The sequence below is a fragment of the Hirundo rustica genome, chromosome 1 (assembly GCF_015227805.2).
Source record: "Hirundo rustica isolate bHirRus1 chromosome 1, bHirRus1.pri.v3, whole genome shotgun sequence".
Taxonomy (NCBI): domain Eukaryota; kingdom Metazoa; phylum Chordata; class Aves; order Passeriformes; family Hirundinidae; genus Hirundo; species Hirundo rustica.
This window is the reverse complement of record NC_053450.1, coordinates 96809094-97055626: the sequence shown is the minus strand read 5'-3', so window position 1 is coordinate 97055626 and position 246533 is coordinate 96809094. Positions and strand designations below refer to the sequence as shown.

Genomic DNA, 246533 nt, shown 5'->3' with positions numbered 1-246533 from the left:
GTTTTGTTTTGTTTGATAAAAAAAGAGGGACAGGGACATTTTACAGGAGTGTGTAGTGATAGGACAAGGGGGAGCAATTTTAAACTGAAAGAGGGTTGGTTTAGATTAGATATTCGAAAGGAATTTTTTGCTATGAGGGTGGTGAGGCACTGGCACAGTTGCCCAGAGAAGCTGTGGATCTCGATCCTTGAAAGTGTTTAAGGCCAGGGTGGATGGGGCTCTAAAGAAGCTGTACTAGTGGGAGGGGCCCTGATCATGGGAGCAGTGGAAGTTGGAACGATCTTAAAGTCCCAACCCAAATCATAGTTTTTTTAAGAGAAAATTGAGAGATTCAAGTTGATGGTAGCCACTTCAGAGATGCCTTCTAGCTCTTGGTGTTGCAATATCTTAGTGATAGTGCATTTTGTCGCTTCTTTATTTGTATCTTTTGAATCAATGTTATATTATACATTCATAAAATGAAATATTTTTATCCTGAGTTGGTTAGTAATGAACACTGTACACTGTGTGTTAAAAAATTGAATGGAACTTGTAAAATTCTATTAATTTTTTATTATGGCATCTATTTGTATGTAAAAAGAGCCTCTCTGTTAAGCCTAAGTGTCTGTTCATTATACTCCTTTTGGAAATAACTTGTTAAATATTATTCTGTATCCACCCTCCTAAAATAGAAGGGAGGTGGGCAACAGAAGAGAATTCTGCTTGGATTGTCTTACAAATCTCCAGGATTTCTATAAGGACACATTGGATATGAGGAGTCCTCTGAGTAACCTCCTCCCTCAGTCAGTGCAACTCCATCCCACACTCCAATGCAATAACCTCAGCTGTTCTTTTCACAGAGTCTCAGTGGCCACACAGTCATCCTGTTTTCTTTCTGAAATCATAAGTGTTCATTTAATGGTTACATGGAGGGAATAGTCCTCTTTTCCAGGTATAAATATTTTTTTTTCAAATATAACCAACAATTTAAACCACCATCTTTTATCACAATAATTTTCAAATTTGTCATTAGCAAATTTTAATTCTGCTCAAAGCCACTAGATGGCAAAACTAAATCCTTGAGATTTAGCAAGTCGTGTGAGAATGGGAATGCTGACTGAAAATTTCAAAAGCCCTAATGAGCAAGACTTTGCTGTGGTGAAAATCCCTCTTCAGGATGTAATGTCAGCTGTAATGTAATGTAACACCACAGAATTTCTCTGCTTGGCCTTACAGAAAAATTCTGAAATTTAAAATTGTGTTGGCGATGGGACAGGAACAGGGTGAGACTGCTGGGGTAGCTGTTCTCAATCTTTTTAATGAGTCTCATTACAGAGGTAGAGACAACTGAGAGAAAAAACAACAGCTCACAGCCCACCAGCAGCTTCAAATTTCTTTGTTACAGAGCATCTTAAAAACTTTTCAGCCAATAATATACTGCTAAAGCTTACAGACAGTTGCTTTAGCCAATCAATTATAGCACATGTACACCTGCTTCAAACAATACTCACTTGTATGCTTTTTTATTAACAATACACAATACCCTTATTAAACTTAAGACCTTCTACTATCTTGTCTATATATTTTCAACAGTGTTAAAATTTATTCAAGCCAAACCTAAAAACTCAGCCTTTGTTTCCCATGTCTTTATTTGTTATATCTTTCTCTAATTTCAAAATTTTCAGTTGCATCAAATTCTGAGTTCTCAGCTTTTTCTATTTGAGGCCTACTTCTTCAGCTCCAAAAAATCCTTTTTACTTTTAGTGTTTCCCACATAAAATGTTGCCTGATAAAAGGAAACAGTTGCAGATGAAAAGCAGTGAGTTCTCTATGCTGCAGCAGAAGATATTTTGTGTATTTTTACCATCTTGTCCACTGGCTCATGGGTTTAGAAAAATATCTGAGATCTAGATCACTATAAGAACAGATGATTAAATATTGAGCCTGTTGAATGCAAAGACTTTCAGCATAAGCACATTAAAGTGTGGGATTTTAGAAGAGTTAAGTAATCCTGAAACAGAAGAGTAAAATATTTTTTCTTTTTCTTGGAAAAAGCAAATATAGACTGAGCCAATAAGCTGAGCACAGCTTATTTTTATGAGATGTTTCCATGACTAATATTTTACCAAGCAGTGAAAATTGTTCATTTCTGATCCAGATCCTATGACATGATTTTAAAAACTGGGGTAGAGAAGGTTGAAGACAGAGGGATTTTATTACCCAATTTATTCACTGGAACTGATGCAAAGACAGTGATTTTTATACAGATTATTTTAAAGGTTAAATAACTCTCTGAAGTTTTGGACCTGCAGAAGCACTCATTTCAAATGATCCTACTTTCATGGTGTTGCACCTTTTAATTCACAGTTCAGAAAAGGATGAGAGCCGAGGCTAGGAGAGGCAAGGCTGAGAGCAGTATGATGATTTTAAAGCAAACTTTTGGAAATCAACAGAGGCTTGGTATTGTACCCAGCAATATTCAGCTGGCTAGACTGGGGAGATGCTGTTTTCCAAGAAACTTTTCTTTCTCTCAGATTTATTTTGTTACAGCACAGAAATAAGTTGTAATCATTAGAACCATAGAAATATTTGTATGGTAGTTTGCTCTGGAGTTCCAACTCTGGGGAAGGAGTGAAAAGCTGTCATGGAAACATCTTGAAGGATTTTTGCTACTAGAGAGAATGATCATCAAATTAATCTATCTGAGGTTAATCGTTAAATAGGGGGGTTGCCTTACTCCAACTGATAATCATCTAGGAATAATGCTAGGCTGGTGCTCATCCTCTTAAGCAATCCAGATATGAAGCAAAAATCACTCTACTCCCAGGGAAGACCCTCATCCTAAAACTACACAGCTGTGCTTCCATTCAAAAGGGGCTGGAGAATCATGCTCCTGGATGTTCCTCTGTCTTAGGATCATCGCAGCAAAGGCTGCTTGAGGGACTGTGGGCTGGCACTTTCTCATTCTAGCAGAGCTCAGCATCATCTTAAACACTCCAGCAAATACATGGTCGTGGTGTCAAACCAGGATTTGGGCCCCACAGCCCTGGGAGGACTGAGAGCAATGCAAAGCGAACCACCAGTCGAAGCCACTCTATCACAAGGACTGTCTGATTTTCACCATCTGCTATCAACAAATTTGCAGAACCCCACTTTCAAGCATCTTGACATCCCATAGAGACATGAGTTTGCTATATTTACATGTAAAACTGAGCTTATATTTACAGATAGATGCAAAGAAACCAACTACAGGAGCTCTGACTTTTTGTGTCTTTCAGACTATTGAAGGCTTACTGACTATAATAACTATTAGTCAATTTTCCCGCATGCTTCAAAGATTAGGATATTCTTTTAAAATAGGGCATTGGTGGTGAGAAGTGCCAATCAAGGTTCCACTGCTCATGTTGTGGGAGTTGGACTGGATGACCTTTGCAGGCCCCTTCCAGCCCAAACTGTTCTGTGATTCTCCAGTCTGATTGAAAGACTCAATATCACTGTGAGGCTTAGGTTCTTCTTATGATTTCATAAAACTTTGCAATAGAGTTTGGTCCACAGAGAGGATTTACGAGCCAGAGGTTGTTTGGAGCTTCCCTGCACTTGCCCTCTGCAGCTTCTCAATCACAGTAACCAGGAAAAGAGGATTCCAGGAAGGAAAGAACATCAATTCAGAGCACTTGGCCTCTCTCTGCAGGTCTTCCAAAAGCGGAGGCCTCTTGAAGGTACTTAGGCATTACTCAGTTTTGCTGGAAAAGCACCTGAGTAAGTTGTTAATTGCAGCCTCTTGTGCTGGCAGTTTCTAGAGTGGTCCAGTAAGAGATTTTGCTTCCAAAACATTTGAGGTTTTTGCTGGGATTTGTTTGTTTGTTTGTTTGTTTGTTTGTTTGTTTTGGGAGGTTTTGTTTGTTTGTTTGTTTCCAGAGTGAAGACTAACCCTGGGAGAAAAGCCTTTCTTTGGAGGACTGGGAAGTCATCAAACTACTTTATTAAACTTTTTTATTTAACTCATTCTAAAACATACTGCACAAACACAATTTCTGGGACCTGTCATAAATAGAAGTGCACCAAAAAGGGAGCAATGTCTCAGCTGATACTTCCCACTAGAAAAAAGAGTCTAGAGGACCAAGTGTGTCTAAGAGAGTAAGCCTCAGATCTCATGACTCTAAGACTATCCTGACAGCTCTTCTAGCTGAATGAAATGTAGAAAAGACTTTGAAACTAACTCAAATATTTAGCTGTTTAGTAAGATGTGTTATTGCTTAAATTTTTTGTGACTGTTTCTAGCTCTAGCAACTATTTTCATAAATATATTTTATTGGTATAAAGCTGGGGGGTTGGTTGGGTTTTTGGGGGGGTGGCGGTGTTTAAATAATCTTGCCTTTAAAGTCTGCCTAGTCTGTAACTAACCTGCACTAGTAAAGATACTAGTATGTCCTGGTTTATCCTTCAGCTGAAGGATAGCGGCTATGGACTCATCTTCCTCAGATTGCAAAGAGTTGTCTATGAGGTGCTGTTAGAGGCAACCAAATCTGGTGAAATATTATCTGTGGGTTAGAGACTATTGGCAAATAGCTTTAAAGTAATAAAGGGTTGGTGACGGGAACATCCCAAACACTTTGATAGGTTCTAGTTCTGACAATCACCTATTTGGAGTACTTCAGTACTTTGCCTAAGTCCCTCAGGGATGCAGACTATTTCTCTGCTTAACATCTGGTGCCAAAGTTAGGGTTTTTAAAATATATTGGTCCAAAAACTGTGACCATTTAAAAGAGTTTTCTTGCAGCAGATTTTCTTTAAGCAGCTGTTTCATCCATTTAACACATCTTCTGCAAAGCATCTCATCTGAGCGGCTATGCATGCTTCTCTTGCACTTAGTTGTTGCAATGCACCCCACCCCCGAGTGAGCATTTCTGTATAAGGAAAAGGGTTATTTCAGTTTACATTAAACATATAAGGAAACCAAACTAGAAAGTTCTCTACCCTATTCATGAGTATTGGCTCAGTGCCAGCACAGAAGCAGTGATTGGGCTTTGAAAGTGCACTTCAAAGCCTGTTGCAAATCTCATCGGGCTCTGTGCCAAACAGACCACCTAGACTGTTAAGTACTAAAGGGACTACACAGAAGAACTCAAGGGCTCTTTTGGACTGCTTTACCAGTGTCAGAATGCTCTCTACACTGTGTTCGACTTACATTTCTCTGTCTGTTTATGTTTATTATTTTCCTCATTTATTAAAACCTTTTATTTTACAAAGCATGTCCAGAGGAGTTGTCTCGCTATGTGATTTAAGCCATTTCTCTGAACAGGGCTGGACCCTTAGAGGTATTGGAAACCCCAGTACTTGGTATATGGAAGACTTGAGTTTCTAATGGAATTTAATGAAATGACAACAGAAGAATTGTCATACATGCACAGAGAAGCTAAGGTATCTTTCCAGCTATTAACATATTTGTGTTGCTTTTGTTGCTTTCTATTCCTTCAAACACTTTGGAGTATCTCCTGACAATGCCATAAACAGATAAGTTGTACGACCTTATTTCAGTGTTTAAAGATCTGTGGTACCAACACTTGGGGGCCAAATTAAAAATAAATTTTTGTGAAGATCAAAGTTCTGCAGTATTGAAAACAAATTTACAAGTAATATATTATAATTATTATCCTTTCTCAATAGAAGAATTTGGAAACCTGACAGGAAAAGTAATTTGTCAGCAAGGCTGGAGCCTTAGGGGGAATTATAATATTACTTTGAGAATTTTATGTGGGAGGTTTAACATTTGTTCTGCTTTCCTCTTTTCTCTCAGGAGTATAAAACAAATATTGGGAATGGTGCCATGGGAACTAGAACAGCATTTACTTTTCTGAAAACTCTCTTTTTTGCATTAACTTGCTGTCAGTTATTACTTTAATTTTCAATTATTTGTAGACTGAATATTGAATACAATGCAGACCAAGATTTCTAAAATGTAACAGTAATTTATGTCAAGTTTTCATATAGCTAAATCAATGAACCTTTGAGGAGTGTAATCTAGCTCTCAATGGAATAGAAGATTCATGTTGACTAATGTCTCCTTTGACAGGGAAACTAAGAGACAGATGCAGTTATTCTAAAGTTTTTATACCCCAAATCTGAATTTCCTTATCCACATCAGGGTTTAGTCCTTTCTTAAGACACTGACTATGAACAGGTTCCTCATTTAAAAAAAAAAAAAAAAAAAAAAAAAAAAAAAAAAAAAAAAAAAAAAAAAGAGTGAATATTTAGAAACAGAATTGTTGACTTTTTTGCTAATGTTTTGATCGAAGAAATGAGAAGAAAACAGGAACAATCTTTGGCTTGGGAGAAAAAAAAAAAAAAACAAACCATAAAACCAAAAAACACACAGAAAACAAAACTAAACAATACAAGAAAAAACAACCAAACAAAACCCCACCACAAACACAATTTTCTTTTTTTTCTTTTTATTTTTTTTTTTCCCCTGGGTAGTATGCTAGAAGGTAGACAACTTTTGACTCTCATTTTGGGGGGAAACTGTCCCAACCTATCAGATGCAAACCTCCTGCAGCTCCATGTCCCCACATCCAGCCAGCAGCAAGATTGAACCCCCATCCTGGACTGTGGGTGAGGCCCCACATCTGGGGGCTCTGTTGCCATTAAAGTGACCCTAGAGCAATCAGAGCCCTGAATCCTGCCTGGTGGCATCAGCCCTTTACAGCTAAATGGGGTAATGCCACCTCTGATATTCTTCATAATGTAGTGTCTGCATTTTGAAAAAATTAGGTCTCTGATGAACATAGGTTTGCCTGCAAACCTGCTCTACACTGGTTGCAATAGTTTAAGAATATGGACCCTTGTCTAATGCAGAATCTTCTCCAAATCTTTGGCTAATTTGGAACCTTCTGAAGGCAATTATATTTATAAATGGGAGGTGATCCAGGTTTCATCTCTGAAGGTGCCTGTGGGGTTTATCCTGTCAAATAAATGCAACTTTTTTTTTTTTTTTTTTATCCCTCTGTTAGCTTTGTCCTTCTTCTATCACTTCAGTCACAGCTCTTTAGTTTGCATTCAGTACTTGTAACAGCATAGTATGATGTGCATAGACTCTCTGTTACTGTTCCTTTTTTTAATCATCCACAACTATTAACTGGAAAGCTGGAGTGCTCAGCAATCATTTATTGAAGTGATTAACTAAGTTACATTTTATAGTATTTGAAATACTTTTTACTGATTTACTGAAATAAAACTGTATGTTTACTGTGAATAATTGCAAATGGCTTATTACGTTATTGTATTTCCAGCATTATTCAACAGAATAATAAGTATTTTTATAAAAAGAAAATCAGAAAATGTGATTGATATGCTTGAGCTGGATCATTCCTAGTTTTATAATTGCCTATGCCTGGCCTTGCTACTACTGTTAAATAGTTTTGAGCCGTTTATTTAAGCTTTATTTAAAGAGTGCTGCAACAGCATTCATGTGAGGGCCCCATCTCACATGTGCTGATTCCTGTTAACAGTCCAGCCTATCACAATCCCGGCTTGGTTTCTTGTTCTTCTTATTCCAAACACACAAAGTATACTTCCCAGAAAAGATCCATTTCTTTGCAGTTGTGGGATGGGCTTTACAAGGACAGTTTCTTGATCCAAATGCCATCTTCTGAAGGACATGTAAAAGGCAGACTTGGTATTGGTCTCCTGCTGAGGGGTCCTCTGTGCTCATGGACCTCAGGACTGCATGTTGGCAGCATGGTGTCTTCTTACAGTCTTCTGCCCCTCCAAAAGCCCCTGCAGAATCACAGATCCTTCCAAGAGTTCATAATGTAAGATTTCTGGATGTCAACTGGTCCAGTCCCTTGCCCAAGGTAGGACCAGTTTAGGTCAGATTGCTTACAGAGTACCTCCAAAGAAAGAATTTTCAAAGAAATTAGCCCCATTACCTGCTATATTTGCTCACTTTCACTCATATAGAAGACCAATCCTGGACCAGATTCTAGCAATTAATTCTGAAATACACAGGTCCTTACAAAGCTGAGACTGCTGAGATTTCATACAGTGGACACACAGGAATGGAATTTGAGGCCTCACCACCTTCAGATTTTGTGCCTATGCACAAGATAAGGAGATGTACATTCTACTCAACTCCCTGAAGGGAAACCAGAGAGCTCTTTGTTACCATGTTGTGTCTGTACTACCTGGGCTGCAAACTGCTGGGCACAATCTGACTACTGTATCCTTTTCTGACTACATTTCTTCATGAAAAGTCCTTGTCTCAAAGCAATCATATATATGCTTTAAATGTGCACTCTTGTGATTTTATAGAACTCCTTTTTCTTAGTCAAGGAAAGAGAGTCAAGGTTTCTTCCCAGGGTAAGCCTGGACAGAAGAAGAAGAAAGATGTAATATCTTCTAATACTCTTTAAAATGTCCTCTTTGCCCCTATGCAAAGAAAACCAGTAGCGGACTACTACTTATTTCAAGATGAAATCCAGCCCCTAACATTTACTTTGTCTTTTGGTTTGGTTTTTGTCTTTTTCTTATATTAAATCTTTGTCTGATTGGAATATGACAGCAGAAAGGTACAGGGATATTGTTAACAGTTTAATCAACATAATTATTGATAATAATGAGTATATTCAACAACACCTCAATGTCTTTGAAATTATTTTTTCAATTCTTACCAAAAATTGCAAGATTTGTGTTCATATATAAAGAATACAAAGACTGCTACTGAATTAAGAAACAATATTTGTTTTTTCCTTTTGAGTTTTGTTCTGGAAATTCAGAAAGTCTAGATCCTGAAAGTATATCAAGCCACTGAGAAGTGACAGAATAAATAGATTTTATAATAACTATAGCTATAAGATATTGCTTCTGTAGATCCTCAGGAAGACCTAGCCTATAAGAATCACCTTTGTTTTATCTCAAGCACCAGTGATATTATCACTGTATTTCTTGACTGAATGACTCAGACTCATGGATTTCTCTGATAACAAACACCTGTAAGAACAAATAACTAATACATAGTATACATGGGATGAATGCATATTTATGATTTTTAAATATGATCAACCTGTTTTAATTCTTAGTTACATAATATAATATATGACTATTGTAATAAATTCTGCATTGAGTTATACATAGGTATACACGCATTTTGTACAAGGCTAATGCATTGTATTGAGCAAAGAAATAAAACAGCTCTTCTCTGTGCACAGCTGACATATTTAGTACAGCTGCACATGTGGTGTTTATTCAGATGAGCCAGTAAATTCCTATATCCTTAATATTCATATCAAGAAAATGTGAGGCATCAGCTGTAGTGAAAGAAACCTCCTGTTTATCTGCAGGCAAGCCACTCTCACGTACTGCTTTGCACCTGTGCCTCAAAGTGGTCTTGGGGAGAACAGATTGTAATGGAAGTGCATTCATCTGCTGTAACCTGTTTGATTTTTCAGAGACCTTTCTTTTTTCTGTCATAGACTTCATGTAATAGGAGTGCATCCGTCTGCTGTAACCTGTTTGATTTTTCAGAGACCTTTCCTTTTTCTGTCATAGACTTCACACTGCCACAGAGACCTGGGAAGGTGGGACCAGTCACACTTTTCAAAAATTTGTTTCTTCCAACTATTTACAGATTTACCAGCCATGAAGAAATGACCTATCATTCTTTACTCATTTTACTGTGCTTATTCAATTTGTAAATATGCAGTGCCAAGATGAAGTACCAGCTTGGAAGAATCTGCTTAAATTGGAACAATTTTTGTGTTGTTTTCTTCATTTTGTCTCATATATGGGCAGTTTTGGGTGTGATGGGCTTCTCATGGTGTTCAAACCTGGTCAAAATAAAGAAAACAAAAGGTCTTTCCATCCTTCTCCTGCTGCCCCTGGCTGTACATCCATGTAAATTCTTCTTCCTGACCCTGGTTCTCAACTTTCATGCTGTAAGCCAAATGTTCTTACTTGCATAGCAGAAATGAACAGAATAACTCTTTGCCAGTTTAGTAAGCTCATAGAAGAGTCATGGGCGTGAAAATTAATGAAAGACCATGAACTGATTTGTTCTGATGGAAAACTTAATTTCTAGGCTTTGGCTTTCATCTAGGCTTTGACTTCAGAGTAATTGAACCCAAACTTAGTGCTGACTGTCATAGTCTTGCTTATCCGCTGCCCCTGGCTGTGACTTACTGTCCTTACCTTCCACCTGACTCTGGTCTTGCTTGGAGTCTTCAGTTGCCTAAGTCTTTGAGAAACTACATATTGAAATTTTCTTGCTGGCCTATTCCTAAGTCTCAGTGGGGCAACTAATATATGTATGGAAAGAGAATTTTGGGAGGCAATAGGCAAAAACCATCTGCCAGCTTTGTTTTTCTCAGAACACTGGCCCTGTTTGTGCTCATTAAACTCTATGAAAATTTTTGCTATTTCTTTCCTTAATCAAAAAGAAAATGTTCACTAAAAGCACATAGCCACTTTTTTTTCAGCGGAATGCACATGAATTCCCTGCAAGTGATTCTTCTGCCAGCACAGAATTTATTTAGAAGGCTTTGTAAAGTTAATTTAACATCTCCCCTTATTTTAATGGAATGAGAAGTGTACCAGGGTTCTGAGTACCTGTTTCTGAGGCATGAATCAGATGTTTCATACATGTCTGTGTACTATTTCTGTGTAACAGGTGGAAAAACGGGGTGTCTCTGGAGCCATGGTCTCTTCCACAGCCACCCTGTGCACAAGAGAAAAGTCAGTGGGGCTACCTGTACTTCTCACTGATGAGAGTCAGCAGTGGCCCTAGTCGTGACCCCAGTATTATCCTTTTGCTTCCACGGTGCTCTCACACTGCCCAGGGAAGTAACAAGGCAACTGTATGTGAAGATCTTACTTTGTCTAGAAAATTTTTGTTCATTAGTCTTAGTCAATGTAAAATGGTTTTGGTTATTTGAATCAAAACTTTCAATGATGAGATGGGAGTCACAGCCAAAGGGTATCAGAATTGCAGAATTGCAGAATTGTGCATTGCGGAATAAGCAATGCAAAGTTTATTTTTGATACAGTTAGAATAGACAAAAAATTCTGTATTATAAATATATTTTGGGGAATACTCTTCTGCTGACAGGAAATTAGGCTGAAGAATACTCTTACTTTGGATGATAATATAGGCATCAGATACAAGTGTAAAAAAAACCCCAAACTGATCCAGATTTATTACTTTGGAACTCCCCCAGGTAAGAAAGAATATAGATTTTCATTCCAGCAAATAATTACTGGTACATTTTCTATGATACTATTAAAGTGACAAATTTGTTTGCAGGTTCAGTTTTTGGAAGGTGCCTTGGGGTTTTGGGTAGAGCAGATTTTCTAAGTTTTTGTGTCACCCTGTGCTTTTCAGATCAGAAAGAGTAAATTTTCAAGACTAAACAAGAATGGGTTTCTAGTTGTTGCAGCACAACAGTTTCATGAGAGGTAAGGAATTGTTTAGAAATCTGAATTCTTCTTAAAAACAACTACAAAACAAAACTAAAAAACAACCCAACCCTCCCTCTGAAAAAAGCCAAACCAAAAACAAAAGAAAAAAAAAAATCAAACCAACCAACAAACCAACTGAACAGAACCACACACACACACACAAAGTACTGAAGTACTGACAATGATGATAGTACTGAAGCACTGACATGACAGATATCATGGAGAGCATCATCCATCCCTCTCAGGATGTCCTGTTAGTGTTGATGGCCAAAGAGTGTAGGAACATAAAAATATTGGAATGACAAATGAGTCTTACTCTAGACAAGCATTCTCATTAGTTCCACAACAGAAGTTTGTTAAAATTATTTTTCCTAAAATACTAAACACCTTTATGTAGGCACTCCTAGACCTGTTTAAGTCTGGTTTATATTCGACAGTGTAAAAACCTACAACTGAGACAGCAGCAACCATACTTTTAAAATATTTCAGTTTGAGTGACTGCAGGTGCTGCTTACGCTACCTTCAAACTATGTGTCGGTGCAGGAATCCAGGATCAGACATTGTCTACAAAGGAAGCTGCATTCCTGGCACAGCCATGTAATGCTACCACCAGCCTCCATCTCATACTTTTAGCCTTTGACTCCTGTCAACCATTCATCATGAAATGTGCTTTAAGCTGGAGTGGAGGAAGTCACTGCCCAACAGCTGTGTGGGACTCATTGTTGGGATTGATAAAGGGAAGAACTAAAGGTGGAGGTAGGTGCCGCAATCACGACAGTTTGGGGAGGAACAATCATGGAAAAATAGCTGGATAAGGGAGAAAAAAAGGGACTGGTCATGTGTAAACAGATGTCTGGTCTGTCTGTTTTCCTGGCCATGCCTTTCTTCTGGTTAGTGGAGTCAATCTGTGTGGATGGGAGTGTCCAGAGATTTAGGTGACAGGAAATGGACTGGAGACTGTTAAATCTGAGCTGGCTCCTGGAGTGAGCAGAAGGTGGGGCTGGGGATTGGTTGCTGGCAGGGCCACAGAACTGGACCAGCTGTCAGGGAGAATTGTTTGCATGTGTATGTCCCTATGTGAAAGGCAGCTGAAAGACCAGAGAATGAAGGGGACAGCAGCTGGACAGGCTGCATGTTAGAATGGGCTTCCATCCTAATCAGTCACAGGAAGGAACAGGATGGTGCTCTTTTGGAGTGCTTTGTTTTCTGTCTGTGTTGCAAGTCAAGTGTACTCTGCTATTGTGTATGCTTGTATGCCTCTGTGGAATACTTGCTCAGCTTCACCACAGGCAGGACCCAGGGAAACGCCTCTTCTGCCTCCCTTGGGCTACTTGATTTGGCAACCCCTGAAGGACATTCATTGTATTAAACCCCCAGAACGGTCACACTGTGAAATGATTTTTTCTTAGTCATTTTTAAAGGAATAGATAGGAGTCTGGGATTCAGGACTCCAGTTACTACTGTCAAAAAAAAAAAGGTAATACAAAGATTGCTTAATGTAAAATATTTTCAGTTTGCAGTTTCATAAAATCAGGGCTGTATTAAACTATTTTTAACATAAGGAGAGTTAGTGATTCCTAACAGTTTTTCTCCACCTGAATCTACCCAAAGTAGGCATTTCCCTAAAATATCCTAACATACACATTTTAAAAATTCTTTTACACATTTTCTGCTGGTACTAATGGAGATAGAATTATGATAAAATAGCACAGGTTTTCTGGAGTCATGGTAGTAACAGGGATAGGAGTACAGATAGCTACATCTGTGACACAGCTCAGAGACTGAAATCCCCTGATTTTTGATAGAGCTCCTGGTACAGTGAGGGTGAAGTTCTCTAATGAGGTTCTTAGAACAATTAATGCCTATTGGTTCAATTGGCATTGACCCTCTGTAACATTTTTGCATCAAAGCAAAAGGAAAGTTTTCAATTAAAAGGACAAGTTGAATGCTAAAGAACTTAGCAGTACTATCTTCTCCTCCATATTCACATTATCAGAAGCTGTGTATTCCTGTTGTGAGTAAAAATCATTTATCTGAGAATCTAATGCTTTACACTATTGAAAAAAATTCTGAGAAAGTGCATTTATATACATTTGTTACTAACTGTAAATATTGTCCGCGCCATTTGGTTTATTTCTACTGTTCCATCTCTCTAATTTTCTTATGTAATTATTTAGTTTATTTTGATTAAATAAATTACTCATTACCACTATTATCTCCACTATCAGAAATGATAAAACAAAAGCAGAGATCATTGTTTGTACTTAAATCACTTAAATATTGCATGTACTTTGACATAATGTTACTATTTTCTTCTAGTTCTTTCATGTGTTTAGCTTGATTTGTCACCGTTTGGTGTTTTCACTGCCACATGAAAGGAATGAGCAATTTAAGGGCAGACTAACAAAGGGACAATAAATCCCTGAGAAAATGTTACTGCAGAGAGGAAGTTCATCTAAACACAGCTGCCAAGAATGAGGTAAATGAACATCTGCATTGGATTATACTGCTTCAGAAAAGCTAAAATGAGTCTGTACTAAAAGAACCTTGTGTTAATCTTACTTGTTTTTTCCATTGCTCCTTTGTTTATGCTTTCTTGGAACCAAGGAAACACAAGTTTCTTTATTGGTGCAAACAAGCGCTTGTAAAATCCCTTTTTAGTATACAGTAACATCATGGCTGGTTACAAAAATGAAACTGCAAAAGCTCAGGTGTTTTTTGACAAGTCACCTCTGTAAACATGAACTTTGCTTGAAAGATCCCTGTGCTCTGCAGCAGCAGCTGCTCTAGTCAGGAATGAAGTGACTCAGTGCCCTCTCTCCTGCTGTTTGTAGCACTTTTTAAGGAAAGAAAGAAAATTCCTCAGCAGCAGAGCAGAAACTCTGTGATCAAAACAAAGCCTTGATCAGCATATGGACTTCATAAACCTGCATAGGTTCTCTGTTATAAATGAGATGGACCAAATTCAATAAATCAAAATTTGGCATTTTATTGAGAGACAAAATGACAGTCTCGGACAGCCACAATTAAAAGGACAGCGTCGAGCCCGGGATCGGCGCCGGGTGAACAACGATAACACACTCTGCCAGTCTGTTATCCCCCAAGTTCACAATTTCGGTTTGCAGCAGTCTCTTTTTATACACTGGATTGCGGAGGGAGACTCAGGATTTCGACGGTCCTTCCTCCGAGGCACCTTCATTAATCATGCAGGTCTCAGTTCCGAGAGTCTGATTAGATCGGCGGAGGAGAATACTGTTAATGGTTGGGTCCAGGTGTGGTGTGGAGATGTTAATTTTTGGCGGAGACGACCTAGATTATCGAACTAAGGTAATCAACTGGTTCTCCGGGCTATCATTTCCGTTTTCCGTCGCCTTTTGTTCCCTTTCAAGGATTCCCGGCAGCGGCAGTTTCTCATTCTTCTTTCTGGTGATTCTGATCATGTTTTTCCTCGTGTGCCTCCCATGCCTTTTTGGGCTAGAGAAATTCCTTTATTTTGTTGAGCCACCTTCCCCTGAGTTAATTCACAATATGCTGGTTTGAACAAAACTTAACTTATAACATGCTAGTTTATACAAAACTTATATTTATATGGCTTGTATTACATTTTATATACTATTAACACGAATTAACTTTAGAACATATATCACATTGTCTATCAATTTCATATTGGTTGCATCTTACTAAATGCACTCAGTTTTAAATTAAAAATATAGCTTTTCCTGCTATTTGCATGTTCACCTCTGTGCCAAAAATCCAACCAAGATTTTTTCGTTACTGGTTTATTACCAGCTGTCAAAATTGTCTCAAAGTAAATTCTTAACTACTCATCCCACTTCTAGTCTGGGTATTTCCCATACTGCTACCATTGCCTTTGCAGGTGTAGCTTGATCCATTTTCTAGGGCAATACTCAAGAAAATGTAGAAGCTGGGCATGGAGGACAGAAGAATCAAAGTCTGGAAAACTAGCAGTTTGTGGTAGTTAAGTAAGTCTTCTGCTTTTGTTGTTTGTCTTGTATCTCTTCCAAGAAGCAGAATTAGAAATAACTTCCATGCTTCATTTCTGGAAATCCAAAATCTAAGAGCCTCTTCTCCCTGTTTCCCTCACAACTATTACTCAGAAAATTATCTTCAGCTCTTTTTTAAAAAATAGATCTTCCTTGGTTTGTTTGATTGATTGTTACATATATCAGCATTTAAACTGCTGTTTATTTTTTAAAATGTTGAGATTACCTTCAATCTTGGAAAAGAAATATCTCCTCTCTTTCTCTATTGCTGCACAGTGCAGCATCTCATGTATGATCCTGACTGATGTAATGTGTGCAAAAATATATTTTTCTCTTTGACTTCCTCTTTGCAAAGCATACAGTTAGAAGGCTTTTCCTTACCTTTTGTAGGTGTTTTTGTGTAACCAGCACACCAAAGAAGTGGGTTTTACATAGTCATACAGAACATCAGGGGCTTGTGGCTGCTCCAGCTGTGCAAAGCCACAGAAGAAAACCCTGAAACCCAAGCAGAAGGTCTACATATACCCTTCAGAGATTATAAAGGTGTTGTCAGCTATTTTGACTAGGCAAAAATATGAACAGGTTAGCTTATCCTTATAGGCAAGGAATTAACGTTTGATGTCTTGAGAGGTGACTGACACCATTAATGCATTAACAGCCAATTTATACAAGAATAAGAGGTATTACAGCGGGGCAGAAGGACTGCATTACCAGGTGTATCTCAGTCATATCTCAGGCCTGTTTCAGGTGTTCTGTTGATTTAGTCCTATCACATAAACACAAGCAGAAACTTGAAGCATGTTGGTTTAAAACAGATTAAAAAAACCCACTGAAATGGATTGATAATGACTTTTCCCCCATTTGAGAGATGACTAGGCTTCTCGAAGGGCTTGAGGGATGTGTATGTGTGTGCTGCAGAGAAGTGTATGTTGGTGCACTCAACAACCACAATACTGGCTCATGTTCTTAAATTATTTATATTTGTTCAGCTTTGTTTAATTAACTACTACTATTTCCTACCCAGGTTGTCCTCCCTAGGTTCTGTTATACAGAAAGCTGAAATAATTCTATGAGGTCTGATAAAAAAAGTGGTTGAAAGGAATGAAGTGGGTTAGAAACTGGGCTTACAGCTTATGAGAACATGGAGAGACAGACAGGGACTGGGAGCTGAAAGAAAAACATGCTTATAATAATGTGATACAGTGATGGAGTGGGAAAGGCAGGGGAGACTCAGGGCTGTGGGAGATTAGTGCATGCTTGTGTTCACTGCTCAGCTGGTTTCTGAAGCAATGAGGTGCAAACACAGGCGATTCAGAATAGAGTTACTCAGGTATTGCAAGACTCTCTTAGCTAGGGATAAAATACAAGGTGAGTGAGTTAGCACATCCTAATTTGTGTGTTAAGCAAGGAAGAAAATAATGATAAAGTATTTTGTAGATAAAAGCCATCCTAAGAAGAACCAAAAAGCCAGAGACTATTGGTACAGCATTAATTAATTTACTATTGCTAAACATTTTTTAGAGTTTATTATTTAAGAAGCATTTGGCAAAAAGGATTTATATCATCAAAATGCAAACTAAGCTTTTAGTTGTTTGTTTTTAACCCATGAACAAAGTGAAGCTCATTGCATCTCAACAGCAAAGAGAGAAAAAAGAAAATTAACTCCTAAGCTGATTCAATAACAAAAACCACAGCAGTTAGCAGGAGTCTTGATGAACAGGCAAAACAATTTAGATATCCATGGCTAATATCAGCCAAAATTAAAAAAGTAGAGCTGTCAAAGATGGAAAATTCCTATCCTCATAGTTGTTCTCATGGCTTTTGTGGGCATGAGAGTCTCCATCCCACTAGGCTAGTGCTTCTACTGTTAAGAAAACAGTAGAACTGCACTCGGTGTCTTTTCTGAACACGGGTAGGTCCATCAGTGCACCAATACTGCTCAGAGAGCTGCTGGAGTACAGGAGAAGGTGTGCTGGGAAGCGGCATGTGCAGCATGTGCAGGATGTGAGTTGGTCAGTTAGAGGATATATGATGCAAATCCCCAGCAAATCAGGAAACATACCCTGCATCTCTCTGAAAACATTAAGGTGAATAGATGTACTCTTACTTATCTGAATGTGTATTAGGGACTACATCGTTTACCTGGCTAAAGCACAGAACTACTTTGTCACTGATAATTTCTTCTTCTTTATCTCTGATTAAACCTTTGGACAATGAAATTTTGTTTCAAGAGGTATTAGGTGAAAATAACCTCTTAATTTTAAATTTGGTGGTGATAGCTTAGAGTCTGTTTTGACAAAGACTTTTATGAAGCACTGCACACCGATATAGCCAGGCTTCTCTGTTCCCTGGTCTGTTCCTGCTACCCTTCCCAACTCTGTTGTTATCAGTGCATTGCTGATAGTTGTTTAATGAGGACTACCTCTAGTCATAAACCTTGTCTGTGTGAATACTTCTGGCAGTGTTGAACAATCCTTGCTGCTGTGTCAGAAGTCATCTGTTTGTTTAACTTGTGGAAGAGGGTCTCCTTATACTTTTGAGTAGTTTTATGTAAAGCATCATTGTTGGGTGTGTTTGTGTGCCAAACACCTCTTCCTAAAACAGAAACAATGAAAAAAAGCCAGACTTACAACATGATGAGAATCATGTTGTTGCTCTAAGCTAATTTTGTCCATATCGTATTTTTTAAGATCTGTAAATAACTGCATTTTAAATTGTTGTAAAATAGTCAAGCACACGTGTGGATAATGTGCTTATTTCTGTCTCATAAGTGTGGGTGGTAGCTATCCTGTAACAATCACACATGGCATAAACACACTTTCTGTCCTGCTGGCATGGTGTGTTTCCTTCTTCTGGTACTTAAATGCCCAGCTTTTCTCTCCCCTGCTTCCTTTATGAGCAATCTCACTACCTGTTGCAGACTGCGTGTGTGGATGGTAAATGCCGCAACCTTCCCCAGAAGTATCTCCTTACATGAAGCCGCTTGGGCAGGCACACAAGCAAGCACACTGTCCACACAATCCCGCACAACAGGTAGAAGTCAGTGAGTGAGAGGCAGGAAGGTTCTTCTGGTGGAGTTTACTGAAGTTACACCGAAGGGTTCCAGAGACAGAAAGACCAAGAACAATAGAGGATACAGGTTTAAGTACAGGGGGAGGTGGGAGCAGAGCAGAGCATCAGAACCAGTGGTCTGAGGGTACAGGGGTAGTATATGGGTGGGGTAAAGGGTAACAACAAATAGAGGGTGCCAGGATAGATAGGCAGGGATGTAGAAGCCAATGAGGGTACAAGGAAGGGAGAACATTCTGGGGAATGAACATATATAGAAAATGGGGGCTGAACAGAAGGGATATAAGCTTACATCACTTCAATAAACTAATGGAGTAACAGCACTTAGGAGATATTGGCATGCTGCTGTAAGGATCCATGAGAGAGAAGCCTTTCTCACTATAGAATAAAAGCACATCTCTTTACTTACTCCGACCCCTCCAGGGTCAACATATGAAATCTTAGAGACAGGCTCACCGGCCGCCACAACTTCTTGTGGGCAAGTTTCAGTTTTAACCTCTGCTGCCTTCCCTTGAACAGGCATTCCAGAGGTCTCACACCGAAAGTGATCAGGAGAAGAAAAATCTCAATTGGTAATGGCAAGATTGGCAATATGGAAGGCAGAATTTACTGTATTTTGAGAAGAGAGGGAGAACAGTTCACAAAATTACCTGAAAACAATCTGCCACTTGGAATGCATTTTCCAAAAATACATGGAAGAAGCATAAACAGACATAAAGAATGAATTTATCTGTAAAATTTCATGCCTGATTAAAGAGGTCATATACTGTCCTTAAAGTTCTTTGACAGATGAATGTCTCAAGTGACACTTTTTTTAGAAAAAAAATTCAATTCTCTAAACTGAAAAGTGAAACTTAAGACATAAAAATTTACATTTCTGTTTAAATTCTGCTTTGCTTTGAACATTTTTTTAATGTCCCTTATGGACTTTCTAAACATTTTTAAAAAATCATTTACCAACAGAATTATTTAAAGATTATTTGAAAATGTTTTGATATTTCTGCTTTTGAGTATAATTAGTTCTCCTAATCCTTACAAATTTCTTCAAATTTTGAGATACTTGGATACTTTAATATAGTGGCAGCTGAGCTACTGGGTAAGGGAGATTTGAAGAGGGAGATGTTTTTCAAAGATCTGTGTGACATTGCTATGCTGTGTTGGCAAATAAAGCTACCTTTCTGTAATATGGAGCCTTGTCACTTTGAAAGTGGAATTTTGTGTTCATTAGATATATGTTTCCTAGATGCAAATATGAATAGATTATCCTGTCAGCAAATGTAGCCATCATATTAAGAGCACTATGTACTGTGGCCTTGACTGGCATTTTTCCACTGACGGCTGGTGAGAGCTGCACCTGCTAAACTTCATGAGATCAGGAACTCCTGTTCTGACACCTCTATTATTTGGACATTTCATCTCAACATGTGATGGGATTTTTTTCTGAATAGAACTTAGTTTTAATTTTTAACTTAGTTACACTTAATATCTTATTTTCATATTTTATGTCCTGGATTTTGCTTACAATTTCTAAAATATCCTAAATTCAAAGCAAATGTATATTAGGTTAGAGGTAGAAGAAGCAATCAGCACAAATATAGTATTTCCTCCAGTAAAGGACTCCAGATGTTGAGAACTTGCTCTAAGACCTTGTCCCCATGGTGAACACCAGAGTGAAGCCACCAAGACTAGGACCCAGAGGGACAATAAAAGCATAACATCAGAAAACAGTTAGAAGCCAAGAAAATTGTGTGTGTTCAATTTTTAATGGTATTGTTGCAATTACTGCATCTTTTCCTGTATATTAGTACTTTAGCTACTTTATTTTTCTGCAATAATTAGATAAAGACTAATGGTGATCCTTCAATTAAATTGTTAAAGATTCCATTATATTAACAATCCCAAAAGCACGCATGGTTGAGGGGGGAAGAGATCTGGGAAGGAATCAGTTCCTTCAGTCCCTTCACCCTCTTTGTGGCTCTTCATTAAACTTTCTCCATTATGGTCACATCACTTTCGCACTGGGGAACTCAGAATTGGACATGGCACTCCATGAGAGACCTCACCAGAGCCAAGCAGAGAGGAAGGACAACCTCTGTCAACTTCGAGCAGCAGGAATGCCCTGTAGGCCACCCCACAATGTCTTCATGATTGCAACAAGATTGTAGCCCTGCAGATGCACACAGATCTCTAACTCATCATGTTTATTCCCTGTGCTATGTACATGCATTTCAGAGATGCATCCTAGAACCCTTAGAAACCCAAGGGCCTGGATTTTTCAGTGATGCTGCTTTGCTTACAGGGAAATTCTGGAGGTGCCCCTATTTAAGTCTTGTTTTCTGCTCTTGTAACAACATCTCCCCACACCTTTTGCTAATCAGCCCTATCCACCCCACTCTCATAGAACTACTGGTAATGGTCCCTCTGTTGTCATTCTTAGTTAGAATCCTTAAGTGTGCACTCAATCCCACTGTCTGTGGCACTGACCTAGATGTTGAACAGCTCCAGTCCCAACACTGACCCCTGAGGAATGCTACTTGTCACTGGTCTCCACCCTGGACATTGAGCCACTAACCACAGGTCTTTGAGTGATCGAGCCAATTCCTCATCCGCAGACTCATCAAATCCATGTCACTCCAGTTTAGAGACATGGACATATGCAGAACAGGGTCAGACACTTTGCACAAGTACAAGTAGATGACATCAATTGCTCTTCACTTACGCTATTCATGTTATTGTGATGATTTGCAAAGCAGAAATTTCAGAAAATAATCTAAAGGGATTAAAGATTTGTCATTTGCATCACCGACTTGGCTTAAAAAGTAGGATTTTAGTTTTCTGAAAACCCTACATCATATAAACCCGTGAGCAAAGAGGTTTATCTCAGTATAGAAGAGCAGGCTTTTTACAGGTTTATCTCAAGGCATTATAAAAGGTAATCACTAAGATCATTCATTGGGTCAAGCTTTGTAAGTATTTTTACAAGGAAAATATTTGAGTCAAGTTAGCTTGCACAGAAGGGGAGGGGGATTCTGGTGAAGGTTTTACTTTCTGCACCCTGTGACAGGCCATGTGCGCATGTGTCTGGAGGAGAAAATGTTTCTTTAGCTCAGCTGCACATGGAGACAGACTGCAGAAATGCTGCATATAATTCTTTCTGGGTTTATTAATATAAAAGGAATGTGTGATATTTAGTCTGAATGGAGCCTTTCAGTGCAATGCATGTACTTCACATGGTTAAGACTTATTTTTTTGAATATTCTTTAAAACCATGTACCCTTCAGTTCATGATAAAATAATTTAGTACACTAATAAGATCAGTTTTGCCATGTACATGAGTTTAAATTTCAAGCAGAATATCTGTTCATGTTTGGTTTTGCAGTTGTCCCACATGCTCTATTGAATAATTTCAATTGCTTGTACAGTTTCTAAACACTGACTTAGTGTCTCATGCCAATATCACAAACTTCACCAGAAACAGTTCTGCCATTTCTGGAAATGATAATTTTTGTGTCTGTCAAATAATTGGTTAATAGTTTCAAATTTTTTTTTGTTTTAGAACAAAAACTCAAAAATGGATAGGGGCATACTGACACTTGCAAGTGCCACCAGAAGTACTGAAATATCCTTTTTCACAGTATAAACTGCTTGAAGCATTAGCATATTGAACAAGTCATGCTTTGCCTAAAAGTTTCATGGATGCCTACTTATAACAGAAGTATCACAGAGTTTTCTCTTTTCTTGTCATGCTGTGTTGCTGTGTATTATTTTGTTTCATATTGTATTTCATTTTTACATTGGGTTTTATAATGGTTTGTTCTATACTCCCTGTTCCCCTGGAAAATGTAATATCCTGAAGTTTGTCCCTGCCCTTCTACCAGCCCATCTCCCCACATTGTTCCCTTCCTGGAATGTAATTCAACCCTGTTCCACTCCCACCTTATCCTTGATTGGGTAGTGCCTTGTCCCTGCCTTTAGTCCCTTCCCTGGATATAAGCCAAAGCGATATATGGTCCAGCCTCTTGGCTCAGGGGGTGGGATGGGGCTCCTGACCCAGGCTGGGGCAGGACCACAGAAGAAAGATTGAATAAAGCCCTGGTTTCTCCTCGGATCAAGTGCAGACCTTCCTTTGCTATCGACGGGGTCTTGCTCTCTCTGCTAAGGAAAAGGTTCTCAGCCGCTCCTGGGTTTTGGGACCATGATGAAATCCAACTGTGGTTTGTCTCTCCAGCTAGCCAGGGCGAGAATGGAGCCAGAGAGCTCCATGAGAGAGACAAGCCACAATGCTGCCTGGCAAAAAAACTGAGTCAGAGTTTGTAGAGGAGAAATATATATGCCTGAACATTTATTCTTGGTGTATTTACTACCTAGTGTCAGGTAACTCACCAATACATCCCTTTCTTTCTTCTTCCTAACTAGCTTCCAGTCTTGTTAGCTTTGTCCTCATCTCTTCCCAACTTGTTATTCCAGGCTTTTCACTCAATCTTACTCTCTTTTTCTGTATTATTCATCCACTTTCTCACCCACCTGTGTACCCAACAGGCCTTGTCTCTTCCCTTTCAAAAATTATCTCTCAATGTAAGTATTGATGGGAGATTCCTTCCTTTCTAGGATTTCCATTGCAAGCTTCAGGTCCCCGATCCCTCTTTGTCTCCCTTGCCAGTCAGCCCCAGCTCTGTGAAAGATTTAACACTTTTTTATAATATTGTGAGAGAGGGATAGAGTAGGCAGAAAATCAGATTAATTTAAATTAAGTACTAAAGAGCCAGAAAATGCCAGAATTCTTTTGCTGTGTGACCTTAATTTGTACCCATCTGTAGGGTTTACTACAGCCCTGTCTTCAGGTACATAAATGTACGCTTATTCCTTCATAAGTATATTTTAAAGTATGCATTTATAGGGTTTTTTTTTTCTTAAGGTTCTTCGTTTAAAGGAGAAAAATGCAGAAAAACGGATACTAAATCATCTGTTATGCTTCTGAAAGTGTATCACCAAACCACTGTGAAATTAGCTGTTTAGCAGCTGATCATATTCAAAGCCAAAATGTAATTCAGAGTTTTCTGGATAAATTGATACACCCTGCAGTAATCCATCACCTAAATGAGTACTCAGAATGTTTGGCTTTTCAGGAAGTTAAGGCACAAGAAATGAGTCTGTGAGTGAACAACTGGTTAAAAGAGATGCAAAAATGTCAGGAATATACAGGCAACCCTTGTAGTAGAGATTTGTCACCACTGGAATTCTACGCATATTGTACTGCCTGTCTTAGCATAGAACAATGGAGTGGTTTGGGCTGGAAGGGACCTTAAAGACCATCTCCTTCCCACCCCCTGCCATGGGCAGGGACAACTCTCAGAGCTTCATCTAACATGGCTTTGAACACTTTCAGGGATAGGGCATCCACAGCTTCCCTGGACAACCTATTCCAGTGCCTCACCACCCTCACCTTTTTTTATGGAAAGTAAAACTTTCTTTCTAATATCTAAATGTACTGTCAGTGTGAAGTCATTCCTCATTGTTCTGTCTTTAAATGCACTTGTGGCCTCTCCCCGTCTTTCTTATTGGATTAAGTGAGGGCAGGCAGTTATGTTGAGTGCTGTGCAGTGAACTTTGCAGATGAGGTTTTTTTAAATAAAGATGGGACAGATTGTAAAGAATTCCAAATGGATCTTTTAAGAGGGAATAACTGGAGACTTAAATGGTAGACTACCTAATTTCCACCACTTGTTATAAATCTATTCAGATGGAGGAGAAATCCTAATTACACATAAATATAGCCCTTAGGCACAAATTATTGAGCTTACAAGGGTACTATGATGTCATCTTGGCTGTAGTCAAGAAAGCACATCAGTTATCTTCCTCACCAGAGAAAGAACAGAGTACATTGCTATGTCACTCAAAAAATCATTAATTACCTGCATCATATGCAGTTAGGATTCTTCTGACTCTGCCAGAGATCAAAAATTATGTTCTAGAACACAGAAGCTGAAAGAAAGACTAAAAAGATAACTAGAGGTGTGGAATGGTTGCAGTACAAGAAACAATCAAGTAAGTACACACTTGGTACAAAAAAAAAACAAGTGGAAAGGGTATAAAAAAGACTTCTTAAGTCACAAAGGGCATGGAGAAAAAAGAATAGGCACTGATTTATTGAACCCTATTTAATACAAGAACTCAGAGACGTCAAAGAACATTAGCAGGACCTAACCTGAAAACAAAGAAGCAGAGGCTTCTTTATGAAACACATAACTAATCCATGGACTTCCTTGCCAGAGACTATGGCAAATGCCAACTATTTGTACATGCTCAGGAGAAGTCTAAGCAGAAGATAAAACTTTTATTCTTTTCTAGTGTCGTTCTTAGCTCACTCAGGCCACTTGTCCAGACTGCTTCTCTAACATTAACTTTGCACAAGAATATTCCTATGAGTCTTATATCCTACAATTATAGAGGATAGAAATGTGCAGCTAATGAATTTATGTTGCACTCAGCAAGAAAGAAATAATACCTCCTGTGATGAGAAATATAAAAACCAGCCAGACCAACTCAGTGAATGGATAAAAACTGCAACAGCAGTTGTGGCCTGCCATTACACTCTTAAGGAGTGTAATCTGTTGACAGAGCTAGGGGAAGTAAACAAAACTTCTGCCTGGAAAATGGTGATTTTTAACAAGAAGGAAAACTCCAGTTTAGTTGAAGACAGCTGAGCCCGGTACAGATGGAAAGCACAGATGTCCTAATTCAAAGGAGCCCTGCTGTGTTTGAAAAAGATGAGACAAACATCAAGGTTAAACTGAGTGGATGTGTACAAATGTCACTGCCCTTGTGGGGATGCAAGATATACATGGCTAGATGGATACAACAGACATAGAGAGCCTGTACTTCATTAATTCTTGGGCCTACAAATGAGCACTAGAAACTCAAGGAATCCAAATGACCTACAGGAGGGGGTTAATAAGTTGTTTGTATTTAGGGATTCCTCCACAGTCATCCATTGAAAACCAATGGGCTACAAAGGTCAAGAACATGCTCTGTCTTGTTTTCCTTTATCCAGTGTTGGATAAAAATGTTGACCATTGGCGAGATATACATGTTAAAATGTCCAGCAGAATCTAAAGGTACTGTCAGCAGCATTCCATGTAGATCATCTGCATGAATAGTGTATTACTTCCCTCATTTCTATGGGTTTTCTAAAATAGGACGAAAAATCCATCCAATAATTCTTTGCTGTGTATACTGTAAAAATTCATTACAAGTCTTATAATTATGGAGGGTGCTTCTACATTTGTCTCTTAAATATGTTAGTCTACTATAAGATACCAAGGCAGACATATTTTTTGATCATATATACTCAATAAAAACTGCATTGCAACAGTAAGGATTATGCAGGTAAGCTGCTGACATTTTGTGGATAATGAGACAGAAAGTTTCTCCTTTCCTATCAAAGGAAGGAATTGAGTTTAAAAGTAGTTTAACGGAACTATTAATGGCTCTTGGTAGCTATTGATAAATATTAAACCTGAAAAAAATTGGAAAAGTGAGCCAGGCTGTATATAAATATGTTTTCCATGAATGCTTAAAAACTCAGTATTTTTTCTTAGGATAAAATATATATATAGTGTGCAAGATAGAGGCATAAAATATGATTTGACCAAATGTTATGAACCCTGTTCCTGTAAGCAATGCAGCTGTTGGTAACAATGGAGAAATTTCAGGGAGAGAGAAAGCAAAGAGTTGACAGCCTCAAGTAGAAAAGGTGAATGGTGAAACCTTTTTTCAGCCCTGATATAGTACTGTGGGACTGAAAAAGGGAGGTTCTTGGTCCTCTGAAGAAGATAAAACTGTGTGTGTTTATAATAAGACACTTGATTAAACGATAAATCTCTTTGTTCGTTGTCATTATGGAGAAGGCGAATAGAATATAATACTGGTCTAGGGCTTAGTTAAAAATATACCTGGAGAGACCTGACCAGTTGCAGTTTCTAACCAAAAAGGGGAGTCTGGGGTAGAATCAAGATTCTAGATTTTAAAGCCCTAACCACTGTATTTCCTAATTTAATAAAATGTAAATAAATAAACTATCAAAATAAACAATCAAAAAACCCAACAACAGCAACAACAAAAAGCCACTAAAATAACCCACTAACAAACCTCCCCAAAACAGCCAACTAAACATCACCACCACCACCCCAAAACCCAAGCATTTTATTCAGAGTAAAATGACTTTTTTCCTTATTTTGTTTATTGATTGGGATTGTTCTTTCATTACTGCAAAAACCTTTACTCCTGTCTGTCTTCTGCTTCCCATCCTAAGTAAATCCATTTTAGTTTTGACTCTCTTAAAGTAAAATCTTCAGCAGTTTTCAGCCTAAATCTACCAAAAGCCCACTGGTCTCTTTCCAAACTCTCTCCTGCCCCAGTTAAAAACTGACAATTGAAGCCTTTGTTAAATATCTCATGACTTAAAAATTGTCTGATTAATTTCAATCATATCCATGCAGAATTTCTTCCTTGGGCAAGTACTATCTTTGAGGAGCTACAAGTGGAAAAAAATGTTTTTCATTAAGTTAGGAGAGAGAGGTGAAATAACACTTTTAATGGAAACTGTTAGAAATGCTCAGCTATGGGATCTCCATAAAGCAGACACCTATATGCACAGCTGCTGATGTAAAGACACACACTCAAACCACATGCAGGGTGTAAATCTCCATAAATATGAGCATTAAACTTAGAGAGCTTGTCAGAGAAAAGTGTGTACTTCCACACGCTTTTTCTGACAGCGTGTCCACTGACAGATTTTCTGTCGCCCACTTCTCTGTGGGTAACAGAAAATCTGTAAGACAGTGCAGGTGTGAAACCCAGGCATTTGTTGTTTAACTGTTTAACATTTAACTGCTGTTCTGTACTGCTCATACCTTCAAACTTGCTTCTGATAAAGTTTGGTTAAAATGGCAGGAGAAATGTCGATTCCATATAATAAATTGTATCACTGCTTGTGTAGGGCTGGATGGAAGGATTTTGGAGGTCATATCTTATTGGGTAAGTGGAGGTTGTGAGCAGCGGGAGCGGTGGGAGGAGAAGCTGGAGAAGCTGTGCTGCTGCTCCCTGTCAGGGTACACAGCAATTAAAGGCAGGGCTGGATAATGACAGCACTGGGATGGTGTATGGCAGGAACGGGTGTCCATCCATAAGCACAGTAAGAAGTTTTCGGCAGTGATCTGACAGGAAAGTCTACACGGAGTCAGATTTCAGCGCTGGAGCAGTGAATTGCAGTGAGTCACACAGAGAGCCTGAGTGCTGCCTTTGTTCCACTTGCGTCTGAACGCTGGAGGAGAAGCAGCAGGCTCCAGTTTTTATTAACTTCTTATTTTCATAAGCATAAAACCCATGTGCACTGCACTTTTTCCTCACTTAAGTTCTTTCAACTGACTTTCAGAAAATGCTCTCATGGTAAGAACTCTTGCTTCTCAATTTTACTTTTTCATTTTTTTCCTCGTGTGTTTCTATGTTGCACTCTTTGGTCTCATTCTTCCCCCATCCTCATTTTTTTTTTGGCACACCTGCTCCAGGCACGCCTGGTGGACCTGGGAATTGTTGCTACTGCTCTTTGGCTTGTCAATCCATGCTGGTGCAGCTGCTCAGGTCATAGAAGGTAAGGCTTCTCCATATCATGTTTACAGATTGAGAATAAGTGTGATTTTAAGATTTGCCTTCCTAATATGGAAAGAGAATCTACAATTTCAGATCGTCATTTTCTCTGCTGCTTGCTGTTTATCATTTCATATAGGAAAGCTGCTGTGGGTGAGGAGCTTAAATTCTCTTTCATTCTGGGTGAGGGTAAATAAATACATTGGTTCTCCAGCACTAAGGCAGCCTATCATGATTGCTTTCTCAATATATCTTCAGAGTGTAATAATTAACAGGAACTACTTTAAAGAGATTCAGAATACTTAATGTTTTTACAATTAGGATAGATAAATATGTCAATGTGGGTGTATCAGGAATGTGCCAGGCGTGGTGGGAGTGCGAAGATGTGGTGCTTGTTCCAGTGCATAGAGATTTCTCCCGGTAAAAGTCTGAACAAATTAAGATTTTCTAATGTCTTGAGTTAACTGTTTAGTTTTACCAGTCCAGCCTTCATGGACTTTCAGTGAAAAGCCTTTTTGCCATTTCAGATCATACGTTCTTGTAACAGAGCCAAATTCCTCAGCATCTCTGGAAGGCATAGCCTCACATTTAACTAGTGAGAGAAAACACAGATTTAAAAGTTTGCATGTAATTTTGAGAAAAGTGAAAAAGCTTCACATATTATTTTGCCATTAGGAGCAATGATATTTACACCAAAAAGCTTTTGTAACTTTCTTACAAAAATAGTTGTAATTTGGTATGTAAATTACCTATAGATAACTGTGTGATAGGAGCATTAGAGGGTATTGGTGGGAAGTAGATACCCCACATAAAGACTTTAATGTTACTCAGATTGGGTTTTGCCTTTTTAAGTGACACTGTCATAGATCACTGACACATTTGCATCTAAAAGCCAAAGCTCCAGCTTGTTATTTCAGTAGGAGAAAAAGCCACAGATTAGTTATCACTAAAAAATGCTATAGGTACAGATGAGAAATATGTAATTGTGTATATTACATGTAATTAATGAAGGAAACACAGTGAAACCAGCTCTTAGAATTAAGAAATGTATATCTGAATGGTGACAGATATATAATATATTGTCTATCCACTGGAGGAAGATCTGTTGCATCAAGTGAAAATGTTTTTCTTGAGCTGATGAATGACAGTGCCTTTGAGAGGTCTGGACAGGAGAAAACTAAATTTTGGCACACACAAGTTAAACAGAAGATTATTAGAACTGCAAGTAAAGTGACAAAAACTGCAAATATTTATTTGACACACAACTTCTTTTTTGGTGGGTCTATGCTTGTTTCTATTACCTGAAAATCTACCTGTGAAAGTCAGATCAGATGTCAGAAGTAGGAAAGATAATCCCTATTGTTTCTGGACAGTTTCTTCCAGTGCAGAATTTTACTGCTGCTGGAAGGAGTCCTAATCTTACAACGAATGAAGATCAAGTGGAGTTATGGAAGTGTCCTAAGATTGCTGGAGACTTGGGGACTGCTCTGGGAATATGTTCCTTCATTATTGTCTTGGCCAAATATTCCCCACTCATTTTTCTGTTAATACAAAAGTACCTGCTCCCAAATATTTACTAAAATTTTTCACATCTGATTTTTAAGTGCTTGACATTGGGGACAGTAAACGTTGGGGGTCTCATGCTTTTCATTACACAACGTATTTTCCTGATGCTTGGTTAAAATTATTTCATCTTCTGAAAAAAGGTCTGAATGCCAGAGACAGGAATAATTTTCCTTTCCTTCTGGTATTGCAAATACATGACTAAAATAAATTCTACCTGCAACTGAAGAGTTCCATACTTTAAATCTTTTTGTCTAACTATTGGATTAATAAACTCATTTTCCTTTCTCACAGTTCCTTTTAGCAACAGAGGGCACAGAAATTAACTGCGTATTTAAGATGAAAATGTTTGGAGACAGAGTGATGAATTTGCCCTCTGGTATTCAGGCCTCTTGCTGCTAAATGTATGCTTTATCTAGTGTCTGTTTTGTCACTGTCTCCTTCTAGGTTACTGCTTTCCAGGATTCTCCAGCCCCTTGAATAATGCTGGACTGCTTTTCTGAGCCTAGTTCTACTCTATCTACCCATAGCACAGATTCATACTCTAAATTCCTTTGAATGAAACAGAAACTGTGAATGAGTAAATGTGGTTTTAGAGGAACAGTTCAGGTGCCTTATGCTGTGCTGGCTACATGCAAAAGGGAAAAAATACCTTGAGATGTTCTTGAGTTGATTAAATAATGACAAGAAAATTGTTCAGGGATTGAATTATTCACTGAGGGATGGGGAAGGGCTAACTTAACTTTTTACAAACTTGAAAAAAAACCAGTGACCCTCAGAGTTTAGAAAAATTTTCCATCTTTGCCTTTACCATCTTTGTCTTCTTGTTTTCCCCAGGAGAGCACTGAATTGTGGAGCAGGGTTGAGGGTGCTGAAAAAAGCAAAAGCCTCAGCAGACATCCAGCAGAGGGCTGGAGCTCTTTCATGACTTTGCGAGATAGACTAGAAAAACTAGTCAGAAAATTTTAATTGGTTTCCTATCAGGAACAATGTTTTTACCAAGTCTTGTTTTTCTTGAGGAAATTATCTAGCTATGATTATTTCCTACACAGAAAAAGGGAGGATAAAAAAGAATGATGGGAAGTTCTAAGGGAAAAAGTCAGATGACAGTCTTTGAAATTCTTTGAGAACTTCTGGGCTCTAGTTTGGCTTTTTAGCACACTTGAGACATGTTGGGTCTTTTCTTTTAGTAGAAGTGTTGCTTTCATTTCCAAGTCCTAGAATGTCTCACTAGTGCTTTCATGGTAGAATAAAAGAGAAAAATTTAAAAAATGAAAGTATATAAAAACTTATATTTAAAATAATGAACTATTAGTTGTAAAATAAATATTTAAAATTTTGAAATATTTAAACTTAAAAATTCAGTTGCATGGTCTGCAAAGTGATGGGATTTGGTCATTGCTTCAATAAAACTTTTAAGAAATAATGTGGCCTTGCTTCAGAGTGAAACTGAACTGGAGTTCTGAAATCTCAGCTGTTTCTGTGAATTAGAATAATAAATTTTACTATCTCTTTTGAAAGATTTTAGTCCATTTCACTGCAGCTAGCATTGCACATGTGCAAATAGATAAGGAATGAAATATTTTCTTCCTCTTCACCAAAATGTAGTGTCATTTGAACCATGGAGAACTTTTGCAGTTTTTCTCATGTTCACAAAAATTATGCAAATACAGTAACCTATTCTTGGTTTTGTGCAAGAGGACTGAAGATATGTTGGTGTCTTAATGAATTACTTCACTACTTCTCTTTTGTTCAACTGACAATTAAGCATCTGCTCATAAAAGCATGGTCTGCCTCATCTGGCACTGTCTTGCAGTGGCCTTAACTATGGCTGATAAAGTATCTTGTCTTACACTGATTATCTGGACTGCTTTTAACATGCTTTGCTTCTTCAACAACAAATTAAGTTAGTGAACAGAAAGTACTCAGAGCACAGCCCTGAACAGGCTGGCACCCAAACTGTGGACAGACCCCTACTTAGAAAATCTCAATGCTAACCCTGCTGAAGTTTGAGTCCTCCCTATGACTTGCTCTAGCTTCTTGCAGAAGTGACATTTATTCTTTTAGGCTGTCTAGGCAGTTATTAGTGTTTCTCAGTTCTTTACAGTCAAATCAGTGCCTGCATTAAAAAAAAAAAAAAAATAGAAAAATTGTTTAAATATGTGTGGTTCTGAAGATTATGTTATGTTTATGAGCTCTAAAAGAAGCTTTACAAATTTCTTATTGGCATCTGGGTTTTATTATTATCCAAGCTGAACCGCTCTTTCTTGGCCTAAGTAACATGCTTAGCAATAGTTTACATAAAGTAAATATTTGTCTCTTTCATTGGCCCTCTGTACACAGAAAGGCTGTCATTAGGCTATTGACATAAACTTTGCACTCCTGACCTGCTGAGTTTAATGGAGGAATCCTGCATAATTGACTTTCATCCACTGATGATCAACCAGTGTGATTCTTACAAGCAGCAAGTCAGAACTTCTCTTCACAGCGAACTGACATAGCGAGTGTATCTTGCTTCTACCAAGTGATCCCTGTATATGCTCTGAGTGTCAAATGTGTGCAATCACATGTGTGATAGGGATGTCTCAGTCCATTCTTTCCAAAGACAGGACACAATTACAGGGATAATAAAGCACAGTCCTCCTTAAAGAGAACTCAGATGGCATTGCAATCCTCTTGTACCAGACTGAGCATTTGGACATCATTAAACTGCAATTGAGTTTAAACTGAATGAGCCACTGTGATCCTTCAGGCTCGTCTTCAAGCTGTTACCAGCTGTTGTGCATGTTTTTAATGTGGAACTGAGCCTGATTTCATAGTTGATAAAAGGCTTTTCCATGCAAAACATAGTAATTTACATTAGAAAATCAGTTGGTTTCAGTTGGAGTCATCTCTTTCAGTAGCTGAAGAGATTGATAACACCAGTAGAACAAACCTGACTTAGAAGATTTGTTCCATTCTGTCATTTTTCTAAATGGATTTTTTTTCTGTGTAACACTCTCTACATGTTAATTCTCTTGGACAATAAACTACATGCTTCCTAAGCAACTCTACCAGGCAACAGAAGATGTTTTTTAGCTTTTTTTTGAGGCCTCAGAAGGGGAAACCATCTGGGGTGGATATAGTGTTATAATAACTGTCTTCATTTCCTCTCTGGAGGCATCCTTGTGTACACTGGAAGTCTGGAACAAGCAGTTGTTTCCATCATCTTGAATAGATCTCAATATCACATTTGTGCTTGCATTTGCCACTTGCATTTAAATTTTAAGGATCATTTCAATAAATGAGCCCCTGGAAGAAAGATTTGAATGCATTACTTATATTTGGTATATTCAAAGGGTTCCAAAGAACATATTTCCAATTCTAACATATTAATTATGAAATCAAATGCTTGTTTTGGAGGCTGCTTGTCCCTTTGCCTGTGAATTTCTTCCCCTTTCTTTTGCTGTGTTAACCATGGATCAGTTTTGTTTTTCTTGTAGTGGTATCTCACATTTGACTGAATTCATGCAGTAGCTTTGTCAATTTATGCAAGTGTGCCTTGGCTAGAAAGACAGTAAATTTTACAGTTTAGTGAAATCTGATTGCTTTATTTAGGCTGTCATTAGTGGTAACTATTTAAGAGAGTATGCCTCTTTATCACCATTAAGTCTTCAAACAATCTTTTCCCAATTGGCCAACCCACACGATTACGGCATGTTCATAAAACAGCAAAATCAACCAGAAATTTAGACTGTGGTTAATTCTCTTCATCTTGAGCAGCTCCTGCCCCCAAAGCTAAAAATTCATAGATGTTGCAGAGAGTCAAATGCAGGTAGAATCCTCCCAAAGAATGAGTAAAATGAGCAAACCTCAGTTTGAATGTATTTGCATATGAGCAGCATGAAATGACAGATGTATTATTCATGATACTTCCTGGTCAGAAAGCCTTGGAAAAAGCAACTGGCAGAGCTGAATGTGTCCTGAAAAAGAATTGCGGTATTTAAAATCACTTGTGGCTGTCTTACAATCCAGTCTGAGAAGAACTGGGTTCTGTAACCAAGTTTTCCTGAAGGGGTTTTCTGGAAGTACTCAAAGTTGTTTCTATTCCAAACATTCAACAGCCGGAAGCCTAAATATGGTAATAGTGATTCAGCAGTGAGATTTGAGTATGAACTGCCCCATCACTCCTGGTCTTTTGCTTCATCTTTAGTACAGAAGACAAAATATTGACAAATAAGGGCTTCAGCCAGTTCATTCTATCTTTGGGAACCTCTTGGGTCTTATGACTCTGGGTCTACCTCCTCTGCTGCCACTGAATCCACTTCTTGCTGTGAAGAGTTACCACAGTAACATATAATTGCTCAGGTAGGATTAACTTCCAGTCCTATTTGTGACATATCTTCCTCTGAACTGTGAAATCAGAGTTCCATACATAGTCATGATGTCTGTCTCAGTTTCTTTAGAAAGCTGAATATAGCCTTTGATTTTCTCTGTACTTTTTTCGTCATTGGTGACAAGTGTTATAGCATCTGTCATTACTCATTGCATATTATAATCACTGCCCTTCTTACAAGTGATACACATAACCTAACTCAAGCAGAACCCACCTAGAAATAATTTTAATTTCGTGCTGCCTGCTAAAGAGTAAGTTGATGACTCTTGAGAGAAAAGAACTGTACTCCAAGACATGCTTCAAAGTTTCCTATAAGCTGTGTATATTTTGAATAGCCTGTAACTGGGGTTCACTGAAAAACAGTTTCAGAGCATAAACTTGTGTGACATCCAAGCTCTGATTCATCCCTGGTGATATTTCATATAAGTAAACTCAAACATGAAAAAATGAAACATATGAGAGTTGGAAACAGGATCAGGTAGCATGGCAAAAGTATAGAGACACTGTCTGAGAGTATGGGAATGAGCTCAGGAAAGTCAAAACCCATTTGGAATTACATTTATCATGGGAAGAGAAGAGCAACAAGAAAGGCTTTTACAGCTATACCAGCAGCAAAAAGAAAATTAGAGAAAATGTGGATCTGTTACAAAAAGAAATGGGGCAACAAATCTGGTGACAGGGTATGGAAGGAGCCCAGGTACTCAATACCTTCTTTGCCTCACTTTTTACTGGTAAGATTTCCCTCTAGGAAACAGAGTCCCTGAGCCACTGGGAAAGTCTGAGGGCATGAATAGTCCTCCATTGAGGCAGACTGAGAGAAGGGACATTGAAATCTGCTGGATATCTGCAAGGACCTCATGAGGCATGCCGTGGCTCTCTCTCTCTCGGAGCTCTGACTCCGTTTTTGCCTTGGCTAGCTTGAGAGAGAAACCACAGCTGGAAGGGTATTTTCCTCAGGGCTTTAAAGATCCCAGAGAGGCTGCAAACCTTTTCCTTTAGAGAGAGCAGGTCCCCGTCAATGGCAAAAGGAAAGAGTCTGCCCTTGGTCTGAGAGGAATCATGGCTTTATTCAGTCTTTCTCCTGTGGTCCTGCCCCGGCAGGGTCAGGAGCCCAGTCCAGTCCGTGTCCCTGTCCCCATCCCCATCCCAAGAGCCCAGAGAGATTTTTCCCAGTAGTCCCCTTGCATTTATCCAGGGTGAAGGGGCTAGAAGTGGGGATAAGCCATTACCCAGTCAGGGACAAGGTGGGAATGGAACAGAGTTGGATTACATTCCAGTGTGGAAGGATGGGTGGGGAAAAGGAGCAGGGACAGACTTTGTGATCTATTTTCCATGGGAACAGGGGGTACAGAAGAAACCATTACAAAACCCAATATAAAATTAAATACAATATAAACCCAAATAATTCACAACAACAGAGGCACATCCATGAGGGCTCATCAAAATGGCTGATATCATTGAGACAGAACCTTGGAAAGCAATCTTTGAAAGATTCTGGTGATCAGAAGAAGATTCTGTGGGTGGAAAGAAATACAATGTCACTCCTATTTTCAAGAAAAGCAATGAGCAGGAGGACCTGGGGGTCTGCAGGCTGAGCAGCTGACCCCAGTTCCTGGGAAGATGTGGGAGCACATAATTGTGGAAGTCATTCTAGTAAGAATGACATGATTAGGAGTAGTCAGTACACAAGTGGGAAATCTTGCCCAAGAGTCTCATAGCCTTCAGCCATGAAATAACCAGCTCAGTGTGTGAAGAAACGACAGCAGATATTTGTGATCTTGTGCAAGACTTTCAGCATTGTCTCCTGTAACATAGATAAACTCTGGAAGTAAGGACGAGATGAGTGGGCAGTGATGTGTATTGACAACAGTCTGACCTACATGCGCTTGAAAGGGGTGTAATCTGTGGTATGAAGTGTAGTTGCTGGGTGGCAGTTACCACTCCATTAGTGTACTACTCTGTGGTGCACACCGAGACCAACACTTTCTAACAACTTCATGCATGACATGGATGATGTGATAGACTGAACCCTGAACGTCTCAGGTAGAATGCAGTCCCATGATCAAGGGCAATCCCTCCAAAAATTTTACAGCTTGGACTGTGAGCCATACTCATGGGAAAAACAGACAACTAGAAAGAGCAGATCTCTTTGGGGTTGAAGAAGAACAGTGTAGCTCTCCTAAATTTATCATTTTTTCTTCTTTGACAGTACCAAAGAGACCAGATGACAGTATGTATCAAGCCCTTTCTTCCCCACCATTATGCATATACACTGTATCATGGTATGTTTGATGTCTTAATTTGATAACTAACAGGCGTCAAGAATGCACTGTTGGTACAAGATTTCTTGAAATATATTAATTTAGAGTTGTTGCTGCTTGTCCATGTGTTTCTTTCTGTTCCACAGAAAACTTCTGGCTCAGCATTGTCATGTTGCATGAGAAGGTAAATCTTCGGGTGTAAAAGAGTTGTGGATAATTGAAACAAATGTGCTGGTAGCTTGAGTCATTATTAGGCATTAATGTGTACATGGTGGTCTACAAAGCAAAATGAGGGGAAAATTGTGCAAAATCTAAGGCATTTCTAGGGATCCTCTCGTATTTGGAATTCCTAACACCAAAATATCCATTGATCAGAAATCCTTCTTGCTGGGCATTGGCTGCCTCACAGCAGGATGTGTGAGGGAGCAGTGTTTCCCCACAGTAAAGATTTTTACTTCTGCCATGCTGCTTTGGTTAGCTACGGACTTACTTAATACACTGCGTCACTTCTGTGAATGTGATGGTTTTTCATTCTCAGAGGACCAAAGTCTTAGCTTTTCTTAGTCTTCAACTTTCCAAAGGCTGTTCCAGTTCCATCTGTTTCAACACTCTGCCAAACCAGCAGAACTCTTGACTTGGTATAGGAGAACCACTCATCTGTAATGAATACTCCACAGTAGTGCTGCCACTTTGTGGTGCTTGTGGGTGTGCGTATACATGACTCGAACCCTTTCATGCTTTTCACAGTAAAAAACAAACAAACATTTCATCCTGTTCAGGCTAGCCATGAATGTGGTTTAACACACATGTGAGGGGTTTTTTTGGTGTTTTTGTGGTTTTTTGGTGTTTGTTTTTGTTGTTGTTGTTGTTATTTTTTTTTTTGTTTCTGTCTTTAGTTTCTTTCACATGTGATTAGAGGAAAGGTATAAAACACATACAAGTTTTGAGAGTTTTCTTAGCTGAAAAAATCTGGCTCTTGATCAAAATAACCTATTAGTTGTAGTAGTGAAATGATATTAATGTAAAATCACTTATCTGAAAGAATTTTAGTTTTTAGTGTTCTATAAAGTATGTCATCTTAGTGTATACCTCCATTTGTTTTTAACAAACAATACTTGACTGAACTCAAAGTACTGTGTAAGGTGCCCTTATATTGTAATTAAGACTTTAATTCTACATGTGTATATCTTTCTGGGTTTTTTTTTTCCATGTTGGGTTTTTGGTGGAGGGGGTTGGGGGAGTAGGGTTTTTTTCTGATGCAGCTATAGTGGAACTTATATCTCTCACAAGATGCAAATCTGACAAATGAGTACCACATGGCAACTTCCTGGTCCAGAGATATGAGTTGGGGAGTGGGGGTGATGTTCAGTGCAAGTGTAAATATTCAAAAAATTTCAAGAATGCTTTCCCAGTGGAAAAATAAACAAACCACTAGTGACCTGAAGTATTGTAGCTCCTTTTTTTACACTTCTCTTACAGAATTTCAAAAGACAGAATAGAGTTGTGGCATTTGGCACAGGTTGCCAACTGCTTTGTCCACATGAGCTTCAACTTGTTCAACAAAGAAGTTTTCATTAAAAAAGGAAGTGGGGATAAAACTGCTGCTCCAACTAGGAGTTAATGCAGACACCCCCAAGTACTACAGTATGTGTGTTAAATGAATACTTCTTTATAAGCTCTCTGATACACTGAAGCTACTCATATCTTAAGTTTCCTATTCCAAGACATATTGTTTCCAGACACACTGCACAATTTCCATAAAAAACATTCAAAAGAAGCTACAGTCTCTTTTAGCTCCTATACAGTCAGCCAAACAAAACTTCATAGTAAATACGTTATTTGGTACAAATGCCTGAAACAACTATGGGAAAAGCAAGACTATCTACATAAATGCCTTGTCTTGTCCTGTCTTCTGTGTGTAATTACAATACCATGGCCGTAAACTGAAATATTTTGGAAATATTACTATACCTAAGTGATATGTTTATCTGATAGGAACAAAAGGTTTTCCTGTGTCTGAATAATTAGCTCTGTTATGCTTTCTTCATGGATAAACTTCTAAACCTGGATCAGTGCAACACAAACAGTGCAGACTGAAATCATGAAGGAAAGTTTATGTGGAACAGTCTGTTAGAATGACACCATCATCAAACTGGTTAACAGGTAGTGTTTATTTCCTTACTGAGGAAGCTGTGACAACTGTGTGCCTCCAACTTCTTTTGACTTTTCCATTTTTGATTCTCAGTATGTAGAAGGAACAAACTTTACATTTTGAAACCAGAAGAGGCAGGGAGACACTCAGCACTTGTCTCCACATCCCCTTGCTACTGCACAAGGATCAAAGAGGAACTTGGTCATAATTCCTGTGTCTGTCTTGGAGTGCAAGTTTGACAGGCTTCTGATGGTTCTCTATCTCTGTAATGGTCACGGAACGAAGGGTTCTCACTGCCAGTTTACTTAAAATACATCTCCTAAGTTGTAGGGAAAGCCTAAAGGTTGATGGTCACATTTACATTATCTGTGGATTTCCCAAACTGTACCTGTCTGGCTGCAGTTTAGAAACTTAAAGGCGTTCTTCATCTGAAGATGAAACTTTTGTGAAGCAGCTAGAATAGCCTTCAGTGCACAGCATTTATTTTTGACATTCCCTCTCTCTCTCTTTTTACTGGTATATCACCATTTTATCAGCAGTTCCTGTTCAATATTCTTTTATTGTTGACTTGTAGATCCTAGGTGTCTCCCTTAACAACTTCAGCCACCCTGTATCTCAAGAAGTTTCCACTCCTGAGTAAGGTGATGATGTAGTCCTCATCATTGCTATTTGAATGGTGATGGAGACAACAGAGGCAGATTTTTCTTAAAGAATAAAAGAGAGCAAAAGGATAAGTAGCAGTCTAAAGGTGCAACAAAGGAAATTTTGATTGAACAAGTGGGGAAAAAAAATCTTCATCATGGCAGCAGTTAAGCTCTGGAGGAAGTTGGTGAGAGGGTTTGTGGAATCTCCATTCTTACAAGTATTCTAAACTTGCCTAGATAGGGCTCTTGGCATCATTATTCTTCAGGATAGCCCTGCACTGAGTAGTAGATTGGATTAGATGATTTTTGCAGGACTCTTGTAAACTATTTTTTTCTGTGATTTTTAACAAAGGATCTTAAAACTGGGCTTTGCATAATTAATTTGTTTCTAAGCCTCATTCTCAGTGATGTGATGACAGAAAGAAAAGGGCATTCAAAGATAAGGAAAGTGAATATAGTTAATACTAAAAGACCTGGATTGTGCTTGGCTGTCTCAATCCCTTGCAGTTTGTGTGCCTCTTTGGGATAATCTGAGAGCTGATAGGCTGTTAATACTAATACCCAATATCCATACCCACTTTATTAGGCTTGTCGAAAGATAGGTCAAAATATATACCCTTTTCATTTTCCGTTTTTTCCTTTTCTCTTTTTCCCTTTTCTTTTTTCCCTTTTCTTTTTCCCTTTCACCATTTTTATTTTTCCATTTCCCCCTTTCTCCCCCCTTTCAATTTCCACTTCTGATTCTCATTTTCTTTTGTTTTGAAGTTCTGTAGAATGCTTTTGGGAAAGTAATCTTGGAGAAGAACACAGGAATATGGAGAACACTGTAACCTCACAATGTCTCATTTTTCCTCATGGTCCTGCTGATCACGAGGCTCTTTAAGCAATGTTCTTGTCCTCCCTTTCCAAGAGAGTAGAGGTGAAAAGTTTTTGAAATTTAAGTGCCTTTTTGCTCTCTGACCTTTCAGGGCCTCCTGGCCAGGCAGGCTACCCTGACCACAAACCCTGTGGTCCATCTCTCTCTGCAGCTGTTTGTACAGTCTCAGAATGACCATGTCACCGTGACTATAGTCAAAAACTTCAGCTGTTTGGGACAGAGGCAGACTGTACCTCTGCATTAATATACGCAAACCTGTTATTGTGACTGTGATGGCATTTGCTCCTGAATTATTTTCCTTCTACTAATGCATAAGATTAACTCTCAGTAAAAAAAGAGGGCAGTTTCTGATTTCAAGAAGTACTTCTCAAACCAAAAAAGACCTGAGCATGGACACATGTCTAAAGACAGATAATGAAAAGCTGTCATATTAACTATATGTAGGACCAACTGCATTTTTTTTATGTCTTGTTTACATACATTTTCATTTTTGCAACACAGAAGAGTATGGAGGAGAATTTCTCCTCTGTCTAAATCCAAGACATAATTTGTTACCTGGAGTTAGTTGTTTTAAACAAGTATCCTAATCTATCTGATAGGCTTGCCTTAAATTAAATATATATATATATATATATATATATATATATATATTTCAGCCCCAGAAGACTGTCATAAATGGTCAGAATCCTAAAATATCAATGAGTCTGTGAGCTAAACTGTGATTTATTGTTCTGATTCTGTGTTATTCCTACTATATGCACATCATAGATATTAAACAGTATTCTACTTTTGGGTAATCACTGAATATTATGGAAGGTTTCTGCCTGCAATATTAATGGATATTTTAAACTTATAACCAATAATGAGTCCTTGCTAAAATGGGTGCTCCTAAAAGCTAATCTCAGCACTGTAGGATCAAGGCTTGAATAAACAAAAGAGAGTATGTTACAAGATCAAGAAAACAAACACACATTTCTTCCCTTAGAGGCCAAAAATTCATAAAATGCAGAAAACCTAGCACAATTGTATAATCATTGTCTATACTGCTTTCTTCTGATTTTAACTCAGAAACAAATACCTATATTCTTCCCTAACTGGAAATCATTCTGCTGGAAGACTTGGGCCTGGATTAGTTGTGATATAAATGATTAATCAATTCTTATGTGTATTTCTCATTATATAAAATTTTACAAACCTGTGACCTTACAAAGAATTAGTTGACAGAATTCTGTCTTTGAAGACTACAAATACCTAAAAAATTCTTTGTGTCTTCTTATAAATCTGATTACACATTACGTGTTTCTCTAGATACAAGAAAATTTTGACACTCTATTATATGAATTTTTTTTCCATTCATAGTTTTTCTTCATTTTGAATCCATGTCATGAATATGTGTATGCCTTAAATACATACTTGGGAAGATGTTGCTGTAGTTTTCATTTTCTTAATAGCAGATGTAGACTGTCAGAGAGCACCAAAGGCAGGCTGCTCTGCAGTGGTCAGGGAGCAGGAAGCCAAACATCTGAGGAAGTAACCTCACCAGCAGGGATGCAGTTCCACAGAAAGAAAGCAAGATAATCTGAGTATGTTTGTTGATGGCAACCATGTTCAGCCAAGAGTCTGTATCATTGCACAAGTCCACAGTGATAAGGAAGACGGAAAGTCAAGCCAGGAATACAGGTTTTTGGGTAAAGCCCTGGGTCTGAGTCAGCAGGACTCATGGCTGGACATGGACTAGCCAGCTGCAACATAACACAGGCGCGGACCAAAGGCAAGATCCTCAGTTTAAAGGCAACTGCCAAAAGAAGGAATGAGGGAAAGGCCTGCTGCTGCTTCTTAGAACTGTTTTTACAGGGAATGTTAAATGCATGAGACCTACACTGTCACAGAGCAATGAAGTTTCTGTTCCTGAAAGTGAACCTCTTTGTTACTGAGTTGTCTTCGGATTTCAACATAGAGTGGAGAGCACTGTCTTGGTTTCCTGTCTGGAAATAAACAGAATAAAAAAGCTTTTACTACTGCTGAAGTGATTGCATTACTGGATGGTGTCTAAAATTGTCTCAGAGAGAATGGAAGTTATGCTGCATGATGTTCTGATCCAGAGGTTCACTTCAGGATGTTGCCTTATTATTAATCTGTACCTATTATGTGCCTTTGTTGCAGAGAAGCAATGGTGCCAGCAGCAATTCTTGTCAGATAGAAATGGCAGAATGGTGCGAATCTCAGCCCTAACAGATGGTCCTATGACATATCCCTGAAACATTTTGAGCTTTGTACTGTTTAAACTTTGTATCACCAGGGATATGGAGGAAGCTTTGAGAGGGTTTGTGGTGCAGGGCAGAGCCCCAAGAGCAGGACAGGTAATGTATGATTTGGAGATTGAAAAGCCTAGAGATGTCACTATGCAAAATGCCTTCTTTTTCACAGCCAGAAGTTTCTCTGTCACTGATGATAAAGATATGAAATCCTTCTGGGCCCTGGGATTTCCTGCTCCATCATACTTTTACAGGTCTATTTACACTTACACACTGAGAAAAACGTGCCTTTTTTGTCAAAGCAGAGAACCAGGTATTTTCTGAATTTTCAATGCCATTTTAACTATTAAAATTAGTAATTAATGTTGTAACTGATATGATAACTTCCAACAAGAGAGACCTATGTGCAGCTCATAAGGATTTTGGGGTACCATAGCTTACCCTTAGATGCATGATATTTTGTCCAGAGAAAACCATTTTTCCTTCTTATTAACAATAATTTGGTTTTAGTTTTGCTGCCTCATGTCTGTTATTTTAATATGGCCAGCAATAGGAATTTGAGAAATGCAATGGCATGTTTCTTCAGAACCTCCTTCCTTGGCAGACAAGAAAAAAAAGGATGTTTTGAAGTTTTCTTCACTCTGTCTGACAAAACCCAGCAACCTTGTAACTGCAAAACTTGATGTATTTCAGAGATCAGTTTTGTCTTTGTTCATGGTGTCTTTTTTTCTTGCCAAGGGTATGGATCAAATCCATTGTAACTGCATTTTATTAAGCAGTACTTTAGGAATAGAATATAGGAATAACCACATTGTCCAGTGAGAAATTGCTGTTTATAACTGCTTCCAGCCTGCTCTTTCTCTACGTTAAAACATTTTATGCTTCAGCCAGCTGTTCAAACATATAGTTCTGTGTATGTAGAACATTTGACACCCTGAAGTCTGGATCATTTCAAAAGAAACTGTTCTCTGCTTTCTGAACTCAGTATTGTTACTGGCTTTTTTCCCCCTGATTATTTTGAATTTCAGCCAAGTGAAGGCAGTTTTGCAGTAGTTGAACATAGCTCTTCTCCAGAAAAGTTGATTTCAATGTATTGTGTAGAGAAAGCAATTTTTTATTTTCTTAAGCATTTCTGTAACACCTCTGACCCCTGGCCATAAACCAGCACATTTGTGAGGAGAGGTGCTCCATGTACCCAGAGTGAAGATACACAAATCTGACACAGAGGGCAGTCATTGGTCTACAGAGATTAATGAGGGAAAACTGCCTTTGGATACCTGTCAACTTCTAATAATTTTTGGTTGCTGCAGATGGTCTCCAGTTACTACTAAAGGAAATGAACATTAATTTGGAGGAACTAGTTGCTAAAATTCATGCAAGAGTATGACTTTTTAAAAAGCTTTTTTCAAAACAAGGACTTTTTTAAAACATGGAAGGAATACAGCTCTTGTTCCTCTAGGAACAAGCTGACCAGTAAAAAGATGCAAGGATTTTACAAGATTTGAAGGATTCATTTTCCCAATGGGCAGTCTATTCCATAGTTACTCATTTTCTGCTGTACTCTGACTTGGGCACCAGCCACCACTGGAGACTGAAGCAAACAGGTGTCTTGTGAGGTAGCAAGAGGGTGCCTTCTTTGTTGCTGAAAGAGTACAGCTCACAGCGTGCAGAAAAAGAGCTGACACCTGCTAAGGCTGTGCTAGGGATTATATTTGCCTCTTTTACTTCCACTGTAGACCAAATTTGGTCCAATTGCTGCTGGATATATTGCATGTGAAGCTCTGCCAAGGCCAAGGAAAACCTGCTGTGATTAAACATAATAAAGGTTTTTAGCTTGTACATTTGCCTTCTTTCAACAGATTTATGCTTTCCCCACTTAAAAGTTTCACTACAGAAAGACTGCAGAAATGAGACTGAGCTACAGAATCTACTTTCTATAGATTTAGCTCTAGATAAAGTGAAGATTTGCCTTTCTTAAGCATTTCTGACACTCTTAAAAATGACAATAGCAATAATAATTTGGGTTTATTTTTAATGTAAAGTGAAACTTTGACATTTTATCAAGAATTTTCCCCCACTAACTCTGTAAGATAGAAAATATAACTAACCCTTGGAAACGTGTTCCAGGATCTCCCAGTTCATTTGTGGTTCCGGAGAGTCCAACTCCTAACGCTGTCAGTCACAAAATGGGGATTTCTGTATTATGGAATGGCCTGAAGCCTTGAACTTGAGATATCCATGTGAATTGGAAAAATCACAAAACAGATATGTTTGGTATCTGATTTTACATATTATGTCAGACCCATCAAAAGAAGCATGATTATAGAAGTTCATTGGCACTAATATATTTTTTAAAAACCTTTAATCAGTAGACTTTAAAAAAAACCTCACTTCATTGTGAAAATCCTCCTCAGATCAATTAAGAAAAAGAAATCAGAGCTATAGACTTGAATAACAGGAGTAGTCTATATGGTATTTACTGTTGGAGATGAAAATTCAGGGAAGCTGGATGCTGAATGGAATACAAAAGCAATGGAAAACTTGAACCAGAGGGGCTGAAATTTTTGCTGTTTTCTGCAAGCCTGGATCCTAAACCAGCACACGGTGTAATAAAGCCAAAGTCGCATCATGAAGACCCAACACTGCCTTGAAAACAGAAACTGCACAAAGAAAAGAGTGAGTACAGATGGAAATTACTGAATGCTGCCAATTTTCTTTCTAACTTTGACAATTAGTGACTGGGATATGACCAAACTGTTGCAAAGTATGACTAATGAGTGGTTAAGTCATTCCGTGTTTGAGCTGGAAATGTTCAGTAGACACTGGAATGGTGTTGACAAAATTTGTGTCAAGACTCTTTGGAAGATGGCTTCATTGCACAACAGTTAGTGATTGCCCAACATAATTCTGAGTGCTTTATAAAAATTGCTATTAATTCTATATATGAATGTGGATTTCCTGCTGTATCAAACACATATAAATTTTTGAACACAGACTTTTTAAATGACTGGGAACCTTACTAAAACTGTTAAGATCAAAAGGATTTTCATAAAAGATCTAAATCAGAGAAAGCATTTTCAACCATCTATATGGAGAGATTGTGAATTCGTTGCAAAATTTTGTTTTCAGGAGTTCTGATAAAAGTTTGAGCCTTGAGGAAGAAAATAGAAAAAAATGTTTTAAATGAAAAATTTTGTAAATATCAGAGAGGAATTTTATTTGACTTGCCTTGATTTTTCAATTTCTATAATCTGCAGTGAAAAATCTTGTGTTTTATTAATAATAAGCATAAAGATAACCAAAAGTCTGGAAGATGTCTTTATCTTTTTCCCTTAGCGTTTTATGGGAAGTGTGAAATAACTGGAGTAATTAATAATTGACTTTCGACATTATGTCAGAAGTAGTACAATTTTAATTGCATTCAAATGAGATAAATGTGTCTTGCACTGCAAATTACATACTTTTTTTTTTCTTTAACACTATAATGGCCATAGAGCTTGATTCAGAAAGCCTGGGCAGAATGTTTGGATATTGTTATTGCTGTCTTTGTTAAAATCAGTTATATAAAAAAAGCAGGTAATCAAAGGGAAGACATTCCTGTTATGACTAAAAAGTAGACAAAAAACACACAGACCAAAGGCATGCCACTGTCAGTGTTTCAGTCATTTCATCAAGTCTACAATCAATCAGAATACTCAAAAGTAGAAAATTGAGCATGAGAAAGACATAGACCTTCTTGAGTGTGTACTGAAGAGGGCTATGAAGGTGATCAGAGGGATGGAGCACTTCTTCTATGAGGACTGACTGAGAGAATTGGGGCTGTTCAGCCTGGAGAAGAGAGAAGCTTTCATGGCACCTTCCAGTACCTTGAGGGGGTTTATAAGAGAGCAGGAGAGTGACTTTTTACAAATGCACATAGTTTTAGGACATGAGGGAATGGCTTTAAGATAAAAGAGGGTAAGTTTAGATTACATATCAGGAAGAAATTCTTCTCTGTGGGGGTGGTGAAACACTGGCACAGGTTGCCCAGAGAAGTTGTGGATGCCCCCATCCCTGACAGTGTCCAAGGCCAGGTTGGATGGAGTTTTGAGCAATGTGGTCTAGTGGGAGGTGTCCCTGCCCATGGCAGGAGGTTTGGAACTAGATGATCTTTAAGGTTCCTTCCAGACCAAATCATTCTATGATTCTGTGATATTCTGCCTCTGAGCTGTATAAAAATAAATTTAAAAAAAATCATACCACCGTCAGACACTGAGACATCTCACAGAGCCCCTGTCTCTCTCTTGCAATATGCTAAATTCCACAGTAAATCCTAGTAGCTCAGGGGTGGGTGCTGACATGCAGTATGATTTACCCCAAGAAGGTAAATTCTTGCCAAGTAGTTTTTCTAGGCTCACTGCTGACTTTCTAAAAATGACAATATATGCTAAAAATGTAAAAGTAGTCAGAGTATTGTAATATCGAGGCTTGCTTGGAATAATACTTTGTAATGTTTTCAGTAAGATTCTGCAGGATTTCTAGGAATTGCTAGTTTAAGAGTATGTAGTTATTTCTGTAACATTTGCCTCATTTGTATAATTTTCTTCCTCCACATTCTCCATGTGCTTTGTTTAATCCTGTTTCAAAGATTAAAACATTTATAGTTCATTTAAAAAGTATTTGCTTGGTCATCTGCTCATCTTTATTTTATCTGTTACAGGTGACAGAGGGGTAACAATTCTGAGGCTTTTGAGATCATAGTTCTCCCAGATTATTTCTTGTGTACCAGCAAAAATCCCACATCAGTTAATAAATCTGACATTGATGAGTGGCTTGATAGATGCATTACTGTTAAAAAGATAACAGAAGAATTTTACTCCACAGTCCTTCTAAAATAATGTTTGTGAAAGGAAAGCTAACATAAATGTTATTAAAGTCTGTCATGATGTGCTTCTGCAAAATGTTCTGGACTATATCACTTAGAGTACTGTTAGTATATACAGCCATATCTGGCATGTTAATTATAAAAAAGCCTCTCTGATACACAGAAAATATTTTGCATTATATGATCCATTCCACAGTGTGTATGATGAGTGATGAAATAAAAGTCTGATTTCCTACTGGTTGTAGTCAGGTTGAAGAATTACAGAATGATAAATCAGTTCTGGAAGAAGCACAGTAGCAACTAGACCCACTATTATCCAGTATCACAGAGCTGGACAACCTGTCTCTGTCTAAGAAACATCTGCTTTAGTAACTCTTCGCACAAAGGTGCTTTTTCTTTCCATTTTAAAAATCCTTAGGCATTAGCTTTACTTTTGAAGGGGTTACTACTGCCTATCGCTAGGATGCCTCTTAACTTTTCACTGTAATGATATTGGATAAGATTCTTTTGCTGTAGCTATGAGAAGATTCGTGAGGTATGAATTTAACATAAATTTAGCCAGAAAATACAAAACTGTGTTGTCAGGAACAGTGAGGATATCACCATAAAGCAGAGGAAAACTTTATCATCTTTTTAAGAGCACCAAGGTGCTCAGCCTTTTAAATAGTTAGTTAGTTTTGATTGTCAAAGATTTGTTTTGGAAATTTCACATTACTTTTCTAATAATGAGATTATGATGAATAAGAAGACAGCACAGCCACAGCTCAGGAGAGTATCTGAGTATTTTAGAAACATCAGTACTCACATCTGTGAGGTGATGTCCCAAAAGGCCTAGGTGCCGTTCTGAACCAGTCTAAAAAACACCATCCTGCAGCCTACTGATACCTTGAGGCTTGAAAACATCCAGTATCTTCTGAAACTGATAGAAGAAGAACTTGGGAAGCTTCTCTTCAACACTTTCCAGGACTGTGTTCATATAAATTATTAGGAGAAAAAATACCTGGCAAACAGAGCCATATGAATGTTTAGGTGTATGTAGCCTTGACATTGGCTATGCATGGATTTTCACAGCACTCCAGGAAATTGCGACATCTTCCAGGTTTCCTTTTTACTGCAATCCTTATTCACCCCATTTCCTAGAATTTGTTGCTTACAGCTCCCTCTCACCACCACATGCTTCTCTATAAACCTTTTTGTAAAGGTCTCTTCAAACGAAATGTTGTCTACCACTCTACTGCTTCACCAAGGTTTTTCTAAAGTCTTGCTTCCTTAGCAAATCAGTAAAGCAGTTTCAAGTGCATGCATTAAAATTTGTGCATTATGGTCTCAGCATTCTCATAGTGGAGTCGTTGCCACCTAGTCCTCTTTAAAATCCCAGTAATATTTGCAGTGACCCCTCGGTGAGTAATGACAGCTACAAAAGATTATTTTCCACCTGTAAAACAAAATAATGGAAATACAGGTTGGAAGGAAAGGAACTCTGAAAATCATCTATTCCAACTTTCCATTCAAATTATGATCATTATTAGTTCAAACCAGCTTTGGCTTAGGCTGGTTCGCCTTGAACTTCCTAGATGTGATGGACCTACTCGGAGTAAGTATTTTATCGCTTCTAATGGGTTGATATACATAGCATTCCCTATTGCCTGGCAATTGAAAGCAAAACATCACGTCTCTTGGGAATGCAATCCTGCAAAGCAACGCTGGCAATGCCATCCTCTCGTGTATACACTGTTACGCCATTCCACCCTTATATAACACTGGATTACAGTCTGTGTTAGAAGGGCTTGTACTCAATGGCCAAGGAGGAAGTATCTGATTTTATTATCTTCAGCAGTTCTGGTGTCAGCATTGAAGAGATGGGAATGAAAAATAAACTTACATTTTAGATACATAAATGATGTAACTATTCCAAGAAGTTATTTTTATTCTTTATTCAAATATTTCTACATTATCTGCTCATTTCACTTGCATTAGAAAATAATTTGTTGTGAAATGTGTGCATGGAGAGTATATTAAATAAGCACAGAATTCTGACTGCTTCTAAAATATGATTTTCAAAATCTATGCTTAAAAATCTGAGAGTTATTAAATGTGATCTTAAAAAAAAAAAAGTTTTGCTCCTCACAGCCTCTTATAACCTTTGGCATGGTGGGGACAAATGGAGTTTTACAAAAAGATATTTAGAACATGGCAGTGGCTCTTTTTTTTTAACAGATCTGCACCTAGAAAAACACCTTTCACAAACTGTGAATCAAGACTGCTGTAAATCAAACAGTAGCTCCATTGATCAGTGTAAGGAATGGAAATAACTCCTATGGAACGTAGGAAACTAGAAAAAGAAAGGTAGCTACTGGAGCACTTTGTATAAAGAAAACAGTCAAGCAGCCTGTGCTTTGAAAAGAGTCCTATTTTTTTGCAATCGTGTTTTAGATCTGATGTTGATTGAGGCATGTAACATTTAGATTATATATTTAGCATATGATACTTTGCTGGGCTTCATTTTTTGAGCTAAAACACATTTTGTCATAAGTGAATCTGATTCACAAGCTAAATAATACATTTCCATTGATTTTTAACATCAAAATGAAAACAGAGAAATTAATTTTAAAATTGGCTGTCAGGTGTTGTGGTGCCTAATGCGTGGTCTTCCTCACGCTCACTCGGGCTAGCTCAGGCACCGTGGTGTGAAAAGGTACAGACAGCTGGCAGTGCCAGCAAATCCGATCTTGTGGGGTCTTGGCTCCCACACGACCTTGATGGCAGGCACAGGTGGTGCAAGGAAACTAAAGTGGAGATAAAAAGGTGGACTCAGCTGAGCGAGTCACAAGATTTTATTGGAGCCCCAGCTTAGGACCTCCACACTTCTAGGTAACTGCACAGGCAGAGCCCCCCAGGCTGCTTGCCAGCACCTTTTATTTGAGGGTGGAACAAGGAGAAGAGGCAGTGGGTGAGCAAATCAGGGATCACCAGGGACGGGTCACACTGGTGAATGATATTTTCATAAACCAAACATAAATGATGGGGAGGGACCCCCTCCCAATCTGATCTATCATTCAACGCCCTTGGAAGAACTTTCTAGCTCCCCCGGAAGTCCCTGAGATGACAGGCAGACCCCAGAGGAGGGGGGATGCTGGATTGACATATAACTGTTGGAGGGGAGAAAAACAGGGAAAGACCATTGGGGGTAACAAACAGGGCTACATTGGAGGAACCATTCAATAAATTAACAGCACATACAATAAAACCAAAATAAATCCCACACCACTACAGTCAGGAGCATGACTATCATAAATATGTATGATGAAATTACAAAGATATGAAGAAAAAAGTGAAGCAGGATTATGTTTCAGTGTCCAGTTAATCTGCTTCCTCTTTCAGCTTGGGATCCTCTCGGAAACTAAATAGAAAAATGTGACAAGTATTCAAAAGTCCCTCGCTCTAAATTGTTAAAAGTTGGAACTACAGGTGTTCTGTAAAGCACTGTTTCTTTTCTGTGGCAGAGAATGTTTAGTTAACTGAAGAGAATGAACTCTGGGAAGTATAAATAGTGGAGTAGTGCATGCACTGTAAAAATCTCCAGTGGAATTGATTATTTTCCACAGTTTCCAACAGAAAATAAATTGAAAGAAAAGACTGAAAATCTCTTAGCCAAGTATAATAATTTCAACAGTTAAGACCCAATCCTCTGAAAGAGCCGAAGTATTTATAATCTCACCCAGAAGTAGGCCACAGAATTGGGCAACCCAGGAATTGAAACACATTTGAACATTAGCTCATTAACTGAGTTCAAGGCTCAATCCCTTCATATTGCCTTGATAGTACCAGCAAGGACACAGACAATTCCTGGCAAACTGTAAAGGCAGACTCTACAAAGCCAGACTAGAAAATTCTGCCTTAACATTAGGTGACAATTATATTTTTATACAATTGCACAAACTTTGGAATCTAAATTTGTTGTATTCTTAAACTATGCCAGAATTATAATCCAAAAATATTTGGCATGGCTTCATATTTTATTTTACAATGAGATAATATATAATAATATCTTATATATTTTATATTATAATATATATTATAATATTATATTATTACATGTATTATATTATCATATATCACTGCATCTCTTAAAATAATTATTTTTGTATCATAAGAATTGTGTTGTGCTGACTTCATCAACTAAAAATGGCTAATTAAAAAAATAAGTTGAAAAACAAACACAAAATATGTGCATGAAAATAATCACAGTTCACAAAGTACTTCCAATCCCTCTTGAGGGATTTTCTTTGGCCTGAACAAAGTCTCCTTTTCACTCAAAAATGGCACAGACAGGTAATTTCATTGGTGACTACAGTAAGCAAATGCTGCAATCCTGTTAGCTGTTAATAACACAACAGTAAAATAAGTTTTCAAAGGGAAGTATGTTTTTTTCCAGTTGTCTGTGGAGGGTATGTGCTTTGTTTTTCACTTTTCAGCGTATTATTTCTCTGGCTTGTGCCCACTGTTTGTGGTTGGGTTATGTTTTTTATCAACCATTCCCACTTGAAGTGTTCCACATCTTCCTGCTTGTTGAATTTGGGTGCAGAAAGCATGCCAGAGAATTAGGCTTCTGTATTTATTCTCTTCCACTACTGGACTAAGTACAAATGCAAGGGCCATATCAGACTTGTCTCAGTGGAAATGAATGAGCAATAAATATCTGATCTTTAGTCTAGAATATCTAGAGCTGCCATATAGGAAAAACTGGATCAAGCAGCATAAGGACCTGCTGTTAGCAAACACTCCACTAACTGCTTCAAAACTAGACTGAGCAGCTCTTGTTCAAAAAAAAAAAAAAAAATCTGCTACCACATACTGTTTTAATGTTTATGGGAATTCCAGAGTGGTTGCATAATTTGAATTAATTTGTCACACTTCTGTCTTTTCGTGCATGAAGTCTCAGAAATAAACTTTTTATCATATAGTGACAATTGGATAAGTTAATTTTTTTTTAATGTATATTTATATGTACAAACATATCTATACACACATTTACCTCAGCAGGTTTGATCAACAGGAGGGTTCAGGCTTGTAGGCTTTTGGTGCATCGTTTGCTATCATGGTTAACTACCTGAGCAGTCTGGCACTTTGCACAGCAAGATTCATTCAGTCTTTGAGTTTTAGACAATTTCTCCTTAGTGGCACATTATGTTGAAAATAAAGTGGGATTTCCAAGTGGGAAGTCAACCAGTGTCTCTTTTCACTATGAAAAGCATTGAAAGTAAAGACAAAACCCCCCCCCAAAAAACTTTAGAGTCTATTCATTCATAGGTTGAAGGAGACCTCTGGAAGTCATCTGGTCCAGTCTCCCTGATCTCTGCTTGCCCAGGATGATATCCAGACCTTTTCTTAATATCTTCAAGAAAGGAGATTCCACAAACTCCCTGCATAACCTTTGTCAGTGCTTAGTCATCAGCGTGAGAAAGGGTTCCCTCATACTCAGAGGGCTTCCAGTGTTTCAGTTTGTGCTCATCATCTCTTTTCCAGTCCATGGGCACCACTGAAAAGAGTTTGGCTTCATCCGCTTTCCACCCTCCCTTCATGTTTTTAGAGATTAGTAGGAATATAATAATAAGGTTCTGTGTGTCAGATCCTTGGCACTTCTTTGAGAAAGCTGCCTCTAATAGCTACAAATATAAGAGACTTCAAAGGAACCAAGTTCTCTTTTCTCCAGCCACATTTTCTCTGAAAAACATGAGTGAGTGTGTACAAAAATATGTATATATGTAAACAAGCTCTGTCAGGTTCTTCATAGCTTGTTCTTCCTTTGCTTACAAGAATGCTTTCCTACAACGTGAAGCCTCTGACACTGCGATCAAACCAATGGATGAGGGTACCACTTTCTCTAAAAGTGTTTATGAAGACAAGGAGAAGTCATAAAAGGAAGGACAATGGTGAAAACATCCATTCTTTTATATCTATATATATTATGTTGCCATTCAAATGTTCAATTCTTCATAAGTAGATTGTTACTAGCAGATCTGCCATTAACTGTGTTTCTAAGTAGATATTAATTTTTTTAATTAATAGCAATTACTATTTACCACCAAATATTTCTAAGTAAGATGGATGTAATAAAGATACTGGCAGTATTGCTGGTATTTGTTTCGAATGCTATTTCTCCTGCTAATCAGAATGTGCATCTTTCTGTTTGTTCCGTTTTAGTCTGGCACAGAACTTCTACTGGGACACAGTTCTAGATATCTACTAAGTGGTTTTTAAAACCTGTCTTTATTTTCTGGCCTACCAGAATTCACTAGGTTACTTCAGGTCACTGCAGATGTTCAGATTCCAGATATGAGAGTGTAGCCAAATACATTAATATCTGTGGGACTTTGGCCATGTGGTCATGTAACAGAACCACAAAATTTCAGCTGCAGAGACATCCTGTCAGATCCAAGATTAACTTCTTGCCCTGTTGAGTCTGAAGTACTGTAGTTGCATACTATAAGCCAAAATAATTTTGTGATTCTTTTCCTTACTTTAAAATAACAGAAAAGCCCCTACATATGACCTCACAGGCTATATCAGTTAGTTCCTTTGTGTTACTCCAAAGCAAGCAATGCAGCTGTCAGACAGACCACTGGGAACTGACCTGGCCCACCAAGAAACTAATCCATATGGAAAAGTTCTTGGGGGTGGATACTGTCAATCTCTGTATTGCAAATCTCAATGTTCTGTTTATACCCTTTGCATTCAACCACAGTGATCATGTCAAATTGTAATTTATGTTTCTATGTATTTAGCATTTAAACATATTTAACATTTAAGCAAGACGGTGATGATTAAATTAGAAAGTAATGAAATAACTGATGCACAGAAGTTTGGGGTTGCCATCAACCATATGTTTCCACACTTGCAGTCTCAGTTTGGGTATTGAGAGTAGCTGCTGTATTATATAAAATTGTCATTCCTGTACTAAAAGGAATAGAACTCCCATGATTCACCCCATGTGAAAATTACTTACTCTTCTTTGGGTTTTTTGAGTGCATGTACAGACCTACTGAGAATCAAAAAATCTATTTGAGAGCAAGGTCTTTTCCTCAGTTTTCATAACTCTTTCAGGTTTAACCTACTACAGCATGGTTCTGCTGTTCCTTGAGTGCTTTTTATTACTGCTGTATTTAGTGCACAGAGTAGCATGCACAGAGAAGGTCAAAGCTTGTCGAATGTCCTGATTAAGTCCTAATGTTCAGCTTCCAAGGAATGAACCCTGAGGTTTTTGTCAGCAGGGTTTGTGATCTATGGATTCCAGAAGAACAGGTTATCTTTATGATTCCAGAGCAGTCATGTTAATTGCCGCAAGCCGAGAGAAATGTACATTGGTATTACTGTTCAATGACTAGATTAGTTCATTAAAAAAAAAAGGCAAAAAAACAACCAAATGAAACCATATACAATTAATATTCTTTTCAAAGACTGATAAGAGAGGGGGGATAGTTAGATCCTGTTCACCTTAAATTTTTTTGATAGGTCTGCAAATGTAAATAGGGAATGGGAGACAGAGAGGGGAGGTTTGGAGGGTTACTGTGACATTTTTGTTGACAAGAATGTTGGCACACTCAGAAGAGACTGAAGACTTTGGTGCCTGTTGGATTGTGCAAGCTCATTACTGCTCACAGGTCTGGCAGCTTGTGCAGCATATGTCAGGGAACAAGATTAAGCTGTGGTACATTCTCAGGGAAAAGGGCTACAGCAGTGCCTATAAGATTTGTCATAAAGCCTGTAGTTTGAAAAATGCCTCCTAGAGCTGCAGCTCAGCACATTGGATGGCATGTCTTTGTCCAGTGGCTTTGGCAAGAAGCTGCTAAACAAGGAAAAAAGATGAGATGGTATCTGACTGTATATGGAATGTTGGAAGAGGAAGGTGATTCCAGCTGATGGTGGAAGAAAAAGGAGTTGAGAGCAGATAGATGAAAGATCTGGAGAACTCACTGCTCATAACATGGAAAACACAGCCTCTAGGCTGCATGGTGCTCTAATTTCCATTACCTGGAGATTTCTGATGGAGTCTGATGCATCAAAGGGCACACTTTAATTCTGAATTAATTAAAATTTTATGCAACATAGTTGTCCTATTACTAACACACAGCTGTACTTATGAGTTAAATTGGTGAAACCAGAGCTTTAAGATAAAAATGAGGGCTCTGATAGTGACAATAAAGAGCAAATCATATATTCAAAGCCAAAAAATGCCAATAACCTTATGGTTTGTTCCTTATTATGTGAGGGGGGTTTTTTTGTTGTTTTTGTTTTTTGTTTTTTACTTTCTGAATCTTCGGTTCAAACAAGCATTAAGAAAAACACAATAAATTCTAAGGACGTCACTCTTTCTTATTCTTATCACAACACAAATGGCCTTGAGAAAGTAGCCTTTGAAATTTAAGCAAAAAGAACATTATTTTCTGGCAACCAACTTTCTAAAAGCGGAAGGCCAATATGCCAACACATTTTAAATGTATTTATAAATATGGGATGAAGATGTAAATCAGCTATATTCCCCAAGTTAGGGACAGCATGCAGTTGAGATTTCTCTGGGAAAAACATTCAACTGTATATCAAGTATCAAGACCTAAGAACTACCGCTGTATGCTGCTTTTATATTTTTCTCTATTTTCAGCTCTTGTCTCAAATAACATTTGAGTGAACTAAAAATATAATATTTACCAAAAATAAGCCTTCATCTATTCTCTACATACTCTGGAGGAAATGAAATTATTTTTGGCCATCCACATGTAAAACATAATATATTCTCTGTGAGATTAAAAAAAAAGTTCATTTTTTTCCCCTTTGGTCATACAGCTTTAAATCCTGAATAAAATATCACAGATGTTTCAGTTATTCCAGACAGAAGCCATTGATTAATTAACATTGTATACAAGGAGTAGAGAACTGCTCATGGGGGAAATAAGCTGCACATACATCAGAATTTGTTCAATAATTCTGCATGATAGTAGAGCTGTTAAAATTAATGTTACCAAGCTGGAAACATATTATCTTCTGCTTCACTTTGAATCAGTGTTCTTATGGTTAATCATGACCTACCTGGCAATCTGGTCTCTCTGATTTAGTCACCAGGCAGTGATCAATGATGTCACAGATAGATCACTCAAGCTTTGGTACATGTATGTGTACATAGAAGATCTTATTTACATGCTAGAGCCTAATTAAAACAGTGAGCTGCATTGCTGATCCATGGGGCTATTCCAATGTTGACACACTGCTCCTGCCATATTTCCCTGGAAATAGCACAAGAGAAAAGCAGCTATGAATCAGGGTGAAACGTTTCATCTTTCTCAAGTTTTTCAAGCCTCTGGCTGAGACCGGATTTTAGTAGACAAGGATGCAGTGAAAAGGGGAAATACATGCCTGAAAATTCAGCAACACTATGAGGAAAGACTTCTGTTCATCATCTACATAGAATAACACATTTCATAGCATGGTCACTTTCTGCATTATGCCATTCTGGAAAAAAAAGCAGCAGTTTATTGGTGTTCCATGGTAGTAAGTCAGTGAAAATTAAAAAAATAAGATAAATCTTGTTTGTAGAACTATTTAAGCTTTTTAACTATCTGACAAGGACAGCAGATGATAGGTCTCTATCTGAGGATTTTTTTCTGAACTTCTAGCATTTCTGGTTGTGAAGAAAGTTCCAAGAACATGGATAATGTAATGTATGAGTCTGTGCACATTAGAAGCCAAGTGAAAGTAAAGTCACTGCACTGCATTCTCCATCTGTACGAATGGGGTGAAATACCTATATCCAGCATCTCATTTTTACTTCATTTGTCTTCTAAAGAAAACTTCTGTATTTTTCTTAATGAAGATAGCAATTCTTCTAAAAGTAACTTAGCAAAATACTTGTTTATGAAGTCAGGTAGCTGAAACCAGATTTGTTTAGTTTACTGTTGCACAGGACCCTGTGTGAGGTCCCTACCGGGAAATCTGTGGTTTCTAAGTAGTAACAGTAGTACTCTACTGAGCTGAAAAAAAAAAGAGCCTTCTATATTGGTGTTTAAGAGAATATCTGTAGGCAGGGATTACAGTGCTGCTTTGAGTTTAACTTGGTTTCACTAGGAAATAGTGCATATATTATTGCAACATGTGTCTGTGCAATGATTTCTGAGTCTTCTTTGAGTCGGAACTTCTTTGCACTACATTTCACAAAGACACAGAGGCCTGATGGCCATCAAATCCTTACAAACCTCATGGATCAGGAACAGAGAAAGGGTAGGAAATGTACTTGTGTCTTCACTTAGAGAGGGACTGTTTGGAGAAACAACATATTTGCATAAGAGGTCTTAAATAATGGAGAAGTTTTAGTGAGTGCTCACCCTCTCCTGGCAACAGAATCCAATCATAACACAAAATTCTAAGAATTTATATCAAGTAATCATTTTTAAACCAGAAGGTCTTTCACTTAGGACTTCAGCCAGGATTTCATCCTGGAGCTTTTTTGACTAGAGATGACTTTTCTTTTTTGTTTTTCTTTTTCTTTTTCTTTTTTTTTTTTTTTAGTTTGGTGCATTCACTGGGGAAAGGCAAAAAAAACAGGAGCATAATAAAAGCATATGTGATTTATACTAAGATACAAAAGTACTGTAACACAGCTCTTGGGAAATTAAGTTCTTGGGAAAAAGGAAGATGGGAAAAAAAGGACTATGTTGGCTGGATTTTATTTCTACATTTTTACTGTTGCATTCATGTTATAAAAGCATTTAGCTGTCAGAAATGTTAATGTTCAACACAAGATATACTTTTAGTATTTATTGTTCCCATAACATCTACTTCACAATCTTTTTTCAACTTTACTGAATCCTGGCCATTTATAAATCAAACCTATTGGCTACTAAATCCAATAAAGAACACATGAGAACACACTTAGAAAGATAAAAAAGTAATGATAAATATCAGAACATTTATAAGAACATTAATATAAGAACATTTATGAAAGGGATACCCTTGGAAGACAATAGAAGCCCTCCTAAGGACTTGACAATTAAACATTAGTAACAAAGTATCAGCTTCTGTTCCTTAACAAGAAGTATGGCTAGTTTAGTTGCCTGAGAGAGGCACGCTGCCCACCAGGTCTCGAAGTGTTATGGAAGGGTCAAAGATGCATCCTTGATCCTCTAAAAATCCTCTGGTTTTTGTTACCTTACTGGGTTTATAGCCCTTAAATTTTAAAAATAAAAAACAGCAATAACAAAACCCCTAAACAACAAAGACCAAAACAAGAAGTCCAAAACATAACCTCAGTTATTGCAATATTTATATTTTTCTGTTCTCATCTAGTCTGAACTGGAATGAAGTGATTTTTTACTCCCAGCTTAGCTGTGTGAGGAGGGTCTTATAATGCTTTGCCTAAAGCTCTGGTGATGTGTTAAAAATGCATCAGCCTCCATCACACAGAGGCCATGACAGACTGTAGAAGGTACAAAAACATCCAACAGCACTTTGTTTCCTTCTGATCTGCTCAAAAACTCTCTGCAGGCATCATTTCCAGCCATATTGGAGATAATGCTTGTTGTTGGGTGTTCTTGGGTAGTGTCTGCTTGCAAGATCAAACTGCGCACAGCATACAAAGTTGGCCTGAAGGCTCACTGAACATATGAACTTTTACTGCTGTGTTGAAATACATGTCCTGAAAGTGGCATAAGCAGGGAGCATGACGTCTGTCCTCTCACACAGGCACTGACTATGCACATGATTGTCAGGAGCAGGATTTCCTGACAGGAGAGAGTTTTCTGGGTCACTCACAGGGTCAGAGGCAAAGCAGGAAGGCATGATACTCATGGGAAACACAGGGAGAAGACGGTGTGCAGGTCATTCAGGTTTGAGGAGCAAAGTAGCATTTCTGGCTGAAGGTTTCTAATTTTCATTGAGTAAATTGTCACTCACAAATCCCACCTGCCGATATCCTTCTTATGCCCCTACTCTATTACAGAACCTTGTAATGTAGACAGAATCTGGCAAAGACAGTAGGGACAACTGCAGGAGCTGCTGATTAAGTGTTCTCTAGCCTTGCTTCCCCTTCAACCTCTTTATATGGGATGAGAATTTGTATCTGCATCAGTGTGCCAGACCATGTCAGTGTCTGTTTTTCCACATTTGGGCAGAGACTCTCTGCTGGCATGTACAACTGTTAAATCTGGGAGTGGCTCCCTCTGCCAGTATTTTAAAAGTGAACTGTCTTCATCATCTTAGAAATACCTTTTTCTTTTTTTTTTTCTTTTTTTTTTCTTTTTTTTTTTTTTTTAACAATGAGGGGTTTGATCATTTTCTCTCTTAAAATTCAAGATTAAAAAAGAGAGAAGGAAAGAGAAAACAAGAACAACAATATATCCCCCCTTCCAAGAAAATACACAGAAGACAATGTACTTTGCCTCATTTTCAAGGTCACTGTGAAAGAAGGGTAAGGTGATAATTCACATCTGCTTTGTTATAGACGTAATGGAAATTAAAACATCCTATCTTAGATGTTGTAAAAGAGCTTGCACAGCAGGCACTGACAATGCTGATTCATAAACAATGTTCTCTCCTCAGCCAAAGCTCCTAAATGATTTATGAAGGACTGTGTTGCTTTCTAGTGATGTGTTTGAAAAGACAGGTGTCTGCTAGGGAGAGACAGGCCTCTCTAGGAATGAGGAATTCAAATCCTTCCCTCCGTGTTATTATAATTTGGAAGATTTAAAAAAAAAAAACTTTTCAGTCAGAGCTATGGGGAAAGGAATAACAGTCCTTTACTAGTAACTATAACAGGACAGACAAACAACAACAGCAATTATAATAATAATAAAACAGAACCAAGAACCCCGGGGGCAAACGGTGGAAACTCCGGCGCTGATGGCTGGAAGCAGTGGATTTGTCCTCGGCAGGCAGGGAGGTGCCCTGGCAGGCAAAGTGGGCAGTGCTGGAGAACCCGCAGGGGCTGGACCTGGGCTGACCTAAAATCCAGCAGGGCAGCGAAGAAACTCCGAATATCTGGGCGCTCCAACAGATTATAGAATTCCCAGGACCAGACTCCTCCGTTAACCGTGGACTCCAGGCAGCTACCAGTCACCTGATTGTTCTCCCCGGCAAACCGAGAGCAGTGAGCCCACCACCCTCAGCTCCCGGGAGCTTTCTCCCTCCCCCAGAACTAAGTGATCAACTTCCTTTGTCCGGGTTGAGCACCCTTTAACTATCAGTATTTAGTCTCCTAGCAACTTATGGGAGGGAAAAATTCTACAGGAAACTTAACCCTCAACATTATCCACCCCAAATTTTTCCCCATACCAACATATTATATTGAATTTAAACCTTTAAATAATATACATATATATACATGTGAATATAAATACAGACACAGTCACAGTGTTCACCGAAAAACAAGGTCCCCTTGAGGTATGCAGCAGGTCTCTCCATCCTTTTGCATCACCCACCATGTGCAGCCAGGTCCCTGAGGACAAACAACCCCAGGAGCGGGATTGTCTTTGCTGGAGGCAGAATTAATCCAAACAGTTTTTCCCAGCATTCCTCTCATGTGTACCACTGGAACCTTATCTCCATCTCTTGTTCTCAGGGGCTCAGATTGGGCAGGACCTGCTCGGTTGGTGGAACCTCGAGTGTTCACTAACCAGGTGGCCTTTGCTAAATTAATCTCCCAGTTCTTGAAAGTCCCCCCACCCATTGCCTTCAAGGTGGTTTTAAGCAGGCCATTGCATTGTTCAACTTTCCCGGCTGCTGGCGCATGACAAGGAGTATGGTACACCCACTCAATGCCATGTTCTCTAGCCCAGGTGTTTATAAGGCTGTTCTTGAAATGAGTGCCGTTGTCAGACTCAGTTCTCTCAGGGGTACCATGTCTCCACAGGATTTGCTTTTCAAGGCCCAGGATAGTGTTCTGGGCAGTAGCACGAGGCACAGGGTAGGTCTCCAACCATCCAGTGGTGGCTTCCACCATGGTCAGCACATAGCGCTTGCCTTGGCGGATTTGGGGAAGGGTGATGTAGTCAATCTGCCAGGCCTCCCCATACTTATACTTGGACCATCACCCGCCATACCACAGGGGCTTCACCTGCTTTGCCTGTTTGATTGCAGCGCAGGTCTCACAGTCATGGATAACCTGAGAAATACTGTCCATGGTTAGATCCACCCCTCGGTCTCGTGCCCACTTATAAGTGGCATCTCTGCCCTGATGGCCTGAGGGGCCCATCATGGGCCCATCGAGCTAGGAACAACTCTCCCTTGTGTTGCCAATCTAAGTCTATCTTTGACACCTCTATCTTTGCAGCTTGATCTACCTGCTTGTTGTTTCGGTGCTCCTCATTAGCCCGACTCTTGGGGACATGGGCATCTACATGACGGACTTTGACAGGTAGCTTCTCTACCCGAGTGGCAATGTCCTTCCACTCATCTGCAGCCCAGATTGGCTTTCCCCTACGCTGCCAATTGGCCTTTTTTCACCTGTCCAGCCAACCCCACAGAGCACTGGCCACCATCCACGAATCAGTGTAGAGGTAGAGCTTTGGCCACTTCTCTCTTTCAGCAATGTCCAGGGCCAGTTGAACAGCTTTGAGTTCAGCAAGTTGGCTTGACCCACCTTCTCCTTCAGTGGCTTGTGCAACCTGTCATGTGGGGCTCCATACAGCTGCTTTCCACTTCCGGTTCATCCCTACGATGCGGCAGGAGCCGTCAGTGAAAAGAGCATAGCGTGTTTCTTCTGCTGGCAGTTGGTTGTATGGTGGACCCTCTTCGGCACGTGTCACTTGTTCCTGCTCCTCTTCATCTGTGAGACCAAAGTTCTCACCTTCCGGCCAGTTTGTAATTATCTCCAAAATCTCAGGGCGATTTGGGTTTCCAATGCGGGCGCGCTGAGTGATGAGGGCAATCCATTTGCTCCATGTGGAGTTGGTGGCATGATGGGTGGAGGGACCTTTCTTTTAAACATCCACCCTAGCACCGGTAGTCAAGGTGCCAGCAGGAGTTGTGCTTCTGTGCCAATCACCTCTGAGGTGGCTTGAACTCCTTCATAGGCGGCCAAGATTTCCTTCTCTGTTGGAGTGTAGTTGGCTTCGGACCCTCTGTAGCTTTGGTTCCAGAATCCCAGTGGTCGGGCCCGAGTCTCCCCAGGCACCTTCTGCCAAAGGCTCCAGGACAGGCCATTGTTCCCAGCTGCTGAGTAGAGCACGTTCTTCACATCTGGTCCTGTCCTGACTGGGCCGAGGGCTACCGCATGAGCGATCTACTGCTTGATCTGGGCAAAGGCTTGTTGCTGTTCAGGGCCCCAGTGGAAATCGTTCTTCTTGCGGGTGACCAGGTAGAGAGGGCTCACAATCTGGCTGTACTCAGGAATGTGCATCCTCCAGAATCCTATAGCACCTAGAAAAGCTTGTGTTTCCTTCTTGCTGGTCGGGGGAGACATTGTGGTGATCTTATTGATGACCTCAGTGGGAATCTGCCGCCGTCCATCTTGCCACTTTACTCCCAGGAACTGGATTTCTCGGGCAGGTCCCTTGACCTTGCTCTGCTTGATGGCAAGACCAGCTTTCAGGAGAATTTGGATGATCTTCTCTCCTTTCTCAAACACTTCCATTGCCGTGTTCCCCCACACAATGATGTCATCAATATACTGTAGGTGCTCCGGAGCCTCACCCTTTTTCAGTGCAGCCTGGATCAGTCCATGGCAGATGGTGGGGCTGTGTTTCCACCCCTGGGGCAGTCGGTTCCAGGTGTACTGCACGCCCCTCCAGGTGAAAGCAAACTGAGGCCTGCATTCTGCAGCCAGAGGAATGGAGAGAAATGCATTAGCAATGTCAATTGTGGCGTACCATTTTGCTGCCTTGGACTCCAGCTCGTACTGGAGTTCCAGCATGTCTGGCACAGCAGCACTCCAAGGTGGAGTCACTTCGTTCAAGGCACGATAGTCCACAGTCAGTCTCCATTTTCCATTAGACTTGCGCACAGGCCAGATGGGGCTGTTGAAGGGTGAGTGGGTTTTGCTGACCACCCCTTGGGTCTCCAGCTCACGGATCATCTTGTGGATGGGGATCACGGCATCTCGATTTGTCCGATACTGTCGGCGGTGCACCGCCGAGGTGGCAACTGGAACTTCTTGCTCTTCTACCTTCAGGAGTCCTACTGCAGATGGGTTCTCCGACAGTCCAGGCAAGCTATTAAATTTCTTAATGCCCTCTGCCTCCACAACTGCTATTCCAAAAGCCCACCTGAGTCCCTTAGAGTCTTTGTAATAACCATTCCGGAGGAAGTCTATGCCCAAAATACACGGGGCCCCTGAGCCAGTCACAATTGGATGTTTCTGCCACTCCTTCCCGGTCAGGCTCACCTCGGCTTCCAACAGAGTCAATTCCTGTGATCCCCCCGTCACCCCAGCAATGGAAATAGGTTCTGTCCCCACATATTCTGATGGTATCAGTGTAACTGCGAACCAGTATCAACTAAAGCTTCATAGTTATGTGGCTCTGATGTGCCAGGCCATCGGATCCACATCGTCCAATAGACCCGGTTTTCCCGTGCCTCTCCCTGGCTAGAGGCAGGGCCCCTCTAGCACCGATCATTATTCCCTTCCTGGGCATAATGGTAGAGGTTCCTTCACAGGGATCTGACATATCCTCACTTCTGTAATACCTGGCAGCCTGGTCATGCGATGTCAAGGCTACCTTCATCTTAGTGGAACCCCCAAGGTTAGTTTTTCTCTCCTTGAGCTCACGCACCCATGCTGCCAGGGCAGAAGTGGGTTTCCCATCCCACCTTCCCATGTCTTCCCCATGGTCACGCAGAAAGTACCACAGGTCAGCTTGTGGGGTGTACCCTCTCTCTCCAGCTGGGGGACGTTGAGCTCTGACTCTGGGGCCTGTAACTCGCACCAGTGCCACATGGGAACTGTTCCTCCTCATCTCCTCCCTCATCTCCCTCATCTCCTCTGTCACCTCCTCCATCTTCTCTCTGAGTTCCTTAGCCACGGCAGAGACCTGAGCCTGCATTGGGCCACTGATCATACTCTCGTAATTTCTGAGCTTGTTGGCTACAGAACCCACTGTCTCTCTATTGTTATCAGGATTAATTGTTGCAATGAATGTGGCGTATTGAGATGGTCCTAGAGTTGCCAGATTCCACAGCATTTGCCCTGTGCACCTGACTTTGTCGGGGTCATTATCATGCTGTTCCCCCCTCCCAAAGAGTACCTCCAATACTGCCACTTCTCTCAGCTGTTCGATCCCTTCCTCAAGGGTCTTCCAGCACATTCTGTGATGGTGCTCCTGCATTCTGTCTCTGTGGACAAACCTCTCCCGTACACTCATTAAAAGCCGCTCCCAAAGGGAAAGGGGCCCTTGCTCCCTTACGAATACCTGATTCACACCTGAGCCTTGGGTCAAGGGTCCCAAATTCCTTGCCTCACTACTATGTAGTTGCACGCCTATGCCTATAAGGTCCCAGACCTGAAGTAACCAGGCTGTATAAGCCTCACGTCCCCGCCGTGCGAGATCTTTTTGCAGATTACGGAGACTTTCATATGTCAGGGACTCAGTGATGATCTCAACCTCTGACTCCCCTGCGGGTTGCGAGGGCCCTCCTTTCTTGTCCTTGTTGCCTGGGTGCTCCGATTTCACCTTATACTTCTTTGTTTCCACAGGGGCAACTGCTGCTGGCTGTGGCTGCCCCTGTGGTTCAGCTGGAACCTGGATGGTTGTAATGACTGTGGGTTCTGCTGCTGCACCATCAGACTCTCCTTTGTCTGGGCAGGGGGAGGGTTTCCCACCAGCTGGGGCTAATGAGGCTACTACAGGGGAAAGGTACTCCCTCAGCATCTCACCTATCTCCTTCACCCAATCTGGGTGGTATATTCCTGAGGCAGGCTGTGGGGCAGTGTCAGGCTGTGGGACGGCATCAGGCTGTGGGAAAGGGTCAGGCTTTGGGATGGGACCAGGCTGTGGGATGGGGTCAGGGTGTGGGGCAGTATCCTTATTCTCTAGGGTAGGTATCAGAGTGGTTATCCAGGTCAGTCTCCCCTTATCTCTAAATGCTAAACAGAACAGGCATACCAGCAACACCAGCCACTGTATGATGTCATTAACATTCAGAGATTTGAACCCTTCAAAGGCTGGTGGGGTAGGCCCAAAGAGATGGTAGAAGGGTTGTGAAAAAATTCCGCCCGGTGTCATTTCTTCACAGTAGGTACCGTTGTTAAAGTAACCCCAGAAACACACAGTTAGTGTATGATAGCCCTGAATCCATGTGCCTTCCTTCCAGAGGAAATGAAAAATCCACAATTTCCTCACTTTGTTAACCCATATAGCAAACTGGATGAGAGCCACAGTAGCCTTAGTTACAGGGCCCATGTTTAGATAAGGGCCTGCAAATGGGAGAATTACCGCCACCACCACATGCCACTCAAAGCAGGTTAAGCCAGACCACATGATATCCAGTACACAACAATGTAGGCACTTAAGAACTGTTATTCCTTTTTCTCTCAATGCCCTCATGCCCCACGATTTGGGCACCAAATTCTGTCTTGGTTTGAAAAGACAGATGTGTGCTAGGGAGAGACAGGCCTCTCTAGGAATGAGGAATTCAAATCCTTCCCTCCGTGTTATTATAATTTGGAAGATTTAAAAAAAAAACTTTTCAGTCAGAGCTATGGGGAAAGGAATAACAGTCCTTTACTAGTAACTATAACAGGACAGACAAACAACAACAGCAATTATAATAATAATAAAACAGAACCAAGAACCCCGGGGGCAAACGGTGGAAACTCCGGCGCTGATGGCTGGAAGCAGTGGATTTGTCCTCGGCAGGCAGGGGGATGCCCTGGCAGGCGAAGCAAGCAGTGCTGGAGAACTTGCAGAGGCTGGACCCGGGCTGTCCTAAAATCCAGCAGGGCAGCGAAGAAACTCCGAATATCTGGGCGCTCCAACAGATTATAGAATTCCCAGGACCAGACTCCTCCGTTAACCGTGGACTCCAGGCAGCTACCAGTCACCCGACTATTCTCCCCGGCAGACCGAGAGCAGTGAGCCCACCACCCTCAGCTCCCGGGAGCTTTCTCCCTCCCCCAGAACTAAGTGATCAACTTCCTTTGTCCGGGTTGAGCACCCTTTAACTATCAGTATTTAGTCTCCTAGCAACTTATGGGAGGGAAAAATTCTACAGGAAACTTAACCCTCAACATGATGAAATGCAAAAGCTCCTGTTCTCCTGCAGTCATTAAAGGCTACTTGTCTCTCTAGTTGGCAGTCAGACTGCCCATGTCACAGTTACTTGCATGCTCCACACACAGACTATATTTCATAAAGTCAGTGTCCAGCCTGGCCCCAGGTGCCCGGTGCTGAACAGCTGCAATATTCAATGCAGACTCTGCAATTCTTACATGGGCTAGTTTTGTTGGCTTACTTTTAAGAGGCTGGATGTCCTAGCAAGTCTGGAAATCTTTTTCCATGAGGGGCATCTGTGCTATTTGCCTTTGCTTTTTGCACTAATGCATATGGGATATAGGAAATATATGGAATATGTGCAATTGTAAAGAAAAATATCTTGAAATTGATGGGCCTGGTATATTCCCAAAGGATTCGCATAAGAAAAAAGGATCCTTTTCAGAGGTAATTAAATGGCTCTAAAGGCCTGTCTTGAGTTATGTAACCATTTCCAGGGGAAATGGGGGGGATGCCTTCTGATAATGGCCCAGCCATTAAAACCAGGTGGGGCAGTGTTTCTTATCTCCTTCCCCATCCCTCCATCCTCCAGGGGGACATTTTCTGATAATGGGCCATTAGGGCCCACCAATGACATGACACATTCCATCATCCCACTGTCAGACGCTCCACACAGTGGGGGAGGAGCCAGCTGTTCCTAGCTAAATAAAAACTGGGACTGAAGACCACTAGGTATCAGGTTTTTCCACTGGATTCCTGGAGGAAGACGGGACCCATCTCATCACCACTGGACTTTCTACAGGACCATCTCTACTCCACAGAACTACATCTGTTACTCCAAGAGGATTTATTTGGACTGCTACCAGCACCCTGACCAACAGGGTGCCAGGTCGCATCCCTGACTCTGTCAGGTTGCTTTGTTTTTTTGTTTTTGGGGTTTGTTTTGTTGTTGTTGTTGTTGTTGTTGTTGTTTGGTTGGTTTTTTCCAGGATTTTTGTTTGCTTTCTTGCTTGTTTTTTTGTACAGCTACATTTGTATTTTCCTTTTTAAAATATTCCTAGTAAAGAACTGCTACTCCTATTCCCATATCTTTGCCTGAATGCCCCTAATTGCAAAATTATAATAATTTGGAGGGAAGCAGGTTTACATTCTCCATTCCAAGGGAAGCTCTAGCTTTCCCTGGCAGACAACTGTCTTTCAAAACTAAGACAAGGCCTCATAAGCAGAGTGTGAACCTGGCATCATAGGAGTAGAGAAATTCCAGAGATGTGTCAGGGGGTTGCAAATGCAGAAGGAGAAACAGGACTCTGAGATTCCAGATAATGGTTTCTCTTGACCTGGTTAACAGCTCAGTTAGCTTTGCCTCACTACTGGAGCTGAACTGATAAATACTTCCCACTTTTTCCTCCCATCTCTTTGTGAGGAAAGAAGGACAATGAATATTAAGTGTCTATGCTATATTTTGTATTATTTACTGCTGTGGCTTGAAGCAACCAGTGTATTTGAAACATAAATTTTTGTCATTATAGCAGAACAGTTCACTGAGTACACATTAAAAAGCTTTGGGTTTATGACAAAGAAAAGGTGCCCAAAATATATTAAAGATCTAATAGAACAACTGACAAAACAATAAGAGAATAGTGCAGTATTAGATCAGGGAAAAAAACAACCAACCAACCAAACAAACAAACAAACAAAGAAAACACCTAAAAAAAACCCCACCAGAAAAGCAGAAACACAGATTGACAGATTGCACGGAAAACAGCATTTTGGTGGTATTGTTGGTTAGTTCAAGAGCATTTTACAGAAATATAGTTTCTCAAACAAAATAAAACAAGAGGTGGGGGGGAAGCTTCAAACAGTATTTTGTGCAAAACAGTATTTTGTCTAATTAATTAATTATATTTAAGCACTTTCACCCAGCAGAGGGCAGAATGACAATGACGTAAAAGCAGGAGCTTTTTAGTGTGTGTTAATAAAACTATTTGTTCATTTTTAAGGTTGAGCCTGCTTTGTTTTTCTCCTAGTCTCTCTCCCACAGAAAGAGTAAGTACTAAGACCAGAATTTAGTGAACGTGAAACCACTACATTGAGATAAATTATAGTTAATATTAAAGCTGCTTCTGTACTACAACTTCCAGTGCCCCAGATCTAGGAAATGTGGATATAAATAGGATGAATTCTGGATGCTCCCCAATACCTAGTGCCTTAGTAGTGTTTGAAACAAATGCAACATAATTCTCTGGTGGCTTACAGGTACTTAAAATAGCATAGCATTTATCTATTTATGTAAGGGAATAAGAGCATTTTTATTCTAACATAACTGCATTAAGGAGACATTAATTTTGTCAGAAATAATATAAAATCTGTGGTTGTAGGTCTGTATTCTGCTTTTAACTGTGTCTCTAGGTCCTCAAAAATCCATAAAGAGCTGAGTATAACGTGCAAGTGCAGAATTTGGCTAGACGCTTCTTGTTTCATTTTGGTTTTCTGCAGCCAAAAGCTTCTACCTCAGCCTCACTGTACTTCAGACTCTTCCTGGGCCTTCTGACTTATTTTACTCAAGTGAAAATCCTGACTTTTTGCTGCCATCTTTTGCAAACACACTTTGTTTGTCTCAGAGGCTAAAAGAGCTCATGTTAGGGGCTTGTGTGTGTTACTTTTGGGTAAGTGACTGGGAAACTGCAAGTAGACTGCAGCCCCACATGTTGTTTGGGGAGAATGAACGGACTCTGTTCCAGTCACCAAATATCCCCTTGTGAATGAGAAATGTGAAACTACAGTTGTATTTATTAATTTCGCTCCTAAGGTGCATCCTGTTATCCAAGCCTGATGGCTGGACATCTTAAATATTGTCCATCTCCTTTCTTGGTCACTTTACCATGACTCTTTGGATGTAGCTTTGGTATCTGTGTACAGTTCCTATATTATCTTTCCAGATCACTATTTTCCTTATCTTCTTACCCTTGTGTAACGGTTTATGTATTTTGCTTGTAGTGCAGGTTCCTTTATGTGTGTGTATGTATGTGTGAATAGAAAACATGACCCAATATTAGACTCACTATCAAAATCTTGTTAGCTGTGTATGGCCAGAAAAGAAGTATATCCACTTTTAAAGGAAGGTGGGGGGCAAAATATCTCTGGCAAAGTATTTAAAAATGCCAAAGGGATTTGGTTTCTGGATGAGGGGCTAGTGTTTCTAAAGAAAACATCTATACTTTCAAAAATATTTCAGGGCAATTGTTTCTGTATGAGGCATATCAGCCTTTTTTTCAGTGAATGACTTCCCCCCTGGAAATGTTCAAAAGGTGTGTAGATGTGGCAGCTGGGTGTCACCCTAGTTTTTCTGAGTTTTTTTAAAGCCTTCTGATTGTTCATAAGATGGAGTCAGTCTTTTTAGCTTCTGTTCAATATTAGGAGCAGTCTTCACTTTTTCTCACACACATAACATAAACAAATCCTTTGTTTTTCATTTTCTGTCCTTTGTTTGCATATTTCTAACCTGAAAACAATTGTAACTGACAGTTGGTCTGGCCATTCGGCTGGGAGGTGATAACTCCAGAAGCCAATCCACAACCAGACCCACAAATGTATAAAAAGTAGGAAATAAACAGGCTGAGGAGCTCTTGGCCTTGGCTCAGCCTTGGGCTCTCTCTGAGGAACATCTCTGCCCTGCAAATCTCTTGCTTTGCGTGTCGCAATCACAGCTGGGATCATGGCTTAGTGGTGAACATGGTGAGGTTGGGTTAACATTTGGACTCCATGATCTCGGAGGTCTTTTCCAACTTTTATGCTCCTGTTATTATAAAGTACAGAGAAGAAGATGGATTAGGATTTATTTCTACTGTAGGATAGCATCTTTGACACAGGAAGAACACTACAATTTCTTTGCAAAGCCACTAGTACAACGAAGACACTGCCATGCATATTCCAGGTTGGTACTGCATTTGAGCAATGAATAACAGAAGCACATCACAGCTGAACAAACCCTCTAGCTCTCCATCAGAACCAGCTTACTAGTTTACAGAGCAAAAAACAAGATTCTTTTATTTTGCCTGATTTTAATCAGGTATTTTAAGCAAAGTTTTTCAATTCATTTTGTTTGTGGCATTCAAATACCTTTGTCATACCTTTTCCATTACTACTCCATTTGGATTTATTCAGCCTATATAGCCTTTACAGTCACAGGTAACTGAATAAGTTTAAAAATTGAACGAGGATTTCTGTATAGATTCAGATCTGAATGGGTCATTATGATTAAAAATGTTATCTTTACATTCTTGCTTTTATTTCTTAGAAGAAGAAAATAGGTTGTTGTGTCTCTGCTATGCTGCTAGTGTGCCTCCCTAAGGTTCTAGTTAAAACTTGGTTCAGATACTTATATGTTGTCATTGTTCACTGCCTGATAGGAGTTGTCTCTCTGGGCATATTTGGCAGAGATACATAATTCTGCATGTTTGCCAAGGTGTAAACACTCACCTCTCAAAACTGGCTGAACCGTATTTATGTACATAGTGCAATTAAGGAGATAAATGTGAAAATAGGGCATAAATAAAATCTAACCTCTGTTGTAGACACAGGTAACTGCAAGGGCTAAAGCAAACCCACTGTAAATTTTATTCTGTTTTGTGAAACTGTGCCATGCTGTTTGTAGAAAACTATTGCTGTCTTTGTGAGAAGAAAGGATCTCAATATATTTAAGATGTTGCTCATTTTCCACCGAATCCACTAGGCAAGCACATTCAGCATTTTTTTACAGTTTATGGAGAGCTGAAATAAATATATGTTGCAGGAAATACTTGTTGCCATTCATTTGCACCAAATGTTTACGTGTTCCTTCCTTTAGCATATGAGTAACCTCTGTTAGTCAAAGGACAAAAAATTATGTGTGTACATATTTAGATGTGTTTAAGCACTACCTGGACTGTGGCCTGAAGTATCAGAAATATGTTCCTGGTATCATAACGCTGCAATTAAGTTTGCCAGGCCCTTCTTAAATCATGTAAATCAAATGGGCTGTGTATCTGAAGGATAAATAACACACTTTTTCTCATGCACAGAACGAGGCTCAAAAGGACACCTTGACCTCACAGAGTTAATAGGAGTCCCTCTTCCTCCTTCCATCTACTTTGTCACGGGCTATGGAGGGTTCCCAGCGTACGGCTTTGGTCCAGATTCCAGCATCGGGAGGCTGACCAGTGCTATAATACCATCACCTTTCTACCGAGATTTTGCTATCGTGGTAACCGTGAAACCCAACAGTGATCGTGGAGGAATGCTCTTTGCAATAACAGATGCCTTCCAGAAAACCATCTACCTGGGACTGAGGATTTCACCAGTTGATGACAGCACCCAGAGGATAATCATGTACTACACAGAGCCTGGATTCCATATCTCCCGAGAGGCTGCTTCCTTTAAAGTGCCTGTGATGACTAACAGGTGGAATAAATTTACAGTGACTGTTGAGGGAAATGATATTGCTTTGTTCATGGACTGTGAAGAATATCAGAGGCTTCAGTTTCAAAGGTCTGCCCGAACCTTGGTATTCGAATCTGGCTCTGGGATATTTATTGGTAATGCAGGAGCCACGAGACTGGAAAAGTTCACAGTAAGTGCTGTCTGATATGCCTCAGTGCTGTCACATGGCTCAGTGTTTAATGCATGTACTCTCTACCCAAGAAACCCTGCTTACAAAGGTTAGATCCCAAGTGAGGGTCAAATCATATAGCTTGTATTTTCCATACTTAGCTAGATTTTGGACAGTGAAGATATATAATCTCTGGTTTAACATACAAATGTTCTGAAAGCCTCTGAATTTTATTAATAGTCTAGATATTAAGCCAAATCTTCAGTTTGAATATTAGAAATTTCAAAGCAAATATGTGACATAATTTTTATGACCTTTCCAAGAAGGGCAGATTTCAGAGAATTAATTTTCTTAATTTCTGAGAATACCTTTCTATTTAGCCAATGTTTTAAATGCTTATTAATTAGGCATTCATATTCAACATCAGAAGGAGAATGTCATCAAAGGTAAAGATAGTCGGAAGATAAGGGTGTATTTTTACAATCTATATGCTATTTGAAGCATATCAGGTGCTTTAGGAAATAGAATGCACCAAAGCCACTACTAGGAAGGCTCCCAAGCCTTCTTAGCTTGAGTGCAAGCATCCCTCCTGCTGCATCCTGACAGGAATTCTCAGCCACTGATATCACCCAGCATGTGTGAGATCGACTCATTGTCAAATGGAAAGGAAAATGTCACACTTTATCTGTCCTGTTTTTGTATTTCCTGTACTTCAGAACTTGTACCATGTTTTGTGACATTAATGTCTCTTCTAAATTAGTCAAGCAGCAGCACAAAACCGAGTAGATCCTTTTCTTTGGGGAATAAAGATGTTTTTTCCAAAGTTCAGGCATACTGGTAGGTTGTGAGTTCCAAATGGTAAGCAGCAAGTTTAATGTACTTTTATCATTTGCCTGACTAGTCTAAGCACCTAGAATCACAGAACTATATGGATCAGCAGGAAATAAAGGGTGGAAAGTGATACGTAGGCAAACTGTGTGTTGGTGTTACTTTTTTTTAGGCAGTTAGGCAGACTGGAGTATTGTGAATGCCTGATCACTAAGCAGGATTGAGAAACATTCAAGAAAAGGAAAATGCTTTGGTATCCCACCTGGAAAACACATGATGATCACTTGCTGAGATTATCACCAAGAAATCTGTAAATATGATGACAGAAATGCATGGTGATGACACTGTAATGAATTTCCACTGAAACAGGCGGTTCTATATGCTACATTGAGTACATAAATTTCAGCCAATACTCTGAATGCTTCATTACACTAGTTGTGACTTGTACTCGAGGTCCCTGTGACTTTATTTCTTCATGCATCATATGTAACAATTACTTTTGAGTAGAAAACTAAATGCTTGAACCTCATTCAAACTCTGTTTCTATGCCAAGACCTGTTTACATTAATTGCCCAAAACAGAAACAAATCCTAGCAGATTGTGCAAATGAATTGATGTCAGATGCTAGTTTGCTCTGGCTAATGGGAATTCATGTGTCTAAGGCTCTGGTTGTCAGACACAAAAGGACATAAAAATCATCAGATTTATTGAAACCAAAGGAAAATCTGGCCATGATGCTTGTAAACAACAACCAAGTATAGCTGAATCAATGATGATGCCAGATGCTGCAAACTAGTTTTTACAGGGAAGGCAGCAGCAGATATAAGACCCAGAAAGGGGGTTAAATATTGCATACTTACCATCCCTATCATGCAGACTGGTCCATGACTTTCCTAGTTAGAGGAATTGTCTAGCAAACACTTGGGAAATGTTAGAGCTTTTAATTTTGCTTTCTTTACCATCCAGAGCCACAGATTAGAGCAAGAGGAGAAAAATGTGTTCTCCAAATGTGATTCACTTTAACTGTGAAAAAAAAATCACTTCCAGGAGACTGCTTAATTGGTTGTGTCTCCTTTCATGTGTGATTTTTCAGTGAACTGCTCAGTCTGACATCATTCAATATCTGAGTTGCCCGTTAAGTTTTGAGAGAAACAGGATGTTGAGATTACTGAGTTATTGCCTCAGAAGGCCAGCAAACTCAGGAGGCACCAAGTGCATGAGTTTCATGGTCTTCAAAGGTAGACAAATTAGAGGATTTTTAAAGATAAAATCACAAATTTTATTCCTGTCAAAAATATTCTAGGTGGTGTGTTATATGTAAACAGGTTATTGACTTGAATATCTGTCTTTGTGTCCTGTTGTGTATCAAGTCTAACTCTGTGAGATCTTGTAATAAGGAAACATCCCCCACATTTCTTAAAGCACTTTGAGTCTTTGCAGAAACAGTAGTTAAATGTTTTAAGTGAAATTGTTACAGCTCCTTCAGCTTGACAGACTGAGAAGTACAGTTTGTGACTCTGAAAAAAAGAAACTGAATTTTCTGATTGTTATCAGAAAATCCATCTCCTATATTTCCTCTCTGGGAAGTTTTAAACTGATTTCTTCCTGACACACTTCATCACTTACTGGTATTCCCATCCCATCCTATGTCTCCATTTTTAGGGTTTTAACATGCCATTTCTGGAGCTGCAATGCACTTTTTAACTAAAAAAAGCAGACAGTGTTTTACAGAGTGTATGGCATAATCCAGGACTAGATCCTTCAACTGGGGCACTTACTATGCAGTGTGATGATCATAGTGTCATGGCAACGTGACAGTCATTACATTCTGGCAGCTACATTTTGCAAAAGGAAAAATTGTGATCATATTTATATCTTTAAATTTGGATTATTATAAGGAAATGTTATACTTCAGACCATTTTCCAAGTAAATCAGAATACATTTGAGGTATTTTGTTGCTTTGTCTTATTCCCACCTCTCCACCCTCACTCCCCTTCACACATACTACTTAAAATATTACTTATTTGAAATGTTCTTGATGTTCCATGCAGGGCTCAATTCAACATCTGACAATCAAATCTGACCCAAGGGCTACTGAAGATCATTGTGAAGATGATGACCTTTATGTAAGTATTCTTATAAACCCTCCCTCAATGCCTCAGAGATTTCAAAGTAAATTTCCATTTGACCTCTTTCATAAGACTGGATGTAGTATTTTTTCTTGGAAATATTGTATCATACTTAAAACTATCTGTGGGGTGGATTTTTTTCCCTGTACAACCCTCAAACCTTTTTTTTTTCCTAAAGTATTATTTTATTTTGTCTAAAATACCTTTCAGAAAATGAACTATGGCTTTTATTTTTCTGAAGGGTCATTTTCATGTAATGCTGTAAGTGCTGAGATAAGTTACCATCACGATACTGAGGCTTTTCCAGCCAAAAAAAAGGGGCATTTTCCTGCATTTAAGCAGCTAATTCCTTGAAGATCATGCTTTTTTCCCTGACTTTTATGAAATTCCTCCCATTAATTGGGTTTTGCACAGGCTTCAGGGGACAGCAGTGGCAATGGCAGCATTCAAGAATATGACACTTCTGAGACACAAGAAGCTCATGCACCTTCTCATCGTCCCATAAGGGTAAATTTATTTGCTTTTAAATTCTGTTTTAATATTACTTTTTTAAAGGGTGGTGTCTGGATTTGATTAGTAGCTTTCATATTTGTCAATTTCCAAAGGCTCCGATGAGAGCAACATGCACCTATCCATGATAATGATGGCACAGCGCCAGATAAAAAATCTGGTACAATTGACAAAAATCAGCAAGCAGATATTGGGAAGAATATAACACAAGATTGGGAAAATATATGTGACAGTTCTTGGGAACACTCTTGTACTCTGCATCAATTTTTGTCTCAGGAAATGCTTAAGCCAAGAGTATATGTGGTTAGTGGAACTCAGCTGAGTTATTCATCCATGGATTTCTTGTTTGGTTTTTTGGAATTTTTTTAACACATGAGAATTTTATCACCCTCTGATTCCTGGCGCAGAATTCCTTGTCTAATTTAATGACATGTTTTGTGAAGGACACGCACCTTTTTCTTGCCCTTCTGAACATGCTGAGGCTCTCATTGGTTCATGGACTGGATGACAGAGGCTGTTTCTTACCATATTTAGAGATTTCTAATGCATCGTGTCCTCCTCACTTTTTGTACCAGGCTTAAATATTCCATTCTGTTCCTGTCATGGTCTTAATTTAATAAAACCAGGCAGAAACACCAATTAATGTAGAGGTTTTAGTATTTATTCTTTTTCTGTGGGAGGGAGAGATTAGGAGAAAAAAAGGTGAAACAGGCTTCAGCTTAAAAATCAACAAAAATAGTTTTATTAACACACACTAAAAGTATGGAAAAAAAATTGAGAAAAAGAAAACTTGAATGACACTTTAAAACAGTCTTCTCTCTCCTTACAAACTATTAACTTTCTTATTAAACAACATAGAAAGACACAACTTGGGATTTTCAGTCAGTTACACTATTTAGACATAATCACTCATTACTTTAGGAGAAGAGTCTCTCTAAGGTTTTTTTTGTGAAGATGTTTGCCACAAAACAAAATAGTCCAGTGCTCCCAATGTCACACATCTGCTACTGCCCGTAGTTTTTGCAGACTGTGATGTTCTATTAGCAAGGCCTCTCAGTGTATCTGGGGTACTATTTACGAATACTTCTTCTAGTCTAAAATAATTTTTGTCTCAAAGACTGAGACCTCCTCTTAACCTAGGAGTGGGGGCTTTAAAAGTTCTCAATTAAATCTCAATCACATCAGTCCTCAATTTTCATTAGAATTAGCATTCTCCCCAACAACACTAAGATGCTACAAAGAACAGTCCATTTCTCCATCATTTACCCTAGAGAAGTCTGGTTAAAAATGTCCACTTCTTCAATCCTATTTCAGTCTTATTAGTTCTTTCACTACTCATCCACTGACTTCATTCAGTGTCTGTTCTACATACCCTCTGTTTTCTTTCTTCTTTCTCTTGAGGAAGAGTTGTGCTTTAAAAGCTTTGTGTTGTTATGAAAGGTTTAAATCCACCTAGGCCTGCAAGGGCCATGTTCAGGCCCCGGGCTGCAGGGCTGAAGAAAATGCAAAACTGTGCTGATGGAGGAAGCTGGTAGATGTCTTTTTTTCCACCCCTCGGTCTCAACCAGGGTGGTCCGGCTCGGAGCTACCACAAAACTGTAAAAGGGCTCAACCCAGGCCATGTGGGCAGCAGTTCTTGGAAGTCCGGCCGGACCTGGCCCAGTGGCCGGTGGGCAATAGGGCCTGACCTGGGCTCCCCCAGCTTTCCACGTGTGCAGCAGCTTCCAGAGGCCTGGCTGGGCCTGGCCCGCCCACCCAGAGGGGGAACAGGGCCTGACCCAGGCCTGCCCGCCACCTACAATATTACCTCATGGCTGATTCCGAAGCTAGAGAGGCAGATCTGCTGCAGATTAGTTTTAAATGTCCTTTCCAAAGTTGCAGTGACATCCTTATTGGTCAAACTAGCAGCCAATGTCTTGGCTAGCTTTTTGATAGGTCCCTGTCCCACCCCCCCAACCCCCCCTGCCCAACCACTCTATGGTCCTAGCAGGGAAAAACATTTCATGTTTCTCTATAACCAGAAAACAAAACTGTGCCAACCCGTGATAATTCCTCACAATGAAGCTTTCCATGCTGCTTGTGTCAAATATTCTTCTTTTTTTAATACAAGTTCTCATGGGTTTCTTTAGAGAAAATTACATTTTCACAAATGCTCACATTTGTCTGATATTGTACATACTTCAGCTATTTCACTGTTGAGTCTTACAGAACCTGAGGGCAAATACTTTTTGGTTGTGATGTCCTGTCAGTCACTTACTGTGTTTCTTACCCTTTTCATACGAAGGATTCAGTTTTAGTCATATCCACTGCTGAGTTTCCCAAGAATATTTTTCTGCAGGAATTTTAACTTTTCCAGGGTCAACATGAATGGAAGAAAGCCTAATTTTTTTTCTATTATACATTTCAAATTCTCTGATCACTCTTTTTATAACTTTATTAAATATAGACCCAGTCTCCTGCTCCTGATGTGTTTGAATAAATTTTTATTGATTTTTTTGCCTTTTACATATGAGCTCCTTAAACTCATTTTGGCCTGCCCTTCTGCTTTACACAGAATCACAGACTAGTTGAGTTTGAAAGGGACTTTTGAAAATTGCCCTGTCCAAATCCCTTTTCAAAGCAGAGCCAGCTGCTCTGGCTGGTTGCTTAGTGAGCAGGCTTACCTGTGCCAGTTGGTTTTGAATTTTCTCAAAAATGGAGATTCCACAGCTTCTCTGTTTCAATGCAGGATTTTTCCGACATAGAGCCTGGATTTCTTGTAGTTAATATGTGTCCATTTTCTATTTTCCCTTTACTGGCTACAGCCAGTGAAAAGGATCTGGTTCTGCGTCTTCTTTACTCCCTCTTGTCAGGATCTTCTACACATTGATAAGATTGAGCTGAGCCTTCTTGAGGCAGTCCTTGCTCTCTTATCTTTCTCTAAGTGATCAAAAGATAGGCAGCTGGCCCCAGCTGGTACTGCTGCATGGGGTAATTCCTCACTAGTTGCAGGATTTGCATTTTACTTTTTCTGAATTTCTGCAGCCAGGTAGGTTTTTTCCAAATAGCAGTAAAATCACCTAGTCCTTTGTGGTGGTTTCAGGCAGATTTTGGGATAAACCCTCCCACGGGGCCCCCCTCCCCTCCTCCAACCAGTTCGGGGAAAAAAGATTTCCTCAGAGAGAAGTGGAAAAAACCTGTTTATTAAACAGGCAAAGCACTCCCAGCACAATACCCGATGACAAGAGCTTCGTGCCACTTACGGAGGGATAACAAACTTAAAGAAAGTCTCCTCTTGAGGGTCATCACTGTGCTCCACCGCTCCGTCTCCGCTGACGTTGGGAGAAAAGGAGATGTGCAGGGCTGGTCTTGGTGGGGTGGGTCCCCTGTGGAGGCCCCCGGTGCTTCCCCAGGTCCTTAGTCCGGAGAGGTTGGAACAGTTCCAAGGAGAGGGCAGAAAAAGCAAAAAGGAAGGAAAAAAGGACAAAAAAAAGAAAAAGAAAAAAAAAGGCAAAAAGCTTCAGCTATTCTACAGCGTCTAACTACGCTAGCACTAAACTAACTAACTGCCGGGGAAAAAAACAACAGAGCTTCTTTCGTCTTGCCGTGTTCCAACTCCCCCGCTTCAAGGTCACTCCGATGAGCAGAGTTTTCCTGGGGAAAAACAAACCGCGCTTGCCCTCCCCCCCCTGCACCCAACAGACAACTGGGGATACACAGTCACCCCAGGACACCCTTGATGACTCCTCTGCATTTTACATCACACCACAAAATTCAGTCCATGAAATCTTACTGTGTCTTGACTTTTTCTCATTTGGATTAAACTGTAGCTAATTCAGGAAAGATGTTTAGCTTTTGTATCCAGAAAAATGTCAATTCTTTTAGCTATTGTTTTTAGCTTCTGTTTAATAATCTTCATAATTACTGCACGGTTCAAAATTACACACAGCATGAGAAGAAATTTTTGCTTCTATTCCTCTGTCTGAAAGATGTGATTTAATCCCAGCTGGCCACTAAGCACCACACAGCCACTCCCTCATTGCCCCACCAGCGGGATGGTCAGAGAATTGGAAGAGAAGTCAGAAAACTCATGGGTTGAGATAAAGACACTTTAATAGGTAAAGAAATGCTGAGCTGGAATGAAACAAGCCAAAGGTCCTTCTTGAAAATGCAGTGTCTGACAAGTGTACATTGCTTGTGATGTTCTCTGTCTCTATGGGCTTGTCAAGTGTACATCCCTTATTTTGGAGGAATGGAGTCCAAAGCTATAACATTAGTTTTTCTGAGAATTCTGGTTTGCCTCATAGACGTGGTAGTTCTGATTACTGTGCTTTGAGGAAGGTAATCTAGTGATTCTCCCCTTAAAACCTGTGATAAGCCTTTACTCTAAACCATTCTTTGGGATTATTTTTTTTTTTCTTTTTTTTTTTTTCAGCCTGAAGATATGTTGGCTGAGCCAGTGGAAGCCCCCCCAACCATATTGTCTTATTTGGAAGAGAATGATTTCTCTGGAAATCATAGACCAGAAGAAACCTCAGAAGCAGCTAAATTTAAAGAACAAGGCACTGCCTCAGATTTTGGGGTTTTTTGGGGGATGGGGTCATTTACATTCTTTGGGGTTGAGTCTGTCATTTCCCTGTGTATGGAAAGCCACTGTCATATTTTGAGTACAGCCAGGAAAAGAAAATCCTATGGTTCTGGACATCCTGTGTGCTAGAAAAGAATTGGCACATCAAACATTTGTTCTTTGAAAGTGCAGTCTGTTAAACTGCAATTCATTAATAGCAGCAAAGGTAACTACAGCTACTATTCAACACATCTCTCACTTCTCCCTCCGTAGAGGGGCTTATCTCAAACTCGTTGTTAAATATGCCAAGAATGGATTTACCCTTCTATAGTGTGGAAGTTTCAGTTACAGAATTGTAGTTCATATTTTAAAATTTTTAAAAAAAAAAAAAAAGTAAAAGCGCTTAGATAAAACTAAGAAACAGACCTGAGAAGCTGCTGCTGTGACAATCTACAACACTCCAGTAAAAGGAGTGCAAGTTAGGTAAAGGGAATGAAAGGAGAAAAATCCTCTTCATTCTACTCAGGTCAGTGAGAAGCCTGGCACCCCTTGAGTCATACACCTCTGCAAATAGTCCTGCTGATTCTAAAGCTGCATGGCACCTTTAAAAGGGATTTAAGATGTATATTTATTTGATGACCTGATAACGTAAAGCACAGCTTTCATGTAAAACTTAATCCTGCCATGGAATAAGCAATTATTTGCTACTTCTATTCCCTCCAAAGGATGTCAATGTGCCTAGTACAACAGTGGGGTGTTTTCGGTGCAAGTGTAGGCAGCAAAGCAAAGACAGCAAGGCATAACGCAGTGAGGGATCCAGTTCTCCACTGCTAGGACAACATCAGAGCAATCCTAGAAAACAAAAAGAAAGGATAGATATATTAATAAGGCCAAAGACAATGTTGCTATTTTAACTCCACACATACTTCAGATAGTACCTGTTATAATTAACTCCCATTCTTTTGTGTTACATGGATGAAAAATAGGTAAGCATTAGACTAGAGCTCGAGGAAAACATGATGATGCAATACAGTTTTTGACCTTAAAACAGACATGTTTTGTAATTTTACTCCCACCTTTCTCTTTTTTCTTTGCTCTTAAAATTTTCAGAGTTGCAAAATGACTAATACTAATCTTTGGAATGTATTTGTGTCATAATCTGAATTTCTTTTTTCATACGACTAGAAGCATCTGTCTCTAATAAATGCCTCGAGGCAGGTTTTGTTTTGCTCTCTCATTAATAAGTGATTTTTTTATTTAGATGTCACTGTCATGAAAACTGGACAGGGCAACAGCGAGTCTACCACAGTCACACAGAAAATGTTAACAGAAGGAGATGGCTCTGGTGCTGGTGTTTTGCCAGGAGTAAGCAGAGAGGAGGTCTGTATAACAGGTTTATCAGATGTCTAATCTTTTAGTCCCAAGAACAGGAAAATCTGGAATTTGAAACATATTGCATTTGTAAGGTAGTTTGTAACCTGAATTCTGTATGATTCTACAAATTAGAATTACGGTGGTCACCCAATTGGAATCCTGTGAGCTACTGGAATACTTGCCCTACTTGATGGTATATTTCAAAATAATCATTTTTTATTGATTAGCATTTCTAGTGCAACAGCCACCACAGATTTTCCAAAGCAAAAAATAAATAATGACCTTTCCTTCCTCTTGCCTTGAGACTCCTATACCAAAAGCTCATTCCGCTTATGGCTTGAAACTACAGTCAGTTATGACAGCTTCATTTTGCAAGAAAACACACTGTGTCATGAATGACAAGAATTTAGAATAAAATTTCCACACTGTGTGTGTTTAGTTCAAGTGTTTAAGGTTGCTTGCTTGCAGGGTCTTCTTGTGTTCTGGTGTTTACTGTCATAAAATATAGCAAGTGGTGACAAGTTAAGGATCATCTATTGAAGCTGACATACAAGAAGTTTTATTATTTGTTGGAGAACTTCCAAATATAATTCCTCTAACATTTTCATGCCTGCATTCACATCTTTTTAAAACAGCAATTCTAATATTAGTTTATATAAATAAATAGATAAACTAAATATCAGATTAACTATTACCATGGGTGGTTTTGCTGGGTTTGGGTGCTTTTGCTTTGTTTTGGGTTTTTTGTTGTTTGTTGGTTTGGTTTGGGTTTTTGGGTTTTTTTTTTGTTTGTTTGTTTGTTTGTTTTTGGGGTTTTTTTTTGTTTTGGTTTTTTTTTGGTTTTTTGTTGTTGTTGTTGGGTGGTTTTTTTATTGTTGTTTTTTGGGGGGTTTTTTTGAGGTTTTTTGAGGGTTTTTTTGGTACCATTTTTCTTAAATAAAAATTCAGTCTTGATTTAGGAGGTATGACACATTAAGCTTAAATCTATTGTGACAAATGGCTTTCCTACTTACTTATCTTTACAAATTTTCCTTACTTTATTTCAATTTTACATGTTTTTCACTACACAAGTACCCAAGATGGTTATATATTATGATAATGATCAATCATTTAGAAAATAATAATTTTAAAGAATTGTTACTGCCACTTCTCTCTCAGGTTTTGCTTGTACCTGGTGTTACTCCTGCCTGGGTGAAGAATCTGGCATTTGTTCTTGTTTAGTTTCATGCTATTAATCACCGCCCAAATGCTTCAGGCTACCCAGATCCCTCTGCAAGGCCTCCTGTCCCTCGGGAGTGCCAGCAGCAACTCTTACTTTGGAATCATCAGCAAACTTGCTCCTGGTGCATTCAACTCCTGCATCCAGATCACCAAGAGATATACTGAACAGAACTAGCCCTAGGATTGATCCCTGAGGAACACTGCTGGTGGCCAGTCACCAGCCAGATGTGGCCCTGTTCACTGCAGCTCTTGAGCTCTGCCCTTCAGCCAGATCTTCACCCAGCACACCACAAACCCACTCATCCCACAGCTGGAAAATTTGTCCCAAAGGATGCTGTGATGGGTAGCATTAAAAACCTTACAGAAATCCAGGAAAGTTACATACACTTCTGTCTCTTCATCCTTCATGTGGGTGACTTTGCCACAGATAGTTACTAAATTAGTTAAACAGGATTTTTGCTTTGTGAACACAGTCTGAGTGTTCCTGATAAGTGCAGTGTTCTTTAAATGCTTTTCAGTGGTACTCAGTGTGGTCTTCCCCTTAAGCTTCCAGGAACTGAGGTTAGGCTAACAGATCTATAGTTCTGCATCTTCTCTTACACCCTTTTTGTAGATTGGAATAATACTGATTATCAGTCAACAGGAACTTGCCCAGACTCCCAAGATCTTCTGCAAATGATTGAGAGGGGTCCTACCATACCATCTGCTACCTCCTTCAATACTCTAATACTGCATCAACAATCCTGTTATCTCGTTCAGGCTATGACCTCTACCCACAGTTTAACTAAGTAGTTTCTCTTCTAATGCTTTTCCAGATGGGAAAAAAATCTGTAATGAATCCAGATTTAAAAAACAAACAAACAAACAAAAAATTGCTGGTTCTTTGGGGTCTTTCCTTTTGGCAAAACCCAGAAAGGTCTTTCAAAAAAATCAGCTTTCAGTTCCTTTTCTGAAAGTTGTCATTGTGATAACTTTAAAATGCTTTGACAGTTATTATATTTCATCCCTCCTAGTTTCATTAGCTGATAATGGAACTCAAAATATTTCATTGGTGCTTTAAAATGTGAGCAAATTCTAGTGCTTATTTCAAAATACAATATTGACTTACGTGTATTGTTCTGCATACTGGTTTTTAACTTAAATAAGCTTCATTCCTGGAAGGTCTTATTTTGTTCCTGGAATATTTAAATTATTTATTTTGTTATTGTTACTTTCTCTTGACCAAATATTAATGTTTAGCAATATTATAGTCTTGCTGTTTTCTGGTTTTATTTTTTGTTATCATTGCTTCTGCCACTTCTTAACCAATATGTAACCCTCCTTTGTTAGAGTCATGGATCTTGGGTAACCTGGCTAAAACACTCCTAAACATGTCTATCTTAACTATCACAATTTTTTCCCTGACAGACTGAGTTTGTGAAAATTATATTTTTTCAAACCTACACTATTGACTTAGGCTGTGCAGTTTATGTGTATATAAGATCATGGTTATTTGCATCTAGGTAACCTGCTCAGAGAGCAACTTATCTCTAGGTACATGAATTATCTTTAATATGGATTGCCTTTGCTGAATGGAATACACTGCTTGTATGGTGCCTATCAGGTTCTGACTGCACTGAACAAAGCAAGGGTTGTATGAGAAGGGGAGGGAGGGGGAAGAAAAACAAACAGGAAAAGTAATACAACACATTTTTCATATTTCACATTTTAATTACTCAGGGCCAGAAAGGTCAGGAAGTAGAGGATGGGTCCACAGAGTCTCTAGGAGGGTCAGGAATAGAAGATATGGAAAATAAAGATCAAGGACCTCCTGGATCTCCAGAGAAACTTGGACAACTTGGTCAGCCTGTGAGTATTTTCTCTCTGTTGAAAGAAAACATGTATTTTAGAAAGGGTAACCCATCACACATACATGGAAACCTGGAACTGCACAGCCTTGCACACTGTCATCAGTTACACTTATACGAGACGAGTTTTAGCCCAGCAGCTGAGGAGGATCCTGCCTGCACTGCACACGTGTCAGGGGCAGGGGCCTGGTGGGTGACAACCATCAGAAAGCAAAGGCAAGCAGCTGCTGTGACAACATACAAATGTCCTCAGAGCAGCAATTCCACCAACTCCTTGGGCAGTGCTGCAGTACCTTCCTAGCTGTCAGGTTTGGATGTGGACAAAGGTGCAGAACTCACAGGCCTCCATCACCAGCTTCTCTATATCCAGGATGTTTCACTTCAAATCTTTGTGAACCATCAGCACAAGATGCACGAGGTTAAAGAGAGGTGCAAAACATCCACTGTGCCATAGTGTTTGACATAGTTCTGGTTTTTCATTTTGTCACTGCATGGCACATCACAATTTAATAATTGTTTTTCTCTTTTGTTACTTCCATGTTATAGTATTTTATTTATCTTTTTAACAAAGATGTTCTATTTTAGGGCATTCCTGGTAAAAATGGATTACCTGTAAGTACTCTTTTATACAAATTTTTGTTAACTAAATTAAGAAGAACACCGTATTTTTTATGAGGCTCTGCCACATTGAGACTTAAGCAGCAAAGTGTTTTCTTCAACTCATCTCTTTAGAAATCAGTTCTGGTGCTGTAGTTGACACCTTCAGGCTGTCAAGAGAGCAAAATCCAGGTTTCTAAGAGAAATGTATGACTTCCCAGTTGCAAAGAAAGAAAGAAAGAAGGATGCATGGCATGGCATGGCATAGAATGGCATGGCATGGCATGGCATGGCATGGCATGGCATGGCATGGCATGGCATGGCATGGCATGGCATGGGCAGCTGTACCAGGAATTCAGCTCTGGTGAGGTTGGCTTTCTTTGCAGAGGGGAATTTCAAAAAGGGGTCATACTCAGACCTCTAGAGGGGTGCTTCATTGACCGTCCATATGCTTCCATGTTGCCTGCTCCTAACCTCAGCTGCAATTAACTTTGTAGTTAATTGAGAGTACTTTTGAGTTAATTGAAATGTACCTCTCAACTCTTTACTCTTGTGCAATAATTGGACGGCATCTCCTGCTTCATCATTCCCGCTTTCCTTTCTCTGAGTTCCTCTACTTTACCCTTCTCTGTCACATTTGCTGTCCTCTTCCTGGGGTGCTTGTTCCCAGCTTCCCCAGATAACTCCCACCCCCGGGTCAGTCCATCACAAGCTGCTGATAGCCTGCACATGCATCCTCTATGTGACGTATTGCCCAGCAAAGACAAACCTGTAGCTGTCACATTCCGTGCACGTCTCAGCTACTCTTCTCTATCTGTCCTCTTCTGATGTTCTGCTGCCTGGCTTCTTTGTTTCCTTTCTCATTTTTTGTTGCTGCCACTTTGTGCATCTTTCCACTCTCCAGGACCTTACTACTCAGTGGCTGTCACCATTCCCATGCCCTCTCCTCTTTTTCTATACTAACGTGTGCTGCTGCTGGGAGCTTCCTGACCCTTCCTGCCCCATACAACTGAACGTCAAATGAAACTGGTGTGTTTTAAGATACTAAAAAAATAATTCAGTGGTCAGTCATGGGGTACATTAGTGAGCTCCTTTCTGAATGCTGCATTCAGACACTGGTATCTTCAAAGAAATATAGCTAGATTTTCAAATATTTAGCCAAAACTCAGGTTACGTGTCATTAAGGTGTTTTTGGACAAGAAGTTTATATTTTATGTATTAACAGAAGCCTGACTACCTTCATGCAGCATATTTTCAAAGAAAATTCTATGAAACCAACATGTCTGAGAGAAAATTCTTCAAATGTAATTCAAAACCAATTGACTTGTCCTTGTGAAAACAATCCTATTTTCTCTCATAGGCATCTTATGACAGTGTCTTGTACTTTCTGTAGTTACTCTTTTGTCCATGTGCATCTGGGTTCCAATCTTACACATACCCATGCAACTTTATTATTGTTTTGAGGGGGCTTCAATCAGCAATGAAATTAGTATGTTTTATGTTTATGTTGGTCATGTGTTTGCTACTTTTCTAGGAACCTGATACCAGTAAATCTACAGGGAAAATGATCATAGGAAAAAAACACTCTCCAGTCTTAGAGACATATTTTTCTCACTAATGATTTCATATAACCCATCATTAAAATTAGGCCAGTCCTAAAACTTGTCCAGTAGAGTCCATAACCATAGCTGTTCAGATTCCCAAAATGACAGTGGGAAAATACTATTTCTTTGCCTTCTGAATATTTTTTTAAATGTCCTAACTTAAGTGTCATAAGCAGCCCCATTTTATAATAGCACTGACTTTAAAGCTGGTGGGAGTTCTTTCTAGCCCGTGAATAGCCCATGAAGCCTCTATAGGAAGAACATATGTATATTGTATGTAGGTAATATGAGGATGTAAAGAAGGATAATTTGAGATTCATTTGATTGGTGAAGTTAGAATGGAAAACAGTGTAAAATGCTATCTAGTATCCCACATTGCCTGTCAGAGGTATGTCCTCAGGAACGATCCTAGTTGGTAGAAACTGAATAGATTCAAGTTGGTTAAGACAAAAAGATGTTTTAGTGTTTGGTGAGAGTAGGCTTAAGTTAATGGTATGATTTTATGCACTCAGAGCAGCAGCTGGCAGTAATGTGTTACAAATACTAGTTTTAAAAAGCCTTGCCATCAGTGCTGTGGCAGTGCTGTTGGCACTCTGCCAAATTCAAATGCAGCCTGCAGGTGTTTCCATCTGTATCCCCCAAACAGGCTTCTCTGCCGCTTTGTTGTAGGAAGAGTAGATGTGGTGAAAGGCACATTTTGGGCACTGCCAGGGGCATTCTATGCCAAGTCCCATACTTCCTCCCACTCTACAAACCAAGAGTTAGAATCTAGCATCCTTACATCCAGCCTCTGCGGCTAAGTGTACCTCCTCTTCAGCCTACATGAAAGAGAATGTCTAATTGAAACACTTATTTCCTTTTAGGGTAAAAATGGACTTCAGGGGTTGCCAGGGCTGAAAGGAAAAGCAGGCCCAAAAGGTGAAAAGGTATGTGTCCTCTTAATACCCAACAATCAATCAGATATTATTTATTCTTAGACATGTATGAATTTGGTACACTCTGAGAGAGACATAAAAATACAGAATCACAGGAAGAATTTAAACATCCTACTGTTCATCCATGAACGGCTGGATGGCACCATACCAGAATTATAAGTTATTTTTCAAGGCTGTGAATAACCCTCAGCAGTAGAAAAAGTTGGGCTTTCACAGAAGAGCTAAGGAAGATGTATTGAACACTTAATTAAAAAAAAAGTCAATTGTTGTATATAACTGCTCTGGAAAACTTACTCTACTATCTAAGAGATTTAACATAGGCAGTATAATCATATTACCCTTAGGAAATGAACATAACTGAAATAAGATTTAATCCATCTAAAGTGACAGCTTGTATCTCTTCTGAGATGAAGTGAGATGTAATGGATTCATCTATTATTAAAGTACGTTGTACATAAAATTGACGTACAGATAGTAGCTCCAAGTGTCAAATTAATAATCCCTTTCATCTGTTTAACAAAGCAATACAGACTTCATAAATTCACAAACATGACCCATATAAATCTCACCTATTCAGATTCATTTGAAAGGATCCAGAATAATTTCAAAGGTAAAATTAATTTCCAGTACAGGAATCTGGTCACGAGATTGCATGACAACCCCCTATATCTATGTCCAGCTGTAATGGAAAGATATGTTAAGCAGAAGATTCTCATAAACTGCAGAGAAGTGAAGGCATGTGTGCCAGTCAGGGAGCATCTCAGGTACATGCTGATGGGGACACTCTTGTTCTCCTCTGGGACCTCTTTCAGGTACATGTTCACAAAACCAGGCAGCATGGGAGACAAAAAAGTCCATGCACAGTCACAGGGCTACCACCTTTCAGAGGTTACAGGGACATGGTGAGATCACTCACAACTGGAATGCTACAGTGTATGGAAACAGGCCTTTCAGGAAAGATAGGCTGGGAAGGCAGATTTTCAGTAAAACACTCTATCAGTTGTCAACAGGCATTACAGGCACATAAATGTCCTTTGACAATTAGCTTTTTAGGTTTCTTTCAAACCTGCTTTGGTCCTTCTCTGGTCCAACCAGAGTTATTTCTAGGGTACTTGATACTGACATAAATGATTCATGTGTAAGAAACCATAAAATCAGTCAGGATTCTTCTAATGAAAACAAAGCAAATGGAAAAGATATCAAAATTATGCCCATTGCCATTTCTTATATTTATAAGCAAAGCGCAAATTAGCAAATGCATTTTATTTTGCAGCTGGTACAGATGTGGCTCCTGTTAGGTGACCATTCCAATTTTCAGAAACAAGTCCTACACTTACACTGCCAAATGGAGCACACCCAGGAACTGACTGATTTGCTGATGGTTCAGACTTGCAGGCATGGAATCTGGCAATGTTTTGGCCTGTATCAAATAGACCTCATTCAGACAATGCCTCAGGGGTAGCATCAGTGGCTAACTGCTTCCAGTATGCTGCAAGATGAGACTGAGCATAGGTTGGCTCTATACTCCTCCAGTGCCATCCCAGTAAGCTTTTTACTTTCAAATACTCATGCTGATAGATTTCAGTACATGTCTAAAGTTATTTCATGCAAAATGCCCAAAAAACTGTACTCAAAATACTGGGTTTGAACATGGAGGGCTAAAAGGAATCCCAGAGTCAAGTACCCAAGGATTGTGGGCCCAGCCAGTCTGTTCTAGCTGACCTCACAGTCGAAGGCCATTCAGCCTTAGTTTATTGATCAGACTAGACATCAGAAGGAGAGCATTCTAGCAGCAGGAGAAGCAGCTTAGCTGTAGAGAACAAAAGTTTTAATGGAAAGAAAAATACTCCAATAGTCTATTCCTGATTACATTTATGTCTCCTTTAGTAAAGACATTTTAATCTTAGTTTTTTATTTAAAAATTGGACTAATATTTTCAAGGCACACTTCAAAGAGACACTGTGAAGTTGGCAAAAGAGCGCTAAAAATCCTACCAATAGGTTCAAAAGCACCAAGGAAAGATAACAACTTCGTATGCAGAGCTTTGTCTTGGCAATACTTTAAACAGACAACTCCTGCAGTAAAAACAGGACAAATAGGAAGACTCTGCTCTGATCCTCTTTCATATATGTGAATTGTTTTTAAGTTATCAGTTGTTCAGCAAATTGTTTCAATATCCTAGTCAGTGTGATTTCCTGGGCCTGGCTGTGTTGGTAGGGTGAACAAAGCTTGAAGAACACACAAACGTTCAAAACTGTTATGCTGTCTAAAGACAGTCAGCACCTTTTCAAGTATAACAATATCTAAATTTCAGGAACAGTAGTAGGATCCACCTTCCTTTCTGTTTCTTCTAGTTGAAAACAGAAAGCCAGGAGTGAATGGGACACTACATATCAGTGGATAGTGGGGAGCTAGCTGTCACTTTTCCACCATGGCCCATGTTCTGTGCAGAGACACAGCCATGAGATGCTCCTTGGAAATGGATACAGTCAAGATTCCTAAAAATGACTGTGACCCAAATGTAGATCTGGGGTTTTTGTCTTCCTTGCAGTGCACACAAAGTGGAAGAAATTGCATGAAAACAAGCACCAAGCACTACCAGGAACTAATGTAATAGTCATTGGAAAAAAGCAAGGATGTGTTAAAATGAATGAAGAGCATCTGTAAATGAACATGCTGGCAGACAGTGAAAATAGCCCCAAATTAATTAAACACGTTCTCTGTGGATATGACTGAACTATCACTATAGGAACCATTTCACAAAGCCACAGGGAACAAAGAACTGAATGAATATAATTATCTAATGAAATCTAAAGCATAAAGAGCAAGTGACCAAGAGGCAGTTAAAAGGCAGTGTTTCCTGCTATGTAATCAAATATGTATATTTATAGAACACAAATAAAATGCTCATAAGATCAGATTGGCAAAATAAGCAAATTGGCAGGTTAGAGGGTAAAGCACAGATCAGTGAAGGCAAAACCTCATCTCTTGACTCGAGTGAAAAAGTATTTGAGCAGAAAAATTAAGTCACAAACATCTTAAGCTGAAGCAGTTCAAAGTAACCTCAGCAAAATGTCAGAGGTGGTGTAAGAAAAACAAATTATAAGACATGGTAGTAATTACAAGAGAAAATGGCACATATCTGAACAGGGTCTTTCATTGTGTTGACAGTAGATAAAGGTCAACACACAGAAGAAAAATCATGTTGTGGTGGTATTGAAAAAAGCATTACAGAGGATAGCAATAAGATCAAGAAATTTTCAGATTGAGTACCATGGTGTGACCACACTGACTACTTTTTTCTGGTTTGGTTTGGGTTTTTGCCGGGGGGCGAGGGCTCATATATAATATAACCTAAAAATGCAAGATCCACAGTTAAACCTTATTCTGGCAAGACATATGCACTGCCTAATGCTGTTAATGCTGCTCTTACATTTGCAAATTCTTTGCGGAAGTTAGAAAAGGAAGAGTCCTTTCTTCCATTGCCAATGTAAAGATCATGTTCCTTGAGAGCTTGTCTTAGAAATTAACCAAACACTAAATACTAAGGGGTTTTTCCAACAGAATGTTTTAGAAAATTGATTGATATTGATTGATATTGATTTCTCTTTATAAAAGTCATCTTTTTTATTCCAGTTGTAAGAATCTCAGAATCTGGCTTTTTAAATGAGGGGCACATTGTAGGAAACTGGGGTTTTTTGTAAGATCTGCATTTTAAGATATTCCTAATGTTGACAGGTACCTCTCTGATGTTAAAATTTATCTGAGATATTACTTCAGTTCATTTAGAGAGTCACATGGCCTGTGATAGGATAGTTATCACTGTGCTCATAGAGCACCTTCAGGTAAATACAGTGCTCAGTGACTACAAAATGAAACATCAGAAATATAAGTGAAATGTTTTTGCTGTATTATAATTTATTTTATTGGTGACAGACTGCTGCAAGGAGTAGGATGATGTAAGGATGATAGCTGTATTTCCAGTAAATGTCAAGTGATATTTGTATTTGTCATCTTTAGAAGGAATAATTTAAAATGGAATTCTCCTAATTTCAGAATAGACTGGAACCTGAAGAATCAGGTTCTGGAGATACTGAGAGTATCAGAGAGACTGAGATTTTAAGAGTAAGTATATATTGATATTTCTCATAATAAAGAGCTTTGTTTTACTGATGCAGGTTGTAGAAGGTCAATTTCATCATGCAAGTTTTATACATGCCTAATTTACAGCATGCAGAAAGGATTTGTAGGATTTCATTTCAAAGTCAGAAAGGCCTAAGTGCTTGTGAGTGGGGAGGAAGCACAAGACAAGAGGCAGCCAAAAAAAAGAAAAAATGGCAAGAGGACTTCTTAAAACAAGAAAATGTTTTTAATCTGACTATGAGAAGATAGTAAATAGCAGATAATTTGGAATCGTAGATTCATAGAATCATAAAAAGATCTTAAATGTCACCTTTTTCCAGCCCCCCAGCCATGGGCAGGGAAACCTGCCACTAGATCAGGTTGCTTAGATCCCCATCCAACCTGGCCTTGAGCATTTCCAGGGATGAGGAATCCACAGCTTCTGTAGGCAATCTGTTCCTGTGCCTCACCACCCTCACAGTAAAGAATTTCTTCCTAATATCTAATCTAAACCTACTCCCTGTCAGATTGAACCATTGCTCCTTATCCAAGGGTTACTACACAGCCTTGTAAAAAGCCCCTCTCCTGCTCTCTTGTAAGCCGTTTTAGTCAGTGGAAGGTGCTATATGACCCTAGTCTTTGCTTTTTTCATTGAAGTACCTGTTCTAAAAAGTAAGTCTATCTGTATTAAATGTTTTATGGTGCAGCTTTCTGGTGAACTGAACATCAGTAACACTGCAGCTTTCTGAGTTAATTTTGGTTCCTATGAACTCCAGAATGCTATAGCGCACTGGAGACTTCTGCTTTGCAACACAGCTAGCAATATTTTTCATTCTTTCAGACTGGTTTCTGCCTCAGAACTCCTCTTCTGTTTCTTTCTTTTTCCTCAAAGTGCTTAATACCTTATTCTCAAGGTCCTTCAGGAGCCAATTGCCAAATGTTGAAAGTTAACTATCTTGTCTAATTTAGGAGCCTCTTCAGATGCCATTTGTAGGTAACAAGACAGGTGAGTGCCCTGCAGAAGGCTCTGTTTACTGTACTGAAAATCCAAGATGACCCTCTTCCAGATAGAATCCTGAACATGGCCCTCAGTCAGAATTAAAGATTTAATGACTTAGAGTGCCATGGCCCAAAACTTCAAACTCTCCATCTTTGCCTGTTAATACAACCAAGTAATACGGATGGATTTGGACATGAAAGGTAATATTTGCAAATGTACTGATTCTCCTAAAACAACATTTCACTCATTTAATTCAATTAATTCAATTTAAATACCCCTGCTCATGTCCATGCAGCATAGATCTTTAGAGCAGTGATGGGTTTTACAGCATTAAGCAGGTCTTGACTGTGGGCCTGACATTTCTAAGTCTGAAGAGATTTTAGCCTGCTAGCAGTGCTAACTCTTTCCCAAGGGAAAAGTTCTTGAGAAAGCCTCTTCTCAAAACAATCTTGGCAAAACCATTATCCTTTCCCAAAACAATATTTCTACAGGCAGTGTTTTGCCGTTTCTCTCATTTAACCAATGGGATTAGAGAGGTGTCGTTCCTATTCACCAATCATGTTAAGTCTGTATCGGAACACCTGGTTAGAATTAGACAATAAAGCCTTCTATCCCCTTTGCTTTCTGAAATAGTTGGAGTCTTTTGTCTTTCTTTCGTGTTCTACAGCGACCCTTGACCATGAGTAGAGATTCTCAGTGCTCCAGCAATAACATGGAGAAATCCTACAAAATAGTAGAGGAGAAAAAAACAACCATTTCCCTCTTTACAATGATCCCTTGGTTCTTCCATTATGGTTAGGTCTCTTATTAGGTTGACCCTTGGGGTACGTCTGAGATCTGTACTGGGTTACAGAGAGCTGACATGAAATTTTTGGTTTTCAACATCCTGCACTCTATGAGGTGACACTGTTCAGAGAGCGTGGGTGAGGAAGGTCAGTGTGACCCTATGTAAGGGTGTATCTGTGAAACTAAAATTGGTTCTCAGTGATGCAGAAGTGGAGTGGAAACTCCAGCTGAGTTTTATGAGCCTGAACTGTCTATGTGAGGTTTTTCCTGTTCTGTGTCTATAGAAACGGACTGGCTAAGATAATTTCTAACAGTTCTGCTGATTTACCTAGGGTCTTCCAGGGCCACCAGGCCCTCCAGGACTGCCTGGTCCTCCAGGAAAGCCAGCGCCTGATTCAGGTGTAGGACCTCCTGGGTCACCAGGAAAAGATGGAGCTTCTGGGGATCCAGGCCCCGAAGTGAGTACCTTTTGTGCACAAATATTGATGTTGTTTCTGTCCTGCAACACTAAGTTCTAAGACTTACAGTCTGTATAATTCTTAATAAAACTGCAAAATATTTTTAATTTCAGAGCTTGAATCTTATGCAAATTTATTTTTTAAAAAAAGATCTCGTTAACCAAAGAACATTACTACCCAGAAGTAATGTACATTTGACAGACAGACACTGGTAAATCTGGACCAGAATAAATAAAATTAAGAATGCTTTTGCCAACACTGAATAAGACTAAGTATCAGTTTTCCTGTGGTGCTTTCAAGAAAATGAAGTTTGCTAAATCACTTACATAAGCTTCAGGGAATTTGTAGAATAAACTCAATCTTCCTCTTTCCTCTTCCATCCTTTTTTTCAGCTGGGTAGAAACACTTATTCCTCTGGACATGTGCAATATAATTCTACTGTAAAAAATGTTGCTGAAGTTCAACTTGCAAATAAATTCTCAGTAAAGTGTTTTTTTCAGTGAAGAAAATCAATTGTTTAGCATTGAACAGCTCTGAGGATCCTCTCAGGAAATATGAGACTAACTCAATTAGTTGGAGCATGGTGCTTATAAAGCCAAGGTTGTGGGTCTGATCCCTGTGTGGGCCATTCATCTAAGAGCTGCACTCGATGATTCTTTCTAATTCAGAATAATCTCTGATCCCATATATTTTCTTATCTGGTTCCCTTATTCCCTATCAACCATCTGCCAGCAGCATTTGCTTTTGAGAAAAGATTTGTCCTGTACATCACATGACCCTCAAAGTGAGTCACCATTTTTGTACCTGACAAGGTGGCATTAGCATATATCAAGGAAGTGTGTGGATGACAGGTGTTGAAAAGGAAATTTCACTATATCTCAACTGTCTTGGAGGGGGGCTTTTTGCGGATAACCCAGTTGGCAGTTGATACAAAATCTTAAAAAGGTTTGGCCATCCAAGCAGAAAACAGGATCTTTTGTGCAAAAAGAAATTAGGCACCTGAAAGTCTTTAATATGGGATTCAAGGGTCAAGTGCAAGGAAAGCCAAGGAAACCTATTATTGTCTGCATATACTGATTGTAATATGGATGGCAGTATAAAATAAAAAAGTCTGAAATGCTGACCAGATTTCATCTAATTGATAAACTCCCAACAGTACTCTTTTCCTGAATCCAAGACAGATCAAATTGTATTGAGAATTACAAATGTAATTTTAAGAAAATGCATTGGCAATTCTTACAAAAAGACAGTTACCCTAATGTTTTATTTACTGGTTTTGAAAAAGTGCAGTGTTAGATTAGAAGGTTCTCTATAACAATTTTATTGCAATTCAAAATGTACCTTCAACTTTCCTGACTGTGGCTGTTTCTATATCTTTAGAATATAAAGTAGTTCGAATGGTCTAGGATATAGTATTAAAATTTGCCATAAAAGAATAATATAAAAAAGAATTAAAAGAAAATGGAGAAATAAATATTGATTCATCTTTTATTTTTAAAGATTAGTGTATTCCCTCTTGTGTAATTTGGGATTTCACAGGCAATAACATCAACTACTTGTAGACAGCCAGTTTTCTGATGCAACAGAAATCATAGTTTCAGGATAGTTCCTGGGAAACATATTAGTTGACAAAGTAGAAGTTAAATGTTAATAAGGCTAGTAAAGAACATTCTCAGAATAATCAGTCCAGGACAAATCTGCAGGCTGCTGAAGGAAAACTCCAGCTGTTAAGAATACAGACCCATGCATTCCCACAATTTCAGATGACCTAAGAAACTGTCATCCTGCTTTTCAAAGCTCTGCACACATTTGCACACTCTGGATAAAAGAAGTTAGATCAAGTCCTAGCAGAATTTTTTTGGCTGGGAATCCTCATTAGGTACCACATTAACACATTTATGTTATTAAGGGTTTTCAGCTGTGAATTCTAATTCCAGAAGACCAGCCAATCCCTTGAAGTTGGGGACAGGCTTAAGTCCTTGCTAAATCAAGAACTTTGTGATGTAACACCTCTTTTCTTAACAAACACATCTTGGAAAAGTTTGAGTAAAGACTGCATTTTGTAATCTGAAATAGCCCCACACAAACTGTGTCACAGTGCATCTCAGACTGATATGGTATTGATCTGATTAAATAAACTTTTTCTAAATGCTACATGAAATTAAATTGACTCATAACATTGTATAGGGATATTTTCTATCATAATTTTTGTTTGAGATAGTTCACAAATGTATTAATATACCCTGATGAAAATAACAACTGTCCCAGTGTTGCCTGCTAGCTACATAAGGGAGACTATTCCAAAGCTCTAAAGGAAATTAGCAATTTTAGCACAATGAAGACTAAAATTGCCAAGCAGTTCAGTGGAAGTAATCAGTAAACTTTAGAACAGTTATTGCTCTTACCTCAACCTCTTTTCTTATTCTCTTCTGTCTATGTAATCATGCCAAAATACAATACGAAAATGTTTGAAACATACTGAAAACATTTCTAAATATTCTCAATATTAAAATAATCCATTAGTTACTCTATGACTTGCAGTGCATCCTAAGAGCAAAAGCAGGGGCAGGGGGGAGAGAACCAGAAAAATGGGGCTTTGTGATAATTCTGAAAATATCAGAGGGAAACTATTTTTTCTATCTCCTTTGCTACACATTTATATCCTTCCCCAAAATAGATGAATAAATAAATATTATTAAGGATGCGCAGAGGCCAGAATACACCCCTGTAAATGTAGTTAAAAGCTTTCAGAGCCAAATTTTAAAAGTGTAGGCTAGGCTGCACAATATGCCTGTTACCTTACCTTCTGGGCTGGACTTCTATACCTGTACGGATTTATTGGTTGACCCTACAAACCCAGTGTTTCCCAGCCTGCCCGCTCACTCATATGCATGCAGGATGCAAGAATTCATGTATACAAGACCAGAAATTGGGTAGAGAACTTAATATACACTTTTCAAGGCAAAATTACAGTGAGATGTCATGAACAATATGAGCACCATCAGCCAAAGCAAAGTGGCAGTGCCTTTTCTTCTGCAGAAGGACTCTTTAGAAGTACTGCTCCTGAAAGTGTAGGAACGCATCTCCAGGCTCAGCTACCCAGGAACACCTGGCAAACTGAGTCTGAATAAGCTAAATGAGCTAAGTGCTGCCCCACACGGGGAGTTTAGGCCCAGCCTCATTGTTCCCACCTGAGGATATCACTGGAATTTTATGAATCAAGACCTCTGTCAACCTACTGGCTTTTCAGTTTGCAGTGACAACACAGAAGTCTCCTGTTTGACACCATTTTCTCCATATCACAACCGCTTTTAGTGATTCTACCACACAGAAAACCTGGCCACTGATTTTGTCAATACCAAGGTTTTCTCAGCTGGACTTGTCTAGCACTGGCATTGACAAAAGTGTGGATAACTGAGGTGCCTGGGGATTTCAACTCCATCGTGTCTTTTGCAGTGTTGTCAGAACCTGCTTGGATAGCACCATAATCTCTCATGCCAAGTTTATATTTACCATATGCTGGGATTTATTTTTGCTTGTTATTTTATGATTTTATTATATAGTTTTCTATTAAAATGCATTTAAATACTGGTTTGATACAGAGCCAAACTCTCAGAAGACAAGAAAGAATAGTGTTAAAACTTAGTGGTGGCAGGTGCTACACATTAGTCTTTCATAATGCTGTATCACCTTTTGGTCCCTAATACTTAAACACATGTTCTAGAAATCAAGCTCTCAGGTGACACCTGCTTTAGATTTACTGTCATCTACAGGGCCCTCAAGGTCCTCCTGGCCGTGATGGAGTGGTTGGCCCACCAGGATGGAAGGGAGAAAAGGTGAGTGAAATGTCTGTCTTGCTCCTACTTCAGTGGAAAATCTTTGTCGATTCTAGGCTGTAAAAACCATAAATAATTGTCCCTGCAGCACAATAACATCTGGCTTCAGTATTTTTTTAATAGAATCTAGATATTAATGGCTTATTAGAACACAGCTCAAAAGGCATTCAGAAATCCAGAATTTCTTACTGGATACTGTCTCATTTTCTGCAGCATGCAATATTCGATATGCAGTATGAACTACTCCATTGTGATTTGCCATTCAAAAGCCAATTGTGATGGTGCTCAGACAGGTGAATCTGGAGGGGGAAAGGGAGAGCTCCAGTTAGCCCAGCCTGGCACAGAGTGACAGCACATTATATGACAGGGGAGAAGAGCCTGAAAGAACACAAACCATTTAAATTGGCAAACAAGAGACAACGTTGTGGCCTATGCTGGCTGGACACAAGGTGCCCACCAATGAAAAGCTGATGCATCAAGATAAGGACAGAAAGATCACTCAGCAATTACTGTCACGGGTGAAACAAACTCGACTCGAGGAAATTAATCTAATCCATTGCTAATCAGACATCATTTAAGCACCATTTTTTGCACCCCACTTCAAGAAGGATGTGAAGAAAGCAGAGACAAAGGCTACAAGACAATTTTGTCCTCTAGGGAGCTTCAACAACACACCTTACACACACGAGCTTGAAAGTAAATTCCCAAGTGTACATTGTAAGCTCACACACTGTAAGGGAAATGAAAAGGCAACTCTTAAATGGCCAGAATATTGATTTATTTTTATCTCTGGAGGCTGAAGGTTCTGAGTTGTGATATCAAAAGCCTGAGGCTGATAAAAGTGCAGCACATATATGGGAACCAGCAACCATCCAGAAAGCACAGTATGTGTGCTACAAAGCAGGCAACTGAAACCCATGTCCATTGTAATCAGTGGTGTGTGTTTTACATGAGGGAGTCTAAGAACAGAAAGAAGTCTAGCTCAAGTAAACTGAACATGAATTGCATACTATAGGGGGAGACTGATGGGGAAAGAGAAGCAATTAAAGAGAAATTAATTTTTTAAAAAAACCGTAATCCTCAATAAAAAAGGACTACAATATTTTGCCACCCTGAGTCTTTTTGCTGCATTGTGTATATTTGATAAAGGTTCAATTAGAATTGAAATACTATGTGTCTGCACCTGTTCAATACAAGTAAAAGTATTTTTCAGGTTTTACTATTTTTTTTCTGAAAACCTGTATTTAATTTATATTGCAATACCTGTTTTATACATTATTCCAAATTAATCCAGAGAAGATAACAGGAAGAAACAACAGGATTCATTCAAAGTAAATTCAGCTTGTTCATTGGAGTGACATATGACATGGAGTTTAGCCATTTCATTTAGAAAAAAAATTATCATTTTACTCCTGTTGCTTACTCATTTTTTTCAGACTTTACTCAAGAAATAGTTCTGCTGAGTGAGTGAGGCCAGGATCTTGCCAACATAAAAGTTATTCCACTAGATTCAGAGCAATTTAGAAAATAATTATTTGTGTGCATTATTATTGTCTTTCTGTCTATTCCATGAAGTAGAAATGGAAACAACCAGTATGCAAATAAAGTATATAAAAGCAAATATTGATAAAATCTTGATTGCTGCAGAGGAACTTTAAAGTCTTCCTAGTCATCACATCCTGCGTTTGGAAGGGTGCCCGAGACAACTCGAGTGGGACCAGTTTCCAGTTGTGTTATATCCCATAAGAATTTTGATATCAATGTTCAGAAGCATGAGGATGTGACCTGCAATGTTTAATTCTGTGTGCTCCAAACCTTTAAAATCTGCAGCAATAATTAAAATACAAGATTGAGTCAAGTCAGCATACTAGACCAGAGCAATTAATGTTATTGTAATTTCTGAATTACAGATTGCTTTCTTTTTAACTGGAAGGTCTGATGTTTCAGATGAAGAAAAATATCATAAATATGTTGCCTAATCATCTTACTCTAAGTACTTAGAATTGATTTTCTTTTACAGGGTGATCAAGGTCTACCTGGTTCTGCTGGTGCAAAGGTAACAAAAAAGACAGTGTCTTTATAGAATGGCAGTATCATTGTGATCCAGCATATTACTGAAACGGGCCGAGAAATCTTAAAGTTTATTATTGTGCAACCTAGAAAAGCAGACAAACCTGGTTTCTCAGTTGACCAGCATGCTTCTCTATGAGGTGTGGTGTAGTCAAGTAACCCTTGCTGAACACTGCTCTATCACTCCACTTCCAAGTGGGGCTGGGGAAAGAGATGATAAGATGGAAAACAACTTGTAGGATGAGAAAAGACAATGTTTACTAAAGCAGAAAGTGAAAGTTTGCATGCATATAAACAAAGAGAAAAGAATTTAATCTCTACTTCCCATCAGTGAGTAATGTTCAGCCACTTCCCAGGAAGCAGTTGCTCCTAAGGCAAATACTATAAAACAATGAATGTCCCCCATTCCTCCTCCCTGCCTTAGCTTTTGTATCTGAGCTGGCATCATATGATATGGAATGCCCATTTGGTTAATTTGTGTAAGCTATTTTGGCCTAATTGTGTCCTCTCCCAGGATATTGCCCTCTCTCAGCCCACTTGATGGGAGGAGAAGATGAGAGAATTGTAAAAGAGATGGCACTAATGGTGTGCCAGTGCTTCTCAGCAGCAGAAAAAACACTGATGTATCACCACCTTTCTGGCTACAAATGTAAAGCACAACACTGTGAGGGCTGCTGTGGGGAAAACAAGCTCCAGCTCAGCCAGAAGAAATACATATGACCAACAGGTTGAAAGAAGTGGTGGTCCTTCTCTACTCTGCCTTCATGAGAGCCTGTCTGGAGAGCTGTGTCCAGTTCTTGGAGCCCCAGCACAAGAAAGGCATGCACATGTTGGAACTAGTCCAGGGGAGGGGCATGAACATGATCAGTGGATGACCTCTTCTGGAAATACTCAAGGCCAGGTTGGATGTGGTTTTGAGCTACCTGGTCTAGTGGAAGGTATCCCTGCCCATGGTAGAGGGATTGAAACCTTGATAAGCTTTCCAACCCAAACTGTCTGTGATCTTATAAATGTACTTACTTGCCTCTACTTAGGCATATTCAGTATATTAATGGACTGAATTTTTTATTTTAGGGTGATACTGGAGTCACTGGATCAATAGGCCCCAAAGGAGAATCTGGCCCTATTGGGTCTCCTGGGCCTCCTGGACCACCAGGACCCCCTGGGCCTCCTGGACCCCCTGGACCTCCTGGACTACCAGGACTAAGTTATCGCTTGGGATTTGAGGTATTTTGCTATTCCAAAGTTTGTTGTAGCGATGAATATACTTCCTACAGAAGAAAGAAAACGTGATCACCTGTGTAGAAATACACAGCATAGGTATTTAAGTCTGAATTGATGTCAGAGTAATTTGTTCTAGACTGAAATTTGCCAGGGAAATAAATACAGAGACACAAGTTACTCATTTCTGACCTCATGGTCTCTTCTACTTAAAACAATAATGTTCTATTAAAAGTATAAAATTGCAGATGTTACTTTTTCTACTTCTGAGAATAGTACCTTCATCATTTAAAAATATGAGATTGGGCAAGCTAAAGATGAGTTTTACATATGATTTCAGAACTGCTCATTTGGGTAATGTTGTTGGAGCAGAACATGGCTTTGCAGTAAAGAAAGGCAAGGGAAGAACACCCAGGTTCAAAAATGAGAGCTGCTGCCTTAACATATTTGTGAAGAGAGGTCAAGAAATTGTCAATATCAATATTTATATTTGTGTCTCCCCCTTTTTTCTCCTTTTTTTTTTTTTTCCATATAGTTTTCAATTCTAATTTAGCTGTTTGGCTCAGGAAAGTCTTTCCAAATATTTATATCATAATAAAGTTTGCACAGTAACTCAAGGCAGTCTCATCAGAGAAGTAAGAATCATTGACCAAAACTATTGGCCATCTGTAGAACAGCTGCGGTAAAGTGGTGGTGTTTAAGATACCAGTTTCCCTACATATTTCTCTTAGTTTCTACCCCAACTCTTTTGTATTTTTCTTTTCTTTACTCTACAGACACTTTGAGGTGTCACAGACATGACCACTAATACTTGTTTAGAGGCCTAATTTGTTTTCTGATGTCTGACTATAGAATATTGTACTATATACACTAGTGGTTAATAATCTCACTGATGTCAGTGAATTTCAATGGACAAAAATCTCTCTAGAAGTTCACAAGTTCTTAATTTCCAGCACTGAAATTTTTAGCAAGGAACAGCTTGAAGGCTAAGGACACAAACTCTGTCCTTTGCCTTGTCTTTGGCACACTACACTGAGACACAATCTCCCCTGAATAAATATCTACTTGTTTCAGAATGAGTTAAGGACCACCGGCATGTCACATCTTCATCCCAGGCCTGGTCTGAGTTTTAGCCCAGAATAATGGCTTCTTTGACTTACAGTCATCTTCTGTGACCTGTGAGAACCCATTCTTTAAGAGATTCTCCACTTTTCCCCATTAGCACTATTTGAGTAGAAGGCTACATGCCCTTATGTCACTAAAGAGTTCTCCTGAAATTCGGTGCTTAGGATCAAACTCTGCCACTTTTGATACCTAAGTCTCAGAGGAGTAAACTTAGCAGATGAGCAGAAGAGGGTGAAAACCAGGAGTCCCCACTTGTATGGATGCAAATGCAGAAGGACTTCAACTCTAACTGCAGTAACAATATCTTGACTGATTTCAATTCGAACTTTATCTAGTCCACACAAGATTGGCAAGATCATCATTTCCCTGAGAGGAATACTACTTTAAACAGGCTTGCTAGCTGTAGCTGATCTTTTGGATGCCCACCCCTGCCATCTGTTGAGGCAGCACTGTGGTCTGCCAGTTTGTTTGGGTGACACTACCTTTTGGTTGGCAGTCTGTTTATTGCTGTAACGCTGTTTCTGCAAAACACTCCTGTTAGCACTTGTTAGCATCTGTGATCAGCTATGTGCAAAAACGAAATGGCATGGTGTTTGCTGGCACTTATTCTTGCCAAAAGAACAGTTTGAGCTGCAGAAGGTACCTGGTAAACCCATTAAAAACATGCAGATGTCAAAAGAGATAATGTGTTATATCAAGCAGACATCAAGCACTCTCTTGAAGGGAAAAATAGACTGTCACAGTACAGTCAAGGGAAAGGGCCCAGAAACACACTGTTGTTTACCATAAGCAATGAGAATTTGATTACATAGGCCAAAGAGAATATGAGGAGATTTTCTGTTGGTGTTTGACACACTGATAACTGATGGAAGAGCAGAACGTCTGAATAACACTAATTCAGTCTCAGGTGAAATTGCACAAAAGGTGCACCTTCATGGTCCTCCAAAAGGAAGGACCTGATTCCATCTGTCCTTCTGTGTTTCTTACTCTTGTGAAGTTGGCAGGAAAGGCCAGAAGAAAATCTCTCTTTTTCAGTGGAGTCAATCAGGTGATGTTTTCCATACCTTTGGTGTTAAGATGTCATTCAATAGTAGCTGAAGGTCATCCAATTGGTCTCTCACCCTTTCCCTTACACTATCTCCTGAGTGCATCACAGCTGTGCTAAGCTGGGCCATTTCAAGTCACTTAACTGGCAGAAAGCTAAGTAGGCCAGGAGTACAGGTCCTCTAAACATGGTTAGCTGATACAAGGGCTTGTTGTCATTAGGAGACAATGACCTTTCCTCCTGTTCCTTCTCTCATCTGCAGACATTCCTGGCACATGCCTGCCCTTCACATGCACTAACATTCAGTATTCCATCAATTCACCCACTAACAAATTTAATTTACTAAAATTTTAGAGAGCACTCGCACCCCAAAGGGAACATATTTTCTGCCATTTTAGTCATCTAAAGGAAAGCGAGGGAATTCAACACATGATGCTGATGTGGCAAATGAAGGCTGTAGGGCTGTGAGCAGAGAAGTGAAACAAAGGAAGATTAAGATTTTCCCTTTTCAGAAAAGGGAAACAGTTAAGCCAGCACAGCTGCAGCAGAAACTGCGGCTGAAAGCAAGTGAACAGTTCCCTTCTGGCATGGTTCATCCAAATGTTTTGAAGCATGGTCTGACAAGCCAAGGGATAGGAACATGACAGGTGCTGGGCCTGAAACAAGTGATTATGGCAGCCTGCAATTTTATTTCTTTGTTGCTTTGGAACAAGCAGCTCTTGCTTCTACCATGGATCTGGAATGCCATAGAACAATGAAAGCTGGAGGGAAGTTGCTGCTTCCTGTGTAGTTTCCTTTAAAACTAATAAAAAATGTCAATGGGAAACGTCCATAGGTAGTCTGCTCTCAGGGACTCCCACTAGAAAGAGACTTCTTTCTGGAGATAGCAGAGGGTAGTGGAAATGGGCAGTGGGCTGGAGCAGATAACTTATAATGAAACTCTCATGGAACCGAGCTTGCTTAGTCTAGAGAGCACTCAGCTTTCATCTCTGGAAGGTTCCAAGGCCTAAACAAATGGCTTTTGACAGGAAGTTGGGTCGGGCAGCCTCTGAGAGCCCATTCAACATAATTAATTCTACAATTTGATGGTGGAACCCTTTTTTCTGCTCAGTTTAAGAAAGCAGTATTTTAGGCAGGAGTTCAGTATTTGACTGTGAGAATTAGGAAGAACCTTTATTGATGAAAAGGGATTGCTGACCTTAACAATCTGTTTGTAAGTACTCCTTGCCATAAATCTGTTCTGGTAACCCTTACTAGTCATTAATGTTTCCATAGCTAGGTGGCAGTTAAATGCTGTTGTCCTAGGTTACAATGTAAAATGTGCCCAAAGTATGTATTCTATCACCATCTACATGAAATGTTGTTGTGCACCACTGTTTCCCGTGCCCCCTCCCTCCAGACTATCTTCTGTTAATGGCCCATCAATACCGTCCTGCATGACTCATAGATAACTCTCCCCAGGAGCTATCTCTGTTTAATAGGCAATCAAGGACCCATTGCAAAACTGATAAAATGATATCAGTCCATTGTGAGATGCTCCGCCCAGGGGGAGGAGCCAAACATTCCCACCTGGATATAATCGGGGCCTTGGGACAGCACAGGCAGCCTTACCCACTGGATTCCCAGAGGACAAGAGCTACCAGACCTTTCTGCAAGAACACTGCTTCAACAAGACCACTTCATCTGGACTGCCACCACCACGGTTTCAGGTTGTATTCTGACTCTGTCAGTGATCTTTTGTACCATTGCATGTGTTTTATTTTATTTTACTTTTTTTTTCCTCTCCTATTAAATTGTTTTTCTGACTTGGAGTCTCTCGCTGGTTTTGCCTTCAAGCCAGCACATATATTTTGGCGCCCAACGTGGGGCAGGAGGTACTGAGAAAAGTCAGAATTACAATTTTGTAGTGAGGAAAAAAGAAACAGCTGTCCGCTATGATGCTCAACATGCTTTCATATATCTTATACCTAGCTCTCTACATTTTCCCACACATGGGGCAGTATTTGCCGGTCTTAATGCTCATGTGTAGACCAGGGTATGGTACCAGAATTGCTGTATTGGTCTATTATGTTTATTGTATGATAACCTCTGAGGCAATGAGCATCATTCGGAATATATACTCTATTTTGTGTTCTTGTCCTGGTCCAGAATGCTACATCTGGGCTCTCAATAATCGCACCCAGCCCCTGTGGGGAGGGGTAAAGAATGATTTTTTCCAGTCTTTTAGGTATGGCACAGCAGTTTTCAAAAGTATTGAGTTCTCTCTAGGTGCCAAGGACAGCATAATATTGTTATTAGTTCTGCTTTGCCTTCTCTGCACGGCCTGCACCATGTTTAGAAATCAAACACTACATGGGGTGGTGCAGCGTCTCCTTGAGGAGGAGGGAAAAAGAAACAAATGCAAAACAACGGCATCCGTGTCTACACAAACTGTCGTAGAGGAAACAGGAACCGCATCTATGCAGACTGTCACAGAAGAGAAAAGAACCAAAAACAGGGCAACAGTTTCTGCATCTACTCAGACCATCACAGAAGAGAAAGGAACCAAAAACAAAGCAACAGTTTCTGCATCTACTCAGACCATCACAGAGGAGAAAGGAACCAAAAACAAAGCAATAGTGTCAGTGTCTACACAAGCTGTCACAGAGGAGAAAGAAACCAAAAGTGCCATCAGCATCTCCACACAAACTGTCACCGAAGCAGAACAACCTAAACCAGTGGCAGTTGCCCCTGTTCAGAAGAAGCAATCAAAGAGCAAATCAGTCCGCATAATGACTGATGAGAATGTGGCAGGACCTTCGCACCCAGCAGAAGAGACAGAGCCAGAGATCATCACCCGCTCTCTATCCCTGGGTGAACTGCGTGACCTGCGGAGGGAATTCACCCGCCAGACAAACGAGTCCATCCTAACCTGGCTGCTCCGCATCAGGGACGCTGCAGCCAATGACACCATTCTGGATGGAAGTGAGGCCAGGCAACCGGGATCGCTGTCTCGGGATGTGGTCATTGACCAGGGGATCGGGAGAACCCAACAAACTCTCAGCCTCTGGCGGCGACTGCTAACAAGTGTGAGGGACAGATACCTTTGTAAAGAAGACCTCCAGGTGCACCAAGGAAAATGGAGCACAATGGAACAAGGTACCCGATGCCTGAGGGAATTGGCTGTGCTGGAGATCATTTTCTCAGAAGACGAGAGATTTCCTAAAAGCCCAGATGATGTCCAGTGCACATCGCAGATGTGGTTGAGATTTGCACGGCTTGGACCAGAGATGTACTCCCGTTACCTGGCAACGCTGCAATGGAGGGAAGGTGAGGACAAGGTGGGCGTCTTGGTCAATAAACTAAGAATTTACGAGGATACTGTCACCGCCCCATTTCGTACCCATGTCTCATCCGTGGAAACAAGGCTGGCTGAGCAAGTCCGGAGCTTGATTGAAGAGGGCCATCAGAAACTAAAAAAGGAACTTAAGGAAGAAATTTACCACATCTCGCCAGAACCAACAAGAGTCTCTGCCATCAGGAGCAGGTACCCACCAGCCAGGGAGAGAGGATACACTCCACGGGGTAACCTCTGGTCTTTTCTTCGGGAACATGGAGAAGACATGAGGAATTGGGATGGAAAACCCACCTCCTCCTTGGCAGCCCGGGTACGTGAACTGAAGAGAGAGACACCTACCACGAAGAGCTCATCTAGAGCCAACACTGCTCCAGTCTCAAAGGCACAGAACCCCAGACAGTATAAGAAGAATGATATGACTGATCCACTTGAAGGGACCTCAGGAACATATTTACAGGAAGAAAGCAACGTGTACCATGACCAGGAATAGGGGGGCCCTGCCTCTAGCCAGGTAGAGGAAAGGGACAATCGGATCTATTGGACTGTGTGGATCCGATGGCCTGGCACATCTGACCCACAAAAATATACGGCTTTGGTTGACACTGGTGCCCAATGTACCCTGATGCCATCAAGGTATGTAGGAACAGAATCCATTTCTATTTCTGGAGTGACAGGAGGGTCCCAGCAGCTGACTGTATTGGAGGCCGAAGTGAGTTTAACCGGGAATGGATGGCAAAAACACCCCATCGTGACTGGCCCAGAGGCCCCATGCATCCTTGGCATAGACTACCTCAGAAATGGATACTTCAAAGATCCAAAAGGATATCGCTGGGCTTTTGGGATAGCTGCTGTAGAGACAGAAGACATCAGACAACTGAGTACCTTGCCTGGTCTCTCAGATGACTCCTGTGCTGTGGGACTACTAAGAGTTGAAGAACAACAGGTACCAATCGCCACAACAACAGTACACCGACGGCAATACCGCACCGACAGAGACTCTGTGACTCCTATCCATGAGATGATTCGGAAACTGGAGAGCCAAGGGGTGGTCAGCAAGGCTCGTTCACCTTTCAACAGCCCTATATGGCCAGTGCGTAAGTCCAGTGGAGAATGGAGACTGACTGTGGATTACCGTGCTCTGAATGAAGTCACCCCACCACTAAGTGCTGCTGTGCCAGACATGTTGGAGCTTCAGTACGAGCTAGAGTCCAAGGCAGCAAAGTGGTATGCGACCATTGATATTGCCAATGCCTTCTTCTCCATTCCTTTGGCAGCAGAGTGCAGGGCCCAGTTTGCCTTCACCTGGAAGGGCGTACAGTACACCTGGAACCGACTGCCCCAGGGGTGGAAACACAGCCCCACCATCTGCCATGGACTGATCCAGACTGCACTGGAAAAAGGTGAGGCTCCTGAACATTTACAGTACATTGATGACATCATTGTATGGGGGAACACAGCAGGGGAAGTCTTTGAGAAAGGAGAAAAGATCATCCAGATTCTGCTGAAAGCTGGTTTTGCCATTAAGCGAAGTAAAGTGAAGGGACCGGCCCAAGAAATCCAGTTCCTGGGAGTAAAGTGGCAAGATGGACGGCGGCAGATTCCCACTGAGGTCATCAATAAGATCATCGCCATGTCCCCACCGACCAGCAAGAAGGAGACACAAGCTTTCCTAGGCGCCATAGGTTTCTGGAGGATGCACATTCCTGAGTACAGCCAGATTGTGAGCCCTCTCTACCTGGTCACCCGCAAGAAGAACGATTTCCACTGGGGCCCTGAACAGCAGCAAGCCTTTGCCCAGATCAAGCAGGAGATCGCTCATGCGGTAGCCCTTGGCCCAGTGAGGACGGGACCAGATGTGAAGAACGTGCTCTACTCAGCAGCCGGGAACAATGGCCTGTCTTGGAGTCTTTGGCAGAAGGTGCCTGGGGAGACTCGGGGCCGACCACTGGGATTCTGGAGCCGAAGCTACAGAGGATCTGAAGCCAACTACACTCCCACAGAGAAGGAAATCTTAGCCGCCTATGAAGGACTTCAAGCTGCCTCGGAAGTAATTGGCACTGAAACGCAGCTGCTTTTGGCACCTCGACTACCAGTGCTGGGATGGATGTTCAAGGGAAAGGTTCCTTCCACACATCATGCCACTGACACCACATGGAGCAAATGGATTGCCCTCATTACACAGCGCGCCCGTATTGGAAACCCGAATCGCCCTGGGATTCTAGAAATTATAACTAACTGGCCTGAAGGTGAGACTTTTGGATTATCTTTTGAAGAAGAGGAAGAACAAGTGACACGTGCCGAGGAAGCCCCACTGTATAACGAGCTACCGGAGACTGAAAGACAATATGCCCTTTTCACTGACGGTTCCTGTCGAATTGTAGGTGCTAACCGGAAATGGAAGGCTGCAGTATGGAGCCCCACACGACGAGTTGCACAAGCTACTGAAGGACAAGGTGGATCAAGTCAAATTGCAGAACTTAAAGCCATCCAGCTAGCTTTAGATATTGCCGAACGAGAGAAGTGGCCAAGACTCTATCTCTACACCGACTCGTGGATGGTAGCTAATGCTCTGTGGGGATGGCTGAACCGCTGGAAAAAGGCCAATTGGCAGCGCAGAGGGAAACCCATCTGGGCTGCTGAGATTTGGCAAGACATCGCCGCCCGAGTAGAGAAGCTGACCGTTAAGGTTCGACACGTGGACGCACATGTGTCCAAGAGTCAGGCTAATGAAGAGCATCACAACAACGAGCAGGTGGACAAAGCCGCCAAGGTGAAAGTATCACAGGTGGATCTAGACTGGCAACACAAGGGAGAAGTATTCTTAGCCCGTTGGGCCCATGATGCGTCTGGTCATCAGGGGAGAGATGCAACATACCGATGGGCCCGTGACCGAGGGGTGGACCTTACTATGGACAACATCTCACAGGTCATCCACAACTGTGAGACCTGCGCTGCAATCAAACAGGCCAAGCGGGTAAAGCCTCTGTGGTACGGTGGACGATGGTTGAAGTACAGGTATGGGGAGGCCTGGCAGATTGACTACATCACCCTTCCCCAAACCCGCCAAGGCAAGCGCTATGTGCTAACTATGGTGGAAGCCACCACTGGATGGTTAGAGACCTACCCTGTACCTCATGCTACTGCTCGGAATACTATCTTAGGCCTTGAAAAGCAGGTCTTGTGGAGACATGGCACTCCTGAGAGAATCGAGTCAGACAATGGGACCCATTTCAAGAACGGCCTTATAAACACCTGGGCTAGAGAACATGGCATTGAATGGATATATCACATCCCTTATCATGCACCAGCTGCCGGGAAAGTTGAACGGTGCAATGGGTTACTTAAGACTACCCTGAAGGCGCTCGGTGGGGGGACTTTCAAAAACTGGGAACTGAACTTAGCAAAGGCCACCTGGATGGTCAACACTCGAGGGTCAATCAATCGAGCTGGTCCTGCCCAGTCTGAACCCTTGCACACAGTGGATGGAGATAAAGTCCCTGTGGTACACATGAAAGGCATCTTAGGAAAAACTGTTTGGATTAATCCCACATCAAGCAAAGGCAGACCCATCCGTGGGATTGTTTTTGCTCAAGGACCTGGTTCCACTTGGTGGGTAATGCAGAAAGATGGGGAAACCCGTTGTGTACCACAGGGAGACCTAATTTTAAGTGAGAACTGAGTGTAGGGTTTCATTCTGTATATGTGTATATTTATCTATCTAGCTGTAAGAATGTATTAATTTAGGTATAATGTAGATGGTCATAGAATAAGGGGTGGATTATGTCCTAGGTTACAATGTAAAATGTGCCCAAAGTATGTATTCTATCACCATCTACATGAAATGTTGTTGTGCACCACTGTTTCCCGTGCCCCCTCCCTCCAGACTATCTTCTGTTAATGGCCCATCAATACCGTCCTGCATGACTCATAGATAACTCTCCCCAGGAGCTATCTCTGTTTAATAGGCAATCAAGGACCCATTGCAAAACTGATAAAATGATATCAGTCCATTGTGAGATGCTCCGCCCAGGGGGAGGAGCCAAGCATTCCCACCTGGATATAATCGGGGCCTTGGGACAGCACAGGCAGCCTTACCCACTGGATTCCCAGAGGACAAGAGCTACCAGACCTTTCTGCAAGAACACTGCTTCAACAAGACCACTTCATCTGGACTGCCACCACCACGGTTTCAGGTTGTATTCTGACTCTGTCAGTGATCTTTTGTACCATTGCATGTGTTTTATTTTATTTTACTTTTTTTTTTTCCTCTCCTATTAAATTGTTTTTCTGACTTGGAGTCTCTCGCTGGTTTTGCCTTCAAGCCAGCACAGCTGTACAGAAAAATACTGCTTAGAAATGTGCTTAAACACAGTACATACCTTCTCACTTCTGCTTGATGCTCTTCGGTCTGAAGTGCTGGAGAAATGGTGTGAAATTGGCAAGACAGTAAAGACCAGAGATTCTGTAAGGAAGACCAACATGTTTTTATCACATTTGAGCAAAGTGTATCTCCAGAACATCATCCATTTGTCTCAGAAAAAAAGTTAATGAGAAAAGATTAAAATATTTGTATTCAGTATGTTTCCAGTTTTTACAGAACTTCAGAAAACAAAGCAGTTGAAAAAAACCAAAAACAACAAACCAGGGGGAAAAAAAAACACCAAAAGAAAAATTCTTAAATTCTGTAGCATTTTGTCTCTTCCATTAGGATATGGAAGGATCTGGTAGCATTGACCTGTTAAGTGAGTCAAGAATTCCCAGATCAAGGGGGCCAAAAGTGAGTGGGTGTTTTGGGGGAAGGAAATATAATTTGTTGTTGGGTTGTTTGGTTTGTTTTGGGATTTTTTCCCAAACAGAAGTTTCCTCCATTCTGCTTTTTGGAAACATATAGCCCTAGTCAGCTCTAGATTGAGAGTCACTATACTGAAGTGGATTCACTTGCCATAGAATGTCGTTAAAATAACTGTTTCCACCAAAACCTCTGAATGGAATTTCTCCAATTTTTCATCAGCTAATTTTTTTTTTTCCTGCTCTGATATATTTTTGAGATACTAAAGGGTGAAATAAGGGTTTTCATGTTATCTAGTGTTGTAATGCATTAATTTGGTTTATATTGTGTTTCATTGGATTTGTAATGTTTCCCCTGTTCCCCTTGGAAACTGTATCACGTGGTTTGTCCCTGCTCAGCTGCGCCCATCCACAGCACTGGAATGTAACCCAACTCTGTTCCACTCCCACCTTATTCCTGGTTGGGTAATGGCCTGTGCCTGCCTCTAGGGTGAGTGTCCTAGGAGAATTTAGCTCCTCTCCCCCTTTTAAAAGATTAAAGAGGGGGTTTGGGTCCTCAGTGGTCAGACCTAGCCAAGGTCTTACCCAGTTTAAGGACCGACACAACTGCTGGACATCTGCTAAGGTCTTGATGTTATTTTTGACAACCAATTTTTGCTGCACAATGGTCCGCTTACCAATCTCCAGACCCAGGTACTTCCAAGACGGCATCCTTTGAATCTTTTCCTCCTGAAGCTCGAACCCTGCAGCAACCAAAGAATCGATTGTCAGGTCAAGTGCGTGGGATAGTAAGTCATCATTGGGGGTACACACGAGCACATCATCCATGTAGTGCAGGATGATGGCTTCTCCTACAGCTGCGTGCACTGGGGACAGCAGGGAAGAGAGGTACCACTGACAAATAGATGGCAAGTTTTTCATCCCTTGGGGAAGAAATTTCCAGTGGTATCTTTTCCTCGGGGCTTCTCGGTTGAGGGTATGAACTGAGAAGGTGAAACATGGGACATCGTCAGGGTGCAGAGAGATCTGGAAAAAACAATCTTTGATATCAATAATTGCCAAATTCCAATTTTGGGGGAGCATTGCTGGATATGGCATCCCTGGCTGGAGAGAACCCATGTCCTCAATGACATTATTAATTTGATGGAGATCGTGGAGGAGCCACCACTTGCCTTTGTTTGCCTTTTTGATAACAAAGACTGGGGAATTCCACGGAGATGTGGTTTCTACAATGTGGCCTTTAGCTAGCTGTTCATCCACTAGCACCTGAAGCACCTTCAATTTTTCTTTACTGAGCGGCCGCTGCTCTACCCAGACTGGTGAATCAGTTTTCCAATTGAGTTTCTGGGTAGGGCGCTTTTCAGTGGCTGCAGCCTGAAAAACAAGGGAGGGCACCTGGAATGCCAATCATGACCCCTCCCACTGGGCCATCAGGTCTCTCCCCCACAAGGGCTCTGAATAATCTAAAACAAATGGACGCAGTGTAGCTAATTGTCCATTTGGCCCATTAATTTGCACACTTTTTGATTGTTTTGCCCAAAACATTACAAATCCAATGAAACACAATATAAACCAAATTAATGCATTACAACAATCTAACTCTCTATTTCTTCTTTTACGCAAATAGATTCCTTTCTTGTGTATGAAGGTGAATTACACATATGAAGATGAAACTGAAATGCTATAGTTTTACAATCAAATGTGTGTAATACAACATGCTCCTCTTAAACTAAAAATTTTTCCCTGTAGTGTGGAAGCAATGTCACAGACAAAGGGTTGTTTTTTTCTCCATCACTGTGCCTCAGGAGATTTTTTGCTAGTGTGGGCCACATAAACCATCAAGTAGGGAATATGGGAATATAATGTATCAGTACCAACCAGCTCCTTTGGATTTATTGTCATCCTTAACAATAGAAGGAGCTCCAGTGGTTTAGTCTGGCAACAGAAGAAGACAAAGGCATGATCCTGTAGCTACTTATGAGTCTCTGAAGGGCAACAGCAAATATGATGAAGCCAAACTGTTCCTTGCAGTACCAGATGGGGCAGCAAGGGACAATGGTCACGATTAGCAGCTTGTGATGTTCAGGCTAAGCCTTAGGAGAAGCCTGTTCACTAGAAGGCTGCTGCAGAAGTGGGGCGTTTCTCCCGGGGATGTTGCAGAAGGTCTGGTCTGATCCTGGAGTTGAGACTTTGGTGGACAGAAGTACGACTGACTTGATCCGAAGCTGGTGACAACTCTGCTTCAAGGGAGTGATTGGATTAGATGGTCTCCACAGGCCTGTACAATCCTGTGCCTGTGATTCCGTGAATCATCTGGACACTGGAGGCAGGAGTGACTTTGAGCAGCTCTTCACTGTGTTGGTTGAAAGTACTAATGATTATGAGTCACTAAAGTTGTTGCTGATAGCTCAAAGGACTTTGCCTCCTCTTTTCCTAGATATTAAAATATCACAAAAATAGAGTTACAAAAATAAGTATTGAATCTGTTAGCTGAAACAAGGAGGTGTCCTCAACCAGGGCAAAATTGCACATTCTGACCTGCCTTAGTCACAGCCTTACTCTCACATTTGGTTTTATAACAGGCATTGTTTCCAAGTCACTCAGCTATAAATATTCAAAAAATGCCTTGTTGCAGCTGAACAAAATTTTCCTGTTGCTGCTTAATTACTCTGCAAAGTTTGAGTCAGTACAGAAGGCAGATGAGAAAAAGATAAGAAATACTGGTACTGCATCATGAGCCATTTACACCTTATCACAACTCCAGAGTGCCCAGTGGTGTTTAGGTGAAACCAGAAAATCTGCTTCTAAGGGGGCTGCAACCCAAAACTGCTGCTAGGAAGTAAATTACATTTATTGGCACTATCATTATATCTGTTGAGATTTCTATTAATCTTTTATCAGAAAGTAGTGGCTGTGGTTTGAAGTAGAAATAGAAAATTAATTTTTTCTGATGGCTCAGCTTCCGTTTCCAGGATTTCTATTTTTTTCTTCCACAAATCAGTGTAAAGTTTCATTGGTCTTCTCATTATTTAGCATTGCCGTATGTTAGTGCCTTCATATTCTAGATAAAGACAATTCAATCACTTTGTTAAGTCCTTTCTCTTCCATCCAACTTTTTGCAATGACCAATAATGAACTGCTATCCAATTTACCATCAGAGACATAATTGTTCTTTACAACCCATGTCCCCCTATAGAGATGAGAGGAATTTGAATTTCCAAATTGTAATAAATACGATAGACCAAATTCTATAAATCAAAATTTTAGAATTTTATTGAGAGACAAAATAACAGTCTCTGATAGCCACAATTAAAAGGACAGCGTCGAGCCCGGGATCGGCGCTGGGTGAATGCAGTAACACACTCAGTCAGTATGTCACCCCCCAAGTTCACATTTCTGGTTTGGAGCTGTCTCTTTTATACACTGGATCGCTGAGAGAAAATCAGGACTCCAAGGTTCCCTCTTCCGAGGCAGCCTCATTAGATATTAATGTTCGGGTTCTGATGTTTTGAATGGATTCGCCCAGGAAGACAATGTCTTTGACTGTTGTGTCCAGGTGCTGTGTAGAGATGTTAATGTCAGGAGGAGACGGATGAGATATCGATCTGATGTAATCATTTGGTTCTCCGGGTTCTCCATCTCCCTTTTCCGTTGTCTTTGTTCTCCTTTTAACAATTCCCGGCAGAGGTATCTTCGTGTCTCTTTTCGTGTAATTCTTAGCATTGTTTCTCGTGTCCCTCCTGTGTAATTTCTGGCAAAAGAAATTCCTTGTACCCCTCTCCATGCAGCTTTCATCTCAGTTAACCCGTAGTATATCTGATTAGAAGTAAAACTTATATTTACAGGGGGTGAATTACATCTTATATCTTTTAACACAAATTAACTTTAGGACATATATCACACAAATGGTTTTTTGTAACAAACTTTTTGGGAAACTGCTTTTAAACCTAGCAAGACTGTGTTGCCTCTACACTGGTAGCATATCTTAATTTTAGCAAAGAATGCAAATTAAAAAATTATAGGCAGTTGAAAGAAATCCATCACAACAAATGCACTTGGATAAAGTTATTTCTACTATTTTCTAAAAATGTGTAGAGTATGCAGTGACAGAACTAAAGTTCTATTTGTAATTAAAAGTAGATTTTATTGCTCTCTGTTAATACCACAGGCCTCCAGCATTGTTTTTCTAACAGTTGTGGTTGCCAATTAAATTATTTTTCTGAAAAAAAAATTTTTTTTGAAGGGCCATGTGGATTTACCAATAAATTCAGTGTATTTTTATAGGGTTCTGCAGGAAGACCTGGACAGCATGGACTATTAGAACCAAAGGTAAAAACTCTTGAAAGATAACCTACTCTGTTTCTTGGTTTGAAAAGACAGGTATCTGCTAGGGGAGAGGTGGGCCTCTCTAGGAATGGGGAATTCCAATCCTTTCCCTCCAAGTTATTATAATTTCAAAGATTATCGGCTTTTCAGTCCGAGCTATGGGGAAAGGAATAACAGTCCTTTACTAGTAAAAATAACAGGACAAAAAAACAACAACAGCAATAATAATAATATAAACAGAACCAAGAACCCTGAGGGGCTTTGTCTCACAAGCGCCGGGCAGTCTGATCTCTTGGGACTCTGAGAGCACCAAGCCGAAACTGTGGAAAACTCCGGGGCTGATGACTGGAACAGCGAGGCTCCCCAGCAGGTAGAGGAGTGTACTAGCAGGCAAAAAGGGGGGTGTCCCAGCAAAGTGAGCAGTGCTGAAGAAGCCTCGACAGCTGGGAAGGGCTGGCCCAGCTCCAGCAGGGCAGACGAGGAGCTCCAATTTCCTGGGCACTCCAGCAGATGATGGATGGTGGTAGAATTCCCAGGGCCAGACCCTCTGTTAACAGTGGACTGTTCACGCAGCCAGCAGTCGCTTGACCGTCCTCTCCAAAACCAAGAGCAGAAGAAAACACCCTCAGCTCCTGGAGCCTCCGAGCCTTTCCCTCCCCCAAAAACTAAGTGATCTACTTCTTTTGTGTGGGTCAAGTACCCTTTAAGCATCAGTATTTAGTCGCTTGGCAACTTATGGGGGGGGAAAATTCTATAGGAAAACTTAACCCTCAACATCTGCTTTGGCATTTGTTTGTTTGTTTGTTTTTTCCCAGAATTTTCCTGAACATAACAGCTTTCATTTAAGATTCATGTACTGATTAAGTTGGGACAAATTTTGTTCCCTTTTTCGCTGGATATCTATGCAGAATGTGTATTAGTAGAATATTTCACACCCAATAAGGGCAGTGAGTAAATATTAACTGGGGTATTACATTCCATGGCATCTTTGTTAAATTCTTTTTGGACACTAGGTACTTTCTCTTTGTTGCTCATTTACACGTCACTCTGGTCTCTGAGAGGTTATATGTATGCTGTTGAAAGAGAGATCTGCATGAGGAGGCCTTCTGATCCCAGAAGTTGATAGGAAAACATTCTGGAAGGGGCTGGGGGGAAGGAGGAACGAGCAATGACTACTTTTGCCTTAGTATTATTTGAGCTTAGAAGTGAGTGAATTTTTTCACTTTGATGCTGCTACTGGTTGTGTAACCTGTGAGGAAAAAAATGGAGAGATGAAAAATCACAGAAGAAAAGGGCAGATTTGCAGAATTGACCCTTAGACAGGAAGAGGCTTTTCCTATTCCTATGTAAATCTCAAGTTAATAGTACAGCATGACACCACCTTAAATGTGAGGTTAAAGAAATTTAACGTCTTCGTTGCCATGGGAAATAACAGTAGCATTGAAAGAATAGGAAATGGAAGACGAGAAGCAGCAGTGCCCATCCTCTCCCCATGAAATTTTCCCCTGAACTTACACCCAGCACTAATCACTGACTGCACATTTCTGGAAATAACTGTATGAACCTAATTCATAACACAACAGCCACCAAAGATCTGGCCAGACCCCCTCATCTGGAGTCTATAAAGCTCAACTCCTAGAGCTGAAAAAAGTCCCTCCATTGGGTACTATTCCTGTTAATGCTAGAGCACATAACTTATGAGTGAAAAAATGGCAATTTGCAATTTGCACACTATGTGTTGTTGAGTGATACTGCAATGGACTGGCAAGAATAGATGTGCTCCCACATGATGCTGCTCTGTGCACATGAGTAGGTGCTGAGTCTCCCCGCTGAGAATGCATTTCTTTTAGAGAACTTATTCTGTGCTCTCAGCTAGAAATTTTATTTCTAAGAAATGCTGCTTCACAAAGATTTCAGAAATTGAGGTAGCGTGAATCCTAGGATTTAGGAAATGGGATGAAGTGGTAGAGATAGTCATAAACCCAGACCAAGGACCTCACCATCACCTTAGTTTAATCATGAGTCATTCATCCCCAAGATACAGGAGAAACAGAAAGGAATATGCTATTGCCTGACATCTTACAAAACTAGGTACACTATGGCAAAATTAATATAAAGTGGTTATAATATACTATCATTCTCATGGGGATGAACTTTACACCTACTTTTCATGATTATAAACAACTTCAATAAGCAACAGTGGCAAAATACAACAACCACCCACTTCCCAAATCCAAGAGCAAATGCATCACGAGGAGTTGAAGTGTAGTTCTCTTTTGTGCATCTTTCATCCTCCAAACAGCCCAGATGAGTACAGCTGTCAGAGAAGGCCAGCTATGATCAATTTTCTCTCTTTCCTATCAAGTAAGCATGGATCCAAATTCTGCTTTCAATTACATTGTTATGAAAATCTGTTTTCATTAAAAAACAGTCTACAGTCTTCACACACTCTTGAATATAAGAACTCCCAAAAAGCAGGAAGCATAAACATAACATTTGAGGCAATGGCTGATTTATTCCAGTTTATTTTCTCTATCTCCAAAGAAATAAACTAAATTGGATGTCCTCTGTCTGTTAAAAAATTGAGGAACTCTGTGTACTTACAGCTAAAATCCTGCAGAATCAGTCCCAAAGGTGGAACTGTGCAGGGTTCATTATTTCTCTGGTGGTTTGAGGCAGTGCCTGGGTAGGTGGAGAGAGCAGATGTGTGGGGGGATTGAGTTAGCTGTTTTGGAGGAAGATGGTGAGTCCTTTGTGGAGGCATGAGGTCATGGCTGCAGTGGTACATCTGGGGAATGTTACCATAAGCTGATTTCAGATATCAAAATAAGGATTCAGGCATGTAGATTGGTAGATGCTCAGCAAAAATAATGAGTCATGACCACAAACTCTTCAGATGTGGGTGGCAACTGGGGGGTTAAGATCCCAGAGCCAAATCACAAATGTATGCTGAGCATCACTTTACAAAAAATACGCCATATTTCTACTAATCGTTTTATTCCATTTGGTTATTTTATTTTTAAGGAAAGTAGGATACATGTTTAAAATCCTTGCAATTACTGCTCACTTTAACACTTGAGCTCTCCTGTGTCTCTGTTTCAGGGAGAAAGAGGCAACATAGGTCCACCAGGTTCAAAGGTGGGAAGTTTATTTAACCTGATCTAACACCTCAGTTGTTTTTTTCCTCTTTCCTTTCATATCTTAATGCACTTAGGGGATAATGAACATTTCTTGCTCTGTCAGCATATTAAAGCCCAGGATGGCTTCACAAACCCCTTTCTCTGGTGAATTGTGAGTATCAGGAGCCAGTATAACCTGGTGCTTAATACTTCTGCTTAAAATGTGGTTAAAATTGCATCTAAAATTGCATATAAGATGTGCGTGTCTTCAAAGGTGTCTTGTGAGGCCCTTTACATTTTCACCAGAAGGAAGATGAAAATCAGCAAAGCTTAGACAGAAAAATAAGTTCCACATGCCCCCTGTTCCTTCATATGGCAGTGTGTAGCTATCATCCCACACCGGAGTGGGCTATCACCCATGACACAGGCCTGTGCTATAGCGGTAGACTCATGTCGATTGTTATCCCTTCCTGTTCTGCTTTAAACTCCTCTTGGAGCCCACCCCAAAACTCCTATTTGGGGCTGTGCTGCTCCTTGCTGGTCCCTTTCTGACCTGAGTGTCTTATGCAGGCATAAGCCAGCAGAGAGCGCTGATGTGACTCATAGAAAATAAAATAAAAAATAAAAAATAATAAAATAAAATAAAATAAAATAAAATAAAATAAAATAAAATAAAATAAAATAAAATAAAATAAAATAAAATAAAGCCTTCTCCTGCATTTGGGACAGACCTGAAATAAAAATTTGCTCTAGGAAACAAGATAAATGCAGTTATGCTTGCTGAGTATTTAAAAGAGTATTATCACAGTCTTTTAGCAGCATCTGCTTGTTTATTTTTAAAAAATACCAACAATGTAGCAGGAGTCTTCTTGCCATAAATTCCATCTGCTGTACATATTTTGAGTGTTATTTCACATAGATATTTGTCAGCATGATAATTAAAGCTGATGTATTGACACACAGGACAGTAGTTTAACTCTTCTTAATCAGTTTGAGATTATAGAATATTTTCTTTTTTGTTATGCCTACATGTCCTTTCTTCTGAGGTCGTTTTTCTAGTAATTATTATTGGGTTTTTATGTGATAGAATTGTTTGAATATGTGTCTATTTTCAGTGGTGTGACTACAGGGATATTTAAAAAATAAGCAATTTATCACTTTAAACCTCAAACTAAAAATATCTTTGTCCTCTTATGCCTGAGCAATGAGCTACATTCTCAAAATACAAATGGAGTTAGAAATAAGGATGTCTCTGGATACATTAGTTGCAATAAAACATCTTACCTATCCTGGATCTTCCCATTTAAATCTTGTTAGGAAAACTAATGGGAGAAATTATTCAGCATTTGTAATGGTAGAAAGCTGTCCTGCAGCCACCACATGCCTGAAGTGACAACATTCTGTTGCAGAAAAGCTCTTGGTCCAAGGTTGTTACCTCTGCCCATCTACCTTTGCACTTCTAATTTTCCATAAGCACTTGAGAGACTTACGTCCCAAGTAAGTACTCAAGACTTAAGTACCATTTTTAGCTCCTCATGCAGGTACCAAAATCCCATGAACTTTCATGTCTAAATTCCATTAGCGTTCAGACACCCTTTATCCTGTCTATAAAGTTGCTCATGAAATGAAGAATACTTCAGAAATCATATTTTATTCCTGACTCACACACTACCCTGATTACTGACAAAAAGTAGAAATAGCAATGGGAATATCCTTTCTTAATGAAGCAGGCACATTAAATCTCTAACAGTGGTACTATCTACTGCTAAAACCCAAAAATATTTTCTTCAAGCAGAGAAAAAAGTTAAAAACAAAACAGTATTTTCCAAAAACCAAAATGAAACAAAAAAAGCCCCAAACAAATAATAAACTCTCAAAGCCAAAAAAAACCTCCCCAAAAACACTAAAAAAACCAAACCACATACAAAACAAAACACCCCACCACAAAAACAAGCTAACAGGAGTAATTGGTCCCTTGGATGAATCATTAGGCTGCTCTGTGTCATTTCCTTTGCTCTTTCATATGAAGCAGAGAAAAACAGATACAAAAAGTGTAGCTTGCTGTTTATCTGGTCCTCTAAGAATTTAGAACCTCCTTTTACCCATTTTTCTCAGGGCAAACTGCATTATCATTCCTGATTCTGTTTCTCCCATAGAACAGAGTAGCTGTCAGATTCCAGTAGTCATATACAGGCCTGTATTAAAATACAGCAGGGGTTGTATTTTGCCCCACATACTGACTCCTGTCTACATCCAATGCCAAAGTCTACATCCCTTCTCTTCCTCCAGCTTGAGAGTCACTTAACTGAAGGGTGGAAATATCTCATCAAATGTATTTTGACGGGAAGCAATGAAATTCACCCTTTTGCTAAACAGGGGTGGAAGCAGTGAAAAACGATGGAAGTGGCAGGGAAAAAAAAAAAAAAAAGCCATAAGCCTGCTCTGGAGAGGTGGAAAGAACAGGAGGAGTCGAGAGAGCAGATGACTAATGAGATAATGAGTCTCCCCCAAACCTGCCCACCAGCCCATTCAGAACCATATCATATCCCTCCCCAATGGCAGCCTCCTGCTTGTATGAAATTGAATGCAGTTTAACATTCAGTTCTCAGAGAGAATAACAGTCTGGTTTTTGTGGCAGGGAATGCTGGGCACAGATGGAAAACCAGGCTCTCCTGGCATTGCTGGGCATCCCGGAGAAGTGGTGAGTAGGGTTAAAATCTGTGATCAACTAACACACATTGACTCCCAAACCTACATCTTAAAGATCAGTAGGATCGGCGCTTGCTAGCAGAGTGTGAAGAGCTGGAGCTGTGTTTGTCCTGCTTAACCTGGAGCAGTTGTTTCAGACAAAAAACACAGGAGCAGAGTGTACCTTGCCCATGCCTCCCTCATCAGTCAGAAGAGATTCAGGCATCTCCAGAGGCTAGTTCTGATTCCTCAATGCTCCTCTGCTTTTAATTATTCAGAAATCGGCTCTGCCTTTAATTAGAGGAAAGCCAGCAGGCTCATAGGTGATTTTAATGTATTCTTATGTTTAAGACCCGTGACGATTACAGCGTGCTTTGCTTGGAAATCCCATGGCTTGGCCCCTGGTGCTTTCCTCTTGCCTTTGCCAGACAAAGCGTCTGCATTTCCAGCACAGGGAGATCTACAGAGTGGCTGATCCAGCTTAGAAATAAGCTGCTTGAAAGATGACAGTTTAGCTCCCCTGTCTTCTCCTCTCTGGTCCCCTGGGAAATCCTGGACACTACTGATGTGGTTGATGCCGGAAAAGGACAGCACAGCCAAGGATGTCTGACTTCAGTGCAGTGAAAGAAAGGTTTGCTGGATTAATGCCCAGCTAATGAAGTGTTTTGTGCCCATTTGTTTCTAGTCATCTGTGAACTCTGTCAAAAATTCTGGGAAATACTTTTAAATATCAAACCCTCAGAAGATCTGAGTGGAAACTTGTTGGCCGCATGTGTGCTTTGAGAGATCTGGGGATTGATCATCCTGTACATGCAATTCAGTGCTGTGATTTTTGTGAAGCAAGGGAGAGCACATTCCATAATCTCCCCTTTTAAATCACTTAGGCCCATTTTTTTTAATCACCTGCAGGGTCCAAAAGGAGAGAAGGGTGACCCAGGACCTCGGGTGAGATTGTGTGGATTTTATTATTTTCAAAAAACCTATGTGAAATGTAGTGTTTAGTGTATGGGTTTTCCACATGTAATGCTTTTGAAATAGGGGGAACCAGGAAAGGATGGGAACAGTGTTGTGGGACCACCTGGACCACCAGGACCACCGGGACCAGTCACAGCAATACCTGAGGTAAGTGTGTATGACAAGCCAGTGCTGAGGTCTGTAACTCCCCCTTACAGAGAAGAGAGCAAAAGTGGTTAACACACCGGAAATTCTGCTACTCACATTCAGGTTATAACAAAATTATCTCAATATGTCTCTGTATCAAACGGATTTGTTTTGAAAATATTAAATTGGAAGAAAGCAGGTAAAGAGCTTACCTACAAGAATTATGAGGTCATGTTGAGCATCTTGCGCAAACTCTTTAGGTGATTCTGCAGGAGTTGTGGATATCAAATAAAAATCTAAAGAGAAACATAAAACTTGTGTTTTTTAAAAAAACAAAGTGCCTGAGGCACAGCAGTATGTGAGGGAGAGTTGTTTCCTGACCGTTGTCCACTATACAAACCAGAGCACTGACACTGGAAGCAACAAAGGGTAAAATAGTAGAAACCCATAAAAACTCTCCAGTAGGCTTTAGATGCAGGTATATTTTCAGTTAGTTTTGCTGTGTGTACATTTTATTTTGTAAAAACAGTACTATTAGCAGTAATGAAGGCTGGAGATTAGGAAACCCACTTGGAGCTGACAACAAAAATCTTAGTAGTTGGCTTGGTATGACATTAAGGTCTGGAGGAACTGTGAGTGACTGAAGAAGACTTCACCTCTGAGAGGTGGAGGTGCCCAAAACAGCCAGAGGTATCCATAGGAATGCGTATAAGGGCAGTAAGAAGTGTTTTGTAATTGCAAGAAGAGAAAATGCCCAGCTGAGAAATCTGTGTTAAGGAGAGCTTGGCACCACCATTATCATAAAGCTGAACTACATGTAGCATTTTTTTACTAAAACAACTCAGTTTTCACTCAGGCTTCTGCTACCCATAGCAAATACAGCATTAATTTGCATCCCATAGGCCACTTCACCCATCCCAACAGAAGTGGTTTTTTTCTTTACTGAATTTACTGGGAATCCATGCAGAATACTAGGATCTTGGATGAGCAGGATTATAGATCCACAGAAATATTGGCTGTGTGAAGATCTTGTTCAACATCCTGCTCATAGTGGGACTTGTCAGCAGCTCTACACTTTATCACAATTCTGTTGGAGTTTCTGGGGAGCTGCTCATCAGTGTGATAGAAGGGCCGATGTAAAATTCATGTTCTTTCTCACAGCCTTGACACGGTGCCACTATCAGGCTTTAACTCTCATCAGTGACCAAACAGCTCTGTTTGCAGTAAAAATTAATGTCTTACTCCTCAATGTCTTGCTCCATATCTCATTAATATTTGAAAAAAACCCCCACTATGAGAGCCTTAGAGGGAGAACAGTACATATAAAGAACATTAAAAATTATTGAAGCTGACTTTATATAATGATGCTTGCTGGAGGCTGCATGGCTCCCTACATGCACTAGTCACAGTCCACACATCTGTCAAACATGTAGCTATGTCTGAAGAAACCTAAAGTGCATCCTCTTAATCCTCCAGATCCCCTGTATGAACTACTTTTACTATGTATTACAGAAATGTATAGAGCCTGGTAGAATCTGTATTGCATTAGGTGTATTACATATCCATGTAGAAACCTATTTCCTTCTCTAAGTACTTTTGGAGTTTAGAAGTAAGCTCTTTTAAAAAAATTAAAGCATTTATGGTTTTATATAGATTTGTAGTATAGGTGTTCTGGGGCAGTACAGCAAGAGCTATCAAATCCTCTGTATTGTTAATCCGAAGATTTCTCTGAGGACTTGGTGTACTGGATTTTGATACAGTTAATTAAACATATGTGGAAGTATTTGTCACTATGTATGGCATTGAATTCTTCCTATCTCACAAATGTTTGTGTAAGAGCAGGACATTTGTTTGCAATAAGTTTGCTGAGATAGACATTAAATTATCCAAGTGCATTTTGTTGACTCAGTCTCTCACCTTTTGTAGTAGGCTTCAAATATGGAAAAGAACTATTGCAAGCAGGCCTATCAATTGCAGTTAGAATTGCAGAACTAAAATAAATAGCAGTCCCAGCTGTTGTAATGTGGATATTGGCTTGATGTGGGCAGAGCAGCAGAGATCAGTGATCTGAGTGAACCACAGGGCACTTAGAGAGGTTACTCTTCAGGTCAGGGTCATTCATTTAACCATCGTGTAGCCAAGAACAATACATCTTGGGTTACAGAAGTCCAATGGACTGATCCATCAGAGTTGGAAGGAAGTTTTCTTAAGAAGGGTTAAATGACTAAAAGTAAACCGACTTTATGCTGCTTGACAAAAATAAAAACAAATAAAGAGTTAGTGCAGTTTCAGCACTGTTGAAATATTCAGAGCTGACATAGACAGCTGTGGCTCAGGGCCAGGCCTCACCAGTATGTGGCTGATAGCACATTGATTGAGCTGCACTGAAAAGTGGACCTTGTTTTCCTTCTCATTTCACCTGGTCCTTATGTGAATGAAGAGGATTTGGTTCCTTCAAGAACCACTTCTGATACCATGAAAATACGTGTTAGGGCAAAACTGAGATCTGTGGTGGAACCTATCCATATCCAGGCTTCTGCTGTTCCCACCAGCAATGTGGGTCTCAGAGGCTTCCTGTCCTTGCTGCCTCCTCCATTGCTTCCTGTGATTGATCAGGAAGTCTGCTCTGACCCATCGTGTTTTCGTTTTTTTTTTTTTTTTTAAAAAGTGTCCCTCTGTTTGCTGCTGTTTGATATTCCAAAACACTAACATCAATATTTCTCATTCTTATTGGCTATTTCACTCTTTCAGAGGATAGTTGCTGATACTTAGTGCAATTTCATTAATGGAATCATGATCACCAGAAAACCATAATATTTGTTGCTGATTTTATCACACAAATTTAGTTTGGTATAGTACAGAAGTAATTTTGAATAGAGAAATGTTACTGGATTTAAATTTCAAACTTCTAAACCTTTATCTTTGTCTGCAACTGTTCATCCATAGTTTAGGTACAAGTAAAAGTCACAAAGAAAGCTTAATGTTGAGGGTGTAAAGCGTATGTCAAAAGATTTTGTTCAGTCTGTTCTTTCTATAATTCTAACAAGGCCATATTCACGCTTTTTGGATACAAAGCTGAAGGTTTACTTAGAAACACCTGGACAATCATCCTAAAACATAACAGTGAAGAAACTATGGATGTTGTTCTTACTATTGTAGTCAGCATTTGCTAAACTAATTCAATATGTTGAAGAGTTATATTGCTGGATTTTTGTTATTAAAGCTGTTTGCACACCCAAACCCAAAGATAATTAATTATATACCTGGAGGAGGTTGTGAAGAGCACAATCTTTGCCTCTAATCATCACTCTTTTTCCTTTTGTTTTCAAATCTTCTTCAGCATTGTGTACAGATTTCTGACTTCCAGCCACAATTTCCACTTGCAGATCAATTGTATGTGTAAAATATACAATGTGCCCGATCCCAATCTCAGCAAAGCCTTTGGGATTCTTTCCCCAAAGTTTGGATTGCACCCAAAACCAATGAATACTGAGTGATTCCACAATGAAAAGACCATGTAAACTCAGGGCTCCTGGATTTCTGTCGCCAGATAAAGCAGAGCAATTGCAGCAGCAGGAATTTTTTATTACTGTCATTAAAATAGCAGCCCATGTCCTATATAGAACCTATATATGTCCTATATATGGCCATGGGCCATATAGAACTGGAAATAGAGTGGGATCAAGGGCATCATACTACCCCTGAAAAGTGCAGCAGAGTTCATGCAGCCTGGGAGATGGAGTGCTGCCGGTAGGATCTAAACTTTATTTTTACTTGAAAATTTTTCCAGCAGTTTTTGTAGAACATGAGGACAAGGAGCAGAAACAAGCACCGAGTAGAAGCAGCAAGCTTTAGCTGTATGAATTATTCAACATGACTTCAAAGTACAGAAAGCTGACCATACACTGTCATGTTCAGATGATGGTAGGATAGGATAGGATAGGATAGGATGGATAGGATAGGATAGGATAGGATAGGATAGGATAGGATAGGATAGGATAGGATAGGATAGGATAGGATAGGATAGGATAGGATGGATAGGATAGGATAGGATAGGATAGGATAGGATAGGATAGGATAGGATAGGATAGGATAGGATAGGATAGGATAGGATAGGATAGGATAGGATAGGATAGGATAGGATAGGATGGATAGGATAGGATAGGATGGATAGGATAGGATAGGATAGGATAGGATAGGATAGGATAGGATAGGATAGGATAGGATAGGATAGGATAGGATAGGATGTGTGATCTGGATTTGAAAAATAGTATTCAGAGACTCATAAGAATATTGGAAGTGATCTCTGGAGGTCATATGGTCAAACCTCCTATTCAAAGCAGGGTAGTTTCAAACTCAATTCCTGGATACTGTATTCATAACATATATTGGAAAATACCGTGATAGTATTGATTTGCACAAGGTTACAGACAGAAAAAGAGGCATTCAAATCTCACAAAACCTCAGTGACAACGTGTTTATTCATGTGCTAACTAAATCCGTATCACCTGAAGATACGACCTGTCCTGGCCTTGTGAAATTCAGATTTTTATTACATTGAATGGGAATATGCTTCTTCACACAGAGCTTTATACTGCAATGGATGGCACGCTAAACAAATGGACTATTTCAAGCTTCCAGGGAGATTCAGGACATACTTCTGAATCCAAAACAAGGCTAAAATGTCAAATGGGACCATTGGAATGAAAGAAATTACATAAAAAATAAAAGAGTAAGGTTTATCTTTTCACCTAAAACATTTATGTGGAGCAAGCACTGACAGACATATTGTCTGTCTTGAACTGTCCTGTAACACCATGCGATACAATATTGGGAACACCTATTTAAACCAGAAAGTTAACTATCTGAAACCAAAATGAAAGCCTAATCATAACATCAGGACCATAATCTGATGGGAAGCAGCCAACATGGATTTACTAATGGCAGTTCGTTCCTGATCAAAACCACTGCTTCTTTGTGGACAAGGGAAGGGCACTGAATTTGTAGACCCTGACTTAGCAAAGCTTCTGATGCAGTCTCCCATAGCCTTGCCATCAAACTAATGACCTATGAAGTGGATAAGAGAATGATACAGTAGGCGTAAAATTAGCTCTACTGATAGACTCAGGGAGCTGTGATTGGCATTCACAAGACTGTTTCTGGAGTACTGTGTCCAGCTGTGAGATCCCCAACACAAGAAAGACATTGACATAATGGAACAAGCCCCATCCAAGGCTGCCAAGATGTTCAGGGGACCAGAGCACTGAGAGAACTGGATCTGATCAGCCTGGCGAAAAGCAGACTAAGGAGAGACTTTGTTTCCATCTGCAACTACACAATCAGAGGATATAGAGAACACGGGAGCAGCATCTTCCTGCAGGTGTATGGAATATTATAAGATGCAACAGAACCAAGTTGGAAAAAGGGAAATTCCAATTAAATATAAATAAAACTTTTTTGACCCTGACAATGATCAGCTACTCTGATTGCCAAAAACAATAGAGGCATCTCCATCCTTAAAGGTTACTGGACAAGTGCCTGAGTGACCTGACCCATTTAGACCTTCACTGAGGAGTGTTGGACCAGAGTTCCAAACGTCCTTGCCCACCTTCATTATTACGATTCTGTAATCAAGTTGTGCAGAAATGCCTGGGGTAATGGGGAACTCACCAATTCCAGGATAGGAAGCAGGATAACAGCAGTTCAATTACACTGTGCTGTTCAAGCACTTTGAGACTCAGAGCTGGGTAGTGCAAGAGCTGCTCCACATCACAGTCTGGGGTTCCAAGCTAGTTTCGGACACAGCAGTGTGATCAGTGCTGACTCGGGAATTGCAGCATGGCACTGCATGGTGTGATGCAGACATGTCCAGAATATAATTAAAGTTTTAAATCTGCAAGAGAGGATGAGTGTGCTCAGACTGATTCACCATCATAGAATGCCAGTGCCATACTGGAGCATAAACCCTCCATTTGATCTTTATCTTACTGAGGAGAAATGGCTTCAGGCTGCAAAATTTGGTGTCATAGCTTTCAAATTCAAATCGTGAGTAAGTTAACAAAATTTCTGAAAATATTCTAAGATCTTAACAGAAGAAATGTAAAAGAAATTCTAGGTTTTGTTATTCCAGATGTATAAAGAAAATTAGAAAATTTCTGTGGCCTTATTTATATTTGGTTTCTCATAGTTATAAAGAGATAACTTTACATTTCTAAAAATGTGTGTGTGCCTCAGATAAGCATTTTGAAATAACCTTTCTTAACCCCCTTTTTAGTTACTTCTCAATGACACAGATGGAATTTTTAGTTTTACTGAAATTAAAGGACTGCTTGGGCCTCCAGTGAGTATATGCTGCTTTATTAAAACTTCAGATTTCCTCTGTCTTCAATGTCTCCTTTTGAGTATCAAGTAGAGATGAGTTTCTTATACTTTAGGATTGTGTTTCTGCGAACTTCAGCACCAAACTCTGTGGAAGTACTTTCAGACAGAACTGAATTCTGTGTGAACAAACTACTTTTACACATTTGTATGAGATAAAGAAATTGGCTTATCTCTGATTTTGAACTATATGAATTACAGAAATATATAACTGTTGCAAAAATAGAGACCAAAATTTGCATTTCTTCCATTTTTTCCTTCTTATTTTTCAAGTCACAAAGCATTGGGATAAAAAGTATTTTGCTCAGTTCTGCTTGAGAACTAGAAATGCTAGGCTTCTGTGTATGAGTTTAGTCTCACACAAGTTATAGCTGTGAATGAAAACTCAGAATTTCATGAGGGAACAACAAATGTGAAATTCAGGTTCTCTTCTAGCTGCAAAATAGTTCAGTCAAATATTTGAAATCCTGAATACTTCTTGGTAATGATTTCAAGTTCCTAGGACTGAATCCAAAGAGAAATCTACCTTTTCCAAGCCGTGGAGTCTGTATTCAAACTTGCCCAATTTGCAAAATCTTAACCACCACAAATTAAGCAACTTATTTTACAGCTAGTTTCATTTGTGAATTCTTGTTTGTGTATTTCATTTTATCTGTTGTCCTGTTGGTGAGCACAGTGATCTCCCCCACATTCAATCCCTGATGAAACAAGGATAGTCAGAATGTTCATAGCCAATAGCAGAATTTCACTCTAAATAGTTTAAGTTTGCAAAAACTTTGTATCTTATTATTACAGCTGTCCCAAACCAAATATTTACTGAATCTGCCATTGAACTGGGAAGAAGGGCATTAGCTCCAGCAGCAGCTTGTAACCTTTTTCTGCTAGCCTAGCATTGCTCTTTCCCACTTGTGTACCATAGGACAACTTCATGTTATTGTGGCTGCATCCAGCCATGCTAATGGCTAATGAAAACTAAACAGTTTTCATGGGAGAGTATTTTCGTGTATTTCTCAAAGACCTGGTTCCCCTAATCCCTGGCCATAATAGGATGCCAGGATAGTATGGCAAGTATGAGGTACTTCAAACCTTTTGTTTTATGACAGATGTTGGAGTCATATTCCCACAAAAAGAAGTAGGTCCTATAGCTTGAAGAGCAGTTGCAGTGAGAAAGTCTCAAAGCTCTAACCCTAGTCAGGAGAGAGGTGCAGTCTAATAGTGGGTGGGGAAATACACATCCTACTGATCTGAACCAGAATTAAAGAGTCTTCTGCAGTTACCACAGCAGGGCAATCTTAAATGTGCCCAATACAAATCCCAATCTGTGAGTCTATTCACAGCCTACTACACTCTCTGTTTCCTATCCAAAGACATCCAGGAAAAGTGGATGACTACTGTGATCTCTATGCCAGCATCTGGAAAAGATTCAGAGGAAGCTGAATAATGGTTGTATGTCGTTAATACGTAGAAAATGTCATCCTTTTTCATTCTTTTCTGTATGTCTGTCTCAATAGTTTTTGAAAGTAAATGCTACATTAGAAGCATAGGTCATTGTGGAGGTTCACACTTCTACTGTCAACTGAGTGAAGTTCTTAATTCAGTAGCAGATGTGTTGATATTCACTATCTCGCAATACGTGAAAAGTGCATTCTTAGTTTTGGCAGTCTGTAATACGTGTTTGTAAGGGGGTACATTTTTTAATTCTGTAGGGGCCAGATGGCAAGCCCGGTCTACCAGGATTTCCTGTATATATTAATTGCTTAGGATTTAAAAGTATTTCCTAGGATTTTTAAACATTTTTCAATCTAGTTAAATATATATAAAAATGTATATTGAACACAATTTGCATGAAGTCTAATAAATTTTCATATAGGACACAGCAGGTCTTAGCAAGTTACCAACCAAGTGGAAATTTATTCTGTTGGAAATGAAGTATACTCTGATAGCTTATCTCAGTGTCAGTTCTGTAGTTTAAATCAGGGTGTAGTTCATGGAAAATTACTATCTAAGGAAAGACCTATACCATATAGAAGAAACAAATAGAACAAATTGACTTCTAAAAGTTACCTGCATATACATATGTAACTGCATTATTCCTCAGGCTTTTTTGTCACCACTACAGAACACAGGAAAGCCCTATAAGGTGTACCCTTTTTATTTTATCCTTTAGGAAATACTTACGATTTTTTATAAAATGTAAGCATTTCACAACCAGAGTATCAAAAGGTGCCTTTTGCTAAGCTACCTACCTATTGTGCTCAGACTGCCATACAAACATGTATAAACATCTTTATTAACAACTTAGACACAGGACTTGGAGGGATGCCAATTTGCAGATGTTAAAAAATTGGTAGGATCTGTTATGTCCCTTCAAGGCAGAAAGAGCCTGCACAGAAGGCTGAAGGATCACCAGCTGTTCAACAAGGGAAAGCACCAGATTCTGCACTGGGATGGAATCTTCCTGGCTGTGCATATAGACCAGGGAATGAGATGCTGGAGGGCAGTGCTGTGGAAAGGGTCCTGGGGTCTTGGTCAATGGCAAGCTGAATCTGAGCAGTGCCCTGGAAGCCAGGAGGGCAATCCATGTCCTGGGTACATCGGGCACAGCATCACCAGCTGGGCAAGAGAGGGGATTGTCTCTCTATGCTTTCTACTGGGGCAGCCTCACCTCAAGACCTGGGGGCAGTTTTGGGTGCCACAATATAAGAAAGGCGTTAAACTGCTAGAAAGTGTCCAAAGGAGGGCTATAAACATGATGAAGAGCCTTGAAGGGAAGGCGTGTGAGGAGCAGCTGAGGTCACTTGGTCTGTTCAGCCGGGAGGAGACTGAGAGGAGACCTCATCGCAGTCTATAACTTCCTTGTGAGGGGAAGAGGAGGGGCAGACACTGCTCTCTACTCTCTGATGACCAGAGATAGGACCCGAGGGAATGGCCTGAAGTTGTGTCAGGGGAAGTGTAGGCTGGATATTAGGAAAACTGACAGGTTTTTTGGGCACTGGAAAAGGCTCCCCTGGGAAATGGTCACAGCACCAAAACTAACAGAGTTCAAGCAGTGTTTAGACAATGCTCTCAGGCACATGATGTGACTGTTGGGATGTCCTGGGCAGAGCCAAGAGTTGGACTTTGACGATCCTTGTAGGTCTCTTCCAACTCAGAATATTCTGTGATTCTGTGACTATTTGGTTTATGACTTCAGATAGTATCATTCTAATTTTTCTGATGTCAGATAATATCATTCTAATTATTCTATTCATATTCTGTGTAATGTGATGGAATTACTTTCCCTTGTTCTGATTGTTCTACAGTTCAGAGCATGCATATGGTCTCAGGATCCTTTGTCTATTGCCTGAGAACAATTAAGGAGAAAACTGAGAAAGCTGACAAAAGATGTTAACAAAATTCTAGCAAATGGCCCAAAATTCTGCAGGTTGCTTGCTAAGTCCTAAGTACTGTGGACTGCCTAGAAAACCAAAGAAGCAGGGGAAAAAGACTCCTTAAAAATACATTTCATTTGAAAAAGGGCTGATAACATTTAGAAAGTGATATAATGAATTCTTAGTCTCCATCCTTTATAGAATTTCTATAGACGTGAAAATGCCATTCTTGTTCTCACCTCTTGTTTTTTATTTACGTCTTGACTAAATCATGTAGACCTGAGTTTAGATCTTGGTGTGCAAAAAATGCCTCTGTCAGCTTTTGGAAGACTGTAAAGTACAACTTGATCTGAGGAGAATGCTTTCCCCACAAAACAGATAAAGAAATCATCTTGTTTTCAAATAGATAAACTCTATTTCCTATGCTCCTTTTTTTTTCTTTTTTTTTTGTTAACATACTGTTAAAAACATACCTTCAGTAATTCTGTTGAAAATCAGTCTGGCTGAATGATCATGGAGAGAGAAATGATTGACTACAGACAAAATACAGGATTTTACATTGAATTTCCACTCTTATTAATGTTTGCATATTTCTGTTTGTGAATGTGGGTATCATCTACACTGTGATAAACATCAGGGATTTGTCATTTTGGTCTTTTTAAAAGATTTTCCTTATGTGATATCTGATATGGAATAACTTGATTCAGAAAGCAATTTAGTCTTCTAAGAATTCTTAGATTGCAACCAGAGATTTAATTTGAAGTTTGACAGTAATTTAAAATTACAGTTAGTAAAATGGACTATCTCCATATTCCTCACAAATATCACCCTGGATTTATGTACCTCTTTTTGCCTAGGGCCCTCAGGGTCCAAAGGGTGATACTGGTTTGCCTGGATCACAAGGACCTAAAGGACAACAGGTATGAAAAAATGCATAGGGGAAAGTAGATGCTGAGAAATGTGTTAGATGACAAGTACATAGTGACATTAAAAGTTTAATGATTCTAATTTTGGTAGGAATTGTGATTTTAGTAAGTTAATCTGAAAAATGTTCTAGGTAGAATGTGAAAATGCCAAATGTCATCCCTTGATATAATCCCATCAAGAGCTAATAGTGTTGAAATTCATCAGTGCAGTATGCACTTATCAGATTAAGTCTCTTTAAACATTAAACATGAAGTGACCTCTTCTTGTCAGCTGATTGCTGTGCTGACATCCTGGGATCCTATCCAAAATGCCGGGGGGGGGGGGGGGGGGGGGGGGGGGGGTGGCGCAGAGGGAAATCAATGTTTTCTTCTTCCTATGCCAGAGAGGACTTTTCCTCCTACAGAATGAAGAGTGCAATTTTCAATTCACAAAGAAAGTATAAGGCTTGAGGAGTTCTCTTCTCAGGATTCTTTCTCTTGTTTCTCCACAAAAAGTGTGTATGTCATAGCGCTGCTGAGAGGTTACTAAAGACTGACTCTGCTCTTTTGTAAATACTGCAGCTACTCCTTCCTATCCTTCCTCCGGGAAACAGGGGAGAGGAACATCTAATACCTTGGGGATGCCAAACATGAAAAACAGAAATACTTTCTGCCTATTCTTTCTAAGTAACTGAGCTCACATTCTCACAATAGGAAGATTTGGAAATGGTTAATTATGATTTAAATGGGGTAGCAAATGTACAACATTGCTCAGAAGGAAACTTCTCAGGCCACAGATATCAGTCCTTGCTTATCATAAGGTTTCCTGTTCTTTTACAGAGTGCATTAAATGATCAAGATCAACCTTAAAACCAGTTGGTAGATTTTTGGTTTAGGTTGTGGAGGTTTTTACTTTTGTTTTTTGGTTGGTGCGCTTTTTTTTTTTCCCCCCCTTCTTTTTTTTTTTTTTTTTTTTTTTTTTTTTTTTTTTTTTTTTACGCTTCTGATGTCCACACTGGCAAGAACAAAAAGCTTTGAAAGCATTTAATTCTAGACTCACTGAAAACATAGTGATATATCTGATGGTGTTTCTGAGCTGTGAACACCAGAATATGCTCAAGAGTGATGAAATTTGGGAACCACAGTGAAGCTGTACAGACACCTAGGAGCATTTTACTTAAAGGATCATGAAATTCAACCTCAGGTCCAGAAGAGGACCTGAGGTAAAATTCTCACAGAAGATAAAGTCAGTGAAGCCCATCAAGCCTTAGGGAGACTCCAGCATATCCAAAGTATCTTCAGGGAGACTTCAAAAACTCACAATGGTTTAAGAACCTGTGAGAAGAACTGAGTTACAGCACTTAGAGCTCAATGAAAGGTCTATAATCTGGGCTGTCATTATAATCAGCAATGCAATTGCCAGCTTCAAGACAGATTTCTTCCATGAGATCTTGCTGTAGCAAACTGCCTGAGATAGGAAGTGGAAAGTTACAGCTGAAAGATCCAGAGTGGGAACCATGCGCTTAGCACTGAGAAGTGATAATTCATGGTGGTAGAATAGGAATGCTGAGGGTCACAGTTTGAATGCTGGGACTTGGTCTTCATTAATGAGGTTGCATCATGCCAGGCACATAGAGAGAGTAACTCACACTTTCCTGATAGTAAAATCTGAACATTTACTACTCTATAGAGATGGTGCATTTCCAGCAGGATTTGCTGATCATCAAGAAGACACCAATAACCTGTCTGCCTTTGGCAGAGACCTTTTGTGAAACACAGAGTGTTCCACATAGTTACTCTTTAGAGAGCAATTTAAGGATTGGGGGGGTTTTTTTGTTTTTTGGTTTTTTGGTTTTAATAAGAACTAATTCATCTCAGGGAGATATTTTTAGTGTAGTGTATTATGTTTTAAGAAAGATCATCTATTTTCTTCCTCAGAATCAAGATTCACCCTACTCATAATGATATCGCTTTATGTTTGATATCACAGCATGACTAATCTGCCATGCTTCAAACAAAAGTAATGCTGCTTTGACTCCTTCTGATTCACTGGGAGCTGCTTCGTAAACAGTAATTACTCTGATAATTGCAGGGTGAAAAGGGAGAACCAGGAGCTATCATTTCTGCTGATGGATCTTTAACTGAGTTATTAGGAAGAAAAGGGGAGAAGGTGAGCTAATACTGTGTTGTGTTCCTCCAAAATTATTTGGTGGCCATATTACCAGCTACCTATGTTAGACATTGCAGAATTCTCCTTGTCATTGCTCTCTCTGTGTCGGTCCTCAACAGGGTGAAGCTGGAGTGGTGGGACCAGTGGGACCAGTGGTAAGATGATTCCAAAGAATTTTTTTTTTTTTTTTTTTTTTTTTTTTTTTTAATTTTGCTTGGGCCTTACAGATATTAGTAAATGTAAAGATAGTTTGGTTTAGCTTTTCATTCCTTCTGAATTGGGATAATAAGAAGTATTCATGCTTCAGGGTGATCAATGTCCTTCAGAAAATAATGTGTTTCTTACATATGTGACGCTGTGAATTGCTGATGATGCAGAGTTTAGATTCTGGTAGAACAAATGTATCTATAACTACCTAAACCAACAGTGAAATATTTTTAGAGCTAAGAAACTTACATGACTTATGAATCTGAGTGAACTAAGTTTGTTTAGCCCTGAAGATAAAAGATTGAGAGGAGCTTTAAATTGGTCCCTGCTGCACGCTGAAAGGGCATCATAAAACATGTCAGGTCCTTCTCAGAGGCGTACAGGAAAAAGACAAGTAACAAAGATCACAAGTTCCAGCAAGGGAAATTTCACCTAGATATAGACAAAAATTCATGTTAAAAGTGATTAAACACAGAAATAGGTGCCCAGAGAGATGATGGATTCTGAAACAAGGTGTTGAGTGGCATGACCTAAACTACAAGCCTAATTTACAAGTTTGACTTGTGAGCAAGAGGTTGTGCAAGAGGATTTCTCTCTTTCCACCTAAATCATTCTCTGTATATGATTTACATTAAATCAACTAACTGCATCAGCTCTATTTCTGTCAATGCCAATAAATTGCAACTGTGCTGGATTCTGAGAAAGCTGCACACCAGTCAGTCGAGTAAGACCATGTACCAAAATCAGAATTTAGAGGCCTTCTTTCAAGTATTTGGTGTAATACTTTTGACTGGACATAGAAGGTTGTAAGAAAGCACAAGATAATAGTTATAAAATAAGAACAGTTGCCCAGACTTAGCAGTGTTAGGCGTCAATTTCTTCTAGTCTAGTATTCCAAAAATCAAGGATGTCAAGGATGTTTCTTTTCTTCTCCTTTTGACATAGCCTGGTCACTGTTGTGCCTTAGTGAATGTTAGTAGGTGTTGACATTTCTGCACACCAAGGTGCGTAGGAGATTTTTACATCTGTTTCTGTAGTCTTCAAAAGTGGCTAATTGGGTGTGCTGAGTAACTGCTTTCTTAATTACTGTGTATCAAAACATCCTGAGGAGGCTATCCTAACTTACCAGATAGGACGCTCCTCTCCTCCTCATATGACTGTAAGATGATCTACCCTTTCAACTTGATGCAGAATAACTTTGAATGAAAGTGAACTTCAGAGATGAACTCATGCATATCACTGCCTGGAGCAGGTCTCTTTAACCCAGGAACTTGTCAAGTGAAGTTTTCAACAACTCTTAGGATAGAAATTCCACAACCTGTCTGGGCAGCACATTCAAGACATTTGACAAACTTTGGAGTAAAAAAAAAAATTGCTCATATTTATTTGGAATTTCTCACGTTCTGTCTTGTATTCACTGCTACTTGCTGTGCATCCTGCATCCTTGCCTATATGTCCTTTTCCTCTCAGCTGCAAACTCTGTGTTTTACATCTCCTTTTGTACTACCAGAAGATGCTTCATACAGCTCAGCATGCAGACAAGGAAGTTCTTGCCAGCACTGGTGGGAATGGTTACACTTCAGGAAAGTGGAGCCTGTCTCAAGGCTTTGCTCAGCAAGTTCTCTTTTTAGCTCAGATCTCTTGTTAATTAGCAGTTACATCACTGCTAATAGGGGTGATACAGTTTGCTGTTGTCCCATAGAAAAAAAATTCCTTTGTAGTTACAGTCCTGTGCAGAAAAAAATATACAGACTTCAAGTGCTGGGCCAGAGACTCTGATACATGACTTAGCAAAGGTTTTAGTGCAATGATTCTGTTTGCTGCAAGTGTGTCTCTGGCCCAAGTACAACTTTGAGGTAGCGGGGGACTCTGATTGTTCCTCTCTGCTCTTAGACTCGTACACAAATTTCCAGAATTTAAAATCAAATCCCTAGTCATTGCTCTGCTCCTTTTTGAGACTTCAGCTGGGCAGAATATAGGATCACAAGAGCCAGGATCACAAGGACCTACAGAGAAGTAGGAGTTTGGCAGATGAGAACTAGGGATAGTCAGGAGGTCAATACAATTGCTGGCAAAAGCAGAAGAGGCAGACTTCCAAGTTCCTGCCATAGGAGAAATGAGAACTTTTTACATGATGGATTATGCTGGATTATGTTGGATTATGCTGTTCCCTGTCAGTGAAGCAAATGGCACTGTTTCACTGAAGGAGAGCACTTAGTAAGAAGCGCAGTGTCAGTCTGTCCAAATCTACTGTGCTATTGTAAATGAAATTTCCTTTCACGGCAAGCAGACTCCTGTGGCCTCCTTGCTTCCTTCTTTCACTTCTAGCTGTGACTGCTGGCTTCTGTCTTGGGGAGTTGCTAACACCTGGCAGACGGGGCTGGCACTTAGAGAAAATAGTAAAGGTGGGCCCAGCTTAGTCAACACTCACATTGTTAATGTTTATTTGAAATCCCAGTTAAAGCATGGGATCAAATACTGCTCTTTATTTAAACTAAAAAAGAAATCTATTTCTAATCAGCCTCACTGCTGATTAAAGTTCAGATTTACATAATCTTTAAAGGTTCACATACCAGAGCATGAAACAGGAAAATGTTTCATAGCATTTTGGATTTTTTTTTTTTCAAACCTCATTATTGGATGTGGAAAGGTTGAATTTTGACATCTTGGGGCATAATATTGAAATTCACATCTGCCAGTTCACCAGCAGTCTCTTGCCTGATTGAGACACAGGCATTAACTACGGTCACGTGGGCAGGAATTACCTTCAAACAGGAAATAAAGTAGAAGATTAATAAAAGTCTTACCACCTTCAAGCAGTTTCAGTTGACATTAGTGAGCTTTAAATTCTGATTACAGTGGTGACATTATAAATTAATATGTTCATATGGTCACTGCTTATGAATTTCAGGCCTAATCCAGTCTTCAGTTTCAGCAGGATAAAAATTACAACAGTTAATCCATGAATTTCAGCTAGAGAAATTATCTTCTTCATCAGAAAAATTTTTCATTAATGTACATATCACTTTTCACTGAAATAAAATGTGAAGGGTTAAACACACCCACTGTCACATGTAAGTGATGTATCCTTGTGAGATCTACAGAAAGATTACCTAACACATAGTACAAAAAGGAGAATCTCAGCATTTCAGCAGACTGAAAAAAGGAAATGAAACCAGAAAAGCTGACACATATGTAAAGAGGTTGTCTAGACATTTGTGGTTTTGGTGAGTTTCAGGAAGCTGACAGCAGTTGAAAGTTTGTAGAACCTCAGATTTGCTGCTTTTTGTTGATCGCTTGCAGGGTGCCTAGAGGCTGCATGCTTGCAAATGCCCCATTATACGTCATCCATAGTTCTGAACCACCTTTCCCAGGCAGCCTGCTTGTCCACTCCTTTTGCAGTAGCTTGTATTACTTTGTGGAGCCTGGTGAGTCAGTCAAACTTCTATAAAGAAGGAACGATTCTGTTTCAACTATCAGCTCTATGAATCCACAAACCCAGGCTGGTGAGAGGCAAGTAGAAGCCTGGCACTGCATAAATTCTTAGGCCAATCCACAGACATTTCCTCACAGAGGCCGATTCAAAAATAATTAGAAAAAAAAAAGGGGGGGGGGGGAATAAGAGGAACAAAGCATATGTCTCTATTTTCTTTTTCTTTTCCTAACTGATGCATTTAATTTTTCTTCAACAGATAGTGAGTCAGTTTTGAATTGTACACCCTCAAAGGAGCTGGGAATTCAGACTTCATTTCAGATAGGGGGTCTTTTCCAAACCAGATCTGACTGTTACAAGCTTCTGAGATCACTCAGTAGAGCAACCAGAGAGAACATTCTATGCAGTCTCTACAGGCAATCACAGACTGATTTTTAATGTAGATATAAGACTATGTCTCTTATTCTAAATAATCAAATATAGGTCAACAAAATGGCCCATAATCGCATTTTCTTTTTTGTTCAGGGACCAATAGGACCCACTGGACCCAAGGGGGAACTTGGTTTCCCAGGACGCCCAGTATGTATTATGCTCTGTTGTGGGATAAAGATGGAAAAGCTTGCTTCTGACACGTACTAAATTATTTTTACTTATTTCAGGGCCGTCCAGGGCTGAATGGACTGAGAGGTGTGAAAGGTGATCGAGGTGAAGCATTCAATGTAAGTTTTTTGTATTTCAACTAGTTGAAAAATAAAATCTGTTAAAATCTGAAGTCTGATTCCTTTCAAATGATGATGGGACTAAAATCCTGACACATTCTAGAAATAATTGTGTTTCTGCTACTTTTCCTGTCTAGCAGTAGTCATTGAAAAGTCATCTTCTGGGTTATTCTGGGCAGTTCTTTCAGATACACATAGTTGTGTAATCTCCCAGGTGTAACCCTTATGTGTGTCATTCACTGCTACCATAGCAGCTTCAAATAGCAAAGGATTTGGATTTCCAGTTCTTTTATATATATCAAGGACTTCCTGATCCAGGTCACCAATGTGACCTCTCATGATGCGAAGATACTCCCACAGGCTCTGAGCTTTCTAGCCCAGATACAAACAGCACTTGAGCATACTACAGGGAAGTGGTATCACTTTACTAACAAGGAGATACTCACTAATACCTGCTACCTCCTACAGTTACATGTATCCAAAATAATGACCTCTGCACAGATGACAGCATATCCATACTCACCTACAACCTGTAATTGTGGAATGACAAGTGATGAACCAAGCTCCTGTTGCTGCAACTCTGTTCTCATGAAAAGATTTCAGACAGGTTGTCTCATGACAAGTGTTGAGACTAGACCACACAACAACTAGCACTGCTGAGCATAAACAATGAGCTTCACAATAGCAGAGTAATTTGTGTGGTTGTTCTTATGTCATGGGACAATCTGTGCTAGGAATATTGGTACCCATGCCACATCAGCAGCTAGTGCTATTTCATCTGCATCAGAGATAACGCTGAAAAAAAATACAAGGGTTTGTTACTGTGTTAGGATAAAGTCAGTATCACCACATTTCAGCAGAGCAATTTTTGTAAGTGGATTCTGTTGTAGGAAGCCTCTGGTTCTACTTTGTTCAAAAGAAAAAAAATATGGCACACAAACTACAAGGCACAAGTGTCTTGTCTAGCTAGACAATAAATATAAGTGGGATGATATTGCTTTATTTGAGTAGCAGGGAGACTGAGAATTGGTAACTATCTTCCCAGAACTGGTAAGTATTTAAGTATCTCCACAGTGAAAAAAGACCAGGTATTGAATGTGGCTTACACCTCTGGAAGTTTTCCAGTTCCTGGAAAGAGAAATCAGATAAATTAGACAAATTCTAATTGGAAGAGAATGACAGAAAAATTACTACCCACTGACAGAAAATATGAGAGTAGATTTTCCTTTCCTTTCCTCCATATCTTCAAGCAATATTAAAGTTAGTTTTCTGGATTGCCTGCCTTAACCACACAAAAGCTATTGTAGCAAGTATCACTAGATGAGGTACACCTGACAGATAAAGGCAAATAAGCAAATAAAATTGGCTACATGTTCTAGTTGTCCTTCCTGGAGTGCTCAGGGAAGATAAAAGCTAATGAATCTCTAATTATTGATGTGATTATATATGTCACCATACAGAAAGTTGTATTGATGTGGACAGAAAGGTGAACACAGCCTTGTGCCAAGTTTTCAAATTACACAGTAAAGAGCTGACACACATTTTTTGTAAAAGGCCGTCATGCCTCCAGTCTAGCAGGGGTCCTCAGGGTTGCCAATTAGCATGTACATATCTGACTGGCACTTGAAAATTTATGAATCTTAGTAGTCTTGAGAGCTCTAGATCTGTGTAGAATACCTAATTTTCCTTGGATAAGAGATATACTGTCTTTAATTTAATTTCAATATGCAGTGCTTCAGGTGTTCCAGTTTGCAACTGGAGTTTATTTTTGGTCTAATATCTTCCTTCTTTCACTTTCTCTTACCAGGGCCTTCCTGGTTTGCCTGGGCCCCCAGGGCCCCCTGGACCTCCAGGACATGTACTTTATATCAAAGGAGTAAGTACAGCTGGGGATCAGTGATTGGTTTGTAGCAGAAATGTTCTGCTCTAGAAGCAGTTTGCAAAAGGAAATACCAAAACTGGTTTCAGTCAACACAGTTCACTGTGGGTGACCTTGCTTGTGTGCAGAGAAAAAAGATCTCTTAACCAAAGCCACTGTCATGGAAGAGTTTTGCCCCCATGGCCCCACAGAGAGGAACGTGACAGACCTGGCACCAGTTGGGCTTTCTTCTAGAGAGGTGGTGGTTTTGTTTCCAGGCTTAGCCTCATCATGACTGTTAGATTACACGCTGTATCATACCTATGTTCATTAAAGTAATTTCCCTCCTGTTTCCAATAGACAGTTTTTCCAGTCCCTCCCAGGCCTCATTGCAAAATGCCAGTAAGTCACACATGCAGAATCTGCTCTTAGCAGGACGCATGGCCATGACAGAACATAACCAAAGCAGCTGTCCACCTAAACACCATAAACTCGCAGCTTTTCTCCCCTGCCTTCTGCTTTGCACCAGGGATGTGTTTCACTTGTTCTTCAGGATAACAGGTTTTCAAGTGTTTAGCCGTATATGAAAACTTAGCCATGTATAAAAAATATAACAGAACTAGAAACACTAGACTCTTTTGCTTAAAACACTTTGATTACTTGTTTGTTTCTAATACTTTTGATGCCTTTCAAAGCTTGTGTTTCCATAGTTTAAGAGTTGCTTTGGGGACCTGAATGTGTATGCATACAGGTACAAGTATTTTTTTAGATGTATGTATAAATACAGTCCCCATGTTGTTATGTCTTTAGCTGTTTTTAATTTGCCTGTCCAAAATAAGGTTTGCTATGTATTTCATTGTGGCATGAAAGATGCATCAGAAAAGATAACATTCTTTATTTGACCCTCAAATGCGATCTGTTCACATAGAATGGCAGCAGAGGATCTGCCCCACCTTTTCAAAGAGTATGACAAAGCCTTCAAAGGACCTGCAGTTTCACACATAGTATGAAAAGAAAGGAGATGGATTTAATATTTTCAGAACTCTCTAGTGCAATTTTTGTTTAATGAATTACAGGAATTTCATCCTAGAATGAATGATGAATGTAGTTCAGTCCTGGGAGTATTTTCCCTAGGGCAATATCCTGCTGTTAAGCTGTGCAGTATGTATTTGGAAAGGATTCTGTCTTTGGGAGCCACAGTCCACCCCTGAATAGTGTAGGGCTCAGGATTGTGGTTCTGCTTTCCTGTTAAACAGTATAGCTCCGAATAATACTGTGCCCTCTCCTCCAATTTGCATTCCACTTTTTCACTTATTTTAGAGGAACAGATATTGACTTCCTCTATGCTAGTTGTATTGATATGCATCATCACCCTAACCTTACTGCTGAAGAAAGTTGTATCCCAGCTTGTGACCTTTTTGGGAATTAATGATAAATAGCCATTACTCTATGGTAATTTGCCATTTCTACAGTTTTGGCCTACAACTCCCACACATGATTATTTTTACCTCTTTGAATTTCTCCCTTAAATCTTCACTCTCCCATTGTATAACACTGTTGTACGTTGATAACATATGTCCATTATCACATATGTATTTGTCAGCCTCACCTCTAAAACCTGACTGAACGAGGCAATGAACAACCTGCTGTAGTTGATCCTCCTTTGGGCTAGACAACCTCCAGAGATGCCTTCCAGCCTCAACTCTCCTCTGATTCTCTGTGGAATGATTAAAAAAAAAAAACCCTATTTTCTCTGAATTTCAGATAATAATAGCCACTTTTCAGGAAGGTTACAATCAGTGAAAAATAGCACTAACTTTTACATGCACAACTAATAGAAGCATGTACTTGTGAACATCTCTTCATGCACCTGTGTGCTTGATAAATTTGTCCTCCATTTGTGAGTAATCTCCTAAACCTATCCAAGTTTATAGATAAGAAGTCTGCTGTTCATGCCTACATAAATGAGTGTCAATAAAGAGTTACAGATTGAACCCCACTGGTTTTCCTCATGGGGACTGAACTTCCGAAGTTAATGGAGTTATCCATGTGAGTAAGACTTCTACGGGCTAATACTACAGGATTAGCCAGATGCAGCAACTTCCATTTTTCCATACACTTGCTTAGTTTCCTATAAATAATACTAGAAAGTACCAAGATTTCCAGGCACTGTGCCACTTTTCAGTTCCTGCATTGTCCCTATTTTGAAGAGAGGCACAGAGGCAGGTAGCATGCCCACTGTTACAGGCAGCTGGTGCGAGAAGAGATAGACTAGAATAGCTTCTGTCTCCCCATTGTGCTCTCAAGTCATTTGGAGCACAGGTTAGCATCAGACATAACATAGCCCTGGTCTGATGAAAAGAATTCTAAACACAAGCTCTTATCTCACAGTCAAAAATCAAATCCTGCTTCTGAACACAGTGCTGTAAATTCAGAATTGTTCTTGGAGAATGAGTTTTCTGATACATCACTGACACAACTGAGAGTAGGTTTTGTTGCTGCCTCCAAAATGCATGATGTAACCCTTTTGCTGAAAGCACGTTGCATGTCAAAGAGAGCATAATCCTCATAAAAACTTGATCAGCTAATACTCAGATCCTGTCAAACTGGAGATAATCCCAGGGTGTTGTTATAATATTTGTTAGCATGCAAACTTGCCAGGCTTTTCAGTCACACTAAGTAATGCATTTCCATTGCTTAATATGTATGGACAATTTTTGATTGATTCCTTTGTCTGAAGATGAACACTCCCTATCCTGGAAATCAAGAAATTCTTAATGGTCATGGTGGGTAATTGTTTTCTTGTACCTTGGTTTAAATAAGTACTTTTGTTTTGTTGGGTTTTTCATACTTAAGAGCGTTTTGCTTTTTCTTGGATATTGAGGAAGGGAAGGTGCAGGAAGGTGTGGGAAGGTGCGGGAAGGTGCGGGAAGGGAAGGTGCGGGAAGGGAAGGTGCGGGAAGGTGTGGGAAGGTGTGGGAAGGGAAGGTGTGGGAAGGGAAGGTGTGGGAAGGGAAGGTGTGGGAAGGTGTGGGAAGGTGTGGGAAGGTGTGGGAAGGTGTGGGAAGGGAAGGTGTGGGAAGGGAAGGTGTGGGACGGGAAGGGAAGGTGTGGGAAGGGAAGGTGTGGGAAGGGACGGATGTGGGAAGGGAAGGAAGGATGTGGGAAGGGAAGGAAGGTGTGGGAAGGACAGGGAAGGGAAGGGAAGGTGTGTGCCGGGAAGGTTGGGAAGGTGTGGAAGGTGTGGAAGTTGTGGGAAGGCCCTCGTGGGAGGAAGGGTTGGTGGGAAGGTGTGGGGAAGGTGGTTGGGAAGGTGTGGGAAGGTCTGTGGGAATGGGCTGGGGACAGGGAAGGGAATGTGAAGGACGGGAAGGGACAGGGACGGGAAGGAAGCGGTAAGGGGAAGGGAAGGGAAGGAAGGAAGGTGTGGGAACTGCTGTGGGGAAGGTGTGCGGAATTGCTGGGTTGGAAGGTGTGGGAAGGTAGTGGGAAGGCTGTGGGGAAGGTGTGGGAAGGTGTGGGAAGGTGTTGGAGGGTGTGGAAGGGAAGGGAAGGGAAGGGAAGGGAAGGGAAGGGAAGGGAAGGGAAGGGAAGGGAAGGGAAGGGAAGGGAAGGGAAGGGAAGGGAAGGGAAGGGAAGGGAAGGGAAGGGAAGGGAAGGGAAGGGAAGGTGTGGGAAGGTGTGGGAAGGTGTGGGAAGGTGTGGGAAGGTGTGGGAAGGTGTGGGAAGGTGTGGGAAGGTGTGGGAAGGGAAGGGAAGGGAAGGGAAGGGAAGGGAAGGAAGGGAAGGGAAGGGAAGGGAGGGAAGGGAAGGGAAGGGAAGGGAAGGGAAGGGAAGGGAAGGGAAGGGAAGGGAAGGGAAGGGAAGGGAAGGGAAGGGAAGGGAAGGTGTGGGAAGGGAAGGGAAGGTGTGGGAAGGGAAGGTGTGGGAAGGGAAGGTGTGGGAAGGTGTGGGAAGGTGTGGGAAGGTGTGGGAAGGTGTGGGAAGGGAAGGGAAGGGAAGGGAAGGGAAGGGAAGGGAAGGGAAGGGAAGGGAAGGGAAGGGAAGGGAAGGGAAGGAAGGGAAGGGAAGGGAAGGGAAGGGAAGGGAAGGGAAGGGAAGGGAAGGGAAGGAAGGGAAGGGAAGGGAAGGGAAGGGAAGGGAAGGGAAGGTGTGGGAAGGTGTGGGAAGGTGTGGGAAGGTGTGGGAAGGTGTGGGAAGGTGTGGGAAGGTGTGGGAAGGTGTGGGAAGGGAAGGGAAGGGAAGGGAAGGGAAGGGAAGGGAAGGGAAGGGAAGGGAAGGGAAGGGAAGGGAAGGGAAGGGAAGGGAAGGGAAGGGAAGGGAAGGGAAGGGAAGGGAAGGGAAGGGAAGGGAAGGGAAGGGAAGGGAAGGGAAGGGAAGGGAAGGGAAGGGAAGGTGTGGGAAGGGAAGGGAAGGTGTGGGAAGGGAAGGTGTGGGAAGGTGTGGGAAGGTGTGGGAAGGTGTGGGAAGGTGTGGGAAGGGAAGGGAAGGGAAGGGAAGGGAAGGGAAGGGAAGGGAAGGGAAGGGAAGGGAAGGGAAGGGAAGGGAAGGGAAGGAAGGGAAGGGAAGGGAAGGGAAGGGAAGGGAAGGGAAGGGAAGGGAAGGGAAGGGAAGGGAAGGGAAGGGAAGGGAAGGGAAGGGAAGGGAAGGGAAGGGAAGGGAAGGGAAGGGAATATGGAGGTAGTAGAAGTTGTGGTGTGCAATACTCAGTCATAATTCAAGAACTGTTTCTTCATCTGCTGTAGTGAAATTCACAAATGGAAAAATAGAACCAGGTTTGTTCAGAGGGTCTTAGGCTGGGTGGTTAAGGAAAGGGGAGTAAAAGACTGACTTGTGAGAGGGAGATTGTCTTGCACACATTGGGGTTGATAAGAGAGGAGAGCTGGACCATTCAATGATCATGAGGGAGACAGGCATAGAGGGACAGGAGCCATGTGCCCCACATATATGGAAAAGTCTGCTCCCACTTTCAATGGTTTGGTTGTCACTGCTACAGTCTCTGTTGTTTTCAAGTTCTCATGGATTTATGATGCTTTTATGGCAGGTGCTAAAGCAACCAGTGAATCCTGGGGACTGCACGGTTCAGCACACTTTAAAGGAGAGAAGGGAGACAGAGGTGCTCCAGGACCACCAGGTACACTAAATCTAATGTGTCATTGACATCCTGTGGAGGAATCTGTGATTAACTTGAAAAGCAATTCAGCACGATACTTGGATGCCTATCTCTGCAGCCTTACCTGCCTAGAGATTTACACCAGTGTTCCTTGATTTACCAACATACAGAACAGCAAAGCTCAGAATGTTATCCAAAATGTCTTCTGAAAAGACAGACTGCGCATTTGTGAGCATTAGGAATGTGTTAAATACAAGAATAGATATTGAAATGTAAGTGGCTGCTCAGAGGTTTTTTGACATTTTAGAAGGACATCATAGGCACTTCCTGAAATATCATTTTGTTGTCAGTCTTTCTGAGCCAATTGTGCTAAAATCCAGTGCTTCACATTTCAGGGTAATACACCTGTGCATTCTGAGTTCAACGCAGTCAGTTGATGGTAACAGTCCCACTTCTAAGAGGAAGTGGAAATAGATTATTTCCATTTCAACCAATTTTTTTATTATTTCATGATTTATTTGTGAAAATCATGCAGAGTCTGTCTGCACTGAAAATTCCAATTCACTAACAGTAGGAGCATCATAAGAATTATTCCTCACCCAAAGATTTGCTTTCTGTATCAAAAATTGACACACATTGCTAAATCTTACAAATTCAAAGAGTTACAGAAACAAGCATCTGTTTGAAAAGATTATAATTACAAACTCTTCATTTTCTGTACATTTTTTTGAAATCTCATATACTGAGGTAAGACTTTGATTGGTTTCAGAAATCATTTGAAATAGAAAATGCAGTATATTGAATTAATGTTGCTATACCATATTTATAGTAATTCTCCTTTAATGCATTGATAATAACTATATTCTCCCCATATAATAACTATATTAACCCCTCACTATATCTACATGGATATTTCTGTCTTTCTTCCAAAGATATAATTCTGCTGACTGAAGATGATATTTTGGTTATTTGGAAGACATCTGTTTTTTGTAATAAAATCACTCTTCCTGTCTTGTCCTCATTAATTTTTATTCTGATCCAATGTCATAAAATAAGCAGTTAGCAATTTCCAGTCATCTTGTCAAAAGAAGACACAAGAAACTTCCCTCTTCCAAGAAAATAAGAAAATTTTCTCTTTTGTGCTGGCTTATGAACATGTCTGTTCCCTTTCAGGTTCTGTATTGAATGCAAATTAATGTCTTAGAACCATTTTCTTGCCTATATCTGATGCTTTCATGTGTTTCATAAGGAGAAGATTATGAGAGAATCGTGCCTATGATTTTGCTGTAAAACTGCAGATAGTAAAGGACAGCAAAAATAACACAAGAATTCTGGTTCAAATGAAAACTAAATTCTCTTTTCTCCTAAAATAACAGAGATTCATTCATTTGATCCAATAGATCAACTGGCTCCAGCATTTTGCTCAACATGAAGTTGAAGAATGCTAACTAAGACCAATTCTGCTCCTAATTTAAAAAATGTTCCCATTTGGTTGTTTCTTAACGATGTAGTTGCTAAAATATTCTTTCATACAAAGCAGTTCGCTAGTTCTCACAGGTGTCCACATAACCACTGACAGGGAAAATTTACGAGCTGGTCATTGCATAATTAAAGTACACAAGTTTCTCAAAGAAACTTTTCTGAGGGGGAGGTGGCTGAAACTCTTTCCACTACATTTGTCAGAACCAGAAAAGCTTTTTGAACTGTGGTATTTGTCCATGCAGTGGATTTATTTTTGATTCTCACAAAATGTCACCTCTCCAAAATCATAAACAGGATCTATTAATTGATAACATGCAAAAATATGAAGCCAACACAAAATGTGTGTGAGAGCAAACTCAACAGACATGGACTTTTATTCAGACCTAGACTCTTCATATAAAGACCTCAGATAGTGCTCAGTGTGGAGATTAATACTAAGCAACATCTGAGAAGGACACCTGCCATTCCATTCGACCTGCCCATTCTCTTCTCCTCACAAGGATCAAGCAGATCACTGCTGCAAGCTGTAATTGGTAAGGGTGGCATAAAATCCAAACAGGTGCCATAATGAAAGTATATTTCTGGCCCACAATGTCTGCTTGATTCAATTTTATCTGAGGTGGCACACTGGGAAATGAGCCCAATGACTGGCAGAGGGTTGGGCCCAAAGATTTCAAAAATTAATCAAAACACATCTGAAGGAAATGCATTAAACTGTTATGGGAAGCTGCAAAATAGTTTGGGGTTTTTTCCAAATATACACCAAGCAGATAATATTTGAAGGCTTTTTGAACCTTTTGTGCTGGCTTGACAGCTTTGGCTGACCAACATTGGCAGACAACACAGGTGGTATAACCATTCAATCTGATATTGGTTTTCATTGCAGAAAAATGTCAAGCAAGAGTTATTATACAATTAGCAGCACAGCAGTAATACTATCTCTTTCTCTTGTCAGCTCTGGTACTGTCTTTGCAGGAAAGATCACACATCTACTGATGGATCACCCTACTACCAACAAAACATATGAAAATCTTCTCTTTTACATTGGCTTCCATCAAAGGGGTTAACTTGGATGCTTCTCTTTCACTCCTCTTCCTAGATGATATGTTTTCAGAAAACTTGGAATTTTCATATTTGAGCTTTCTTTGCCTCTAATTTTTCTAAAATCCCAATCAGATTCATCAGTTAGTAAGGTGGAAGAGTGACAGACAAGATAGGGCACAGACAATATAGGCTGTATAAGTCTTGCTTTGTTAGGAAATCAAACTAAAAATATCTGTTTGTTATAAAGGTTAACAACATTATTGTAAATAGTTTTCCTTTAAACTCCTAAACCAGTAACACCAAAAGCAGTGCTTTTCAAAGGAAAATTACAGATAATTATTGTACTTTATTGTATTATCTTCATTTTTCAGGTCCACCTCTGCCTCCATCATATTTCAGCCACTTTATTAATAGCATAAAGGTAATTATATCCCATTTGTGTTTGGGTTCTGTTAAGCTTTTTTTTAAAGTGCTCTTTGCTATAAATTAAGCACAAACCAATGCAACATTGTGAAATACACAAATATAAGGGCATCAGCAATTACAAATTATATTCATTTCTTAAACTCCAGCTACATAGGCAAGCTTATTACAAGTATGGAGATAGCAGTTGTCAGAGGTCTATAAAGATTACTTTTGAAAGAAACTTTATTACTGAGGCTTTTTACCTTCCCAGTGGTATTAAAGTGACTCATAATTCACTGTTACCTAACATATCCACCTTAAATGAATGCTTTGGTTTCCATGCCAGCTCAGGTAAAAGACATCCACAACCTAAAATGCTTCTAGAACACTGGGTGAGGTGAAAGGGGAGTGGAAATCACTACCATATCATGTTATTTATCTTTCAAGCACACTGAATAAACTTAAATTATGGAAAATACTTTTCCTGGAAGCTCTTACAGCAAAGTATACCTATACTTTGATTTGTTTGATCTCTCTCTGTTCCATTATTCTCCTGACTGCTTCAAGTGAAAAAAATTTTTAAAAAATATGGTAGTATTTTAAATGTTTTTAGGTGAATAAGATTCTTTATCAGTAGAAGAACTGAAAAAAATGGAATCAAATTGTCGTTTAATGATGTTACCAAAACTGTTGTGCTGACAGTGTCTTGGAAGAACTCAGTGCTGCCTGGTTTTAGGATTCTCTTTCTGCTTGGTTAAGTACACCAAAGTTATTCCTGTGACATAAAGTGTCTCGTGTGTGGCAAAGCTGATAGGGTTTCTTTGACCTTATAGTGTAATGTCTGTAGCTTTACAAATTTAACTGCCAAGAACATATTTTTCATCTAGTTCTTCAACTCTCCAAAATGGCCTGGAATAAATAAACCTTTTGAGTCTTGCTTACTGGGAATCAACAAAGACTAATAGTCCAAGGAGGAACTACACATAGCCAAGTCCTCTGGCTGTCTGCATACACCTGTCATTCTTGCTTTGCCCTTTGCTTCTTCTATCCACAGGTTTGTTTCTCAGAAACATGAAAAAAGTAGACAAAAAAAAAAAAAAAAAAAAAAAAAAAAAAAAAAAAAAAAAAAAAAGGCAGACAAACAGAAAAAAATAATGTGAATAAGAATGTATAAATGTTGTGGGTTATCTTGCACAGCAACATAATAATGTAGTACTTAAATGCTTAAATGATTCTTCTTACCTATTGCTCTGTTTCCCAAACTAACTGATAATCATCCATGCAGAACAGAAGACATACTCTTTCAAGTGTCTGCAATTTAGTGTGATGTCTCCTCTGTTATCCTGGTACACACCCTTACCGTGCTCTGCTCACTTTGTCACATACTTTCAAATAGCTGTCCATTCAATGTCAATTTTGCTTTGCTTTTTCCTTGGTGATGGAGGAAAGCACAAAGCCAGGCTTTTATGCTTCTTCCAACTCTCTCTTCACCTCCAGCTACAGCACTGAACAAGGTTTTGCTGGGCAGAATAGCAAGAAACAGCAACAGAGGCATTTTCTCTGCCTCCACCTAATCCCACCTCTCCTAGCCCTTACCCTGAGTAAGCCTTACAGCATCAATAGAGAAAGCATTCCTTTTCATCCCATCTCACAGAAGAAGAAAGTGATGTTAAAAACATCATTTTAAGCAGGTGCTTTCCTTTACCAAACTCAAAGATTTCAGGTAAATTTAAAAGTTCAGTGCACTGTGTTCTGTTCTCACTTCAGATCAACATTTAAAAATACATTTTCTTCAAAGGGTGAAAAAGGAGACAATGGAGTCACTGGTGTAAAAGGAGAAAAAGGAGAACCAAATGGAGGGGGTTTTCTGACAGGACCTCCTGGACCACCAGGAAGACCAGGATTAACTGTAAGTCATTCAAGTTTTAGAATGCGAATATTCGTGTCTAACCATTTAGAATTGATTTAGAAGGCACTAAAAAGAGACAAACATCAGGATTGCTAGGAACTATATAAAAACTGACATGGCGAGCATTAGGTGAATAGGAGAAAATTGCTTTAAGTGTAAACACAGACACTTCATTGTTGTACAAAGAATTACTTTGCTATGAAATACTGACATAATGTTGTACTCAGCTGTCTCATACAGCTACACCAGTATGTAGACATGCTATTAACAGCATTACAAATCAAAGCAGCATGTATAACTTCTGATGCTACTACTTATACCCCCATAAATACCAAAATAGGTCATATAAAGTTAGTCAGAGACTGATTTGAAAATTATTTGCCATCTAAACAATTAATCCTATTTTCCTAGTAATCCAAAAATATGACTGAAAATACCAGTGTGTAACCATCTGGACCATTTGTATAAAATTCAGCCACTGTCTACTCTCTACCTCTTAATTTTATCTTCTGGCAATTGCCACCACAGCTGCTTTGGAATAAAATGCACCCGTTCCTTGGAGACTAGTTTATCACTGGGATCTGGCAAGAAATATGTGCACTGCATTTCTCTATTGCCATGTCTGTGTCAAGAACCATGAATGAGTGGGCCACAGCTGAGGATGAAGCATTAGGTTAACAAGACCACCCTCAAAAATCCCCCTGGTTCTATTCCACATTGCTGAGAACTATCTCCCTGTTTAGAAACTGTTCTGCTGGCAAGAAGGAGCTCATGGCACAGCTGAGCTCTCCTTGTCCAGGGTCCAGTGTGTTCTGTGTCTGCAGGATGGTGTGAGCACAGGGAGCACAAGCCCTCCTCAGTCAGGCCAAGGACACACTATTAAATTAGAAATGAAGGGAGTTGAAGGCTTTCTATTCTGCAAGTCTGGCAGCTGGAGAGGTTAAGGGCTAACATTTGATCACAGGAGGGAGAAGACACCACTCATCATGAGGTGTACACCCCACATAGACACACTTTACATAAAAGTTTCCATAAGCTCTCTGAGCCTATCAAAGCAAGCAGTCTCAGCATGAGCAGAATAGAGATCCAGGACTCTGAGCGCACTGTTGAGAGTTTTGCAGGTATCAGCTGCTCAGGGATAAGCATGAGAATTTTCAGAAAGCTTTCTGAAATTTAAATCTTTGACTTTATTTCAGTGTGTGATTAAAATTTTCATTTTCCATTATACTCATGCTTCCTTGGAGAAAATTACATACAGACTCATGTCTAAATAACAGTGTGGTGGCAGACATCTGGTAAATGTTGCCACCAGAGATGACGGCCCTGCAGCAGTGAAACCAATACATTCAAGGAAATACTTTTCATCACTGACAGGGACCAAAAGGGGACTCAGTTGTTGGACCCAGAGGACCTCCAGGATTACCTGGCTCACCAGGCTTACCAGGTTATGGAAAAATTGGACCTCCTGGCCCACCTGGACCACCTGGACCACCAGGCCCTCCTGCAATATATGGCTCAGGTGAGCTTTTCAATGTATATGCATGCCTACAGCCACATGCCCACAAGCCATACATAACCAATTTTTTCATACCTGGCAGGTTGTCCCACCTGCCCACCCTCCCTGCATACCTGATTCAGGTTGTTCCCCACTCTCCTCCTGCCCTCCACCAGTTTCTCCTAGAGGGGGAGTTGGAACTGAGTGCACAAAAGGGACAATTTCTCTGCAGACAGTTTTCACTGACTAGTGCTGTGGGAGTTCTACTGCGCGAAGGATCTTGCTGCAGGTGTGGCTGGGAGGAACTCTGCATAGTAGAGATAGGTTACAATGACAGCTTTGAAAAATCCATCAAACTGAGCAGCTGGCTAAATTTGGGACAAAACACTCTTCTTGTGGGGAATGGAATTAAATCTATCTGGTGGCCATCGCAAAGGGTTTTTCCCAGCGCTCAGTATTGAGTCCAGACCTATCCAACATCAATTATCTGGTTTAGGGGATCAAATGTACATAATTTTACTCTAGAAAGCAACTGAAGATGACGAAATTCACTTTTGGAGTAGAGACAGATACTAGGTACCAGGTGATGTAAACTGCATGCCGTCTTAAAAGTCCAATACTTCATATCCCTGAAGAATTCTTTTTTTGCTCTGTAACACAAGCTGAGCTTACACAAGTGAATTTTTCATCTAAGGAAAAGCAAATTTTTGTTTGTCTTTAGAGAAAAAGATGTAATGACTCCCTCAAAGCTTATATGGGCAGGAGCAAAAAGTTCTTCCTCTTCCATGTGCACTAGCTAACAGAACAACATTCTGTTTAAGGGAGGTTTATTCTTCATTTGCAGTTTCTACAACAGATTGCAATCTATTGGCCTTAAACTCCCAAAAAACAGAGAAAAGACTGTTTCATCATTGCTTCTAAAAAACTCTTTAGAATGTATTTTCTGTAATTGATTTGAGCTATTCAGGACGTGACTATGGCTATTTAAAACTCTCACTGCTCTTGGACACCATCACTAAATGCTTTCTTTGTGTCACTCACATTTTCTCTCAAAAAATATGATCTTCAGCATGTATTGTGTGCTTATTTTATTTTAGCAGCTGCAATGCCTGGGCCACCAGGTCCTCCTGGAGAACCAGGGTCACCTGCCACCAGGAATCTGGTAAGAGAGCAAAATAAGGAAGTTGGCTATAGAAAATTTTCTGCAAAACTTTGGGTGGTCGCTGGTAGCACTGAAAGAGGAGTGAAAGCTCCATCCTGTTTTTTATTCAGTAGAATATTTCATAAACCATATAATTTTAAGATGCACACTGTAGATTTCCCTAGCAAATCTAAAAATCCTTGTGCCAGAGAATACATGTAAATTTGTTTCCTTTTTTTATACTATGAAATTAATCAAAAATAGATCCAAGATATCCATGAAGAAGGAAAAAAAAAAAAAACCAGCTATGGCAGAAGTCTCAGTAATTTCTAAATTAAGAATTCATAGTTTCTGTAGAAAAACAAAACACCAAAAAAAGCCTGAGAAAACCACCCCCAAAAGCCCTATTCAAGCTATCAGAGGGCATTCATTGCAATTTTCAGGGAAGAAACACATGTTCAAAGACAGGTGCCCCAAAACAGAAGACTGTAGTTGCAGGCTGGGAGCTACTGCCTCAGATGGGTCTGAGCTTACTTAGGCCAAATCTAAGATTTAAAAATATATATACAAATCTATAGTAGGGTCTGCATTATTTATAAAGCATTCATATGCATTCTGACAATGAAGAAATGAGGAAAAAAAATGAAAGAAAATGCACTTTCCTGAAATTTGTCCCAGTTTTAAACTACTGCAGTTCTATTCTGAACTCTGCCATTTTGACCCAGGATGCTAAATTGTAGGAAGGCAGCAATCTTCGCTCTGTACAAAATTTGTACAAAATTGCTGTCATTCTACTACAATCCACAGAATGATGATGCTTGTATGCCAAAGTAGCAAGATATTCATATTACTTTATGGATTAAATTACATAAAACTAACTTTATGAGCATTTCCTACAGAAGAACCCTTGACATTTATCTGTCCAAATGAGACTATTTAACTTGCAAAATGTTTTGAGTGTCTGATGAAGTATGTTTCATTTTCCTATCTGACAGGTTACAACATTCCAGAACATTGAGGCTATGTTGGAAAAAGTTCATTATGTAGCAGAAGGTACGCTGATCTATCTGAGGGAAACCAGTGAGGTTTTTATCCGTGTTCAAAGAGGATGGAGAAAATTGCAGGTACTATTGCACTGCACCCTAAACTTGTCCAACTTCCTTCCACACAATGAAGGTGAGGGAGATATTTTTACACAGAGAGAGAAATGTGGATGCAAAGACCTTTTTTTTTTTTTTTTTTTTTTTTTAATTCAGAAGCTCCTGGTAATGTTTCTGTTCTACTCTCCTTTTTGGTTCTTTCAGCTTGGCGAGCTAATTCCTATCCCTGCTGATAGCCTTCCTCCTCCAGCCCTATCAAGCCATGTAAGTACAAAATATTGGACGATGAAAAACTGAGTCTAGATGTGTGATACACTTGGCAGAAGTTGTATGCAGATCCCTGCACAACGTGATTTTTCCACCAAGATTTGTCAGTTCAAAATAAGCATCCTACCACTACATAAGCTTGCAGATTGATTTGCTTGGACAGTCATCTGTTTCCAGTGTCTTCTGAGATTCCAAACACTACAGAGACAAAGAAACATTTACGAAAAGCAGGATAAAATAAGCTGCCCACAAAAAAAAAAAAAAAAAAATCCCCAAAACCACAAAAACAAACAAAAAACCCCAAAACAAAAACTGACAAACCCAGAGAATTCTGTTTCATAAACCTGGAATCAGTCATATCAAGCCTTGATCCCCTACAAGGAAAGGGTTTCTGAAAAGAAGATTTTCTTTGAAAGGTTATAGTCCTGTACTCAGTTTGCCATAATCATCACCTGAATGTAGCTTACCCCGAAGTGTGCAGAGGGTGTACTCTAAAGCCTCAATTATTAGTTTGGACCTGACCCCCTTCTGCAAGTTTTTGTACCAACCTGCATGTGAACATGTTGTCTGTCCAAAAAAATTTTGGGAGGATGAAAACCAAGAAGTGATAAAGGGAATAGAGGAGGTCTTTTTGATGACAGGTTAATTGGTCTGCTGAGAAAATGAAAGGGCAAGAGAGTGCTAGGAAGGAGCAGTGAGAAGGAAGATGGACAGAAACAAATAAAAAATGTTAGAGTAGGTCAGGGAGAAGTTCAACTAGCACACTGGGAAAATGTCTAGCCCTCAGGTTATAAGAAATTTTCTGAAAAACCCTCCAGTTGACAGCACCTGAGTTTTCCATCTGCTACAGCTGGTGGTTAGTTACCCATACTTGCCATAACTAGAGAAGAATATTTTGCTGGTGCTGAAACAATTAACAGGGTTGAGAAATGTACCCATTACATTTTCTGTTTTCACATCCTCCTTACCCTTTCAGTTTTGATTTTCCTCAACTGCTCTTCTGCTCCTGCCAAGAGCAGGCTGCTTTCACGCAGGACTGCAGGTGCCATTAAACTTTTATTTAAAAAATTACTGAGTGTCTAAAATTCTGATTTTTTTTTTTTGCTTGTGTTCAAATAACAGGGATTTCAGTCTATTCCAGCAGCGAGACCTATATCAAATATGAACAATGGAAAACCAGCAGTAAGTATGAGATTTGTATTGCAGCTGCAGAGCTATGCTTTGTAATGTGACCGTTTGCCTCTTGAGGGACAGTTGTGATAGTTGCTCTTCAAACTCAGAGATTTTACTTAAGAAATTTACAAATACACTTCTTTAACTTGTTCAGACATCTCAGAGACAATTTGAAATTGTTCCCTCTAGATCTATTTTCATCATCCCAACCCCTTTCCCATCTCAAAGGGAAAAAAACCCCTCTGACTCTGAGTTAGGAATACCTCTTCACTTAGTGATTGTACCTGCAATACAGAGTAACTTCTAAACTAACAATAGTGTAACAATTAAATAATTAAAATATTCATTACAATATTTTCAATCTTCTTGGCACTTCTTGGCTTTGGTAGACACTTTAGAAGTTAAGCCTTTTTTTAAAATACTTTAAATTTTTAGACAAAGAAAGCAAGGTAACTGACATATCTAAAAAATGAAACCAGAAAGAAAAAAAATGTAAGAATGTGGATTAGTTCTTGCATCTGTGCTGTTTGACTTAAGCATGTTACTTCTTGTATTTTCAACTGGTTCCTAGTCACTTCTTATTACTTTTTTCCATGTTTGTAGGATTTGGGATTTTGTTCATGTGAAAACTCAAAGATTTCTGATTGAAAATATTAGCTGTTTCTAAAAGATTTTTTGCTTTAGGAGTGTATAATCTTGACAGCTCTGAGAAATGTAATGTTATGGCAACTAATAACTTGCATACCTGTTATGAAGGATACGTGTTCTGTGCTGGCAGGAGGAGGGGGCACTGTTTTCCAACATGTATTTTCTCCATGTCATAAACTTTTTTTTTAAATGGTGCCTTTTCTTCTTTTTTCTTCCAGTTGCATTTGGCGGCTTTGAACTTCCCTTTGGCTGGTGACATGCGAGCAGATTTTCAGTGTTTTCGGCAGGCCCAGCTTGTAGGTTTGACATCCACCTATAGAGCCTTCCTTTCATCACACTTGCAAGATCTGGCCACAGTTGTCAGAAAAACAGACCGACACCATCTGCCAATAGTCAATCTTCAGGTAAAAATGGGTACTTAATGCTTGTTTTTTTAAGATAAGCTGTAAGTTTCCCAGAAATCTCAAAAAATAGCAAAAGCACTAAGTTTCAGCCCAAACTGCATTTTATAGATAAGTAGCTTTGCTTTGTATTCCACAGCCAGATTCAAGAAACAAAAAAATAGCGATGAAGTAGAAAACTACTGAGTTACAATGTTCCACCTTTTAGTGTGATCATAGGATAAAATGCCTATTTTTCTCTATTTCTAAGAAAAATACAAATTCTGTGCTTAGAAATGATGTTGGATATACCCCAACGAAATGCAGAGGAAAGTCTAGAGCATGAGTAATTTTGTGGTCTCACATAAACAGGCGCACTCTAAATCTGAGGCAAACAAACCATGTCTTTGTAGCATTGGCTGGCTCCCAGGACAAGCGGCCAAAGAAACCTACAGGAATAACACATGATGTTTGAAACATGTTGAATGGATGCTGCTCTGAAGTGCATGCAAACATAGAGCCTTGAGAGAAATTTGTGAAGACAATATTGTTTCAACTTTGACTAGAAAAACTCAAAAGCAGTTTTAAAGGAAGCCAAATGAAAAGATTTTGCCCTGAATGTTTGCAACACTTTTTACAAAACCATGATCTTAACAGAAGTTCCAGTACAAGAATGCCTTAGGAGGAAATGGACAGGGGATGATCAAGCTGAATTTTTGGAGTGACAACAGAACAGAGAGACAACTTTGAGGCAAAAGCATGGACCAGAAAGCTATTTGCATAGAGATGACAGATGAGACAAGTTTGTTCAGGAACATTATGCTGAAACTGATGTGAAAGATGAAATCACAAGTGTCCTTAAATGCAGATTAAATTTTCTATTTACAGATACATCTATAAAGGTAGACTTGGGATTTGATGTAGATTTGGGGGTTGTTTTGTTTGTAATAGTGGTTTTGAAATGTTAACAGGGAGAAACCCTTTTCAGTAACTGGGAATCTATATTTGATGGAAATGGTGGACGATTCAACATTCATGTTCCAATATACTCCTTTGATGGAAGGAATATCATGACTGATTCATCTTGGTGAGTTGACATTACCATTTATGGTATGTTACGTGTAAGGGGCTTTTTTCTACATTTACCAGATAGTAATAGAAATAGTGGCAGTACCTTGGACTGCTAAACATGTGATAAAAATTTCTCTTTCTTTTTGCCATTTTTCTTTGCCTTTCTGATAGTCTAGAAATGGGATATCAGGTCGTGTTCTCCTTTCTTTCTCTCCTTTCTGTACTCATCTTTACCTAAGCCCTCTGCTTCAAGCACAAGGAGTGCAGATCATCACACATACAAGTGTGCAGTTGAACAAAGCAAAAGAGGCTTTTCTAGTAAATAACTTCTTAATGTTACCTTTCAGGCCTCAAAAAATAATATGGCATGGTTCAACTGCAAATGGGATCCGACTGGTTAGCAACTACTGTGAAGCCTGGCACACAGCTGATATGGGAGCTATGGGACAAGCATCACCTCTAAACACAGGGAAACTTCTCGCCCAGAAAGTATATAGCTGTAATAATCTGTTTATTGTTCTCTGTATTGAAAATAGTTTTGTATCTGATCCCCAAGGAAAATAATTCAGCTGCTGCATGTAGGAATATTCCATTTGATGACAGAAAAAGCTGACACTGAAATTTCATTTGTAATGATGTAAATATTTTAATTTTTGTAATTGCACATTTCAGGAAAAAAAATAGACAAAGAAAACATACCTCAACACAAACCACATTCCAGTTAGGTGGAACATCCAGTGCACACGACTGGTATAGAGCCCTTCCTTCCACTTGAACCCCATGTGGTTCGAAGCTTGCCAGCAGTTAACTCATGTTCTTGTGCCTGAGCTGGAGTTCACCTAAGGGCAGGAGCCAAGTGTGGTCAGTGAGGAAGATCCAGTAGCTTGCCTCGTAAGCAGAATGGCTCAGCAAGGCTGCTGCTGCTTCACAGCTGTGAAGCTGCATGCTCCATGCTCTCCTTTCCACTTGCATAGATTTTGGATACCCAAGACACTGTTCATATATACTCATATAGGCAGCAAATACTGGGAGGCTCTTATGCCCTACAGACCTTGCATTTACAAAACAAAGCTTTAAGAACTAAGGTACTCATCTCCTCTGAGTTTTGTTGGAAGCTGAGTACCTGACTCCTGTAAGTTTGTACCTGTAAGTTCGGATCTCAGCCTGGTGCTTACACAGAAATATAGCAGTTCCCACATCTTATTACAGCTTTTCTCTTTGCAGATTCTAGGAGTAGGACTTTATGCAGGAGGAGTGAATTTCACATTGACAAAATCTTGTCTTTATTTTGGTGCTATTGTTACCAGGAAACCTGAAAGTAATGTTAATAGAAAACATCCTGTTTAACAGGTAAAACTGAACAAAGCAAATGCAGACAAATGAACCATCTGACCTTTATTTATTTCATTGCATGTTAGAGGAAGTCACTTCTTTTTGTGTCAGTCTGATGAATGAAATATGTCTGTCATGGTTTCCTTAAAATAGGTTCTACACATTGTTATCCCACTAAGTTGTATGTAAAGCAATTTTCCTTTTTGTGAATTTACCATTCTGGCATTCGCATAATTAAAGAATGGTTGATATAAAATAACTGTAACATTAATAGGAATGATCAGGAGATGGTAATATTCTTCACTAATAATATCACCATAATATCTGAAGTCTTTTGCTGATATATTTGTCTACTGCATACTTTGAACAACGTATTTGCTTATGTTTTATCGTACAGTGACTATGGAGGTCAAGCTCCACATCCTCATTTTTTTTAAGATTTAAACGAGAATCCATGCTGGAAATACATGTTAATTTGCTGAGCATTAAATAGAGTATTAAATAACTAGACATCTTTTGTCAACAGACAAAAGCAAATTACACTTACAACACTAAAATGATAAAATTATACAACTAATTATTTTGAAATCCTACTTTATTTTTCCAATAGATTATAAAAGCTTATTTCCCAGGGTCAGCTGAATGATATCTTCATTTTTTTCTGGAAAACCAAAAAATGTAAATTATTCCCTTATTACAAAATGGCAATAAGGCAAAAGCCATTTGTATTACATTTAAAATATATGCATAACAATTCACTGCACTCATTTATAGTCAACTTTCCTAAAATTCCGAGCCACTCTTGTGCCAAATTCCTCCAGTTCACAGAGCTGGAAGAGTTATTTATGTACAGCAGGGTTTCGCTCTGAGTCACAGAAGGATCAAGGGAGAAAATAAAGTGCTTTTACCTGCTTCAAGCAAAAACCATCTACTTTTAATCCTTTATGGGCTAGTGCGGTCTCTGCTTGCATCCACTCATCCACAGCAGTATGCATTCTTCCTCTCCTGAGCTCAAGCGACACTAGAGGACCTGGCTGTGCCTTTGCCTGGAATTGCAGTGACAAGAGGTGGTGGGGTCATGGGATCACACAGAAGGGCTCTGTGGAAGGGGATGAGAGAAGACTAATAAAAACATGCAGGTTTTAGGAGATACTGAACTAGAGTTTAAGTTTGGTCCAGCAAAATGCATCCAGAGATCTTTGTGCTGGTCATTTCACAGAGCTAACTCATCTCTGTATCCAGAACAGACCTTAGCAGGGAACTGAAATGCTTAAGCACCATCAATAAGTTGCTAAAAATCTCTCCATGTTTGCTTCCCACCTCTAACATTCATCTGCAGGCTGCAGCAATTTATTGTACACCCTTTAACAGAAGACAGAGCATAAACTGTGCACCACCTGAGCTGCTGTTGTGCTGAGTTCACAGGCTTGCTCTCACACCGAGGGAGATACCTTTACCAGAGAAGGGCATGAGAGACCATGCCATTAGAAAGATGATGTTTCCATTGAGGAAAACAACAAGAAGAACAAAAACAACACACACATTTTTTTCAAAGCCACCGGTGTTCTTTAGATTCTCTAGTACAATTGAAAAGAAAAAATAGTATTCATCAAGGATATGACAAAGAAAAATATTAGCCCAGTACTTAAGAATAAATAAGCTTTCTATGTCAAAGGAGAGTGCTTTCTTCAGCACTGTTCCAGCATGAAGGTCAGCTGCACTTGAGGAAGAGTTTTTGCTAATTCAGGTAAGAAATTGTGTATAAGGCAAAGTAATCACCAAGAGGGCACTAGAGCAAGGTTGAAAAGAGTAACTGCACAAGAAATTAGTGTAGCAGGCCAAATTGTACTGAATTGTGAATAACTCACCATCCTCATCTGGCCCACTGGTTTTGTTAGCAGTAGGAAATCAGCAGGCCTTTCGCCCTTCTCAGTTCAGGGAGCTTTTCTCTCAGCAGTCAAAAACCATGTCATCTATCAGTAGCGTGCTGTTCTGCCCAGAAGAACTGCAGTAAGAGGAGCAGTTCTTCCTCCCATTGCTGCTATAATCAAGACAAACCTGTGAGTTTCTGCAGTGCAGCATATAAATCTCAAAGGACTGACAATTAACAAAACTAGTTTTGGTGTAACCAAAGACTGCCAGCCTTGCTTCTGAGCTATGCAGTGAAAGAAGAAAGAACAACTTGCAGTATGTCCCGCCTGGAAGATTCCACAGTTCCTCTTCCTTCGCATTGAGATTTGGGTATTACTTCTGCATTAATTCTTGCAAGTCTTGTTCTCACTTCAGTTCTGTCCTGGAGAAGAGAACCTGTCTTCTAGATTTTTAAAAAATTAGATGCTAGAATTGCAATTTCATTTTGGCGTTCAAGTACTAGGGTTAACACCATGCATGCATCTTAAGAAAAACATCTGATTGGGGTTTGGGTTTTATTGGCTTGTCTGATACATAATTTGAACCTGCACTCTAACAGTTCCTCCCTGCTGTCGCTCCTTAATGCTTCAACAGTAGCTGCCCAGAGATAGAAATATTTCTAGATGAACATCTAGTTAACAACTTTGATACTTTAACATGAACCTGGCCTGCTTTTTTTAACCAGTTAGAGGGCTGCTATTTGCTGCATCTTAAAAGGCCTATTCTGCATCTTGGTGCAATTTTCATTATCAGTTGATCTAAATTTTTTCCCACCATATTCCCTTCCACTGTATACATATTGAAAAACAAAACCACCCTGTTCTACTCCTAACGCCACCCTGTTCTACTCCTAATGTTCCTAATAAATGGCTTTATGTACACACAGCCTAACCTGGAGGTGCCCCCAGAGAGCATGTCTCAGCTCCAGCAGTAGTAGACTTTGCATGGGGGAGAGGGAATACAAAATCGAAACATCTCTTTATCCTGTGTGGGCAAAAGGGAGTAATGGAATAACAGATAGCACAGTCTACGGGAATTTCTGCATTGTGCCACTTTGCCTGGGGTAGAGTTTCTTTTCTTCACAGTTGCTGGTATGAGGCTGTGTTTTGGCTGTGTGCTGACAACAGTATTGTTAACACAGAGAAGTTTCTCTTCTTGCTGATCAGGGCTTACACAGAGCCAAGGCCTTTTCTGCCTCTCACCAGTGAGGCAGCTGGGGGGTGCACTAGAAGTGGAGAGTGGATGCAGCTGGGACAGCTCACCACAGGTATACCCCATATCAGATGGCATCATACTCAGCACATAAAATGGGGGAAAGAAGCAGGAAGGGGGAATAATTCCAGTGCTGGTGTTTGTCTTCCAAGTCACCATTCCACCATTCCATTCCAGCCCTGCTCTCCTGGGTATGGCTTAACAATGCCCCAAAATGGGAGAAGCAGTGAATTAATTCCTTGTTTTGCTTTGCTTGTGTGTGTGGTTTTTGTTATACCTATCAAATGATGATTTGCAGGGACAGCATGTGCCAAGAACTACTCTTGTGGCTAGTTTGAAAAAGCTACCCTATTTTGGAATAGAAAGATTTAATTGTACTCACAGGTGCTTAAGCATTTCGTTGGGTCTCAGGGCTAACTGGAATCCTCACCCCACTGAAAGCCTGTAGAGGGACTGCTGGGCATGCATGTGTGATGCCCACAGAACACACATCAATGGTTCTTTATGTCTTTTTGCCAAACTTAAGAATACACATTCTTCCTGCAAACATTCTCCATGCACATAAACCCAATGTCCAGGCTGCCTTCATTCAGGGCATCCTCTAAAGCCATCATTGTCCTACACAAACATTCTTGAGCTGTATATATATATATATATATATATATATAGTGCCATTCCATTATCCTCGCCTCTTTCAACAATGATGAGCACATTGGCTAGAGTATAGATTGACTGTTCACAGATCTGGGATATTTCAAACATCTGAGAATTAAAGGATACCGGTACAGTCATCCTGTACAACTGATAACTACTACCATGATGCCTTCATGAGCAAACAGGGCAACACAAGACATTTGTGTGAGTGTTTTACCCCAACTGGTGGATCAGCCATCATGTTGGTGCATACAGCCTGCCTGTTAGGAGTACAGAACAACTTCCAATTCTAGGGTCAGCAGCATCATCTCAGGGAATTTTCAGAGTCTAGAGGTGTGCTTAATTTTGCCTGAGACACCAAGCTTGACTTCCTAGAATCATCCATTGCTCTTCCAGCCTACCTATGAGAAGCCTCTCTGATACTTTGAAATGTGAGACTGCAACCCTTCATCCTACACCATATTAGTGTGAGTGGTGTGTTTGAACTCCTGTGTTGACTGAATTCATATTGTACTGTGGGACCAAAACCAAGCCCAAAGTCATATTACATTTCTTTTTTTCCAGCTGAGTGAATTGGGAATTGTTCGTCAGCTTCATCAAAGCAATTTCTGGTTTGTTGATCCCATTATTTTGAAGTCCATGTTTCCTTCCAAGAAGGTATAACAAAGTGAGCTCTGAACCTCCACAAGTCCCTAGGGTACTTGGATTTGGGAAATCCCTAGGGTACATCTTTGAACAGGTTATTTCAGAAGTATTCACTACTGTATTTCATTGCCATTGGTTCTGCCGACAGAGTAAGAAACTGATGTGCTCCCAGCAGTTTTTCCCACACTACTACTTGGCAAAGTTTCTTTATCATTATAGCAAATCTATTCTTAAACCACAAATTTATCTGAACATTTTCTGTTCATTATCTCAAACATCCAGGATTTGGAGGTAGTGTGTATCAGGAAGACACATCAATTTTGACATCATACACTCACAAGTCAAGGTCTTTGAAGCATATCCTGAGACTGTCTTTTGCTGTAAGCCAAAACCAATGTACAGAAGCTAATTGGCTCAAGAATTTGGAAGAGCACGCTAAAATTTGTTGTGGCAAAGATGATCTGAGTAATTAAAATGCATACCACTGACACAGCTTAAGCTTTGGGGGGGGGGGGTTATCTAAAAGGGTTTTCATCATGCAGAACTCCCATCTTGAGCTCCATTTCCATCCAAACAGAGCTTACAGAAATTCAAAAGAACATACATAGGACTGCTGTTTGTGCAAAGGCTTAAAATCCAGCCAAAACTGATGCTATGCATTAATCCACCTGAATCAGAAATGGACATATAGCCAGCTATTCAAAAGTTTTAAAACAAACAAACAAACAAAAAAACACCCCCCTGTTACCCTGTTTTTTCTGAGTTTTTTATAGCCTTTTGAATTTTCATAAAATGGAGTCAGATCTTTTTAGTTACTGTACAGTATTAGAAGCAGTTCTACCTTTTTCCCACATATGTAACATAAACAAATCCTTTGTTTTTCATTTTCTGTCCTTTGTTTGCATATTTCTAACCTGAAAACAATTGTAACTGACAGTTGGTTTAGCCACTTGGCTGAAAGGTGAAAAACCCCAGAAGCCAATCTTCTGCTAGACCCACAAATATATAAAAAGTGAGAAATAAACAAAGAGGCTCTCTCTTGGCCTGGACTCAGCCTTGAGCCGGATCGGAGGAACCTCTGCACTGGAAAATCTCTCTCCGTGTGACTGCTTTGCGAATCATGGTAATACCACACCCCCCCAAAAAAAAAAAAAAAAACAAACCCAAAAAAACCCAACTTAGTAAAAGCCAGAATTCATTCAGATTCATAGTTTAATGTTTATTCACTATCTCTCTTCACTTTACTGTAGCTTGATATAGTGGAATAGTAGAATAGTAGAATAATTTAGATTAGAAATGGTCTCAGAAGGTCATCTAATCCAACTCCCTGCACGAAGTATAGCTAAAAGCTAACTCCAAAGCTCGATCTTCTCAAATTGCAGGCAAACAAACTGAAGATGCAGCAGTGTGCTCAGATGTCTACACCTCCATTTTAAGAAGGCAAGAAGTCAGTATTATGTGCCATGATTCTTTTCTGTTAGGTCAGGAAAGTATCCAGCTAATGGATAGAGGTAATTCCCATCAAAATCAGAATAAATTTGTGGCCAGGGTTTCTCAAAATTTATCTCCTAATGGAAGATCTCTATTCTGACAAAGAAAAGGTTGGGAGAATGGGGGAAAGAAGCAAGGTAAGTTACCAGCGTCTAACTCAGTCACTTCCTAATACCCATGCTTTTTTTTTTTTTTTTTTTTTAAAAAGAAAGTTAACTCTCCCAGCATAACTATTGATGATATATCAGAGGACACTGCAAGCCTTGGACACACATGAGCAAAGTCATGTTCTCAATCGAGTGATGCATAATGACAGGTAATAAGCTACTCATTCCGTCAAAGTTACTTAATCACAGTACCTTTCTTACAAAAACCCAATTGCTCATCGCCAGGAGAAAAGCTCAGGAAAACTGATGAATAATCTAGAGGAGGGATCAAAATAGTCACAGCTGTGTCCTGTTGTACTGGTACACTCAGTAAGACATAAGGTGGGAAGGGAGCAGGATAAAACAAGTCAAAAGGACTGAGGAGGAGGAATAATAACGTTCTAAAGTTGTGGTGAACTCTATGAATGAGAAGCTAGAAGGAGATAAAGAATTATCAGCTCTGTAGAGGTAGAGAAGAGGTACTCTCTGTAGAGAAGCAAATCTGAAGGTGGTAAATATCATTGGCTACAGTCAGACTATAAAAGGTCAAGTGAACTAGGAGAAGATGATTGTGAAGGGCAGCCCAATTGAATCTGATAGATGTCAAATACAATGATGAAAAGGATTTATGTATCCATATCCAATATTCATGGACCTCTAATTTCTCCTTAGCCACAGGTAAGACATCCATGGTAACTGTGCTGCCATTGACACTTTGGGCTATTAAAGAGCAAGAATCTTTCTGTAGTTCATGAATAGGAATCCAGAGCTGTTGAAATAGTAGGAAAGACCCTGAGAAGTACTCCAAATATCCTTAGTCTTGCAAATAAGGTCTGTAAGCACAAATCACCTAGGCATTAAACCTGTATTTTCCACTAGAACAATGTGTTAAAATGTAACAGCTCTCAGGAATACTTTTGCAAGGATACCCTGATTCTAGATGGAATCTATTCGATATGGAGAGGTTGAAGTTAAGGCAACCTTTCTTCAAAATGTTCTCTTAATTTTTCAATATCTCTCTGTACATTGTGCAGAGAGTTTAAGCACTGAACTGTGAAAAAGCTACGGTGAAAAACTTTAGCTGCTCACATCTGAATCAAGTTACTTCTAAACTACTGAAACCTACTTTAACCAAAGGCTGATCAAGATAAGAAGTAGAGCAGTGACTTTTGTCTTAAAATTAAAGCCTGCTTCAAAGTTAATCCTAGTTCATAAGCAAGAGAAGAATGAGGTAACAACTCACCTATTCCACTTCTGCTTCTACTACTTCTACTTCTGGGAAACATGTCGGTGTCTTTCATTATTATCAGTAAAGTCCACTGGTAGCTGTGACTGTCCCTTTCAAGCCAACTTGGAAGCATACAGAGAAGTTAACTACAGGACTAAGTTAGAACAGTACAGAACAGGACGGGAATCTGATGAAACCAAATTATTCATTTACAGTTTTTGATAGCAGTGTTCAAGTACACACTGCATTTCAGGCTGAAGTGGTTTGTGGCAGTTTCCTTTTCACAGGGTTTCTTCCTCATTTTGCTCACAAGAAAGCAATATCCAGAGAACTAGGATTACTCATCAAGGCATGACTAAGGCAAGGTGTGGCCCAAGAGAAAGGATGATCTCATGCTTGTGGGAACAGAACAGTGCCCAAAGGAATGCAATTCTGTCCCTGATTCACTCATGGAGGAAAAGTTACACATACACGGGTCCATTTTAGAGCAGGTGACAGATAATGTGGAGTAGATCAATATGCAGTACCAGGCTAAAATAGACTAAAGACAGTTAAACCAGACACAAACACCTTTGTGTTCCATGTTCTGCATTCTTCCTTATTCCTACCCTCAAAATCATGAAACCCCACAGAGAGCGCAGTGTATCAAAAACACCTGGGAAACAAAAAGATACTTGTTCCTTTCTGATTTTGCTTTTTGATTTGGTTCCTGTGGATAAGATATGAGCAAACATCAGCAGAAGTGAGGACAGAATCCCATAACCTCTCAGGCTTGGAGAACAGTTACCCTACAAATGCTAGGAAGCATCTGTTCTTAGCTAGGCTGTAAGAACTAATTCTGGTTTGTGTGTGGGCTGAGGCATTTCTGGAAGTTGATTCAATTAGAAACTAAAACTGTATTTTTAAAAGAGCCCCAGCCTGTTGTTATGCATTATTTGGGTTTATATTGTATTTCATTTTTATATTGGGTTTTGTAATGGTTTCTTCTGTACACCCTCTTCCCATGGAAAATGTATCATCACGACATTTGTCCCTGCTCCTTTTCCCCTCCCATTCTCCCACATTGGAATGTAATCCAACTCTGTTCCACTCCCACCTTATCCCTGATTGGGCAGTGGCTTGTCCCTGCCTCTAGCCCCTTCCCCCTGGATAAAAGCCATGACAAGCACGTGGATCTCTCTCTTGGGATGGGGACTGAACTGGGCTCTGGACTCTGTGGGGGCAGGACCACAGGAGAAAGACTGAATAAAGCCATGATTCCCCCCGGACCAAGGGCAGACTCTTTCCTTTTGCCATTGATGGGGGCCTGCTCTCTCTAAAGGAAAAGGTTCCAGCCACTTTGGGATCTTTGAGACCCTGAGGGAAAAATCCTTCCAGCTGTGGTTTCTCTCTTGAGCTAGCCGAGGCAAAAACGGAGCTGGGGCTCTGGGAGAGAGAGAGACGCAGTGCCAGTCTCCAAAATGTAATATTTGCACAGCCCTTTGACCTTCAGCAAAGTTCTGAGAAAATATCTATCCTGGAAAAAGACAAAGCATTCAGCTTCTCAAGAAAATCTGGACTTCTCATGGTTTCAGCTACAAAAGGAGTAACCTCCTCTATAAAACTAAACTGCAACAGAATGATACACAGTTATACTCTAGTCTTTTGCCCTAGTGAATTTTGAACATTATTTAGACTCTTCATTTTCTGTCTCGTAATACAATCATTAATTTTGGCAAACTAGTCCCATGACCAGTTAGTTGAACTGAAGTTATCTCCTTGCAAAGAGGGTTTTTCCCATCTTTTACTCTTCTTTCGATCAAATAAATATATATATTTATTACCATAATTTCCAATATTTTGTTGGCAGAACAATCCAGTGCCATGATGGACATGCTCCTGATCTTCATTTAAAATGCTCTCACTCTCTATCCGTCTCTCTCTCTCTCTTTTTTTTCTTTTTTTTTTTTTTTTTTAAATATATATATATATATTAACCTGTCTTTAAATTAGGAATGCAATTCTCTTGGTTTTGGCAATGGTTGCCTTTAAATACCACTGATGATAGGCAGTTTTGTTGTGCAGGTGTGATGAATGTATTTTTGCCACTACTATTGCAGAAGTTCTAGGATATTAGTTTATCTAGAATCTTAATCTAGCATGCCTAAATTCTCAAGAGAGATAGTTTCTTCAGCAATCTAGTATCCAGACTACTAAGACTTCTTGGGTAGAAGTCAGCCTTTGTAATTACACTCAAAGGATATGGCTGATGGAAAATGACCGCTGTAATAGAGAAACAGAATTCTGAGAAACACAATGAAGTAAGTGATCATCATTTGCAACTAGAAAAATGTTGTTCAGGAGAATTCCCATGCTAATTCAGACCTGAAAACAGCATGAACTATTATTTTTATATAGGTTCAGTGTCAAAAGTCTTCCCTCTTAATAATGTCACTTGGAAATGTAGAGATAACCAAAGACTTACACTATCTCAAAACTACATATTCTTGGAGAAAATCTAGAAACTTAATAGCTCAAGAACTGGTAAAGGATTACGTTCTACAAATTATTTCCACCATCTTCTCATCACTGCATAATTTGTCATTTTATTCAAATAGACCTTTCACCTATTTTTCTCTTCTTCAGTTTTTATTCCTGAGTAGGTAGAAACTCCATTAATTGATTTAAAGGAAAAAGCACCCTTTCAGAACACATTACAAAACAATTTTCTTGGGACTGCTCAAGGTATAGCACCTTCAGAGTGAACTCTAGCTATTGATTGCAAATGAACAAGTGGAAATTTACAGAAAATACTGCTTAGAGGGACTACAACAATGGGATTTTGAAACAACCTTGTATAGTCTGAACTGTGATAGAAGGTTTAGTGCTATCACCTCAAGCCAGCTACAGCCATGTACACTGAAGAATGAGAGTGGATGGGGAATGTGTATCAAGTCTAGAAAAGCTGCAGCAAAGCAAGCAGTTCCTGAAGCATGTGATAGAAGAACCTCTCTCTTCTCTCATTTGCAGTTTGCAGGGTTAATAAATCACTACAAGGAATTAAATATTATTTTATTAATTTTCATTAATTAATTAATCGTTATTTTCTTGTCTCCTTTTTAATTTTATTTTTGTTGTGAGTTTATACTCTACTGAACAAAATGTTGTTTTAACAACAAAGTGAAAGTTTTATTTAAAAATTGATTTAAAAAAAAAAAGATAACTGATATTTAATCCAAGTCGTGATCTAGATCCCCAAATCTAATGTTGAGATCTTAGCAACTTGTCATCAGAATTCCCACTTCCTACTCTAAAAAATTTCTTGTCTGCTATGAGCCTTTATTCCACAGAAGAAGAAATCAAGCTTGTCAAGCCCACAAGTTGCCTGCCTGCTAATGGGTACACAAAGAACTACAATAAGAAAACCTCATGATCTGTGCATTGCCAGAAAGACATCAACGGCCTGAAGCAATTTCTGGACATGGCTGATGTCAGCCTTTTTGCTTCTGGCAACCACTCCCTAAGCCACCCGGTCTTCCTAATTACTGCTGTGTTTAGCAGCATGTCTTGGACTATAGATTTCTTCCCTACTTTCAGCATAAATCAGACCTCTCTGTAAGGAGACTTGCAGTCAACACCACTCTCTTTGAATAGTTCATACCTGATTTCAAGCGAAGTTGGATCAGGACACAGGTAGTAAAAGCAGCTGTTGGACTCTACAAGCTGGAACGAAACACCTAGTTTAAGGGGTTTAATTGTTGTCACAGAGAACTCCTTGAACAACTTCGGACACTATGACGTCCACAAATCCATTATCTGTGAAAAAAGGTGAATGTTAGCTGCAGGGATCAAGTAGCTGCATGCTGATGTGGTGCATTGCTGGGCTGTCCAGCTCATAACTGGGATATAAAGTGTTCCACAGTGACTTAAAAGCAAAAAGGGCTTCATACATCTTAAGCTTTAGCTGGCCTTCAGTTAAAGGAGATGATTAACTGGGTGTTCAATAACTAAGATCTCATAGTATTTAGTTTTGGAAACATTGATGAGTCAAATCAGGCAATGTTTATAAGAGTCATAAAATGAGTAATTCTGAGTGCTTTATAAAGCAGTGACTTAAAATAAATAAATAAATAAATAAATAATCACTTTTGCTTGTCTCTGATTTAGAAAGATCACTGATCTTTGTGAAACTTTCTGGTTTGTGTACTTACAGAAAGTGCACACTAATAAGCACTTTGTATTTTCTGTCCTAGTTTGAGTAAAACTGCTTGGAAAAATCAAGGACTAGGTGGGGAGGGCAATGTTGGGGTTTTTTTCAATAACTTATTCTATGTAGTGGTTTCATGTTTACTAAATTTTGGTCTTAGTATTTACTCTTTTTTTTGTGGGAGAGACACTAGGAGAAAAACAAAGTAGGCTTAACCTTAAAAATTAACAGATAGTTTTATTAACACACACTAAAAGAATAGAAAAAGAAAGTTGGGGGGGGGAACTAAAACAAAACAGAATGAAACTCTAAAAACACTCTTCTTTCCCCTTACAAATGGTTCACTTCTCTACAAAACAACATAAAGAGATAAAACTTGTAATTTTCAGTCAGTTTCACTATCTGATAATAGTCTTTCATTAATTCTTTAGGAGAAGAGTCTCTCTTAGAGTCATGGATCTTACTGACAACCTAGAACAATTCTCTTGTGGGTTTTAAACTGTCACAAAAACAACCACCCGGAGAAACCTGCCTTTGTGACTCCCCCCATTAGCAGGTTTCTAAGCTGCTTATGGGTCATGGGTCTTAGACTTTTGCATATTGGGGTGTCAGCTTTTAAAGAAGAATAACTAAAGGTAAAGGATTCTTCATCTCAAGATACAGAGATATCTTCTTACTTCTTCACTGGCGCAGAGGGCTTCTCATCTCTATCTTTGTTTAAGCATCTTACAGGATTAATAGAACTTAGTCTATCACAAACATCGTTGTTTAAATCCACACACAAATTTAAACAATCATCTCCCTAAATGCATATCTTTCCCATGATTTAAAAGAATAATCTAAATATAGAGTTCATTTCCATGGCTCAAATAAGAATGGAACAACTAACTCTTCAACTCTCTGTCTCAACAGTTTTTTCACTTTTGCTTTACTGACTTCATGCTGTTTCCTCTTTATGTTCACTCTGTCACTTTCTTTTCTCTCTTAAGAGAGGGGCCAAGCTCTGGAAGCTTCATGTTGCCAGGAAAGGGTTAAATCTGCCCAGAGTCTCTTCTCTCCCTTGGTAGCTCATGACACTAGATGTTTAAGGCCGCACTGGTGAGGAAGGAAGAACTCACATAGAAACATCAGAGATCAGAGCACCCAGGCAGTCTGGAATCACAAAAAACCAGGCAGGATCACAAATGCCCTTTCAGCCCACCCCTCGGTGTAAATTGGGGAGGCCTCAGCCTAAATGGGCCCATAGCTCTTATCAGGGGCCTGGCAGAGATCTCTCCCTGCTCCAGGAAAGTTTGGAGAAAATAGTTGTTGTAAAGCAGCAACCTCTCCTTTCCTCCCCCATCTGGGAGACGATAGAAACCAGCCAGGCCTCAGGCCAGCTCCCCCGCAAGCGGGGAAAACAGCAGACCCAACTTGATGTTACCTGTTTCTCTCTGGCCAAATGAAAGAAGGAAGGAAATTCATTTTGGTAAACGTTACACGTTCAGTACTTTTCCTCTTGCTGTGTTCCTTGGTGAAAGTTATTTGTAAATATCATGATACACTGAATAGTTCTTCCAAACAAACAAACATAACATTTAGCTACTTATCATGGACAGAAAACTGCAAAAATTTGAAGGTTTGCAACACCTTTATTTTTTTATTGCTTTAGCACTAATAGTACACACTCTGTTGGTGAGAAAAAGATTCTTTATTACCCTGATACAGTACTTCTTACACTGAAAAACTAATAAAATTTTAGTCATCACCATTAATACTATTTCTTGTCACACTTACATATATTTTTACTTTATAACCTAAAAATCCCCAAATTAATTGGTGCCGATTTTTGGAACTAAATCAGCCTATAATACAAGAACATTCATATCCTTGGTCTTTCTCAAAGACTAACCTATAGAACAAATTGGTTTGTATAATTGACTATCTTACCACTTGTCCCTTTCCAAAATGTCATTTATTTCAATGCCCTATGTAGTTTCTTACTTTGTGGAGGTTTTGCAGCACAGAGTTCCATTTGAAATTTTCATGCAGTTGCAATTCTTTTGTTTTCCATCCTCCAGAAAAGAAAAGCATAAGTAGTGCTCATACACTAACAATTCTTGCAAAAATTAAAAGTAACACTAGGTAAAGATTAATTATTTCACTCTCTCTCCCTGTGGGTGCTGCACATGTGTATGAGAGTCACATTCTAGCACAGAAGAAAGAAATTAATCAGTGTTTAAATTGCAGATATTCCCTGTATAATAACTTGATTTACTCAATCTAAAAAGCAAGGATTTTTCAAATCCATCCAAAAAATGTGGTGATTTAAAGGAATCTCATAAATCCAGATTGTTTGGGTTTTCCGTGTCATGCTTTGTGTTCTACCTTGCATTAAAAATAATGATGACTTTTGTTGCATATTTCTATAATTTGAATATAATTATGTCATAAATGCATTAGTTTATTAGAAAAACTAGGCTAGGCAAAATGGGGTGTTTGCCTGTTCTACTAAATTTAAGTCCACTGATGACATTATTTCCAACCTCAGTAAGCACTGAGGATTGCAGTAGGTAAGAAGGGCTTTTAAGGATTCCTTTACAGGAAATACTGAAAAACAATATTTAATCCATCCAATTAAAATGTCATAACCATACAATGGTCATGCATTGTTTTTTTTAATTAAACTTGGCAAATTTGTACAGTGAAATGGTTTTTTTAATGCTATTTTGGCAGGAAAAGGCCAAGCAATTATTGCAAATTTTAAGAATCTGTGATCACAGAATAGTTATTTTCATCTTAAACAAAATGTTACTTTACAGAAAGGCACATCTTGGAAACCATTTTACTAACTGCGTCACTGACTTGGCCTCACTGGACTAATTGGCATGTTTAAGGATGAAAATAATTAGATGCAGGCATCAAGATATCCTCATTTTCTTTGGACTGGCATTCAATTTTTTGCAGACATAGGAAGGAACCAGTGATTTAAATATTTTCAGGCCATTGTTTTTATTTCATAATTTTTATTTAGCTGCTCCATTTTTTATAGCAAAAACAAAGGCAGAGGGCAAAGAGGGCATGTAACATGAATTACTTTGCATCTTAGCCAGTGAATCTAAGTGCCTCTACTATAGTCCTCCTAAAGATGCCAGGTACTGCCCAGTTGAGCAAACCCACTGCTGCACCAAAAGCAGTTATGAAGCTTAAAAGAAGGAAGGGGAAGACCTAAGTGTTGGAAAAGGGGGATTGACAGCAGAAGTAAAAGTGGAAGAAAGATGATGGAAAAACACCAGGATGAGTCTTGCAGTGATAAGGGGGAGCTAATGGGGAAGGTGCCAATAAGAACAAGACCCAAATGTCTACCAGAGCCCATTGAATATCAAGAGTCTGTATCATAATCAGAAGTTCTTACATCCCACCTTAATCAAGACCAGAAGATGCAGTTGTAAGAATCTGGACATGTGGAAGCACAGCAAGAAAAGGGGAGACTCTGGACATGCAGAACGCATTTTGGTAGCTTTGCTTCTGGCTCATGTTTACTTTGGCTTTTAAATCTAATGTACACCAGATCAGAGAGAGGTACCCAGAGATCAGGACAGGGGATGACATAATTTTAGATATTTCTTCTGTAATGGTCTTTACCGCATGCGTGATACCAAAGAAGAGTGAGGCCTGGCAAAAAAAAATATTTCCTTTGTAATGGCACTCCTTGGAAGTGACCAGAATCCGTTTTAGCTGGTGAGTTGCTACCTGCAAGTTATTGATTTATTTTTTTCTGTGTCTATCAGCCGAATGTCAATTGGATGTTAATTCAAAATGTTGCCCATAGGACTGAACTTGGAGGCCTGAAAAAAATCCTTCACCATGCTCTGCTTACTGCTCCCTTCCTTCCTTCAGAGATATAGTCTGTGATCCATCCTTAAACTGTGAGGGGGAAATGATTAGTGGATTTTTTTCCCCTGAGCATATAATTTCTTAACTCATAGTTTCAATGCTCTGTATGAATTTAAAAGGTGTCTTGGGATTTGAGCAATTTAATTGAGTGCTTCTGTGTTTCTTTCTGATGCTAATATATCTATTTGAGGATTAGCCCTCTAAGAATTTTTGCGTATGGATAACTAAGAACATGTTTGCCTGGCGTTGTGAGCTTCAGTAAGTAGTTCATTACAGCATGAATCTATATCAAATCTAGACATTTGGTTCAACATCTGTCATGAAGTGATGAAGTGCATGCCATTAAAATGTTATTTTGTGAGAGAAAATATAACTAGGACGTGTTCATGTATGACACTGATCATTGCTCAGAAAGGAAGGTAAAGAGAATGAATTAATAAATATTTACATCACTTTGAACTATTTTATAATCAAGATTCTTATCCAGGTGAAATGTACTGTAGGAGAAACAAGACTTTTTATAAAATCAGTGTTGGCTTTTAGTAACAACTTCTAGTAAAAAAGGTAGGAGATCTGTGTGCCATGGCAGTGGATGTGGTGCTGGGGAGTGTGGAGGGTGCTGTCCTGAACACTGTGAGCTGGAAAGGCACCATCTGGCAGACACCTAGCTTGGGACTTGCAAGAGCAACCGCAAGTCACATGGAAAAACACCTGTGATCTTCGTGACTTGGCCTGTGATGGGAGGGTCACACTACATGCAAAACAAGCAACAAAGGGAATGTAAAAGCATATCCTGAAACACTCTGAACTGATTCGGGATCTGGACACAACAGTCAGATATTGGAGCGGGGGGTGGGGTGGTGGATACCCAGAGCAAGCAGGTAACTGCTGGAAGAGTGGTTACCAGATGGTAAGAGGGAGGAGAGCCTTTCCTTCTGCTTTGCCACCCATGAAAACCTAATAAAGCTGTGGACAGAAGTAACAACCTCAGTCACGGTCATTTTCTTCGCGAGGTGCATCCTAGCTGCTCCAGATATTAAGCTTCAAGGCATACCTCAGGCGGGTATTTGGACTGCGCGAGCTGGCTTCCGATTCCCAATTAACTCCTGAAGTTACTTGCAGACTGTGCGATAAGCTGGCAGCTACACCTGGCGCCTGGCACCGCTCTTCCCTTGCACGGGGACAAAGCCTGTGAACTCAGCGCTGTGGCTGCCACTGCTGCGGGAGGGCAAACTCCTCGCTCCGAGATGGCGGTGGGAGCGCCGGCCTGTCCCGTGCCACCGGGAGCTGGCACGTGAGCGGGGACGGAGCTGCCGCTGCCCCTTTGCTGCTGCCCCTTTGCTGCGGCCCCGCAGGGACCGGCCCCGGGGCTCCGCACGCTCCCCCTGCCCACCCGCAGCGCCTCCCGAGAGGAGCAATTTCTAAGTTACTGCTCTTTTCCTCCGCTCCGGAGGCGACTCGAGGGCCGCCCACAGGCTCTCGCACCTGCCCCTCCAGCGGCGCCAGTGCCCCCGGGGCTCCGCACCGCAGGGCTGCCAGCGGGTCCCTCCCCGCCGCTAACAGCGCCTCAGCCGCTCGCCCGAGCGCTCTCGCAGCGCCCGGGCGGAGAGAAGCTCCAAGGCCGCCACGCGACTCCCTTGCGGAGGGGGGCCAAGGTGAGGGAGCGGCCGCTCTCCCGCCGGAACGACCGCGGCCCCTCCCCGCCGAGAGGGAGCGCCATCGCCCCGCCCCGCGGCCGCGCGGGTCGCGCCCCGATCCCGCCGCCTGTTGTTGTCGGGGCTGCCCGCGGCCGCCGCGGGGCGGGGCCGGGGAGCGGCGACCAATCAGGCGGAGTTGCCGCCGCCGCGTCGGTGGCATTCGCGGCCGGAGCGGGCCGGGAGGGTGTACGCAGTGTGAGCGCCGTGCCGGTCACTGGGTGGGCGGAGTGGCTGCACGTCGCGAGGCGGATCCCGGCTCCGGGGAGTTGCGGCCGGGACATGGCGGCGGCCGCTTGGCGGCCGCGGCGGCGTCCCTGGGCCCTGCTTTGCTTGGCTGCGGCCGCGCTGCTTTGCCCCGCGGCGGGCGGTGAGTGCACGCGGGTCGGGGAAGCGCGGGAGCAGAGGGTGTCAGCGGGTGCGGTGGTGGCGCCCGGGGTGGGGGTGTGGGTGATGAGAGCGGCGGGGGGCGGCGGGTCCCCGCCTGTCCCTTTCAACAACATGGCGGAGGGGCCGGCTGGGGCGGAGTCACCTCCCCCCCACTCCGGTGTCCGAGCCCGGCGGGGACCGCTCAGCCCTTTGTTGGCCGAGAGCGGTGGCGGTTCCGCGGGAGAGGCGGCGGGGAGGGCTCCCCTCGGCCACGGCCGCTACTTCCTTGCCCCCGCCGAGCAACGCTTCGGCCGATGTCTGCCGGGGGTAACTTTGTGTTCCAATGTCTGGCCGGGTGCGTGCGTGTGGCCTTGGCCCGCGAAGGCAGCTTAGCGCTGGCGGAGCTCCGCCGTCTATCCGCCCGCCGCTCCCGGGAGCCGCTGAGAGCCCCCCGGCCTCCGGGCGGGGTGCAGCAGCAGGGGCGGCAGGCCCCGGGCCGCGGCAGGGCGCTCGCAGCGGTGCCCGGGAGGAGCGGCCGGTGCAGAGACATTTTGAATGTCCCATGTCAGGGAGGTGACAGGGGACTGTCTCCGCTCTGCTGCACGCCGCAGCACTGTGTGCCGCTGTCGTGGTGATGTGGGGACAGGTCAACTTTCGGCTCCGATCGAGCCGTGTAGAATTTAAATCTTTAGGTGAATGTCGTACAGCGAAGTGGTTTTGTTCCTCCAGCCTTCTGTCCCTGTGCTTTTTTGCGAGAAAGATTTGATATCAGAGCTGCAGGAGTGCTTAACAGCATTCATAAATGCAATATTTGGGTAGTTTTCTTTTTTTCCTTTTTGTTTTTATAAACATGCATCTTGTTCTGCAATTAGCAGTTTGGGACCTATGGCCTAATGGGGTCTACAGGTGTTACTGTACCCAAACTGATGAGGGCTTCAGTTTCATCTAGACTAAGTTATATGATGAAAACTGCATTTTATAATTAGTTCACTTCTTAAATTCTCTTGTAATTGGATTGTATATTGCAGTGGGTTTTAAAGAGGAAGTGGTGAAGCACCATAACTTCTTCGTTTACAGCTTTGAGACATCCCTCAGTCTGTATATCACGCTGTTCATAATTCAATCTAAAATGGTACTCATACTGAAAAGAAAAAAGTTACTTAAAGCATAACTTGCTGTACTAAAGTGTATTGTTAATCACCCATCTTTTTACTGAAGGTGATGCAAGATCTCTGATGTGGAAACAGTGAAACAAGCTTAAGTTACCCATGGGTTGTTCTTGTGTTCTTGAAAACGTGCAGCAGGCTTTAATAATTTAAAGCTTTCTTACGTAACATATTCAATTTAGATGTTGAAGGAAATTTTAGCTTAATTTGAGCTTTGAACTATTTCCCTTTTAATACCTCCCATCAATCAACAGTTTTCCCTTAATCTGAGGCATGAAATTAAGGGCTAAAAGCTTTGTGTGAAAATAAGGCAACAGACTTCCATACAAAACCTTATGGGTGTAAGTGGTGGTGTGCTACCTTTTGTTTAAAAAAGGAGAAAATCTCTCTGTTCAATGAAATCGGGAGGAATCCAGGGCTCCTGATCCATAACTTGTCCAGAGGCCCTGGTATGGGTAAGGCAGTTAATTTGCCCAAACATTGTGGTCTAAGTTGATGAAGTTGTTCAAGGTATGATTTGCTGCTGGTACTTGGCGTCCTTATTGTGGGTTGACAGAAGTTGGGCGTTTTCGGATTGTGTCTGCTGGGGCTGTTCTGCAATGTGCTGATGTTACTATGTGGATGAGTTGTCTTGCAAAATGGTTTATACGGGGGTCAGGCATGTAATGAAGCCCACTAGTTAGTTGAACAGTAGAACAGCCTTAATTTTTAGGACAGAGTCTGAAAATAAGCTTTCTGGTTTTCATTGTGTAGGCCATAGTCTTTAGTCTTCTGAAGTTCTGGGGAGTCACCACTTGGAAACTCTTGTATTCAGACAACTGCTTCTAACTGCAAATAAAGATAGCAATCTGATTGATATGGTGGAATTAATTTAGAAGTGCAAGTAAAGATATTTCTATTTTCATAATGCTTATAAAATTATTATCTGGGCTTTTAAATTTATCTTTCTTCAGTTAGTTTGTTGGTGTTTTTTTAAAAAGCACATTCTTCTGCCGAAGGTAGTGAAACAAATTATCATAGTATCATGCTGTAAGAGGCATCAACATATCTCTGTGTAGTGTTTTGGACAGTGGGCAAGAAAACTAGAAGTGCCATATGGCACCTAAATTGCAGGGAATATAATATTACTTTTTTCAAGTTGGGATTTTACACAAGGTTTTATCATTACTTGTAAGTTGTGGGTAGGGTCTTAATAAAGTAGTTTTTCTGTTTTCTTGAGTGCAGCTCTTTGTTTGACAAGACCTGCTGTTTGCACTGGAAGTTTTGCTTAACAAGGATGGTTGAAATGCATGTGAAAGTTTTCAGGAAAACTTGATACCTAGTGCTGTTACTTTACAACCATGAAATTTAACTAGTGCCTTTGTGAGAAGAATGTATTAGTGAAGGTCATGAACTCTTGTGGTTTTAAAAACTGTACTTATGTCCCAGATATTTTAAGACCTAAACCTTTTTGTGTCCTGAGCTAAAAGAGTTCAGAGATGAGTCAGGTGTATTGTTTGAGGGGATTATCTGAATTGCAGACTCAGAGGCTGACATTTGCACTCTTATGTATTATGTGGTTGGGGGTTTTTTTGGCAAGTTTTATTGGACAGGGAAAAAACTACCAGTGAGCATTACAGCCCTCTTGTTCATATCTCTAAAAATCTGTTGTCTCTTGTACATCATAGCCTTGCTCCTTTATCCCTTGAACCTCTGCATCTTGTGGAACCAAGAATTGTGATTACTGTTCTGATGAAGTTCTACTTTCTGGTGAAATTTTGTTTCAAAAATCGTATTTTCTGTGGAGGAAGAGTTATAATATCACAAGAGAAGTTACTTTTTTAGCAAAATGTTGCTTTGGGGAGGCTGAGTCTATTTGTCTTTTTTAAATTTATAAAGCAAAGATCTATTATTAAAGTATTAATAATGTGAAATTGTTAACTGTTTGTAAAAATATGTGAGTTTGAGGGGGTTTTTTAGAGCATCTCGCAAGTTTTAACTTCTTTACTGCTGTTTGTTAGCATCCTTTGGAAGACAATGTCTCAATTTACAATTTGGCCAAAAGCAGTGTTCTGTGCTAAGCTGTCTGGTTGAAGTAGTGATGCAGGATGTAAACAAATGTTACATAGTGATTTATGTAACATAAATAGGGTTTTATGTAGAAAAAGCCACAGTCTTTCTGCTATTTTCTTTCTTCATAAAGACAGTAGATACAAAAAAAGACTGTTTCAGTAGGTCACAGTCTGGTTTTGATACAGGCTTGTCGAAGTTAAGTGGCTAGTGTACTTAATTAAATCTCTGCTTGCATTTTGTACATAGTATTAATATCTGAGCTCCAGGGAGCCAGCTAATTTTAAGTCTTGTCAAGCTGCATAATTTCAGGCTTTCATTTATGCTGCCAGCTTCTTTTATCCTCGCTGGGGGTTTTCCAGGTTGCAACATTCATGCAAAAGAGACTTGATAAAGGAAAGGCAAAACTGTCAAATTCAGACTGAGCAGTTACACAAGTAATGGTACTCAACATGAGAAGGTAATCTTGTGGTATGAGATATGAAAAATATGCTGTTGATAACTTGTACGACATGATAATGTCATAATGCACACCCCCCCACTTTCACAACAGTGTTGTCTTACTGTTTCTTTTGGGGTAGTCAGTCTCAAAAAGCCGGAATGACTATGTAGAATAGTAATGGTGCAGTGACAAGATGCAATGCGCAAGGAACTATGTTGCTATGTTGACCCAATTTCTGCTCTTAGCTATGTCCCTGCTTGTCTCTATGACTTTCAATGCATTTGCTTAGCTGTTTATACTGTATCATGTCTGGGTATACCCCAACCTTGTATCACTTAAACAGACATGATACAGTATAAACAGCTGACTAAATTTAAACAGACATGAACTTTCCCTAGTTGATAGTGGAGCTTCATGCTAGTGGTTCCATCCAAGAACTGTTGTAATAATTTTTTAAAAATTAGTTCTCTGCTATTGGCAGACTTGATTGAAAACTTTTTTTCCTCCAGTAGTTTTGAAAGTGCTTTTTGTGGTAGTAGATTTAAACTGTGTTTACCAAATGTGTTGAAATGCATTTTACCTGAAAGATTACTGGCTCTGGAAGATTAGCTTACATCAGAGTTGTTATTGTGGGTTGGCACAATTTTGTCTTCTGGTTATAGAGAAATGTGAGATGTTTCTCCCTGCCCTGACCATGGAATGGTTTGGTGGGAGAGGACAGGGACCTATCAAAAAGCTCGCCAGTATATTGGCAGCTAAATTGACCAATAGGAAATGTTGATATGTCTTTGGAGGGGACATTTAAAACTCCAATCTTCAGCAGATCACTTTCTCTCGTTTTAGAATTAGCCATGAGGTAACAGCGGAGGCCGCAGGCTGGCTCGGGTCAGGGCCCTGCTGCCCCTTGGGGCGGCCGGGCTGGGCCTGGCCGGGCCTCTGAGTGCTGCTGCGCGCATGGGGAGGGCCTGGGCCGGCTGAGCCCCTTTCCCCTGCTTGCCAGCAGGGAAGGGGAGTGGCTGCAGTTCAGCAGTGCAGGCCATGTGCTCAGGACTGTGGCCGAAGGGGCCAAACCATGGCCCAGCCTAATTGCTGCTGGCAGCAGAGAAAGAAAGCATGCAGCTTAATAACAACTCTGAGCCAAACCACCCTAGATGAGACCAAGGGGTGGAAAAAAGGACATCTACCAGCTTCCTCCATCAGCACAGCTTTGCATTTCCTTCAGCCCCCTGCAGCCCGGTGCTTGCACGTGGCCCTTGCAAGCCTGGGCGGATGTAACCCTTCCCTAGCAACATGGAACTTTTAAAGCACAAGTCTTCCTTAAGAAAAAGAAGAAAGAAAACATAGGTATGTGGAACAGACACTGAATGAAGTCAGTTAGATCAGAACTAATAATATTGGAATAGGATTGAAGAAGTGGACATTTTTAACCAGACTTCTCTAAAGTAAATGATGGAGAAATGGACTGTTCTTTGCAGCATCTTAGTGCTGTTGGGCAGAATGCTCTTCTAATCAAAATTGAGAACTGAAGTAATTGAGATTTATTTAGGAACTTTAAAGCTCCTGCTCCTGGGTTAAAAGGAGATCTCAGTATTTAAGACAAAGATAATTTTAGGCTAGAAGAAGTATTCATAAATAGTACCCCAGATGGACTAAGAAGCTTTGCTGATAGAACATCACAGTCTATGAAGACTCCAGGCGGCAGCAGATGTGTGCCATTAGGAGCACTGGCCTATTTTGTCTTGTAGCAAACATCTTCATAAAAAATCTTAGAGACTCTTCTCCTAAAAAGTAAAAGCTAATTATGTTTAAATAGTGAAACTGACTGAAAATCCCAACTTGGGTCTTTCTATGTTGTTCAATAAGAAAGTTAATAGTTTGTAAGAGGAGAGAAGCTTGTTTTAAAGTGTCATTCAAGTTTTCTTTTTCTCAATTTTTTTTCATTCTTTTAGTGTGTGTTAATAAAACTATTTTTGTTCATTTTTAAGCTTAAGCCTGCTTTGTTTATTTTTCTCCTAATCTCCCTCCCACAAAAAGAGAATAAATACTAAAACCCTTACATTAATTAGTGTTTCTGCCTAGTTTTATTAAATTAAAACCATTACAGTTGTCAATTTTTCATCCCTGTCTGTTATGAATTCATACTAGAAATGTATGTATTCATTAAAGTGAACTTGGAGATCTGACTGGTTTCTGTCTGCATTTTTAATATTACTGTAGCACTTCTTTGAGAAGAACAGAGACTACTTGGACAAAAAGCAAAAAATTTTATCTATTTCCAAGAGGACAACAGTATGAGGGATAGATATATATATATATATATATATTTTTATTTTTTTTTTTTTTTTTTTTTTTTATGTCCGTTATAAGTGAAAACACTTCAACTGTAGCTGGACACTGGCATCTCCTTACACTGATGTTAAATCTCATCCATGATGCGTTCACATAGTTTATGTTCTTTACATGCAGATAACTGGAGAATGAGATGTGGGCAAGGATATTCCAATTCTATATTCTTACCTCCTGTTATGGATTGTTGCTGAAGATTCTGAATTAGTTTACCCGTTAGTAAAACATGGAAATTCTACTGTTACCTGCTTGAGTTGGAAGGGATGAAGAGCTGTTAAGTGGCCAGAGTAGGAAGGGGTCTGAAGCATTTTTAACGAGGGGTTGGTTTGTTTTGTTTTTAAGAGCGTGTCCACTAGAGAGCAGCAAAAACCTGTATTCCTAGGGGCCTTGCTATTCAACTTTAGGCATTGTTTCCCCCTCTTATGCGAGTAGCTTCAGACGGAAGTAGTGACTTTTTTGTGCCGAGGAAATCGTTCCATAGTGTGACAGTGAATTATGTCTTGGCAGGAGAGGAAAAGATAGTGAAATTTTATACAATTTACACTTTTGCTCTGGTTTGATGCCACTAAGTGGGAATTCTGTACCAAAAGAGAGGTGGGAACAAAGTGAATGAGGGAGGTAGGCGCAAAATGCTTTTTTTAATAATGTTTGAAACAGTGTGTCTCTATAGCTTCACAAGACCAGGAAGATGAATAAGTGTAACAACAGCAACCCAAATGTAAATTTTCACTTCAAGTAACTTGGCCTTTGCACAGTGACTCAATGTAAATATATCTCACGGAATATGTCTTGATGTAGGCATTCAGATGTACGTGCAGTAGTGATGAGTCACAATTACTGTTTAAATAGAAAAAAGTAATGGATGAAGCAAGTGAGATAAAGGTGTTCTCACTTTAAAAGTTGAAAGAAATAGTGTGTGTAAATGTTTTAGGAAATTTTTAATTGTTTGGATAGATTAAAAATTATTTCTTCAGGCATAAATTACCAAAGGGACAGCAACATGAAAGTAAATGTTAATATTTTTTTGTAGTTAAACTCTGAATAATAAGATTTTCCTTACTTCCCTGATGAGGCATGGAAAGATGTGCAAAAACTGATGCTGGTAAGATTTACCTTCCTGAATGTCAGTTCTCATTTCATCTGCCTTCTGGGTTTTTTTTGTGGGGTTGGGTTTTTGTTTGTTTGTTTGTTTTGGGGGGTTTTTTTCTCTTTTTTTTGTTTTTGTTTTGTTTGTTTGTTTTTTGGTTTTTTTCCCCAATAATCTTCGTAATAAAAAATATTTTTTTAATCCCATTTTGTAGGGTTTTCTTCCTCCATTTTTCTGACTGGTTTGTGTGCTGGTGATTCTCTCTGGAACAGGGTTATCTTTCTATAGTGGGTCCTAAGAATTTGATGAAATCTCTTCAGTAACAGTAGAAGATGATTGGCAGTGATTTGGTTTGATTCAAAATCTTGGGGGAAGAGGGTGTTTTAGGAGAATGTTTCTCAGTATTCAAACTTTGAGATGACATACATATATATTTGAGATCAGATTGCCACATAAGGCCGTGATACCTAGTGACAGAGAGGAGTGTAAAATCCAAGGCAATCCATGTGGTTATACTTAACTCTTGGATTTAAGTGAAATGCCAGATTTCAGATTTGGGAAACCTTTTTATTGCCACCTGTTAATCCTCATCCTTTTGGTGTGAGTTTTCGTATGTAGCCTTGAAAGAAGCTATTTTTATGGCTCAGGACAATTTTTGTGTTCTGATCATAAATGTTTACGATTATAAATTTGTCTAAGTTTTTGTATTTTGATGTTTCTGTGTGTGTGTACACAAGTTCTAGGCCAGCTTTTACTCTTCATAGTTGAACAAGTGGACTCAAGATGTATTGATACTTTTATTGTTGCTCCTGCGCCATTTTCTGCATGGCTTTGGTGCTCTAAATGCAGGAAGGAGTGCAGAAAGAAAATAGAAGTAGTAGTCTTCCTTCTTCAAGATTTTCTTCAATGTAAAGAATGAAACCTGATCATCTTAGCGTGATTAGCTTGTCATTCTTGCTTCCCTCCCCGTGCCCTCTCCTTTACTACTGCAATTGATAGCTTTAGTAAATCACCACCTTGAGTAATGTAAGACAGTGTTTTCCTGTGGCTTCATAAATAACAAGTCTAAACCACATTCTGATTTTGTGAAAGGATCATGCAGGGTTTGGTTTTTAATGCAGTATTTGCCCTTTTGGCAGAAAATGGAAACCATCAAATAATGCATAATGGATTAATTTGGGTAACCAGCAGCATCCAGTTTGTCACTTACTCAAGCTATACCTGTGGTTATGATTGAAGAAAAAAAAATAGCATTGCTTGTATTTGGGTTGAAAATAGCAGAGTAGCTAGCTCTTTCGCAGGAGGAACTGTAGTGGTGCTTCTTTATCTGGAGAAACAGCTGGGATTTGCACCTTTGTCTTTTAATACTTTATTGTGTAAGGAGAGCTGACTTCAGATCTAAATTTGACTTTCTTCTGCTCATCTCCCAATTTTTTTGTCCCACTAAAAAGCCTTGTAGTGTTGTTTTTTTAGTGTTGCTGTTCTGTGTTTATGTAACCAAAAAGGGCTCCTTGCATTTTGAATTTGTATTTCTTTAGTCATTCATATTGTTTCTCAACTCTGAATATGTACCAATACTAACATTATTTTTTTTTTCTCAATACAGAATTAGAGTGTTACTGCCAGCTATGTACAAAAGACAACTTTACGTGTGTGACAGATGGAGTATGTTTTGCCTCAGTAACACGAACTGCAGACAAAATAATGCGCAATAGTATGTGTATAGCAGAAATTGATCTGATTCCCCGAGACAGGCCATTTGTTTGTTCCCCCTCCACCAGGGATGGAGTCCATACTGTGTTTCATTGCTGTAACACACCTCTCTGCAATAAAGTAGAACTTCCAATTCCAACACCAGGTAAGGGGGTTAGGATTTTTGCTCATTTTTTTGTTTTTGTTTTTTTTTAACGAAATTCCGTAGGAGTGGAAGTTGTAGGTAAATTTGAAGGCATAAAGTACACCTTTGGTTTTGTAAAGACAATTTAATGGTATTTGAACAAGAGTTGTAATCTTCTGGATAGGGATGTTAGGGACAGTTTGGAAGACTTAAATGAAAAGTGTAAGTAAGCATATTGCTTTTGTCCTTTGTACTACTTACTTTGTGTCTTGGTTTGAAAGATAAATATCTGCTAGGAAGGGGCGGGGCCTCTCTAGGAATGGGGAATTCCAATCCCCTCCCTGCAAGTTATTATAATTTAGAAAATTAAAGGAGCTTTTCAGGCAGGGCTATGGGGAAAGGAATAACAGTTTTTAACTAGTAAGTATAACAAGAAAAACAAACAACTACAGTGTGATATATGTCCTAAAGTTAATTCGTGTTAAGCAATAGAATATGTAATTCATTCGCGGCAGAATGTAATAATGTATCATATAGCATTAATCTACTTTAAATTGGGTTTAAAAGCAATAAACTAAAAAGTGCGTACAGGGTTAACTGAGACGAGAGCTGCACGGTGGGGCACGGGGAATCTCTGCCGGGAATCGGGAATCATTGCAAAGACACCATAAGGGAATGGAAAAGGGAGATATGGGCCCTGACGATCTCCTGATAGTATCAGATCACTATCTTATCTGTTCCGGCCCGATGTTACCATTTCCAAAACTTCTCCGGACGCAGCAATCAAGACATTGTTTGGCTATTCAAGGGACCCCGGACACGGACATGAATATCTAACGAAGCTATCGTGAGGCACGAGTCTCACGGTCTCAGTCGGCCCTCAGCGAGAGGCTGTATAAAAATCCGCAGTATGGGGACCCAGTTTGTGAACTGAGAGGGTAACAGGCTGGCAGAGTCGGTTACCGTGTTCACCCAGTGCCGAAATCCCGGGATTCGACGCTGTCCCTTTTAATTGTGACTACCGGAGACTGTGTTTAAGTCTCAAAATAAAATTCTAAATTTTGATTCACTGAATTTGGCTTATCGTGTTTATTACATACAGCATTAATAATAAGCAGAACCAAGAACCTCGAGAGGCTTTGTTTTATAAAGCCCGGGGCAGTCTGATCTCTTAGGTCTCTGAGAGCACCAAGCTGGAACGTGGAAACTCCGGGCCGGTGGCTGGAAAGGCCGGATGTCCCCGGCAGGCAGGGGGGTGTCCCCGCAAAGTGAGCAGTGCTGAAGAAGTCGCAACGGCCAGACAAGGCTGGCTCAGCTCCAGCGTGGCAGGCATAGGGGCTCAGAATTCCTGGGCACCCAAGCGGATGATGGTAGATCTCCCAGGACCAGACTTTCTGTTGACAGTGGACTCCTCCCTCAGCAAGCAGCAGCCTGACGGTCCTCTCCAATTCGAGGGCAGGAAGGACCCCCAGCTCCACCAGCCCTGTCCTTTTCCCTCCCCCAAAACTCGTGTGATCTTCCCCCTCCCTGACTTTCGCGAAGTCTTTTGTGTCGGTCAAGTACCCTCTAAGCATCAGTACTTAGTCTCTTAGCAACTTATGGGGAAAAATTCTATGGGGGAAAAAAAAAAGGAACAAACTTAACCCCCAACACTTTGATACTCAGAAACATTACTGTACAAAAGTTTAAGCAAATGCCTTAAATAATTTTAATATCACTGTGGTATACTTATAAGTTTAGTGGAATAAAAGGAAATTAATGGTTTTACTTTTTTGTTTTGTTTTAACTCAGGCCCTACTCCAGGAAAACCAGCTTCCAACCTAGGACCTGTGGAGCTGGCTGCTGTCATTGCTGGACCTGTCTGCTTTGTCTGCATTTCACTGATGTTGATTCTATACCTTTGCCATAATCGTACTGTAATTCATCATCGTGTGCCAAGTGAAGAAGATCCTTCATTGGATCGTCCCTTTATATCAGAAGGAACCACTTTAAAGGATTTAATTTATGATATGACAACTTCAGGTTCTGGGTCAGGTAATGTGGCACTTTTAGTAGCAATTATTCTGTGCTTAAGAGCCTTGAAAGATATCCATCTTTTTAATATTTTCAAATCTACTTAAACTTATAATTAACTGGAGAAAATACTAGTAAAGGAACTTCCATGTACGTTCAGTCAACATCAGTGAATATTCAATGTATGGAAATAAGTGAAATAAAAGAAACACTGAATTGTTGCTGCCGTTCCTTATCATTCTCGAAGTAGCCTGATTTACATAAATTATAAAATGCAGGGAATTTCAGTCATCTATTGCAAATGTTTTGTGTTCTGTAAGGCTGTCAATTACATTTTTGTTCTGTACAGCTTATCTAAACAACCATCTTCTGTGTTTTCTATGTAATTTTCTGAAGGTATTTTTTAGCTTTATATTGAAACTTAATTTATAGATGTAGCTATTGGTGTATGAAGACTATTCTGAGTTAGTATTTTAGCCAGTTCTTTCCTTACAGAAGATATTTTTCATTTGCAAATAGCTATTTCTGCATATAGAATGGATGCAGTATGCAGACCATGTCTGATGAATGTCTGTCCCTTCATTTTGTGGGTTTTTTTTGTTTTAAATCTGATTTGAAGAGGTGTTGCTCTGGAAAGATGATGCAGTTGTCTGTTCACTGCATAGTATAGCATAACATATTATTGCTATTGTCTTTGCTTTGTAACTCTGACCATTAATAGCTTATAGAATTATGGTGGTCTGTGTCATAGAAATGTAGCTTATTAGGTGTTGTTAGGGGATGATGTGCTAGGTAAATTATTGCATAAACTAATTGATCTTTGGTCCGTGCTAAGGCGGGAGACATCAAATTGTGTACTGCAACCTTTTACCAACCTTCTACTATATAAAATTTAAATTTAATACTGAAAATTATTCCTACTACTTGCAAACATATGTGTTGAAACATCCATGCCCTTTAAGAACCCTTTCTACAAAGAAATACTGGTGTTTGATTCTCAATTGCTGTATCTTTTATTTTTCCCAGAACTGGAAAAAAATCGAAACAACAAAACCCAAGCATCTAGGTTGTGTTTCTTTTCCAAGGGCAGTAACTAGTAAAACTGTTTAGAGTCCATTGCTTTGTCAAGTAAAATTAATGTAATTTGCTGAACATGTTTAAAATCTAGATCAAAAATTAATTTTAGTCATATCGTCCCTCAAGAAAGTGAGTTTGCACTAGATTATTATGTTTCAGCTGAGAAAGCTTTTCCATGTCCAATAAGATTTGATCCTGATAATGGTAAGTTGTTCTCTGGTTAGAACTAAGTTTTAGTAATTTGTGTTCATATCAGTTTTCTCATTTACTAGCAGGAGTAACTAAGTCAGATAATGAAAGTGATTAATGGAACTTCCAGTATATTGGGCTAAAGCTTGATAAATGCAAATACTGGACTTAGGCCTCCAGTTATGTTTGTTCTAGGAGGGGTATGCAGTAGTCAGAGATAATATGAAGGAGTCAGAGATTTACATATCTTGGGATGCAGAAAGATTTAATATATATAATTGTTACACTATTAGAACTGTAAAACTCTACTTAATGTCTGCAGATCTAGACTTTTCCGAAGGAAGGCTGAAAAAAATTCTAATTAAAATTCAAACTTAGTTGTCAATTGATCTTTTCATTCATTATCAGGAATACTTCTTCATTTTTCTTCTGGCCTTCTTACCTGTGGTGATTCTGAATTTCTCTTTTTCTTTGAAAACTCTGGAAGTACTCCTTCAAAATAAACTCTTGAAATCCAGATAATCCAGTTTAGAAGAAACTTACAATTCTTCCTCTGGAGCTCGTGGCTAGAAACTACTGACTCTTCCCTTGCCTGTTTGCAAATTACTCTTAAAGTCAAAGGAGCATGCTAGGGAATTGCTAAGTGTTCACAGCTGAATTCAGGGCACTCAGGCTGGTCTAGACTCTCAGAGCACCTGACCTACTATGGTATTTAGGCATTGGCTACTGGTGATTGCATCTAAGGAACAAAACCAACAAATTCGGTTGAATTTGGCTTATCCCTAAGGAAGCCTCTTCACTAATTTGCTTTTACGTTTGAAAGGCTGTAAAACAAGGCTCATTTTTTTTTTTTTTTCCTTAAAAGGGATCTTTTAACTTCAGCTGCAGTGAGTTCCATGTTGTTGAGCTGTTGGTAAGACAAGTATTAGCCTTATTTAGTGTTCTCTACTTCACTTTGATTATGACAGTGAAATAGGACATGCTTCAGGTACTTACTTTTTGTACCGTTGGCAGTGCGTGTATTTGTAATGACTTGTGTCACTTTGTCTCAAAATTAATAAATCAATGACTACAAATTCACAGTGCCCTAGTGCTTGAATTGATAACTTTTGTGTGTCCTGAAGTATGCCTGCGGCATTTGTGAATCTCATTTAAAAGTGTATTTTAATCCAGACTTTGGATACAGCACATTTAAATTTGAGAAGACTGTACCTTTATGAAATAAATTGGAAGTAGAGAAAAGGGTCTCCAAAGGGAGAAAAGTCAGAGCTGCTAGTTAAAACAGTGCTTGACCCTGTTAGAAACTGAACTGTCTGAAAGGAATTGTGTTGGGACAAGAGGTTGCCAAAACACAATGGAAATGTACAGAAAAGGCAAAATAATCCAGACCCAAGAGGCACAGCTAAGGAAGTGCTTAGGCTGGTGACCCAAAAGCCATGTTCTGCTTTTAAATTCATGTTGAGAGACCAGAAGAGCTCAGAGTAAAATAAAAAAAAGATTCTGCCAATTTCGTTGATTCACTATTCTCTGATGTGAGGTGTATGAAACAGTGAAATAATCAGAACGCTAAAAATGAGCTTCCTATTCAGACTGAAAGGGAGGGAGTAGGATTCATTTGCTGCAATTATGAATAGTAAGCTTCTATTAATTATTCGGTCTTGACTTACTTTGGTGTTGCCATGTTGTTCCATGACGAGCAAGACCTGAAGTAAGGAGATACTCCATGAAAGGAATTAATGAAACATCTAAAATAGATCCTTCTGGTGAAGCTACGGCTTCTAAGAGAAGGATTTCAAAGTCTCATGGAGCTGAGGATGATTTTCAGATCATGATGCAGATCTCTAAATATCAGCTACATATTGTATAGACAGATGGGGACACCCATCTGCTACTCTCTTAACTCACAAATGATGAAGTCAGTTACAAGGGAGTAGGAAGAGTTGCCTACAATGGGGGAGCAGCTTTGCATAGTATTGGCAGGCGACTTCCAGCAGGAATTTAAGCTATTTAGGAATCTAAATGGTCACAGAAATCAATGCAAAGTTGAGTCAGTTGAAATGAATGTAAAGCTCCTTAAAAACTATTTTGCAATTCATACAAGCTTGAAGGAAATGAGATTTTTCACGTTCATGGAATGTTGGGGTTTTTTTATTACTTGTCAGAGGAAGTCTTCTGGGCAGAGACTTAGCAGGAACAAAATTCTAGCAGCTGTTTTTGTTGGCTACCTGTAGTGCTCTAGAACTTAATTCTTAAATTATCCAATTTAGTTACAAACTCCTTATGCATTGGAAAGTCACTAAACTAATCAGAGTACACTCAAGATGTGGAAAACAAAATTAATTTTCTTTTTTTATTGGACTTTCAGAAAGCTTGAGGATGCTTTATTATATAAGAAAATTATGATGAAGGTTTCAGGAACAAATCAGATGACCATAGCTAAATACAAGGTGTCAAACATTGAGCTGCTGTTGAGTTTAATATAGACTCAAATTTTCTTATTTTCCTGTTTGGCAAACTGGCTATCATCTTTCTTCATGCCCAGTTAAAAGAAGGTGTATCCAAGAGCTTGGAGTACAGTTGTGCCCAATGTGTACGTGAAAGGCTGAGGCTGTAGCTATTTCCTGTGAGATGCTTTTCAGGCAGTCTGGTTTACACAACAGCAGCTGCTCAAGGTCCTGATGATACAGGGCTATGTTTCTTTTATAGCAAAACAAGGAAATTGCTCAGTTGCAACAGAAAGTCTGTAACGAATTGCTATGAATGCAAGATAAAGATTCTAGTCTTTTGGAAGCATCAGTAGTAAGAAAAACATTACTTTTGGACAAACAGAAGCAAGTTGAATCTTGTAAAAAAAATATTAAATAGTGTAAAGATAAATATAGGAGTTAGTGGATAGATCATAGTAGGGTTTTTATCCTACATGTTAATGTGATGAATGGGAGTTTGTAATGTGAAATTGAAGTGCTTTCTGTCTAGAAGGTTTAGAGGTTAGTATATATTTAGCAGATAGCTGATATCCTTGGACATATATTTTAAACAAGGAGACATGTTTATAAAAGGCACAGCAAATTGAAAGCAGTGCATCTGAAAGTGGGAATATACAGTTTTCTGATACAACTGTATGGCCTATCACCCATTTCAGGTGCACAAAATCAGCTTGTATTTGACATTTGTGTATAGATTTTGCAGTAGTGCATAAATTCTAAGGAAGAAACTTTCTCTGACCAATTAAGTCAAATTTTACAATTTCAGGGTTGAGTTTGGTCCTGTGGTTGTTTTAATCTGGCCTCTTCTGCATTTCAAATGTCTGCCCATAAAGAATGAAGGTTAGGCTTCGCAGAAGAGCCTCTACCCTCATTTGGGCATGCAACATAATTCATCTGAGGACTATTACAGCAGAAGTTTAACTTTCCCAGTAGAAATTATTGCAGCACTTGACAATGATTAAATTGCTGGTATGGTGTACATTTTTTTTCCTTCCTGTTTTCATGTAGGTATGTTGTCAGCGTAGACCATGCAGAAAATTCCTGTAAATCTAGAATTTTTGAGGAGCTCTTCTGAATATCCCAGTGTTTTAATTTGCTCTTCTCAGACTGAGTCACAAGCATGGAAATGCTGCCAACCAGATCAGATGTCCTTCTAGTGCTGCTGTTAGCAAAAGAATGTCCAGAGGTGGACAAGAATTAATTATCTGAGCTATTAGTTGGGATTTATTTTCTATAACATAAGGAAAAGCAGGTGTTCTGTCAGCAATTGGAACAGTGATTATAGAATAATAGACTACTTTGTAAAGTATTTGGTTTAAGTGAAATAATCCTATACCAAAAGAGCTTATCATAAGCAGATAACCTGGCTGATGCATTCATCCTACAGTGTAGTATCAGTGTGGAATCTAGTGACAAGCCCTGCAGTTACAACAGGAAAGATTTAAAATAAAAACCCAGCCTGGTTGAGGGATGCCATTGCTGCTTGTGGTAGGAAATTACTGAAGCATATTGAAGAGGTGCTCTGTGTTGGAAGCGTGTAAATGTTCCAAAGATATAAAAATATGAGGGATGTAAATGTTTTTCTCAATTATAATTACAGTGAGGTGGACAAGAATGGCCTGTAAAGCAGGAAGCTTGCATTACAAGGAGGTCTTCCTATTTTACAGTGACTCAGGATTACTAAGAGGCTATTGGCACACTTTGGCATGAGTGTGGATTTTCAGCAGTCAGTGTTGCTGATAAGTGTGGCTTAACTAACTTTTAGACATGGACTATCTAGAGATAAGCCAAGTAAATAAATCAGTAGCAAAAGCGTTCTTAAACTGCTTTGACAGGAGAGTTATGAGCAGATCCTTTTTCCAAAAATAAAGAAAAAACTCATATTCATCACTAAGAAGCAATCAAAAAAAAGTCCTAAACCTGGTCCTGACTGCATCATCGCTTCATTTTTTTCATTTCAATGAAACTTTATGGATCAGCAAGTGGCAACATTCCTAACTGAAAGGAAATTTGTGTTGTGCTTTTAACAACCATAGAAGTAGTTTGTAGCATAATCTCATTGAGTACTTGTTAAGCTGGCTTTTTAAGTGTGAAGACAGAACCTTACCTATGTGCTTTGCTAGCAGCTCTCAACAAGCACTTAAAATCTTAGAGAGTATGTGCATTCTAAGAGAAATACCCTAATAGAATTAGGATCTCATATTCAGTATGTGGGATGAGTGCTAATTCTGTAGAGTGATGTTTAAGGTTAATGTAGAATCTTCTTTTTAGGTTTACCTTTACTTGTGCAAAGAACAATTGCAAGAACTATAGTACTTCAAGAAAGCATTGGTAAGGGTCGCTTTGGAGAAGTCTGGCGGGGGAAGTGGAGAGGAGAAGAAGTTGCTGTGAAGATCTTCTCTTCAAGAGAGGAACGGTCATGGTTTCGAGAAGCAGAAATTTATCAGACAGTCATGCTACGCCATGAAAACATTCTTGGATTTATAGCTGCAGACAACAAAGGTTGGTGACACTATGAATTCATTTTGCCGATTCTGCACCTGGTCAGAATAGACGTGGAGGGGGGGAAAAAATGTTGAGGATCCATTTAAGAGTAGTAAAAAATAGCTTAGTTACTGGAGCAGTTCAGGGTTTGGCATGCTTTTCATAGGTTTAATGAAGAAGAAAGTACATTGTCTTTTTTTTTTTTTTTTTCTGAAGAATATGCTTTGTTTAAATTTGTTTAAAATGCTTTGGTATCAAAAAGGAGATGCCTTATCCTGTGAGCCCACACATCTGCTGAATACTTGTACCTGTCATTACCTCATAGCCTAATAATACAGATGTGTGGGACTGACAGAGATAGTGTCTAATCCTGTTGTCCTGATATAAATGAGGAGGTAGTGGATTTATTCTTAAGGCTAAATTATGAGACGTTATTCTTTTAGAAGTCCGGTTAGGAAGTACATTGCAAAAATGGAGTTAATGATTTGTTTCTGGTAGTAAAAAACTATGCCTGCTTCCAGGTGCTCTCCTGATAAGCCTTTAATCATCCAGTAGGAGGAACCATTTTTTCAGCTTTGATTTGTTGTGATTTTGGTCAGGCTAAAGTTTCTTGGATTTTCCTGCAATTCCAGTAAAGATGCAAGAATCTGACAAAACCAAGTTTTGAATTCCTTTCATTAAGGGGAGCTAAGATATTAAGACACTGTTTTGTTCAGTTATTTTCATCTGAAGTTGCATGTTTCACCACAAATGGCATTTGACATCTTTGTGAAGAAAGCATTAGCAGAAAATTCCGTCACATTAGGTAGGAGTCAATAATTCACACATACTAAATTTTTTAAGGGCTCTCAGTTTTTTGGGAAATTCTTAAATGGTTTCAGTGAGGGTCAAATATATGTGTAAAGTTCTTTTTAATTACCATTAGATGAATTTCAAGTTTCCATATATATCTGTAGAATTGGAACAGAATGCAAGAGATTGTGCAGAACACTTCTCCAGGAAAGAGTTGTCTAAGTTAACTTGCTCCTAACAGATGTTTGTGCAACTTGTTGTCCTCCAAGAGCTTGCAGATCAGCACCATACCAGGCAACATCTTCTTGCAGCTTTCTCTGCTTACCATTAGAAACTGTTTTATTTTCATAAGAATTGTATGTGGTACTACCAGCATCTACAAGAGCTTGAGTTTGCTCTGGTTGGCCATGGGGAGTATCTGGAGCCTGGGTTTAGATCAGCTGAATTAAAGCCATAAATGAAGAGTCATCTCTGCAGAAGCTTTAGCTTCTATTTCTCATTTAAAAGCATAAGGGATATATTGCGATACCTTGGTTGTAATTTTTCACAAAATCCATCTGTAGTTAAGTATACCAGTGTCTCATTTTGCCTCAAACCTCCAGGTAGTTTGATCCAAAAATACATTTGACTGCTGTGAAGAAAGAGGTATGAGGAAGGTTTCCTAATTGGGTGGGTTTTTAAAATAATTTCTTGCTTGCTGGTTTGTGTTGCAGATACTGTAGCATTTGACTTGGTCATCTTTAGTTTCCTTGTAGTATAATATAATGTGATATAAAATTGTTTCTGATTTTTCTGTTCATATGCTTTACATACAAAGAAGAAATCTTTAACTGATAAGTCATGGCATTATTTGAAGTTTCAGGTCATCAGGGTAAAGCTCTTCTATTTTATTGAGAGCTAGTTGGTGTCTGGTTTTTGAAAAATAGATAAAACTGTGTTTTGAAAATGCCACTATTCTTGACTGTGTTCTCTAAAAGTATTGCTGTCTGAGCAGATGTAGATTTTTAACCAACCAATGCAGAATTAATTTGAGGTATAACCTACATTCTCTCAGTGAGGAAATGTGTATGCACTATTCAGTCTCTGGGCTAAGAATTCAGTCCTGAATATTGAAAAACGTTAACACTTCAATTCTTGTTTAGAATTCTTCAGGCCACCTATATCTCATTAAATGGGAGAACATAGAGGGATCATTATGGGGGTAGTTCTCCCAGTGTAGTAGGTGCACTGTCACGGTACTCTGAAAGATGTATCACGGCATAGAGACCTGTGGCTTAATTAACACCTAAGTGTTCCAATGGCTCAAGGAATAGTCCTTCATTGTATTTGCTGGTGCTAACTGATGAATGTTTATGTGGTGCCAAGTTTAAGCAGTAATATCTGTGGAGAGTTTGGATCCATTTCTCTGTAGGGCTGACTTCTCAGTGTATTCAGGGTTACTACAGCCTAGCTGGAATGCACAAAGTCATTAGACTGCAAGGATCAGTGTGTCTAAGTTACTGCAAAGATGCAGGAGTACTAGTAATTTTAAAATTAGCAAAAGACTAGTAAAAGAGCTGTAGAACCAAGCCATGCTTCAGTTCTGGCTGCTGCTGAAGGTCTTTCCTTTTGCTGCAACTGCAGTTTTTCACAACTGCTGAGAAACATCTGGCTGGGTATTTAGTGTGAAACTGGTGGAAGAAGTTCCTTTGGGTAGGAGGGGGTGTGTTTAGATTAGAGCTTGTGACTGTATTGCTGCCTTCACTTGTTTTTCTACTACACTGTTCAAGACAGTCCATGTGCCTTAATGGCACATTCTTCTCTTGTACTTCCCCACACCTGTATCGTGTTCAGAAGGCTGCAAGAGCTGGTCGAATCTGTCTGCTTCCCATCCTGTAATCTACTGGGAAATAGGTGCTGCAGTTAAGGCAGCTTTGGGGCTGAGAAGCAGTGAATAATTTTAACTGCAGTTGTGGTCTGCCTGACAAGCACTTGTGTTCTGGGTACCTCTTTGCATAGTGATTATATGCTAACTTCCAAATACTGCTAGGTCAGGGAAGTTACTTTCAGGGCCGTGTGTTGTCTTGTTTTGAACCATCTAAACATACACTTTGTTTTGTGCATGGGTTTTTGTTTTGTTCTTTCTAACTTGGTTACTTGAAGGTAATGTGTATCAGGGACTACTTATCTCTACTATTCTAGTAGTGAAAGAGAAGTGTTGGCTACTGCAGTTTACAGTACTAAAGGTTTCTCTGCATTAGCTGGCTGTAATCATAATTGTCTGTAGGCAGATTAAAATAAGGTGAAGTCTTGCACTGCACACTTCCAGATAACTTTATGCGCTAAAACACCTTGACTTCTCCAGTCCTTCCCCTTAACTGAAAGCTGCACTTCCCTATCTGATAGTTTGGTTCAGTCAGAATACCTTTCTTAGTAAATAAATCCCCAAAAGTGATGTTAAACAATATGCTGTGAGGAAATGAGCAGAATTTCTGCCTCTTGAGAAGTAGTATTTCAGCCATTTATTCTTTTTGAAGCTCTGGCTTTAGCCTGAGAAGAAGGAATCTGCACAGCTCAAGTGCTTTTCATCATTTAGTCAGACGACTATGTCCATGTGATGATAGAGTCAAGCTGTTATGTTAACAAGACACCAGTCATCTTCTAGTCACTGACAAAAGTGCCATCTCCCTGAATATCTCATTTGTAAGAGATTTCTTGTTGTAGATCATGTCTGAATCTGATACTTTTACTGCTTTTTCCTGTTTTTTTTCCTAATGTTATATTATCTGCATGCCAAAAAAGGCTTAAATCTCTGCTTTGAAATACTTTGCTATGTAACACCACAGAAGATGTTTTTGTTTTGCTAGTGTTGATGTGAAAAAAAAAAAATAAAATTTAAGCTATTCCAGTCAATAGAATTTAAATTGAAATTTGATTATATATTTTAATATAGTGATTGTATAAATTCCTTTCTTCGCCAGTCAGCTCTGAGATGGATTTTGCTTGAACATCAGTAATGTTTTTTCCCAAACTGCTATCAGTCTCCTGACAACAGGAGCTTATTTTCTCAGATTTGCAATATTTTTTTAGAGTTAAAAATGAAAATCTTTTACTTCTGAGTGATCATGGTGGTATAAAGTGCTTGCTTTCAGGTCTCTTGAAATAGCTGAAATAACCAAATAACCATGAAATAACCTATTAATCTCTTAAATATAGTTCCAATAACACAAGTAAATTTTTTGCAATTTTTTGAATATTCTGAAGTTGTTTGAGATTATTGATCATTGTGTGTAAGCTGGGCTACTGTATGCAATTACAACTAACTGTTTCCTCCCTGATTATTCAAACCCTGTGATTGAAAGCTTCATGGCAGATGCTGTTTACCATGCAGCCAAAAATACTCAGGGTCAGGTTAACTATTACTTGGTAATAATCAACTACTGTTAACAGAATAAGAAGACTTAACGTTTATCATAACATGTTCTGCTTGGAGTGCTAAACAAATGTATAGCTTGTCAAATATAGCGAGGCAAGGAAAACATAGTAGGACATGATAGCTGGACACAGGACCTATTGCTGCATTCCAGCTTGCCTGTAATTAATTTTATTCATGTAGGCTTGGATGTAGCACTGTCCCTTCTTAAAATCTGGTTGAAGGGCCTTAAATATGGCACATAATAGGAAAGAATCGTGGTTCTTCTCAGACTGGATGGTAAGCCCAGCTTATATTTCTTCTTTGGAAGGAAGATAGAGCTTGAATCATAAAACTTGCAGGTGATACACAAGATAAAACTGAACAGAAGTGTCTGTAACCAGCAGCATATTCCCCTCTTAGGAGGAAACATAGTGTTAAGAGGGGAGGAACTTTATGCAAAGGCATCATAGTCTTGATTCAAAGCTGTGATAATTCTTCAGAAGCAGACATCTTTTATAGAGCTGCTTAAACACAATAGGTCTGGTAGACTAATTAAAATTATTTCCCTCCTTACAGCTAGGTGTCTAGTACTGACACCTGCTGAGATACCCCACTCCTAAGAAACAGGAGAAGAAATTAAATACAGGACGAAGCAGTGAGTGTGTATGATGTTAATGCCCAGGAGAGGATTATTTCAGGCAATGTAGGGTCATAACTGATGAACCAGTAGAATGAAACTGAGTGAAGAAAATATTCTCATGTGGTAAAGTTAGTTTACTTGGAACTTCTGTATTTCTTTGGAGGTCATTGACTGTATTTAAGAGAATCTTTTTCTGTGCCTGTGAGCTCATACCTCTTTCTAATGTTTCTGTAAGACTGGTTTAGTGAAGCCAATACTGTTGGATTGATTCTTCAGAGACCATAATTCTCTTTGAAAAAAGTCACAAAAGTCGCATTTAATACTAGGCTGAGTTCTATGAGTTTGTGCTTGGGTATTGCCAAGTAGCAAGAGATGCAGCAGTTCTAACTAGAAAATAATTGAATTTAAAAAAAAAAAAAATCTTTAATTTCCTTTTTGCTTTTAAAAAAAAAAAAAAACCAACAACTTTTGCATCACTTGTGTGGACATAAGACTCTTACTGCAGTAGTAGTAGCTTTTTACCAGTCTTGTACAGGTTGGAGTATGTGACTAATTTTTTTTTCCTGTTTAAACAACTTAGTTGAGATTATTCTGTAAAAGTTGCAAGCCAGAGTTCTCTTTCCATTATCAGAATTGTTTGACTATATATAGGTTATGGGAAGACTGAAGGAGTTAGGGACCAAAGTTTGAAACACTTTTCTTTTTAATGGTCAGCCTGGACAGTATTGTACTGGACCAATAGTGATGGGATTCATTTTGTATCATGCATTCAACAGTGTTCCATATGTCTAGCAGGAAACCTAGGGAAAGACAAGGCCTAGCTAGTACCCTGAAAAGTTCACCCTGCATATACACCTCAGAATTATAGTGGCATCAGTTTTCTATGGTTTATGTTTTAGTTTAAATACAAGAATACTCTCTAAGCTTTTCAGAAACTCTACCACAGTATTACCAGCCCTTGCAGAGGCATTTAAATGTTACAGGAACAGAAGAGTCTAAGATTCTAATTTAGAGGGGTTACTTGCACACCATAATTTGTATTTCATAAGCATTGTATGAAAGTGGAACATACTGTTTATTTGTTGTGTGTATGTGTGGTATTCATGCCAGTTTTATTTTGCAGACAATGGTACATGGACTCAGCTGTGGTTAGTGTCGGACTATCATGAGCATGGATCACTCTTTGATTACCTGAACAGGTATACGGTAACAGTGGAAGGAATGATAAAATTAGCTTTGTCCACTGCCAGCGGTCTTGCTCATCTGCACATGGAAATTGTTGGCACACAAGGTAATCCTACAGTTATTCTGCTTGTCAAGTGGATCATACTGGTTGTTTTTTTTGTTTTGTTTTTCTAATGACACATAAGTAGGTCCTTCTACTCCGTGATGATTTCCAAATTAATAGAACTTCTTAATTTGGAAGGCTTTTTGCCTTCTTTTCTCTGGTATTGTGATGTAACAATCCTTCCTACAAAACACCTGTTAAAAGGCACCAAGTAATGGTGCATGTAGGATCATCTTAATTTTGAGTTGAGACAAAGTTTGAGCAGAATGTGCGTGTGATAAATCCTTGCAGGAAGAGGGAAGGGAGCAAGAGTGCTGTAATACAGTAAACATGAAAGGCACTTTCCTGAACAGCCAATCTACAATGAATGATTTCAGGAGGTACCCTGGTGCACATCTAGTGTCAGAACTGGAAAGAATTCTGTAACTTCAAACAAAATTTGGCATCAGGCTTAGAATAAAAGTGGGTTGGTTTGGGATTTTTTACAACTTCTGATTTTTTTCCCTTACAGGCAAACCAGCGATTGCACACAGAGATTTAAAATCAAAAAACATATTGGTGAAAAAGAATGGAACATGCTGCATAGCAGATTTGGGATTGGCAGTTAGGCATGATTCAGCTACAGACACAATTGACATTGCCCCAAACCACAGAGTGGGAACAAAAAGGTAAAATCACTTATGTGAGGTGTCAGGCAATTGTTATAATAAAATGCTTTGGTTTTTCTTGTTCCATATAAATTTGTGTCAATAGGAGTATAAGCAGCAAGAAAATGTAATGACAGATAGAGTTCTTAGGCACTTCCTTGCCAGCTGGTATTTTAGTTAGATGGTAGGCACTTAAAAAGCACGTTCAGTGTTGGCATGTGTAAAATACTGAAAACTTGCAAAGTATTGTAGGGCACAGATATGTATTAAAACGATTAAGAGACTTCATGACGTTATTTTAGAGACTTCAGAGCTCTTTCCTTTTTCTTCTTGCCATGTGTTGCATGGAAATGTTACTTGCTGCCCAATCAGGAGTGTAATTCAGGATATTGATAGTGACAGTAAAAAGCTGTGGTTTTCAGTGTAAAGCCTGAGTGGCAGGACATACAAGGTGCAGTCTTGGACACGAGCTGTCTTGGTGTGGCAGTGTCTCTCTCGGAGCCCGGCTCCATTTTTGCCTCGGCTAGCTTGAGAGACTAACCACAGTTGGAAGGATTTTTGCTCAGGGCCCCAAAGATCCCAGAGCAGCTGTGAACCTTTTTCTTTAGAGAGATAAGGTCCATGGCAAAAGGAAGGGTCTGCAGATCGGGGGAAATCAGGGCTTTATTTAGTCTTTCTCCTGTGGTCCTGCCCCCACCTGGGTTAGGAGCCCAGTCCCTGTCCCCCAGCCAAGAGGAATTCCACGTGCTTTTCCTGGCTTTTATCCAGGGGGAAGGGGCTAACGGCAGGGACAAGCCACTACCCAACCAGGGATAAGGTGGGAGTGGAACAGAGTTGGATTGCATTCCAGCGTGGGAGAATGGGCAGGGAAAAGGGTCAGGGATAAACCTCAGGATGATACATTTTCCAGGGTAACAGGGTAGTACAGAAGAAACCATTACAAAACCCAGTATAAAAATGAAATACAATAGAAACCCAAATAATACACAATAACATCTCCCCCTTTCTTATCAAAATGAGAAGGAGGAAGGCTCAGTTTGTGGGAGATGCTCAGAGTTCAATCTTGAGCGTCTTTAAAGCTGAAAAATGACATCTAGTGCAAACAAACTGTTCAGAAAAACCCTGTTGAGGGAGAAGAGTAATTAGAAGGAGAGGGTTCAGCGCTTTCTCCTCCTCCAGGCAGCAGTGGCCACTTGTGGGGCCTCTGCATGTGGCTTTGCACTTTCAGGGATGAAAGGTTTCATCCACTTGGCTGGCACCCACTTGAGACTTGAGAGAGTGGACACACAGGCATATCCACGACCCCAGGTGACTAGATCATGAGTACCCTCTGTTTCCTTGGTTGCTGGATCCTTTACCATTACCGGTGGCTTTGCTTTCAGCTGCAGTTGGCAGTTCTCTCTGAAATGGCGCACAATTGGTGGGTTAAGATTTTCAAATGTGCAATTTAAAAAGTTCAGAGTGAACAAGGCTTTGGATAACTGGATTTGGGGCGTTTCTGGTTTTAGAGACTGATGTTGTTGGCTGAGGACCCTTTTGAGATTTTGGTGGGTTCTTTCCACGATGGCCTGACCTGTCAGGGAGTAGGGGATGCCTGTTTTGTGCTCTACTCCCCATTGCTGCAGGAAGCTTCTGAACTCCTTGGATATGTGTACGTGGGTCCATTATCAGTTTTTATTGATTTGGGGATGCCCAGGTAGGAGAAAGCCTGTATTGGGTGTTTCATGGCATCACTAGACTTCTCCCCTGTATGGACAGAGGCATAGACAGCTCCAGAAAAGGTGTCCACAGATACATGGACATACCTTTGCCTGCCAAAGGACATGATGTGTGTCATGTCGATCTGCCATACCTCACAGCTGTTCAATCCCCTGGGGTTCGCTCCTGCACTTAGGGCTGGGAGTGCGTGTTGCTGGCACGAGGGGCATGTTGCCACAATTGCCAAAGCCTGTTCCCAAGTTAGGTGGAGCTGGCAAACTAGGCCTGGTGCATTCTGGTGAAAAAGCTTGGACTGATCTTCGCTTGTTCAAAGATGTTTGGGAGTGGGACCATCTCCACAGGCACAGCAAGAGCATCAGCCCTTCTGCTGCCCTCGGCTATGAACCCTGGTAAATAGGTGTGTGGTCTGATGTGCATCACATAAAATTGTTGCTCTCGGTGGGAGATCAGATTTACTAGTTTTGAGAGCAAGTTGAAAAGTGCAGAATTGAAGACCTCACTCAGTACACCCTGTTCAGCTCTGGATACTACACCTGCTACATAGGCCGAATCTCTGACCAAATTGGATGGTTCAGGAAACTTTTGAAAAGCTCTAACAACTGCAGCCAACTCAGCTACCTGAGGTGATCCTTCCACCTTGACAATATCTTTTTCCCACTGCTGAGTTTGAGGATCTTTCCAAGTCATTACTGACTTGTGGGATGCTCCAGATGGATCTGTAAAAACAGTTAGAGCCTTTAAGGGCCTCCTGTTCTGAACACTTTTTAATGACAATTTGAACTGATTTTGTTCTCTGAATATTTTGTGGGCAGGCCGATGAATTGACATTTGACCTGTGTAACTATCCAGAGCAAATTGCAGAGCTTCATTTTCATGAAGCAGGTGCTCCAACATTCCTTTTGTGATTTGGCCCGAGTTTACTTCAATTGGGATGTGAATACACTCAAAATCATATCCTGCCAACTCCCTGATCTGGGTCCTGGCCTTTGGGATCAATTCTGCTACCAATTCCTGTGCTCTGGTCATTCTCTTGGACCAGTGGTGACTGAGGAAAACCCACACTATTATCAAGAGGGGATCCCTACAGTCTTTGTCCTTTTTTGATTTGTCTGCTTTTTTCCACTGAATGATCATCCCATGTAAGTGTGGCAGTTTGCTTAAAATGATGAATTTAAATGGCAAGTCTGATTTGCACCTGTTGGCCTGTCTGGTGGCCATACAGTCCTGTACCTTTTCTAGGGCTGCTCGTGCCTCTTGGGTAAAGGTCCTCAGAGAATTTAGCTCCTCTCCCCCTTTTAAAAGATGAAAGAGGGGGTCTAGGTCCTCAGTGGTCAGACCTAGCCAAGATCTTACCCCATTTAAAGACCCACACAGCTGCTGGACATCTGCCAAGGTCCTGATGTTACTTTTGATGGCCAGTTTTTGCGGCACAATGGTCCACTTGCCAGTCTCCAGACCCAGGTACTTCCAAGGTGGCATCATTTTTTCCTTCTACAGCTCGAACCCTGCAGCAACCAAAGAATCGATTGTCAGGTCAAGCATGTGGGACAGTAAGTCATCATTGGGGGCACACACAAGCACATCATCCATGTAGTGCAGGATGATGGCTTCTCCTGCAGCTGCGCGCACTGGGGATAGTAAGGAAGAGAGATACCACTGACGAGTAAGTAGTGAGTTTCTTGCCCCCTGGGGAAGGTATTTCCAGTGGTATCTTTTCCCTGGGGCTTCTCGGTTGATGGTATGAACCGAGAAGGTGAAACAGAGGCATTATCAGGGTGCAGAGGGATCTGGAAAAAACAATCTTTGATATCAATAATTGCCAAATTCCAGTTTTGGGGGAGCATTGCTGGGGATGGCATCCCTGGCTGGAGAGAACCCATGTCCTCAATGACATTATTAATTTGACAGAGATCGTGGAGGAGCCACCACTTGCCTTTGTTTGCCTTTTTGATAACAAAGACTGGGGAATTCCATAGAGACATGGTTTCTACAATGTGTCCTTTAGCTAGCTGTTCACCCAGTAGCACCTGAAGCACCTTCAATTTTTCTTTACTGAGCGGCCGCTGCTCTACCCAGACTGGTGAATCAGTTTTCCAATTGAGTTTCTGGGTAGGGCACTCTTCAGTGGCTGCAGCCTGAAAAACTGGGGGGGCATCTGGAATGCCAGTCGTGACCCCCCCACTGAGCCATCAGGTTTCTCCCCTACAAGGGCTCTGAATAATCCAAAACAAATGGATGCAGTGTAGCCAATTGTCTGTTTGGCCCCTTAATTTGCACAACACTTTGACTGTTTTGCCAATTTCTTTTCCCCTATACCTTGCATGTGCCCAGCCACATTTTGCAGTTCCCAATGTGACGGCCACATCCTTTCTGGTACGATTGTTGCATCTGCCCTGTGTCTAAAACCCCCTTGATGTTTATGACTTCCCCACCATGATGGACCTCACACCATATTATGAGTTTGTTCCTCCCAATAACTCGTGTGGGGCAAACCTCAGAGTGTTTGTTCCTTGTGATGTCTTTTTCAGGGAGCAGATCAGGTGCTGGAATTGCCTGAGCTATTATCTGCCCCTTAGGCCGAAACAAGGGTGGGCAGAGGCAGCGCAGCCAGAGAACTAGTTGTTTAGGGTTTGATGAGATGAGACCCGGAAGCATCTCAGTCTCTCTCGATGTGTATTTGGTGTCCCCAAGAATGACATACATACAGTGTGTTGCCAAGAGCCTGGCATCTGCAGATCCAATGACCCTAAGTACTAGCCTGTGTCACTCAGGTACAAGGCCTCTGTCAGCTGCAACCTAAAAGGCTTTCGGAAACATTCAGTGATTATATTGGGTCTGCTCACATCATGATCTGAAAGGGTCACATCTAGTGACTTCTGCTGAAAAGCAGAACTGGTTAAACAGGATTAGTTAGGTTAACATTTGCATTTTCCAGTTTTTTCTCCCCCCTCTTTGGACTTGCCCCATTTATGTCAGCACGCTGGGCAAGCCGGTGCTCATCCTATGGTTTTTTGAAAAATTCCCCATGGACTCTCGAGACCCCCCCATTGTCCCAAAAGTCCAAAAATTGTCTCTTTAAAGGTCGTTGAGATGCCCCATGTCCAGCCTGATCACACAAGAAGCACGTTGTTCTTCTCTTGGGCAGTGGTCGTGGCACAGGTGGCATGGTGTCTGCAGCAGCGGCTCTTTGCGGTAGCTTGAATGCATCTCTCGAAGTCTGGCTTTGGTGAGCTGTCATGAAGAGAACCTTCCTGGCATACACCTGAAGTGTGTCATCTGAGGTTGGAGTTGGTTCCATGGACTGGCTGAGGATAGCTGCCATGCACTGTTCGTTTGCATTGGCCGGAGCCATTTCCTCCAGGACCTCTTCCTGGGCTCCTTCTTTCTTAACCTGTAACTTGATAGCTCGGGTTAATTGCTCAACAAATGTTACAAAAGGTTCTGATGGAAGCTGCTGTATTTTACCATAAGGTTGGAAAGGCCCATCAGGCTGGATTGAAAAGAATGCTTTGGAAGCAGCATCTTTACTGCATTCCAAAACAACTAAAGGAATTTCCTGAGCCTTCTTGAGTGCTCAGACCCATTCACCATCACGACATAGATGTTCTAATGGAATTGGCAAGTTGTTATTATCAATAGCTGTTTCAGGATTTTGCCAAAGCTCAGGAAGTAAATCTCTTAACTTTTTTTCCATCTTCCTTCCCAAAGCCTAAGTTCTGTGGACGTTAGGAGGGAAGAAAAAAGCTGCCGGATGTCAAAGGGAACCATAGGATTTCCTGCTAAATCTGTTTTTAAAAGGTTGCAAAAGTATTCACTTTCACATCCAAATTCAATATGAGCTTTGCATAAATCCCGAATCGCTTCTTGGGGAAGGGGTCCCAATCACCATGGACAACACCCCCTCCTTTTGACCATCTATATTTGACAGGGGTGGCAGAAAAGCCGGGATCACTTCCTGCTTCCAGGTTTCCGGCTTTCCCCCACTCCCCGGGCGTGGGAACTGGGATTGTGGGTGGGGAAACCGTGGGAACCAGAGGCAGGGAGGGGCTGGAAGCCTGACTCACAAGGGGTAGAGCTGAAGGGTGGAGGTTTGATGGTAGGGGTGGAGTCAGGAGAGGGTGGTGCCAGGGGTGGCACCAAAGGGAAGGAGGGGTCTGGGGAGAGGGAAGGGTTGCTTAGGTTATGGAAGGGATTGTGGGGGAAAGAAGGAGGGAGAAACAAAGAAAGAGGCTCTGTATATTTTGGGAGCACATGGCACTGGCTATTTTGGGGAACAAAGGAAAAAAATGCAGCATGGTCACCTTCATCTTGTGATTCCCCCACAGAACCGAAACTAGCTTGGGGATTTTGGGCACCCGAACGTGGGATTTACGAACTGGAGAAGAAGGGAGATTTGGGGAAAGTTTAGGGGTTTCTCCAGCAATCTGGCCAGGATTACTTGAGCAGGGGGACTCAGGAATTTGGGGAAATCTAGGGGAACTGCAGCTTCCCTGCACTGTCTGGTGGGCTGCTTTCCTCAGAATACCCGAGCTTGGGGAAGGGATTTTGGGGTCGGGAGAGGGAGAAACTGGGGGAACTGGAGAAAATTCACTAGGAACTGGCTTTCTTTTCACTTCATTTTGCTTTTGCAATGCAAACCAAATTTGCAAACTCTCGAGAACAAAATCTGCAGTTTCTGTGTCCTTAGGAGTGCCTGATTCAGCCAATTTATTTGCAACAGCCTCCCAAAATTCCGGGAAGCTTATTTGTTCTAAGGACACATGGGGAAAGTGAGAAAACAACCAGCGAATAAATTTTTTCAACTGTTTCTTTGAACAATGGGTCCCACTATCATCCAAGGCACCTAAAACTTGGTAAAAGACACTTTTTTGGGGTACAGACAGCCTAACACCCATTTTTTTGACTCAGATTTAAAGTTTCTGTGTCCCCTTTGACTGCAACTGGGAAACAAAAACAAACAAAACAAAAAAAAAGAACCACAAAAAAACCGGAGGAGAAACTGTTACCACTTCCACCCAGGGGCTGCACAGCCCAAACCAAATTGCTTTTAAAAGCACCCTAAAGGTTTGCCCTGAAGGCCAGAATCTTTCCCCCAAAGGAAAAAACCTTTCCCTGAGATTTAAAACCTCTGTAAGATTTTTTACTTACCATACTCCAGCATGGTGACGAAAAAGCTTCCCAGTCACTCCTCTTTGCATGAAACTGACCCTGTTTGGGGCAAAAGAGCTTCCAGTTGAGGTTCCCAGGGTTGGCTGTCCGTGAACAAGTGGTTGCTTTCTTCTGAGAGCAGCCTGCTGTTCAGGAGGTTTCTTCGCAGCAGTCCAATGGGGTTTTTAAGTCCAAAGGAAAACTACAGCCTCTCTCTGTGGAGGCCAGTGTTTCAGGGACTCCACAGCAAATGCCAAGCCTGACGGCTCTCTCTCTGCATGGACGGGCCACGTTTTTGGACTCACGTGCACGTGTGAAGTTCCTCGGCCACATGCTCCATGCCTGGTTCTTTGAGCCTTCTCCTGGGAGCCACTTGTGGCTTCAGGCACCACGTTTGGGCATCATTTGTGGCAGTCTCTCTCGGAGCCCTGGCTCCATTTTTGCCTCGGCTAGCTTGAGAACAAACCACAGTTGGAAAGATTTTTCCTCAGGGCCCCAAAGATCCCAGAGAGGCTGTGAACCTTTTCCTTTAGAGAGAGCAGGCCTCCGTCCATGGCAAAAGGAAGGGTCTGCACATGATCGGGGGGAAATCAGGGCTTTATTTAGTCTTTCTCCTGTGGTCCTGCCCCCACCTGGGTTAGGAGCCCAGTCCCTGTCCCCCAGCCAAGAGGAATTCCATGTGCTTTTCCTGGCTTTTATCCAGGGGGAAGGGGCTAATGGCAGGGACAAGCTACTACCCAATCAGGGGTAAGGAGGGAGTGGAACAGAGGTGGATTACATTCCAGCGTGAGAGAATGGACAGGGACAAACCTCAGGAGTACAGAAGAAACCATTACTAAACCCAGTATAAAAATGAAATACAATAGAAACCCAAATAATACACAACAACATCTTGGAATCACATTTTTGAGAGAAATGCAAGAAGTTAAAAGTCATCTTTGTCATCTAAAGCATAAATAGAATCTTAAGTGGATGAGTCAATATTGTCTCTCTTAAAAGCTTTTTCTGAATTTGGAAATACAGGTTTTTCTTGTTCTCAGAAGAATTCAGCACTGTTTGGCTCAGTCAGCACAAGTGCAATAAAACTTACTGTCAGTAATTTATCATTGGTGAACCTTCAGGTAATAATAACTGGAAAGTATAAATAAATTTCCCTTAGTAATCCATGCAGCTATATAGCATACAGAGACAGCAGCACTAACAGTGAACCACAGCAAGCGTTTTGCATGTGGGCAACTTTTCATTCTTCTGATGCCTGTAGGTTCAGTGCTATATCAAACTGCAGTTTGGACAACTGCTTATGGAGAAGCGTGTGACAGCCAAGCCCATATGGCTTAGCAGTGTTGGAGAAAAATGTGTTGATGTTGTCCAGTCTCCAGTTTATACATCAAAAATACTTTTATTAATATATCCCTTTAGTAAGTGATATTGCAGGGTAGGGTTTGATTGGGGTTTTACAGTGAACTAGGATGCCCCTTGAGCTATGACTTTTTGGAAGGGAAAAATCCTTAAACATTATTTTAAGGCTCAGTTAACTAAAGCTTTTAGAATAAGTACTGAAAATTTGTTTTACTGACAGTTACATTGCTGAACTTATTTTGTTCTAAAGTTCTGCTGTACTAGTCCTTTGCCAGTTTTAAAAATACCACACAAATGGTCAGATAAGATTTATTTTCTGAACTACTCCTAGATTGTAAGGTACTGAGTATTATTTCTTCTCAAAGTCTCCAGTAAACAGCAGGCTTACTTGGGAATTTGTTGTTGCAAATTTAGCTGTGTGCAGGGTGCATGCCATATGTGATTTTGAATTTTCTACTAGACTTACGTGCAAAGAAAAATGATGTACAAATCAGTTACTTTCTTTAGCCTAGTTGTTGGAGAAAGCATCCTTTCAGCTGTGTTTGCTGATCCCAGTTACCAGATCTCTTCTTGCATAGGCATTATTAAATTGCTTCTTCATCTGCCTTATGCTTCTTCACAAGGGTAAAGCTGTAGCAACTCTTGCTTGCTGCAGTGGGCAGCAGGAGGGCTAAATCTGTTTCCCCTTTTAAAGACATTAGTCATTTCTTCCTCTGAAACTTGCTCATTCCTGTAAGAGGCTTAGACCCTTCTTTTTCCTCTTGTGCATTCTTAGGTAAGTAGCTCTGCACCTCTGATTAATTTTTCATAGTGCAGTTCAAGTCTTACCTCTTCAGTGACAGTTTTAACTCCCACTGATTGACACTGCTGGCTCCTCTTCTGCACATGGAAGCTCTGTGTACAAGTTCAGGGAGATTTGACAAAGTCTATGTTTTTCTAATGGTTGTTATAAAAATTTATGTCTGTGAAACAAGCAGACTTACTCTTGTGTGAGTGATCAAGGTGTTGAGTCAAACTGATGATCCCTCTTTCTGACTGGATTTTCTGACTTTATTTCTTTTCTATTCAGAGGCTTAGCTTTACCAGAGGGGTGAACTGTGTGCTTTCACAGCTCGGCCTGCAACATAAAGCAGGGAACATGAGCTTTAAACTGAGAAGGAAATAGAATCCCTCTCTCACTCTGTGAGGCAAGTAAAAAAACACTCATTCTCCTTCTGTATGTTTGTGGGTTTTTTTTAAACATGTGGCCCAGCTGTTACTTTTGATAGTTCAAATAGGTTGTGTTTTAAGAGAAGTTTGGCAGTAAATTCTTACTATGGGTGTTTCTCTGAAGTTTACCTAAACAGAATATGGGCAGAATTCTACCTTGTAGAGTATAGGCATGATGAAGGGAGATGCCACAGAACATGTTGTGTATGGGTCTGTTTGATGACACAAAGCTCCCTATATGTTGTACAAAAAAAATTAGACAACTAGTACTGAGATTTTGGACTAAAAGACATGGGAGAAAGAGATCAGCAGGTACCCAAAGTTTGGCCAGACTATGCTCAACATACTTTGTACCCTTCTTTGTAGACTTATCCTTTCGTTCTTGGATGATACTGAGCTGCAGACCTTGCCCAGAAAGTCAGAGTTACTCTATGTAATAGAGTTGCTCTCTCCAGAACCTATGATACTGCTTCTGCCAAGCAATGCATTCCCAACACATAAGCTGACAAGGAGATAGATGCATGCTTTTCTCTCTTTTGTCTAACAGCCATGAAATGGCTGAGCTGCTGATGTCACTACACGACCTCCTTGCCTTTCACCTCTCTTGTTCCAGCAATAATCTCTCAGCAGTCATTTGCCATTCTGTGTCATGGAAGCCAAAGCCAATCTAAATGCATTGATAGAGGACCATGGTAAGAGGTCAATTTGCCAGTGGAAATTGGTACACGGTGGGGGGGAGGGGTTTGCCACATTCAGGCCTCTTATGGTCTTTCTTGTTAAAAGCATTATTCTTTGGATTGTTCACAGAAGTCGAGACAATCTCTTTTACTGCTTGCTTAGTGTTTCTGGTTGACATCTTGCACTGTGGTTGGGATTTCTAGTTTGTTGGTTTTTTGGGTCCATCACTCTTTTCATTCTCATGTCCTCTTGAGATTGATCAAATATTCTTCCTGCTGGGCTCCAAGATAATCACTTACAGTGTCAACCACATTAAGTACCATAAGAGTATCCAGTAATGCAGAATCCTTGGAGAGCATTAAAGCATTCACCACAATCATCTTGCATTCTTGATTAAAACATTTTTGATATTGGTAGACCAGAACAATTATCCATATCCTTATCCGTATCGAAGATTGCAACAATACTTAATACTCCACTTCCATTCAAAAATACTGTCTATGTAAACCTTACACTCCACTTCAGACAGCTGTCCTCTGCTTGTGCTGTGTTTATTACTTGTGGGGAATTTGTATGCCTTAGGAGAACTCTCATCTCAGCAAACCTTGTTGAAGTTCAGGGTAGTTCAGAACAAATGCACCTATCGGTTGCATGTTTTACTTATCTTGAGAGCCCTTGCTTTCTTGCATCTGTGTAATTTCTGTAAGACACAGTAGTGCTGAGGGAGCTCTGAAAGGTATGATAGTCCTGGAATTTCTTTTAAGTAGCTTATTTTGTATTCTGCCTACCATCCCTGGTACTAGAAAAGAAAATCTTACTACCCTGTTGATTAAAGGAAATGTGTCTAGGCTTCTGTGCCTGTTCAGAGGTAGAGCTATTGCCAGGCACTGTATTCCACTCCAGTAATCTGCATGTGTTGCTTTTTTTCAACACTGCTCTTTCAAAGCCCAGGTGCCACTGTTGGCCTGTTTCATTGCTATGTCAGCTTGAGACTGCTGGGGCAGTGATGTGGAGAAATAACACTGAACTCTGCTAAACATCACATACTGGATTTAGCTGCCAGAACCCTACCAGAATGAGAGAGCAGTGTTTCATGCTGATGTTGACTTGATGCAGCAAATAACATTCATTCTTCCCAGAAGCCAGTTGGGATGCTGCTGTCAGTAGCTCTTGCAGTAAGGTCCACACTGACATTTTGCTTGATGTTCCCATGTCAGACTTACTAAACAAGGTAACAGCCACTCAGATGCCATGACCAGTTTTGAGGCCTTGATTCTTAGGGGAAAGTTTGTTACAATTTTTTGTCCTTACACAAAATGTGGGTAAACCAAATTCATGAGCACAGTTGTTAATTTGTAACCCACATAGGATTTGCTAATTTTTTAAAAATCATGGTTTAGGGTGGGACTTGCAGACTGTATGATGAAGAATCAGGTACTACAATGATTGTTCTCAAGAAATTTTTAACAGCTCTGGTTTCTTAACCAGGACTTCTTGTCTATTCCTGCTTTAGGCTTGTTAGGGGATGTTTTAATTGGCTGCTATAATTTGTCAGATTACAGGAGCTGGGGCTTCCTCTTGTCTGCCCACTGGAGCCCAGCTGGTGCGTTCCAAATAGCTGAGGCTGTCTGTTCATCCGAGGCCCATGTATGTCACTGCTGCTTTCTTCCTTGGGATCTTACCAGTAATACACAGACACATACAGTAGTGACAGGGCTGATTATACAGACTGCTGTGCACCATGTGTTGTCTTCAACACCCACATAAAACACTGTTGGAAGTTGTATAAAACATAACTATAGACAGCCAAGTCTCCTTCCTTCTCTTCAGCTGATCAGGATTAAACTTCATTAGTGAAAGTACATACTCCTTTGTGCAGCCTCACAACTCCTGACTCATTAAAGAAATAAGGGTATTGATCTAGTATTGATACCCAGCTGTGAAGGACAAAAACTCTCTAACAGTTTAAAGTTAGAAAGTGTATGTTTATTACAGCCAGGCAGCATGGGGATATTTCCCTAATTCGCACTGCGAAATTCACAGGTAATTACAAAGCCTTTTATTTACAAAAGTGTTGAATACCCAAAATACAAATACATATTCATACCCCTGTCACCTCCCATTTCTCGCTTCTTATGCTAATTGACAAAAAGGCTATTAAGCATGTGTACTTTGTTTCTTAAAATGAGTCGGGGGTCTATTCTGGGGAGGGGTCACCCAAAATGAGGAAGTAAGATGAGTCTTCCTCGTCCTGACCTTTCTACCTTTTCAATGCATTCATGATGAAGAATCCTTGGTAAAACTTATAGTTTCCTGTATTCAGTGGGTCCTTTAAGAAGGAAATCTGCAGCTATCTTATGTCCTATTTACCACATTTTGTTTTTCATTACAAGCACAGCTACATAAACATAAAGCTGACAAGCAATGAGTTACTAAATCTGGGGTATCTTATCTAAGATCCGGCTTCTGTTAACTGTGAACAAAGCTTACCTATCTACTTCAGCTATTTCAGCAACTTATTATCTTAGCTTTCCTAAAAATCCCTAATTCTTCAAATTTAATGTCTCACTTCATGCACATTTATGAGCCCCTCAACCATCCATCTGATGCTTGCTGTGTCTAATGTCCTTTCCTGTGCTCCATGGATCTTGTACTCCCCAGCTGAGTTAATGCACAGCAGCAAACAGCTGATGTATTCGTATGCATGCCCTTGTGCATGGATTCCCTCAAATACCAGCATGGGCCCTTGCTCTGGCAAATATCCCTGCCCAGGCTGCCTGGGTGCTGGCTAGACCAGCTTGAAGGTTGTTAGTGCAGGGTTGGGAAAACAAAACCTGGCCCAGTTCAGCAGCTGTGACTCCCACTCCAGTTGCTGATGCTGAGAGACCCTTAACTCTATTGTTCTCATCACCTTTCTCTCCTGTAGCTGGTACATATAAGCTGTGACTAGGAAGCCTATCATTCATGGTCTTATTTCAGTAGCTGAAGCAGCTACTCATTTGCTCCCGTTGCTGGCACCAGGGTTTCCTTCACCTTCTGTCAGACTACATTTGCTGGCCCAGAATTCATTCACAGAATGACCACTGTGTGGTCTCCCCACAGTAGCTCTGCGTGTATGCCCTTATCACCTGCAGACATGCTCCTAGGACTTGTAGTCCCCCTTCCAGCTACTGATGTTGAGCCCCTCCTTCTCTCTAATTTCAGCTTCATCCCTTGTTCTGCTCCAGTTGCTAGACCTGAACATACTCATACCTGCCTGCAGTTGCTGACATACAGTTCTTAGAGGACACATGCATGTGGGCTTGAGAGTGAGATTGCACAGAATAGTTAGGATTTAATAAAATAGGATACACTAGTGAGCATGTGCAGACTAACAGCCTCTTATGCAACTGGCTCCTTTGCTACCCTTTTCTATCTGTTGCCGCACTTTTGTTCCCTTTCTCCTGAACATTCCTTGATAAGCACTGCATAGTTGCACAAGCCTTCCTTCAATGTCCTCAGTCCTCATGTTCTTCTGGTTTCCCACTTACTGGCAGTCACAATGTCCAGACTGTATGCACCTCTGTAAAGTTATGCCTGGAGTTTCTTAATAGCTTGTCAACGAAAAACCGGAGACTTTCGGTCTTAGTCGCTGTCTCAGTTGTGCCTTGTCTATCAGGTTTATGGCTCTAGTTGTTTATGTTTCACATTTTACTTATTCCCCCTATTTCTCTGCTTGTTTCTCTCAGTTTACTTATCCCTTTACATTGACTTGTCTCTGATTGGATAACTTTAATGAAGCAGATTTTTCTTTATCTCCTTTTCCACAAAAGTACATTATTTTGTATTTGAGCTGATCAGTAGTGCTGAACTTTTTCTACTCTTAAGTGTTTATGCAATGAATTTAATTTTTTTTCACACAGGTACATGGCTCCTGAAGTTCTAGATGATTCCATAAATATGAAACATTTTGAGTCATTCAAACGAGCAGACATCTATGCAATGGGATTAGTGTTTTGGGAAATAGCTCGTCGGTGTTCAATTGGTGGTATGTGGCAATCTTTACAAAGTGGGACATATTAAGGAATTATAAGTAACAAACTTATTCAAGGTCTGAAAACAGTTTGCTCAAAAAACAGTGCTAAGTAATAGCCAGTCTATCTCAGACTTTCTAATTGTTAATCCTGTAAATGATAACTGGTCTAGTCAACCTTTTTCTAGGTTGACAGACCATACTGGTTGAAGAAAACAGAAAATATTTTTGTCTATTTTTTTTCTAAAAATTTACATAGAAGGAAGAAAAGGGTAAAATTTAATATTCTTGTGAGCAAGGGGCAAACACCACAAGACCTAGCTATAATGTGCTCAGATAAATCTATACCTTATTTAAAATGAAGCATGCTGTTATAAATCATATGCAAGAAGCATGTTTTTAGTAAAGCATATGAAAGATTTGATGTAGCTTATATCTCCTACGAATTTATAAATTTTAGATTCTTCAAGAGTAATGTAAACACTCCTAAGGTATGGTTAAAGATTTTTGTTTGTTTAATTGTCAGTCATTGTGATGTTACTTTTAAAAATGAAAACTAAAAACTGGTAGGGTACTGATAAGGAACACAGTAAAAAGTGAAGAATAATGTAATCCAGTGTTAGCTAAAATAAAGCTATTTTCAACCTGTTACAGGAATCCATGAAGATTACCAGTTGCCATACTATGACCTCGTTCCTTCAGACCCTTCTGTTGAAGAAATGAGGAAAGTTGTGTGTGAACAGAAGTTAAGGCCCAATATTCCAAACAGATGGCAGAGCTGTGAGGTATTAACTAACCTTGCTAAAGCTGCTTTAATGGACACTAGAGCTTTTACTGATTTCAGTGGCTTAAAAATCATGCTTATTGTTGAAGGGAGAAGACCTGCTTTTAGGAGAACTTAATTAATTTCATTCTAATCATTATGGTTTTATTAAAAGCATTGTTCCTTGGCTATATCCATAAGTATTTAAATGTAATTTCATAGAAGTTAATAATCCTCCTGCGTGGAGGATTCTAGGATCCCTTCCTGCAAAGCACAGATGATGTTAATATAAATTAGAGCTAGTCTGAATTACATTATGCAGGAAGCATCATTGCAAATAAATTGTACTATGTCTGACTAGGCTTGAGTTAATGGCCTTCATAGTAAGCCGTGTGAGGCTGTGTTTTGGATTTGTGACTAAAACAGTCTGATAGCACACTGATGTTTTAGCTGTTGTTGAACAGTGCTTGCACAGCTTCAAGGCATTTTTTGTTTCTCAGGTAGGCTGGGTGTGGACAAGAGCGTGAGAGGGAGCAGAGCTGGGACAGCTGACCCAAAACTGGTCAGAGGGAATGTTCCATAGCATTGCTCTGGGAGCCCAGTGAGGGCTACAACCAGTTCGTTCTGACTCACAGCTTGGAGGAACAGCTGCAGCGGGCTGCAGGAGCACTGAGGCACTGATAAGGATGAGGTGCTTTGGATAGAGGAGGGAACCTGGGTTGTGGCACGTGTGGAATGAATGCGTGGCAGAGATAAGAGTTGGGCAAGAGTGCACAGGAAGGAGAGAAAGGTGATGAATGCACCAACAAACTACGAGACAGGAAGTTATTGGAGTTGAAATTACTAATGTAATACAGCTTTTGTGGTATTTTGGAATGTAGAGCTGTTACTTTATTTCATCTGACATTTTTTTGCTTTGTTACAAATAACTCATAGAAGCACTCAGATTTCAAAGAATGGCCGTTTGAAGGATAAAAAGGCTTCAGAAATTTTTAGAATTCTTGCAGAGCTTCAGTTTGAGGAAGACAGCTCATGAACTTAATTGCTATACATTGAACTAACTCCTTAACTGCAAGTACAATTAAAAAGTGTATTTTTGTCTGATGTGAGAATTCAGAAAACAGTTACAGATGAGCTGCTAATTTTTCATTAATAAACTTTTTCATGGGTCAAAAGTCTACTGAAAAATAATCAGGTTTGTTCTACAGCGTTCACAGTTTTACTTCTCTGTAAATAAAGTTTTTTTGGTTTTTTTTTTTAACAGCACACTCTCCCATGCAGCTGTAGTACTAGTAGTGGACTTAAGAAATGCCTGAAGAGTCTAAAGCAGAGCAGCAGATACATAGGCTACACTGGAACAGCACAATGACTTGTGTTTCCTTTGCAGGCATTGCGAGTGATGGCAAAAATTATGCGGGAATGCTGGTATGCCAACGGGGCCGCTCGCCTGACAGCTTTGCGCATTAAGAAAACATTATCACAACTTAGTCAACAGGAGGGGATCAAGATGTAATCCTGGATTTGCTATCGAAGAACATGTGAAAATCCCTATCTGCACCAAAGTGGCGTATTAAGAAGGTTAATTGTTCTACCTCACTGGGGGAACAGAAGGATATTGCTGCCTTTTAGTACTTCATAGGAACGTCACTTATTAGGATTTTTGTGGATGTGCTAAACAGTTGTGTTGGGTCTTTCTGTGCACTGTGAACCTCTTTTCTGGGTTACTTACAAAACATCATGTATTCTAGTTTCATTAATCCATAATTTTTTTATTTGGGAAGTTGATAGCTGGTCTTTGCTAGTTAACTGTGCTAAATGTAGAAGGTCTTTTCTGAAATGAAACTGATTCACTATATTGTTCTACAGTGCATTGACAGCTCTTAAAGCAACTTTATTCCTGCCTGGTACATTGACTACTCTGAACCACTGTCTTGATTCCTTGATTCAGATTGTGAATGTACTATTGGACCTTGCTAGCTATTAAAGCAGTGCATCTTTTGGACTCTTACCTTGAGTTACAAATTGACCTCATTCAGTTGAGGGAATATAACTTATGCAACTATACTTTGTACATGATTAATCTTTTTTTTCCATTTTTTCAGAACACTACATTGTCTTCAAAATAGATTGTATTATGCCAGTAAGTGCCACTTTTGAGTCTTTTAATGCAAAATGATAGGGATGTACAAAGCCTATGGTACTTTTGGTTTCAAAAATATAAGTTAAATGTTGTTCCTTTGCCTAGTTAAGATTTAAATCTCACTCATTGCAACAGTGAGTACATAACTGATAGAATATCTTCAATTTTACAAAATCTGACTCTTGAAACCACTGTAGGAGTTTTAAATAGCGTAAGCTAGTAAATTCACTGTCATATTTTGTAATTGTCCAGTTATGAGTCATAATTATGTAGAAGATTTTTTTTAATCAAGTTATACTTCTAAAATGCTTGAAGTACTTATGTACTTCAGAAAAGTAGCAAGAAAAGTAAAATGTTAAGGGAGATTTTGCTTCATTAAATAAATATGAAAAGCCTATTTTCAGTGCAGTTCTGCCGAGTCTTAAGGCTCAAAGAACAATATTTGCAATTACATAAGGATTAAGTGCACCTGTCATTAGAGAAAAGTTATTTGGGCTTTTGTACTAGACAGTTCAAAGCTGCTTATAAATTTTACGTGCGTGTATGTTATGTGTGCCTCATACACAAAGTAGTGAGCTAGAGAAGGTGGTGAGCTGCAGGTCTTAGGATACAAATATCAGGGGATTCCAGCAATCCTCTTCATTGTTAGAAGAACAAAGCTTATGGTGACTTGTGTTGTCATAAGAACACAGAAGAATATGCATGGCTTTTGTCAAGATTTCCTTGAGTTTCTGAGTATCATATTTTCACAAACCTGTTTGTGAAAATCACATTTCTTCCGCTCAAATGTACAACAAAAACTTGCTGTTACTGGGATATTTTAGAAAGAGTCTGGTTGACCTTTGGTTTCATTAATGTCCAAAACAGTAGTATTCCATTATGTAAATATGCCTGGTAATTAATATGCTGCCTAACCTGCCACTCTTCAGAACACATTATGCGTCCCATTATGCACCACACATGGCAACCTTAAACTTAGCTTCCTTTTCATCCTTCAGCATAGAGCCCACTGAGAGTTTGTTACCAAGATGGTGGCGGTGGCAGGGTGGTTGCTGGCAGCAGCACAATCAAGGTTCTGTGCCATGGTCTGTGATGTGTGGTAGCTAAACCAGGAAGAGGAATGAGGCAGGAAGAAGAGGCTACATAGGTGACACATGCCTGACCCAAGAAAAGCCTTAACACTTAATTTTTATTTATTTCTGTATTATTACTGCTTGCTTAGAGGTCAGTTTAAATGATGTCAGAATTACAGGTCCTCAAAGGCTGAACTGCAGATAATTGAATGTTTTTGTCAACAACAAAATGGATGAGTTTATTCATCCTGGAAGACAGTATCCAGGAAAAAGGGAAAAATAAGAGAAGTTCTTAGAAAACTATTAGGCTTAAACATATGTACAGAGGTCACGCTTGTGTTTGTTTGGCATTATCTGACAAGTCAGGCTTATGTGCTTCAGGCCTCCATCAATCAAAGCTGGATTAAATATTACTTCATGTAGGTATTTTAAATAAACTATGCCTTTGTGCACATGGACAGTTGTACACTAGAGAGGTTTTCAGTCAACTGTTAAAAAAAAAGTTGAATATAACAAAGCTTTCATGCCCATCTACTTGGCAGTCTCTGTAGCAAGTCCTATGTATCCATACAGATACTTAAAGAAAACAGGTCATCATGAAAAAAGGTCACGCTCTCCATGCTAATTTCAAAAGCTTCCTACTCTCTTAAATTTCACGTTTTCATAGGGGTCCTGGGGTCCTTACCATAGATACAACTGTTACAGCTCCTACTTCAGAAATATCAGGCTACTGGATTGCCTCAGATCTCTCTAGTAAATTTGGTGGTAACAGGAGAGCTTACAGTATAATATATCAAATAATTTTTTAGTGGCTTTTTTAGCACCCACAAAACATTATCAGCATAACATTTAATTTCCTAAAATATATGGAACAGTTCTGTTGCATTTTAAAGAGGATATACAGCAGCTGAACTGCATCATGGATCACAGATGGTTCTGTCAACAATATAACTGTGTGTTATTTTGTCTCAACCACCTGCAAATCTTCATTCTTCTGAATTGCTAGTAACTGTTCTTACTTTGTTCAGAATTTAGCTTTGTAATACAAGCTTGCAGAAACAAAGCACAGAAGGATGCTTGACACAGTGTATGACATAAGGAACAGTATTTTAGAACAGCCTTACCATTCCTATTGGGCTGCAGAACAGGAAAATTCTGAATAGGGCTATATGTATCCTCAGTTCTGACACCACAACTTCTAGCTTTGTTCTTCTTTTCGATTATATGAACTGAATACCTTTTTCAAAGGCTGTGTCTGTATATATTATGTAACTTTAAATGTTACCTGTGTAAGATCATATCTTATATATATGGACACAGGTACATGTAAGTATTTTTTAAATTAAGATTGTAATATCACCAGATCTGCTCTTGGACATCCAGGGGGACCAAAATATTTTAACATTCAAAATGTTAATTTTGTATCATTTCAAGTGTATACCAAAACAGTTCCTGATTAATACTGATGCAAATGTTTATTGTAAATAATACATACATTATGCATTCACTTAAGTTTTGTGGATTTAATCATCTTTACATTTTAGTAGCATTGAAGCCTCAGTTTGGTTTACAGACTTATGACCAGATGGATATGGACATGGAGAACGAGGAGCATTGGAAATGGTCTGATGCTGAAAAGCCTGAAATGTCATTTTTGAAATGCTGGAATTCTTCAGGGACCTTCCAACCTTAAAAGCTGGAATTTTGGGATGTTTCTCAAGCAGATTCTCCAAGTATGACACACTGTCACCCTCCAGTGGTTCTGCTTGTAATCCTAAGAAAGACTTTGTATATAAGTAAAGACATTGGGATTGACTCTATGGGGACATGGTGTCAGATGAAGTAAGAGGCTATTTTTATTTTTTCAGTAATGGCTCTGAGTGTGATTGCCATGAAATTCACCTTTTAGTTAGTTCCTTGTTTATATTGTGCCATTGAAATAATTGCAAGGTGTTAATCATTTTGTGTTTGAAAAACAAGCAAACAAAAAAACCCCTTCACCATATCCATTGCTTTAAACTCAGATTACCTCTTAAAAGACCAAGGTACATTTACCTCATGTGTATATAATGTTTAATATTTTTCAGAATGTTCTCCAGGTTTGCAGTTACATGTTTCTAGAAATATGGGTATTACGAAATTTATAACTTCAGTGGTACTAAGTGTATTATTTGGTGCCCCAAAACACTTCGTTTTCTGTATTTTATTGTATTAGAAAGTTTGCTGCTTTGTCACTGTAGCACTTGCCCTTACATAGCTGTGTGGATACTGCCTTGTAAATTTTACTTTTTGGATAATTTGAGGATCCTGTACAGATGAGTGTCACTTTTTTAAACCTTACCAAATTGTGCATTTCCCTTACATTTCTGAAAATGTGTATTGCATTTGTAGATTATACATTTCAATGGATTGTAAATAGGACACTAGAAGAGTGGATGCTTATGTTAAGTGCTAACACTACAGTAGAGAGATTAAAGCAGTGAAAATAAAACACTTTTTTCAAAATGCATGAGTTGTCTTTCAGAACAAGAACTTGCAGGTAGATATAGGTTTGTATGTGATGTTCCTACCTGCTAAAATATGGATTTACTGTGAATTCCTGTCCTCAGAAGGAATTTCTTCTAGTACAAAAATGCTTAAAAGGATTTGCTACTGCCAAGGCAATCCACTTCATCTGTGCTATGCACATAATGATAAAGTGCCTGCTCTTCCTTGCCTCCTACATCCTTGCTAGTATAAGAACATAGCTGGTGACTCTCATCTCCTGGACAAAATTAGTAATGACAAATTGTTCCCTCTCCACATTTATGTTTGCATAGAAATAACATTTAGTCTATTTTAGTCTGTTCAAGCAGCTCAGTGCATCCCAGAACTGAAAGTAAAATCAGCTTGTGTTGGAGTGGATTGTTTCTGTGCAAAACTCAGTTTCAGGCTGGTGTTACATTTCTGAAGGGAAGTGGAGATTTAGACACAACAAAAATAGGACATCTTGCCTGCACATAAGTTTAGGTTCATCCTTCAGTTTTCGCTCAGACAGAATTACCAAAAATTACTTCTTCCAGCAAACTTTGTCCACAATGGGAAGCCATAAGGGGTCCAGAGAAAGGCCATGGCTATGTTAAAACACTGCATTCCTTTCAAATGCTTATACAGGAGCTATGATTATTTGGATGAGAACAAGTCCCTCTCTTATGAGTGGCTAAAGGAAAGCCAATGCTACCCCTGCAAGCAACCAAAACTCAGTAAAATCCTGAATCCCTCTATTGCATTTTGTAGAAGAAATGTGCGCCTTGGAACTAGCATAGCAATGTTGCTCTCTCCCAAATTTAGTTTTTGTGGAGTAGTTTTCTCTGATTCATGCTTTTGAGGGCCTGAGCCTAAAATCTGAAAATTCATAAACAGCAAAATATCACAAGTAACTTAAATGTGAGGGTGTTTTAGGATCATTTTAAAGGAGACACTGAATTCAGAAGATCTGCGTGCTGGTTTGGATTGCAAGTTAGCATAGAGTGTCAGATTTTCAGCTGGCTGCTTTGCCCAGCACAATTTTTTTTTATTATTTTTAAAGCGGGACTGTTGAAATGGATTCTTTTTAATACTCACTGCAGCCCAGCAATGATTATTTTCTGTAGGTGCAGCATAGCTAAAGAGTATATAAACAAACCACTTCCATGCAGTACCAAGTAAGTGCTACAGTTTTCCTTTTATCAATTTTTGTGATGTTGGTAACTGACGTGCAGTGATGTACCCAGTAATTGTAGTATGGCATAAGGGTGGTCCTGGCAGAAAATAGATTCCTTTTAAATAGGAAATCAGAAATTCCAAATCTCTCACTCAGTGCTCTTACTAGCTATTTTTATGTATCCAGCCAAGCCATAGTGTTTTAACTGGAACTAAAATTGTTCTTTGTTTTGCTGATGAAGGTGTACTGGAACATCACTCAGCAAACCCCCTTACCAACATGATAGGCTGCTGGGGTTTTGAGTATCATAGTTCTATCTTGGAGTGGCTGGAGTTGTTCCCAAGTCTTCTAGGTTGGAAAAAAAGAAATGTTGGCACAGAATTTCCTTTGTCAACTTGCCTGGACTGCAAAGAAAGTCCAGTACTGCTTGAGAAACTTACACCCTTAAGTCTTCCTCAGAGTTCCTTGAAAATAAGTTATAAATCCCCAGTCTCTGAGGTGAAATGGCACTTGAAATCATTGCCTCTCTTTTGAGAATGGAAAAAAAAAAAGCCAGCGCAAACCATACAGATATGTTCCTATGCAGGATTGCAGTGTTTATTGGTATTAAAATTTTGAGTTCTCACTGGAGATACAGAGTCAACCTTCTCAAGATGTGTTTCTAATTAGCTCAATTAGGAAAATGAGAAGAGTTCTCCCACCAGCCAGTAACAGAAAGTCTGTGTAAGCAGTTGAAGTATTGGGCACGTGATACTCAATTTTATATAATGTCAAATATATTTATGTATGTTTTTGAATGAAGGGTGAAGGAGTTAGGAATTTGCCATTAAATCCAAGCAGGACTTACGGGATGCATAGTGAAGGAAAAAAGGACAGGCAGAGGGAAAGATTTAGGTGACCTGAAGAGGAATGAGCATGGGAAAATAGAGGAATAAGGTGATAAAAAGGGTGGGTCATATATAAATAGCAGACCAGTTAGTGTGCCAGTCTGTCTGTGCCCAGCACAGCCTCTTCCTTTATTTTTAAATCCCTTCCTGCCTGAGGGACTCAGTTCTGGGGATACAGAGATGTCTGAGCAGCTGGGGCCAGACCACAGCTGGGAGTTCCTGTGAGTCTGCGGTGAAGCAACGGGAAAGACCAGAGTGAGCGGACCCAAGTGTCAGCACATGGAGTGTGACCATAGGTCATGGGTGCCTGCATATCCATAGTGCCGGTGGCTGGAGTGGGACTGCAGCTCCAGTGCTTCTGTGGGATTGCAGTTCCAGTACACCAGTGGAACTGTAGCTCCTGTACTCCAGTGGGACTGTAGCTCCAGTACCAGCAGCCAGTGGGACTGGCATTGTGACAGCTGCTTGTGGGGTGTACATCTGTGCCTCTGAAGATGTGGGAGTCATTAGTGTTGGCTGTTCTGATCTATCCTTACGTTCTGGTGGTTCTGGGTTACCTGCTAATGAGGACATACAGTTGTTTTTCTTGAAGATTTGTGGCCCAGTGCAGTTGCTGGAATTGCTCGCCTGGCTCTTGTAGCTTGGGCAATGGAAGCTTGTACATCCAGAACTGGGCATCACTGTTTTGATTCTTGACATTGGTCATCTACCCATAGGGACTAGAAAATATCTATGTTATTGTGGTATTAAATTAAATATCAAAAAAGCTAGATAGAAAAGGCAATAAGTAACAGTCTCAAGATGTTATAAAATGAGAGTTGGCAATAAATTCCAAGTTGACTCTGTGTTATAATACCTACCTATTGCTCTGGACATCCCTGGATGCTAATTTGCTTTCATTCCATTTTCCCATTCCCTTCTATGCTATGGGCTTGGGAAACATGTGTAGTCCCACTGTTCAAACTCTTAATTAGTACAGGAATACGGTAAAGAATGGCAAGAATTCTGTGATACCACAGTTACTGTCTAATTCTAATGTGTTTTCAAAGAGTGGAATCAAGCTGTGCTTTCTTTCATTATTGCCCTCCTGTGGCTTGGACTCTCTGACCTACATCTCCTTCCATAAAGACAGTTTTTTGTTGCTGTTAACAGAAGGGTCAGGGAGATTCAGTTTCTGAATCTCTCTGGACAATTCTTCCTTAAAGCAAGCTACCTTTTTCTTACCTTTGTTCAGGAAACTGCTTTGCCTATGATTTTTTTGCAAAGATAACTCTTTCCCACTCTGGAGAATAGAAGGCTTTAAATTTTTGTATTGGGACATCTGAGCCCTTACAGAGATCCTCACTTCCATCTATCCAGGTATGAAAGATCCATGGAGTGTTGGTCTCCTCACTGCAGTAATATTGTCAAATTGCTAATTTCCATCTCTTACAAAGGCTCCTTGTGCTGAGTCTCATGTGATGGCAGGCATTCAGCCTCCTAAGCCTCGTATCATAGCTGGTAGAGCTGGTAAGCATTGCCCTTTCTCAAAATCCTCTGAACAGGATTGAACTCCCTTGCTGGAGACAAACCCCACCTGGACACGTTCCTATGTAACCTGCTCTAGGTGCCTTTGCATGGGGGTTGGACTAGGAGATCTTCAGAGGTCCATTTCAACACTAACAATTCTGTTATTCCGTGAACTTCAAGAAGAAGGGAATATTGCAAAGAAAAACATAATGCAACATTTCTTTTTTTAACTTCTTCAGGCTGTGTTGTCAGTATGTGCAATATTCTCACAGCCTCTCCTCTGAAGTCCAACTCTTCTGGTTCTTGAATTAAGGGGATGCTTGAGAAGGAGAGGTGGATGCTTTGCTGCCTTTACTGTTGTTGCAGTTGCAGGAGGCTTGAAGTACAACACTAGGGAAAGTCATATGGTAAAATTTTCCCAAGAGTTTTCATACAGATAATCTCAGTGTAACTATACAAACAGGTAAGACATTTTAAAGAAAAGTTCCAGGAAAGTAACCTGTCTCTGTTAATCATTCTGCTAACCTTTGAGTTCTAGCACAAAACCTATATTACATATGTCTTGGTTTGAAAAGACAGGTATCTGCTAGGGAGAGGCGGGGCCTCTAGGAATGGGAAATTCCAATCCCTTCCCTCCAAGTTATTATAATTTGGAAGATTAAAAAGGCTTTTCAGTCAGAGCTATGGGGAAAGGAGTAACAGTCCTTTACTAGTAAATATAACAGGACAGACAAACAACAATAGCAATAATAATATTAACCTCTGGGTTCTGGTGTTGGTATCCTCTGGTCGGTCCCTCCCTATGCGCCACCCCCCTCCCCCAGGTTGTTTCCCATTGGTTGTGGTTCGTCTCCCTGCCCTTTCCCCCCGGGTTTAAAAATCCCTGCCATGAGAGTTTCTCCCTCTTTCTGTTCCTCCTGGAGTTTGAGTTCTACAATAAAGCTGTAGGACTCTGGTCCCGAGGAAGAAAAAGAGCACCTCTGTCTTTTACCTTCTGTCCATTACAGGGTAACGCTCCAGGGTCTGGAGCTAGCTAAGATTTGACCCCAAGAGCGAGGTACCCCTATATATTTGCTACCCTTCAAATTAAAAACAGATGTTTTCTTTAGACCATTTGAAATCTGGCTGAAGTTAAAGAAACTTTTAAATATGTTCAAATGGATAAATGTTTAGGTATCACTGTTTTTCACATCATGCCACTCATTTTTAGAAGTTGAATGACTGCTTGTTTGGTTTTTTTTTCATCCAGTGGATCTTCTCTGTTGGGAATAATTATCTTGGTATTTCTGGGTTGCATTTTGTGTGTATTTAATCTTGTAGTATGGAGAAAGACAATTCCATCACTCATCTTGCTCCCTTGCTTACTTCATCCCTCTGTTTTAGCTAATGCACTATTCTTTCTGCTATCATGTGTGCTGAGTCACTGGCACTGGCACTCAGTTCTCCTCACAGTTCCATTTCCTGCTCCATGTCAGAAAACCACTTGAAAAGCTGGAGGCAGTTGATTTGGTTTAGTTCATTTGAAAAGGTTCATTTTCTATGCAATTTCTCATGGTTTTCTTGCCTTTTGTACAGCCTGGCTCTTGGAGACTTTACAGAGAAATTTTATCCAGCAGTGGGTCTCCCCCTCCGTTATTGGGGATGAGGGGAAAAGAATTCTCCCAGATCATTCTTAACATGAGTTCCCTTCACGTGTGAAGTATTCTGTGTGCAGGGGTGCACAACTAATGTGCACCCCTTCGCACAGAATACTTCACACGTTGTTGTTTTGCTTTTGCTTTGGCCCCTTACTCCTTCAGATTTAAAGGGTGAAACATCTCAGTTGTATGCTTGAAGTCTGCAGAATAAAACCTCTCTATTGATACGGACTGTGACTCCAGTATCCTTAATGTTCAAAACCTCTCCTAGATTTTTACACATAAAGCAGTTCTCAAGTGTACAGCAAACTGTAAAAACAGTAAAATACAGCAAACTGTAATGCTCTATTTCTTTCTGTATAATTTTCTGTTTGAAATAACTTGTGATTGCAAGATTCATGGGGTGACTTACAGAAGCAGACCTCTGTATGGGTCTATTATACCATCCTGGAAAATATCTGAACTCAAGCTAGATAAAATTCCTTTAATGAAATTTCTTAGGTGGAAAAGGAAGGAGGAAGACTAGTGATCATTCTGTGCTATCTGGGGTGAAAGGATCGTTACCATGTTATTCCTGTTTTAACTGTAAAAAGATGGTGGTTTTGGTTGGAATTCTTAAAATCTATGCTTTAAAGAATTCTTTGTTTACAACAGCCCTTAGGAAAACAAAAAAGATAAAAGTAAAAATAGAATACAATCAAATTAAACAACCAGTGATGTCACTTTGAAACTTGTTAGCTTCAATATATACCAGCATGTTTCCTTCAGTGTCCATCTGTTAGACGTGATTATTAAGGCAGCTACACCCTGGGATAAATATAAAACTTACGAGAAATTCTAATATTTATAGATCTAGATTGGTTGGAATTTCTCATTTAGAGGTTAATTAGAGGTTAATACAGTCCTGGGTGATGACAATACTTATACATACTCAGGTGACTGAGCTCCTGAAGATTCATATTTGATCATGAAGTGATTTAGAAGAAATTTGAAGAAGTTGGGGTTTTTTCTGCACTCCTGAGGGTTTTAGTTGCAGCCACATGCCTTATCTAAGTGGTATTGGAAAAATCATCTGCTCGAAGCAGAAACACACTTCTGAAGCAGAAGTGGTGTTTAAGGTGCTCTGTGTGACTGATTCCTGAGGCAGAACCACTCTGGCAGGGGTCTGGTCACTGGGGATCTATGTGTTTTCATGCGGTTGTTTCTCCTTAAAGTCTTGAGCACAATTGGAGGTGATGTATATAGGCCAAAGTTCAGGAAGATGTCATCTCTCCAGTGACCTGTTTACTATGTCTAAGTGGGAGTACAGAAACTTTATGAATTATTTCAGATGTTTTACTTCTGAGTGACTGATTAAGTTATGAATCTATCCCTCAAGTATAGACCTGTGTGCTGTTTCTGGCTCCCTGTCAGTCTCTTTCAAACTGTCTCCCTAGGTGAAGCCTGACATTTGGGAAGCAGGAGCTACAAGTCCTTGCAGAGTATGTGATTGTGGACCTGAAAAATGTGGTCAGGCTGAAAGGACATTCCCCATTTCAATTTTCTGAAAGTTTTCTCAAACTTTGCAAGATTGAGGGAAGAAACCAAGGCTGATTCTTAAGCAAAGATTTTCATGTCAGGCCCTTCTCAAACAAATGCATAGGAAAATTTCCTAAAAAGCAAGGAAGGTTTATCTGAAGTCAGAGGTAATCACAGAAAAGATAGGAGGTGATTTAGTTTTCCATCACTTGGTGTTGCTTAGGCAAAATTTAATGTGGATTGATGGCCTTTTACCTGGTTAAGTACCTCCACTCAAGAAGATAAATATCCATCTATTCACAGGTGAGGCAGTGAAACACACACCCTGAGAAAAGGACTCTCCTATCTTCCTTAAGGAAGGCTTGGGAGTCACATGACAAGGTAGAAATAATTACATAGAGAAAGTCGTCGTAGCAAGGAACATAAGACACGTATTTTTAAAGGTCTAATAAAGAAATGTCTGTGCAAACACACAAACACAATCTGATGAAATAAAAATTCAAAAGATATGGATATGACAAATCAAGGATGAAAATTCATGGCTAAGAAAGTGAGAAAGAAAGAAACAAAGCTGTAGCACTGTAGTTCTCATGCCATCTGTGCATACAAGGAGGTGCTAGACAGAATTTTGCTGACATATCCTGTGATATGTGGCCTAAAGTTAATTTGTGTCGTGATGTGTAATTAATCCACGATAAAATGTAATAATATGCAACGTAAAATTGATCTGCATTCAGTCTAAGTTGAGATCAGGAAACCTAAAAGTATGTTTAGGGCTAACTAAGACTAAAACTGCGCAGAGAGACATGAGGGTTGGGGGAAAGAGGAATTCCTGCCTGGAACCGCTTCGGGATAACCAAACAAAAAGTGCTAAGAGAATGGAAAATGGGAGATGGGCGCGCTAACGATCGAATGATTAGAATCAGATTGGTATCTTACCTGTTCCGGCCCGATTTAACATTTCCAACCCTCGGACACGGCAATCATGGCATTGTTTCACTCTGAGAATCCATTCAACGAACTCCGGACCTGAACATGAATACCTAATGAAGCTACCAAGACGCACGAGTCCTACGGTCTCTGTCCACTTTCAGTGGAAGACTGTATAAAAAGCAGCAATGGTGAACGCAATTTGTGAACAGAGGGGGTGGCGGGCTGACAGAGTCGGTTACCGCGTTCACCCAGTGCCGAAACCCCGGGATTTGACGCTGTCCCTTTTAATTGTGGCTATTGGAGACTGAGTTTAAGTCTCAAAATAAAATTCTAAATTTTGATTCACGGAATTTTGGCTTGGCGATTTATTACATATCCTATTTTGAAAGTGATGTTGAAGATAACACAAGTAGTGGATTGTCTGTACTGTAATTTTTGATCTTTTGTACAGAAAATGAATACCAAAATCAGTTTGTTTTCATACAGGCTTTGAACTACAGCAACAAAACCATGAGAAAACATGGCTTGTTGTAACCTGGAGAGTTAAAACACCGAGATACAGAGAAAGTGCAGCTCTCCAGTACAGAAAAGAGGAGTGCAACAATAGCCACTGAAGGAGAACATGTTCTGTATCTAGGAGGAAAGCCATGACTATATATCAGACATCTATAGTGAAAGGACATAGAACAAGCTGCAAGAAACTGATGTAGTAGATTATGTTTCTGCTGTGAAAGTGGGGGAAAACATATCCCAGATTATTCCATTCTGTGAAAAGCATCTTGCTAATGGCTTATGGGAGCCAGAAAAAGCAGTGAGCTTTGGCATCCTGGTCTGTGACAAGGCTTTCACAGCAAACAACAGATAACATTATCTTGTAGCAAGTAATGCTGGGCCACTTTAACCTTTCTGTCTGCAGACACAGCCTGTGTTTTAGCCTCCCACTGCATGATCTGTTTAACCCTGAAGTTACTCAGGGAAGGACCACATTAATACATGTGGGACAAATGCACAGTGGAAGTGTAGCCAGCTAGTGTATCACGTAATGTAAGGACCCTCTCTGTAGGTAGGACAAAGATTTGCTGCAGTCAGGAAAATTCCAGCATTGCTAATGATGCCAGACGCCCAGCTGCAACGTTTGTGTGTTCCTGGCTGGAAAACGTTCAGATATGTTTTTGTGTGTGCATGATCATGTCATGGCTGCAATTAGCAAAGCTACACTTGGATCTCTTTGGAAGGGGAAGGTTGCTCTGCCAGGTCTCCTACTACTGGTGTTTTCCCTGGGTTTACAGCACAGTCCTCTCCTGTCTTGTTCCAGGAGTCCAGTGGAGAAATGACATGCAGGATTGCATTCTCCATAGATCAGGTTGTTGCAATTTGTTTCGGCCACCGCCACTGGAAGAACAGTGAAAAACCCTTTTTTCAAGGTACAAGTGGTTTAATTTCTAGTATTATTTTTAATGTAATTAATACGCAGACTAATATATATGAAACTACTTTCCATATGTTTGTTGTGTAATTACAAATCTGTCTGGATACAGCAAGCATTTTGGCATGGCTGCCATATGATTTGTTGTCTTCACGTTCTTGAGGTTTTTTGGTATTTCAATTCTGGTTTATTACAACAGACTGTGCTATTTAGATCTAAATGGGACATTTTCTTGCCAAAAAAATCCCCTTATCTACAAAGACACAGTGCCATTCTGCGCAGGTGATAACAAGCATTCATTTCATGTAAAATATTTTTATTAGTCTCAGTCTAGTTCTTTATTGCACCATACAAGCTTGAAATTTGTCACCTCCCACACTTGGTTTTGTATGTGTCTTATTTACTGATAAATTTAAAAGTTTATAGAGAAGGAAGATTCACTGAACCAATCAAGAAATCAGATTGCAGCTGCACTTTTTTTTTAAAGGCCTTTATTCTTCTGGCTGCAATACCTGGAATTTTCTGTCAATGTAAAAATTGGCACAACTTACATTTCCTTCTTTGACTGCCATGTTCAGGCAACATTTATTTGTTGCTTCTGCTCCCATTTTTTTCTGTTCCTTAGTTTCAAAGTCATGAGCTTGACAGTCACATAGGTAGATTCTTCCAGGTACCTGAAAGAAACAAGACAGGCTACTCTGTGATGATGTCTGTCCCCATTTTATGTGGCTGCTTCATGGTAAGCTGCAACCAGAGGCAATTCATTTCTTTGCAATAAATCCTCAAGCTTCTACAAACTTCAATACCTCAGTGGACCGGGAGGAAATTTAAGTTAGGTGAAGTAAAAGAAGATATTGAAATGGACCATATGCTTTCTTTTATTTCTGTGTGTGATACAATACAATCCTCTACTGATACTTTTCTTATTTGTCATAAGCCCTATTGTAGCACAGCTAATTCTGTCACTTTTAGCTGTCAAATCCTGTCACAATATGGATCAAACTCAAATGTGTCAATTATATTACACATTAATACTGAACATCTAAATTAAGGTATTTCTTTTCGAAATACTGCATTTAATACTCAATGCAAAATCTAGGGTTTTTTGGAAAATAACATTTTATTAATACTGAGAGGGAAGGAGACGGCAATATTAAGAACTGCCAGTCAAGAATTTTTAAAGGCTGCTCCTTATTTCAATGATTTCTTTGTTTTAACTGGGGCAAAAAATCTCCCCCCACATTTAGGAATGGTAGGATTGTTTTTGCACCTTATAGGAAGTGGCTCAGCACTGCTATTTTTACTGCAAAACACTAGTAGATGTAGGCAGGTTGAGAGTTAATCATGTCTTACAGAAAAAATATAAAAGCATCAAATCAAAACACTTTGTCAAAACTTATAATATATTTCTGAAGCCTTCACACCTGAATTTATAAATTTTACAAATCTTGTTATGTGAGATCATTCTGCCTTTACCCCTGACATGGGCAGGGACACCTTGTACTAGCCCAGGTTGCTCAGAGTCCCACCCAGCCTGGCCTTGAACACTTCCAGGGATGGAACTTCTCTGGACAACTTGTGCCAGTGCCTCATCACCCTAACAGGAAGTATTTTCTTCCCAATACCTGAACTAAACCTGTTCTCTTGCACTTTAAAGCCATTCCCACCTTGTTCTGTAGCTACATGCCCTCGTAAAAAGTCCCTCTCCAGGAAGGGACTCTCTTGCAGGCTCCCTTCAGGTACTGGAAAGTGCTGTAAGGTCTCCTGTCTTCCATACTCCCTACTTCTATCCACAAGTGTTATACAATTGCAATTCAGTATTAGAAGCCATCTCAGTTTCTCAAGTCATCTTTAATTTTCAAGTATTCAGTAGTGTATTTTTGTCAACAGACTAGAAGGGATTGCTGAACATAATTGTGTGATTGAGTTGTTGTACTTAATTCATGGAGATAGAAGGTGGCCCTAGTCTGGGTGATACTGTGCTTTACACACAAGAATGAAAGATTTTTTTCTCTTGGACTTTCAGATTCTTTGCTTGCTTTTCTCAATAACAAACACCACATTTCCTTTTTTTCATTCTTATGAGTCAGTTTAGGGAACCACTCAAGTCTCTGAGCTTCCCATTCAGACCTATGAAAATATTATTTCCTGCAACTTTAATTAATTATTCTGCTACAATTGAATTAAATATTTTGGATAAGATCTTCACTGTTGGAAAGAAGAGAAAGAGAAAAAACAGTTGCCAGCTCTACTTTCCATGCTGAAGATCAAAGACACCTGATAGCAATAAATCTTCTTTTACCTGAGAGTGGAGCTATACTTCTTATGAGTCTTATTCCTCCCCAAAATGAAACAATTTTGCTTTAGGCATCAGAGAGACATTGTTTCTTAAGAACTGAACAGCAGTGAATTTGTTTACACAAACCCATTCCAATTCTGCAACCACATGATCTACTGTCTGGAACACTCACTTTAAAATCCTGACAATATCTCCTGCCTTTAGTTTTGTTATAAATGCTAAAAAAACTGTACACATTAATAACCACACATCCTTAATACATATCTACTTAAAAGATGCCCAGGCTGAAAAGAAATGTATATCATTATTAAACACTTTTTTTTTGCCTTTTTTTTCTTTTCTTTTCTCTTTTAAGAAAAGGCCACAATGTAGAAGCTTGAAAGCTTAGTGGCAAGTGAAGAATGTTACTGTGAGATTCTTTTCTACAAGAGATTCAAAAATTCATAATTTAAAGAAGCTGGTATTTTTAGTGCCGTACTACTTCAACATGAGTGTATCCTGGTATTATTAGTTCCAAGTTAAAAGTTCTAATTTATCTCCTAATGAGAAAATCTTAGTCATTTCTTTTAAAGTTCTTTCTGGGGGGAGAGGGAATTAAGTTGTACTTCATTTTTGTTCATGTTTATAATTCACTTGAAATTTTTCATAGAGAAAAGAACATTTAAAGTATCAGAATTATATGGCATTGAAACATTTTTTTCTTACAAGCCTGTAACTTTTCAGATAGCTATCTCTGGTTTTGTTTGCTGTTGCTTAAGGAGAGGATAGAAAAGAACATGTGATGCAGAGGCTTTTAATTTCCTTTTTTCAAATTAAAACAACAAACATTCAGGTTATAAGTTATGGAACTGGAGAAGAGTGCCCATTACAAATCTGTTTACTATTATTTACATAGTTTATTCAGTTACTTAAATCCTAATCAAACCCAGTTTTACTTTATGGGTTGTTGTGCTGGTTTGGGCTGGGATAGAGGTAATTTTCTTCACAGTGGCTGGTATGTGGCTATTTTGGATTTGTGCTGAGCACAGGGTTGATAATTTAGCAATATTTTTGTTATTGCTGAGCAGGGCTTACGCAGAGACAAGGCCTCTTCTGCTTTCCATACTGCCACACTGGCAAGGAATGTGAGGGTGCTTGGGAGGAGACAGAGCCAGGACAGGTGACCCAAAGGCTGACCAGAGGGATATTCCAGACTGCATGACATCATGGTCAGTAAATAAAATGTGGGGACGAAGGAGGAAGGGTCATGGTAGCTGTATTCCCAACCTGATGGGGCCCTGCTCTCCTGGGGATGGCTGAACACCTGCCTGCCCATGGGAAGCAGTGAATCAATTCCTTCTTTTGCTTTGCTTGTGTGCATGGCTTTTGCTTTTCCTATTAAACTGTCTTCATTTCAACCCATGAGTTTTCCAGCCTTTACCCTTCTAAGTCTCTCCTCAGTTCTGCTGCTGGGGCAGTGAGAAAGTGACTGCCTAGGGCCTGGCTGCTGGCTGGGGTTAAACCAAGATGGTTGGTGAAACAGAAAACTGCTCTTTACAGTAAGGCCAAGAAGGAACTGATTTCATAGTAAACAACTCTTACTGATCAGTGAGTTCATAGTTATTGGCACAAAAAAGATCTTTTGACAAGGAACAAGGAACATGTTGTGGGGTTTTTTCTTAAAACAAACACTGGAGTTACTTAGTAGTCTACTGATAGATTTACCAATCCACTCGTGCTATACCAAATTCTTTTCAAGTGCAAGCATAGTTACACAAGTTAATGAGAAGAATGTCCTTTAGGTTTCATTCCATCAGATATGACATCAAGAAATTGCAGTAGAATTTAAGCCTTACTACAACAAAAATGAGTCACTGTTTAACTACATGCAGTTGATAATTTATAGCTGTTTAATTTTTTTATTTTTTATTACAAGTGTGTTACCCTGGTTTTTCCGAGCCTTTTGATTTTCTTCAATGGAGTCAGATCTTTTTAGTTATTGTACAATATTAAGAGCAGTTTTCTACCTTTCCCACAGATGTAACATAAACAAATCCTTTGTTTTTCATTCTCTGTCCTTTGTTTGCATATTTCTAACTTGAAAACAATTGTAACTGACAATTGGTCTGGCCACTGAGGCTGAGGGGTGGAAACCCCAAAAAGCCAATCTTCTGCTAGACCCACAAATGTATAAAAAGTAAGAAATAAACAAAGGGGCTCTCTTCTCTCCGCTCTCTCCGCTGGGAGCTGGATCAGAAGGACCTCTGCAAAAATCTCTTGTCTGCGTGTGACTGCTTTGTGTGTCTCAGTGACATCTGGTGACTCCGAGTGTAAGAGCAGTTTGGTGAGGTTTTTCCTTCCCATTTTTCCCTGTTTTGTGTTTATCATGGAGGATTCTTTAGTTTTGGAACTTTGGGGAGATCTCTTGGAGTGAAAGGACGCCCAGATATCCCGTGAGGGACTCCAGAGTCTATTTGCATGGGGCAGGCAGTGGGAGTTTTTTCCCATGCCAGGGTCTGTGCTCAGTCGACAGGAGTGGTACCTCCTGGGGCGCTGTATGTTAGACTCCCTTGAAATAGAATATGATGAAGAAACTGCAGAGTTGTTATTGCAATGGAAGTTGTTTGAGAGAGCTGTGTTTAAGTCAACCCCTTAACAGCTCGAAGGCTGAGAGCCCCAGTCCGAAGCAGGATGGAGAGCTGGGAGGGAGCGAGGTCATTATGTCAGACCCGGAATCTGAGCTTCAGCTTCTTTGTGATGTGGATTCTTCCCCTTCCTCCCCCGTTCCTGCTTGGGGGGGTTCCCCCGCCTCGGGTTCTGGCGCTGGTCTCGGGCAGAGGTGGGGCAGAGCCCCACCAAGCCCGGGGCCGGCGCCGCCGGTCCCCATGCCGCAGAGCCAATGGAGCGGGGTGGAGCCGCCTCCTCTCCAAGCCTTTCCGGTGTTGGTGGGTGGGGACAGCCCGGGTATGTGGGCTCCGCTTTCTTTTGGCCGAGACTCGGTCACTGTGCATTGTCTGTTCTGCCGCACGACCGTTATGTATCCGATGGGGTCGGGTGACGTGGAGTTTCCTGCTCTGCCACCTGGGCCGGGCCCGGAGGCGGCTGCGTTGACCGCCTCTGCCCCCGCGCCGCCGGCAGCATGGGGCGGGGATGCTGCCGAAGGCAAAGCCTCGGTCAGTCCCTCGGCGGGCGCCGCCTCCCTGTGCGGACTGACAGCTTCGCCCCGCTCCAGGGTGGGGGGGGGCCGCGGGCTCCCAGGCCCCCGCAGGACCCCTTCTCGGGGGGGTTCCGGACACTCCGCCTCCCACGCCAGCCCCATGGGCTGCAGGCGGTGCTCGCGGGGAGGGGAGAGGCTCTGATGCGTCTAGTTGTAATGGGCTGCCAGCAGGGACCGACGCAGCCCCGCCAGTGACGGAGGCAAGGTCGTCACCTCCGCCTGAATGCAGCACAGGCTCCTCAACCACGCAGGGATGCGTGTCCGCCGCGGAGCCGTCGGACCGGTCTCCAGCGGCTGGCGCAGGCTCCAGCGCCACTGAGGATGTGGCGGGCCCAGCGCCCGCAGCTGGTCTGGCCCCCCGCCTCCCGCTTCCCGCTGCTAGCGTTGCAGCGGCTGCAGGCGCCAAGGTGTTTAAGTTCAGCGCGAACGGGGACACAGCCGAAATGCAGCCGGTCTTTGACAAGAGCAGAAATTCCCGCGCTGTTGGCTCTTCGTCCACAGCCTGGACGCTACCCCCTTGTCAGGTGACTGTACGCCCGAAAGACCGCGGGCGCTTTTGGGGAGAGGTAAAGGCTAAGGTTGAAGGACTAAGTGGAGATGCTGATGCTGGTGCTGGACCTGCTGTGTCTGATGTTCAGCTAGTCCCCAGTCGAGTGCCTGCCTCTGACCCTGTGGGGCCCACAGGGCAGGATAAGGTAGGTGCTGCTGCTTCATCTGAGGGTCTTCAGGCCTTGCCTGTCCTTCAGGGTGCTACTCATAACACTTATCAACCCTTGGCTTGGCAGGCTTTGACAGAACTGCGTGATGCAGTCGGGAAATATGGTTTGGGCTCAGCTGAGGTGATGCAGATTCATGCAATGGTCTCCACACCCACCCCCCCTCTGACTATCCCAAAAGGCACACGAATTGCTCAACCTGTTCTTTTTAAGTCTTCTGTTTCCAGAACCAAGGACCGGTCGAGAGGAGACGGTGGCTTCGGCTCTACAGGGCCACCTCAAGTGCGCTGGACTGCTGTCCTGACCAAAGACCATCCTGAGACGCTGTACCGTGTCCATGGTTGGTGCCACGCCATCGGAGATTCACCTTCGTGGCCTCCTAGATACTGGGGCCGACGTGAGCATTCTCTCCCTGGCTGCTTGGCCCCCGCAGTGGCCTTTGAGCCCGGCAAAGACATTGATCTCAGGCTTAGGAGGAACGAAGCAATGCTACGTGAGCCAGAATCCCGTGGCCATCACGAACCCGGAGGGACAGATGGCCATAATTTGGCCTCATGTTACTGAGATTCCTCAGAACCTCTGGGGGAGGGATGTTTTGGCCACGTGGGGTTGCGATTTGGAACAGATTTTTGATTGGGGCCACTGTGATGAAGGGCACAGAGTGTCCCACGCCTCCTTTATGGTGGCTGGTGGACAGACCCATCTGGGAGAACCAGTGGCCCCTCCCTCATGACAAGCTAGTCGCCCTTCGTGAACTTGTACAGGAGCAGTTGGATCAGGGGCATTTGGAACCATCTACCAGTCCCTGGAACACTCCTGTCTTTTGTATCAAAAAGAAGTCTGGGAAATGGAGGTTGCTACAAGACCTCCGAAAGATCAATGCCGTGATGGAAGGCATGGGGACATTGCAGGCTGCTATGCCATCGCCTACCATGCTTCCTGCGGACTGGCCGGTCCTCATTGTGGATCTGAAGGATTGTTTTTTTACAATCCCTCTGCATCCCGATGACAGACCAAAATTTGCCTTCATGCTACCAACAATAAATAATGCCGAGCCTGCACAGTGGTATCAATGGAAAGTTTTGCGTCAGGGAATGTGAAATTTCCCAGTGTTATGCCAATGGTATGTAGCCCGTGCCTTGTCTGGAGTTTGCAAGCAGTTTCCTGATGCTCACATCTGTCATTATATGGATGACATTTTGGTGGCTACGCCCACCCAGGATGAGCTGCTGAGGGTACAGCCTCAGTTGTTGAATGCTCTGCATTCACATGGACTGCAGGTGGCTCCAGAAAAGGTACAACAACAACCTCCCTGGAAATATTTGGGAGTCAAAATTCTGGAACGGACAATCGGTCACCAGGAGGTGCAATTTGTGCAATCGGTGAAGACACTGAATGATGCTCAGAAGCTGGTAGGTGTTATCACTTGGTTACGTCCTTACTTGGGACTGACCACAGCACAACTGTCTCCCTTGTTTCAATTGTTGAAAGGGGACACTGATTTAAAGTCACCTCGTGAATTGACCCCTGAGGCACAAAAAGTGCTGGAGGAGGTTCAGCAAGCTGTTTCGGCTTGCCAGGTGTACCGTATTGAACCTTCCATTGATGTCACTGTGTTCATTACCACTCCTGATTTACATCCTACAGGTATCATCGGCCAGTGGAATGATGATTGGACTGATCCTCTGCACATCTTGGAATGGGTCCTCGTGCCTCATCAGCTGCATAAGACGGCGACGGCGCTGTTTGAATTGATTGCGCGCTTGATAATCAAGTGTCGGCAACGCTGTTTGCAATTGATGGTGCAGATCCCTCAAAGATCATACTCCTGGTTCAGAGGGAGGAATTTGATTGGAGCTATGCGAACAATGTTTCACTGCAAAGTGCTCTCGAGGGTTTTTCAGGGCAGATCACTTATCATCTGCCTAGCCACAAGCTATTACAAGTGGCAAAAAATACTCAATTTTCTCTACGACCCAAAAATAGCCAAGAGCCAGTGCAAGGTCCCACCGTCTTCACTGACGGTTCGGGGAAAACAGGAAAAGCCATTGTTACCTGGCAGGATGGATCTGAGTGGCAGGTTTTGGAAGGCCATGAGGATGGGTCAGCCCAACTGGTTGAACTAAAGGCTGCTGTCATGGCATTTGAGAAATTTTCCCAGGAACCTTTCAATTTGATCACGGACTCTGCCTATGTTGCTGACATCGCACAGTGATTGGGTTGTTCAGTTTTGAAGTAGGTCAGTAACCCTGCCTTGTTTCATTTTACTGAAGGCCCTGTGGTGTGCAATTCAGGCCAGAGTTCATCCATACTACGTTCTGCATGTACGGAGTCACACTGACTTGCCAGGGATTGTAGCGGAAGGTAACGCAAGGGCTGACAAGCTGGCTAACCCAGCGTGGGTAGCCCCTCAGCCTGACGTGCTCGCGCAGGCCAAAGCATCGCATGGGTTTTTCCACCAAAATGCGCATACGCTGCAGAAGCAGTTTCAACTGACAGCCACTGAGGCTCGTGAGATTGTCGAGTCGTGTGACGACTGTCATGCCCTTGGTGCACCATTGCCAGCAGGGGTTAACCCCAGAGGCCTTAAAGCCTTGGAGCTGTGGCAGGCCAATGTTACCCAGGTCGCCGAGTTTGGCTGGTTCAAGTATGTGCATGTCACGGTGGACACGTTCTCCTCTGCGATGTGGGCTTCTGCTCACACAGGAGAGAAAGCCCCATGATGTCATTGCCCACTGGAGGCAGGCCTTTGCTGTTCTTGCCATACCTTCTGCTGTGAAAACTGACAATGGTCCTGCTTATGCCTCACAGCAGGTACGGCAGTTCCTACAGTCATGGGGTGTGTCACATAGCTTTGGCATCCCTCATTCTCCGACAGGACAGGCGATTGTAGAACGCACTCACGGTATACTCAAGCGTGTTCTTCAGAAGCAGAAACGGGGAATGCAGGGTGAAACCCTGCACAGTCGGTTGGCAAGGGCTTTGTACACCATCAATCACCTTACGGTGCCACAGAACTCAAATAATCCTGTCATTTTGAACCATCATCTCTCGTTGCAGGCTTCGGACAGTGAGCGACAGCCTCGAGCGAAGGCACGGGTCCGAAATTTAGTCACCAAGCAATGGGAAGGACCCCATGACCTAATCGCTATGGGGCGAGGGTATGCGTGTGTGTCCACAGACACTGGGACACGCTGGCTACCTTCAAAGTGTGTCCGTCCTGACCTGCGGCGACAGAGGCAGAATTCAGCTGACAGGCAAGGTGGAAGCCGTGATCAACTTGAAAGCCACCAAGTGGATGAATCCTCGAGTGATCACTCTGATGATTCCTCCACAGACAGTGATTGAATTTGTATATATTCCCTTTGTAAATTTGTTCATTTTTCTTTTTCTGTTTTTTCTTTTTTTAAAGTTAAAAGGGTGAGATGTTACCCTGGTTTTTCTGAGCCTTTTGATTTTCTTCAATGGAGTCAGATCTTTTTAGTTATTGTACAATATTAAGAGCAGTTTTCTACCTTTCCCACAGATGTAACATAAACAAATCCTTTGTTTTTCATTCTCTGTCCTTTGTTTGCATATTTCTAACCTGAAAACAATTGTAACTGACAATTGGTCTGGCCACTGAGGCTGAGGGGTGGAAACCCCAAAAAGCCAATCTTCTGCTAGACCCACAAATGTATAAAAAGTAAGAAATAAACAAAGGGGCTCTCTTCTCTCCGCTCTCTCAGCTGGGAGCTGGATTGGAAGGACCTCTGCAAAAATCTCTTGTCTGCGTGTGACTGCTTTGTGTGTCTCAGTGACACAAGTGGTCTTGTATATCCACATATTAAAATATTTGGATCAGAGAGTAAACCAGCAACAGCACAAAGGCATTAAAAAATAAATATGTCTTTGTTAATTGTGTCACTGCATTGCTGACCTCAGTAAGGAATGTTCATTATTTGAAGAACAATCCCTTTAATGATGAATTCTGAATTAAAAACAACCTGTTCTCAAAGTTAATAAATCTTCTGTGAGGAATATGTAGCGTTTACTGGACATCTCATGTTGGGTACAAAACACTACATGGTACTGAGTTTCAGGAATATCAGAGCAATCTCATCAGAAGTCCTACTACTTTAACTCTAATACCTCACAATTGATAAGACGTGGCTCATGATTCATTCTCTTGTACAAAGAAAAGGCTAAACAGGATAAAAAATTTCTGATGGCTGAGGTGATTATAAAAACTGTGATGTAGAAACAAGGCAGATATCTAGCAAGGATAACTTGTCAGTAAATAATAAACATTACTAGAAAAGATTCTTAATCTATACTGTCTTTATTCATAATGCTTTTTCAAAACCTTCCTGATTTTCTTCTCTTCATATTTAAGATTACATAATAAAATAATTGAACAATCATTTTAAGAATAATTTAAATTGTTACAAAAGTATTTTAATCATTTAATTTAAACAATTTAATAGCTGTTTAAAATAATCAATATAAGTTGTAAATGGAATATTATTTATATTGTAGTATCTTACATTAAAACACGTAAACTACCGCATATGTGTGGAAAGCTAATTATATTATGGTTTTTGGGACTGAGGTAATTTTATTAGCTGTGTATTTTCTGCACTGTGCTTTTTTAGACCTTTGTTATATGTTCTTCTGAAGAAAATAGCTCTATAACTATACTTTACTCAGAGCACAGATTTTGCCAAGATTTACTGCTGTCAGTCATACGCTCAAGCATCTGCAGTAGCAACAGAGAAAGGAAGGGATATATAACTAATGTTCTTGGAATTAATTTTACACTGTTATTTCTCACTTCTTTCATAGCATCTCTAATTCCTCTGGGTCTGATTATCAGAACAGACTGTTTTCATTAGCTCTTCTTGAGAAAAGCCCTTATGGAGCAGAGTGGTGGTGTCAGGAGGTTGCTGAAGTGGTTGTGGATACAGCACTGCAGGATATGGGGAGCCTGCCCAAGGCAAGAGCAAACAGAATTTCTCCTGCAAATATGTGGTAAGTGAAGTAAAAAACATTCTCAATTTCTGTTTCCTTGGAACCATTTGAGGGCATAACAACTATGTTATGTAATGCCAGTTTGTTTCTACTATATCTTAAAATACAAGAAGCTGTCACACAGAAAATTGGATAGGCAATAAGGAGTTTGAACTTTGTTGTAGAAAGGGAAGAAAATTAGGAGGTTTTGAATGTGGGAGATGAGTCTTGACATTTAGAAAATATTCTCAAATGAAGACCTAGACACAGAATAGTTTTCTTTGTGCTGTCTTTTGAGGCGATCAGGTCTTATTCTGAGGTTGAAAATGAAACTTTTGGGTTTTAATTCCCAGAAAAGCTGAAAAATCTCAGCAGCTTCATTTGTTAGGTTTCTCTTCCAGCATACACTTACAGGTGGTCACTGGCAAAGGACCAGACAGAAGATGGGTGCTTCCAGCTGCTCTGGGCTTATCCATGAGCATTCCAGATGCCCGAAAAAGCCCTTCACAGCAGTCTCTGCCCTGTTTGTGAAGGCCCCATATAAAGCCTGTGGGATGAGGTCTTTCTTTGTGAGATGTGCTGGCTTGAAGGCAAAACCACTGAGAGATTCCAAGTCAGAAAAAAAACAATTTAATAGGAGAGAAAAAAAGTAAAATAAAATAAAATAAAACACATGCAATGGTACAAAAGATCACTGACAGAGTTGGAATACAACCTGAAACCACGGTGGTAGCAGCCCAGATGAAGCGGTCTTGTTGAAGCAGTGTTCCTGCAGAAAGGTCTGGTAGCTCTTGTCCTCTGGGAATCCAGTGGGTAAGGCTGCCTGTGCTGTCCTAAATCCCAGATTATATCCAGGTGGGAATGCTTGGCTCCTCCCCCTGGGCGGAGCATCTCACAATGGGCTGATAGCATTTCATCAGTCTTGTAATGGGTCCTTGATTGCCCATTAAACAGAGATAGCTCCCGGAGGGAGTTATCTATGAGTCATGCAGGAAGGCATTGATAGGCCATTAACAGAAGATAGTCTGGAGGCAGGGGGCAAGGGAAAGAGTGCACAACTTAGTTTCAACATTTCATGTAGATGGTGATAGAATATATACTTTGGGCACACCTTACATTGTAACCCAGGAAAGAGACCAGACGACCGCCGATGGCAAAAGAGCCTGCTCTCTCTCACTGGGTAGGATATAACAGCTTTATTCTTAAGTCCTCTCCCCACGGATGCTGGTGCCAGAGAGCCCCAACCCCCTCATCCCAGGGCTTTTACCCAGGGGGGACGGGCCTAGAAGCAGGGACAAGCCACTGCCCAATCAAGGACAAAGTGGGAGTGGAACAGAGTTGGGTTACATTCCAGTGTGGGGGATGGGCACTGCTGAGCAGGGACAGACCATGTGATACAGAGAAAAAACATTACAAATCCAATGAAACTCAGTATAAATGCAATTAATGCATTACAACATTTCCCCTTTTCTTATTAAATGAAGAAGGAGGAAGGCTCGGTTTGTGGGAGATGCTCAGAGTTCAATCTTGAGCGTCTTTAAAGCTGAAAAATGACATCTAGTGCAAACAAACTGTTCAGAAAAACCCTGTTGAGGGAGAAGAGTAATTAGAAGGAGAGGGTTCAGCGCTTTCTCCTCCTCCAGGCAGCAGTGGCCACTTGTGGGGCCTCTACAGGTGGCTTTGCAGTTTTAGGGATGAAAGGTTTCACCCACTTGGCTGTCACCCACTTGGGACCTGAGGGAGTGGACACACAGGTGTACCCACAACCCCAGGTGATCAGATCATGAGGACCCTCTGTTTCCTTGGTTGCTGGATCCTTTACCATTACCGGTGGCTTTGCTTTCAGCTGCAGTTGGCAGTTCTCTCTGAAATGGCGCACAATTGGTGGGTTAAGATTTTCAAATGTGCAATTTAAAAAGTTCAGAGTGAACAAGGCTTTGGATAACTGGATTTGGGGCGTTTCTGGTTTTAGAGACTGATGTTGTTGGCTGAGGACCCTTTTGAGATTTTGGTGGGTTCTTTCCACGATGGCCTGACCTGTCAGGGAGTAGGGGATGCCTGTTTTGTGCTCTACTCCCCATTGCTGCAGGAAGCTTCTGAACTCCTTGGATATGTGTACGTGGGTCCATTATCAGTTTTTATTGATTTGGGGATGCCCAGGTAGGAGAAAGCCTGTATTGGGTGTTTCATGGCATCACTAGACTTCTCCCCTGTATGGACAGAGGCATAGACAGCTCCAGAAAAGGTGTCCACAGATACATGGACATACCTTTGCCTGCCAAAGGACATGATGTGTGTCATGTCGATCTGCCATACCTCACAGCTGTTCAATCCCCTGGGGTTCGCTCCTGCACTTAGGGCTGGGAGTGCGTGTTGCTGGCACGAGGGGCACGTTGCCACAATTGCCAAAGCCTGTTCCCAAGTTAGGTGGAGCTGGCAAACTAGGCCTGGTGCATTCTGGTGAAAAAGCTTGGACTGATCTTCGCTTGTTCAAAGATGTTTGGGAGTGGGGCCATCTCCACAGGCACAGCAAGAGCATCAGCCCTTCTGCTGCCCTCGGCTATGAACCCTGGTAAATAGGTGTGTGGTCTGATGTGCATCACATAAAATTGTTGCTCTCGGTGGGAGATCAGATTTACTAGTTTTGAGAGCAAGTTGAAAAGTGCAGAATTGAAGACCTCACTCAGTACACCCTGTTCAGCTCTGGATACTACACCTGCTACATAGGCCGAATCTCTGACCAAATTGGATGGTTCAGGAAACTTTTGAAAAGCTCTAACAACTGCAGCCAACTCAGCTACCTGAGGTGATCCTTCCACCTTGACAATATCTTTTTCCCACTGCTGAGTTTGAGGATCTTTCCAAGTCATTACTGACTTGTGGGATGCTCCAGATGGATCTGTAAAAACAGTTAGAGCCTTTAAGGGCCTCCTGTTCTGAACACTTTTTAATGACAATTTGAACTGATTTTGTTCTCTGAATATTTTGTGGGCAGGCCGATGAATTGACATTTGACCTGTGTAACTATCCAGAGCAAATTGCAGAGCTTCATTTTCATGAAGCAGGTGCTCCAACATTCCTTTTGTGATTTGGCCCGAGTTTACTTCAATTGGGATGTGAATACACTCAAAATCATATCCTGCCAACTCCCTGATCTGGGTCCTGGCCTTTGGGATCAATTCTGCTACCAATTCCTGTGCTCTGGTCATTCTCTTGGACCAGTGGTGACTGAGGAAAACCCACACTATTATCAAGAGGGGATCCCTACAGTCTTTGTCCTTTTTTGATTTGTCTGCTTTTTTCCACTGAATGATCATCCCATGTAAGTGTGGCAGTTTGCTTAAAATGATGAATTTAAATGGCAAGTCTGATTTGCACCTGTTGGCCTGTCTGGTGGCCATACAGTCCTGTACCTTTTCTAGGGCTGCTCGTGCCTCTTGGGTAAAGGTCCTCAGAGAATTTAGCTCCTCTCCCCCTTTTAAAAGATGAAAGAGGGGGTCTAGGTCCTCAGTGGTCAGACCTAGCCAAGATCTTACCCCATTTAAAGACCCACACAGCTGCTGGACATCTGCCAAGGTCCTGATGTTACTTTTGATGGCCAGTTTTTGCGGCACAATGGTCCACTTGCCAGTCTCCAGACCCAGGTACTTCCAAGGTGGCATCATTTTTTCCTTCTACAGCTCGAACCCTGCAGCAACCAAAGAATCGATTGTCAGGTCAAGCATGTGGGACAGTAAGTCATCATTGGGGGCACACACAAGCACATCATCCATGTAGTGCAGGATGATGGCTTCTCCTGCAGCTGCGCGCACTGGGGATAGTAAGGAAGAGAGATACCACTGACGAGTAAGTAGTGAGTTTCTTGCCCCCTGGGGAAGGTATTTCCAGTGGTATCTTTTCCCTGGGGCTTCTCGGTTGATGGTATGAACCGAGAAGGTGAAACGGAGGCATTATCAGGGTGCAGAGGGATCTGGAAAAAACAATCTTTGATATCAATAATTGCCAAATTCCAGTTTTGGGGGAGCATTGCTGGGGATGGCATCCCTGGTTGGAGAGAATCCATGTCTTCAATTACATCATAAATCACAATGTCCTAAATGACACCACGATGGAGATCGTGATGGAGCCACCACTTGCCTTTGTTTGCCTTTTTGATAACA

General features: G+C 40.3%; 2 protein-coding genes across 7 annotated transcripts; both read left to right on the top strand.

Moving 5' to 3' along the window:
• The first annotated feature begins 27898 nt into the window (after window positions 1-27898).
• Window positions 27899-161048, top strand: COL15A1 (collagen type XV alpha 1 chain). Of its 4 annotated transcripts, XM_040081901.1 has the most exons (41): window positions 27899-27950; window positions 28070-28152; window positions 71390-71937; window positions 74797-74871; window positions 75289-75381; window positions 79799-79925; window positions 81192-81310; window positions 84245-84373; window positions 84958-84984; window positions 87437-87499; window positions 91565-91633; window positions 93749-93874; window positions 97648-97710; window positions 99731-99766; window positions 100855-101007; window positions 111217-111285; window positions 115581-115625; window positions 118725-118760; window positions 121380-121442; window positions 122339-122374; window positions 122468-122551; window positions 128805-128870; window positions 133137-133199; window positions 135277-135354; window positions 135474-135509; window positions 139520-139573; window positions 139654-139713; window positions 141521-141589; window positions 141932-141973; window positions 144312-144357; window positions 146616-146705; window positions 149582-149631; window positions 151414-151524; window positions 152899-153043; window positions 154117-154181; window positions 155156-155284; window positions 155465-155524; window positions 156650-156709; window positions 157567-157752; window positions 158700-158815; window positions 159147-161048. In XM_040081901.1, the coding sequence occupies exons 1-41, from the start codon at window positions 27940-27942 to the stop codon at window positions 159361-159363; spliced, it is 3798 nt and encodes a 1265-aa protein (XP_039937835.1). In that variant the 5' UTR covers window positions 27899-27939; the 3' UTR covers window positions 159364-161048. The 4 variants fall into 4 exon arrangements, with proteins under 4 accessions (XP_039937835.1, XP_039937810.1, XP_039937818.1 ...); XM_040081876.1 differs by lacking the exons at window positions 111217-111285; window positions 115581-115625; window positions 118725-118760; ... (2 more) ...; window positions 122468-122551; window positions 128805-128870 and adding an exon at window positions 100508-100681; XM_040081884.2 differs by lacking the exons at window positions 111217-111285; window positions 115581-115625; window positions 118725-118760; ... (2 more) ...; window positions 122468-122551; window positions 128805-128870 and adding an exon at window positions 100508-100681 and having other exon boundaries at window positions 27912-27950; window positions 154120-154181.
• Window positions 161049-177423: 16375 nt separating this feature from the next.
• On the top strand, window positions 177424-222086 carry TGFBR1 (transforming growth factor beta receptor 1). Of its 3 annotated transcripts, none has more exons than XM_040060198.2 (9): window positions 177424-177544; window positions 186240-186491; window positions 188262-188504; window positions 194507-194737; window positions 200669-200836; window positions 201345-201501; window positions 215496-215620; window positions 216260-216390; window positions 217756-222086. In XM_040060198.2, exons 1-9 carry the CDS (start codon window positions 177457-177459, stop codon window positions 217879-217881), a joined length of 1521 nt encoding a protein of 506 aa, XP_039916132.1. In that variant the 5' UTR covers window positions 177424-177456; the 3' UTR covers window positions 217882-222086. The 3 variants fall into 3 exon arrangements, with proteins under 3 accessions (XP_039916132.1, XP_039916150.1, XP_039916141.2); XM_040060207.2 differs by lacking the exon at window positions 177424-177544 and adding an exon at window positions 184630-184648; XM_040060216.2 differs by lacking the exons at window positions 215496-215620; window positions 216260-216390; window positions 217756-222086 and adding an exon at window positions 206345-206648.
• The last annotated feature ends 24447 nt before the right edge of the window (window positions 222087-246533 follow it).

Coding starts and splice junctions, on each gene's coding strand:
- COL15A1 (XM_040081901.1), top strand. Junction 154,182..155,155: donor CACCTGCCACCAGGAATCTG/GTAAGAGAGCAA, acceptor CCTATCTGACAG/GTTACAACATTCCAGAACAT. Junction 155,285..155,464: donor GAGGATGGAGAAAATTGCAG/GTACTATTGCAC, acceptor TGGTTCTTTCAG/CTTGGCGAGCTAATTCCTAT.
- TGFBR1 (XM_040060198.2), top strand. CDS start 177,457: ATGGCGGCGGCCGCTTGGCGGCCGCGGCGGCGTCCCTGGGCCCTGCTT. Junction 177,545..186,239: donor GCTTTGCCCCGCGGCGGGCG/GTGAGTGCACGC, acceptor TTCTCAATACAG/AATTAGAGTGTTACTGCCAG. Junction 200,837..201,344: donor GGAAATTGTTGGCACACAAG/GTAATCCTACAG, acceptor TTTCCCTTACAG/GCAAACCAGCGATTGCACAC.